The following is a 225,719-nucleotide window of genomic DNA, read 5'->3' as shown; positions in this document are numbered from 1 at the left end:
TAAACTTACCTTTTGGCCTGTAGCTTTAGAGCATGTTTAGATCTGCTGGGTCTTTGCTTCTAGGGAGATAAGCTATGAAGGAATATAGGGCATTATTTTATATATATGTATATTTTAAAAGTCTGAATCACAGGGCATGTGACGTTTCTAACCTTGTTACTAGGGTGTAGATAGTGTTCAGTTCTTTTCCCCCCAGGCTATTTATAGTTCTTTGCTGCACTTCTTTCATTTCTTCTGTACCACTCAATATTTTTCAGCAGCACAGACTGATGGATTAGGCTGAGGTTCTTAGGCCAGATCCCAGCTGATACAACCACCATGGTTCTCACACACTGCTCTTGGAGGCTGCAGGTCTGATTTATACTGACAGGGGACCTCTTCCTTTACATCTCTGTGTGTAACAGTGTATCTTAATGTGTTCTTGATTCTTCTAACATAGACCAAATATTCATCTAAAAACTTTTTTTTTCCCTGCTAAAGAAACCAACCCACCTCTCCACTCCCATCCCTCCCAGCTATCAGTGGTGAATTCTGTCTAGACACTTTTAGAATGTAGGTCAAGTGAGTGAATGATGCTAATTGCTACGTTGGGAGGGATTTCCACTGAGTATTTGGGCTCTAGATTCCAGCTAATGCCAAGAGGCCATTGTTCAAAACCCACGCAGCTCAGAACAGAGGAATACAGAGTATTTTTATACTCCTGGTGACTAAAATATTTCTTTCTCCAGTCACTAATTAAAAAGGGAACATTTTGTATTCTGAAGGTGAAATGATAGGTCAGTACTTTGTAGCTACTAAAGTTGTCCCAGCCTATATAACAGTGTAGTGCTATGATGTGTTGCTGCTTTGCACTTTCTGGCATTAAGGTTTGACAACTTTGGGGGTTGCAAAGGGGAATGAACTGATGCATGTGTTAAGTAAGGTCTTTACAAAGAAAATGTAAGGATTCAATCCATCTTGTAGCTTTCTCATGGCCAATAAGGTGACATTGGGCATTCAGAGAATTTGGTGATTGGACATTCAGAGAATTTGTTGAAGGTTGGTCCTGATTAATACTGCGTTGCTTAGGTGATCAGCATCCATTGGAGACTCTAGAATTGAGAGGGAAATTGCAATTTGGTTTTCTCATTTTTATGTCAGGTCTTTTTCTGTTTTACCAAGGTGTGATATATATATATGAATCAAATTTCTGTGTAGAAAAAGTGCATCATGCAGGAAACTCATTTCTGATGCTGTTTGGATCTGATGCTGAATGGAGTTTGGATATTCTTTATTAGCAGTAGTCTCTTGTCTGCCCTACAACCAATATCCAGATTCTTCCTCCAAGAGCTGCAACTAAAGAGATGAGAACAGAACATAGGAATGCTGGATTTGTAGACCTGTCTTACAGAAAAGGCAGGTGAAGGGACTCCTTGCATCACAGGGAAGCCTCCCAGTTCTTGATTCCATAAATCAGCAGTAATAGCCTAAATCAGCAGTGATAGTCTCTTTCATTAGTTACCTGCTAGGTTTGGGTTCACTCCTGTTCCCCTTGCTCTTTAATGCTATGCAGTCCTGTTTATGCATACCTGACCTTTATGTTATATCCCACTTTACCCTCTAAACAGCAGGTGAAAATCTTTCTGAGCCTTAGCAGTCCATAATGAAGGGAGTGGAAGAGAGAGAGGGAGAAGCAGAGGCAGGTACTGAATTTTGTTAAACAGAACTCTGCTCATATCTGACTTTACCATAACAGACTTTAATTCAGTGATATAATGGCATCTTGCTTTCTTCATTTGTACAGTTAGAGAATGAGTGTGTGTGTATGTGTGTGTGTGCATCTGTGCACATGTGCATGGTGAATGATCAAAAGGTATCAAAACCCCACAGAGTTTTCTTCTTGTAGTAAGTGTTGCTAAATAAAGGCATCTACCTGAACACACAGGGCACTTTGGGCTTGGTGCAGCAGAAAGCCCAGGCATTTCTCTCTGAAACCTGTTCACATTCCACATCACTGAGCACTTGTAAAACTGTTGTGTGAATTGCTCTGAAGACTGTCCTGTGATTAATTGTCGACTGAATGTTGTTGCACTGTGTTATTTTGTGTGTGTGCCTAGATTGTCTGGCCTTTCTAGAGACCAGTTCTGGCTTGGTACAAAAAACTAATTATTTTATATTCTGGTATAATTTTTGGTCTGCAGAATTATGGCTTTGAATGCTTTTTTTATTATTATTTTCTTTTTTAAGTGGTGTAAATTGCCTTAAAAGGTGGCCCCTGGGAGCACTGATGCCCTAACCACCCTCAGGCACAGTGAGATGCAGTCCAGGGGAAGCAGTTTCCTCTCTGAGGGTGCTGCAAGTACAAATTTCCCTGAGATTCATTAGGCCTTCCAAGGGTAAATTACCTGCTGGTGCTCTCTTGAAGAGAAGTATCCATGGCCAATTCCATTGCCTTGGGCTGTGCAGAGCAATCACCCTGCTGTGACACCCCTAGGGCCCTTCAGCTGGTGTTTGCCTTTCCCTCTGTTCATGTGAATGCAGTATAGGTTTGTGCAAACATTTAAAACTGTCTAAGAGGACAGGGACAGTGATACCAGTGCAAAAGCACACCACTCCTCCCTCAAAACTCCTCTGTAAACTTCACTGGGGCCTCTTCTGACTGCAGATATCTCTATTCTTTGCCATGTCTATTTAACTCTGTGTCTGTGTTCAGTGACCTTTCTATTTTTGTACAAGTGCTGTCATCTGGATACAGTCCCACCTGATTGTTCACACTGCAAACATGTCCATTGGGTGGAAAGAAATTGCTGTTTTTCCTTTTTAAATCATCTGCCTGATTCTGTGAGAGAACAGACTACCTGCTTTTTTCGCCTAAATATGTATGTAGTGAAGTATGTTATGCTTTTCATTTCTTGCAAATAAATATTTTCTGTAGAAAAAAGCAATTGCTACTTGTTTGATTTCCTGATGACTGCAAAAAATCTGGGCCCTCAACTTTCCCAGGTGTGCCAGCAATGTGTCCATTTAGTAACTGGTAATTTAGTGATAGAAAAGGAAGGATGTGGGGTTTTACTGAAGTTTTACCCTTCCCTTTTTGAGGTTAGCAGAGAATTATATCTCGGTAAGGGTGCAAATCAGGGAAGGCCAACAGCATTTAACAGTGATAATGACACTCAGTGCAACACTGTGCTACAGCCCCATTATCAGTAAATTCTCTGTACAAGTGGGATGCAGGAGAGCTGATGCTAAGGGGGCATTGCTTCAGCCCAGGGACACTGAGGAGCTGTCACCTGGAGTGACAGGGCTGGCTGGGGCTGACCTGGGTGGGCAAACAGCCCTCTGGAAGGGGAGGCCTTTCCCTGCTCTGGGCTTGTTCAAACTGGAGTGAACTCTTGAAAGAGCACTTTCTGCTTTGGCTTTTTGGGATTGGTTCTTCTGGCCTCAGCTCCTTTCCTTAGGCTGCCTCACCCCTGAGATAATTTGGGAGATTTCTGCAGCAATTTGGAGTTTGTTCTGCCTGTGTGAGCACCCAGCATGACACCCTGCAGCCCAAACCCAGCATCCAGCCAGGGCACAGAGCTGACCTCTGCTGCTTTGATAGCCATGGAAAAGGAAATGCCCAATTCTTTCAGTCTGGGGACTCCGTGGCTTTGCTGGTTGTCACCATGATATTTTATGGAAAATCCCTTTGCCAGGATTTTTCTCCTGAGAAGCTGAGAAGCCTCAGAAAAGAAATGTAAACCATAATTATCTGATTGCTTGGAATGTGGTTTGGAGGTTGTTTACCAACAGGTGCATCTTTGATTGGTTCCATGTGAATTGTTTTAACTTAATGACCAATCCCAGTCCAGCTGTGTCGGGACTCTGGTCAGTCATGGGTTTTTATTATCATTCTTGTTTAGCCTTCTGATGTATTCTTTTCTCTGTAGTTTAGTATAGTTTTAGTATATAATTTCCTTTAATATAGTATGATAAAATAATGAATCAGCCTTCTGAGAACTTGGAGTCAGATTCTCATCTCTTACCTCATCCTGGGGACCCACAACACCACAACAGCTGATTATCCAGGGACCTGGACCATGGATGGCCTAGTGCCAATGGGAAAATTACCCTGTGCAGAGCTGGCATCACAAATATACAGTAATTTGTTTTATGCCAGTTTTCTACTGGGAGGGAGGCCTCATAGATGAGTACCATGCATCCCTAGAACAGCAACCAAGAATTTATCTTCCACAGGAAATACTAGCCATGAAAGGAATAGTTCCAGCTTAGCTGAAAATGGGAGTGAGACAGATGGCTTTGGTGCATCCTTTCCAAGGCCTCTTAGAGAAGGATGCTCTAGAGTTTGGGGAAGGCAGCATACCATGGAAATTGGAACACTGTGGCCTGCACTAAATCTCTGGCTGATGTGGATTTTCAGAAATGCCTTGATTTGGGGCTAAAGAGGTTAAAGTAGCAAAAGAAATTGGCAGTGGGGAAAGAGAAAAAAGAAGCTCTTCTCCAAGGATCTACCCTGTGTGCCTCTTGCTTTCCAAAGAGGCAGTTTCACTTGCCAGGACTATTGATCCAGGGCACTTGTTTGCAGCATCAAGCCATATATAGCAATTTTAGAGGAAAATCGTTAGACTGTGACTGATTGGGAAAGTTACCCTCAGCTTAGCTTTAGCTGAGCTCAGTTCCTCCAAGCAAACAAAACACAGGCCTGTGATTAGCCATCAGTTCAGAATCTCCTCAGATCTCCATGTGACCCTTGAAGCATCACACAGCAGGTGATGCTGCAGGGAGCCTGTGACTGAAAAAGAAACCCCCACACATTGGGGAAATGCTGTGTGATGAGCTGTCAGCCTCCCTACCTATCAGCCTCCAGGGCATGCTGTTCTTGGAGAAGCATCTTGCTGTTTGAATCCAAGGCTGGGTTTTGATACTCCTTTTTCAGGCTGATTCCTGCTGCAGCACAGGAGTGAGGATGTCCAAATGCAGCTCGTGATGCCTCTCATGGCATGTTTGGGTAGAAAATATTTTTTAGAAAGTAGAAAGTAGAAAGTTTTCCTTGTGCTGTTAGCTATTGTTTGTACCTGTGTTACAGCAGCACAGACTTAACCCCCCTTGAAGGTATTTCATGGAAGATTCATTCCTGATGCTCCCTTTCCTGATTTGTTTGCTTTAGGATTTTTTTTAGAAACGTGGGCCTCATGCTTGTGGCATGCTGGTGAATTTGGCTTGCCCTATTTATTCCATGCTTCAGATTCCTGGTCTGCAAAGCCAGTGGTAGCTTCCTCCTCACTGTAAATCACACTGAGATTAAGCAAAGCAAGGTGATTCAAAGGAGATAGCAATTGGAAACAAAAGCATATCGCCTTTCTAATGAATAATAATGCTTGCATATCTTGTCTCCCTCCAGTTTGTGCCTCAAAAAGACAAAGTGATTTATTTGATTTCTCATTTTCTTGGTGTTTCCTCCCTGTGGGCTTCAAATGGTTATGCTTTCATTATTGAATTAGTCTTACACTCTATTTGCATGAGTTCTATACATTAGTATAAAATTACTATTTTTTGTCTCTCCAGTAAGAAGGAAATTAAAAGTTCTAGCCCCCGTCTTTACTGTGGCACAGCTAAGGGAAGATAAGAATAAGTTCATGACTGTTGGGTTGTCTCATTTTCTCTGTCTAAAGCAATGCTTAGGGTCTGGCTAGCCCTCTTTTTAAAACCTTTTTGATAAAAATCTGTGTTCGATCTGCTCAGCTGAGGTGGGTCCCTCCTTGCTGAGCCTCAGCATCCCCCAGTTTCCCAATGGATGAGCAGCACTCTACTAAACCTTCAAACATTGACCAAAAGGGAATGATGTTGTGGGTGGATCCAATTTATCAACATTGGATCTGGAAAGAGAAGCTGGCCATTTATGTCACATTTAAAAAAAATATTTACAATTGGAGGAGATGCAAATACATGCATACACATGTCTATGTGTATAAATTTATTTTTATATGTTTTGTATTTTTTTTGTGAAAGCTGAATGTTGGGGGCTAACCTGGGGATGAATTTTGTGTGAACTTAAGGAATATGGAGCATTTAAAGTAGACAGACTTCTCCCTGGCTAGCCTGTCACACTGAACAAGTAAGGTTGCCTCATCCTTTTCCTCCCCAGTCCCCTTTTTCATATATCCATCTCTTTTCTATTAGAAAAAGAATTTTCAGTCCCTCCTGCTCACAATAAAACTTACCACAGTGCACACAGTCTGTGCACACTGGAGTGTTCAAAATGGGATTTTACAGGCATGTGAGTAATGCAATAAACCTTCCCTTGGCTTTACTCCAAAAGGCTGAAATCCCTCCTTTCGCTGCAGCTCCTCCATCATTCCCACCATCCACCCTGCTATTCATGGCATGCAGTGTGGTGAGAAGTTCCCACCCAGGAAAAAGAGCTCCCCACCTGCTGAACCTTGTCAGCTCTCCCAGACAATCAGGGGAGGCACCACGGAGTGGTGTGAGGTGCTCCATTTAACCTGACAGCACTTTGGAGATGAGAACCCAGACCTGGGAGTTCGGATTTTTTTGTTTGCATGATAATCCCAGATACTGGCAAAACCTGCTAAAAATCTATTTTTGTGCTCATCCTTTCCCTCCTGGCCCAGTGCTATGTCTGCAGCCACACCTTGGAGCAAACGTGATACTCCTACAAAGTTTCCACTGTTGCTGCCTTCCTGTACCCACAGGGATTGACAGCTCCACCACAGGTGTAATAGCATAAGCAGGGCTTTCCTTCACGAGCCTCAGACTCTCTCATAATTGCTCATATTCAGAAAAAAAAAAAAAAAGGCAAAGGAAGTCAATTTAGCTCTTCATGTTGCAAATGAGTCATGCAAATTGCAGCAGTCAGAGGAAAAATAGGTAATCCCGGAGCAGGGTGTAAATTTGGTCATGTGGATAAAAGGGTTATTGACAAGCAGGAGCTGCAGGAGAGCTTGTGCAGAAGGAGGAGGTGGCTCAGTGGCATGGATGTTCACTGGAGAGGGGGTAGGAATTCCTGATGAGTTGTTAGGCTCTGCTCCAGATGCTCTGGGGGAGGTGGAGCCATTTGCTGGGGCACAGGCGACAGAGCTGTTCTCATGTGGACCAGAGGCTGAGAGAATAAAGCTGTGAGATGATGCACAGTGTTCTGCTCTCCGAGTGCAAAATTAATTTGCAGTTACAGGTTTTTTAGCAGATGCCATTGGCATCTTCTCATAGCAACAGGCCACACAATTTTCACCAGTGACAAAACCTCAAAATAGGATCGATAAGAGAGGAACTCATGGTGCCACTCCCTACCCTTGGAAGTGACTTTTGGGCTGGTTTTGAACTGCTCTTTGACAGGTCCACCCCAAGATGGTTTCGTTTGGTTCTGCAAAAAATATTTGTCACATGGTCTTAAATTGAATGTTTTCACAGGGAAAATTCACTGCTGATTTCCCTGGAAGTTCAACTGGAGACTTTCCAGCTGAGGTCCCAGCTCTCAATGGAAAAGGATCAATGGTTCCAGTGGAGCTCCATGCTGGTTTGGAGATCTCTCTGCCCACAGCTCAGAGGAGGATCCAGACCTTTCTTTTACAGTCCTGCATAAGAACCTTAGTTTTGCTTCTAATAAGCAAGGGTTTTACACTGCTTGATTATGCTTTACGTGCTTCACTAGTAATTAAAAGTAATCTGGGAATGGTATTGGAAAGGAGCGAGGATCAGGTGTAAGGAATCTCTTGACTCTCATGAACCTGATTGGCACAGGGCTCACACAGAAGAGGCATGGCTGCTTAGGGGAGCCATCTGTGGAGCACAGGAGTTACTGAAATCTCTTCCTGTAGGGTTTGCCTTCTCTCTAGAGTGTAACTGTTCATGCTGCTTTTTAAATTTTTTTTAATGTCTTTCTCTTTTGGATTGCATTACCTCAGGGAACTTTTGCATACAGAAAACAAAGCACTGTCTGTGCATAATTCCTGCAATAACTTCTGTATAGCTGCAGACCTCAACCTTTTCTGTAGTTTTCAATCTTATTGTCACTGTCACCTCTTGTGCTGAAACACGCTGACACTTTCCTCTGAAGTTTTCCTTAGTGTCCCCTAATGAAGGAAAGGGAGAAGCAAAGAGCAAGGTGGGAGTACAGTTAACTTTACCAAAGGGCACCGTGATGCTTGTCACATGTCTCTGCCGCTGGGCGCTTTGAGACTCAGTGCACCAAACTGAGATCACAGGGGGAGCAAATTGGAAGCGATTGGCAGACGAGGGCAGCGCAGGGCAGCCCTTCACGGGGCTCCTGTGCTCGCTCGGAAGGGGCTCGCTCGGGAAGGTGCTCGCAGTGTGACGGGAAGGGGCTCGCTGGGGAGGTGTTCTCTCGGAAGATGCTCGCGGTGTGACGGGAAGGTGTTCGCTGGGAAGGGGCTCGCTGGGGAGGTGTTCATTGGGAAGATGCTCTCTCGGACGGTGTTCGCGGTGTGATGGGAAGGGGCTCGCTGGGGAGGTGTTCATTGGGAAGATGCTCACTCGGAAGATGTTCGCGGTGTGACGGGAAGGGGATCGCAGGGAAGGTGTTCATTGGGAAGATGCTCTCTCGGACGGTGTTCGCGGTGTGACGGGAAGGTGTTCATTGGGAAGATGCTCTCTCGGACGGTGTTCGCGGTGTGACGGGAAGGTGTTCATTGGGAAGATGCTCTCTCGGAAGGTGTTCATTGGGAAGATGCTCTCTCGGACGGTGTTCGCGGTGTGTGTCGCGGGGCGCGGCCGCGGGGCGGGGCGCGGTGGGGCGCGGTCGCGGGGGCGCGGCGGGGGCGCGGCGCTGCCATTGGCCGGCGGCCGGCGGGGCGTGGCGGGGGCGTGGCCGGGCAGGAGTTTCCCACAATGCCCCGCTGCAGTGCGGCCGCCGATGGATGCTGCGCGGTCGCGCTGCCATTTGCAGCCGCCGCGGCTCGCAGCGCGCCCCGCGGCCCCGGGAGCTGCGGTCCCCCGGCCGCCGCCGCCGCCGCCCCCCAGCGCCTGCAGCCGCCGGCCGGGCCTCCCCTGCCCCCGCCTCCTCCTCCTCCTTGTCGGCCCCGCTGCCCCGCCGCAATGAACCCCCCCGCCGCGGCCGGCGGGGAGGAGACGGGGGCGGCGGGCGGCGGCGGCGGCTGCCGGGGGGCCGAGGGCGGCGGGGAGGCGGCGGGCGCCGCCGGGATCCCGGAGGAGCAGGGGCTGTCCGCGGCGGACGAGTCGCTGGAGGAGAAGCTGCGGAGCCTCACCTTCAGGAAGCAGGTGTCCTACAGGTGGGTGCCGGCCGGGCGGGCGCCTCTCGCTGCGTGGGGAGGCGCAGCCGGGTCCGGCCGTGCTGCCCTCACGCCGCTGCCTGGCTGCAGCACCGCCGGACCCGCCTGACACCCGAGCGGCTTCTTCTTCACCATCGCGAACTCTGAAAGAGCTCTCCCAGATCTCAAGCCAGCGAGCGAGCTGCTCTCAGCCCTGCTGCTGCCGTCAGGTTCAGGGTAGCGGCAGCTCCAGGGGAGATGGGGAGCGTGACGGGGAATGTGGGTGAACTTCGGAGTTACTCCGTGCCAGAGTCGGGGCTCTTGCCCGGCTGGCTGGGGATTAGAGCTTGCCCTTTTCAGTGGAAACACAGCCGCCCGTGATCCCGGCGCCTCCAATCGCTCCTTAAGGGGATGGGAAAAACCTTTCTGGCGGCACCGCTGCTCCCGGGAGGGGTTTGGCTGTGGGGATTCTCCCGGAGTGCGGTGTCCCCTCCCTGCCCGCTCCCCACCCGCGCCGGCCGCCGTTGCGTAAGCCCCAGCGGCTGATAAGATAGGGGGGCTGATAAGATAGGGGGGCTGCTGTGCCCAGGCGTGGCTGCGGGCTGGGGACCACCAGCGACAGCCACCGGGTGGCCTGAGCAGGACGGTACTTTCATAACCAGGGTCCTCCGTTTTCATGGCTGTGCATTTGCCTCACGTGTCTGATGGCAAATAAGTGTTTTTGGTGCTCCTGTAAATACACCTGCGCGGAGGGGCCGTCCGTGGGGCTGGTCTGCTCCTCTGTTACCAGCAGGGAGCTGCTAATTGCCAGCATCTGCCCAAACGGATTGCTGGCTGAGAAGGTCCGTGCCAAAAAGTTTTTGAGTCTTACCTAATTCTAGTTGCAGAGCCCCTGTGGAGGCAGCACGCCATCAGTAACTAATGTTGTAGTGTGCTTAGGGATGAGCTCTCTCAGCTGGGAGGACAGAAACCACAGAGCTGTTACTGGTCCCTGCAAGAGAAGGGTGTCTCTAGCGCCAGGTGAATTAGCTGAAGACTCCCCCCAGCCATGGGGATGCTTGATGTGCTGTCAGTTTAGAGCTGGGATAACTTAGGAGCCGGTCTAAGCTCTGCATGTGGCAGGGCTTAAAGATGATGTAATTAAACACTCTTCATAGCTGAAGTTTTATATAATCCTTGATGTGTGCAGAGAGGCTTTCCCCACCAGGGCTGATGGTCCCAGCAGTGAGTGTGAAGTTTGGGATGATTCATCCTAGACTCAGTAAGGTGAGCAATGTGAGAATGAAAACTTACTGGATACCTCTGAAACAAACATCGCATCAGTCAGCTCTGGGTACTTTTGCATCTCTACCCTGACAGTTTTCTTAGCTTTTGCCATTTAGGGGCAAATCCCTTGCAGGTAAAGGCAAAGTCTCAGGTGAGCTGCTGAAATAAAGTGGCTGCTAACAAGACAGGTTTGCTCTTGGGACAGAAAGCAAGGAGTTTACAATAAGTCTTCTGGTTTTTTGCGGGGTGGCATGGGTAGGGAAGAGGAGACAGTAAAATCTGTTTCTAATGTTCTGCTGTCTAGATTGTTGAGAAATGTGTTAAAGTTATGGGTATTCTTTAAGTTTTCTGCATGGTCAATATTTGTAAGGGTTTCATGTTAGATGCTTTTAGGAGGAAACACAGGGGTTTTCTTCTCCTTCTCATCTCCTTCATCTATGCAAGCATATAACAAGTCCTGAACTTTCAGATATCAAAGCCTTTTCTTAAGCACCTCTTGATGCATATCACTCATTCTGCTTGACTTAAGATATGTGCAAGAAAGTACATTTTCTTTGCATCCGTGGATCTCCACACCTTTTCCTCATTTATGGCTGGTTTCCTACAGATAATATTCACTTTATCATTTATCCATAATGAGAACAATCTGGATAGATAGAAGAGTATAAAACTTCCACAGAGGACCTCCACTGAGTTCTCCACACCCTGTAACCTGAGTCTCTTAAAATTGCCACCATTTCCCTCAGTAATTTATGGTGCTGAAATACATTTGTGAATGTAAATGGGTATATTCGGTCCAGGAAAACCTATTTACATTAGCACTTGGACTCCCTTACCCACTGACACAATAGAAATTATTCAAGGCTTCACAGAGCCTTTCAAACAGCTCATTTAGGGCTCTCTATGCAGGTGCATTACATTGCTATACACACCTGTAGAGCTGTTTTTATACATTCAGGGGAAAAAACCCCAACAGCTGGAACTTGCTTAAAATAATAAAGGTGCACGAAAATGCATGTAACAGAATAAATCTATTGGCAGCAGTTGAAGGAGTGAAATGGGAGGTCAGGGTATTGTTACAGGGGAAAAAAAAAAAAGAAAAACTTCTGCTGTGCCAATGTTATTGAACTGTAGTTTGCCTGAGTCTGGGCTTCAAGTATTATCTTCTTTTTAAATTTGTTGTTGAACAGCAAATATCCTCAATGTAATACACCTCTAATTAGCTGACGTTGTTGTTGCATGCAAAGAACTTGTTAGTTTCCCTCGAATTGTACCAAAACTATGAGTAACATGTTCAGAAATCAATGTTTTGTGCCGATGTGGCCTGTAGCTTGCAAGGCAGGAACCGCTGTATTAAATCCATCATGATTTTGTGTAGCAAATACCAACGTAGGCGTGTTTGTCCCCCAGTCAAAGCAGCAGGAGGAGAAACTCGCTGTAAATAACGCAGGTACGCTTGGTGGGGAGCCCGGCAATGCCCAGGACCTTGCTCCCATGCTCGCAGCCATCCCCATCACCTTGCGGCTGGCACTCGGCAGGGCTGCGTTTGGAGCCGATCCGCGCTCGCTGCGCTCTGCCCCCGGTGCTGCTGTGCTGGAACTGGGAACACACGCACGGGGGGATGCGCCACTGTCCCTGCCTGGGCGGGACCTGATGGCTTTTTAGAGTGTGGCTGCTCCCGTGTCCGTGGCTGGAAGGTCCCTTGAGCGTAAATTCCTTCTCATGGAAACGCTGGGGCTGGGATCAACAGGGGGAGCCGCTGGGGCAGAGGGCAGAGGGATGGGATGGGATGGGATGGGATGGGATGGGACGAGGGCTGCAGGCAGAACCTTCGGTCCCTTGCAGTTCCTGTCGCCTTGCAAAGAGAGTGACAGCCAGAGAAACCTCCCTTTTCAGCAAGCAATCTCCCTTTTCATCTCTTAAACCATCCACTCCATAGTTGGATGCTTAGCAGCCAAGGATGCCATCAGGATGCCAGCAGCTAAGCAGCAATTCTTAGCCCTAATTTATATTTTTCCCTGCACATAAGGAGTTAAATATCTTAATGATGTTTTGGCTCTTCTGCTGAAAATCTGACACATTGGCTCACAAAAGGAAAAACTTCTTTTTTCTTTTTTTTTTTTTTATAAACTGATAAAACCAAAAGTTCAGTTTCCCGCCCCGCTGTGAAAAGATTGGCAAACGAAAACTGAAAAGTGAATTAAATATGTACATCTGCCAGAGAGAAATGCTTTTTACAGTTTGGTTCTCAGAATAGTATTTATCCCATACATTTCTATGCCCAGCAGAATATTTACAAGATATTGGAACAGAAAGCTGTGAGGTAATTTTTTTCCCCTTTAATTTATATTATTTTGTCATTACAAAGCTTGTGAGGAACCTTGTGGTGTCTTCTAGATTAAGTAGAAGTTAAAGTTGCTTTCCTGAAGTAATTTGTGATATAAAGAGAAATTCAGATTTTACCAAAGATAGATGCTTAGTAAGAATATACAATAAAAGCTAAGATAGGAGGAAACCTGGAAAATAAAGCATTATCTGGTAGTCTCCTGCAGGTATTTGCACCTCCAAAATCTCATCTGAAATGCAGTCTTGTCATTTAATTAAGCTTAGAGAAACAGTAAAAGTAATAAATAAACAAATAAAAACCCCAACCAAACAAAAGATCATCCCTAAAAATCAAAACAAGACAACCTAAAGAGCAAGCTAACTGAAACAATCAATAGAGCAAATGGTTTTTAATTTCTTAATTAATTATTATTTAGAATTTCAGGGAATCTTGATTAGTGGCATTGTAGATAAAAATAAAGTTGTGATTTTTAATGTCCTTCTTGTGAGAGCTCAGGTGATGTTTGGCAAACACTTGTCACCAGAGAATGGTTTTCCTAGAGAAATGCAGTTTCATTTTGACCAGGTTGAGAAATCCTGACTGAGGCAGTGGGTGGCAGGCTTTAGAAGTTTTGCTCCTCCCTGAGCCAGGAATTTCCAAATGTGGGGCTGTAATGAACACCTCAGAGTCCTGTGTTGCGTCTTGGCAGCTCTGTGCTCCTGCCTTGTCCTTGGCCAGACAGGGAATTCCAGCAGGGAGCCATGCACTGCCCTTTTGGTGATGGAGAGGTTGGAGGCACTCTTTCCTGAGCTGCCTGAGTCCCCTGGCCACCCAGCTCCACTCCCGGAGCAATGAGTCACTGTGAAAGCACCTCAAGGAGGTGGTTTGAGTTCCCTTGGCTGGAGTTTCCCCCCCTCCTGCCAAATGGATCTGTTTGGGATGTGCCTTGTGTGCTTTCCCGACCCTTCCTCTGCCAGCAGAAGCCAAGAATCGAGCTGGCCTCTCCCCCTGCACCATCAGCAGGAACTGCTTGCCTGCCCTGGCAGTCACGAACAGGAGTTATAATTAGAGCAGGTTTTGTCACTGCGTTTGAAGGGGAAAAAGTTATGGCAAGGAAATTCTGGGAAATCCTTATTACAAAAACCCTGTCACTGTTGATGAGCATTTAAGTACCTGAGACTACAGATGGGGGACCAAAGTAGAAATGTAAACTTGAAAACATCCTCATTATTTTTGTTCTTTTGTTTTCAGACACGATAACAGTCATAAGACACGTATCACTTCTCAGTAAATATTGAATATAGACAAGATAATAGATGTGTCTCCTATTACTAAGGCTTAATTGTTTAATGAAATGTGACAGCATTCACTAGTGTACTGTGAAGTATTATAAATAACTTAAGCTGAATGACATTTGTAAAAATGAAAACACTCAACACAAGTCTTTGATCTTTTGATTGTGTTGTTTTATTTTACCTAAGTTTCTTTGAATATTAACACATTCTAATCCTATAAATGAGTGCAGCTACTCTGCATGAAAATGATGGATGGGTTTTTACTTTCTACCAAATGTCAAGGAAATAATTCTCACTCTCTGGCCTAATCTCAGAGGATCTGCCTGCAACTGTCTTTGTTAGGAGTTGTGGGTAGGTACTGTGCAGTCTTCTTACCACCCACTCGTGCAACAGTAACTCGATTTACTTTGTCACCCAAGACTTTCATCACCATTTTGTCGTTTCCACCCAAAGCAGATGACTGGATGTTTTTGGTACATGAGGAGGCCTTCATGAAGCTATTTGATTTATAAAGCTTTGAGGTGGAAGCTCTGTGCTGCAGCAGAATGCAGAAAAATGCTAGGATAGTCAGAAAGAAGAATCCTACCATGGGAAAATCAAGCTGACATTTAAGGCTCCCTCCTGACATTGAGATGTGGCTGCCAGTCTGGCCATCAATGTCTCTCTATGCAGCACAAAGTAAAGGGACTGTCTTTGAATTTAAAGCGTGTCTGACCTTCTTCCTTCTGTATCTGGGCTTAGCAGCACCTCACAAAAGAGGTGCTGTGAGTGGCGACTGACTAAAATGACACACGAGCTGCAATGGAATTATGTACATAGTCAAAATGAGATAAGTGCACCAGTGATCCGAAAGGGTGAGCCTCTGTGGGCACATAATGAAGCTGTTGTGTAGCACAGGCACGGACCTGTACACTCAGATTGCCCTGCAGGTGGAAAATTTCATCGTGTAAAAAGTGCTGAATCAGGTGCCACATAACTTTGATGAAGTGGAAAACCGATTTTGTTCTCTCTGTTCCTTTGGAATAAACGAGCAGGTAGTCACTTCTTCTCTCCTGGATCAGCCATGGGGCTGAAATGATCTTCTTGAAGCCTCACCAGGCTTTTCATAGATCTGTTTGGTTATTTTTTTTATTGTTTGGGTGTTTGTTTTTTTTAAATTTTTAAAATTTTTTTTAATTGGCAACTTGGCTGAGGTTTTGGGAAGGAGATGTGTATAGGCAACAATCTCCTGTGCTCTTTCTGTTGCTTTGTGTTACATGCAGCATGACATGCACATGTGACAGTCAGACAAAAGATTTCACAGATGTTAAAGAAAGGAGGAATGGGGGAAAGAATAATGATAATAATAATAAAAAGTCAGGAGTGGCAGCCTCACATCTTTGTATCCACTTCTACTTACAGAACTGTCAGTGAGAAACTTTGCCTTGGAATAAATTGTATGTAGAAATTTGGAGCTCTTCTTTTGTCTCACTTTACAAAGTTGTTGTTTTGGTTCTTTAAAAGCTCTTTTTAAGTGGAAGGAATGCATGAACTCAAGTATATGAGTACATGTTCACCCATGTGTCCAGTGTTGGTCTGGGGGCATTTTTTTCTCCCGCTTCTTTTAGTTTTTGAATGATTCTATGATTTGTTGCCCTTAGCAAAGAAAAGTGGTGTGGGATGGGGTATATCTGAAAAAAAAAAAAAGTGTTGAGAGTACGTCTAGAGAAGCCCATGTGTGTGTAGGGAGACTATAGGGGCCTCTGTGTGGGTTAGTGCTGGGTATTTGCTGGCTGTGTGTGGCTGGAGTGATGTCCCTTCAGGGTGAAGAGGGTTTATGGTGGGACATGGGCACGAAAGACTTTGCTGTGTGCTTTAAAAGTTGCAGTCATGTGGGAAAGCCATCTGTGCTTTCACCAAAAACCTGCTGGGCCCTCTGTGGGCTGAGAAATACACACCACAGTGTGCTGTGTGCTTGTGGGCCTTGGTGCATGCTCTGTATAAATATCCAGGGACAAAGATGAAGGATAAATGACAACATAACAACAACAACAACATTATGTTGTCATTATGTTGCTAATTCCAATGTATGGTGTGTGAGTTTTCAGCCTTTTTCTGTCCCTTTCTCTAGGGTAATGCATATTTATGCATGCAAAATGTTAATGTGCTTGCTCATGGCAAAGGCCATAGGTCTGATGGAAAGGGCAGTGCCAAGAGCTGTGTACCAGGTTTTCAGGCCCATTTCTCTCTTTAAAAGCCTCCACATCTCTCTGGTTTCACTTCTCATTTCTGCCTATATTGTGCTTTTCCTTTCTGTTTCCCTGTGTCTCCTGGTGTGGATGTGCTGGGTGCAGCTTCCTCCCTGGTGCCATGCTGTGCCAGCCTCTGGATTCTCCTGTTACCCTTTCTCTGGGGATGCTGAGCTCCTGGTGAGGCTCTTGCTGATGCACATGCAGCCCACTTTGTGAGCAGTAATGTTGATTTCCTCTCAGCCAGCTCCTAAAGGCTTTTTTTTCCTACCTGGAAACCTGTCTTTTGTGTTTTGCCTATAAAGGAATTCAGGGAGGATTTTGTCCATGAAGATTAAGGTGTGTGCAGTCCTCACACCAGCACCACCTTGTCTAATGTGTGCCACACACTAGCACAGACTACTCCAGTCAGTGCTTGAACTGGTCTCTGAGGAAAACACTGGGCTTGGGATGACTGTGGTTAGGAAAAAAAGAGGTTTTTTTACCTTAAATTTCACCAGAATTTTTTCTCTTACAAAAGATCACAGTCCCCCATCTTAGTCTGCAGAAGAGATCCACAAACAGTGTCAAGGAAGAGGCTGTTTGGTTTTGACTCCAAAAAAATCTAGTGTGCTGGTCAGAGCCTCACCTCAAATTAAAAGTGTCATTCTCATCCATTGGATGCTGTCTCAGCTTTTTCCACCTGTTGGGCTGTAATCTGTGACAATCCATAGCACAGGCAGCCTGAATTTTTGTAGGTGCACTTTGAGAAGCAAAGGGAAAGGAACATGGAGAGACTTGTTTTAGAGTGCAGATGGAGTCTCTGGGACAAACTGGGAACAGATCTTCAACCCTAGCACTTAGAGCAAGACCTCTCATCCAGGCCAAAAGGAAACTGGAAGAGAAAAGGATTGAAACTGCAACTTTTAGAGAAAACCTGAAGGCTGGGGGAGAGGCAGAGGACAGCTGTGCATGAATATTATAATTTGATCTTGCTTGGAGTATAATATACCCAAATATACCTAAAAGGGGCCTACAGGAAAGCTGGAGAGGAACTTTTTACAAAGGCATCTAGTGACAGGACAAGGAAAAATGGCTTTAAGCTGAAAAAGGATGGGTTTAGATTAGATATTAGGATGAAATTCTTTCCCATGAGGGTAGTGGAGCCCTGGCACAGGTTGCCCAGAGAAGCTGCACATGCCCCATCTCTGGAAGTGTCCAAGGCCAGGTTGGAAGGAGCTCTGAGCAACCTGGGACAGTGGAAATTGTCTCAGCCTATGGATGAGGTGTTGGATCAAGATGATTTGTAAGATCCTTTTCAAACCAAAGCTTTCTTTGTTTCTGTGAAGTTTTGCTTCTGACTTATTTCACTGAGCAAGTGGGAGGGCTCCTTTTTAAAGATCTTCTGTAGCATGAGGCTGCCACAGGGCACTAAGTGGTTCTTGTGAATGTCTCACCCAACACCTTCAGTTAATTTAGTGAAATGGCTGAGCATAAAGTAGGGGAAGAGGCTGAGGGGAAAGGAAGGATTTGTTGGGTGTTTCTGGGGAATGAATGATCACTAAATACTATGTCATGACAAAGAAAGCTGGTGCAGGCCTGACCTTATCTGTGCTCAGGAATTGAGCCTGATAGGTATTTCCCAATACCTATCTATATTGCATTTTTGAGGAAGTTTGGTAGTTTGAAACACTTGTGCTAGGAAAACCTTGGTAATGAGGTCCTGAACCCTTCAGTTCTGGATTTCCATTCCAATGCAGCTCTGAATGGCACTGCCAGCATCCCTTTCCATTTAACAGCTATTTGAAAGCTTTGCTAGGTTCAAAACTTACAGTTCCTAATGGGAATGTGCTATTTCATGATTTGGTTCATGCAAATTTTTGGGTTTTTTTGGGGAGGGTGGGAGTTATAGCATTAAAGTCTACCTATAAGGATTTCCAGCTCACCAGTCCTACCACTACCTAACACTAATCCCCATTGCTGCAGACAAATGGCCATGCAATCAGAGAGAAGGCAGGTGTCTAATTGCACTCGAGACTGAGGTATAATGGAACACTTCATTGCTCCCCCTGTGTCTAAACAAGAGAGATGAGAAGATGCAGGATGCCCTTCCCTGGGGCTGCCAGTAAGGTGTGCAGCACCAGCAAGGAGGTCACTGATTGGCAGTGGTGCAGCTGGCAGCCCTGTAACCTCAGCTGGGCCACAGATGCACTGCAGAGATCAATGATTTCGGTGCTTTTGGGGTCTGACTCCGTGCAAGAGCTCTTGGAGGAGAGATGTGGGCTCTTCTTCAATGTCCAGGGACTTGGAGGAAGGTGTTTAGCAGTCAGAGGGGTGGGTAGAGGAAATGTGGTGGGCAAATACTTTGTCTTGCTTTCTAATATCCTTTTCAGATTTATTCAAAATTATCCATTCCTCCCTCGCTGTTACTAAGGAGTTTGTGTTTAATATGTACATCTAAAATATGTGCATATTAAGGCTATATGATACAGAAGTGTTTGGGGGTATGAGCTGATGCTTTTTAGAGAAGGAGTAAAAAATTATAATGTTTAATAGAGACATAATTATTAGAAGCACTACGCTTATGTAGAACTCGCTTCAACATTTGTAATTTCACCAACTTCAAAGGATTTCAAAATTGTAACATTTGTTTCAATATTTCTCATTTCTTTCAAATGTTCATGAGTTTTGCCTGTCATAAAACCAAACAGCAAAGTCCTTAGTAGTGAGGTTATATTTCTTCTAAATTGTATGACTCATCAGGAAGCTTGACCCACTGGGGAGCATTTTCCAAGTGGAGCAGGGATTAGGCTTCAATTGCATAGATTCATCAAAGATGGTGAGTCGAACACCCTAGAATCCCTCTGTGCTCTGAAACTGCTCCCTGATGTTGTGTAATATGCAGGAGAGGGGACTGCCTGTGATGCTCTGAGAGGTGCCATGGGGTTTCTGGGCACCATAGGAGGGGATGAGGAAGCGAAATAGCTTTAAAGGCCGTTAGCATTAAAAGATGATGAGAGAATACCTTCCTGTCATCACTTTATTTCATTAGGTTGCTAATGAGTTTCCTCTAGGGATGGCAATGGGGTAGTTCTGATGCTTTTATCCAATTAGTGAGTGATCCCAGGAGTATATCCTTTTGTTGTGAAAACACAGCGAGGTTCATTCCTCCTGGAGCATTGCATCCTGCAGGTGCTCTGAAGGCAGTGAAATGCCATGTGAAAGTGCATGCCAGGCCAGGTCCCTCATTACTAATTGCTGATGTTAGCCTGATCTGTGGGTTTGAGATGGAGCCCCAGAGGGCAATGGACTCTGTTGTCAAAGTTAGTGAAATGCCAAAGATGTGAATAAAGTTTCATTATGACTTTTGAGGTTGCTTGTAAGTTGAGACACTGAGAGAATTCGCATTTTAAAAACCCTCGTGCAGATAGGAAACAAAAGATAAGTGCCTTTGATGCTACTGCCTCAAGGGATATCCACCACCAGTGCCTTGCCAGCTGCTTGTGCTTGTAGGAACCTTTGCTTCTGGCACTGTAGTCACCCCCAGCTTTTAGCTCGATTTAAAATGACATTGAAGAAGGAATTAGCAACAGTACAGGTGCAGCTGACATGTTTGGTTGTGGGTGGCCTTCTGTTAGTGAAAAGAACTTAAGGTATTCCTCGTTCTTCATTTCTGTCTCTGCAGGTAGCCAACAGCTGAAACTGTCACTTCTCTTGCAGGGCACTGCATTTGGCTTTGCAGCAGGTAGTTTTGTCCCTGGCCAGTGTCTACCATGAGAGAATTTATGTCTTTCTATATTTTTTTAGTTGCTCTCTGTCCTTTTAATTCTATGATTTCCCTTTGTTGCCCTGCCTTCACCCAGACCCCTGTGCTCTGTGTTATTTATATACCTGGGGCTGTGCAGTGCATGGTACAATGAACAAAGAACACAGAACTACATGAACACTGGGTTTCACATTCTACAAGGTTAGATTTAAGTTATTGAGGTTGCTCAAACAGTTTTTTCCTGCCTCCAAGGTTAGTGTGAGCTTTATAGCACAGTGCTTTATCTCTGATTCTTTACCATCAAGTTGCTCATAAGCTGCCTCCTTCTCCCCTTTAGAGCTGCAATATGGGGAATTTCCAAGCCCTGCAGTGGTAGGCTGTGTTGCAGAGGAGTTGCATGCTCTTTTAAAGTGTAATTGGAATAGAAACTGGTTTTTGACTTCTTTCTGTCAGTACAACACCAGCCTATGGCAAAAAGAAAGAGGCACTAGTTACCCTCTCCAGCTTTTCAGCTTTTATTTTTTCCAGCTTTTTCAGGTATTGAAGGAATGCTGAGAGGTGTCTGACAAGCCCCAGTGATGCATAACAAACAGTGCTGGAGCAGGCTCCCAATGGGTTGGGTACAGGCTAGGGCTGTGATGCTTGCCTGGACTCTCTTTTGGCTTTGTGAATCTTGATTCATCCTGGACAGCAAACAGCAAAGCAGTGTTTTTCATTTCCTTGAGTGTGATATGGACCATATCATGGTTTGATAAATGTGCCGTGTTCCAGCGTGAACAGCAAAATTACCGAGTGTCGGGTTATTTGGCCTCTGTCTTGGCAGCAGTTTGTTCCTCCTTTTTCAGCACAGAGAAGGATGAGTAATGCTGGCTGTGATGCTGGGGCAGCCAGGAGTTGGATTGAGACCAATGAAGCAGTTAAGGTGCCCCCTCACAGATTTTACATCTGGTGTTTAGAAACTACTACCCCTTCAGTCTAGTGGCCTAGGAGTGGCAGCTCTTTCCCCAAAAATCCCCTTACCAATCAAACCTTAATCCATTTGAGAGGGACAAAACCCACAGCCTTCAGCAGGGATGTCTGCAGGCAGTCTGGCCTGGCAGAGACTCTGGTACCCTCAAAGGGAGGGCTGGCAGAAGCCCAGCTTTTCTGCTTTCCAGAGGAGATACTGCTTGTCTTTCCCTCTGGGAATAGCCTGGGCTTTCCAGACCCCAGACTCCCAGGGATGTGATGGACATCAACAACATAAGCCAAGCATTATGCATGTTTATCCAAGCCTCTGGGCAGTCTCAAGCCAGAAGCACTCTAAGAAATGCTGTCTGGGACAGGGCAAACCCAGAGAGAGTGTTGTGTGAGCTCCCCTCTTAAAGAATGTGTTTAGAAAAATCTCCCACATGATTCAAAAAAAAAAAAAAAAAAGAGATTGAGTGGAGTAAATTCTTCTAATTTTTCCTATTTTTTTAATGAAGAACACAAAGCTGAGCCATCTCTGTCTGCAGCTGGGTGAGATGTTTAATATGATGCACAAGTAATTTTCATTCCTCATATGTAATCTTCTAGTCACCTATTCAAGAGGAAGGAATACATTCTTTCCAATTTTCACCTCATGTCTGGTGAAAATGTGAGAGATCAGATAGCAGGGAATTTAAAAGGAAAACCTAATCTGATCCCTTGGTTGGGCAATATGGCATTTTTTTCCCTAATCCCTGGATTGCTCAGTTCCTCTTCTCCCCTTACCCCCACCTCCTCAGTGCAGAAAGGAAAGCACTGAAATGTAATTTTGCCATCAGCAGATGATGGGTTGAAGCTGTCATTTTGCTGCCCATACAATAGCTTCTTCCAATTCCAATTTCCCTTCTTTCTGAGGAAAGGCTTTGAGTATGGTGTTTGTGTTAGTACCTGGTCCAGTAAGCCACAGCCGCTGAGCTGGGGGCTCCTCTCCTTTCTCAGCTCATGCTATTCTTCTGTGGGAAGAGAAGATCAGATGACTAATTTGGGGACAGAGATGGAAGGAAGAAGGGAGCTGACCTATGGCTTTGAAAGTGCTGGGTTCATTCCTCCTCATTTCCTAATTGGCAGGGAGTGCCTTCTGTTCAGGGAGAAGTGCAGTGCAGGCAGAGGCAGGGAGAGCTTCCAGCACACACTGATTATACCCCTCTTCTGACCTAGCAGAAAAAGAAGGTAATTCACTTTCTTTTCACTCTTTGGCCTTTGTCCTAAGATTACTCAAGTCTTTTGCTTCATGAAAATTGAGATCATCCCATTTTACATGTCAAGTGCCAAGATAGCAAATGGCCTTGCCTTTCTGCCACCAGTGATGTTATTTTACTGTCCTTTGTGGCTGTGCATCTTACCAGTTATAAAGCTGAGCCTGACTGCCTGCTGAAGGATATGGATATGGGCCTGCTCCATGTGTCTGCTTCTCCCATCTGCTTGTGCTGGGAGCTGCAGGTGATAAAAAAAGGATTTGATTATTTCAACCCACTCAGAGTTTTGGGTCTTCCAGCTGACCAAAGATAGGCTTTTCCAGTGGGTCACCAGCAATTACAAAATGAGAGAAGGAGGGGAAGGAAGGGTGGGAAATTGTGCTTAGAGCACACTGGATAATTCTTTATAACAGAAATTTTTCCAAGCTTGAAAGAAGCCAATAAGGATGTGAAATACAGAGAGAAAGAAAAGAGGGAAGCAATAAGCTGGGGCACCAAAATCAACTCCACCCACTTTGATCCAATGGGTGAAAAAGAGAAAGATGTGACTCCTCTGCTGTAGGAGACACAGCTTGCTGTCTCAGGAGGCAGTTCCCTGGCAGGTTAGCTCTCCTGCCCACTCCTGCCTGCATCATGCCCAGAAATCCCAGGGTTCTCCTGGGTTTTGCTGTGTCCCAGCTGTGCCTGGACAGCAGCCCCTGTTTCCTGCATGGTAGCCCCTTTCCCAGCCCCTTTCCCAGCCCCTTTCCCAGCCACCCCTACCCAAACACGCAGTGGGAGCTTTTTGTTCCTGATTCAGTCACTTTGCAAACAGTGTCACAATTTGTCAGGTGCTGAGCATGATATTTGCTTGATGGAAATGTTGGCCCTATTGTGAATCAATCCTAACAGCTTCTCACAGCGAGGTTGTAAGACAATGAGACAAATTTACTACACAGGCAGACAAAGCAGCTTTTATTATGTGTGCAACCACAAATAATAGGAGGATAAATGAAAACCAGTGAAAATATCTCCATGATGGGTGGCTGCAGGCACAACAGTGTGTGTCAGCAGCTGAGTGAGTGAGGAAGGTGCTGGGGACAGCCAGGTGAGCCTGCAGGGCTCATGCCTGATGTGCCTGAGCTGGGGGTGTGTGCTGAAACACAAGGAGGGTTTCAAAGCCATTCTGTGAAGAGTCTGCTCAAACAGAGGGGGGGGAAAAACATTTGTTTTTTTAAAATGATGACCTTTTGCTCATTCTAAGGCAGTTGGGCATCAGGTAATACTTGTGAAGCTACCACAATATATGCATATGCTTGTAATTCCAGTCTTCTGTGGTGGAGAAGGGTAGCTTTAAAGTTCCCAGGGGAATATTTCCATTGTAAAAACATTTCTGACATGATATTTTCCCACTGAAATCTTCTGGGAAAGATGCTGGTTTGTTTAAGAAACCTCACAACATGACCAATGTATCTATATATTCATCTTATAAGTAAAATATAGGATTATTCATCTTATAAGTAAAATATAGGATGGCTGATAATTCCCTTTCTTCATCCTGAGTTCTTCTTTTCACTCTGATTCAGAAGAGAAAAGTGATTTTGTTTTGATTTGCAGTATGAGAATTTTCCAATGAATGGGAGTGCAAGCCAAAGTTGTTATTTGGTAGCATTTGTGAAACTATCTTGTCCATGATTCATTTTTTATGCTAGGAATGTGTTGTAATGACCAGATCTAGTACTGGTCAGCCCTATGACACTCAGCCTCTTCTGAGCTACCAGAGACTGAAGGAACATGGGAGATGAATTGTCCTCTGACAGCTAGCAGGAGCTTCTTGGTGTCATGATTAGAATATGTTATCAGAGTAATGTTGGGTGGCCATCCAAATTTTTCCAGCTAAAGAGGGAGGTGATTCTCCAGGGATGTCTGGAAGCTGAAAGTACATCAGGTGTTATGGTTAATGGTTGTTTTTTTCCTTCTCTTTCTGAGAATGTTCTGTATCTGGGAGTCTTCCTCTGCAGCTACTGGTGGAAGTAACTGGTTGGTAGAAAGCTGAGTAGTCACTCACTGGCAACAGCTCTTGTCTTACAGAGAGGATGAAAGTGATGCCTGATGTTAGAGCTGGAAAGGCTTCTGCCCTGAAGAGGTGTTGAGAGCCATTTCTGCTGCTCCTTTCTGACAATGGAGCAGCTGGATCAACAATTACCCTCTCTCAGGGAGGGGGCTCCAGGATCTTGGCAGGATGAGGATCTCTCTCTCTCCTACCATGCTCTGCTTGCTGAGCACCACAGCGTGCTCAGCTCAACAGAATTTTGTAGTACTCAAATTTCTGTGAAATTTGGCTCTCTGGACTGAGCAGCTCCCATCCAACTGGTCTGGGCAGCAGAAAAGGAAGGGAGGTAGGACTGAAGGGTGTTGGTAACTGCAGCCTGGAAACAACTATAAGAGAGAGGTGAAATAGCAAGGCAGTGTTTGTTATAGTAAATTGTGTCTGGACAAGGGATTGCTGAACTGTCAGTGGCAGAACAGTGTCTGCTTGTACTGGTTTTGCTGTTCCAGACATATGTCTCCCGCAGGATTTAAGAACTTTCTTGGGAAGAGACCATGTGAATGTGCAGTTCTTGCCATTAGGACTAATGCATTTCCTTCTAATGGCTCTGCTGTGATGAATCAGTCCCCACATGCACATCTTAGTGGTTGGTGTCACGCCCTGCTGGCTCTGGAAAAATTGTGAGTGCTGGTATGTGTGAAAAAGTCAGTGTGAGGAGAGGAGGAATTATTTCTGCAGGATAATTTCAGGCTGGGGAGACTACCCCGACTCAATGGTTGTTAGCATGTGAGGGAGTCTTCTCCAGAGAACCATTTTGCCAACATAATTCTGGCTCCAAACTGTTCTCTGGAAGAGTCCATCTCTATTGACTGCAGGCAGTCCATGGAAAGCAGTCTTAAAATTAGTTTTTATGTGGACCCTTCCTACACATAGGATGAATATATGTATATTCTTGTTAGTGTTTGACAAATGCTTCCAAATTAAAAAAAAGCAAAACATAATTTTGCTTGCAAAAAGTTGGTGATTTTTTTTTTGGTGTTTTTTTTTTTGGTTGATTTTTTTTTTTTAGTTTTGTTGTTGCTGTTTTGGTTTTTGGTTTTTTTTTTGGCAAGATATAAATCTGCTTTGAAGTGGAAGTGGTGGCTTCTTTTAGTGGATGCTGGCAAGTATGTCAGTTTTATAAAGTGCTGCAATATCTCTACAGCCAAATAGAGACGTTGCCATTTTGCCTGCTGTGAACTGCATCTCGAAAATGAACTGCTTTGCCAGCTGCAAGGGCAGCTGGGAGCCACTTGTTCTGTGACTCTGTCCTGGTGCAGGACATGAGAGCAAATCTCTTGCCTCTCTAGGGTGTGTACATCTGGGGGGGCACATTTGTCACGTTTTCCATGAGCTACAATAGATTGTCTGGAAAGTAAAATGCACGGATTGCCCATGACTGCTGGTCTCAGGATTGTTCTTTAATGGTTCAAAGCCAGCCCTGGCTGCTGAAAGGAGCATGTGTTAGAGGAGGGTGCCTCTGTGCAAGTCCTGATGTTATTCCCTGGGACAATCCCTTTTTTGGTGAGTTTTGCTCTTAGCTTAACACTTGCTGTTGCTCTAATTCATTTACCTCACCAGAATGGCACAAACAAAACCTCCAGGGGGGAAGGAATGGGGACAAATCATCTTTATGGTGAATATGTGACACCTCCAGCTGTTGATGGTGTGCTGCATGGTACCTGGGTGGCTGACATCTGACCTCTTTATTAGTTTTACTCTTTTCTTCCTTTGATTTGTTGGGAGCCTGAAAAGCTATAGATGAGATGAAAAAGGACTAAAGAAGGGTAAATCACTTCAGGCATTCAAGTGTGTTTGTGATTATTCTGCAGGAAGAAAGATGACAGACTGTGGTTATTTGGTTTATAAGTAGAAGAAAATATGATGAAATAAGTGAGCTCAGGGGCTTTTTCTTTACTTGCCATACATGATTGTTTTGTGTGTATTTAATAGGGACTTTGCTGCAGCAAATCATTGAAGGGGAATATTCAGTGGAATCCAAAGAAGGATTAGGCTTTAATAGGAAGATGAATTGCATTTGTAAGAAGTCTGACTACTGAGTACCCACAATGTCACTGGAGCTGCCAATGATTTCTTGCTTCAGGAGCTGAGAATGTGACCTGGAGGGGCTGGGAAGGGAGTGTCTGTGCCCTGCACCTTCCCATCCTTCACTGGGCACATCCCCCTGCCTGTGTTTCTGTCTGCCTTGCCCTGCATTGGTGGGATATTGAGCAGAGTTTTGAACTCATTGGGCAATGATTTGATCAGGCATGACAGCCACTAAGGACCTAAACAAATAGCAGAGAAGCTAATTCTGTTCCCCTATCTAAAATTCTAATCTTGTTTGTGACATCATAATTGGTTGCCATGGTGACAATTATGGTGTCATAAAAAAAGGATTAATGATGAGTTTAAGTGAGGATTAAGCAGCTGGAACAGATGAACTTTTTAATAACTCCTGCCTCCTCTGAAAGCTACTGTTTTGTGCATAAAAATATAGCTCCAAATAAAGAATGATGGGCTGCATGAAAGTAAATATGCACTGAAGGAACTATTATGCATGCAAAAGGATATTGCTCTAGGTTTCTGAGGTCTATCAGGATGCTGCACTGTAAAGGAAATCTCATCCATGTAGAGAAATGCTGGAATGAGCAACAGATCTCCTGTCTCCTGTGGTCTTTTCCAGGTGTGAAGCTCCACAGTTTTTTATTTCTGTGCACCTTTCTTTTGTGTATTTAAACATGAAAAACTATGCATACTTGGGGTTATTGTTCCACTGTACTTAGTTTAGAAAATAAGTATGAGGGAAGTGATATGTAAAAGATAAATTATTATTGATGCAACTTAATATATTCATTTGTGAGGGTGCTTCAAATTTTAGTGGTTTGTCTGTTTGGAATAGGTTTTGTCAAGAAAATCAGGATTCCTGGAGCTAGCATACTTCAGTATAGATGATCTTAGCTTTTGCCTGTGTTGTAGAAGCTGGGAGGGCTACTCAACAGAGAGCAAATCAAGCAGCCAGGATCCTTGTGCCCCAGCTGACAGGATCTGAACTGCTGCATTAAATGGTCGGTTCACACACGTTTTCCAGGCTGCTGATTGTATGTGATTTGTATAGGAAAGTTTTGGAAAAATCTCTGTAGTTTCTGCAGCAGGAATATCTGTGCTGCCTGCTTTGTCTTGCAGGTTCCCTCAGAGCCCAGCAGGCTCTGTGTGGCTCTCCCTGCCCTGACCCCTCTGGCATCAGGTATTAGAAGAAGGGCCATGGACAACAATTATTAACATGTGACAGGGGATGGAAAAGTCGTGTGAATGGCACTTGGGGATGGACTCAGTGGCAAGAAACTACCTGAGGGCCTGTGTGGGGGTGTCAGTGCTTTGTTGTCTCTCTTGCTCTTGTTACCTTTGCTTAACTCTTTCTGTCTCTCTCCTCCTGGCTCTTCTGGGTGCCTCTGTTATGAGCTGGAGAGGAACAACTGTTTCTGCCTGCATGGGAGGGGAAACACAGGGCTCCTGAGCTTTTCTGGGGATGCAGCTCTCTTGCTTATTGCCATGATGTTGGTCTTTATTGTGACTTTTGGAGTAGAGTAAGAACAGCGCCAACTCTTTGGTTGCGGTTGCTGAGCGTTGGGAGCAGAGCTGCTCTTGCATCCATTATTGAAGTGCATGGGAATCCTTACCAGAATGTGCTGGCTTGCAGACAGGGGCTTGTATGCCAGGTGCTGCTGTGATTGCCTGGATTTGTATGCCAGGTGCTCCTGGTATTCCTGCTGGGATTGCCTCCTGCCTTGGGGTGCTGCTGGCAGATGAGGCTGGGTGTCCTTGGCCCTGGCCCTACTCTTGGCTGCTGCATGCTGAGCACCAGCCTCTCTCTGAAGCATGTTTGGGGAATAATGACAAACTCTGGGGTCTTGTAAAATGGTTTTCAAAGCCCTGTACAGGTGTACATTATTCTCTGCAACATCACTGGGGTGGCAGAGGACAGGCTGTTCTCTTACCACAGGAGATGAAATTCAAGAGTAAAGGTTAAACTGTGAATTTTTCAGGTGTTAGTAGAGATGAAACAGTCCTTTCAGAGTACCTGCTCAGGGACACACGAGCTTGGGGCACCTAAGAGGCTTTCTCTGATTTTTAGCCAGGCTGAAGGTTTTACCACAATTATAAGGGATTTCTGTGGGTATAGTGCCAGTAGGTTTGGATGCTCAGATTGCTGCCTTCTCCTTTCATTTGTCTCTTGTCTCCCAAAGTCTTTGACCTTCATTCCTCCTGGAGGAATGCAGCAGCCCAGTGTACAGCATTTCACCTCAATCTGCCCTTGTGCCCCCAGGCAAAGGATTTGCTGGCCAAGGATCCAACCCTGCTGTTTTGCAATACTTTGGGAAGAGCAGCTTATAACTGCCATGAGCTGTACTCTGGCTAGTCCTGCCCTCTAAGATGCTGAAATCAGCTTGAGAACAAAAATTTTAACACAATTGGAAGTCTTAGAAAGCAGGCATTTCTTATTACAGTGCTGGACACATCTGGGGGATTTTCCCCCTAAGTGGATGTGTGTTGTGAAATTTTACATCAGGGTGTTTATTCCACCATGATTGATCATATCCATTATAACATATTTCCGAGCTGATACATGAACATCACTTTTCCTAGAATTAATTTAGATGCCTCTGCCTCTTACTGGAAGTCCTCTTATGGTTCTGAAGGGTCATCTAAAGGGGTCTCTGGTGGTCATATTCACTGAGAGCCCCCAATATTCTGATGATTTTGCTTTGAACTTCTCTTAGTGCATGTGCTGTTATTTCTTGTTACATAATTTTGCCACAAAAGCCCCTATGTTCCCCATTATCTGTTTATCCACTGTTCTAGCTGTGTTTTTCATTCTGTGTGCCTACTTTTTGCATTCTTTTATCTAATTTGCTAGTTAGTCTTTAAGGTTGATTTTGCATGTTCGAGGCAACTGGAAATTGTTATTCTCCATGCTGTCTGTCAGTAGGAATAGTACAGAGCAGGAGGGTGGTTGCTCTGAGCTGTGCAGGCAGGCTGGGGAGTTCTGTGCTCCAAGTCCTGGAACAGGAAATGCAGGACAGAGTGGCATGATGAGCCCAGAGCAGGGCAATGGCTTGTGCCAACACAGACCTCTATAATCTGGGCTTTCAGGGGGAGCTAAAACCCTCTGCTGTGCGGACCTTGGTGGTTCTCTTCTGGAATAGATTATCTAGTTGAGTCTCTCACTAGATCACAGCAGTAATTCCTTGAGGAATGCCTAAGAGGGCACAAACAATTTTATCATCTCCTCCAGACTGAGGAGGTGTACCCACCTCAGTGGGTGTGGAGATTCAGGCAATTTGAGAATGCAATGCCCAAGGAACTACTTGGTTATTTTTTCCATCTATGCTTATCCAGCAGTCTGCAAGCTCCTCCCTTCCCACACAGAGATGTGGGGCTGACTGCCCTGGGCACACCTCAGCTCAGTGCCAGGCTTCCTCAGGGTTTGTCCAGGGACCTGGTGCCACCAGGTGATGGGGACCTGTTGGTAGATCAGAGGGGTGAATCTGGGAGAAAACACTGCCCTGGCTTGCTCTTAGATGTGGTTTTCCCCCTTAAATCCCAAGTGCTCCATTGTAAAATCAGAGGCATTCTGTTTGTTTTCAACAGGCTGCACCAGGTTCCTTCCTTCTTGGTTACAGCAAAGGCAAGGTGTAGAGCTGGAAGGAAAAGTGTTCTGCTCTAACTCCTGTGCTCTAAAACACTGAAATAAGCTTATCTCAGTTGTGTCTTGGGCTGTCTGTGTATGGCACATGCTCATTGAGAGGGCACAAGTGTGTGCCTCTGAGCTGGGCAGGAGAACATTATTCATGAGTGATCACATGCAGCTGACAAATGGTGCGGGCTAATGAGGAGTTGGACCTGTGGTACCTCACACTGCAGAACAAACAGCCTGGCTCTGCACTCAGTGCCTGCTGTGCTGCTGGGGCTGCTGGTGGAGGTGCCCCTTGTGACAGCAGAGCTTATGATCTGCCTCTCTGTGGGTGAGGAACAGGACAGGGCTGTCCCTCCTTTCAAACAGGGTGAGAAGTACATCTCTAGACTAGCACATCTCTTCTCAAAGTCACCTTGCCCTTGCAGAGTTCAGATGGACACCAGCAGCACTTTCTGCCCCCAGGCTGAGGGTTTTCTAGAGACTGGCCCTGCCTGCCTGAGCTGCAAAAGTGTTCCCTGGAAGTGCAGTTTTTGTGATCTCAGGAGGCATTAAACACAGGTTAAACTGAAAAGCAAGTGTGACCAGTGGGTCTGGATGATAACATCTGCCAGAGCACAGAGGAAGTACATGAAGCAAGGGGAATTTCTCTGTCTTGTTGATACCTAAGCAAAAACTGTGAGCCCGAATGCTTCAATAATGTGTTTATATAGATGTCTTGAGTTCCCTGCTGCTTTCCAAAACACAGCCATAAGCTAAGCCTGTTTCACCTTCTGACATTTAAAACCTGTTTCCATTTGCTGCATTAAAATCTCTCCCCTCTTCTCACCCAGTATGTTATCTTTGTCCTGATTAATCAGAAGATTATTAAAAGTCCTTCCCCAAACCTCGTGAACAACTTAAATTCTAGACTGAGTTTATTTCACTTCAGCTGGGACTGAAGTCCTCCATTACTTGTAAGTTACTGAAAAGCCTTTGCATGGGTGATGTTAGTTTTCTCCCACATGGGTGAAGACACTGTTTTGGTTTTATTGGTGATCTCCATATCAGAGAGAAGACCAGGCTCTGAGGCTAACCTGGAGGTCTTTGAAAGAAAGCTAGAGGCAAGCAACACCCCAGATCCCATTAATTTCCATCAGATCCGCTCTCCAGCTTTTTTGATTCCTCTGGAAAATTGCTGCAGGTGCTTTAATTGGATCCACTTCAGAGGAGCCTTCTGTGGATCAGTTTTGTGGCTCTAAAGAGGACGTTGATGCTGTCCTTGTTTGAAATGGGGACTTCCCATGGGTGAAGCAGTAACAGTTTATATCTCACCTAAATCTGGGCCTCTCTTTTTAGGGCTCCCCTTTTTAGATATTTTAGAAATATTAAGTAATAAATTTCACTGCAAGATAAGTGCAAATGGGAAATTATTTCTGGCTTGTTATTTCATTTCTGAAGCGCTGTTCAGTCTTATGAGGGTTTTGATGATGGTAAATGAAGAAAAGAAAACCCTCTAGCCAAATATCTCTTAAACAGAGCCCCCTTTTCATCTGAATCTGGGAACATGAAAGTACAAATCTGTCTCTTGCTGAAAAATTTCATTTCTGTTCTAATTTGTAATAGGTCTCTAGGTGCTGTAACAATTTCCTTTCTCTGCAGATTTATCCTGAGCATTTGTCAACAGTTTGGAACTGAATGGATGTTTAAAGTACATTTTTCTCTATTCTTTCCCCTTACATGTAGTACAAAGAAAAGTCTAAGCCAGTTGGTGACCAAAATGAGCCATGGAGACAAAAGTGTTAAATATGAGTCAGACGATCTTGTTTTAGTGGGTGAGTCAGCTTTGGTTTTAAGAAAAACATTTAAAAGATGATTGGAAAAAATGCTGAATGGAAATATTTCAGCAGAGTCTCTCTGTCCCTGAGTGAGAAGATGGGAGATTTACTTATCTCCATGCAGAAATGATCACAAAGTGTTAAAAGTAGTGTGAGTGATGAGCTCATACAAATTGAAGGGTCTTCTTTGGGAGTATCATGCCCAGTGTCCCCATTTATGGCAGAGGAAGTGTTACTTGAAGTGAGGATCAGGGGGCAAGCCCAGGTCAGTGAGTCCCTTGATTTACCAGGCACAGGTGCCAGGAACATGCGGGTGATGGGACTCCAGGGAAGGAGAGAGACTGAACTGCTCTGCCTGAGCTGGCTTGGAGGCCTTTGGAGCTGGACACAGAGGCAGAGGAGGCTGTTCCTGCCCTTGGCTGATGAACCAGGGAAGCTGCAGAATGTGGGATGCTGGGTGACCACTTTTTGGGGAGGAGACTTTGTGTGTGCACTGAAGCTCAGCCTCCTTGGTGAGAGGGTAGCAGGCGTGAAGGGAGCATTTAGAGAATGGAAAGACTGAAGAGTTGGCAGAAATCTATGAAAGGTTTTTCCTCTCTGCATTTGCTATACCTACTTCCTTATTTCACAGCATTACCTTTTTGAAAAAAGGATGATCAGTCCAAAGGGATAATCTTCAGCTGTAAAGCTGGAAAACACCAGCAGAGAAGAGCAGGTGATGTGTGACACAAAATAGCAAATGAACCAGCTAAAAAGCTATCCAAATTCCCTGTAAAAGGAACATATTGACAAAAAGCATAAGAGTTGCCATTAGCATGGAATGGACTATTGCTGTGCACTGTAAATGAAGTAAATTTATTCCTGAATCCACTCTGACTTTAAGAGCTTTGCTTGTAGCCAGACAAAATGTTTATTTGAAGAACACAGTAGCTTCTTCTTACTCATGGATAAAGATGAACCAGCAAGCGGTGGTAATGCATTATTATTATTATACTTCATCACAGGGTAAGGGTTATTATGTGCTCTGCCTGGCTTTGTTACTTGTTATCAAAGGCTACAGCACTCAGAGCTTTTAGAAAGCCACAGTGGTTATCTGCTTGAAGCAAAAGCAAGGGATTCTTTATTTACTGCTCTAACTCTCAATGCTCATCCTTGAAGTAAAATTTCAGCAGGATCTGGAAATTGCATTGGTTTTGCTTACTCTGCTTTTACTTGCTGTCCTGATGTTCTAACATTGTCAGGTCCTCCATGGAAAAATATAAGCCAAGGAGGTGGGGCTTTCCCCCCAGTTTATAAGTAGCTACTCAAATTTTCACCTAAATATAAAAAATGGGAAGGGAACTGAAACCTACTCATATGACAGCTGTTCCAGTGACCTCTCAGGAACCACCTCTTCCCTCCTTCTCCCCCTCATCTTTTTTTCACTTGGCTACCCTGGGGCAGTCACAGGCTACTCCTCAAGCCTCCCTGGATCTACTGCTTTCTTGTCTTCATGCTGGGCACCTCCTGAAGTTGACAAGAAAGTGAGACACTGGGTGCTGGGGGCAGGAGCCAGCAGAACTCCTCAGGAATGTGGGATCGGTGGAGAGACAAGCACCCTTGGAACACACGAAGGTTGGAAGATTTCATGTGTGCTGGTGCACATATATTTGTGTGCTCCAGGTTGTCATGTGTGTATTTATATCCCTGTGGGCCACCTGTGTGATCCACATTAGCTGCAGTGTGTGTGTCAGCACGTTTGTGTGTGTACAATAGCGAGCTCGTGTAGTAAAGGAACAAAGGGGCTCTTTAAAGGGCTCATCCTGTTGGTTTCTGTCATGGCAATTGGAGTGGAGAGCTAAAGAGGAATTTTCTCCTTAAATGTCACCAAGTGGCTTTAAATGTATGGTGTGGAACACTTGAAGTACTGGGGTGTGACAGAGGACTTTAAATGATGTTGTGCTTTTAATAACTTCTTGTGAATTCATGCCTTGAAGTGCAAGAATTTTAGAGGGGTTTATGTGAAAGGTAAGAAGAATGAGATTTGACCTGCCCTCAGAACAAAGTTTGCTTGGTGCTCCTGATCTGTGCAGTGCTTATTCCTCCTGCAGTCAGGGTGTGATGTTCTGGATGATGCTGGCTCTGCTGCAGCAGGCACAGAAAGCTGGGCCACCTTCAGGATGCCAGGCCACTCAGGAGACCTTTCCTCAGTTCCTGCCCTTTGGTTCCCCGAGTGGATAGACTGAGCACCCATCCCTGCTGGTTATCCCCCACCTTGGTTTCCACTGAGTGGAATTCTTATGGGATCCTCAAGAGTTGGCTTTCCTATTATCCTCCTTCTTTTGTTGAAATTACCCTGGCTTTGAGAGCTGTAAAATTAGTGGTTTCAGAACCCTTCAATTGTATTTGTAGCTCTTCATGGTCGAGATGTTTCTCGGTGTGAATGCACACAAATCACAGTGATTTGGAAGACAGGATGATATGTTTGCAACAGCCTCTGTACAGACTGGATTAAATACTGAATAATTTGGGACAAGGGAACCCCAATTATTAGTCCCTAGCTTTCCCTAATGAATCTTAATGTTGTGTGTAGAACTTCATAAATCTTGGTTTATAACTTCACTTGCTCCTTAGAAAGAGGCAGCCCTGCAGAAGGCACTGAACATTGCAAACCCCTCTGCACTGGTTTCTCAGCTGTGAGTCCTCATGCTGTGCAGAGGTTTTCTAACCCATCAGCTCTCTAGTTTCTACTCCTCTTATTCTAAATCTTAGACTTCATTCAACAGGTCTTTATCCAAGTATTTTCCTGGCTCTGTCTCAACAGCATCCCTCATTGAAAATAAAGATGGACTTAGTATGAAAGGATGTAGGATTGATTTGTTCAGTTTTCTGCTCATCTCATGTATAATTTGGTATCTGTTGGAACAGACAGAGTGACTCCCTGTGATTTCCTCTCTGACTACCCTGGGCTCCACTGTCCAAATGTGATTTTGAGGCATATTTTATTGATTATTGAACAGGTGTAGATGACTGTGTGAGCTGCTGTAGCTGTGGTCCAGGACCCTGCACCCTAATTTTGTGTCTATTGTACTTATTTCTCAAGTTTCATGGATTTTTTTTTGTCTTTTTTTGTAATTTTTGACAAGTGATAGCATTGTGGAACATAAAGTGTTGCTACATTTTTTTAAAATTTTGTTGAATGTAATACAATTATCTTAGTCATAGTCATTTGCCCAGATAAATATGTGAGCACTCAGTGTTTATATTCTGCAAGTTGGGGAGGGTCTAATGCTATCTAGCAGGAAATCAGATTTTATATAACTGAATATAGTACAGCAAAAGTAATTTGGCATGGGGGGATAGAATGTATGAAAATAAAGATAGTGCAGAAGGTAATCTCACCCCTGAGGAGTTGCAGCTGCATTAATTACCAAATATTAGGAACAGGCCTGCCCTTAACAGGCCACAGCTGTATCTAATAAAGATGAGTGCTGTAAAAGAGTGGGTTAGCTGGTTGAGAAGAGAGCTGGAGTTTGTTGGCTGTGCTGTGAAGAAGGAGTCAGTGCTATGAGGAGGAGATGCCCATGAGAAATCACCAAGAAGGTATGGAACTGTTGGAATAAGATGACAACAATTTGTTTTTTCTATATTAAAAAAAAAAAATCTTATTTAATGGTTATGAATTTTGAGCCCTAAACTTTAGCCTTCTGATGCTATTGGCTGTGAATATATTTTTAAAATTTAATAGCTAGCTAACAGTGAAATTTTTGCTAAGTCCTTCCTGTGTATGGCTGCTTTTCCCCAGTTGTTTACAGTGCCATAAAGTGAGTGCATCTACTGTTCAGATTTCTTGTTGTAGTACAGGATGAGGAAAATTTTGGTGGCTAGGTCTAAATGCTTTTCTTTAAGTGAGCTGGGAATAGAAAATCTGTTATCCTTCACCCCTGAAATGTTGTACATCAGGAGTTTTAATTTGCCCTCTCCCTGTGAGTTGGGCTGTGGCAGGGCTGCTGCTGGACATTCTGGGTGGTTCAGCTGCAGTGTGGGCTGGAGCAAGATCAGCAAGAGGTTTTGTTTTGTTTTCTCCTTTGGCATCCATTCACGTTACCCCAGCTCTCTGAGGAGCTGCAGTAGCTGGGGACTGATGGAATGACAGAGCCCCAGGGAGTGAAAACTGATGATTTCTGTTTGGAAGGAGGGGAAGAGGAAAGGTGTGTTCTGTTGCACCCTGTATTAATTGTTTCAGGAGAGAATGTTGTGTCTTTAGGCTGGCTGTGTCTCAGATTCTCCTCTACAGCTGACCCTGAAGGCAGAGCTGAGGCAAGGAAATGGATGTGTCACCTATTCTGACTCTAAATAGTGGTGATGATGATAACAGCTTTCTTGGAAATTATGTATATGGGGATGAGAGGTTGAAATGCTGCTGGAGACATCAACCAGCTGATTTTGAAACTGGTGTACTTAACCCTCCTGCCCCCAAACACAGAACTCCTCCCCCTTCCCTGAATCCCAGATCTCCAGCTCTATTTCAGGACTTGATTGATCACAAACTTCCTGAAATAAGGGAGAAGGCTCAAGGAGGATGTTAAATTTGGATATTCAAAGATGTTAATTGCAATAGAACCAATTTCCTGATGAGAGCTCTTCTCCACAGAGAAGTCATCTCATCATTGTAGAAACACCACCATAATTAACAGGAGCTGAAGCACTTATTGGCAGCTCATCACAGAGGCCTAGGTTAGTGTGTGTCCAGATATTTTATAATGTCCTTTTCTCACAGGAGTGATATCTTCATGCTCAAAGATGAGGTGTCTTGGATTATGCTTGCCTCTCTTTACTGCTGATGTCTCAGTTATTCTCAGAACAGCAAATGTGTTGTTCTTCTGTCCAGTTATCCAGACACAGAATTAGAATGATTGAACATCTTTTTGGGTAAAGTAGTACAGCAACTTTTCAGAGTGTTTAAAATTCAACCCAATAAAAATCCTGGAAAAGTGAAGAGTGCAACCTTTCTCATGTCTCTTCTCCCTAGCTCTGTTTCCCTTTGGTCTTTCCATGTGTGAGGCTTATGCTGCAAATTTAGACCCTGAGATGATAAATGCTGTGTACCTGGCCTCTGAGTGAGGAGCAAAATGAATTCAACTCCTGTTATCCAGAAAGCAGAGCAGTGCAGGGCAAGTCAGAAACCTGTTCTGTGGGAGAAGGTGTCTGAAAGGGTTGCAGTGAAATTAGAGAAGAGTCTTTTACCTGAGATGAGCCACAGTTTAATTTTCCTTGTAGGTCTCCAGCAGGGTCACTTGGTTATGCACATCCCAAACAGGTTAGACTTGGAAGTGTTTGGTCAGAGAAGACTGTAGTGTTGGAGTAGGAGTGATGCACGTGAACTACAGTTGCATGGGTCAGGGAAAAAGCAAAAGACTGTTGCACAGAAAGCAAAGCCATTTGCCTAGCTCCAGGTGTTTCCAGCATTTTGCCAGTGGCTATGAAATGAAGACACACAGAATTATGCTTCAGCAATGGACACTGTTTCTTAATCAGTACACAAGTGTGACAGAAGACTATTTTAAGAGCATCTACATTTGGTACAAAGGATGCAGATTCCCTCATTTAATCTGATCTGTGCACTCCTTCTGCTTCAACCTTCTCCTCAGCCATTTTCCCAACTCCCACCTGATGCTGCCAGAATTAGAAGCCTGTCCCTGCTCCTGCCTAAGGGACCCACAGCTCAGCAGGCCCTTGCCTTTCCCAGCCCCTCTCTGCTCCAGGCAGACAGCTTTCCCTGCACATATCCCTGAATGTCAGGAACATGTTCTCTGCTCCCACTGCATCCTCCTTCTGCATGTACAGCCCACTCCTCCCCACCTGTTGCTGGTTATGGAAAAGGAACAAAAGCAAGCACGAGCGAATGTGCAGAGCTCTGTACAGCAGCAGAGGTGTCAATCTGAGCAAATCCCCAGCTTTAGCTAAAGCCTTCTTTCCCCTGCAGAGCCAGTGCTGCTTTGGTGCTCATGGTCCTTCCTGTGCTGACACAGGCATTGGGAACCAGGGGCTGGAGGGTTTTTTTGTGTCTTGTCTCAACCTCCTGCTTTATGCCCAGTGACCACTCAAGCACCATTACCCACAGAGCATCCATAGCCTGCTGGGAAATTAGGGTACCTGCTGTTCCTAAAACCTGATGAGAAGGTTTTGTTGCCCTAAACATCTTAAATCAGGGGTAAATAGTGATATACAAATCCCTCTTCTTGCATGGGACAGAATGCCACTATTCAAAGGAACCAGTAGGTTCTTAAACCAGTCCATAGCTGTGGTCTGCACACAGCTTGTGGGTCAGAGCCAGACCCCTGTGCAGCTGCACTGCAGCACTAAGGCCTCTCCCCACCTGGGAGCTCAAAATAATCTTGAGAGAAGCCAGAAGTGTAAGTAAAGGTCTGGTCATGAATGATCTTCTGTGCATGACAAACCTCACCTTCACCAAAGGCTGTGCTGGTGGGAGAGGAGAGCTACCTTAGACCTTCTTGTCCTGGTGCCTTCAAGTACCAGCTCAAAATAATCTTGAGAGAAGCCAGAAGTGTAAGTAAAAGTTGAACTAACTAATTTGGGTGGGTTTTGACTGTCTCTGTCATCCCAGCATGGGGGAGTGCAAGAAGTGTAGGAGGAAAGTTGGATGAGAGGGGGTGGTTGGGTGAGGATTTCAAATATGTGCAGGAGTATGTGCCTTAATGCATTGAGTGTGTTGGAGGTGAGGAACTAGAAAAAGAGAAGTTATCTTAATAAGTCTGAGTCACTGTGTGAGTGGGGGGTGGCAGAGAAGTCTCAGTGAGGCAGGGATTCATAAACTGAGGAGGACACTGGAAATTTTGCATGGGCTGAAGTGTGGAGGGGAAAGGAATGAAAACTGCTGTGCCAAGCTCTTGTAGAAAAGCCTTGGAGCTCTTTGCAGTGCCCACCTAATTCTTTACAGTGTTTACCTTGTGGAGTTTGTGAAAATAGAGCATGTCCCTCCCTTATGAGGGACTGGAAGCATAATCTCAAGTAAATGGCAAATGGTTAACTTAATGAATAAATCTTGGACAATTTTCCCCTTGGCCCCTAGACCTCCTCTTCCTGGTTCAGGTACAAACCCAAAGGAAGCTTCAGGTGGAACAGTTTCAGCTGCATTTGTTTCTAAGGTTGTTCAGCTATGAATCTCTGAGCAAAACTGGAGGTAGGAGACTCATGGGGATTGAAGAAGAAGAAGAAATAGCCCCCACAATGCTTTACTGCTGATCTGTGCACTCTGACAGCCCAGAATATACTTTACATAAGGGGGGTAGCAAAGCCACTTGAGATTCCCATGTACACCTCTTCAAAAAAAGCAGCCCCCACAGGGAAATGAAAAAAAGCAAAGTAGAGGGAGAGAGGAAACTTAGGTTGAATTTAAAAATGGCTTTCCTGATGAATAAGGACCATGTTTATCAAAGAAAAGAGACTTCTAACAGGGGGCAGATTCATTTAAAATAGGAATTTGCAACACCTTCATCCAGAAAGAATGAACCTTAGCTCAACTTAGTGTTGTTTTATTCACTTGTCTCTTCTTTCTACTTGTGGGCCTGAGCACACAAACATAAATATTCCCAGAGATGGCTGCTTGAGTGCTGTTTCCCACATTCTTGTAAGGAGTAAGAAGTAGTGGGCATGTCAGAAGGTTCCAGATCATAAGAGGTTATAGTTTGGCAGAATACAGACTAGTGGGGGTAAAGTTAACCAATTGCATATATGAAGCAGCATCTGAATTATGCCTGAACTTTGCACTTAAAATTTATGGCTGCTTATTTAAGAAGGTACATTTCTGAAAGAGTTTGGGAGGAAGCCTAGCTGCATTCCTGATAAACAGAGGTATAAGAGCATCCATGTGTGCTGGGCAAGCAGGGGAAAGCACAGCAAAAGGACAACTCATTGTAAACCACACTGTAACAGAGACTGCTTCTCTGGCAATTATTTGCCATAGCTGCTGCATCTTTCAGCTAAACTCAGACCAGCCCAAGCCTTGAATTAGCTAGAATTCAGTAGTCCAACTGCTTTCAGAATTGTGCTTTTATCCATTGGAGGCAGGCTGAGCAATGCAAAGTCTTCCATGGGGACCATGATTCATATGCCAGTCAACAGCTGCTGCAGATCCCTGGGTATGCCCAAATGATCCTGAAACTGATGCTTCTGCTATGGTGTGAGGTTATTTTGTTGTGGTGTGGGTGAATGATTAACTAGTTATTAATTTCAGGTAAATGCAGGTAAATAGGGTCCTCATTAGCTTTGGTGTTGCATGCAGTGGGAATTCAGCCTCTTGAAAATCCCCTTCTGCCTGTTCTTTTCCATCTTGAAACCACTAATTTTCTAGGTATTTACTTCCATGCAAATGAGTGAGACAGCATTGCTCTTTCTCTGAATGATATTTGTTGTACTAAAAATTAGGAGGGGAAGAACAACTTAAGAATCTCTGCATTTAGTGCATATATATATATATATATATACACACACACACATATATATTTATGTATGTATTCCTCCTGAGATGGGAAACATGGTTAGACAATTAGACATGCACACAGCATCTCTTGCCCCTAGTTTTTTGTCTGTGTTACAAGAAAATTCGTGAAGAAAAATATGGTGTCTCTGAGTGGGAGTTGTCACCTTCTAAGTATTGGCTTAAGACCAGATGAAACAAGGCTTGCTTGTGACCTACATAATTCTGACCTAGATCTCTGGTCCATAGTATGGAAAAAAACTTCATTTAAAAAGCTCTAGGCCACTGCAAACATTTTGTCTTTTTGGTGTTTCTCGTATGTTCAGCCTCCTTTGTTTTTTGTTTTCAGCTTTCATCTGTGAAACACCTTTTCAGGGCTGTCCCCTCACTAATGGCATGAAAATTGCGTTGCTGATGTAGAGTGAGGTAGGATAAGGCTGATTGTGTGGACTTTAGGAGAAGGGAGTTATCATGGCAAATGCTGGAAGATTTCATCTGAAATAGCTGGGATTAGGTGTCTCTTTTCACAGCATGGTTCTAAAGGTGCATTATCCTACCTGGTGCTCTCTGCCTTGCTTCTGATTTCTCTGTGGACAAATCCAGAGAGCAGTCAGGCCTAATGCATCCCTCTGCACCACAGTGGCTATTTCTGCCAAGTTCTGGATACTGGACTTGGAAAGCTCATAGGACCTGTGGAGAAAGGAAGAGAGGAGGAAAGGATGATTATCAAACACATTATCTTTTTGATCTCTTTTTCAAGGAAGGAAGGAGGGGTAAAGGGAGGAGAAGGACAGAGCAGCCAAAAAGGAGAGTTCTGATGCTAGTTTATTTAACAAGCAAAACCACATAAAGATTAGGGTTCCTATGGCAACTAGCTACCAGCAGAAGCACCTCAAGGATTTGGGGAGGAGTGGGGGGAATGATGGAATGGTTAAGCACAAGGTTCTAGCATTTTGGATTAAAAACACCTTTACCCAGCTGCAGCAGCATCCTCAGCTTATTTGCTGAAGAACAACATTTATGTATGAAAATGTCCTCAGCACCAGAGGACATGTTCTCCATGTTAGCTGAGTAAGGCCCTGAAGTCAACAGGAATAGTTTTATTGACAGTTCTGTCATGCTCCTTCTCTAAGGAGTCTGAAGGAGAAGAGAGGGAGATGGCAGATGATGGAGGGACATTAGAAGCTAAGTGGCAAGTGCAGGAGGGACACAAGATAAGGTTTGTGGGTATGATATCTTACTCTGTCCCCTATTCTGCAAGGCCACAGGAGCCACATCCCTTCTCCTAGATGTAAAAAAGGTTGCAGAGCAACCTTGTTCTCTGGTCTTCAGACAATGCCATTTCAACAAAATTAGAGAGGATAAATGTATGCAGAGGGAAAAAGCAGCAGAAATCTTTAAAATGTCAGTTTTGTTTGGCTTTTAAAAACATTATTATTTTCTCCAGTGCTGTAGTAGCTCCAAGAACCTGGGTGCTTGTATTTGTTCTCTGCTTGATGCCAGACCTCTTGCTGAGAACAACATCTCTCACCAGGTATTGTGGTTTCTTCATTTGGATTTGAAATGCCAAATCATGCAGTCATTTGAATCTGGGAGTAAGGGGAGGATGCAGGAGGTTAAGGATAGCTTCTGTTTACATCAGCACAGTACAGAGCAGAACCATCTGTATACAACCTCAGTTGTTGGTTTTGAAGGTCCTACTGAACAGTGCCCTGAGCAAACCCAACCCTGGGAGTTGAGTGAGTGATTTTATTAATTGGGTTTTGTCTGTTGATCTCAGTTGCTTGTTTTTATTTTTCTTTCTTTAACTACCTTATTATAATCATACCACTCTGCCTACTAAAAATCCCCTACACCTCACATTGAGAAAGAATTGTATTTGTCCTTTGGCATCTGGAGGCTGGCATAGCTTTCATTAGAGCTCGTGTTACTGCTGAGCAGTGGACACAGGGAGGTGTTCCCTGCTCATCCTGGGCTGTGCACACACAGACATGGACCAGCTTCTGCTGGCAAGGGTGACAGAGAGAGAGTTTGTCAGTCAGTCTGCAGGTGAAATCTGAAATCAGGCTAATTTCAGTGTTCATGGAGTAAATAGCAAGTTGTGAGTTTGTCCCACCAGAAGGAGCTGCTGTGTGAGTTGTGTGACACAGTTCCATGAACATGGGTTCTCCTAGGATAAAATCTTTCCATATTAGGAGAGCATTTACACTGTTTGTGACAGAAGACTGCATGGGGCAGGAATGAGACATGTGTGAGGCTTACAGACAGACAAATAGCACAGGAGGATGAAGGGGCTTTAGCTCTGATCAGAAAAAGTTATGTCCAAAATTTTAATGGGTGATAGCAGTTAATAAGAACAACAATCCCACTACTGTTAAAATGGAGAGGGTGGATGGGGAAGGAAAAATTTAGGAGATGGGAAACATGCAGTAACATGATGAAGGGAGATAGGCTGGTATAAGAACCTGAATAGAATTCAGGAAAATGAAATATGATGAGGAGGTTTGGAACTGGGGCAGGAGGAGAAAGGCACAATGGATGCTGTGTGGGTAGGAACGAAGTGGGGGAGTAGGAACTGAGCCAGATAAAAGGGGAAGGGAGGAATGGTTAGTGGAGAAAATGATCAGGGCAAGGAAGGTTGAGATTTGTAAGGCAATGGGAGGGAGGAGATTAAATGGAGAAGGTGGAAGAAGGAAGGCAAGCAGAGAACATAAGTGTAACAGGGATATTGAATTAGAGAGGTGTGGGGGACGGATCTAAAAGGTGAGAGTGGGGAAAGGAGGAGAAAATGTTCTATTACCTAGGGAAAGCAAAGGGTTTGAGAGAGAGAAAGCATTAATTTTAAAGGGGAGGAGTGCAGGGGATGGAGAGAGCAGTGAACAACAAAAACCTCAGAAAAAAATAGAGCTATAAAACAAGCAATAACAACAAAAAGGTGAGAAAATAAAAGGAGAAGGGTGAAAAAGAAAGAACCCCCAAGGGTGACAGTGTGTTACTTTGCAGACACAGCACCTTCACAAACTCCTCAGATACACATGTTCCTGTGAGCTCCCATGTAAGCTTATCTTTGTGCTTCCCCTGATCTCCCTGATGGAAGTGGGCAGCCTTTGCCAAAGGAAATGAAATCTCCACAGCCACAGGGTATGACTGTCTAGATGACCTAACAAAAATGCCCTCCACGCTGCCTCTGCCTGTACATTTGCTACATAAATTTAGGGTGAGGACACAGTTTAATTCCAGTTTCTAATACCTTAATACCTTCCTGCTGTTCAGAGAATACCCTTAGTGTATGCAGCACTGGGTAGTGTGCATATTTTTGAGTAACTTGGGTAATGAAGATTTTATTTTAGTGGTAGGAGCAGATGCTGTCCTCAAGAAGCAGACGTGGTCTGTGTATCCTGAGTGGCTGAGAGATGAAAGTGTACAATGCAAATAATGCTCAAAATTGTGCTGTGATCAATGCCTGAACTATCTTTCAAGAGAGCTTGCTGTCATTCTCTTGCATATCTGCTCTGCCCTGGAACAGCCATGACAAGCTGTGACAGGCAGAGTTTTAGGGAAATTCCTGTTAGCTCGGGGTGCCCAGCCAGGAATGGCAAAAGAACCCAGGAGGATGCATGGGATTCTCCTGCAAATCTGCAAGATTTGTTCTTGCAGCAAGAGATGTGCCTAGAAATGCTACTGCTGCTAAGCCAGGCTTCCAAGTATCTTGTGCTCTGAATGAATTGATGAGTATAGCCTGAGGCACACTATTTCTCCCTGGTTCTGGTCTGCCTGCAGAACAGCATTTTGAGGGAAGCTGGGATGCCTACCCCAGGCACTCATTTGTGGCTGAACTCTGTCAGAGAGAGGCAAGTGCCAAACACATGCTCTGATTTGTAAGCACCATGAAGGAATTGTTCTAGAGGGGGTTGAAGCCATTCAACCACTCTTCCTACCAGGCCTTTTATAAATTTTTCATTTACAGTCAAAGATTGAGTCAACAGACTAAGTGGTGGATGGGGTGAGACCTCAGGGATCCTCAGTAAGACAGAATTTATCAGACTGAGCTCTCTGTGTGGAGTGAAATAATAGCATGATGATGTCTCTAAGCCAGGCTTCACTTTCCTAGGCTTAATTTCAGCTCACCTTGCCTCTTGATCTCCAATTAGATTTCCCTCTGCAATTGTCACCATCATGAGCATCACTCCTTTGACTTATGTTTTCATTGGGAAATGACTTTTACCTTTCATCTAGAAACTTTCCACTCCTGTTTCCTCTGTATGCTCCACACCAGACTTCTCCATTAGTAGTAACTTCTGGGTGTTCAGCCCACTTGGAAGTAAAATAAGTTACTATATTAAAGTTGCATCTGAAATGCAGGATTTCAGTGGTAGGCTGAACATAGGTGGAAATCAATCACGTCTTTGGCTAAAGTACAGAAAAATGCTTTTCTGCCTGTGTGAGGGGTGGAAGGGTGGAGGCTTGTGTGCCTGTCAAAAAATCCCAACTCTTCTGTAATTTTTGAAAGCATCAGGGGAAAAAATTAGACATGTAAAACCAAAAAATAAGTGGGGAGCAATAAAGAATTGGATGGGACTATGCTGATCATTGAGTACTGTTTCTGTAATTGCAGGTAACAATAATTGAAAAGTCTGGATATATACATATAGGGGGAAAAAATGTGAAATTTTCTTGTACCTAAATTTTTAAGGAACTCTCATATCCCTGTAATAAAATCAAGCCCTCTAGCACAGTATTTGAAAAACTCTCCTGTGCTGCAAGGAGCCATCAAGTGAGATGTCAGACAGTGCCAGCTTCCTGGGTCCCTGCTGGAGTGGGAATTTGGTAGTGAAAATACCCAGGTGATCTTTGGGAAACACACAGGGGCCATCTGTTGTAAGGAAAGGTGGGAAAAATCTCCAAGGTTTCTGCTAATCTGAGCTTATGGGAAAGGCATTGCTGGTCTCAGGGTGGTGGTTGTTTTAGTCACAAATGTGTGAGCAAGACACCAGTCAAGCAGCTGAGGGTTTGACCATGTAGTTGATAGTGCCAGTGCTCAAATAGTGGATATTTGTTGTAAGGAGGTCAATCAGTACAGAAATTAAAGGAATGAAAGATGTTATTTCTAGTCCAATATCCAGTACATCTATTAAAGTAAGCCAAGATTTATAAAGAAGGTTAATTTGTTCTCTTACACAATGTCAAAATAGCAGCATAATCCATTGAGACTCCAAGCACTGATCCCTGCTAAATTGTCTCCCACACTTTTGATGCTATTAAGTGCTTTCTGCAAGTGTAGCAAAGGTGGGAAAGGTCAGTTGTTCTCCATCTGATCCCTGTCTTTCTGCTACTGTTTCACCTTTTCTTCTGTGAATGGGTTTTATCTGTCCCCAGCTGTTATTAGTGCAGCTAATGTAAAACCTCTATCAACTTTATTGTGAGTGCTGCTGGTTTGTGTTGAACCAGCAGTCTTCTTGTGGGTAAATTTGCTTGTTTAGGACATTAAGTATTTAAAGCTTCCATTTTAGTGGGTACTTATTTGGCTGGTGAGAGGACAAACTGTTTGAATGCTTTTATTCTTTGTTTCATCCATAAAGTGTTCGCCCTCCTGCACTGACAAGCAATTTTATAAAAGGGGTTTTTTTCTTTTGCTCCTGATGCAGTTTTCTTGGTAGCTTCAAGCTACAAGTTTAAGATGAAGCCTCCACCTTATGCAGATTTCTGGAGCTTTTTTAAGAAAAAGTCCTCCTCCCACTCCTCGAAATTGTGTGGCTTTGTACCACTGTTCTTGCTGTGTGCAGGCTGCCTGTCACAGAGCTGCATGAGGCTTGGCTTGGGTTCTCTTCTTTTTTCCCTTCCCTGGGGTCTGAGATACTGCTCTTGTGTCGTGACTGGACGCTGTCTGTGTGTGAGAACACACAGAGCCACATTTTCTCTCTTTTTGGTATTTGATTGAAGATTAGGACAAACAGTTGTTTATTTTCATGCTGCTGTACTCCTGCAGTCTGAAATGGCTTTCAGAAAGAAAATGAGGGAGTTCTGAGGGCATCTATGAGTTCATCAGCTCTGAAATGGGAGGTGGCTACTGCAAGGACAAAAGCAGTGCCAGTACCTTGCCATGTGCTGGGGCAAACACTTTCCTGCAGCTGCTTTTCTCAGCAGGAAAAAATTTAAATTGTTCCTTGCCTTACTTGTACTGGTGAAGTTTAATGAGGGAGAACTGAGCCTGTATTAGCATTTGTTGATGGAAGGCACTAAGAATTTCCCAAAATAAAAATTTTATGTTGGGGAAAAAAAAATCATCTTGATCTGCAAAGTCCACCTGGGTACAATGAATAAGACAGAAATAGATAAACATCTGTTCCAATTTGGGAGCAGGCGATTTTGGAGCCTACACCATGTTGGGGGTAGCTTTTTGTCAAAGGAGGAGCAAATGCAATGAGAGGCAGGGTTGGGAAGTGGGGTAAGCTGGGCAGGGGGTGAATCTGCCAAAAGTCTGGATGAATCCTGCAAAGGTAATTTCTGTACTGCAGCACTGGAAAGGGCTCTGGGGACACTCAATAGTAAGCAAGTGGTTCACCAAGGGGAACTGCATGGAGTATCATGGCTCCTTTGGTGATGGGCCAAGCTAGACTCAGGTTTTTCCAGCTGGAAGCCTACCTCTGGCATGCCTGTGAAGGATATATCAGCAGATTGTCCCAGAAGGGTCCAGAACCAACCAGAGATGAGGCTTTGCTGCTGAGTCAGTGCCCAAGGCAGCCTGAGCTCCTGCCAGCCGTGCAGAGGCAGCTGAGATTCCCCTGCTCTCAGGACTGACAGCCTTCACCCTGAGCTGGGAGCATGAGCACTTGGGCTTTGCACAGCCACTGGGGCTCAGTGCTGCTGAGAGTTTGTGTCATCTCTCTCTTGCTCCCACGTGCTGTGCTCAGCAGAGATCTGCTCATGACCCTTTTCAGCCCTATTGACCAAGACCTCATCATCAGATAAATATTTGGAGCTTCACAGTTGCTGCAAAAAGAAAAAAAAAGGCTTTTAAACTCTGCTTTGCAAACTGCACTGAAGGTTTAATAAAGTGAGTATTTTTAGCATGTCATAAAAATATAAGGCCCCACTCTTATTTTTATCCCTTCAATCTTTGCAAAATTAATTGAAGGCATTTTACCTTGCTTTCCTTTTCTTCCCTGACTTTGAGAAACCAGCTAACTTTAGTACCCAGGAGGGAAGGCATCATCAGATGTTGGCAAAGGCTGGCCATGTTGTGAGTCTATTTATAGCAAGTGTGTGTGGAACCACCTTGTCTTTCTTTTCTTAGCATCAGCTGGACGAGCACAGCTATCAATTATCCACGAGGCTAATGATAATACAGGGGAAGCTATGTAAAGCAGGTGCTAAGAGGCCAGAGAAAAAGGGGGAGGTAGGTGACAGGACACGGAGAGTGAGGTTTTAGGAATTGAAAAAATCCCTTTGCTCAGCCTGAAAACCCTTATTATCTGCAATAATTAGTAATAACAGGGGTGCCTACACAGAGTCATTGTGAATGCTTTCAGCTGGTTTGCCCCTCCCAAGCATGATTTCCCTCATTTATTTTCATTGTGTTGGCAATCAAGGGTAGTGGGTTTTTTTCTTCCTTTCTTTTTCTTTGGGTTTTTTTTTTTCCTTTTTCCTTTCTCCCCTGCTCACTTTGCTTTTAATAGATCTTAAGCTGAATGTTCTGCTTCCCCCCACTCTGTCCTGGGTTCTGATATTTGGGTTGGTAATAGCAGGTTCTAGTTTCTCTGTGAAAAACTGAGCCTCTGGTGTTTCTCACGCTGGGAGATTGCACACACACGTTTGTTTCCTCTTTTGTCTCCATTTCAGAGAGGATTTTGCCTGTAAGGGCTCTGGAGGGAGAAGGGAGGAAGTGAAGGGATGTCGTTCCACTCGCTGCCAGGGACAAAGCTGATTGTCAGCTATTTATCAGCCTTTTTTAATGGCTTGTCTGTGCTGCTTTCATCTCTAAGCACAGGAGAGCAGGACAGTGTGAACTCTGCTCTTGACAGCAGCTCAGGTTCTGACACCATCTGCCACCTAATCCACTTCCAAGGAAGGGGCTGACGTTTGTGTGCATGTGTGTGCACACATGCCCTCCCCACCTCGCCATACATCATTTCAGCAGACTCACACTGATCAGCTCACCAGCAAGGTTTCTCTTCCAGGAATTAGCCTTTGATTGTATTACCTCTTTTCTTTCTCCTGCTTTAGATTTCCCTGTTTCAGTTTGGCACACTGGTGGGAGGCATTTCTCTGTTTTCTACCTAGCCTGGCTGTCTGAGGTGTTGGACTTGGAGAATTTTTTTTTAATTTTCCTGGAAGTTATGAGTGTGAGCTACATGGATTTCTTTTGCAAAAGCAGCAGGAAACAGAACAGGTGTAAAATGTCTGTGTCAGGCTCCTTGGATAGCTGGTAAGTGGGTTCTTGCAGGAACTGTTGAATTTTAGGCTTGACAAGCTTCATGACATAATGCTTAGTGACATAATGGCCAATCTTGTCCACAAGCACTGAAGGTGTTTCAAGATTTCTGGACTCCTTTCTCTAATCCATGAGGAAAGGCAGCTCTCATCACACATGATGCTGTGGTGTATGTGCTGGTGGTTTTAGATGAACAGCATCCAGCACAGCTCACTGAGTGTACCTGATCATGTTTGCTCCTGGTGCTCAGTATTGTGCACATTCAGTGCTGTGGAAAGTGGCTTGAGAACTGAGATGGAAAGGCAAGAGGGGCTTTGGGAATGACAGTGAGGGAGGGAAAAGCCAGTTGTTTTACTTGCAGTGATCTATTGTGCCATTTTTCTGGGCTGGGGTAATGAATGTCTGGCAAACTGTATCTCTCTACTGTTGGGTGGTTATTGCACCTGAGTGTTGGGACTTCTTCCTCCTGAGTGCTCATGCATAACCTTTTCTTCTCCCTTTGAAGGAGTCTCCATTGTACAAAAATTGGTCTTTTTCCTGGCTGAGGAGGAAGGAATAATGCTTCCTTCAAAAGTTAATACAGTCTTTGGAAAGAGGTCTCTACCTCTGCCAAGCAAGGGACCAGGAATTCAACTTTGCTGCAAAGCTGAGCAGAGCTCTGCTGTGTAATGCTGAGGGTTTGATCCAGGGCTGCCATCATCTGCAGGGGACTTGAGATCAGGCTCCAAGCTCTCACTGATTCCTGTGAAGATCTGCTTTACTTTGTGGTTGTATTTTGTTTTTTTGCCCCTCCATTTGCCTTTATAGACCCTCTCTCTCATTGTCCAGGCACATACTAATGGCAGGATTTTATTTGTCCTTGTGAGCATCGCAGTGAGCTTGGAAGAGAGGAATGCTGCCATTCAGTTGTCCTTCATTTCATCAAACACACTTAAAGCAAATGAAAAAGAAAAACCCACTTGTATACTAAATAATGCTCACTAATTAAGAAAGCAAAAGAACTTTATTCAATTGATTGGAGGTAGATTTCTGTACAAAAACCTAGTTTATCAGCAACCTTTGCTAAGTACATTTTGTTTTTCTTGCAACAGAAAGCATTATTTTTTTGTTTCTGTAAGATTACTTATGGAGGTGCTTGAAGAGAGGTTTATAGTGAGACTGTATTGATGTCTATTGATGAAGCCTGAAAACTTCTCTCCCTTTCCCATTGACAAATTAAAGCAATTTTCTGCACTTCTAAAAGAGGTAATGGAATAATTCTCTACCTCCAACTAGCAATTTAATATTGATCTGACTAAGACAGAATATTTCAAACAATTGATTAAAGAACTTATCTTCTAACCCAAGTTTCAGATATTTTTTGGGATAATTTCCTGTTCACAAGACAGTTGCAAGCTTCAGGTTAGTTTTGAAAATGGGCTCTCCAGAACAAAGTAATAGTGGAACTGGCAGAGGTGTGTGATGCTCTGGTTTCATTTAGAGGATGTTATCCTTCACATTTTGCACTTGTCTGTGTAGTGAAAATAGCAGTGTGCCTGTGGAGGAACCTGGCTTCTGAAGTCACACTCTTTTGTTAGAAAATTGTAATTTTTCAGTGAAATATGTATCCCCAAGGCAATGGAAAACATTGTAATGAGAGCTGCGTGTGTGAGAATTGTGCTTCATTTTGAATTCAAAGTATTCTGAAGGTCCTCCTTTTCTCCTAGTTGGCTTCTTTTTCATGGAAAATATCTTCTAATGACTACTAATTAATCCTGATGTGTATTGGCCATCTAAGATGAAAACAAAAGCTCCTTTCCCTGCTGAGACATCTCTAAGGAATTAGAAAACTCTCACTCCCTTCTGTACTAGAAAGTTTAGTGATTTGTTGTTTTTCAGCTCTATCTCTCTGCTTCTGTGCCTCTAGCCTTCTGTCTCAGTATGGCAACTGTGTCTCATAAGCATAGACCTTTTCCAGCCTTCCCTTGAGGTTTGGACAGGCTGGGGAATTCCCTTAGGCATAGGCACTCCCCTTGTGCCTCCAGCCAAGCTGCAAGGAGCCCAGCTGCTCCTCATGGGAGGTGCAGACTGAACTTGCAGTTGAAAGCTTGGAAAATTCCAAATAAATCCCTGGAAAAGCATGTTTGAACTAAATCCAGGCATTTTGGAGTTCAGTTTCCAGAAAATTTTAATGCATGGAAGAGGAGCAAGGGTGTTCAGAAGACTCTTTAGTCAGCTCATTGCAGTCAAGCTTATCCAGCACTATTGATAAATTGAAACCCTAAGAAAAAAAAAGCCCAAACAAATAAAAAAAGAGCCAAGATTCTGTCTCCTCTTGCAACATTGGGAGTAAGTGTTGAATAAAAGGGACAAAGGGGGATGCTGAAAGTGCTACTGGATCAGGTAGTTCAGAATATTTTTGTCTGGGTTACCTGTATCACATGTTTGGGGGACTCTAGCTGGGGGTATTATCCTTTAGGGAAAGAAAGGCTTTCCTACATTTAATAACTTTATTATTGGAAAAATAATGTAATTTCTGAATGTATATACAATTTAAAACATGGTGTATTCCCTTTATTTTTTAATTAGGAAAAAAGGGATTATGTTGGATGCCCATGCTGAGATCAATAATCTAATCTGCTAAGTGTAGGTGCATGGTCATTTTTGAAAATGTCCCTTTCAAATTTGTTTATTCTTTCAACTGTTTGCCTCAAATTAACTTTGAAAATGTCAGTAATATGTTCACATGAGTCACATGTTCATTCCCCTTATTTTGGAAATGGCAGATAAAACATACACTTGCTTGTTTCCTCATCTGTAATATGAATATCTGTTAAATCTGGCCAAAATTTCATAAACTGTTTTTAGGCTGAATAGTTTTAACAAGTTTAGTCTCCTCTGATGAAAGCTAAAACCACAGGTCAAGTTATTAACTGCAACAACTATATAGGCAATTCAAAGGCATTTTCCCCCACCTGGTCAATAATTGGCTGTTGAATGTGCCACAGCTCCTTGAATGTGAGAGCAGCAATTGCTCTACACTGGAGACTCCTGACTCAGTATTTGGTCACCATAGAATGTAAATTTGTGCCACTGTTTGTAGTGATCAGAAATGAAGAGGCTGGAAGACTGATGTGAATCTTTAATCTATGAAAATTAGTTTGTTTCAGAATTTCCACGCAGTAGTAGGTTATGGTCAGATTCAAAGTGGCAAACTCCCATTTGTGTGTTTGTGGTGACCTCGAGACAATCTCTGTTTGACAATGAGATTAAATTTAAAATCAAGTTAACCTCATATGGAAGTATTTGTTGCAAGCAAATTTTTACATCAGGAACAAAACATTACTCCATACTGCTTTGGATTTCTGATCTGCAAGTGCCTATTTTATATAAAGCAACAATGGGATGTGAGGTTAGAACACCCAGACCGGATGATGCTCGTCTTGGGTTACTGCAGGGAATAAATTGTGAAATAACACTGGTACTGATGAGGACATGGGATATGTCCTGAAAAGTCAACAGCTGTTGGTGACAATTGACAAAGTACCAGTGTGGGATTTGCCTCCAAACTGGAGCAGCAAGGTGCCAGAAATCAGGGAACAGGAAAGCTGCCTGGTCACTGCAGGGGAACTGAATGAGAGTCTTGGCATAGCAAAGGGCAGCATGTAAGTCTGGGGTCAAATTACCATTTCACTCAAAAGGTGGTTATCTCACATTTGTTAGACTTTGCAGCTGTGAGGTGGCTCTACCTATGAACACAGAATAAGGGCAGTCCAGCATAGCTGACCTGACTTACTTGGTTTTTCAGGAGATTTTCGTTGAGTAAGTTATCTATCAGAATTTGGAGTATGTACTGTGAAATGCTGACAATAATAATTAAGATGTGAGTTTAACTTCTGCCAGCTCTCATCTCTGTCCTATCATTTTAGTCAGTAGGTTCTTAAATTCCTGTTTGTTTTGGTCTGAAGCAGTTCATACATTTTATATCTCACCCTGGAGGTGGATAAGCACAGCTCATCAGTGTATCTTTGTTCTTTCATTTCTGGGAAATCTGCGTGCAGTAGACTGCTTCATCAAATATTCCTAATACCTGAATAGCCACAAAAAACCCCCAATGCAACCAAATCCTCTAAGACAAACACAGCTAGGACATGTTCTCTTAAAACTGCAGATGAGTACTTGTGCCCATTCCAAATGCTGTAAACACTCATAAGGGTACGTGTGTGTGTCTGGAAGCTTCTATGCAGTTCACAGCTGCTACCTCCTGCTCTCAGCACTGATGTTAAATGCCCATCCAAGGGGCATCTGAACAAGGGAGATGAACAACCCTGCAGACCTTAGACCCTCAGCATCCACTACCCTTTACATGGTGGTATCGATACACTGAGATGGGCAGAATGTCTACATTTCCATCTGTTTCTGAACCTGTATGCTCTTTGGAGAGGCAAAGTATTTCACAGGCCTGTCAACGGGGTACTTTTTCATTTGCAGAGAATTCTTGTTTAGAAAAAAAGGACAGGAGAAAACATTTGGTAGAGTCTGTAAAGGAGGACAAAAATCTCCAAGTAGATTTTGGTGTGCCAGGAGCTTTGTACCATGGTGACACTTTAAATGTCAAGTAATGCGTGCTGGCAAAAATGGCCTAAATTCACACAGAGAGATGTGCTCTGGAGCTGTGGAGTTCTCTAAGGAATAAAAGTCACTGTAGATATTTCAGTGAGGATATCTAAACAGAACATTACTGCAGCTGGAAAAGAAAAGGGGGGAAAAAAGACAGAAGAGGGGTCTTCTGAGGAACACAGTGGAAACTAAGTAGAAATTTCAAGTGGGTAACTGGGTTCATCCATGTCTTCTGTACTTTCTGTATTTTCTCAAGGATCAGCCTCTCCTGTAATAATCTTATTCTGCTTACAGTAGTGGATAAAAGAGTGCAATTTCACTGTAATTAATCAAAAGCAGTGCTGAGGTGAGAAATCTTTGCCTAACTCCTACTCTTTCCTTGCCTGCACAGATCTTGAATGAAAATCACCAGGTGTTTCCATATTTACTGAAATTCCCTTAACTGAAGGTTTTCCCTCAGCTTCAAGATAGAAAATATTGGTCTAATCATTGTGAATTGTGAAGGAATCACTGGAGTCCTTTGGCTAGAGGGGAGCTCCTGCAAGGAGCAAAGAGCTCTACTCCTGAAGGTCTTTATTTTTTATGTTGTTTTAAAGAAAGCATTTGAATTGCTGTACATTGTTACTTCTCTCTTTCCTGGTAGGCAATGTGAATATGTAGGCAATTGTGAGGAACAGAGAGCAGCTCACATAGCTCTGTGCTCATGCAGGAAAGTGCTATTTTAGATTAGGTTTGAAAAGATTATATTGAAACTGAAGATTGAGCCCTTAGAAAAAGCATCAGAGGTGTGGGGACTTGGAAAGAGTATAGAGATTGGTACATTTAACCCTTTAAGGAGTTTTAGGTAGGGAGTTATGCCCCTCCATGGGGAAGGAAATAGCCAGTCACCTGGATATTTTGGAAAGACTGTGATGCAGGGGTAGAGCTATTACTCTCCATCAAGGTCTGAGATTTTGCTTTCAGCAGATTTTGCATCTCACATCATGTATTCACCAAGTGGTGCTGGAATGAGTGTGGCTACTACCAATTAGCACTAAAAAGCACTCAGCAGCTCCTGATGGCAAAAATCTCTGCCCAAAGGGAAAATGGTTAAGAAACTGTGATATCTCTCCTGCTTTCTCAAAAATGCAGCTGGGAACCAGCTCCCATGGGCTGAGCTGGAATGAGTTAAGACAGGGAGGTGAGTGGCATGAGAAGCTGTGGAAGCTCTTGTTATTCAAAAGGATGGGTTTGGTGTCTCACTGGCAATTTGGCAATTCAGTGCTCTGTTTCAGGAAGGCTGTTGGATCCAGGCATGTAACTGCAGCCCCTTGAGGTTTCCCTTCACTTGACAGACAAGGAGGCTGACTCAGTCCAGTATTTAAAGGCTGCTTGACAGTTCACTTTACTGTACACTACTGTATGCTTTCAGGTGAATCTTGTTTCTTCAAAGCAGAATAAGGAGATGACCTTCCTTCTTAGCTGCTTTAGCTAATAAGGACATCTCTGCAGGATGTTCTAGGTGAGAAAATTGCTTTGCAAAATGTTTAGCATAGTGGTATTATTCAAGAGTTCCTTTATCTTTCTCCTCAGGTCTTCATTTATATTACCCTGTACCCAATGGACTTTGTGCTGGGATGTGACTTCCATGAAAGATGTCTAATATTGGTTAGAAACAAATGGATCCTTTTTGAGTTCCTGTTTAAGTGGTCATTGATATTAGAGATCATTTCCTTTCTTGGTGAACCTGTAAAAACCTGTCTCTATCCTGTATAGCATAGGAAGAGTTCCACACAAACAGTGGAACTTTGAGCAGTTTAGGATTACATCCTATGGGAAAAGACAAAACTGCTGTCACTATAAGGTCAATAAACCCATGAACTGATCTATACTGGCATTTTTTTCTGGGCTGCATCCTTTTCTGCCATTCCTTACGTGGGAAGGAAATGGCTTTCTGAAAATGTTTCTGCTGATGTCAGCGTTGGTGTTCCTAAACACAAAACAAATTTAAATGGCCTGGACTTCAGTGACAGCTCAGCACTTCTTGGTCCTGGTCAATATGAGGCTTAGTTCTCTTATAATTTATTTGGCATGCATTTGGACCTATTTCTGAATTTACTTGTTTCATGTCTGTGTTGCTTGCACTAGAAAAAGATGTGCTAGCAAAGAATTTGGCCTTTCATCCATAGAAGAGGCACCTCCTTCCTTGTTTCCTAGCTATTTGGCATTGCTGTTCAAGTATTTTTCTATGAAAAACAAATTTCAGTCTGCATTGTCCTTTCTATGAACAAAATTACTAACAAACAACCGTAATTGTGCTCTTCCTCTTAGGTCAGGGCTGTTGATGCTTTTAAGGGGAAAGGGTAAGAAAGGCTTCAGAAGTGCTCTTTAATTTAGAGATGCATGTGAATTTGAAGAGATTTACAGTGCTCCTCTTAATACAATGCAGAGCTGAAGTCTACAGGGCTTGAAATTGGAAGAAGTCTGAGAAAACAAATGGAGCTATTGGACTGTATTGAAAATGATTGTCTGCACAGCCCAGTGAACTGAAGGGAATTGCAGGAATAAAAAAATACATGCAGCTGAATTCCCAGATTTTTTTCTCCATTGTGAGTGCTTCTCATAGAAGATCACTAATAGGCTAAAATGATTTACATTTCTACAGTGTATCTATCCTCCTTAGCAACCCAGACTTATGCTGTAGAGGCTCTGAGCACTTTCACTTCTCATTTGTGATGCCATTCGCAGTTTTCTGCAGACACCTGGGACATGTTGGCCTTACTGGGGAAGTGGTGTGGAGTAGTTATTGTGCAGAGTTATCTGGCAGCTGAAAGACAGCCAAAGTGTTTTAGCAGTCTGGTGGAAGCAGCTATTGAGGCACACTTTGATTGCATTTAATCTAAAAATACTTCAATCTATTTAATCTAAAAATACACAGTAAAAGAATTGGGCAATGCCTCCTACCTCCATGTTTTATACAGTACTTGAGTTCTATCAGTAAGAAAGGAAGATATTTATTTTTTATATGGCGAAGGCATGTCATTCCCACCCACCTCAACCTCCAGAAATGCTCCAGGAATAATCAAACTACTGCCTTTTTACAGCTGCTTTCTTAGCACCATCAATAACTACCCCATGAGCAAGAGCTGTGGTATGTTTCAGCTTTAGGGATGAGTGGCTAGTGCTTTATTTCCCATACATGTGAGCTTTGAGATAACTGTGAATCCTCCAGGGATTTGGATTTACTATTGATATGCAGACAAATCCCTAAGCCTGACTGGGATTTGCTTGCATTGAGTTTGGATTGCTCAAGGCTGGAGAAGGGCTGGAGTGGCAGTATTTAGTCACACTGCTTCTGCTCCCTCTGCCAAAGCTGTTTGTTTGCTTGATGATGTAATTGACATAACATATCTGTATTTATTTTTGCTACTGTTTTATTTTTCTGAACTGCATTCTTCTTGGTCTAGAAGAAACAAAATTGAATTCTGTGGGGTGAAGATTCTTGGTCTAAAAACTGATTAAAAAAAAGACTAGACAGGACTGGATTTTGGTCTGGAAGAGTGTTATCAGAGATTTATGTGGAACTAGAACTGTTGGTGCTAAATGCACTTTGGAAATTGTTTGGAAAGAGGAAATAAACTATGGGGTGCTGAAACTTGTCTCTAAGCTATTTAAAATGAGAATTAACTGTGGAATGGAGGGAAGATCAATTGTAGTGACTGAATGGACTATAAAATGGGGGTTGCAATCCTGTGTTGATAAGGCTACTTTTCTCCATCTGCACTACATCTGCAGTTAACTCAGGCAAGGATGGACTGTGCATTAGTTATTACCCATTTGGTGAGAGATTTAGTAGTCACTGTAGATAAGTCCCTGAATATTTCTGCTTATTGCTCAAATAGAGTAATAGTAATTTGATCAGTGAAATGGAACAGTTTATGGCTGGGAAAAGACTGACTAGAAAAAGTTTTACCAGCTTGAATGGCTTGGAGAGCAAACAGAAGGCGGGTAGGGGAGGCTAAGTTAGTGTGAGAGACAAATAAATTTGTCAAGCAGCTTTAAAATAAGAGGAATAATGTTTGCTTACAATTCAATATTATGTGGTGGTCTTCATTGCCACACAGTGTCATGGAGACAAATGTACCTGTGTTAAAATCCAGATAAATTAACACCAGGAGTCCACTGGTGAACAGGGAATGGAAGGATTGGATGCTTTTAAGGGGAAGGAGACCAAAACTATGCTTTACCAAAGGTCAGATGGATATGTGGAAGGCAACATAACTCCAGACTTGCCATGTTCTCACGCTTTCTCTATTAATGCCCATCACTAATTTGCTGTGAGCAAGAGCTGCTGGCTTTGGTCTGTCTCAGTAAGATTGGTCTCTTAGTCTTAGAGTGTCTGCACTAGACAGAGGTTTTTGTTTTGGGTTTGGGCTTTTGTTTTGATTGGTTGTTTTTTACATGAGCAAAACAAAGCATTTTTCTTTTCGAATTTTCAAGACAGTGAGGTCTTTGACATCAAAGGTAGACTAAGCTACCTGAAAAATGCCCTTTGCATGGTACAGGCTGGGAGCTTGAGTCTGAAGAACCGCTCATCTTGCTGACATGATACTGAGACTGATGAAAACCCCCTGCTAGCAGGATTGCTGGATCCTGCTGCCTTTGAGTTCCTCCATGTGAGAGCCATTCATGAGAGGTGGTACAGACAAGGAGGCACTTGCTGTCACAGAGGTGTCAGGACTGCATGTGAATTTTAAGCAGATACAGAGACCACTCTTGCTGCTCTATCCTAGCGCCTCCCTGATAGCCAACTTAGTAGCTATGTTACTTGGAAGAACCTAATTCCTTTCCTCCTAATAAAATATTATGTAGGGAGCCTGTATTTCTTTGTGGGGCTGGTTATCTAAAAATGTATCTACAAGACTCCACATCAAAATACATGAATCTGCTTCTGCCTCGAGCTGTTGTTCTGGAGTCTATTTTATTACAGATGGTTCCTGTTATGTTTCATTGTTTTTATTTGTGCTGAAAGCTGAAAATGTAGCTGTCCTCTTGCATGTTTTAATGGTCTAAAACCAGTTAGGAACTGCTGAGATAGTTCACCCTGCTTGAAATAATCCACGTTACCCACATGCTTCTAATTCTGCTGTTGAAGGCTTAGAAAATCCTTCAAACATCATATAACTCAGTCTGAAACAAGCAATTTTGCTAAGCTGCCAGACAGGGAAATTGTTGCATTTGTCAGATTTCTGATGTATATGCAAGGGCAAAAGAATAGGAATGGAAGCTGGGTTTGCTGTCTTTTTTTTTTTCCACTTTCCTGTTGCTCTAGTCCCAGTTGCAGAGCTGCACAGAATGGTGCTGTCCTCTGCACACTGATGTGGCTCTGTTGTGCCATTGCAGTTTTATGCTAGCTAAAAGCTGATTTATGAGACATTGAGCACTTGCTTTTTATTTTGGCCAAAACTGTAGTGAAATTTTTTGCAAGGTAGTATCATTGATTTTAGCAAGCTCAGTATATATCCACTTGTCCTTCAGCATGTGGCATCCTAGAGATCCATGCCAAAAAACGAGTCTGTGCAGAAGCTGGTGCATAATTTCCAGGAAAAACAATTAAAAATACTTTCTAGTTCTTGTATGTGTGTACACAGTGCCCTCCATGAGTCCTCTGAGGTTTGCTTTTGACATTAAGGAAGAGTAATGTGGTTTAAAGAAAAAAAAGACTTATTTTAAAACCTTACATCTTTGCTACAGTTTCCAGTTCAAAAGTATTTTTTTTCCTTCCTTTAAAAAATATTTTTCTCTTTGAGCATCTTCTCTGGCTGGAGCTGGGGTTAAAGTAGAAGTCAATCTGGTGCCCTCAGTCCTAGCACAAGATGTATACAGCTTCCATGAAGAAAATAAAAATGCTGAGTCAAATGGGTTTTTTTCAGGTAGCTTGGTCTACCTTTGATCTCAAAAACCTCACTGTTTTAAAAATTAGGAAAGAAAAATGCTTTGTTTTGCCAATGTAAAAAACAACCAATCAAAACAAAAACCCCAAACCCCTTCAAAAAACAATCCTCAAATCCAAAAACATGGGCAAAACAGACCTTACAAGAAGAAACACAAAAACAAGATGTTGAAGAATGGAATTAATTCTTAGCTGTGTATAAAGCACCAAAATTAAGGTGCATGGGATCAGACTATATTGTCTCTGATTTTTTGCTGGTTTCAATAAGGTCTTCTGCACCCTTGGTCTGATCTTTTGAGAATTATCTTTGGCCATGGAAAGCATCATTTTCTGGCACTGATGTGTTGGAGGAAAACTGCTGTCTCCACTCCCTGTGAGGTCCAAGGCTGACCTTTCTACCCTGGAACAAGTGGTTTCCCACCATCTGTGCAGACCGGGCTTGTTGGGCTTGGAACATCCCCCTTCACTTGGTGTCTCCTGCCTCACACAGACCTCAAGGAGTATGAGTAACATGAACTATGAAATCAGGAGCATTGGGTCAGTGGAGGCTGGTGCTACACGAGCTGTCTCCATCCTCTTCTGTGAGCAGCTGAGGAATGGTGTGGGTGGCACCCACTCAGGAGAACATGTTTGACACTTTTGTGGGTGCAAATATCAGCCAAAGGAGAATCCAGGGTCCTTTGTCATCTCTCCTGCATCTTGTCCATCTGTTTGGCACCTCTCAGCTTTCTGCTCCAGCAGCAAGGGCTTGGAGAATGAAGGTCTTGTTGTTTTACTTGTCTGGAGAGATGTTTTCCTGTCAGCTACCTTAGCCTAGAAAAACAAAAAGCTGTAGATCTTGTTGCATATCACTCTCTTCTAAGATAGAGAAAAATAAAGTTTGGGGGATTTTACTGCTTTTCTTCACAGTGGGAGTGCCAGATGAGTGGGATTTGTTAGTCATTAGCACAAGTAACAAGGATATTCTGATTTGCCTGAAATGAACAACCTGGGGAAATCACATGACAGATTGATTACATGGGGTGCCCTGTTTTCTTTGTTTAAAGTCTGTAAGTTCACACAAGGACCTGCCCTTCTGGCTGCTCATTTTGAGAACACTTCTGAGGTGTACCCAGTGCATAGAGCTGCCTCCAAGCACATTATGTATCATAAGGTAATGCGTCAAACTGAGAGAAAATAGATGCTTTGACAGAGAGTTCTGCACTTAAAAAAGCAACATTCCTTCTAGCTTCCAATCTTTTTGGTTAGTTTTTTTAAAAAGTATTTTCCCACAAAAGCAATTTATTGCCAAGTCTATGCCAGCAAAAGTGGAAAGTGCAATCACTGTTTTGAATTTGAAAGGTCTGGAGGAGAATGATAGGTGGTGCAATCACTGTGGTTTGTTAGCAATGACTGCCAGCAACTGTATTGTTTGATTTATTTTTGTTAAAGTGCTCAGTTCTGCTTCTTCAAACACTACTTCAGCTCCCTCTTTTCCCTGTTTTGACTCTTGTAAATTAGGGAAAGAGAACAAAAGCTATGCTTACCTACCTCATTTTTTTCATAAGCAATGGAGAAGAAGTAGGCCTTTGGAGGGGATTTGAAAGGGAAGAAGATAATGGTTTCAACTGGTGCAGGAAGTAAACTTAAGAATCTAATCTGTTGTGGGCAACACAGAGTAAAGTAATAAAAGTAAGAATAATATTCAAGTTGTTCCTGGTTTTGGAGGGAGTAATGGTCAATAGGTCTATGAGGAAACTAACTTATGTTTTATAATGCCTTCTTGACAGGGAAGAATGCATCTCATGCTAGAAAGGCTCTATTGTCAATAAAGCATTTAATTGTAGTTTGAAGGTCCTTGCAAGATTGTATTTTCCATATGTGTCTCTATTAAAAATGAGAAACCTATTTTTGGGGAGGAAAAGACTCTTTGTACCTTTTATGTGATATCTGTATTTGGTTTTGTGTGTTTAAAAAATCATTAGAGCCTCAAGTGGAAAATCAAGACTTGCTTTTTACCCCAGACCTCTCCAATGAGAATATCCTTCTCTGGCCAAACCTGTATGGAATTAACTTTTGTCTGAAATGGACCAAGGGAACCATTTAGGACCCCAACAGATCTTATATATTTTAAAGCCATTAGGCACTTTTAAAAACTGTAGTAGTGTACACCTCTTTTCAAATAGTGCCTTTTATTTTAAAATGTACCAAATGGTTCATGAGTGCTCTGCTTTGGTAGAACCAGACTTTCCTCACCAAAACCAACTGATAACAGATTCTGTACTGCTGGAAGGGATTTTGTAGCAGTGACTGCAGGGTCACTTGTATGTTGAGTCCAACTCTTAGCATGAACTGTTAGTGCCAGGCAGTGGCTGGATAAATAAATAGAACTGAGGACACTGCCCAAAAGCACTTAAATACAGCAGGTTGAATAAATGCTGAGGGAATGGAAATCTCAGCAGTGAGGACATACATTAGCTAGTGAATGGAACTTGGATGGGAATTTTCTAGTTGTGCTGGGATTTTTCCAGCTGTAACAGAGCTGTCCTAGAGAATCGGATCCACTATCACTGCTCATTTATGTTTGCTCTGAAGCAACTGGACCAGCAACAGAGGCCTGTTCCTAGGGAGACCTAGCCAAACTGCAGCATTGGAACTGAAGTCCCAACATGAATTGATAGCTTCTGTGGCAAAGGAGCTTTATATTCCTTAAGGTGATCTCAGACAAAATTGTCTTTCAGCATGGAGACAGTCTTGCTGAAAGTATTTTATAATTTCTTAATCTGTTGCTCGTTGTATTTACTGTTATTCTGTGGAGGCTTGATTAGCTTTTGCAACAGGAGAGGGGGTCAGACAATGGGGATCAGACATGTTACCTGAGGAAGACTGGTCAAAGAGATGAGAAGCTGGGAGTGGGAACAGAAATACAGCTATTCCTAAAGATGGTGTTCCATTCATTGCTATTTCTTTTCTATCCTCCCCTACTTCTCTTGCCTGAAGTTGGTTCATAGACAGAGGAAGTGAAAACAATGAAACTTGCTATGTAGTAAGATCACTGTTCACTTGCTATTAAATAAGGCTTGATATCAAATTACTGGAAGAATTGGAATTTTTTATACATGTAATCCAAATGTAAAATATGACCTTTCTCCTCTTTCTTCTGGAAGTGAATAAAGTAGAGTCAGCCCCTGAAATTTGAGTTGTTGGCTTTGAGGCGGAATAATTTAACTCAAAAGCTTATCTCTGCAAGAGAAGGAAACAGCACATCTCAGCAGCTTCTGAACTACACATGTAATGCTTCAAATGGAAAAAACTAGATTATTGGAGTCCAATTATTCATTGTCACATGTTTCATTGGCAGGCAGGAGTTATGAGGAGAAGGCAGGGAACTTTCCTGCAGTGGAGGGATTGTGTCTTGTTAACAGAGTTAGTTGATGCAGCTAGTTTAAGTTCTTTTAAAAGAGCCTGTTAAGGTCCTTTTAAAAGAGGTACTGTTCAAATTTTTCCTTTATTCTTCCTCTACCCTTGAACTGATGCTGCAACAATGCTTGGCAGCTTGCTGTTGAAATCTATTCCCTTAGTGGTGGACTTCTCCTCTGGATTCCCTTCTGAGCTGCCACAAGTTGCTCATGAGTGTTGCTGGTGTTAGTGTTAGCTGCATTTTTCTTTCAAAGGATATTTTTGGTCCATCTACAGTTCTGATGAGTTTATGTCCTGTCTTGTCAATCCTTCACTTGTAGAACTGGACCTGAATTCCATTTCAGGATATTTGTATAGAATGAGGATAACACTGGGTGGGTTTGGGCACCCTCCCCAGCTGCAGATCTGCAAGGTGAGTCCCATCCTTGCTGTGATGTGGGGGCACCAGGTGGTGGCTGTGGCTTCAAGGAAGTGGTTAAGTACAGTGCAGCCCTTCAGTTTGGGGAGAACAATGCTGAATTACAGCCTGGAGTGTTTGTTTACGTGCTGGACATGTGTTCGTGACATACGGAAAAAGAGTGCTCGTGTGACTGCAAAATCAAACATGCAGAAGTTAGGAAATACCAAGATGTGGATTTTCCCACCCTCTTGCACATTTGCCTTGTGACTCAGTCTTTAATTACACAGTTGCACGCTGCTTTTCCCACAGAATTCCTGCATCCCTCTATGCTTGGATGCGCACTGTTGTTTTAAGAGAAGTTAGTCAATATTTTATTTTCTTCTTGTTGCTCCTCATGACATTATTCAGGCTGTGCAATGAGGGAGGAATTATGGATGCCCTCATGGTTTTGTTTTGTTTTTTGCTCATCTTCATGACAGCATAAGTGTTTCATGAACAATCTTTGCAGTGGTTCTGTCTGATCCTGGATGCTGTCCTGACCACATTCATGAACCATGGGAATGCAAAAACACTGAGGATGTGTGCTCTTGACCAACAGCCTTACCAAGCTTTTCTGATTGCATCATCTCCATTATTCTCCTCATTCCCATTTCCAATGCCCGTCCAAGTTTTTTCCTCCTTTTACCTGGCTTTAAAAAATAAATTGCTGTGGTAATTTTTTTTTTGTTACCTATATGTGATTTTACAATTCATTTTGGAGATATCCTGTACCAGAAAAAAGCAGCAAGCCTCTTGTAAATATAATGTTTAGAGAACCACAGGGGAGAGAAAAAGTAAAGAATAGGGAAGGTAAAGTTGTTTTTACACCCACACGCCATCTCTTTTCATAGTCTTGTCTGTTTCTGTGAAATTTCTCTTTTTTCTTCCCTTTAAGTAGTGCTTTGAGAAGATGCAAATACCACCCATCAACTTTCTTTTAGTTGGTAGATTAGCACAGCATTCTGTTACCAATAAACAGCAATAGATGTAGAAATGAATGTGTGGGGCTGCTGGCTTCAGGTAAGAGTCTGAAAGCCCGGCTCAGATTTCCTTCAGTGCTCTCAAGTTTTTGTAGGAAGCTGAACGAGATACCAGTGTCATCTTGTTTCCTTTTGAATTTCTAATAGCCAAACTATTGTTTCTCTACCTTGGTGGTACCATTAGAAAAATCAATGAATTTCAGAGAATGCAGGAATACTTGTTGTGGCAAAAGCCAAATAAGTTGATTGTTTTTATACTCAGCTGGTTACATTTGAATTGATTTACCAGTATATTAGCTTCAAAGGCAATCCCAGTATAAAGTATATTGACATGTAGCTGCATCACAATGATTCATACATTTGCTGTAGTCAATATCACAGATTGTGTTTAGTGTTTACATTTTGTACGTTCGCTGAGTTTACCCAAAACACAGAGTTATTTCTAGTCCTGGTCTTTTCGTAAAGCTGAGTTTTGGAGTCCGAGCTGGCAAAGCACTGCTGTATTTGAATAGTAAAACCTAAACCAAAACAAAGCAACTGACTGTTCTTTTCATCTGCATTAGGCACTCCAGTTCATCAAGGTTCCTTGAGAGTCTTAATTCAATGCCATATAATTAATTTACTGTCATTATTACTGGACTTAGGCTGGCCCACTTGCATGGTGGTCAATCCACAATCAGAAGGGTGACTAGACCTCTTTGGAGGTTTTTGACTTGATCATATTTGAAATATGGAGGGAAACACCAAAGCTGTAATATGAGTCACCCAAATTTCAGTTTTTCACTAGAACCTCTGTTTCAGGTAATACTGTATACATATATAATGTATATAACTCTGAAAGTTGTTCTTTGAATTCTATCTCTTAATATGAGAGATTCATGTACTGTAAATATGTGGCTTTGAAAAATGATAATTGTTTCCAGAATAATGTGTAGCATCACTACACCATTTGGGAAATTCTGGTCTTTTTTGTGGTGTTTTTTTTTTTCATATATTTTCATATATTTTCTCTGGTTTTGATTCACATTTAAATCTACCGAGAATTTAATGCTTAAACAAACCTAAAATATCTTGAATGTTTGCTAATCTTTTATTTTTATCTGCACAAAAGCATTGCCTTTGTCATTCCTTCCACCTTCTGGTGCTCTGAGCTAGTGTAAGGTAGGGCATGCACCTTGTACAGAATACATGGGGAAAAAATATTCCACACAGATCTGTTGCCCCAGACTTCAGCATCTGGTGTTGTGGTTGTCATGGTGCAAAGGATCACAGGCTGCTCTGCTTTCCAGACTATCTAAGAGCCCCTTTCTTTTATGGATCTAAATTTGGGATGAAGAAGAAAATAGATATTTTTTCCTGTATGCAGTCTCTCTAAGGCTTTGCATGCCTAGAAGAGTATATTAATAAATCAGGCCTGATTTTCATTTCCACAATGTGACTTCTGTTTGGCAAGCCTTCTTACAGATCCAAAGTTAATTTTTCTTTATTATTATTAATTCTGTCTTAAAAATCAAAGTTCAGCAGCAGCTCCTAATGGGTTGGTCCTGGTGACACTTCAGGAGATTCATGTTCTGAGTAGCATTGAACAGCAGAATCCAAAGTAGAGGCAGTTACATAGAAGTAGTCAGAAAATACTGGGTTTTGGTATCCTTTTTTGATGTCCCAAAAAAAATAATTTAGCTGATATTTCCTCTGCCAAATGTACTTGTCTGTATGTGATCTGTCCTTTATTTGCTCTATGTATGCATCTCAAGGTGGACTGGAGTGTCTCTGGTCAGAGTATGGGGATTTTCCTTGACACTTGAGCCCCTGTGTAGTGTGTGATGTCTCTTTGGCCTTTGGGTGGGCGCTGTGCAAACTGATCTGGCACATTCTTCACTGAATCCTTTTCAAGGCTCCAGCTCTGCTCACTGAAAAAAATGATGGTATTGCAGTGAGGACAAATGGAGAACCAGGACACTTTGGCACAAAAGAATGAAGAAACAGATATGGCTGAAGTCACCTGTGGTTCAGACCTGCCAGGCTGAAAGTCTCAGCACAGCGCAGAGTCAGTGCTATCTACTGGTGAGGGATGCAATGAATATCTTGAGGAAACCATGGCCATGGAAAAGGTGGAACCTGGATGAGTCATGTCACACCTCTGCTTCCTTTCCACTACCATTAGACCAACATCTCACACCAACAGGGTCTGCTGTTCATGGCACGCACTCTTTGCTCAGGAAAGCTTTGGTGTTTGCTGTCAGCTCATGCTGTGATGGTGATAGCCTCCAACACAGCAATCTAGAGTGATCCTTTCCAGTCTTCATCATACAGCCATGGGTGGCAGGGTGAGATAAAACAGCTACAGACACATTGCAAGGGGGCTGGAGCACAGCAACACATTTAGTGTTACTTTTATTAAAGCTGCCCTTTCTTTCTCCTCCTCCTCCTCTTCCTCCCTCAGATGATGATGGCATTGATTTATTTGTTTTACTTCTATAGTTAGAAAACATGGTTACTGAGCCAAATTAAAAATAAAGCACCAAGCCTTCTCTGTTCTAACACTGTGAGAGCTGCTTCTGCAGTAGTTTTGCATTGCAGAAAGGATATCAAGTGCTATCCCTACCTGGGGAGGTTGTGCCCCAGATCAACACACTCTGGGGAAGCTGGCAATTTCTGTCCTCTTTCTCTCTTTTGTGTGACTTCAGGCATATGATCATTAATGTCATCTTGGTTAAAGAGTCAAGCCCCATTTCCATGGAAACATGGGGAAATGCCTTTGGAGTTTTAAAGGACCCTTATTTCTTGGGTAGCATTTTCACCTCCTGTTTAAGCATTTAAAACATAGAAGTCTGCAGTGCTGGAGTCTTCTAAGAGAGATTGAGTTAAATGAGGGGGGCAATTATAAAAATGACATTTAATTTTGCTCTGCTCTCTACTGCTGTAAAAATACATCAGCTGGTGAAAAATCAACCTAGTTAGCCTGAAGCCAATGGAGCTAGACTAATTTACTACAGCCAGGACTTTGTCCCAGAGGTCTGGTAGCCTGTGGATTAGATTCCTAAGGGAAGCTATGGGACTTTCATCACCTGAAAGCCATATCTAGAAAATATAAACTACTTAACAGGTATGGGGAGTTTTAGTTCTTCCTCAGCTGTAGATGAACAAAGGAATCTAAACTTTCTTTGGGATTTGTTATTATGTTAATGGATTTCCTGATGCAAGGCTTATTTGTGTCTAAATGACATAATTTTTTTGCATTGTATAGTGTCAAAGGAAACCAGTAACTGTGCAGATATTTTGTGTTTTAATGTGGGTACATATTGTTTCTTATTTAGTACGAGTTGCATGATATTGCAATGACTGTATGTCATTGAGTAAATAGAGTTCAGATCCTGTGAATTCTCCACCTTGATCTTTGTTATAATATAAGTTATTTGCAGTATTTTACTGCAAGGCTTAATCAGTGGCATGGGAAACTACAGTATTTACCACAGTTACTGAAGCTCAGGGATAAAATACCAGTAGAGTCAATGTTGATGTTAGGGTTATGGTATTAGATGAAACCTGGTTCAACCAAAGATTTTTAACATTATACATCCCATTGCTTCATCTTACAAGCCACCAAATTTTTTCCACATATGAATCAAATCCCTGTTCTGATTTTTAAAAATGTTTTCTTGAATAGAAAACATTTCAGTTTATTCTGCATCTGAACTTTGTTCTTTTCTGATAACCTTCAGAAAACTCTGCAAATGCAAATGTTAAAACCTGCTTGGAATAATGACAACTACATATGTGTGTCTCTTGACAGAGTGCCAAAGGAGCAGTGCAAGATAATCAAACTTAAAATGTGACAAGATACCTGGATGATATATTTACCTATAAGCAGTAAAATGAGAAGAGAGAGGGGCTTTGAATTTAGCAATGGCCTTAATTTTTGTTGCCATCTGATTCCTCCTCTTTTATTGCAGCCTTGGAAGAGTTATGTTTTGCCTTTCTGAACCTTGCTGGTGAAGGGAGGCAACATAATTTCGCTTTGAGCTCCCTGAATGTAGGACATCACATATGGAGCTGAACCAGAGGTGTCAAGTGTATTTGCATTTACTTCAGTGTCAGGCAGCTCTTAAAAATCATGAGAAGATACAGGGGTGTGTAGGTGTCTTGGGGGGAATATTCCATCTGGGGGGAGCAGCACCAGACTTGTCACTTGGTCTTCAGTGCAACAGAGGAAATTCCTAAAAGCGGGAATTGCAGGGAAAGGTTCAGGGCACCTGAAATTAAATTCTTACTTTTGGGCAACCTACTTTTTCTGCAAGTTTCTACTTAGTCTGGTTCCTTCTGTGTAGGCTCTGGCCTCATGCTCTTTAGAGTGTCTCCCTGTCAGGTGAAATTAAGGGGAAGGATGAGCTTGGTGAGCTGTACAATTAGGTGTGATAAATTCAAAAATAAGTTAATTTTCAGGAGGCTTTTTGAAGACTGGAATGTTAGTGAGACAGATGATGTGCACAAGTGTTGAATAAGTCCCTTCCCTTCTCCAAAGCAATATTTCTCAGTAAACAATTGTTAGTGCTTTCCCTTCTCATCTGAATTTCAAGCCAGTGACGGTGGACACACTAAAGTGAACATGATCTCAGAGCAAGGTCTTGTACAGATTAGAAGATTAAAATACTGCTCTAAATTTAAGATGAAGTCATTCAGATGAGATATGATAGCAAATGCATTTTATTTGTTTTAAAAGAAGAAAATCCAATCCTCCGCATCTGTTGAAAATATTAGCTGCTCTGATCAAAGCTGAGATCCAGAGCTCTGTGGGAAAAAATTCTATCTGAGGAAGATGTATCTTTTGGTTTCTATCTACAAAATGCTGGCTTTCTCCCTGTTTTATAATGCATTTCAAAATCTGCAATATGAACCACTCTATAGAAATGGAATGTCACAGTTTATAGTGCTGCAAAGAATTTTTTTTTCTTATGAGCTTAAAATGAAGTTATAAACAAACTGTTATTTTAGTTGATGGTATATTTTGGCATTACAAATTAACTCATAAGATAGAACAAATAGCTTCTCCTGAGTTCATATTGCTCTTTGTTTTTCTGCTGCTGCTTCTGTAACAGCTCCTGAAACATTTTATTGATGAGGTAATGCACTCTTGTCTGCATGTAGTACTTCTGTAACTCCAGCAAAGGTTTCTGGTGACATGCTAGACCACAAGAACAAAGCTCAAATTTATTGTGTTCCCCCAGATGGAATTACAGTCTTCATCAGTTAATGCAGCATTTCTCAAGTTTAGAAAGCTGAATCCTGACTTGTCAAGAAAATTAGGCTTGCAGTATTGCTGCTAGCAGCAATGTTGTTTTAAAAGCCTACCCCAAATGAGCAGTCACTCAAATCGACTGTGTAGGTATTCATCCTCATCTCTTGTACACTTTAGTTAGCAGTGCATTTTCAACAGTGTTGAAGTAATGCCATTGGCATTTGAATCATGACCTTTTTATAACCAAAATTACTGCATCAGTTTCTCTGCAAATTCAGACAGGCTTTTCTGCATTATGGATAGGCTGTGGTTTCATTATTGCCTTTTGCAATCAGATGTCTTAAAAAACAAAGCAATCACAATAACAAAATAAGGGGACATTCTGGAGGACCTGTAAGAATCTGAGTTGGTATTCACTGCACTGTAGATTTTTCATTTTTTTTATTGTACACTATTTACTGTTACTTAGTTTTTTCCTAGAGTGCTGCTAATTGGGAAATTTGCACTTGATTTACATATGAGTGTGAAGGAGAGGCTTCAGAGCACTGTGTCTCCTCTAGGCACTCCCTTAGCAATTTCTTCAGGTTGTTGTAGTCTGAAGGGCACAGACTTGGCCTCAATTGCAGTAAGATGTTATCAACTGAAAGTAATTTTCACTCTCTTGTTTGGACTAGTAAGAATTAATAGTCTAAAAATTTAAGCTGAAGTATTTGGTGTGGGTTATAATGTTGTATTAGTCCCCACCATACACAGAGTTATCTGCTTCTGTGCCTCCCAACAGCAATGGGAATTGGAGTGTTTTTCTTGCTCTTTTGCATTTTTCCTGACAATGCCTAATTTATTTTTTTTTTCACTCAGTTCTTGCTTGGTGTTACTTATGAATAATTGATTTAATAGAATACTGCTAGTCTATTAAGAACTAATTTGTGGGTAATGTCTCAAGTGATCCAAAGTGGTATTATTTCACTGGAGTTGGAGTTACACCATATTGGCCAGTTGGGGATGAGGGCTCTTGATCTCACCAAGGCAGCTACTGGTCTCTACATGTTCAGAAGTGGCCATCCCTGCTCAGCTCCAGGAACAGACAATATATAGAAGAAAATCTGGGGCAAAAGAATAGCAAGAGTACTTCACCTATTTTATATATATATATATACACATACACACGTATATATACATACATATCTGTCTGTTGTGCTTTTCCACAGAAGAGTTTTATTTTTCTTTCCTTTTATGTTGCCCAGAACTTTATCTGTGCAAGAGCTTTAGTGCAGTATTTGTTTTAAGGGAAGTTACCTGCCTGTATCTGGAAGGATCTTACCGAGTAGTTGCAATTGCCTCCCTGGTGGATTTTTCTCAGTAGGAACTTTTCATAACCTTTCAGTATCACTTCATGCCTCGAAAGCCCGAATGTGGCTGTAGGGAAGAAGCATCACCTGTGGAGTTGTCAAGATAATTTGCTGTGAGGGCAGCCAGCAAGGATGGGTTTTGTGTTCATATTAACTTCACCAGTTAGGTACTTTTTTGCAAGACTTGGGAGCAGAGCATTGTTCCTCTCTTCTCTGTTGCTCATGTGGATGTGCCAGGATGTGGAATCTGTCCTACCATCAGCATGGGATGATCATGTTCACTTTTAGAGCAGCAAAAATCAGTCCTAAAAAGTACATTTAAATCCTAGATTGAGCAGAAATTGTTCATGCTCCCCTTAAAGTTTCAGGATTTCTCTGTCTTTTGCTATGTGCCTTTTATTCATGTTCTCCCTTCTTAACTTCCTTCTTCTCTGGTAAAGGCAGCTGGAAGAATGAAGCTGGAGGTTGCTGCAGTAGCACACAGGGGTGGGATATCCTCCTCCTCAGTGACTCATATGCTGTGGGCCAGGTCCCCAAGCAAGCTGGCTGGTTTGGCCAAGCTGTGCTCTCCCTCCTGCTAAGGAATGTCACTAGAAAGAAGGAAATGATATTATTTCAGTAGCACCCTACTCAAAATATTTATTCTCTCACTTCTCTTCACGGCCCATTAATATTTTCTTGAAGGCTTTATTGAAGGGATATACAGGATGGAGTTAAAGGGGAGAATTTATTCCTGCCTCTAAAGTGGATGTAGTACCAAAATCAGAATAACACCCAGTGACTGAGTCCTTTTTTAAGTGCTAGGAAAGTGGCCTAGTGAATAACTATAAGTAACCTGGTCCCGCACTTTGGAGTTTTTTACATCTATATTGTGATCCATTCAGATCAGATGATCTAAGTTAGTTTGGATTTCCATGCTAAGAAAAGGTCAGGTTTCATTTCGTATGTGATCTTCCAAAGGGTATCCTGGTCTGGCTGCTTCTGTGTCTGCCCGGAGCAAAAGGCAGCTGGGATATTTTTGCTCCTGTTTGATGGAACAATGGTCATTCTGTGGTCAAGGTGTGATTTCATCCAACAGATGGTTGCTATCTAAAGAAATGTTTTCTCTGTGTGTCTTTTTGAATAGGTGATACAGCAGTAAAATATGTGGAGAGAAAAATATATTACTGCATTTCTGTACCTTGCTGTGCTTGGTGGGGCTGATGTAATGAAACAAGCAAAGTGCTACTTGGTTTAAATTCACCAGAGTTGGATTTTCTTTCTTTTAATAGTGCTGTATCTGGAGACAGTGCCAGTTCAAGGCATGATGAGCAGTTCCCTCTAGCTGATTTTTAATCCAGATTTAATTCTACCTGAAACCAGCATGATTTAATGACTATTTAGTTGTGTGCCAAAGTAAAATGACTCAGCATTCCCACACAAGTCATATCTTAGGGGACATGTGGTTAGAGCTGTGCAAGAGCATTAAGACACTTGGATTCATGGCTCCCTTCTTGAAAAATCCTAAGAAAAAATGGGGTAGAAGTTGGATTGAATCTGGTGATTGACCTGCCTTCTCAGTGCTGCAAGTGTTATTCTAGCATAAAAATGGGTGGGATGGTTGTACAGTTGATACCTTTTGCTCTGGTAATTTTGTGGTAAAGGATTTTCATCTCCTGTGCTGTCAGTTATCTTCACCTCTTAATGCTCAATGATAAAAAAGAGCCTCAGATACTGGTCTTATTCTTTTATAATGAAACCAGTGCATAAACAGATAATATTTTCTTTCTATTCAAATCAGTATTTTGACCCCAGCAACTAAACAATACACCAACAGAAGAGTTAAGACTGTGGCATTACAAATCTCTGATTTACACTCAAAATCTCTTTCAAATTAAAAAAATGTCCAAGTAATATGGCATGTCCTGTCATAAGCTTAATGTCCAGATCTCATCCAGGTCAAGGTCAGCTTTCAGGTCGTTCTGTCTGAGGATTTAGCCAACCCTGAAGGAGGACCAGCAATTTACTCTGTCCTTTTCTGAAGCTCTATAGGCACAAGAGAAGCAGCACCCAGTATTACTGTAGCCAAAAAGAAATTAGAAGAAAAATAAGTCTCTTTTCCTCCCTGCTGTTTGCTTCTTATATGCATTTGACAGTGCTTTGTATTGTGGAGGTTATTTTAGCTTGCTTGTATACAACTGATGAGTCAACAGGGAGGAAGCAGAACCACATATGTATAATTTAACAGAATTTAGATGAAAAAAAGAAAAGGGCACATTATGAGAAAAATGAACATTTAAACTTAAATTGGTTCCAAAAGAAAAGAAACACAACTCAAACTCCATTTGTTTAACTAGATCAGCAGAGCTAAAAACCTCCACTTCCATCTCAGCCATGGAGATCACTGCCCTAGTTGATGTACTGCCTGCACTTTTCTGCCTCAATATCTCCCTGAAAAGTTTCCCTATTCCAAGAGTGGGACCTAGGCTGACCCCTGTGACAGCTGCCCCTTGGGGTTGGGAGGGAATGCAGTAATCTCTCTCCTGACTGAGAGTGCCTTGGCCTCTCCCTGCAGCACAATTCAGTGTCTGCTGCATGGTGAAGGGAGAAGGGCCTCACTGTGATTCTGGTGAGATCTGTAACAATGCATGACACAGGCAATGTTGTTGTCTTGATCTGATGTGAAACCTGGTGTGATTTCTCCTCCAGGCAGAAATGTTAAAGTTTGTTACAGAAAATCTGATTTGAAAAAAAAAAAAGAAAAGATGTGTTTAACTGCAAAGTTGATTACCAAGAATAAGCTTCAATCATAAGTATTTTTGGGTAGATAATTCATGTTCTATTCAGAGCTAAACAGCTGGATAAACACACCCTGCAATGGGTGAACACTGGCTCATGGGCTGGGCACCAAGGATTACCTTGAAGGGGTGACATGAGGTGGAGACCTGTCATGAGTGGGGTTCCACAAGGCTCTGTCCTAGGCCCTGTGCTCTTCAGCACCTTCATAAATGACTTGGATGCAGGACTGGAAGGGACACTGAGCAAGTTTGCAGATGATACAAACTTAGAGGAGTTGTTGACTCCTTTTGAAGGCAGGAAGGCCCTGCAGCGAGACCTTGACAAATCAGGGGACTGGGCAATCATCCAGAGGGCAAAATTGACTTCTCCCAGTTCACTTCATGTGAAGTTCAACAAGGGAATGTGCTGGATTCTGCACCTGGGACAGGGTAACCCTGGATGTATGCCCTGGCAGCCAGGAGGGCCAGCCCTGTCCTGGGGGCACAGGCCCAACATGGCCAGCAGGGCAAGGGAGGGATTGTCCTGCTCTGCTCTGGGCTGTGGCAGCCTCACCTCGAGTGCTGGGGCAGTTCTGGGTGCCACAATATAAAAAAGACATGAAACTATTGGAGAGGGTCCAAAGGAGGGCACAGAGATGGTGAGGGGCCTTGAGGGGAGGCCGTGTGAGGAGCGGCTGAGGGCACTTGGGTCTGTTCAGCCTGGAGGAGACTGAGGGGAGTCTCACTGCAGTCACAGCTCCCTCAGGAGGGACAGGCACTGATCTCTGCTCTGGGACAGGGACAGGACCCAAGGCAATGGCCTGAAGTTGCATCAGGGGGAGATGTAAGTTGAATATTTGTAAAAAGTTCTTCACCCAGAGGCTGGGTGGGCATTGCAAGAGGCTCCTCAGGGAAGTGGTCACAGCACCTGACAGACTCCAAGAAGTGTTTGGACAGTGCTCTTGGGCACATGGGGTCATTCTCAGGGTGTCCTGTGCAGGGCCAGGAGCTGGACTAGGTCCTGGTGGGTACCTTCCAACTCAGCATATTCTGTGAGTAGGACCCCAGCATCAGTCAGATTCTCTTCCAGTTTCAGAAGTTATTTTTAAACTGTTTCTTAAGTTTTTTGCTTTCTGTGGACTGAGGGGAGAGAGAGACTCTTGTCAGGAGACAAGACTTTTTCCTCATTTCTGTATTGCCATACAGTTGTTTCTGATGAGGAGAGAGGAAGCTGGTAATTTATTGTATTTTCTACACACATCCTTCATTCCTGGTTTAAGGCTTTTTTTTTGGATGAAATTTTATCCCTAAGCCTCTGTTCTTTGATCCTAAAACTTGTTAAAATTAATCAAAACCTTTTGATTAGAATCTGAGCTTGGGATGGGGTCCTGCAGGGATGGGTTTCTACACAGGCTTGCTGTGGGGAACTGATGCTTTGTTTTCATCTGCCATTCACTTACTGCAGTAAATTCTCTTTCTCCACCTTCTGCTGAGCTCTTTCAGTTTGCCTCAAATGGAAGGAATTGAAAGTAGTGGACACACCTCTGCTTCCTTGGGATGGGTGCATAAAAACCATGCCAGAGGGAAAGGCAGAAAGTTGGGAATGGTGGAGAAGATGAAGGTACAGGTGCTTGGAGCATGATGGTGCTTGTCTCACCTGTCAGCTACCAGGCCCTGAGGCATTAAGGGCCTCTTGTCCCAGGTGCTCAAAACAATATTTTAGGCACAGCAGAAGATGCCATCAAACTGTGCAGTCTTTGTGGTGAGGAATGAAAAGAAAAAGATACTTGTTGATTTTTTTTTTTTTTTTGCATTGTTTTTTGAATCTTATAAGATCCTGGGGAGTGGAAGTAGGGGAGAAAACCCTTGTCTTATCTCAGTTGCTGGACTTCCTTCCTTAGGGAGAAAATAAAAAATTTATTTGGTTAGTGAATGCTAGTGTTATGTTTTTATCTGTCTTTCTCGAGTGTCACACTAACGAAAAGTAAATGTAGGCTTTTTTCTTTCACTTCTCTTTTTTTCGCTTTTCTTTTCCCATGAACTGTGCAGGCAAAGCCTGAACTCCCTTCCCTGCTCTGCTCTCTAGACTCTGTGTTAGCAGTGTCAAAGTCTAACTCACTTTTCAGAAGAGAGGGTATTTCTCTGTCCTGTGTGCTTGCAAAATCTTTTGTTAAGAAAAAAAATGGGTGTTTTGGATTGTTTTAAAGCTTGCTTTTATTCTGGGTCTTTCCTTGAGTCCTAGGTGTTTATATATCTGGGAAGAAGAAAATTTGATTCCTATATCAATACTTGGTAATAAATTTGTTCTGGCATCCCCTATAATATTCTTTTTTTTGCTTAAATCCACTGTCTACAAACTGTGAAATTATTTTTCTTTTGTCTAGTGAGTAAGAATGAATCTCCTTTAACTTTTCAAGTTTTGTTTGCATACTCAGAAATGGAATACTTTTATTTTTAACCCCTATGAGACCCTTGCATGCTAAATGAAAGCTTATACTGGGAAAAATGTGGAAATGGACAATCACAATTTTTGGTGTTTCCATGTTCAAGGAAAAGATATTACACAAAGAAAGAAAAGAACACCCAATGATTCATTGGCATGGAAAAGTTCCAAAAAATCCATATTTGAAACAACTATCTGAAGCTTACATTGCAAAACTGCAAGGCACACATTTGATTTGTAGAAAAAAAGAAAAACATAGTAGTTTATTGTATAGTTTATGTGAGGCTATATAGTCCTTGACTCATAATGACATTTCAGCTTGTGTAAATAGCTTATGCCAACAAAGGATCCTGGTCTGATATAGAAATTACCTTAAATTAAGTTATTTTAGAAAGCATGTGCTAGTATCTGAAAGGCAAGAAAACATTTCCAAGGCTAATGCTTAAATTCTGCTCTAAATTCCTCCCTTCCTCCCTGTCTTGTTTTGTTTTCCTTCTCTTTATCTTCCAGATCAAATGAATATTGACTGATGCCACCAAGAAGTACCCTGAAAAAAGAGCTTAATTTTTTTAAATCTGGTTGACAGAGTGATAACAGAATATCTGCACTCTTTTTTTTTTTTTATTTTGCAATATTATTTTAAAAATAATCACAATCATGCCATAGTCATGTCCATCCAATTTGCTGTCACCACTGTTTGTCTGTACTTGAACTACAGATTGCAGGTCCTGCATATCCCATGATTTTTGTCTGGATGAAATGTATGAAAATGATTCCCATTCAGACTTCTTTTGCTTTCTGAAAAAGTAAAAAACTGTATCAATCTTCTCTAATGCTGATGTCCAGTCTGTGATGCAGCTGGAAATCATTTATGCTCAGAGTTCCCTAGAGCATTTCTTGTTGTTTGCTTGGAAAGACAGTGATTAAATTTTATCATCTTGGTTACTCGATTGATTCCAGAATCTTTGAAATGTGAGCTTCTAACTCCCTCTGCACATATCTGCCCTACATAAACTCACTCAAAGGATTTTGATCCAAAGGTTTAAAGATTTCTGGATCAAAACTTTCAGCTGCCTTTTATTCTGTAGAAGCATCACAAAAAATCATTGGTTGTCAGTTCAACTTTAACTCTTTGGATGAAATGTGAAAATCCTAATAATGTGAATTTAAGGAAGATTGTGCAGGGGCATGCATATTGGATGGAAATTACAAAGAAAAAAAAAGAATTTTGATGATGAAGAGAATGGAGATCCAGCATAGCTTCTCAGAAGGAATAAGAAAGAAGCTACAACCAGGCTAGATTTGAAATGGGTCTTTAACTTTGTGAATTCATGCATATGATAAGTTTGCCTGAAATAGAGTTGACTGGATATCATGACCTAAAAGGTCTTTTCCAGATCTGATGTATTCACAGCTTTAAAAGCTAAAGGCTAGAAAAAATTTAAACCCTTTTCTGAAACAAATTGAATTGACTGAAGCAAAAATATATAAAAATAAATCAGTTCAAGAAAGCTCCTGTGTCTTGTTTTATCCCCAGCTTTCTTAGGTCCCTTTTTTAGTCTCTTTATCAGTAAACTAGAGTGATAGAGAATACTTTTCATCTTGATTGCATCACCAAATGTGTCACATTTTAGCCTTTCCTCCTCATGAAACTTAATGCTGGCATTTCTGTTACTACAAGGAGTCCTCCAACGCCTGTCATTTTTTGTGGCAAGAGAAAGCATCCAATCTGTACATATATTTTCAGAAATTTTAAACAAAATATTGGGAGAAGTCCTGTTGGTCCTAAAATTTTGTTGCCTTGTACCATAAGTCTCCTTCGTGTTTTATTGTATTTGCTAAGAAATCTAGAGAATAAATTAGGAGAAAGGCAAAAAAAACCCCTCAAGTGAGCAGGTGAGGAGGAAGAAATGGGTCCTAACCATTGATATATGGAAATCTGAGCTCTGATAGGAGCTCAGAGAGAATTCCTCATGACTTTGACTTTTTCTTATAATTATCTTATTAATTATCCACATCTTGAATCTGAGCCATATTCAGTTTTCACATTGCAGATGAGGATTGTTACAGTTTCCAGGGGAATGAGCTGGATCCAGGGCCTGGCCAATGAAGGCATGCAGGAACAAAGTCACCCTGATTTTAGTGCAATAGAGACTCTGAAGTGACTTATAGATCTGGGACAAGATATATTGGTCACCTTGATAGGAGCTGACACAAAACTGTGTATTTTCTCTGGCTTCTGAGAAGATGAACTCCTGATGGAAGATAAGATTTAAGGGGTTGAATAATTTAGCACAGTTCAGGATTAAATTGAAACCATAAATTGCTTTCCAAAAGGTAAAATTTGGTGCTTAATATATGCCTACTGGTCAAGTGAAGCAGAGAAGAGAAAAAATATATAGTAGAGATCTTTGGCATTTGGACTTGCACTGTTTTGACACTAAATCAAGCTCCAAGTATAACTGCAGGGCAGTGATGATTTGCATGTCTACACTGAAGAAACTGCAAACATATTCATGCCACAACTTGTGAATGCCTCTTGTAACACACAACCTGTTCCATGAATCCATTTTATTCTTTTGGGATAGGAAAAGTAACCTGCCATTCTTGTACCCAGAATCTGAGGGGAAAGAATATCAAAAGGCTTCCTTTTAAAGAATGTGCATGATACAGAAATGCCTGTGAACTGCAGTGTTGATGCAGAAAAGACATCATTGTGTCATAGAGGCATTTCCTCTGTTACCCTGATCCAACTTTCTGCAGTTCTTTTCTGCTCCCTTTGCTTTGCCTCATAATTCCTTTTGTTGGAAGGCTTGTTGGCTCTGTTTGGTCTTGCACCTGCTCAATACAAGCTGAATAAAGTGCTCATTGATGTGGTAGATCCAAATGTTCCTAGCAGAACTTACCAGGGAATTGATGCACTGTGTTACAGCTCTGTGGTTGCTGTTGGAGGCACTTGGGAAGATTGTCCTAGTGGGAATTTTTTTCACTTTCTTCAGGTCAGTCTCTAGTGGACCATGAGCTGCTCCAGGTACAGGGAAGGCTGGGCTTGAGGCTGAGAGCAAAACTGCCTAGAGCTGTAGTGTTTCATGGATATGTACCAGTTTCCATGCACCTTTTTTCAGACAGCTCTGTGTGGTGAGGGGTGGAGAGAGGCAGGAAAGGTTTGTTTGGGGTATTGATGATGTGGATGTTGACTGGCTAGGAAATTACCCAAATCTTGGCTTTTCCATACACTGGTTCCCTGGGCAGCAGGGAGTGGCAGATGCTTAGGAAAGCATTTCATGAAGACTTTTGAAAGGTCTGTTTCTTTCTGTGCTAATTGAATTTTTTGCATCAATGTTCATTGCCGAGGGTGCTTGAGAGTGTCCTAGGCTGAGCTGCTACTTGTGCAGACAAACCTAGGGAAAATGGGAAGGTTAATGTAGGAGACTTAGGATCACAAAAGGGGCAGTAACTAATCACTAAAGTTTGATTTTGCTAAGTATTCTGGTAGAATTCAAATAAGAAACTGCTGAGAAGGCTTTATAAATCCTCTGTTAAGTGAGCTCTACTCCTAAAGGAATGGGGTGGTCACATGGATGCACAGAGTGCTGATGGGGCAACCCAGCAGCAAATTTTAATCAGAGAAACTGGTAAAGCTGCTGCTAAGATGCGGAGTTAGTAAATGAACTGCTGAATGTGATGTCCTGGAGGAGAGCCAGCACAGCTCTCTCCATACCAGGACCTGTGAATCCTGCAGAGGTTGCTGTGACAGAGGCATGAGGCCTGTCAACTGGGATGGTCTTGGCCAAGGGGAGCCCTTGTGGGCTTCCAGAAAGCTTTGATGGGGTAAAAGATACAGCTTCTGGTACAGAAACCAGGGCTGGAAGGCATGGTGTCCTCATGGCTAAACAACTGTTTAAGTGTATCAAGCAATAAGGTGGTGTTCAGGGTTTGCCTGGGTGTTTACTAGTGAGGACCACTAGGGACCAGTGATGGGAGCAGTGCTGCTCACTGGAAGCAAAATGAAAGGGGGTAAAGCTTATTTTGCACAATTAGAGTGGGCATGGGCTGATTGCAGAAATTTTCGGAAGGATCTCATGATGCTGAATGACTCTGAAGCAAATTGTAGTCGAAATGTGAGATTGGTGAAGGCAGAATAATGCATGTGCAGGATTAAAAAGCTATCAAGTTTGGACTTCATATTATCAATTAACACTCAGGAAAGGGATCTTTGGATAATTAAAGAAAGCAGTGCAGAAAGTGTGATGACACCACCATTTGGGTGCAGCCAGATGTTGAATTTTTTTTCTAGTTCTGACAATTGTACATCAAAAAACCCCATAATTGAGATGCAGATCGATAAAGATAGAACAGATTCAGGATTAGCAGAAATCTAAGTTGTCTAGGGTGCTTCCACTTTGGGTTGTAGTGATTTAAGAGGTATATCAGTAGATTCATAAAATCACAGAAGGTGTAGAGAGGCAAATGATTACTCGCTGTTACTTACAACGTGATACAGCAATTGAATTATCAGACAGGATTTTAAAAACAGACAGAAGGAAGTACTTTACATTGCCCATAATTAAATTGTGGAACTTATTACATAGCCTGCTGTGGAGACCAAGACTATAAATGGATTCAGGGAAGGACCAACACATTCCTAGAGTAAAAAGCCATTACAGGCTATTAAGTGCAAAGGTCTGGAAGCAGCCTCCAGCTCAGGAAGTCCTTAAACTACTGATTACTGGAAACTGTGACTGGAGTATATCAGGGGAAGGATCACCCAATTTGTGCCAGTCCTTCTCTAAACACCTGCTACTGGCTACTGTCAGGAATGGGTTGGTGCACCAGACAGATTATTTAATTTGGCTGAAGTTGGCTCCTTTCACAGCAAATGCAAAAAAAAATCTGGGAATTGATGTTTCAGTGAAATAATCACTGCCCAGTAGTTAGCTAAAAATGAGGAAAATATGTGCCCAGAAGGCAAGCTGGGAACAATGGGTTTCAGGCTCCTGGTACAGTCAGCAGAGATGCATGGGGAAAACTTAAATAATGCCAGAGATTAGCCAGTACATTTTGTTTACAACATTCATAAGCACCAAATTGCAGGAGTGAAAGCCACCTCCAAATAAACACAGGAACATATAATTTGTTCATAAAGCATACAGGTGCTGTCTGGCCTTGTACAGGACTTTTAGAGCTATAGTTGGCAAAGCTGAAGGCTGGCAGGTGTACAGTTTACCCACATTGAATATTCAAAGAAATTCAGGGCTATTGTAACTTAAACATCATTATACAAATGATTGTCCCTTTCTCTGTAAATATCTAGGTAAAAACATCTTTCCTGGCAGACGTCCTAGCCGTAGGATCTGTGGGAGCCAGTCTCTCTGCATTTTTATATTCTTTCAACTTTGCAGCTGAGAGACTACCCCAATGGTAATGCTCATATACAAAGGAGGATGATAACCCCAGCCTTGGAAAGGCAGTCATTCCAACACCAGTGACAACTAAATTGGCAGTCAAAGCTGTTAACCACATGCAGCAGTCACTTACTCTTTCTATTCCAAATAGTTTTTTTACTAGCACTTAAGTAAGTTGCGTACTATTGACTAATTGTTGTGCTCTTTGAAGGTTCAGGTAAAATTGTTCATCCTAAGGAACTCATTGGAGGATGTTTATATGCCTTCAGTGGAGGAAAATGCTCAATAAAGCCAAAGGCTGGGATATAAGCTCAAATCTCCCCTGATCAAATATGTATCCTTTGATCTAATAAGTAGGTTGAGTCTCGCCTGACTTTCCAGCAAAATGCAAATGTAATGCTTTTAAAAAATAAAAAAGTCAGTGTACTTGAATGTCTGATTCTTTTGGTTTTTAAGACAGTTAAAGAATTTTCTCAGTTGTATCAACTATGGAATTTGTATCAGATATTTTTGTTAGTTGTGTATTTAGTGACATAGGCATTTATGTGTACCCATGCCTGTTCTCAACGGTGGTGTGTTAGCTAAGTCTAACACTTAATAAGATCTACTACAAATAACTGATTACTGGATGTGAAAAAGCAGTTATCAAAATACAGCTCATTATTTATGATGAAATATTTCCTAGCTGTTGGCTACTACATCAGCAACTGGGCTGGCTGTGCCCATTTTAGCAAAGTTGTGCTCTTCGGAGTCTGAAGAATGGAATATGTGATGAGACCACAGATTCACGTTTTCTGTCTGTCTCTTATCAGGGAGCAGTGATTACTTCTATGGGAAAGGCTGACTGTCAAGCCTGTGTTTTCATTCATGCACTCAGTACAGTGGAGATGAAATTTCTGGGAAAGATAACTAAAAGCCAATCGTGTTACCTTGGTATTGGAAAAGTGCCAGGTGGTGTAATTTGTCAGAGTAATATGAGATATGTTCACCTGGATACTCAGCATCTGCTCTGCTATCAGATTCATGCTACCTTCCCTTTCCCCCCTTTTTCTGTCTCTTGTCTGTCTGTCTACATTTATTAGAAGGCCATGTGTTTGCTCTTTAGCTTGCCCTCCTTTTTTAATGGAAAGGCTTCTGCAGTGCATACAGTGTGCTTTGACACTTGGTCTTCACTCAGAGAGAAAATTCTGACAAGAAACTGCAAAAGTAGATATTTTTTAGCTTGTTCCTGGGCCTAAGGGTCACTTCTAGCTGGTTCATGCAAGTGTGCAATCCCTGAGATCATTTTAAGGCTTTTATGTTAAAATGCACCAGGAAAAAAAAAGGCATTATTGTCATGCCTGTGTTTTGTATATGTGTACTTTCTAGACAAACCATAAATCCAACTTGGCATGCAGAGGAAGGGCAGGCTGTTGGCACAAGACCATGCCAGGTCTCCCCCAAAAAGGCTCATCAGCCTCAGCTTCCTCTTAAAGAAATGTGGGCCAAGTCTCAGGTTCTCCTGTGGGAGGTTCGCACATCTCTAATTCTGACTTGAAATAGTATCTGAGGCTTGGTGCTGAGATGTCTGCAAGCACTCGTTACACATATTTACCTTCCTCTGTTGTGAGGACAGGCCTAAGTAGGTTTGCTTTACCTCTGTCAGTGATGCAGAGTGGAAAAAGTGATACTGCCTTCTTTCCACCCAAATAAACGAAGATGTTATGAACCACAAATAGACACAAGAATGTACTCCTGTGTTTAGGAAGCCTGAATAACTACATTGATACAGAAGACAGCGTGGAAAGAAACTGCCAAATATTGGGAAGTTTTCTTGAAAAATATATTTAAAAACCATTTCTTTAGTTTCTTGTAACTTATTTCTCTAAGGCTTTATTCCAGTTATTGAGATGTGTAGCTTATGTTGTGCTTATATATTTGGCATAAAATCTTTCTTGCTAAATTGTTCCCTCCTGATATATTGCCAGATGGTAAAAGTGTTTTTCTTGGGCTTCTTCCCCTTTTTTATCAAATACAAAATATTTTGGGAAGAAAAACCCCTTAACGTCAAAGTCTTGCCCACATTAAGTAGAAGGAGGGTATTGGATGATCAGAGACTGATGTTAATGTTCTGAGTTGTTCATGCTGCCCACAAGAAAGGGGGTTTAAGAGATGCTACTTCAGTTCCATTGATTTTTCCAGACAAGCACTGTGAGCAGTGAGGCTTCCAAGCTCCTTTACTGCAGATATATATGGCACTGTATATTTTCAGGACAATGAAAAGATTTATTTAGCATATGGCTGACCTGGATTGTCTCCACTGGCTCAATTGACCTTTATTGCCTTGGGACAGTGGTAAGATTAGGAGATAGATGCTATAAATAGCTGCAGCGCTGTGGGAGCGGTATCACAAAAATGCACTTTACACAAACAGCCTGTCATTTTACTTTGTGGAGGATGTGTGTGTTTGGCTTACCAAGGGAGATATCTCTCTGAGATGATATTTGTCCTCTTCTGAATCACTGCAGCTGAAGCTGTGAGATTATTTTGGCCACTACCATCGGGTTCTAATACATACAATGCAATAGTGCTGGAGAGCTGTAGGAAATAGACTGTTTAGGTGCAGCTGAGCTTTTTATTAGCAGCATTCTGTGCTTCCACCTGAGGGCTCACTGGTGAGGCAGCTCTGTCAGGGCTGGGTGTCTGAAGGGAGACAGGCAGGGAGCATGTCCCCTCAGCACTGTGGAGCCAGCTTCAGGAGTGTTTCTGACCACCACCTATGACTTCTGAGGTAGGTCACATCTGTGCCTCAAGAGCTGTAAAAATTACTTTGGGCCAGAAAGATAGAACTGAAATAGAAATTTAAGTGGAAAGAAGCTGTAATTCCATGAGGGATTCTGATATGATCAAAGAAGGTTGCAGTTTATGACTTCGCTTTGGTGGTTGTCCCCATGTCTTGTTTTCTGTAGTTGGATGCTGAATGGATGACTTTTTCCAGCATGTAAGCCAAGTAAAAGCAAAAAGGGTTTGATTCTTTGTATAAACTCATATTTTGTCTCTCCTATGAATGGTATTTGGAATTATGCATAAATTGATTTCACAGATCGAGTTGGTGTGTAAGGAATAGGTGAAATGCATAAGGACTCCACTAACATTGGCAAACATAACCACAGACAGTCCACTGGATTTGATATTTCAGCTTAGTGCCAGCTGAGTAACTGATCTCCATTAAACAGTAATTTCCAGTGATCAGGTTTGCTTTATTCTTTTCCTAAACTGCTTTAGCAGGAGATGGCATTCAAGCACCATTTCACTGAAGCTGAAATGAAATGCATTGCTGCCTCTTCTGATTTCTGGAGAAGGCTGGGGAGGATGTTGGGTAGTTATGTTGGAGAGATATATTTGTTATATATACACTCAATTTATTTGTCTTTTTCTTTTCAATTTGCAGGAAAGCAATCTCCAGGTCAGGCCTCCAGCACTTGGCTCCTGTGCATACCCTCAACATTCCAGTCACCAATGGACCTGTGAAGGAACCAAGAGCGGCCTTAGAGTGGACTGTAGGTGTTTGGTTTTTTGGCAGTTAATTTGAGCAGTATCTCTAGTTGTTGTTGCTCTCTCCATCCTTAAACCAACATAAGACATCCTGTTGCTATCAGAATTAGTGCTAGTTATTAGGAATATGCTTCTATAAAGAGCTGAAGCATGAGGCAGAGACAGGACAACTTGTGGGGACTTGAGCAAAAAAGGACAGATTTTCCAGCTTGGAAGCTGGTTACGTTTTCCCACCTCCTTCTTGACAAATGTTGATCTAATTTCAGCACAGCAGGATATTGTGCCTCTGTTTGATGGGCCAAAACTTAAGGCTGAAGACACACATCAAGCTGTCTGCATCTGCAGAGTAGGTAACTGAAATCTTTGGTCACAGCTCTTTGTAGCTATGATTAGATTTCTTCTGAGCCCAAGCTAGTGTGTAGACATGGTGACCATGTTTCCACCCCTTGTCTTGCTCTTTATGTTTCTGGGCTGAACCACTCTAGGGCTGGCCAAAAGTTAAACCAGATTGTTGAGGGCATTGTCCAAATCTCTTTTAAACACTGGCAAGCATGGGGCATCAACCACCTCTCTAGGAAGACTGTTCCAGGGTTTGGCCACCCTCTCTGTGTTTACTACTGCAAGTCTGTACCTCCCCTGAACCATCCCCACATACCTTCCATGTGGTTATGCACTGGTAAGAGCTAAAAAGATGAGCATAAGCCAGTAGGTCTCACAAATGTCTCAATTAAAGCAAAGCATACAGAAGATTTTACACTTGGCTATTGGTAAAGAGGTTGATACATTGCATTATCAAGGCGCCAGCCACCCAAGCAGCTTTTAGTTGAAGATAACTTCTGTTTTGATGAATGTAGCTTATGTTTATCTTTGTTTTCTATATCAAAACAGAATTGATTTTTAGATTGCCTGCTGTTCTTGAACTCCAGGCATTGTATTCAGAGTTTAAAGGGAAATTTTGCAGGCTGTGTTGCAGGAAGCTGGATTAGATTCACTATGAGGGTCTGCAGTTTGAAAGCTTGCAGAGAATCCTCTTGGAAGTGTTTTGGAGAATACCTTATTCCTTCATTCCAGCAAACCCAGGTGCTGATTCAGCTAGCCAGTAAAAATGCCTGTTGTGAATCACCACTGCTGTTCAGTAGAAATCTGAAGGATCAGTCACATAAGTGAAGGGTTAAGCACATCAGCTAAATCAAACGCCTTTGAAAACTGTACTTAGAAAAAGCAACAGCAACAATCCCTGCCAAAAAAGCCCCCTGAACCCCAAGTCCAACAACCACAGCTTGCCCTTCCTCAGCCAATTGTCTGCTACTCCTTTACCAGGGTGATCCATGATCCAATGATGACTTGGATCATGGATCACCCTGGTAAAAGAGTAGCAAACATTCACTCCTTTGACCTCATGCGATCCCTACACATAAATACTGCAGGAGTTGCTATAAATTGGTAAACATTGATTAAATATTTAGGGTTTTAATTGTGTGTGGTTTTTTTGTAGTTTACTTCCATGGTTATGGTTTAGATTTTTGGTCAGTTTCATTTCTTAGCTGTTTGCAGCCTTTCAGACTGGTATTGCTGCTTTACTTCACACTTTTATTGGAGAAGGGAGGAAACTTTGTGTCATGTGGGGAGAAGGACATGATAGTGAGTGGAAGACATCTGTGATTGGGAGGAGACTGAACTGACCACCTGTAGTAACTGATAAAAGAGAAAAAGGTATTTCTCAAATCTGAGGTATGATGGAAGTAAGGTTTGGACATGTGGGGAGGTTGAAGTGGACCAAAGGTTTTTAATATGTAGTGAATTTCAACAAAGAAAAACCCCCCAAGTTTTAAATTAAGTCCAGAGGTATATTTGGTAGAGTGAAACGATATTTCAATTGATGTGTTAGAGCCAGACAAGAAATTTTTGTGTTTAATCACTGGAAGGCAGCATTGATCAGTGTGTATTGCAGCCTGATATACATCATCCTCCTCTTCAGTATTTCTGAGGATTATTCTCCAAGGACACATGATGGGAGATCTTTCCAAATTCTAAATGACATGAGCGTAAATTGTCTCTTGATTTAAAAGGGAGGAAATATTTTCTACCACAGTCTTCACAGTAATAACTGGAAAGAATTCCCTGGCCATTGTCTCCATTTTTGAGAACTCCTTTCAGGTGATTTGCCATTATCAGATGGACTTGTGAACAGGGCACTGAGTCAAAGAGTAGCATCCCATTCTCTGCTCTGTCACTTACCTTGTGAGCGAGCTCAGAGGATTTGTTTTTCCTCTCAGTACATCAGCCTCTCTACTGTAAAACAGAAGTGATGATTCTCATGTCCCCTAAGACTTTTTGCACTAAACTCCCCAGTATTCTTTACTATTGTTGTTGCTACTGTCTCTCTTCCCTGAAGTTTCTTTTCCCTAAATTACTTACAAATGTCCAGTTTCATCACATTTCTTACACTTAATTCAAGTTAACTTGTAGCTTTGCTGTATAATTTAAGGTTCTCTTTTCACACCAGGGCCATACAGAATACAGTGTGTGGAGTAGGTGTTATAATAACCAGAGGGGAGAGCTGGGGATGCCTTACTAAAAAGGAATTGACCTAAATGGCTGCCCCTGGGATATGTTTATGCCTATCCCTTTCTCCCCCACACCTTCATTTCAGACATCACTCCCAAGTGTTGAATAATAAAGCAGGTAATTCTAGCCCAGATTCTCAAGTGAGTACACACTGAGCCACCCAATACAATGCCTGTGTACCTTTGAGAATCCAGGTCTTTGTGTACTTTTCTGTCGCCTTTTTCTACCAAGGATTATAACCATAAGCTTGTACACAAAGTCTTCCTGTAATTTTCTTTTAACCACTGCCTTCTGGCTCTTGCTTTCTATGGTGCCTACAAAACTGACAGCCACTAGAATAGTGGAGTGTTGAACATCCCCAAATCTCCTTCTTTTATTTTCTGTTAATGCTCATTTCTTTCCTTCTCCCAAGACAACAAGACTCAGAATCTTTCCCCCACTTCTTAAGAGGCACTTGAAAGTATTCAGTTTCCATTATTGGAGGTCAATGAAAAAACGTGACTGATCTATGCTTTGTGCTCTGTGAATGCACAATTGGAGTTCTCTGGGCACAAGTTGAATGTTTTTAGAGGAGAAATATTACAATTTATACCATAAGTTATGTGTATAAAGGACAAAGCCAGAAATCTTTTGGGTCTTAACAAGAACAGAAAACTGTGTGTCATAGTGAAAGTTGAAAAATGGCATTTGGCAATATGTGGAAGAAGGCTTAGGTCAGGAGGATTATGCAAGGCACTACCCGATGTCATGTGGATGGAGTAAGGAAAGCCAGATCTCATCTAGTGTAGAATCTTAGAGGAACAGGAAAGGTAACAGGAATAGTTTCTGTAGGCAAATTATTGCCTACAGAATAATTTGCCTACAGAAAATTTAGGCAGTGATAAATTTTCTGTAGGCAAAAAGTGAACAGAACAGTGATAGGAAGAGCAGGAAATAGGGCAGAGAACATGGTGACAAAGGACATGGGAAACCTGAATTACTCAGTCCCCTTTTTTTTTTTACCTCCATTTTTGCTGGTAAGAGCTGCCTTCAGCAATCCCAGGTCACTGATAGTAGGGTCTGAAAGAAGGAAGATCTACTTTTGTGGAGGGTAGTAAGGTTAGGGAATACTTAGACTGAACACACAGAGGTCTGTGGGACCTTGTGGGTTGTACATAAAGGTGCTGAGGGAGCTGGCTGACATCACTGCTAGGACAGTCTGGTGTCTTTGAATGGTCATGATGGTCAGAGAATGTTCCTGAGGACAGCAGTGAAACAAATGTCCATTCTGCCTTCAAGAAGGATTAGGAGTATCCAGGGAATGCCAGGCTAATCAGTCTTACCCTGATTTCTGTGAAGTTTATGGAGCAAATCCTTCTGGAAGTAATTTCCAAAAGTATTAAGAAGTGACTGAGAGTATTCAGCATTGATTTATGGAGGGGAGATTGTGCCTGACCAGCCTAACACATTAAATAACTGGCTTGGTGGATGAGGGGAGACCATTGTGTTGACTTTTGCAAGGATTTTGACACCATCTTCCATAGCATCCTTGTAGATAAACTGATTGGGGTATGAGCTAGACAAATGGACACGAAGTGACCTATATCAGTGAGGTATTTAAAATTAGTGAATGTGACTTTTAAAGGAGTCTGTTGCATTATATTCTGTGCCTTTTTGACACTAGTCAGTAGTTCTGTCTGCTTACTTTCATGGACAGCAAGTGTTGGGAAGTGCCTAATGATGTTAATGATGTACTAAAGCTTGGATTATTCTTGCATGTGTTAATACAGTAGCACATGTTTTACATATGATGAAACATTTCCCTCATTCTAGATAAATTTATTTCTTTTCCCCATTAATGGTTTGGCTTCTCTATCATAACTTCCTAAAAGCTATACTAACTTTTTCACTGAAGGATGGACTTCTCTTCCATTAGAGGGTCTTCAAGGCTAAGTTTTGTAATTGGGAATTAAGCATTCAGTTGAAGAGATGTTTATATTTATATGCTCTCATGACAAAAGGAGAATCCCAGGGTATTCCATTAGTCACATAAAAAGATGAAGAGGTAATAGGAATTCTAGTTCAAATTATGCAGTGATGAGTGGAACCGCTATGCATATTTAAAAATTGCTGAATTTGTGTGTGCAGTTGACACTTGAAGTGCTGTGTTCTGGATCTGTAGTTCTGCTTTACTGCTTTTTTCATGAAGGTTTGAGATTTGATATTCTTTCCAGAGAGCTCTAAAGAGAAAATAAGTCTGTCATATTTCAGAATGGTGGCCATATATTTGTATTTTTCCAGTGGTGTAGAGGATGCAGTGATTTTGCAGAAGGTGCCCACCTAGAAAATGTCTATTTTTTTCTTGTTGCTGCAGTGCAACTGTTATCAGCCAAAGTAGTGGTTCATGAGGACATAGGGAATCATCATTTCTGTTGATAGCATCTGAACATTGCTGCTCCATAAAGACAAATGTTGTCATTCTGCTTCTGTATACAGGTGATCCCTCAGCTGAGGCTTAGGGGTATCTCAAAAGGCAATTGATGCAGAGATGTTGGAAAGCATGGCGGGGGAAAGGAGAAACCTATCCCTATGCTGTTTTATTTTGCTCTATGTCCACATATTACACTTGCAATAATTTAAGAATAGGTGACCTCTACATGAAAAATATTCCCAAATTAAAATGTGCTAATATGGAGTTACAACTGAGAATATATATCAACAGAAAAATATTTGAGGCACTGTTCCTGTCTGCAACACAAGTATTGCAAACTCTGAAATTTCAGAGTTAAGGGTGAAACATAATCCAAACCTGACAGAAAGATATTTGGGAAAGAGACATCCAAACAATTTTTTTTTTCTGCTCAATAGTTATTTCATAAAGAAAGGGCCAAAACTAATAATTTTTGTTTACAAATAGATTTAATTAAGTTTGGATTGATGACCACTGATTTTACACTAATCACAAGTATAACCCAAATGCATATTTGCAAGAATATTCTTCTCTCTTGCTAGAGTGTTAACAAAGGGAAAATTTTCTTACTGATTTATTGTAGAGATTTTTCTTAAATTTTTTTTTCAGAATGTCAGTCATAGCAAGGACTGAAGGAGAGGTTCATTCCTCCTGTTACAATTGAAGTTACAGCTCTTTTGAACTAGAAGATTGGGCTGAGTGGTTTATTTGTTTGGCTGAATAAGTATGGCTGCTTCACATGGCAAATTAAAACAGCCAAGTTTATCTTCATTGCTTTTGAAACCATGCTGACTGCAGTCTGAAGAACAGTGAGGTATGGAGATAGTGGTGGGTGTTAGTAAAATGGTAACTCTTGCTCTGTCATTTACTATGCTGGAGAGCTTGAAGAAATCTAGTTCAGTCAGTGAAATGTGCACAGCAAGTCATGAACACATGCATACAATTACATGGCTACCAAATCCTGGTTCTTGAATTCTTACTTCTCTTCCACTTCAGGGGGGATTGTGTGTGGTATTTGTTTTGTATGCAAGGAATGTTTGCTATACTGAAATTATTTTTGTTTGCTATTAAGGTGGTAATGGATCTGGAGCAATCAAATGGGAGGTCTCCACCTGGGAGATGGAGAGATATTGAGATGGTGTGTCCCCTGTGAGCCAGGCTGCCAGAAAAGCTCTGCTGCCTCCGCTTCAATGAGCAGGGGCTCTTTTTCTTCCCAGGACACTTGTGAAGGCTGGGAAGCTGGAGAGGAGAGAGAGTTCACAGTTTTCTTTATTAGGCCACAGTCATTGCTGTTTTATCCACAATGATGCACAGCATCCATTTTCCACATAGCAAGTCAGAGCAAAACATGTCAGCCCAAAAGTGTGATTTGATGGGTCAGCTGAGGAGACACCAAAAGCATCAGTCCCACTGAAGCCATCTTTAACCCACCACTCTCTGTGTCAGGTCCAAAGTTATGTGGTCACAGGGTGAGTCATTTTGTCTAGCTGATTTGGTGGATAAGATATTGTATTTGCTGAGTCCCCCATGGCAGGAAGGAATGATGAATCTGACTCCATGTTCTCAGAAGGCTAATTTATTATTTTATGATACTATATTATATTAAAGAATACTAAACTGTACTGTACTATACTGAAGACTACAGAAAGGATACTTACTGAATGTTAACAAGCAAATAATGAAAACTTGTGACTCTCTCCAGAGTCCTGATGCAGCTTGGCCCCAATTGGCCAATGAGTGACAGCAACTCACACCAGAATCCAATGAAACAATGACCTGTTGGATGAACAGTCTCCAAACACATTCCAGAGGAGCAAAACACAGGAGAAGAAAATCAGATAATTACTGTTTTCCTTTTTCTCTGAGGCTTCTCAGTTTTCCAGGAGAAAAATTCTGGGTGAAGGGATTTTTCCAGAAAATGTGAATGCCACAATAAGATAGCTAGTTTTTTTTTTTTTTTTTCCATTAGCTGAACTAATTTTATGTGTAGCTTTACAGCCACAGATTCAACATGAGGAAAATGGCAAGAGCGTGAGACTGGTGTCTTCAGGGACAGAAAGAGAACAGCTGCTTCTTTAAAAGCCATTAAACCTAAAGCCAACATAAAGACATCAAGTACAAAATAAAGCAAACTGGCAAACTTTTAATGGAAAAAGAAAAGGCTATGTCAAAATATCCAAGTGATGACAGAACCTTTACTGTGGTTTAGCTTTGTGTTAAACAGGATATCATCCTAGAGGTGATAGGAGCTTATTCCAGGGACCTCTGTCAGCGTCTGTGTTGGTAGGTGGTGATGAGTGCCCTTTTGTCCAGCATGTTGTGGAATATTGTCTGTAAATTTTGGAGTAGAAAATACTGTCTTATTTGAAGTCAAAATGCTTCATAGAAATGTATTGAATTTTTCAAAATTTTCTGTCAGAAGTGAATAAAAAATTGGCTTACAAAAGGTCACAGCACTTCCTTTGACTATATCATGATTTTCATAAGTGGCAAGAGAATATCTCATCATACAAATTACAGAGCCTTGTAAAATTTAAAACAGTAAAGTTAAAAAAAATTCCCTTTGATCTTATTGAGAAAAATTAACTGAGAAGGAAAGATTTTTGAGGGAGGGAATTTCATCTTGGGCAGTTTGATCTTTGTGCTCTGATTCAGGATGAAAGATTTTCCAAAAGTCCATTTGCTGGAATTGAAATGGAGAGTTTTCACATGCAGTGCTGTGAAATTTTCTGCAGCTGCAGGTGTCTGGAGGTGTGCCACTCATACCAGATCAGGTTATTTACATTTTTATTGCCTAGTTGTATTAGAACTCTATAATAACATGAACTTGAAGGTCGTCCTTGTAGACTACTAACTAATTTTATTTACATGGTGATGTAAAGTAAAGACAAGTAAATCTCTGATATAATCTGGAACAATAGAGAACAAACAGTCCAAACCAGGTTATGGAAATAGGCCACTTTATCTTTAGAAATCCTGATGGCAAGTTATGTGGACCTGGTCCAAATGGAGGGGTAGTTAATCTATTTTTTAATATGATTTTTTTTATTCCTTGTTAAAAATTCTGTCCCTGAGCTGTGTGCTTTCTTTTTTAGCTTTCAGAGTTAGTCTTTGCTAAGAATTTTTTATATCCTATGAGATTTTCCTCTGGGTTATAATGTTGAGTTGACACTGTTTTGTCAGCAGAGAATCTGCTCATGTCAAGCACTCTTTGGTGAGCTTGTATTCTGCTACTGAAGACAAAATAGCTGCAATATAAGGACACACATGAGGGACAGAGTTTACAATCTGAATAATGTACCCCTTAAGAAGGGCTTGAAAAATTTCTTAAGCTAGTGCAAATTCTTAGAAATTATTTTGAATTATAAAAGTGTTGAAAATCCTTACTCAAACTATTGTGCTCTGGGAATTAGAACACTTCTGATGAAGTTAAAGACCTGCAGACAAGTAGACCTCTCACCAAAAAACAGCCAGTATTGGTCTTGTCCTCTAGTTTTACTGGAAGTGAATAACATGGTTGGGGTAGGCACCACGTGCACTCTTGCCTAGTCCTGGCTGTTGTGGATGCACTCCAGAAGGAAAAGGATTTCGCTACTTGTGCTTTTCTGCATTACCTAAGAAATCAGCATATCAAGAGAAGCTATCTCATTTTATCACTTTGAAACTGACAGTGGTATTTTAAATAAATTATTTTCTCCAAGATGGCTATTTTGGAGCATCCTGCTGTCGGACGCCATCTGTTTGGTGAGCATCATCATTTCTGACTTCTGCAGTGTGGGAAGCAAATGTCAGACTGTCAAAGCATTTTCTATCATGCTCTAATTCTGGCTGAACAGAATTCCTGTTTATTCACTTTGCTTAAGTAGTGTACAGTAGACTTTCAGGGATTTTTAGTCACATCAGGATTGCAGGCAAGTGAAACCCACTGTCTATCTACAATCAAATCTCTCTAGAACAAGAATTTGCATAGAATCAAGGTACAAATTGGGTCAAATGAGGCTGTCAAGACAAAGTTAGGTGTTATCCTATGATGTTAGTTGTTGATCACTCCTAATTGTCAGTGTGCTAGGTAGATTCTTTTTTGGAGAGCATTCTCAGATGAATGTGTTGTTCTTTCATGTATAAAGTTCAAGTCTAGTCTCTCTTGGTAGTGTAATGCTTTATTGAGGTATTCACAAAGAGAGTGTTGACCCAGCTATTTAAAGGAAAGCATTTTCCCTAGTTTAGTTTGTCCTACCATCCTAAGGGTACAGTCAGCATGTTGTTTTTTACTCCTGTGCTTGATTCTTAAATTTTTTTGTTTCTCCCATTGAAAGTTCATTTGTTGTGTTTTTGCTTCATCTCTCTGGATTTTCTGTTTCTTTAAAATTCTGTGTACATCCCATACTTAGGAAATCTGAATTCCCAGTTAAACTATGCAGCACGTGGGAAGAACATCAGCAAAGTTTAACTGAAGTGTGTTCAAATTGGTGACACATCATTGTGTATTGTCAGCATCTTTTAAGCTGGGATGGTCAGCCAGGGTAATGCTATTGTATGCTATGGCTTTGTGCTGTAGAAAACCAAAGCAATACCTGGTGGTGTGGTAGTTGGTTTTTATTTGGCCTTTTAAATTTTTTTTTAAAATTTGTTGACTATCAGATTTTTTTCCTTGTATGCTCACATGGCTGAATTTCACAAAACAGATTAATAATGATTTCTTTTTCCCAGGAAAATGCTGTGAATGGAGAGCATCTGTGGCTAGAGACTAATGTTTCTGGGGACCTCTGCTACCTGGGGGAGGAGAGCTGCCAAGTCAAATTCTCAGTGAGTTATTTTTGGATTTCTTTTTCTTTTTCTGAGGTAACAAGCCTGGCTTCAGACTAATGCAGTGCTCAGTTGCTTGAGAGCTTGAATTGTTTGCCTCTGTTCCAAAAGGAGAGCAAAAAGGGCAAAAAGGCTTCTAGTAAAGACTTGATTGCTTCAGGAAAATAGTCCAAACCAGTTTTGATTGACCCAGATTATTTACACAGTGAGAATGTATGCAATGAACAGCTTCACTAACGTGGTAAGGGAAAAAAAGGATAGAATACTGAGGTGTTTCAGGAATATTAAAAGACACTAGTCTGTTTTACATGAAAATATATGCAAATATATCACTTGTTACAGCCTCTGAGAGGAGGGTCTGATCAAATTTCTGCAATTTTAATCACTGCAAGGGTTTGAACTGAATTTTCCAAACTCTTGAATGCACTCACCAGTAACGAGTGCACTCTCATATTTGAGTGTTTACCTTCTCCTGTTTGGGAATATTCAAGGTTAGCTTTTTCCTACTGAAGCTTTTCTGCTGTCTATGGAAGCATTTCAGTGGAGTGATCTCAGATCCATGAGTATCTATTCTTTGACTATTGCACTTTCAGGTTATTTCAGGAGCTCTTTCTGCCTAGTGTTTCAGTTAAATTGCTTCATCAAAAGAGAAGAAAATACCCAAACCCCTCTCACTTGGGTATTTAGGAAGCTTGGGAAGAGAGTGGGGATCCTGTACTCATGTCCTTGATCTGAAACAATGCTCCAAGAGAGTATCCTAGCCCTTGGACTGAAAAGATTAAAGGGAATTCCTCTTCTCTGGGATGTTTGTGGTTACTATCTGTGGCTCTTCATGATACTGCATTTCTGCTTTTATTACCACCCTCCCCACCTTCAGAGCATTTAATTCAAAGCAAAGCATTTTGATTCACTAATCACCCCTAGTGTTCAGGGCAATGTGATCCAAAATACTTTCCATAGCATGTTTTTGTGCTTTCCATAGCACAAATTAAATATCTGTCTCCTAAAACTTCTCAAGCAAATTGGGTGCATTATGGTATATAGCACTAAGGCCAAGCCTGAGGAGCCTATGCCTCCTTCAGAGTACTGAAGCAAAGTCCCAGCAACTGCTGGTTGTGTGGTAATACTCCAGGGAAGTGTCACTCTGTGTTTGCTGTGCACTTACACTGGACCTGAGACACTGCTGGCAAAAGCTGGACACAGGATTTCTTTGGCTGAGTGGACCTTTGGTCTGACCCAGTGTGGTGGTTCTTGTCTGCTCAGTAGATTTTTGCCTTCCTAAAACTGAGAAAATTCTTCCTCGTGATTTGGCACATTGGAAGTAACATGGAAATTTAATGATATATTGTATATGGTTTTTACAGAGATAAAAACCAAACTTGGCAAACACAGAGATAAAAACCATGAACTTACCAAGTCATGAATCATGTGAAAGCCTGGAGCCTGGTCTGCTATACAATGCCATGATTCTTCAGGTGAAACATTAGAACACCATATACATGGGAACATGCACAGTTAGGGTCTATCTAGATAATTATGACAATTAATAAAATTATTATAATTATTCCATAATGTGAGCTGAAGCAGTGTTCCCTGTTGTTTTTTTTAGTGAGCTTATTTAAAATATGCTGAAAATTATAAAGAAATAATTTATTAGAGATTTAAATGGACATGAATAAATTGAATGTAAGAGATCCGAAGCAAAGAAATCTCAACTTACTTTGTATTTATAAATCTTCTGTCCCTCAAGCACAAGTCTGTAAGTTAAATTTACATGAAAATTAATTCCAGCTGGTTAATTAAATTGAGTTTATGGAAGTAAAGTAAGTAAATACATTCTCTCTTTTGGATGTATTCTCTTGCCTTTGATATGCTTTGACCCAGGGGATTCAATGGAAATTATTTCAAAAGTCTTATTGAAATTAATAAAACTAACCAGCATAATTGAGAATTTTGTCCCTGCTGTAACATTTCATAAGCATTTAACAGCATTCTATGAGAATTTTATAATTCTCTGCTAAAATAACCCAAGTACCCAAGTATTTTTCTGCAAGGCAATGGTCAGGCCCATCAAATGAAATATTTTATGATAAGCATGAAATGACCTCTTGCAAACTGATGTGAGTTCTCTGGTTTGCATGTGCAATTTTTCTCCTCTTTGCTCCTCATCTTTGTAGGATGCTCACTTTTAGAGTGATGCTCTGCAGTGTTAACCTGATCCCCTACCTAAAGGGAGCATTCAATTCTAGTTCACAAGCTGGAGTATTGTGGCTGTTTTTTTTTTTTTTTTTTCAGAAAAGTTCAGTTTTTAACCAGAAGAGCTTCAGTTCTTATTTATTTATTTATTTATGTGTGTGTCTATCTATCTATCTATCTATCTATCTATCTATCTATCTATCTATCTATCTATCTTCTTTTTGTTTTTCCCACAACTGAGAGCACCAATGGAGGGAAAAAAATAAAGTGTATTGCATAGAGAGTGAAACATCTCTTGTTTTTCAGCTGGCTTTGTTTTCCCCTGGGCATAGCTCAGCTCCAGACACACACACACTGTCCCTTTGCTCTTGCAGAAGTCTGCCCTGCGGAGGAAGTGTGCTGCCTGCAAGATCGTGGTCCACAACGCCTGCATGGAGCAGCTAGAGAAGGTGAGACATTGCCACCTTCTGGAGCCTGACGTAGCCAACATGCTTTTAATTCTTTTAGTGAGGTCTCAGCCTGGAAAACGCTCCGTGCCAAAGTTTTCACAGCTGTTTTAACAATGTACTTGTGAACGAAACTTGGCTTAAAATTCTGCTTCTTAAAAAAAATATATATTTCTTTGAACCCCGTGAACCATAGAAAACCCCAAAACCAAACAAAGAAAAAAACTAGAGAATGCTTTCACATTTTTAATGTTTTAAGAATAAATTGCCTCTGATTCTAGATTAAAAATTGAAGCTTGAAGATGGAATATCCTGTCATGTACACAAAATTGGCCTTTTACAATTCCCCAACTAAAGCCAACATAATTCATGGTATGACAGCTATACTTATTACGAGCAGTGCCGCATAAGATGCTAGTGTGAACTTTCCCCCTGTATTTACTAGACTATATTGTTTTCTCTTCAAAACTTCTGAATTCAAGTTTTTGTCTGTCAAATGGAAAACAAACCTTTCCTTCATACTACCATTATTTCTGTGAGCATCTGTTCTGCTTCTCATTTCCTTCAAGGATTCTTGATCACACCCAAGCACCTACAGAATATCTATCACTGACTTCAGTCTTCCCCTCAGAGATTTGTCTTCATTATGCCTAACTGGAAATGTGCTAGAGAAATCTCCTCCCCACCCTTTTCAGTCCTGGTGGGATACGTGCAAAAAGTATGTGTGGGAATTTCCCCACTGCTTTCATTAGAGCTTCATTTTCACTCTTAAATGTTTAGCAATATTGTTCTTCATAAAACAAGCTGATGCATAACAAATTTATAGCAGCAAACCTATAAGGAAAGGGCTTTTTCCTTTCCAAGTATTTGGACTCATGTTGACAAATCCCACAGTGATTGCCATAATACCAAGTTGGAGAGGTACCATTTCCACCCCCGATGCTTTTATCCACAGTGAAATTAACATTAGCACATGCTTGCAGCACAAAATGTTACCAGTGAATTTTTCATGATTTCCTTCATCACCAGCAGTGCTGACTTTCCATAGCCCAGTGAGTTGGCGGCATTGGCAGCCAGAGAAAATGAAGACTTAGATAAAACCCAGCTTCTTTGTGCTGTTTTGGAGACCACAAAATCCCCCTCTTGGCAGAGGGCTGTTACAAAGTCTATAAAGTTTAAAACTAGTACCTAAGTCTTCTGCTTGACCCTCTCTGCCAAGGTGCTAATTTTAAGGAAAATAAATATAAGCTGGGTCTTTCCAGCCTGCCATGGCTGAGCAGTGAAACAACAAATTGCAATTCCAGGTGGAGAGCAATAGGAGATTAATATTATAATTAATTTTTTTATGTGTACTAGGTATATGTGCCTTTCATTTCTTTATATGTACTAGGTGCTTTGCTTACTTTTTTGTTTTGTGTGTGCCTTTTAAAAAATTATTATTTTTATTTTTCTCCCTAGAGAAAAAAATAAATTTTCTCCCTAGAACTATGATTTTGAAGGCAACTATTATTAAATGAGGGAAGAATGTATTTATTTGGGGAGGGTTGTATTTAAATTTGGAGAAGCTTGGTCATTCTATATTTGTAACAAAAGCATAGCTGTGCATTGTCTTCAAATGTTTAATTCTTTGAAGGATGGTCAACTCAAACTTGAATTTGTTTAATTTAGTGCATTCTTATTTCACAAATCCTTTAGGCTTTGTGCAGGCCTCTCTCTTCTTCAGGGCCTTTTTTAGTGTCTACATCCCTCTACTCTTATTTCTATTGTTTTTTTTTTCTCAAAACTTTTTATTCTCATAGAACTACCTTATTATTTATTAAGTACTTTTTTTTCTCTTCATCTTCCTCAAAATGTTTTCCATTCATGAGAACTCCTGTTCTCTTTGGAGTGGCAACACCACTGCATGAGGCAATACAATGGTCCCCAAATGATTTGTGGCTGGGGAAGTGGATGCAAACATCCTTCTCTAAGGAAAAGGTAGAAATCTATGAGAATTTGCATGGTTCTTTATGTAAGTTGCAACTTCTCTACAGATTTTGTTTATGAAGACATAAGTACAGGATGTGCAAAAAGGTCTTGAGTAAAGAGTGAAATTTCCAGCACCTTTTGAGACCTAAGCTGAAGTCTGCACTTGTTTGCAAATGATTTTCAGAAAAACAAAACAGATCAAGCAGTTTCCTTCTAGAAGGAGGAAGCAGTTGAAATATTTGAACTGAGTAGGCAGCCATAGCATTAGTGAAGGTGGGGGCTGTGTAGAGGTCCAGCAAGGAGAATTAATATGGCATATGAAAAGAGATTTTTCTGATATCCAGGTAAGGATCCTTTTTCACCCAGTGAAGCTGATATTTTAATAGATAATAAATAATTTGGAAGTCTAGCCTAGATCAAGGTATTGGGATAACTTTCCTTTCAGCTCACTTTAAGTTCTAACAGTTTTATTTCAATGCCAGATTAACTTTCGCTGCAAACCAACTTTCCGAGAAGGAGGCTCCAGATCTCCAAGAGAGGTAAGTACTGGACAAATTTCTTTTCATTTGACATGTGTGCTGGTCCCCCTGGTGTGCAGCTGCAAAAGTGCTTTGAGATTGAGAGGAGTCTCAGAGAATTGGTTCCCAATGGAGTATGCTCCCCTCTCCAGAATAAATGTGAAACAAATTCTAGCTGAAGCACTCTATTACTTATAGAAACCATTTCAGCTGACAGAAACCATTTCACTGTTCTGTTGTCTTTTGCCCACTCATTCAGTTATTCTATCTTTTTCCCTTTTTTTGGTAACATTTTTTCTTCTTGGCCTTTGAGCTAGTATTTTTGTTTTTTGAAAAACTGTTTTCCTCTCCTTTCACTTCTTGTCTCTTAGTCTTTTTTTTTTTCCCTCTAGAACTATCTCAAACATAAAATCAAATATATAAAAACCTGAATACTGAGGAAGTAGTTCTGGCCTTATTTCAATAAGATAAAGAAAACACCACCTTGTCCTTATTCCTCCTACAGTTTTGGTGGTTTTTGAGGTTTTCTGCAGTGCCTGCTGTCCATTTTGCTCCAGGAATTACTCTGTTGGCTGAAGGGACTTTTTCCTTGGTGTCTGTGAACAAATTTTACGTAGATGCAAGGTGCCCATGCTCCTATAACACATCTTTTTTCGTCCTTCTTTGCAGAACTTTGTGCGGCACCACTGGGTGCACCGGCGGAGGCAAGAGGGCAAATGTAAGCAGTGTGGAAAGGTGAGGTTTCCTGCACAGCACAAGCACAGCACAGGGCATTCAGGAGTTCAGGGTAGCCAGTAGGTCCTTCTAGTCATTGCAGTTTTTTTCTATCACAAACACTTGGCCTCTTTTAATAGCTAATGACAAGCCTGAGATGTTGAGCATTCCAGCTCTGATTCCCATGTGGGAAGAGAAAGGCAGCTGCATCTGCAGGAATGAGAACATCATTTGTCCTGGGAGGTTGTGGTGTACCGGCTGCTGAAAGTGAGGAGGAGGAAAGCTGTGACTCCTTGAGCCTTTTTAATTGCTAGGCTAACCCTGTACTAATATGATGTTCTTGCAGTGCTGTCCTCTGTGCCAAAATTGTGATGGCCTATTTTTTAGGCTCCTGGAAAAGAAAGGCTGTTGCTTTCTTTCTGCCCCAGCAGCCTCTAAGATCTGTGAGACTGCTTAATGTTTCTTCTGCTTCGTAGATTGTAAAAGTTTATTTCTAAAAAACTATAAAAAAGGGGAAGAAGTACTTTACATTACTGAATGTCTTCTGAAATATTATGAACCCCTGAAATATATTGGGAGATATTTAAAAATTAACAAGGATTCAATTTCCTTTATTTAGCACTATGCTAAATACTTCTGCCTTCCTCTTTACAAATAGTAAGAAAGTCCATGTTTCATCTCCATGGCACAGCGCTTCAGGCAGAGGAAAATGAGATTTGTATCTGGATACTCATGCAGATTGTCAGCTACCAATAGGACATGCAATAAAAATGTGATGCCCTTTCATAGCAAGTACCTTGGGAATAGTGCAGCAAGGCAGTTTGCACACAGCATTCTTGGGGTATGACTTTGCCATCCTTCTCTGCCTTCTTGGCCTGGATCTCCCCTACAGATATTTGGAATTGATTTTGCAATGAGAGAACTCACCAGGTATCATATCCAAACTTGTGCTGGGTATGTACCCATGGGCAGCCTTGGTTGATATAAGTCTTCAAATCCAACCATCAAACAGACAATACAGAAAACTTCAGAGAAAATCCCAGTTTTCCCCATAAATAAGAAATATTCAGTTGAGAATAACATAAGTATGTTGTAGTAGAGTTGTTTTTTGCCAGGAAACAAAAAATTAGAGAAAATTATAATGAAAATAATCAGATGTTTTTATTGGCCAAGCAGTCTCCTATAACAGCAAAATGCATGTGCTCTACTATAACATTTCAAAAACCTCCAAGTAAGAGCCACCGTTATTATTCTCTTGTCTTGCAAGAAAAGGGAAACTATCACTGAAACAGAGCGACAGTAAGTTTAAAGCAATAAAAAAATATTAATCATAGAATACTTAAGGATTCTGGTAGAACACATTGCTGTATAACAGTCCTATCTCATGCCTGGAATGGGATGGTTAAGTATTTTAGTGATCATTAATTACAGTTCAAATCAAGAAAGTTTTCAGGATGTACCCATCTCCTGCTTCAAGCCATAAACAGGTGGATAGGAATTAATACACTCCATATCCTTAGCACAGCCTTGTGGCTTTATATTCTGTGTGCCATTATGTGCCATGGCTGACACTTCCTGAAAAACTGAGTATACAGGGGTCTGTCACTGTTCAACCTTACATCAGAAGTGCAGTTTGAAAGAAATTTTCCATGTTATCACCACTTGCAATGGTTCATTCACATGGGGGACAGTCTTGTAACAAATGAACTGAATTCCTTTTAGATTAAACTTAATTGGAAGTTCACTCTGCAGTTACTGGTGGGATTTCTTTCCACAGGACCAGACTACAGCTAATTCAAAGTGAAATTATCTGAAAATGCTTGTGTGTAATCTCTTGAGTACTAACAGAGCCTGTGCTACCCTGTTACACATAATTTGCTAGTGCAAATGCAGCTTATAAAAACTCATTTAGGCTTTAGGTTTTTACTTTTCCCAAGAGTGATTTCACTGATTTATTGCTGAAGTACTATATAGAGAAATTGGTACCAGGGAAGTGGGCCTGGAATGTGCAGTGTAACCAAGAAAACTATTTCTGGTTTTTTCTCATGGATTTCCAGACATCATGCCTTTATAGTTAACAATCTATGATTGTTAACTATCTTTCCTGTGGTCTTGCCTTGTTGAACCTTGAGTTCATGTAAAGTTGTAGCATTTACAACATCCTTTAGCAAGAAATTCCTGAACTTAACTACATGCTTGTTTCAAACCTGTCACACATTAGGTCTTTTTCCTAATCTTTCATAGCTGTTGTGTTTGAAGGGATGGTAATTAAGAGTTCCCAACCCATGGCATCCACACCATTCATGATGTTTAAGAATTCTTTTCTTTCTCTTGAAGACATGGAAAAAAAAAAAGACCGTTTTGTAGCTGTTAGCTATTTGTTAGCTGAGATCATCAGAGAAATCAGGATTATTTTTTCTTTCTATAATATGACATAAAAATGCTCAGACCATGTGGTCCAGCATCCATTTCATAAGTAACTATGTACAGTAATAGAAGTTTAAAGATGAATGAAACGGAATCTTTTTCTAATATGCTTCCACTTATCAGTGGCTGAGGGGTTTTCTGAGACTGAGAGCACATTTTAGACCATAATGCTAAACAACCACTATTTCTTTAACCTTCTGTGGTGTCCAGAGTGGGGTGTCTTCCACACAGAGGCAGTGTGTGTCTACAGTCTCTGTAACTAGTCCCTTTAAAGGCCTGTGGATTGATGCAGGGCTGAATGTAAAGTTAAGACGGAAATTTCTAGTGCTTGGAAGGCCATTCTAGTTCTTTGTTATTTTAGTTGAGATTACCATCCAAGTGCTTCTGTTGCAGTCTGTATTTGAGTTGTAATAATACCCATCTCTCCTACAGTTATGCTGCATTAGGGTATCTCTAAGAGTACTAAAAAGAGAAAATCTTTTTTAGGAAAACACTTGCAAAAAAATTATTAGTAGCCCTAACACTGGTGTGAAAATAGTCTTTAATAATCAATACTTCTGTGAGTATAAATAGAACATATCAGAACTAGTAATCCCTATGTTCTGTCTTTGGTGCACAGGTGTCTGTGTTAGTTTGTACTTTAATCCAGACTATTCAGACAGGTTGGATTACCAACACAAGTTGTTTTTGTGGCCATTCAGGCACTCTTTTCCTACAAGTACATTTTTTCTGGTGTGCACAACTGTTTATTTTTACAGGAGCAGCTCACAAAGTGGGGTTTCATGTGTTGTGGAGGGACTGGTCACTGGAGAATCAGTGGTACACTGTTAGCCTGATGTTCTCAGAAAGGTGAAATTCATTTTCTACCTCAGAATTTCTAATTTGGTGCAGAAGACATCCTTGGATGATGGAAGACATCTGAAATTCAGTGCTTCTAATTCAGAGGAGGCAGAAAATATGATTTCTAGTGAAATATGGAGGGTTCCTATGTTTCAGTCCAATAGTCCCTACCAAATCTCCCTGTGACTTACAGTGCATGGTTTTTTTAATCCATTTTATCAGTTACTTTATTTGTGAAGCTAGCTTTCCAATAAATGCCATCTCACCTGAAACTTCTATCTGTAGAAAGAATTAGCTCACATTTGTAAAGCAACTTGAGGAAGGAAAGTGGTGGTTTATTGCTACTTATCATTAATATGTTTTTATTGCTGTATAATTTTCTCTAATGACTCCCTAAAAGCCAAATGACTTACTAAATAAATGAAAAATGATCCATCCAGAACCAGACAAGCTGCTCAGTCCATATGTTTAAAATGCACAGCTGATGGGCTGTGGAATTAATGTACTGAATTTAGACTTTTATTTTTGGAGATTTTGGGAGAGAAGAGTTTCCCATTGATGTTACAAGGCAGAAAACACCAAAATGCTTTGTGCCCATGAGGGACTGAAATAATTATTTTTTATTTTAATGCACTTTGGAACAGGGAGGAGTGAGATTTGTTGGAAAGATTGTGGAGCACTAGAGTAAGTAAATGAGGAAAGAGTGTTTTGTCCAGTGTCAGACCTCTGCTCCAGCGCTTGTATCACAGTTACTGCTCTTATGCTCACACTGAATGGCAGACAAGATGTGCCCAACCAGAAGTGTCTGGCCAGCTTGTCTTTGTTAAGCCACTTCACTACACTCCATTGCTAAACCTGAATATGCCAAATCATTATGAGAAATCTACTCTTTGAATTTCTCTAAATGTAAACCTTGAGGCATGAGGGGAAGGATTGAAACAAAGCCTCAAAAGTCTAGTCAGAGGTGACACAAGTCTTTTCAGGAGTTGGTCTTGGTGATGAGGTCCATGTGGCAAACTGGTTTGAGTACATGCTGGGGACACCTGTAGGTGAAGCTGCAAGATGCACTTCTGTGTTCTGGGCAGGCAGGTAGAGCCTCCTCCTTTTCTGAGTATCATTTGAATTGTCCTCAGCCACCCTGTACAGACAGGTTGTGGCTCAACCCTTCACTTCAGAAGACCAAGGCATCTCTGCATGGGTTTTATTTTTTTTTTTTGGTTGTTTATTTAATTCTCTTCTTGTTGTGCTTGACCTTTTCATTTCACTGAGCACTAATAGGCTCATTTGTCCTGCAGGGGAAGAAGGACTTCAATAACAGAAGCAGTGAGGCAATGACCTGTTACACGTTATTAAATCAGTTTATAACTTTTTTTTGCATTGGGTCTTGGGCATTTTCCAGCATGTAGAAGATTTAGGTATTACTCAGCTTGTTGAAAAGAAAATTGGCTCACAGATTCATCACTTGGTAGAGAGATGGAATTGGAAAGTTCTGGGTTGTGATGGGCTACTTACAGAGATAGAGAGAGGATTGATGGAAGGCCATGAATAAAGGATCCAACCAACTGCAAATCTGAAATCTAAGCAGTAAAGACAACTGACAAACTTTTCACTGAAATTGTGGACTTTCTATCTCTCCAGCCATCAACCCAAATCAATTTTTTTCTTGACTAAAATAACCTTTAACTCAGCTCAAAATTACAGACTGTATCTTATTGTTTGTTGCCTGTGTTGCATGCAGGAGGATATATATAACCCAATTGTCTTTTCCAGCCTTAAAATTTACAGCCAAGTCCTATTGCATTCTGTAGAAAGAAGCTCCTCTCTAGGAGAATAAAATTGCAGTTTCTGGTTGGGGTGGGCTTTTCTTGCTTTAAAAATGCAAAGAAATAATTTATTTTAATTGTGAGATCTGAATCAAGCCATAATGTTTGGGGGTTTTTTTGGAACTTACTGGAAAGATTTTAATCTGAGTCAGTTCAATAAAATTATAAATTTAATTACTTCATTTCCCTGACAGAACATTCCCAGAGAGACATTGTAGTTAATTTTGTTCTGTCATAAAAAAAAAAGGTAATTCTATTCTGTAGTAAAAAAGGAAAATTCAAATTCTTGTTTATATTTAGAACTAACAAGGCTGCAATGACAGAACACTTTGTTCAACAGAAAATCTGAAACTTTCAAGTCTGTAGAAATCCATGAAAAATTAAAATAGATATTTCTTCTCTATTTCTTCCACTGCTTTTAACTACAAAGAAAAGTGAAAAATTTTGCAGAAATCCTTTTAAAAGAATTTTGTGAATATATCCCAGTGGAGGAACCTTCTCTGTTACCTCCTTGAATTGTTTTATCCCCCAAAAATCTGCTTGCCTAGCACACTCACCTGGTTAGAGTTAGAGATATATATTTTCTTATAGTCAAGAGGAATTTAATGCTTTTTCCCCCTTGGTTATTCTAGGGCTTTCAGCAGAAATTCTCCTTCCATAGTAAAGAGATTGTGGCCATCAGTTGTTCCTGGTGCAAGCTGGCGGTAAGTGGAAAATACTTCAGGAGACTGGGTTTGACTAGGAGTGATTGTGGGGTTTTTTTTTGTTTCTTGGTTTGGTGGTTTTGTTTGTCTTGGTTTGTTTTTGTTTGTGTCTTTTTATTTTAATTTTTTTCCTAAGAAGACATGGCTTAGGAAGATAATCTTTAGTTACATGTCCTAACTCTCCATACGTTGAAGGACTTGAAGATGATGGAGTTGGGAATATTGCTCCAGTTTTTGTACCATCACCCTCTTCTTCTCCAGGCTTCCCCTTTGTCTTTCTTGACTCCGCTTTTTCCCTCTCTTCCAGTTTCATAACAAAGTCACCTGTTTCATGCTACATCACATTGAGGAGCCGTGTTCCCTGGGGGCTCATGCTGCTGTCATTGTGCCTCCCACCTGGATCATTAAGGTGAAGAAACCTCAGGTAACTGCATGCTGATGTCTGTTTCTGAAGCTCTCTGGCTGTGCAGGGCCTGTCTGGCTGTGCAGGGCCAGCCTGGCTTCTCTGCTTGGTCCCCCTTCACCAAGGCATGCTTGTTCAACCCTGCCTCTCTCCCTGAAACCCAGCATACATCCATGGTGGTTATGAACCTGTATCCTCCTTCCCCTCCATCAAATCCTTCAGTGAATTTCCCTGTTTGGGATGATTAGCAACAAACATGACTTGTTCTGAGCTCAGATTCAGCTCAGAGTTGTTCCTGTAACTGTGAGTTCAGCAAGCATACTGCAAGACATCCCCTGTGTGGTAGGCAGTCAAGCATGTTTCATTAAATAGAGCTGAGAAAATCCAGGATAAAACTTCACAAACATCCACTTGAACTGCAGTAAGAATTGACTGTGTCTGGACTGGCATCCCTCTGAATTTGCCTTTAATGGACATGTAAAGGATCAGGTCTTGCTTGCACATTCAGCAGTAAACAAACCCACACACTCATTGCTGCACATAACAGGTGTTGGACTTCAAAGCTTATGTGATGGATGTGGTAGGTCTTGGAGAGGGTAATTCACTGCTGAACACAACAGGGGAAAAAAGATATCCAAAAGACAGCTGGCCAGAAATTAAAAGGGGGTTCACATCATGCAAGAATAATTTTTTCTTTGCAAGTCTGTTTTTACTCCAAGTTGAGCTGAAAGAAACAAACGCTAAACATATCAGGGAGTCAGAAATGCTGGTTAAATTTTTTATTTCAGAATAATATTCTTAATTTCAGTCCATCCTTAGGAAGTGACCAGGGCTTTTTGACTCTGCCTTCTGTCTGTCAAGAAGAAGCTAAGAAGTTCAGGCTGTAGCCAAGGCATTAAGACAAAAGTGGTCCATGAAACCAGAAAAAGGCCTAAATTGTGACACTGCCTTTAGTTCCAGTTTAGGGATGTGACAGATTTGAGCATGAGTAGGAAGCTGGTTGTTAAGGACAAGGGGCAGAGGAAATACATGGATCCAGTTACCAAAAAATCAGCCAAAGGGGCCTCTTTCTCCTTTAGGTCAAGAGAGATCATTGCAATATTTCTAGCCACCTCCACTCTGAGGAAAAAATGCTTTTTTGCCATTTGTAGATTTTCCCCACACTCTTCTTTCTCAGTCTCCTCTAGAGAAATACTTTTTTTTCTTTTGTTGAGGAATGTTTGAGTCCTTGGCTGAGACTTAATATCCTTGGCTAATTTTCAGCAACTGTGTGGTATTTGACAGATGCATCCATGCTTGACCTTACTAAAAGAAGCTTTTCTTCAATTCTTTTAATTTTTATTTTGCTTATTTTTTAGTAAAAAAGGAAAATAAAAAATCAAACAAAAAACCCCCAATAAATTCTGACATGTAATTTTCCTTTGATTTGGCTTTTGTCCAAAGCAGGGTGTATCTTCCTTAAAACATTTTTTGAGAATTTGCTTTCTTGTCCATTTTTTTAAAACTTCAAATTAAAATAAAAAATTTAATCTAGGTAATTATAACTTATAGAAAAAAATGTTTTTAAATAAAGACTTAAAATGTTAAGCCAAAAGAAAGTAGTTAGGTTTGTGTGCCTGAGTCACGAGCACAAAGAAAGTACCTGATTATTAACTTGCATTCACATCTCTAGTCCTTGAAATTCATGGTCAGTAGCATGCAAAACCTTATCTTGAGTAGCTAGAGCATCAAATAGATCAAAATTGTATTTAACACAGACAATGGGTGCATTTCTGTGAGGCTTCCTAATAGCACCCATTGGAGTTATGGGAAATGCATCCTTATTACTTTAGAAAATAGTGATGCATCTTTTCAGATTTTTTGGCAGAAGTCTTGTTTTCTTACTTATTGTTTACTTAGTAAATATTTTTCCTCTCCTGCTGTTTCTGGCCAGCTCTATTTCTATGTATTATGACCCTCTTCACCCTATAGAAATGTTTGGTAAACATTTTGAAATATTCACATCACTTGATCCAGAGAGTACAGACACAATATTTACAAATTGTTGTAATTTCACATAAAAAAAAAAAGAATGTGTAACAAAGAATGTGTTGTTCACATATTTAACAGTCAGAATAAATATGGCTAGAAGCTTTTTGGGTATAAAATATTTCCTCAGCTCTAATTAACTACTTACATTGGTCACAGACAACTCCTGAACTGAATTCCCCGCTCATATAAAATTGATTTTAGTGGTACCTGCATCCTGTTTGTTTGTGGTTTCCTTGAAGTAAATAAGATGGCATTTTGTATCAAAACCTTGCCCTGTTTTACAATTTTGTATTTTTTGACTTCCACAAAAATGGTTTTCCGTGCTTAATTTGTACAACATGGGTCACCACCTTTCAAATATTAGGCTTGCACAAAGACCACACTCTGTGTCTTGCTACCAACAATGTTGGGCTAGTGAAGCATCGTGGTGTAATTGGTTAAAAACAAATTTATGCTGACATCTATGGTCTAAATGGGGAGCTTTTGCTTCTTATAAGCAACTGATTTAAAGATGAAGAGTATTCAGAATGGTTCAAACAGTTTTGGAATTGGTGGTAGCCCTGTGTGTAGTGACCGCCTTACATGAATGGAAAACTCCAATACCTCTTCCATGTTATCTGTAATGTAAGCCAATTCTGTAACTTTTCTACTGATTTACAGTATTTCTGCATTGTTAGCAGTGCTTTGATACCAGCTCTCTTTTTCTGGGGCTCAAAACAATTCCATCTCCTAGTTTGTGAAGCAGGTCACCCTTGTTGACTGGTGGTATTTTATTATAGGTGATGTTTGGTAGCCAAAGTGGTGTTAGCTCTGGCACTGGACTTTGCTATATGCTTGTGTTGTGGGAGAAAAGTAGATGATAAGGAGGATCTGCCTGGTGGATTTACAGATTTAGTCTGTCTTCTGCTTGGGAAGACAAAGGCAGTAACTGTAAAATTTCAAGGTTTTTCTGTTCAAGGTGAGTAAATTGGTGGTTTCTTCTCCTCCTTTGAGGACTAGTGAACTAGTTCTAGTGAACACTTACATTTCTGTGTTTATTTCTATATTTCCTCAATTGCTGAGTGCAGCTGACTTGTCTGACAGTGATTTGTGAACAACCAGAAGATGGTCAAGATTGACCTTCCCAGAGACTGTTCATTATTAAAGTAATTTGAAAATCAGTACGCTAAAAGCCTTTGAAAACTGAGGATGAAATGTTGTAAGGGAAAATGTTGAAAAGTTTCATTGGGTTTATCTGAGGTAGGCCATGGCCTTCACACCATCCAAAACTGTACAAGGACTCCCAATTACTCTGTTCATCTACCTAAGCTTTCTGAGAGCTATATGGACCATTCAATAATATGAAAAATCTCTTTTTGAAGATGGACAAACTGACATCCACAAAGGAGAGGTTTCCTCTCTAGAGGGAAGTTAAGATTTACTTATTGTGCCCATTTAAAGGTATGCTTTGCTATCAGGTACCTTGCTAAATAACATTGTTTGCTTACAAAACACTCATTACCTTGTTCTGTGAACAAGATCTTATGTATCCATTTCTTCACTTCAGTGTGCAAAGACTGCTGATTCTCTTTGGCTGTTACTCTGCTGCATGTTTGCAAAAAACTCCTGTGTAAGTCTAAGCAGCTTTTTGCAGTTCATCTGCTACGGACACGAGGTTGCAATTACTGCAGCAAAGCTTTAGGTTCTGTTGACACTATAGGTGTAGGCATGTTTGAAAAAATTAAAAAAAAAAATAGGTGAAATAACATTGTAGAGATGCAGCATTTAGTGCCTTTTTAGTATGGAAATTAAAATGGTTATAACCATGAATGGAGGCTTAGCCTTAAACTGTTTCTTTAATATAGTTGAATGCCTTTTCCCGCTCCACTGTGGGAATATAATCCCCATTATAGTGGGATTTAATGACAACTACATTTAATCATTGTTTAAATAATTCTTTTATAATTATTCAGGGTTTTACTGAGCCATCTTGACCCTTGACATGCGTGTGAGCTTTCAGAACATTGGTAACAAGAGTGTGGATAGACTAGATCTCCTCTCTGACCTGTGTTTTGCCCAAAATGAGGGAGAATCCTTCAGAGAATGCCTGAGGAACTGGGCTAAAGCCCCCATGGGAGGCATCTGTGAATGTAATGCCCCCATAACTTTGTTGACATCAAGACTTTTGCCTGCAGGCAGTGTGACTACTGAGGTAGAGCAGCACAAGACCATGCAGATGGGATTGCTGATGCACTTGGTATTCAGTGCAGTCTTTATGGTTTGTCATGCTTTCAAGATCACTTTGTATCAGCATGGGGAAGATTATGAACTTATGAACACTTCTTTAGGTGGTTTCTCAAAATATGGTCTAAAAGGGCAAATTCCTGTAATTGCTCTACAGAGCTCTCTTGTCTTCAGTATTTTCAGTAAGCAATAAGGTATGACTATTTCCTTCTTCAGAAATGCTGAGAACTTGGGATCTTGTGCTCTGTGGCAGGCTTCTCTTGGTCCATGTGATAGAAGGCAATGCCTCTAGGTATTTCAGTTAGATAGCTGTTAGTTTTTCTTCTCAGGGATGTGGAAACATTAACCTATGAATCTGGTGTGTCATAGCCAAGTCTTGAAATTTTGGAAGCGGTTGATGAGTATTAAGCAAAACTTAGTAGCTATTCTTGTTGATGTTGGATAGCAAGCAGGATTAAGAATAAACATCACTTTTTACAGATTTGATGATCTCTGCTTTTTTAGTGGTACGCATCTGATCAAGGTCAGGACAGAAAAGAACTTTCAGATGAGCTGAGGGAATCTTGCTTTCCTCCTTATAACCAGGAAAAAAAAAATCAATGGACTTTCTTCTAATTTCTCATGCTACTTTGTTTCCTGGTGATGGTTAGAAGTTAAAATACTGCAAAAATATTTGGAGTATTTCCCATAAGACAAAATTTCAATTATGGAAACGGTTAGGATTTCCTGCAGGTATAACTTCAATTAGTGAATTAAAATAAATAAAAAAGTATTATAAAATTCCCCTTTTTACTGTTCTTATCACACCAGAACACCTTTTTGCTCTGTGTCACTGAGCAGACTGTCATCTGCCTGGAGAATAGCCTTAACATAAGTTCTATTTTAATAGATTCTGCAGAAATACCAGCACTTGTACATTTTTTTCCTATGTAGTGAAGTGGTATTAATTTTTAAATTAATTAAAAAATTAAAAAATCAGCTGACAAACACCTTCTCTACTTAAATCCTTAAAAATCAGCAATTCAGTTTGTTCCTTAGCAGATGATCGCACAAGTTTCTTGATAGGCTGGAACTGACTCTACAGTGCCAGCATCATATGCCGTGGCCTTCGTTATGTTGAGTCATAATGGTTGCCAGAGCTAAAACTTGTTGTTTTCTTTCCTAAAAAAAAAAAAAGCAAACCAAAAAAACATGAAAAATACCTTATTTATCATGTTTTTTTATTACATCTTTATGCAGGTGGTCTCCATACCAGGAGACGAGCCTGATTGGGCAGGAGACTGGAGCCCCGAAGGGGAAACGGGCGTCTCCTACCCCTTTTGGGAGGGTTGGCAGGTACAACATGTGGTGTTATGTGAGTCTATGGGAGCATCTGATCTTTTTTCCCCCCTCACAGCGTGGGAAAGTTTCCAGTTCCAAAGCACCAGTCTGGTCTCCGTGTGTGGCTTTCTCCATAAACGGTGGTGTGGAAGTGTAAAGCATGCAGCGCATGTAATTTAAATCTCGAGCATGTGCCAGATACTCTTATCATTCTCCAAGTGGACATGCATGGAAGAGCTTCGTAAAGGGGCTCTGTCTGGGCCTGTCTTCTAAATTTTGTTTTGCTTTTCATGTATTCTTTTTTCTTTTGATGTAGAACTCCTTAAAGACTTCAACAAGGCGAAAGAAGAGAACGTCCTTTAAAAGAAAAGCCAGCAAAAGAGGAAATGATGTAGGTATTCAAGTGTTTTGGAAATCATGCTCCTTTTGTTTAAATGCCTAAACACGGACTTAAAAGTTTTTGGGCTTTTTTCCCCCTTTTTTTTTTCACGGAAGTGTTTAATATATTTTCCCCCTGGAAAATTCCATGATATTGAATTTGTTGTTAGAAGAGATAAAATTTGTATGAAAAGTTTTATTTTCTGAGTTGATTTCTTTTTTTAAGAAACAATGTACCATACTGTGTCAGAAGGATCAGCACCCTAAAGACAGTGTGTTCCCTTGGGATGTAAGAGACTCAGCTCACACTCTTTTTTCCGCTAAGCAGAACAGGGGTGTGAAACTGGGGTTGTGAAACCCATGGTGAATGCACTGATGCAAGGCTGTGTCCTGGATGTGATTTGTTTTAGGATATCTTCTTCAGGGGATCTCGTATTAAAGTTGGACCACAGAGAGAGAAAGCAGTTTATAGATCTATTGGTTTATTTACCATCTGTCTATAGAAGACCTTGCTTCCATATCCTCCCTAGTGGATTAATTATATAGACAAGCAGCCTCATGGGAGAGGTGGAGGGAGACTCACCCCTGCATAGCCAGGGCTCTCTGGCTCAAGTCCTTTCTTGCATGGTGGGAGAACTGCAGACCAGAAACTGCAATCTGTGTCTATAAAAGCCCAGGACAGTGCCCTCATTACTGGGCTCTGGGGTGTCCTGGAGGGGCTACGGAGTAGGGAGGCAAATAGTTTTCTCATTGATGTATCATGTCGGATCTGTGGCATTTGTTCAAAGGTAGGAAAGCACCAAGGCCAAGAATTTGAGAGCAGATTATCTGCAAATAAGTACTTATGCAGCTTCTGTGTTTGATGGAATTCATGGAATAAGTAACTTCTCATTCTATTTTCCTTTGGAAAAACTGTTTGTATTAGAAATAACACTGTCTCTGACACATACCTAGTGTTGTAGGAATAATTGTGGGGAATAGGGTCAGAAATAATCTCAAAAGAATTTTGAAATAGTTGTAAGCTACCCTGAAATTATATTTTCCCCCTCTTATTTTATTCTGTTGTCTCAGCTGGATAAATTGCTCTCACCCCATTGACATGGCTGTACTATTTCCAGTACCTGAGGTAGTTTTGTCAGAGCTAGGTTGGGTCTTCTGTGTGTGCTATGCCAAAGAATCTTGCATCCCTTGTACTGAATCTGTTTCTTGCTTCTTGCTTCAGGATAACAAAGGCCGGCCTTTTGTGATAAAACCTATCTCCTCTCCACTCATGAAGCCACTGCTGGTTTTTGTCAATCCAAAAAGTGGAGGGAATCAGGTAAGAGGATCAGCTGGGTCTGGATTTTAACAGCAGGGTTCCTGCAAATGCCTCTCTTTCTTGGCCAGTCAGATAGAAAGGACTCGACTCTATGCCTGAAGAAGACTGAAGACCTTCCTCAGAAGAGGTCCTTGCTGTGGAATGGCCTTTCTACTTCAGTAGAGTTGGATGACTGGAATGGATATTTAAGTGGTTGTCCTCCTATCTTCGGATTCTTGAAAGGAATCTAAAATGACAGTTTGGAATTTTTCAGAAGATTTCATCTTTTCACAGGGAATTTAGGTTTCCAGTGAAGCTTTTAGACTTTATCCAAAAAGTGGTTTAGCTTTCTAGGAAAGGCTTGTTGAAATTACTGAATGTGAAATGACGTATTCCTACGACATCTAAGAAAAATCATTAATGGTCTTGTACCACAGAGACCAAGTTGCAGTGACTAAAATGCAACAGATCCCTTAGGATTCTTGGAATGGGTACTTACCCAAGTGAATATTTCCCTTGTTCTGTCACTTTTTGAATATCAAAGAATTGGAGTGCCTTTCAATAAACAAGGCCTTTTAATAGGAAAGATTGGTGTAAGATAGAACAGAGGCCTATAGAGCATGGAGGGTGGTATAGGCACTACTCATTTTCTCCTCTGTTAGAGTTAGAGAGGGTATCAAATGAAATGGTTTAGACTGATTCAAAACAAAAGGAAAAAGTTGGTTCTCCTCACAGTCTGTAGTTCAATGAAAAATTTCACACAATCTCTAGTTCAGTGGAAAACTCCTTACGTTAGGATGTGTTGTGGATGCTAAACATGTATACAAGAGGAGATATTTGGAAGTGAAAAACTGAAGTCCTGTACCTCCCTCTGGTTCAAGAGTTCTATGAACTACACACAGCTGAGACTGGAAGAATACCTATGGCAAACATCACATTTATTTTCTCTCTTATACCTTTTCCTAGGTACTATGACTGCTATTCTTGGTTCTTCCCTTCAGAGAAGGTGTCAGGCAGAAGAGCCATTCCCAGGAAGGGATAGCCATGGAAAATTCCTGATGTCTACCCTCAGACCATGTCTGAAAGGCATTCTTGAATTAGAGCACAAGTTCAGCCCATAGAGTTCTTAGCTTTGTGCTACTAGTAAGAAATCCTGTCACTTTGTGTCTGGGAAGAACGTGAAGGAAGGGATTTGAGTGGGAGTATGAACCTCAAACTTTGAGAAAATAGAAATTATACCTTTAGGTGGTGTGCTGGCCACGCTGCATAGAGTGAGGGACCATTGGGGCAGCTGCACCCCACAAAGTCCTTGACTCCTGCTTCATTAGATGGTAGAGGTTACAATGATGATTGATCACATTGTGGTGATGGTGGAGGCTAGAGCACTGTCACTGCTTGGACATTGGGCAGCACACTGTTCAATGTGATGGAGACTTTGGCTACAATCTTGTTCAACTTCTTTCTGTCATGGATAGCTGAGGGTGAGGTGGGATAACAGAGGTTTCTTCTTGTTGCAGGTGGTGAGAAGCAGGAGAACAGGTTGCTGTGGGAGGATGAACCTTTGGTCTGACCCCAACTGCCTGTTCTTTTGGACCATTAGTGATCTGTGCTGTTGAAATGGGTCTATATGCCTGCATGTGCACCTCGTCCTGGATTGCTATCCTACAGAGCAGTCATTTGCTATGCCACTTTCTAGTTTGTCTTCTTGTTTTATGTTGGCTTTATTAAGCACAGAAAAAAAGAAAAGCAGTTGAAATACAGTGAATAATGCACAATATTATTTCCAATAATCATTAAACTGCTCATAACTTCCCTTCCTTTGATTTTTCTTTCTTGCCAGGGCACCAAGGTTCTCCAAATGTTTATGTGGTATTTGAATCCACGCCAGGTCTTCGATCTCTCTCAGGAAGGGCCGAGAGATGCGTAAGTACTGGAGCCTTCATTATTGTGCACCCTATTTCTGATCTGGTCAGGAAAACAGGAAAAGATCCAGCTTGGCTGGATTAGTGACTGTGTGAGGTTTACATATCCAGGTTTTGGTAGCAAGGGGAATATTCTATTTGTGGGGTGCCCTGACGAAGGAAGGAATGATGAATCTGACTCCATGTTCTCAGAAGGATAATTTATTATTTTATGATACTATATTATATTAATTAAAGAATACCATACTAAACTATACTAAAGAATACAGAAAGGATACTTACAGAAGGCTAAAAAGATAATGAAAACTCGTGACTCTTTCCAGAGTCCTGACATAGCTTGGCCCTGATTGGCCAATGAGTGAAAACAACCCTCAACAGAAACCAATGAAACAATCTGCAAACACATTCCACATGTGAGCGCAGCACAGGAGAAACAAATGAGAAAAAAATTTGTTTTCCTTTTTCTCTGAGGCTTCTCAGCTTCCCAGGAGAAAAATGCTGGGCAAAGGAATTTTTTCAGAAAACGTGAATGCCACAGGGGAAGGGCTGTAGTGTGGGGGCTTTTGTGAGACAAGGACCTGCTTCCATGTCCAGACAGAGGCAGGCCCAGATGGCTCCAAGGCTCGCTGAGGATCCCAATGCCTGACCATTCCCTAATGAATGAGCATTCCAGTGGGGTGAGGCTGCCTCCAGACCACCACACCACAGCACTGTGCAACTGTCCCTGCTCACTGAGTAACTAACTCAGCTTAGCCACACAATAATTGAAGTGCAAACCTCTTCCAAGGGAGAGAGTGCCTCTCTTTAAAGGGCTGATTTTTGCTGCCAAGGGCTGAGAAACCATCCTTCTGTAGTACTTGACATGGGGATACTGGCTTTTCTTAACCATCTGTTCAGAACTACTTTCATGTTTTGTAAATATGTTTTATATGTTTTGTAAATCTTATTACTATAAATATTTTACAGTAATAATGGAAATACTTGCCTGTAGAAGAGCAGTCCAAGTGTTTCCTATTCAAGGCACCCAAACTTTTTATTCTCCTGCAGAAGCACCTGCACTGCTGTTCTCTCATGATGTTTAGAAGCTTTAAGTTAGACATAGATTTTTCAGAGCTGTATAATGGGGAAAAGGAGGGTTAGTTCCTCTGGTCACTCAGCTCTCTACATGTGAATGTCCCCACCTTCATTAGAAAATATTTCATTATGGCTTTCTGAAGGGTGCAACTGAAGGAGTGGGACTTCAACGGGTGCTTTTTTTGGTCTCTCCTGTTGATATTTAGATCACATATCCAGAGAAAGAACTCTATTACATATTCTTGCCTTCTGTGGTGTTAAAATACAGTCACTAGTTGAAGAAGCTGTCACATTATACAAGACTCAGAAACAGTAACTCAACAAGTCATGATGAAGAACATTAAATATTGTTTTAAAACCTCAGTGTTTAAATTTGTTTACTTTAGGGTAGGAGAAAAATCAAAGATTTTGACCTCCCCAGAGGGAATATGAAAATCTGGGAGGATGCTAAACTGATCAAACACTTGTCAGGAGGTGCTGCCTGACATGGAGGAAGGCCTCATTTCACATCCTAGTGGTTTTGCATTTCCACCTCTGCTCATATTCTTAGTAATGAATATTTGAAAATGCAGTAAGTGGTGGTTACACTGTCACTCAGCAAAATGCATTAAAAATGTCTGCATTGCTGTTCTCACATTTTTATCCTTTTTCCCCCCCTTTTCCTCCCTGGGCAGGCTGGAGCTGTACAGAAAAGTGCCGAACCTGCGGATCCTGGCGTGCGGCGGGGATGGGACGGTAGGTGGCAGGGACCTGGCAGTGCCATGCTCTTTGGCCAAGTGATTAAACTCCTCACAGTGGTGGGTTTCCCACCCCACCCTGCCTGCAGAGGCATGGATAGACAACATATCTTACACTTGTGAAATCGATATGTTTTTCAATTTTCTGTGTGGTCTGGCCTGTGAAGATATGAGGCTAGGTTCTCATGTCCAAAGCTCTCTTTCCTTTATGCATAAAGATTTTGTACAGCTTAAAAGGAATAAAAAATAACTCTGCTGGTCTCCTCTCATTATATACATTAGATCTGAGGGTTAACTTAGTGTCTGGGAGCCATTATATCTTAATTTCTGCTCCTTCCTGCTAGACCTTGGCAGATCCAGGTTCAGTACTTTTCTTTACAAGACAATTTCTATGTTCCTGGATAAGTGAATGGGGTCAGGTCTTGAAAGGATTTGTGCACCTTCATTTGGAGAAAAACTCTGCAGCTCATGGTCTGAAGGTCATGAGTGGTAATGGAGTTATTACAACTGCATTCTCTTTCCAGTACTTCAAAATATTTTAAATCTCAGTCTGTGACACTGAATGCTAATACAGTTGAAAAACTGACCTTTAATCTCTAGGGGTTCAGTTCCTCAACATGCATTTGATGGCAATTTTAGCAGTAAGTATGATAAGGAAAATTCATTACTACTCATAGGATGCAGTGATTGGACAGAATATATCTATGTAGATGTTTAGGGCATGGAGAGGTGGTTGGTTTATTTTGTAGAGAGCTGAATCCTCTCTCTTAATTCACCTTGGCTTGAACTTCTGGGGGGATTTTTCCAGCTTTTGTGTGTTCTTTTAAAACTCCAGGGGTAGGGATATTAATATCAATGTGTCCCTTGCAAGAATGAAGAAAAAAATCCATGATAAGACCACTGCCTTGCTGGTACATGGGAAAGCAAGACATGACTGTTACTGAATGATGAACTTTTCCTTTAAACATGAAAGGCAGTCCTTTAGCCAGAGGCATCTGCTGAGAAAAACTATTTCCATCTGTTTTCTTTCCCATCTGAGGAAGGGGGAAAAAAGATTATCATTAAGATATTAAAAGAGAAAAGAATACAGCTACATTAAATCAGACCATCCTGTTTCCCTTTGCTGAACTGTGCGAGAGGTGGCAGCACCTTCTCATTAGTATGAGCAGTGCTCCACTGTTACCTCTGCTGCTGCTCAGTTTGAAACAAATTAATATCTAATTATTCCCAAAGCCATTACATCTAGAAATGAAAAATCTGGCTCAAATGGACTTAATGAATATGCAATGAGACCAGATGTTACCTCTCATTATTGAGGTGAATCAGTAACTTTTCCATTGTCACTTCAGGGCAGAAGTGGAAAGCTTTGCTTTCAAAGCAGTCAGGAGCTTTCTGTTTACAGGGAAATGATAGCATGTGTCATCCTGGATTGTGCAACTAATGTACAAGGTTTAGAAGTGACCTCAAGTTAAATAGCAACATTGTGCTTATAAATGGAAATTTGTTCACCAGTTAAAAGCATTTACAAAAGTGGTGGGTATTTTGATGTTACCTGTAGCAGCGAGAGGCTGAAGCACAGATGTGTGGATTAAGTCTGTGGCAATGACAAACTTCTTTAAGAAGTCCTGGCCTACTGATGTTATCTTGACTTTTTATTCTGTCTCCTGTTATCAGTGCAGAAGTATAGATATTTTGAAAGAGAGAGGATTACTTACCTCTGAAAACCTCTTTAAAGACCTCAGTATTTTTGGTGACATCCAAGGTCATGAGAGCTGTAAGTACTTGAGATGGCTGTTGTCAGACAATGAACTCAAGTAGGGGATCACATCCCAGATGAATGCTTTAAAAATTGGACAATTGCTTATGATAAATAGCTGTCTGATAAATGCCATTTGTGCAAAATTAAATTTTTCTTGAAGAGACTTGGAGAAAGAAACACCCTAGAATACTAAATAGCATGGTGGTTTCTGTATTTATCAGGCTACCTCCTCTGCAGTCAAACTCCAGCTATTTTTCCTGATTTCCATGTTATGCTGGGTGTCTTTTTTTGTGAAGCTATCCTGGTTTGGATTGAGAATATCTTTGAAATCACAGTAACATTAGTTGGGGCAAGAAAATTCAATCCAGCTGTAGTCAGGTTTTAGGTTTTCTGTCCTATTTAAAAGTTCACATTTGCAGGAGAAGCTGCATCTTTAAAAACCAGCAACAGGAAAAAAAAATCTTCTGTTAATTTTTATTATTTCTTTATCTAAAAATGCAGCACAGGTTCTTCACTTTTTTTTCAAAGTGACAAGTAGTTTAAAGAAGAGTCCTTTGTTTTTGCAGCAAGAATTTCAGTCACCCAAAGCTTGATAATATCTTTAGCAACAATTCTTTCTCCCTTTTGAAAATTACCATTTAATGAAAACAAAATAATTTACAGCAATTTGTCCCTTCTGGCAAGATTTCTATTTGAAAGCTTTATGTAGTCTAGAAGAAAGATAGAAGAAATAGCTCTCTGAAATAACTAATAGCTTAGGACACAAAAAAGACAGATTTCACTGTTCCAATTCAAAGGCTCCAACCCTGAGCTGTAGTCTGCCTTTTAGTTTAGTCTTTTATTCTTTTATTAGATAGGTGTGTGTGTATATGTGTATCTTGTGTGTATACATATATAGATAGATAGATATAATGTGTTGTACTGATTGAAATAATTCAGCACTAAGGTCTCTTCTATGGGAGAGGGAGACTTGTGAGCAAGTTCATGCTTGGCAGGACAAGTTCTGAGACACCATGCTGTTTTAATGTGTCTCTCATTTTCTTTCATAGCTGTTTGTCAAAGGTTGAGTTTCTTTTGACACAATGGTAATTAAAAAAAATAATTACCCTGAATTGTCCATATTATTCTTCATTCATTTTTAGATTTCCTCTATTTGATCTTCTCTGTAAAAAAGAATATTATGATCAAAATATGTTGTTTTGCCTATAATATTCCTAAAGGTTCTCCTAATTTTCCTTTTTATAGGTGGGCTGGATCCTGTCCATCCTCGATGAGCTGCAACTCAGCCCCCCACCTCCTGTGGCTGTCCTTCCGCTTGGCACTGGGAATGACCTTGCCCGCACCCTCAACTGGGGTGGGGTAAGGACTGGCTGGGGTGCCTTTATGTGGGGTTCTCAGCTTGCTGCTCAGATTTAGTTCTGTGGAGTGGAATTTCCTTTTGGCTAAAACAGCAGGCAGGGCTGCATCCAAGGTCTGTTTCGCTCTGGCAGAGTGGTTTGCTTCAATTTGCAGGTTGGGATTTTGAATTACCAATGCTGTTGTTGCAATAAAAGTGTATGTAGATGTAGCTGGTATTTCAGGCCAGGTAACAAGAACAGTCAACAGGCTTCTAATTTAAGCATAATTTAAACTTTCTCTTTGTTTATCCTTTACTACAGCACTGGGCTTATTCCAGGAAAGGCAGATATTCTTTGAATTCCTCTCCTTATGGCCTTACTTTGCCATTGAGATGTCCTAGACTTGTGCATCTCAATAATCACTTATTAAAATGCTTGATCAAAAATGTATCGAGGGTTTCAGGCATGTGTGAAAGGAGTGAAGTCTGTAGGTAATTGGTAACTTGATTTGTTTTCATCATCTGTGGCTGATACTCTGGTCTCTCTGCTGTCAGGGTTACACAGATGAGCCAGTGTCTAAGATCCTGTGCCATGTAGAAGATGGAACCATTGTCCAGCTGGACCGTTGGAATCTCCAGGTTGAGCGCAACCCTGATTTGCCCCAGGATGAGCTGGAGGATGGGGCACGTAAGGTCAGAGCCTGCTTTTTCCCATGGGAGACACAGAATGCTTATGAACATCTTTGGGTTACACTTTAAGCAGCATGGGTGGGGAGTTCTGCAACTTTTAAATTTTCTATTTGCATCTCTCCCTTTGATTCTTTTCATGTGTCAGTGATTCCAGAGTTGTGTGAAAGGCATTTATTTGTTGTTTGAAACACCCTGGCATTGAATATTTATGTCAAAGATTAAATCCTGGAGAAAAATCCCTAGCATTTTATCAGAAAGGTCATTGCTGTTCCTCTCTAATTGCAGGAAAACTGCCATCCATTCCCCAATTAGACAAAACTAAAAAGAGAATGTAAAATTTAATTCCTTAGGATTTTGCTAATGGATACCAGCTGTTTCCTACTTTACAGCACGGTGTAGTGTATTTTTCTATTTAGCTTCTTTCTATGTGGGCCTCCATGTAATCTCCACTAGTATCTTGGTAGTTGAAGAATGGGAAAATTGTTGCTAGGAAATCTCATAGTAATTTATCATTTGGACTGGAGATGTTGAAAACACCACAAAGCTAAAAAAACCCTCCTGATTCTGTGAACTATTTTCTTCTTCTCAGTTAAAATTTCCAGCTTATCTATTGGATGCTACAGTTGCCTCTCTCCAGCCCTGCTGGGTGTGTAAAACAATGAAAAAGCCAAATGTGTGCCTGCCTGCCTCATGCATCCTCAAAAGGATTAGGGCTTCTTCTCTGGGACTTGGCTTGCTCCTGGTTGTATATGGAGCGAGAAGAACACAGCTGGAGCTTCATTTGCCATGCTGAGCTTGAAGAGCCAGCAAAACTTTTGTGTTGGTGATATGTTAAGTGGTGCAGCCCTATGGGAAATCTAAATGACAACATAAGGAACCCTCTGATGTGTTAACAAAACCACACACATATGATCATAAAGCACTGTAGGTCTATTTGTGTTCTTCTGGCACTTGTATCTGATTATTTTCCACAAGCCATTCCCAACCTTCAGAGCAACCTTCTGCTTACATTTCCCTGATATGTTCCACTATGTTCTTAGTAGATTTCCATGATGAGCCAAGTTTAAATAGTTAAACCCTGGTGTGTCGAGAAATGTTCCATTCACATTGTTTTAATGTCTCTTTATTATCTAATTACAGCTTCCCCTCAATGTCTTCAATAATTACTTCAGTCTTGGATTTGATGCACATGTTACGCTGGAGTTTCATGAATCCAGAGGTAACAGGAACTTTTTATTTCCTTAGCCTTGTGGATGGGCAGTTATTTTATTAATTAGAAATAGAAATATCCTGTTCTTATAATTCAGAAGTAAAGCTGGAACATAAAACATGAAGATACATACAAGAAGAAAAAGTGATTGTGTTGTGAGTTTCCAAGGGACTTCATGATTAAGAAATGAAAAAAGTACAAAGTAGGCTAATGTAGTGGAGGAAAAAGGCAGAAAGGGAAGCTTTACAAAGTGCTAGATCTTTTAAAGGAGATAATATATGTCAGGTGTGAGTGTGGAAGTGGAGGGAAGAGAAGAGCCACAAGACTGGAAGTGGCAGGAATATAATTTTTTTCTCAAACTGAACAGTTATTACCTATGGATCAGTATACCACAATGTCCCTGGACTTGGTACAGACCCAGAGTTCTCTGTGCAAGTTAAAGGGTTCAATGTCCACAGAAGTGTCAGGAATTTGAGCAGCTGTAGCATCTTGTCTGTCCCCTTGCCAGCAGCAGCTCTGTCACACTGTACAGACTGACATGTGGCTTAAGGACTGATATGAACACCTCTATTTATCTGGTTTAGGCAGGTGTTCTTGTAGAAACAAACCTTGCTCAAGTGTCTGCCTTCAGCTTTTGGTTATTCCAGCTTCATATGCAGGTATTTTTTCTGAAACACAGCCTTCCTCATAGTCACTGTCATACTATCAGAGTGTCATTTCAAGATGAAAAGATAGCACTCTAATGCCAGGCTAAATAAAGAGCAGGATCCATGATGGAATGAACTAATGCATATTTTATGATGTTTAAGACTGCTTCAAGCTTTAGGAATAATAATGAGGGGCCACAAAAGGGCACAGGAATGAAATTATGACAGCTGTATGCATTTTTTTTATGAGTGCATGTCACTCTGCATTGCTAATGTGACTGTGAATATACTGTATAGATTAAATGCATGGCTACTTTCTCATTTAATGGAGGCATTATTTAATAATGAAGTTATGGAGCCCTATAAAGGATGAATGTTATTCCAGACATGCCAGGGTTTTAAAAATTTACACGGGTGAAAAAGCACTTGGCAGAGCAAGCTGAGTGTCTGAGTTTGTATGGCCAGGAGAGCTTCGGTAGCACAAGTCCTCACTGCTGGTGTCATTCTTGTCTTCTCAAATGCTGAAAACATATGAATTCTATGCATTTTAGAAGAGGAAAGCTTATAGGAAAGCCTTGAAGGTGTTGCTGGTGTGTGGTTGTATTGTTTTTCATGTGGAGTTGGGGTTGCTCTGCCTGGAGAAGAAAAGGTTCCTGGGAGAACTTATTATAGCTTTTCAGTACTTGAAGGGGATTTATGAGAAAAAGGGGTCCTGTTTCAATAGGACAAGGGACAATGACTCTCAGCAAAAATAGTGTAAATTTGGACTCGATATAAGGAATAAGTTTTTAACAATGAGGGTGGTAAAACACTGACACAGGTTGCTCAGAGAGGTAGTGGGTGCCTCATGTCTGAAAAAATTCTAAGCTGTATTGAATGAGGCTCTGAGCAGCCAGATCTAGGTGAAGATGTCCTGCCCATTGCAGGGGGTTGGACTAGATGGACTTTAAGGCTCCTTCCAGCTCAAGAAATCTTGTGGCTTGGTGAATTAAGCAATGGAAAGCAGATTATGATCTTATTTACCACTGAGGATAATCCAGAGAAATTCTTAGCAATGGTAGCAAAATGATAAGTACTTTCACAGCTGTAACATTTGTGCTCTTGAGGTAATTGACTGCATGCATTTGCTTATGTGGAACTATTGTAATCACATATAGTATTAAAACAAATGAGTATCATGCCTGAAAACCAAAATAAGAGAAATTGATATGAGCTCTCAGCCAACAGGGCACCTTAAGCAGTAGATATTGGTCAGCTGTTATATTTAGAGTAAGCAGTGATTGCAGTGTCTCAGAGGAACCTATATATTAATGTGGTCTTTTCCATGGCACCTCTACATTTTTCTTGTGACTAATCAGTTTGAGACTTGAGGGTTGGATCCAAGTCTGATGGATTTAGCTCTGCTTTTTTGGGAAGTGTTCTGGATACTGGCTCTTTCCAACTTCCTCCATTGGTATCCTTGTTCTTTGGTAGAGCATGTAGGATGCAATTTACTTTATTCCTGCTGACATGCTGTTTGATCCCTTAGCTGTGCAGAACTGTTCATTTTCAGGAAACTTCCCCACTGCACACAGGCAGAGTCTAACACATTCCATTTTTCTATTTCTTTGATGGTTTAGGAACAGTGAGGATGGAGTAAGCCTTGGATATGCACTCAATAATTCACTTCTAATCAACCTAAGGCTCTATTTTCCATCACAGAGTCCTTCCTCCCTACCCGTGCTCATCTGTGTTGGCAGAAGTAGGACCAGTAGGCTGAGGGACAGCTGAGTCTCTGATGTGAGAAAGGCTCCTTTACCTGTTCTAAACTGGGGCTTTGGTTAGGGGGAGTTCCCCTATGGTTCCAGACAGCAGACACACACAGTGCTGTGATGTCTGCTGTCTGGAACCATTGGGGTACTCACATGAGAGAATGTGCAGCACAGACACTAAGCCTTCAGAAGCCTTCTGCTGCTTAGCATGGGGTGTTGAGACTCTCTGCAAAGAGCTGTGGGCTCAATAAGTGAGATGAGATTGACTTATGCAATTAAATTCATTGTTTGAAGTAGAAGTGGCCCTGACTGAGTTTGAGTCACCTGTGACACAGCAACAGATACAGTAACTGAGACAACAAGCAAATCAGAAACCTCAAGCAGCTCATTCTTACAAAATGGAGCTATATTTTGTGAGATGTAGTGGCTTTCAAGAGAACTGGAAGTATTGTTTTAAGTGGTCATTTGAGAGGTAATTTGGATGTGTTCACACTCATGTGATGCTTTAGCCAGAAGGACTGTCTTGGTAGTGTGATGTTTTCACTAGAGAATCAAGGAGCCAGGGTGAGTAGCTAGCACTAACACTGAATACAGGGTCAGAAGGGCTATTTCTGGAATCTCTAGATGCCACAAACAAGGAAAGCAGTTTCCAAGGAGGCTCAAGAATGAACTATATTCTGGGAAATGTGCCTCATATTGGGAGATTAAGGGAACTCCATTTAGCTTATTGGAAAGAAGGTTAAGAGGCTATTTAATCACTGCCTATAAGTATTTTCTTGATGAGAAGATATCTGATAGTTGAAGGTTCTGTAATCTGACAGGAAAGTATAACAAGATTTAGCATTTGGCAGTTGAAGACGGAAAATTTCAAGATTGGAAACCACTACATTTACATTAACAGTGAGAATAATTAACCATTAGAGGTACATTACTAATAGACTTAAAATTCTCCATCTCTTGGGGTATAATCAAAATGAAACAGGTTTCTAAATAGGTTTTAGAGTAACCAATTCTCTTTTCCTTTTTTTTATTTTTCTGCAGAAATCTTTGGGTAGAAATGTCTATTCCTTAGTAACTCTTTAACACATCAGAATTTAGGGGCTGTTTCATCTCGTAATTTACTAATGCTTTACTCCTCGTTCAAAGCACGGGTTATTGTTCCATAAATTTCTAATAATTCTTACAGATTTGTTCTCCACTGTTAGAAACAGAAGTCTAAAAATTCTATTCTATCATAAGATGAATAGTCTGAGAGGTGTTAAATTAACTGATTGAATTCTTGTTACCTCTTTGCTCTATTTCCACACTCTACAAGAAAAGGAAGGATTCAATATCAGTGTTTGAAATCTGATAGCAGAGAAAGGCACAGATGGGGGACTGACACACAGAAAACATATTTATGGTAATATTTTCTATGAGTGATACTCTGAAAGCACTGTAGTGCTGGCAGGGACTGTGAAGGTATAATGAAGTCTTCTTGTTTTATTGGGGTGTTCATACTTCTATTTTTCATCCTTTCACAGAAGCAAATCCAGAGAAATTTAACAGCCGATTTAGAAATAAAATGTTTTATGCCGGGGTAAGTACAGATTTGTCTTACAGAATGATGTTAACTTAGTTGCTTGAATGTCTTCTTAATTACCTTCCCCCTCACTTTGTCACATCAGGAGCTCTTGCCGGCTTATTCTGCCTGTCACAATTTCAAGTGCACTCATGCTGTTTCTGGCAGTGCCACGCACAGGTGTCTGTAGGAAAGAGCCTGTGGTACTGTTATTATACAGAGCTGGGCAGGTGAGAGAAGTGCCACTCCTTTGGACACAGTCCTGGTCATATCTTGGTCCCTCTGCTTCTGGCTCATAAGCTTCTCAAGGCATTGCTCTGCTTCTTTCAGGGCTTGGGAACTGCATTGATACTGACTTTGCTAGAAGAATTCCCAAAGTTTTGGCCTGTATCTTTGTAGCTTTGAGGAGCAGCCTTGGATGTAGCGTGGTGGGGAGTGTAGGGCAAAAATCAGATATTTGGAGTGATTAATGATGGGTGAATATGCACATATAATTACCCACTTGTGCATTCAGGAGGCAAATGGACAACACTTGATTCTAAAGCCATTAAGAATAAACACTAGTTTGATAATGAACAACATATAATGTATTTATGGATGATAACACCTAAGTGCCTTAAATATGGAAACAAGTATGTGAGCAAGAATTTGTGCTTAATGATTCAAGATACCATTGAACTTGGGTGTTCAAGGACTCTTTTCAATTAAGCTCTCAAAAGCAGAAGTATCACAATTTAAGACAATAAAATCAAATCATGTCTTCTGAGAGAGTCAGTTTGACCAAAGGGAGGGCATATTGGCAGTTAGCTCTGTGGAGGGATAAGAACTGAGGGGAAAAAAAAGAAGAGAGGAAGTGTTGACAATTCCTGCACTGATTTCTGTTGCAGGCAGCCTTTACAGACTTTCTGCAAAGAAGCTCAAGAGATTTATCCAAGCATGTTAAAGTTGTGGTGAGTATAAAAAATTGTGTCATAGTATTGTGGGAAGGGGGTGGAGGTGGAGGTTTGGAGAGAGAGTGAGGTGAGAGTTTAATGGCTCTGTTACTTTTCAGTTTTGAGCATGACATTTGCAACACATTCCAAGGAAAGTCTTGGGAAAGTTGTTACAAAGCAGCAACACTTCTCTTGTCTGTGGCTCCATTCAGCAATTTCTCTGTGCTCTGTCACTTTGGCTTTGTAGTGTGATGGTACAGACCTGACTCCAAAGATCCAGGAGCTGAAGTTCCAGTGTATAGTGTTTTTAAACATACCCAGGTAAGCTCAAGATGGATTCTTGAAGTTATGCAACAAAAATAACAATAGTTTTCAAAAGACACCTAACAGTTTTCCTAGGCTGAGTTTTCTCACCTCATTGAGAGCTGGCTCCTTATAATTCTGTCAATGAGCTATGCAGTATGGCTTGAGAGTTCAGGGTGCAGCAAAACCATTCCTTAAAAAGTTGAGTATCCTGATACAGTAGAAATGCTTAACTAACACACTTTGAAAAGCTGTGCATCTAACCTGCAAAGAAGTTATTAAAGGGACAGATACCTAGTCTTTTGCCTAGTTAGAGTCCAAGTGTGGAAAAAAATGGAAAGGGGGAGGAGGGAACAGAAATGGAGAGAGGGGAAGGATAAATATTTTAGCAGTTAAGGAATACCAAACTGCCAAAAGAAGTCAGTTTTAAACATGTTACAAGGTGTCCTTAAAAAAAATAAAGCTGAATTATCAAAAATTGTTGGTCTCCTGTTCTCTAGAACAGTAGTCTCCAAACTTAATTTGATTGTGCATTTCTGTCAGTAAAAAGCTTTTAAGCATCACCTCTATATATGTATATTTATAAATTATATACATGTGCCTCTATTCTAGTATTACAAAAAATATGTATGTTTTTAATGTTTGCTTTCTTATTGAAAGTAAAAGTAATAGTTTTCTTCATACACTCTAATTGTCTTGTCAGTTGTGGATTTTTCTTGCATGTACCCCACTTTGGAGACCATTGCTTTAAAAAACCTCCTAGTTTGCTCCGCAGGCAGTCCCAAGCACTTAATCTTTTGAGTTCCGTACTGCAAGCTTCTGCTTGATGTCACCTCTCCAAAGTTCCCCCTTCTACCTCTTTCAGATCACTTTTACATTTATTCTCTGATGGTAGAAAAGAGAGAGGCCTCAGCTTTATCTGTTCCTGCTTCTTATTTCTCCCTGCCTCCTCAAACTATGCAACATTTTGCATTCTTTGTGCTGAGCTAGCAGGGAGAGGGCAAAGAGGGGCAAAACAGCTTGATGACTAGGGGCAAAACAGCTTTATGGCTCAACAGCTTACCAGCAGGAATCAAAGCAAATAGGGAGTGCTGCTGCTCTATGATGTATTTCCTGGTGTTTCCCCATTTTCCTCTCAGAGAGGAACCCGATAAAGTTTATGGTGGGTACACCTGAGGGTGTTGTATCAGCTTGGAAACAGAAAGAACAGCCTAAAAGGCTAAAAGTCAGGACCTCTCAGGGCAAGCTGCTCTCTCCAATTGGCTCTCCAAACCTGTCTCTGTAGGTATTGTGCTGGCACAATGCCCTGGGGGAACCCTGGTGACCACAGAGACTTTGAGCCCCAGCGTCACGACGATGGCTACATCGAAGTCATCGGCTTCACCATGGCCTCGCTGGTGAGTGCAGGGGGTGCTGCCAGGCTGGGAGGGCTCCCTGGGCAGCACTGCAGAGTGCAAAATGCTCCTTGTTTCTGAAAATCAGGTGTGCTTCCCCATAGTCACATAAGGCAAAAGCATGCTCTGCTGTTAACTGGCAGAGCCAAATAGTTCTTTTTTAATAAGAGAAGTGTTATTTAATAATAAAAAGTATTAGTTGCAAAATATGGCTGATTTGCATATGCAGTGCTCTGAAGTTAAATGGCAAGATTAATACAGTAAGAGCAGTATGATAAGAGCATGAAGTCATGATTTTACTGTGGGAATGTTCTATGATCAAATAAACACTCCTTTCTCTCTTTAGCTTTTGTCTATTTCATTCTGTGGCATTAAAGTCTTTTTTTTTAAGTATTGCTGGTATATAAATATGAAATATTTTTTAACCTTATATGGACATACAGTTTCTATATGTTCCCCAAAAGTCTTGTGAAACTTTAGTAATAGCTGTGGAAGACTTTATTAGTATTTCTTACATGAATTTTATCTCTCCTTTTGATTCTGCTAGAAAAAATGAAATTCAGCCAACAATTTTAATTTGTCAGTGCACTTTCTTCCAATGCCATCTTTAAAGTGAACTGAGATACCATAAAAGCCATCTTTCTCTAAATACCCTGGTGTCCTGCTATGGCAGTGGCCAAACACTGTGACAGTGCCTTCAGGGGATGGTTAAATGCAGCCAGAGTTAGCAATGTTCCCATGCTAGCACCAGCCTACCTAAGGCACTGCAGCTTGGGCTTAGTGTGGCCAGCAGAAGGCCCACAGCTGGACTTGCTGGAAAGTTTTTATAGCTCAGACTTAGCTCCATACCTGTAGGCCTTTGTTGCTACTGTCTCATGTAAGCTAGTTTAAAACAAAGATGGATAAGCCTGTTTTAGCTAAACTTCCCTGTTGTGACCTGCCCTCAGTCCATATCACTTTCAGTAAATACCCACAATAATGGTGTTTGTTTCCTCAAAGAGAAAGCCAGGCAAATCTAATCTTCAAAGTAAGAAAAAAGCAGTCTTGGTCAATCTTCCCTTTAAGAGTTTGTCTGGGTTAAGGATACCTTCCTGAACTTTTTTTTTCTTCTTAGTGGGCCTAGTGGATTAGGGAAATAACCCACAAGAAAATTTTTGTTTATTAGCCTGGTAGATCTTGTGGAATAAAAGTGAAGAGGAGTTTAGGGCATGTTTTTAAAAATGCTGTCAAAACTTTAGCATGTACAAACTGAAGGTTTTCAGTCAGAAGAGTTTTTTTGTTTTTGACACTAACACAGTTCTAGTCAATGGAAGTGGCTAGACAGATTTCAAAAGCTACCAACAATTTTAGTTAGGGCTGAATTTAAGAAGTAGGGCCCTTTGAGCTTCTGTTTCTCTCTAAAGGAAGCCTAGTTGAGAAATGTGGGTCTGCATAGTCATATAGTCATATTCATTAAAAAAATACATTTCTGCCTGAACATGTCTGCCTAGAATATGAAGGATCTGCTCATTGTCTTCCTTGCTTAATTTCTTTGAAGTGAATTCTTTAACATGATATTTGTTTTAACAAGGTCCTTCTGCTTGCTCTTTTCAGCCTGTCTAATGTTGAGGTTGACTTGATGTGTAAGCTTTCATAATAAAAAATTTAAATTTACTAATTCCCATTAAGGACCATTCTGTTCAGGAAGGGGAAATAGTTTTTCTGTCTCGCAGATGTATCTAATTAGGGATGTTGTTTTAAAGAGCAAATAATTATTAGCGTGACTGTTATTGTAAAAACAAACCAACCAAAACAAATTGAAAGCTTTAAGAACGAGCACAGTTATTAATTTGCATGTGCACAAGTGTGTATATACGGATGATGAGTCCTATAATGCATGTGGGTAGATATCTCCTTGTTGCTTTGCAGTTTTGGGGTGAAAACGCTTTCATTGTGCTCTTTCAGAATAGCTTAGGAATGGAGTACTGTGTAAAGGACGCTGCCAGCAAAGTGGCATTTTGGATTTTTTAGCTGCCTCAGCTTATTCTGTTCTGAGCTATCTTTTCCCTGCTTGTTGGAACCCAGGACATCTCTCTAGCTGTCCTGAATGGCTTGAACCCCTGCCAGGGGGCTCAGAGACCTTGGCACCTGTGACTTTGAATTTGACCCATGGAGCAAATGACCACCTTTATATGAAGAATTACAAGTCAAGAGAGTTTAAGTAGAATAATAGTTAGCTTGTTATAGGGTGAAAAGTAGAATTTTAAGGTTTCTAGAATGTGGATTTGGGGTCCCAAGATAGGGGAATTTGGATGTGTTTTGTCCTTCTTTCTCTTTCTTCCTAGCCTCCATCTTATGGGTGATGGTGGCACTTTTGGATTGGTTTAAGGTAGGAACGCACTGTCTAACATAGGTAATAGGTATTGGGAAATTATTGTAAATGTACATGTAGTTTTTAGTATAAAAAACAACACTGACCTGCTGAACAGACCTCAGCAGGGCAGAGAAAGAATGTTATAGATAAGAAATAATAAACAACCTTGAAAACCACAGCTGAGGAATCCTGACTCCTTCTTTGACTGCCGGGCTGGGAAAAGACTTGTATGTATCTCGGGGTCACTCTGACCAGCAGAGATTCCAAGGCCTGCTTGGTGTTTTGTTTGTTTGTGCGTTTTGTTTGTTTCTTGCAGGCTGCCCTCCAGGTGGGTGGCCACGGGGAGCGGCTGCACCAGTGCCGGGAGGTGACGCTTTTGACGTACAAGTCCATCCCCATGCAAGTGGACGGCGAGCCCTGCCGGCTGGCCCCCTCCCTCATCCGCATCTCCCTGAGGAACCAGGCCAACATGGTGCAGAAGAGCAAGAGGAGAACGTCCATGCCTTTGCTGAATGAGTGAGTTGCACATGTGCATGTCCTAGAGGCAGGAGGCCCATGTGGGGCAGCGTACTCTGTCATGGATTTTGCATGTACTGGACTTGCAGCGCATTTGAAAAATAAATTTAAAAAAAAACAAATCACATCTTCTGAAGTCCCTTTTCACTCTATTGTAAATACTTACCTGACTTTCTTTTACTCTTTATCTTCTGAGTTCCCCTCTCTTGCTTTTAGAATGGTGTTCTATCTTTCTGTTATGTATTTATTTATTTAGAGAGGTTCCTGCAGGCTTGGCAGTCTGCCCCTTGGCTTCTGATGGTTCTGCATATGTATGCCATTTGCCTTTGAAGTTTTTTTGATTTAGTTTCTCAGCTTTATTGATCTGCTTTTTAAGCTGCATTGAAGACCCCGTAAGAAATTGCCACACTCAAGAGCTAATCAGGACATATTTCAGTCTCTGCTGTGAGCACATGCTGCCTGGCAGAGTCTACAGAGAAAGATTTGAATGTCCTGAAAGAACTGTTTGTACTTTTTAGGAAATCCTTCTCCAGTATAGAAACCCAAATGAGAAATGAGTATTGTAAATGTGACTAAAGAAAAGCTAAGATTGGAAACTAGTAGCTTGTCAAGAGGAGTACACAGGACTAGCATTCTTTTTCATGATTAAACTTTCTTTACAAGCACTGCAGATATAATTTAACCAGAAGAAACCTAAATAGTCAAATTTTGACCTATGAAAGTGGCCACCCAATAAAATAATTTAGATTATTTTGTAGAGGTTATTATTGTAATCCTTGTATAGGTCTTTATTGCTGCTAAAAATGAGTGTTGCAAGGGACTTTGCTGTTTTTCATCAAATATTCCAAATGTGAAGCAAAACAGTCTGTCCCTTATCCAAAGATACTGAAGTAATGCCCTAAAGTTATTAAGGATCCACATTTAATTCAAACACGTGCACCGAGGCTTTAATATTTTTGGGGAAATGGGTGGGGGAATTTTGCTGTTGCAATTGGAATGGTGAGTGAAGTTCTGTGAAGTTCAAGTTCTGTGAAGAGATGTAATACCTTCCAAAAGACTAACTCATATAACTGAAAAAAAAAGGACAAGGTCTTAGGCACACCTTTTCTCTTCAGCTATCTTAAGAGTTGTGTCCCTTACAGCTGTCTATCTAGAGAAAGATCCTGCTTTACTTCAAAGTTTGACTCCAGCCCTTAAGAAATTTTTGTCATTCCCTGGCTGTCAACCTATTAATATAATCAAAGCCATGCTGGTTACTTTCAACATGTTCCTGTTCAATTTAGCACTCTGTTCTCTTACTGAGACTAATTCTTAAAGTTGCAATAGAAACCCATTTCTCTAATGTGCAGTTTCTTTTTGCCTGGAAAATACGTGAGGTATACTCATCTTTCTTGAGCAGAGAATAGCAGACTCTTAACTATGGGCAGCAGTGCCCAATTTCACCCAACCACAACTCCTCAATCTTCAGTGAATGCCAAGGGCAGCCCTGGGACATCTTTTTCTGCACTGAAGGAGACTAATGCAAATGTAAAAAGAGAAATCATGGTATTTCAAACTGATAATTAGCATGGGTTAGGTTTGGATTTTTAGATCTGAATTTAAACTGCGGTAGGGAAATCGAGATTTGTAGTATATGCCAATTGTCAAGGGGATATTCTTTGTGGTTTAGCTTGATTTAAATGTGCCATGGTACACTAAATTGCTGTCAGAGTCCTTTGATTTGGCTGACGTATTTTTCTGCAGATCTCTGTCTTGGGAAAATGCAAATGATCTGTCAGGAACTGTAGTCTCAGCTTCACATATCAGAAACTGTGTGTGTAGATATTTACATCTATTTCTATATATATCTGTGTATGTGCTTCACTCTGAGGTGTTAAAAAGGAAGGAGAGAGGACTTGAATCTTCTCTTACTGCAATAAAAAGTAAATGACTCGTTAAAGGTCAAAATCTAGGAAGAATATTAGTACTGTAAGAAGTTCATTCAATATGATGCTGATTGGTAGTATTGCACAAGTGCAGAAACTTGTAATTAAATATGTTTATTTGTTTTTCTTAGCTTGCTCTTTAGGACATAACTCCTTATTCTGTTGGAATCTCCCAGAAAGCCTTGTATTGGATGGAACATGATATATGAAGGGTTTTTTAATGACTATCATTTAAATGTTAGATGTGTGAGATAAGTCACTGGGTCTGGAGCTATCCTTAATTACTACACAGCTCTTCTTGAGCTCCTTGCCAGGAAAGTAATTAGAAAATTATCTTGGTCACAGAAATGCAGAGTTGTTATTATTGTCAGCTTTGATATTACTGCCAGATAAAAAGAGAGTGAGTAGAAAAAGACTTGAAGAAGATTTACACTGTTTCTGTATTTTTTTGACCTGATCATCTTTTTTTCTGTGTTTTTTTTTTCCTCCTTGAAACACTTGTTGGCTAAGTTCTCATTCCTGTTCTCCACTACTGATCACAGTAGCATGTGAAAGAGACAACACAGCTTGGTTTTCTGTGACTGAGCCAAGAATGTGGCTGTTGAGAGCTATACCAAAAATTATGGGGAATAAGAAGAGAAACTGTGGTTCAGCTTTTCCAGGAATAATTTTCTGATTAGAAACTCCTGCATAGTATATTCCCCAGGAAGTTTCAGTTAATGAACACTTCCTGAATTGAAAAATGTATTTTGCTCTCACTGACTTTTAGTTTGGCTTGAGGGAGAGCACCTTGCATAATGGAAGAGAAAGAAGAGGGAAGAGCTTTTAGATAAAACATATTTGATGCATTCAAGAAAAATAAAGGAACCATTTGAATATAAATACTGAGGTTGAATATAAACACTAAAGCTGAATATTAATAAAATGCAAGTTTCCCTAAGGTATGAGCAAGAGGAATGGAAACAGCAACTTGTCATTGTAGATACAAAATCTCCAGTAAGGGTATTTTTTCCTTAAACAGTAATTAGTTGGTCAACCCTTGGAGACAATTCCATCCATCTGGATCTCAGCTCTGATGTTTGTTTGTGTTTCTGGACCTGCTTCCAAAGTCTGTTGCTTTGACATTTTTCAGTGCCTGTGGAAGAAATTCTGGGATCCCTTGTCTTGTATAGTTATGTGCTGAGCTTTTCACTGCTCCTCACTGTGTCTTTAGAAAGCTCCTGTGTGCCACATAGCAGTGATTTTCTCCATTTGCATGTCTTCAGTTGCTCTTGGCTTCCAAGTGTGAGCTCAGAGATCTGCATGGCCCTTCATTCAACTTTCACGTGACACATTCCTTTTGTTTCTGTTTAAATGTTGTGTGTCTTTCTCTTTCTTTCTTCTCTTGCACTCCTCTCTCTCTCACCTTTTTTTCTTGTCTGTCCTCACTGTGTGCTGTTTTTCTCCTGGCCACTCATTTCCTGCTGCCTTATAGTATCCATAAAGTGCAGTCTGCTGACCTGAGGAGAGTCTCGGCTCCCCCTGATTCCTTCACTGTGTGAGTATCTGGCTTTTTTCTATTCTAAAAGTTCCACAGCCTTTTGTTATTAACCTGTGTCATTCAGCTGAGAGATGGGACAGTAAAATCCAGTGACAAATGTGAAGAGGGAGCTCAGATGACAGCATGACTGATGGGCACAGTTCCACAGTAGCCAAGTAAGGTGAGCAGGACATGTCTGGTGATGGTGACCAGGTTCAGCCACGAGCCAGCTCCTCAAACATCCATGGCAACAGGCACATCTGAGGTTTAATGCCAGGCATCATTCCTGGAAAGAATTGAGATGAGATCTTTTCAATCCAACACAGGATTCCTCTGTTTCAAGTTTCCACTGAACACGAGAAAAAAATGCTTTTTATCCTAAGGTTGACAGAGCACTGGCACAGATTGCCAAGAGAGCTTGTGGAATCTTCATCTTTAGTCATAATCAAACACTGCCTGGACATGGTCCTGGATAGCCTGCTCTAGGTGCTCCTACTTGACCAGGGATTTGCACCTGATGACCTCTAGAGGTCTCTTTCAGCTTCAACCATTCTGTGATTCTGTGAAATTTCAGAAAGCTCCAAGTGCTTCATTGTTATTTTGGAAAAAGGAAAGATTTTCAGTTTGGTGTGCCTTTTGCGTGGGTCCAGTTTGATGTATTCTGCTAACAAGCATAAAGTAATGAAACCAACTTGCCTCACCAATTCAGCATCTGAATCAGCCTCTAGAAAAATTTGAGGTAACCCTTATTTCTTACACAGAACATTGAACTGTGTGTCTAAGAGAATGAGTACTATTTCCAAGCTCAGGGATATCCCTTGGAAAATCACCTCCAAGTTTTGATGCAGTTCATTTTAATGTCCCATTTGATATCAGCTGTCAGAATAAAGCAGGGAGAGAAAGACGTGCAAGCCCCAAACTAATTTGAAAGTCAAAGTTGTTCTCTATCTTAAAATCTGTAAAAATAGATTAAGCATGCTGCTGCACTGGGGCTGCCAGTTAATGTGTCTGGAAAATTAAAATAGGAACCCATGAGGTAACACAGAAATATGATTTGGATTATGATGGCTTTGAGATTCAAATATTGCTTTGTGTTTTTTGTTGAACAACATAGAAGAAGACTGAGTTCCAGTTAGTACTGAACAGCAGGGCAGATCCTACTGAGACCTGGTGATGGATTATAGCCTGTCTTAGATAAATGTCAGGATTTCTGCAGCAGGAGATGCATGGGAGTTTAGGGCAGCCAATTTATTAGGCTCATGTGGTCTTTTTTTGCAGAGACACTAGAACTGTAGTGTGATCCATTGCAAATGCTTATACAAGGTGTGCAAGTAAATACAAGCATTGTATTTTTGAAGGTCTTTTAAAAGGAAGGTGAAAATATGCATTTTCCTGCTGGATGTTTGGAGATGAGAAGATGCATATGTGAGAGTACATTTGTCTTGTGTGGTTGATGCTGAAAATTACCATTGAAAAATAAGATATTTACTTGTGTAGCCCCTACAGCTCTTCTACAAGTGGAAGAAACACTGTGGGTAGGTTGTAATTATTTTTTTCAATTAAAATATCTGCATAAATGAAAATACAAATATCACTGTACTGGTAAATACTACTCCTTTATGGAGTTTGTGGTAATGATTGCAGCAGAGTATGTGTATAAAACCTGTGTGAATAACAAAAGAGTAATAGAAGATAGTATTTTTGCTTTTAGACATTCAAATGCCAAACCAAATCAACCTTCTCAGGCTGAATATGGCTACTGTTTTTAAGAAGAGAGTCTAATAAGGAACAGTAGGAGGCAAGGTGTAAGGGAGAAAGTTGTAGAAAGTGAACTGCTCTCCAAAGGCAGAGTTAAGGATGAAATGCTTGGAGATATCTTCTCCTTTTTTTCTGAAACATGATTTATAAGGAATTGAGTCTTCTCATTTCTTATCAGTTTTTCCTGTTTAACGTAGATTTCTGAATGTGAAGCTGTCCTGTGTTCTCTGGCAGCCCAGAAAGCCAACCATAAACTGGGCTGCAGCTGAAGCAGCGTGGCCAGCAGGTCCAGGGAGGTGATTCTGCCCCTCTGTTCTGCTTGTGTAGACCTCACCTGTAGTGCTGCATCCAGCTTCAGGGTCCCCACCATGGCAAGGATGTTGACCTGCTGGAGTGAGCTCAGCAGAGGGGCCCCCAGGGTGATTAGAAGGATTGAGCACCTCTCCTATGAGGAAAGGCTGAAAGAATTGGGATTGTTCAACCTGGAGAACAGGAGCTTTGGGGTAACCTAATTGTGGCCTTCCAGTACCTGAAGGGAGCCTACAAGAAACATGGAGAGGGACCATTTACAAGAGCATGTGATGACAAGTGGAATCATTTCAACCTGAAAGAGAGTGGGTTTGGATTAGATATTGGGAAGAAATTCTTTATGGTGAGGTGCTGGAATGTGTTGCCCAGAGAGGCTGTGGGTGCCCCATCCCTGGAGGCTGGAGGTATTCAAGGCCAGGTTGGATGGGGCTTTGAACAATCTGGTCTTGTGAAAGCTGTCCCTGCCCATGGCAGGGGAGTTGGAACAAAGTGATCTTTAAAATCCCTTCAAACCCAAAAAATTCTATAATTCTGTTTAGAGGGATTATTACTTATGGACAACCCGTTGTGCTTGGAAGGGTAATGTGTGAGAGAAGCACAGTTAACATGCAGGAGAAGAAAAGCAAGTTCCAGGATTCTACTGGGAAGTTCAGAATGTGTCTGTACTTCAGGTGTCTCTGTGGGTCTAGCTCAACAAAGCCAAGTGTGTTTGCTGAAGAAATTGTGAGATAAGAAAGTGTCAAAGAACTCACTAGGGTTAGCCAGGTTAACGTGGCTTATGTGGGATAACATTCATGTCCTGGTTTTAGCTGTGACATGGCTGATTTTCTCCCTAGTAGCTGTACAGAACTGTTTTTTGGATTTATGGCAAGAATAATGTTTTGGCTATTGCTAATTAGTGTTTATCCCAAGTAAACCCTATTTTCAGTGTCTCACACTCTGCTGCTGAGGAGCTGCACTCAATGCTGGGAGAGAGTGAGGCCAGGTAAGGTGACACAAACTGGCCTAGGTGATGTTTCACACCAGAGAAGGTCATGTCCAGTGTGTAAACTGGAGGAGTTACCTGGGAGGGGTCTGAGTGCTGTTTGGGGATTTGCTGAGTTGTGAGCAGTTGCATCATGCATCTCTTTTTTCTCTCGTGTTTGTAACTCTCTCTACCCCCCACTTATCATTACTATTATTATTATTACCATATTTATTATTATTATACTATTTTGTTCTGTCATGAAATTCTTATCCCATCTGTGAGGTTTATCTTAGGTTTATCTTTTCTTTCCAATGCTTCTCATCCATGTCATAGCACACAATGACATGGATGCTCATCTAGCGAGATTCCCAAACAAAAGAAAAAATATGTGGTAGAGCTTATAATTTCAAGGGTTTTGTGTTTTTTTGTTTTTTTGGTTTTTTTTTAGGTAAAGAGTTTAGCAAGAGCTTCACCTTAAAATAGCAGGGAACTTTCGTGAAATGTTGAAATTCCTCCATAGAAGAGACTGAATGAGTCTGCTCTGTTGTGGCAGTTCTTATGTTTCAAGTAGATAGATGCTGCCAGAAATTTATTTTTAATGTATCATTTCCAAGCTCTATCAATGTGATCTTGAAAGTAAGGTGAATTCATTTTTCTCTTTTGGCTACAGCTTTCCTCTTTCCTATTGTTCTAAATGCCAGAATGCTTAATTAATTTTTCATGTTTATTTCCTCTCTAGGAGACAGGTAATCCATTAATCATTCATTGTCACTGCAAACATCTCCTAAAAGACTGATTTTTTTTTACTCAAGTATTTTTTGTATGGGGGGAAGTAGATTTCCTTTTCTGTTTACTGAATCATGTTAAAATTTATGTGTAGGATGGTGTGGGCTGTATTCTTGAAGATCTATCAGAAATTTGTCACTGGATTCTGTAGACTTGTTGGACTGTTTATTTTTATCGTTCCTTTCTCTGTGGAGACATGAAGTGTAAGAAATGGTTCACTGGGTTCATAAATAATTGAAATAGGGATTGGGGTATTTATAATTTACAAGTCTGTCTCCCCAGCTGAATAAAGCTGGTGGCTGGTGGCAGAAGTGTAGCTGTTTGCTGTGCAGGAGTGCCAGGCTTGGGCAGGACCCAAGCTTGCTCTGCCTGTGCTCTTCCCTTGGTGACTGGAGGCAGGAGCATGTGTCCTAGGAAAACCAGCTGTGCTCCAAGTGAGCTGTCTGGCATCCTCTCACTTGTTGCTGGATGATTAATAGGGGTGAGGAACTCATGGCTTCGTCAAAAACCGAGTGTGTTTTCTAGATGAAAGATCTTGGACAAGATTCATATTTAGGTTTGTGTTTAAATGAAATCATTATAAATAATAAACATGAAAAACCAGAATGTTTTATTTGACCTCAGTCTTTATTTACATCCTCATGAGGCAAATGACATTTAGGATTTAGTTCTGTGGATTGATGTGTTTGTGGAATGAGTTCTTAATTAGATTCTTTAGGAGGTAATGGACTTCATTAATCTGTACTTTCAAGTACTTTTTGTTGGCTATGTAATACACCATGTAAAAAAATAATTGTTAAGAGGTAAGTAATTTAAGTAATTTAGGTTGAATTACAGTGCAGTTATCTCCCCAAATTTATTTATAAATTGCTGCTTTATGTGGAAAGCTTTTCTTCCTCTCCTTGCAGTTAAGCAAGCTGTTTTACACAGTATTTAGAGACATCTATTTCTATTAATACTGTACTAATGTTTCTGTTCAGTGACATCCATCACCCTGTTATTTGCTTTTACATGCACATGCTTATGTATTTTATCTTTCTGGTTTCTGGATATACTGATTATGGATTATGAATATGGATTATGATGCAGTGTCCATGAAGACTGCAATAGTGTTGATAGTGGAAGTATTTTGCTCAGCTCCATTAGATAGAGTTCTGTGAATGAATGAGTTAATTAGTTTGACTGATGAGGACAATATACCCTGGTGTCAATTGCTGCTAGTCTGGTAGCACAAGAAATGAATATACCAATAGTGAGTTGTAGAATCAAATTTATTTTGAATAGGTAATAAAATTTAGTGACACAATGTGTCAGCCAATGACTATTATAAGAGAACAAAGGGTGTTTGCAAAGAACTGATGAACAAAACCATCAAGCTTGAGTTACTGAATAAATGTCTCTTTTGTGCATGTGTCAATACACACACATTTTTAGGAATGTGTATATACGTTTACTTGTGTTATGAATATGCTACTTGTGACTGGACCTGGCTAAGTGTATAAATCTCTACCCTGTAGAAGGTAACTCCTGGCATTGTTATTTCTGGTAATATCTTATTTTCTATAGAAAGCTACTGTTTCCAAGGTTACATTTTTCTTGCTAAGATAACTAAACTTTTCAAACGGACAAGAGCCCAAGTTCTGTTTCTCTCCAGTTGTATGTTTTAGCACACAACCTGTTTATGTAGTGGTTTTAGTCTGTCTTTATAAAAATGGAGTGAGAGGAGGGCAGAACAGAATACCAAACTCTGGTACTTGCCAGCTGATTGCCCTCCTACACTGGACCTGCTCCTATTTCTCCTCAGAAAATACATCACACTTTAGATGGTGTGCTTGTTGCTTCTGCAGAAACAAAGTAAGATATACAGTGTGCCTATATATCAAAAATGATACTTTTTGCAAAAGCATGGGAATATTTTCTTAAATATGTTCTAATTAAAAGAGAATTTTGGAGAGTGTATGTGTGGTTCTTGGAAGAAAAACTATATTCTAGATTTTCTTAATTTTAGATACTTTTCTTCCTCCAGCTCCAAGCAAAGAAAAAGACCTTTCTCACTTCTTTTCAGGTGAAAGGACTAATTTGACTCAGAAGGTGATACTGCACATGCAGTAGGTTGCCGTCGGCTTCAAGCTAAGAAATAACATTTGTTTTTCTTCCTTACATGGCATTAGGTAGTGAGTCAGCATATCTACAGAAGTCAGTGTTATCTTTCACTCCCCTTGGTGTCCAAACACCATCCTGTGTTTGGATTCCAACAGGTAGGTTGGAAGGAAGGCAATTAGCCAAGGTTTGGCAGATGTTGGCATGAGGTCATCCTGTTTGCCTCTCCTGCTTTCATGAGAGCCAGATTATTCATTGTGATAATGAGTTTGAAATGAGGCCCAATGTAATAGAACATAAGTCTACCACTGATTAATTGATGACATTAGTGAAGAAAATTCACATTTGAACTGGTGTTTAGAAATGAGGTAACACAGGTAACATTTGTGAGATGTTCCTTGTCCTTCACTAGCAGCGCAAATACTATAAATCAAATAGTTTAAAACTGAGGCAAAGAAAGAAGCAAAACCGTGTATTTATGAGAGTACACAGCATTATGACTTTGAAAAGGCAGAGTATATTAGTCAGTATTACTGGTAGTAACAAGATTAAAACAGAAAATAGAGACAATCTTTTGGTAAAAGCACAGAATGAGTAATCTACTTTTAACTGACCTGGGGCTGAGTTCCTATAGGACAGACATTTGCTATGTGTGTTATAATACACAGATTGTCTCTCTTTCTTTAAAAGTGGAAGATGCAAGTGTGGCTAAATTGATTTCCATAGAATCTAGCTAAACTTAAAAAATCAAATAATAGGTTACATTAAGGTAGAAACTAGTGTGAAATGAAGAAGAAAGCTTTTCTGGACAAATTTCTATCCATATTTATATGGTTATTTCATGTTAAGTACATGAACACCTAATTTCTAGATACTGACCTATTGAGTCTTTCAAAATTATCAATAGTTGAGGTATCTAAATCAGACTAAATTCTGTAAAAGTGAGTTTGCCATACTGCTACTTGCTTTTAAAAGTCCTCCTGGGTTCTGAGTATTAGACTCACAACTTTCGAGATCTGGTTCTTAGCCACATCTTTGTTGACTGTTTCTCAGACCTGAGATGCTGGAATCAGGATCCTTCAGTAATGTGGTGTAGATGCTCTCATGGGCAGAGGTTGTCCTGAGATACTTATCAAGAGGCATCTTTCTGTGTCTTGAAATTGAAGTTAGCAGATCTATCTACTGGCTGTGGTAGGGCTCTAAGAATCTACACAAAGTCAAACTGGAGAAGGGCAGGGTAGCTACATAGGGGTATAAGAATTCAGAAAAAACCTTTGCAGTTTTAGGTCACACAAACACCAAACGGGATCCTTGATCTTGTTTATTATTTAAGGTGAAATGTCGGTGCTGTTGTGCAGTAGAAAGTCATAATTTTAAATGCAGGAATGGGCCTTTGGGGATGTGGCTCACTTTTGAAGAGGCTTGTGCATTTTCTTCTTTCAGAGAAGATTGAAATCCCTTCATATCCTGTTTTCCTTTGCTCTTCCAGGGAACACTTTGTTTAAGAAGCTTTCTTGTTTTCTTGCAGTCCTCATTCCATCCCAGATCGCCTGAGGATCAGAGTCAACAGGATTAATTTACAAGAATACGAGGGGCTACATTACGACAAGGAAAAGCTCCGGGAAGCTTGTAAGTTGGGAGAAGCCAGATTGTGGCTGCTTTTGGTAGAACATTCTGTACAAATCTTACTTTGACCAAAACAACCCCTACTCCAAAAACAACAACAACAAAACCCCTCAAACACAGGGTCAAGCACACACTTTTGGATGAGTAATATTGAGACTATGCTCATCTATATGTGCATATGTACAAATGTGCTCTCTCTATATAAATAGCATCTATAGAGATCATGTATAGATATTTCACTGCTTTCTTACTTAAATATGTTTCTTCTTATTATATTTACTGTAAAATAAATGTTTTGCACACAGAGTATTTTTTATTCATGTCTTTCTGTTGGTTCTGCTGGGTTTCTAGTATATGAAACTGTACCAGATTTTATGATTAGCATCAGATTTCAAGCGCTGTGGGAGACCATGATATATTTGATATTGAGAATGTGCACTGACCTGGAACGTGGTTCTTGCACAGGTACATTTATCTTGGGGAACAAATCTGGGTTCCCCACACCCTTATTCTTTACCAGCCTTCAGTTTTCCATTTCAGAGAGTAATTGCTGTTTTTTTTTCCTCATGTAATCGTTTAATTGTTGTGTTTAGGGGTAAGTCAAAAGCAACGTTGCTTTGGCAACGTTGATGATGACAATCTGAACTTAAAAATGGAATTCCTTTCCTTGGTGACACACAGAGTCATTAATCAATGAGGGACAGGGCTGCTTGTGATAAGAGTTTAATAGTCTTGTTATGCATCTGGCTCATTATTCATATTAAATTACAAGCATGAGTGTTTGTTGTGCAACAGAGCTTCAGTTCCCTCTGCAATACAAAGTGCTTTGGTAATTACAGGATGACAATCCTTTTAATTGGTTTGCTTATCTTATTGTTGGAAGATAGTTAAACTGTTTCCATTTCACTCTTCCAGTCCCACCCCTTCTCAATTTACTGTCTCTCTTTGCACCAAAAGAATTGAAATATCTTAAATCTTGACAGCCTTAACTGAAGTTAGTGGATTTTGGTCATATTTAAAGCAATCAAAGCCTTCACTGGACAGAGAAGAATTTTAACAGGATCAGGATTATTCCTCACTGAAGCAGAACTTGCTTTAAGTTTAAATTGAGAGTTTGACATTGAGTAATTTCAGGCAACACTGAATGCACAACTCCCCAACACTGTCAGAAACAACTTGGCTTATTTGAGGGTTGCCCATCTGAGGAGAGCTATTCTCATCCATCCTTAGTATGGATGCAAATTTTCTGTGTCTGAATTTAGCATGTTTTTTGTTCTTAGGAGCCATTACATGTTCTGACACAAAACATACCACTTCTTACACTATTGTCACTGCAGGGGTAGGTGTGTATTTATGTTATTTGTCACCTGCCAAAATTCACAATGATAACATTATGAGAAAATGCCAGCAACTGATCTAACATCCTGGATTTGATCACTGAGTAGGAGTGTGCTTAAGAGGTTGTAATTCAAAAAATAGGTGTTTGTTCATCAAGACTTAAAATGATTGCTTTTGGACATTGGTGGGTCATTTGTAATGAAACCCTTTTGAATCTTTGAAGCCAATGCATGTCCACCATGATAATATAACATAGCTGGACTGGACTATTCTCCCCAGATATTTTTCATAGAGTTGTTTTTCCTATCAGTCCTCTTAACTGTCCCAGTAATGCTTGTTCATTACTGTTGTTACTTACTGTAAGAATATGAGAAAGCAAATATCCCCATTACCCTAAAAGAGACCAGAAAAGATATTTTACCTTAACCTTTGTCGTAGTAATGTCCTGTGAGAGGGCATGTAACTTGCACTATACACTGGTGGTCATAAGACTACTTCTCTGGTTATATATCTTTAAATGCCTCTCTTACTGCAGTTGTTACTGAAGAGGTGCTGGTTTCCTTCAGCAGGACTGTAGCTCTTGTGTGTATGGATGTCTCACTAGATGCTTGCAGGAGACCAAGTTTCTGTACTTGTTCAGGCTTTGGCAGAATGCCTACAACTGAATCCAGAATGCTATACTTAATATCCATTCTCCATCCACAAGGATTAAAAACAGTTCGACCTCCCTAAGTAATTTGAGAACAAAGCAGAATCTCACAGCAATCTGAACAGGAAAAGGAAGCCAGTTAATAAGGAGTTATCCCTGAAGGAAAAATAGTAAAGAACCTATTATGGTTTTTGCCTGTTACATGTCTCCATAATACAGTTTTGAAAGCTCTGACCTCACTGTAATAATCTGGATCATTTTAACTCGCAGTGAATACATTAATCTCCCTTGCTTACTTGTAATACTGATTTGAATCTATCAACTATTTCACCTAAGATTGTCTTCCTGACATAGAGGAGCTCATTATACAAAATGTTCCATGAAGATTAATCTTCACTCTGCTGGAGGTAGACACTTCATTTTGAAAGCCTCCAGAACAATTAAAGAATGTAATTTTGGCCTTTGAAGGGCATGACTGTCCTTAGCTTATTCTCCTTCTGTTGTTTTCTACTTTTCTTGTCAATGCAGCTGGCATTTAACCCAGATGTTGTTTCTGAATTGTCCCTTTCTTTCCTCCCCTTGCTCCTCCTTTTCTCCTGTCAGCATCTCAGTATTGTGTGGGGGATGATTAATGATGGTACAGAGGGTGCTTATTGATCCTTCAGTGAGGAGGGATGAATGCTTTGGTGCAACATTTTAAGAAAGGGATATATGTTGGCGTTTTAGTTATGCTGTAATATTCTTCACTGCAAATGTAGTTGTCTTTTCTAACACCTCCTTATTCATGTCCTAAGCACTTGTCACCTTAGTCACAAGCTTCACCATCTCTGGCCAATATGAGAGTTGTACATTACAATGACCACAGCTAAGATTATCTCACTCAAGAAGTGAGGTGGACTGATGTTTCTAGGTAGACAGAATTTATTTCTGCCTCAGCTGCCTGCTTGTCTTGTGTGCACTCTCTTTGGCTTCTTGTTATAGCAGTAAAGTGTGATCCAAAGCAGCACTGTGGGTGAACAATTGAGTTATTTTTAAGACAGCAAAATCTTTCAGTGTGACACTGTATTTTCTCCTTTCCAGTATAACTAAAAATTTCCTGACAATGGAGGCATATGTGGAAACTAATTTGGTTTTTAAAAAAGGCAACAAACCAACTAAACATAAGCTAGACAGTGACCTAGTGATCTTCAGTACTTCTTAGTTCTTCCTAGCAACACTATTTCAGATTTGCAGCATAAAAAAAATCAGTGAAATAACTCCCCATAAGCAGTAACTGAACAGTTGTGGGGTTTTTAATAGGGTATGTCAGCCCTTTCTGCCCTTAACTTGTTGTGTGTGCCCTAGCCATGGAGAATCATCTTAGCTTCCTCAGTACCACTAAGATTAAGGAGGAATTATACCCAATTTCAGTGATGATGGTATCAGAAATAACTCTCAGCCCTGTGTCAGCTCTGGGTTTCCCATACTTTCTTTTACACAGACCCAGCTGCTCCTTATGTCCTCTAGAATAAAATGGCACACTAGACTCAAGAGAAATTTTGAAAGAAAATTTAGTTCCATGTGTTTAATCATTGGACTGTCTGTAACCTCACAAGCCTTTTCTGTGCAGCTTCCTTGCTCTGTGTGCATGATGCTGTAACATGATAGGAGCTTAACCTTGAATTCTTGTCTCCCTGATTATCTGTAGCTAAATGTCTATAATGTGAGTGCCTCTAATATCTGTGGGTTACCTGAGGGTTTTGGGCTCATCCTAGGAGTTCTTATCAGATACATAGGGATACACAGAGTGACAAGCTTGTGAGTCACTGTGATGTTCACATGTACAGAAATGCACTTAGAATCTTTGATCTGTCAAAGGCATTCTGACTCTTTAAAACAGGGATATCACAGGTGAAGGTATTTGGAGATGAGCTCGTGTGATTTTGAACAGCTAGCTAAGTAAGAAAGGGCCAACACTTAGGACTTGGTATTTATATCCTGAATATGTAATATAAAAGTCAGCAGGGAGCAGAAGACTTCCTGATGAGCCACGAAGGAAATGTGCTTATATTGGGAAGCAATTTTGAGCTGGATGGATTTAGTTGAGGCAGGTTGTGCAGCTACAAACCTTCTCTTTCGTCCTGTAAAGGATGCACCAATGGGCATTTATTTTTCAGGAGATCTCTTTGAGCACATAGTAGAAGTTCCATAAAAGAAAACTACTTTCATTTTGCTTAGAAGTCAGTGCCTTGCTCTAACAACTTGGTTTTGTCAATATGTGTTGCGCACACATTAGCTAATTTAGGTAATTCTTCATCACTGTGATTTCATAAGATCTGAAACTGGGAGGGGTTGAAAGGATTGCTTAAAGCCTCCCAGCAAAGTGAAAGCAGGAGGATTAGAAGTCAGTAAGTCAGTAGTGAGTTAAATATTGGCAATATTGGCAATAATTGCGATTCTCTGAGGCTGGGGGAAGGAGTAAGCCCAAGCCATTGGAATTTCATATCATGGGGTTATAGAATCATAGAATGATTTGAGTGGGAAGGGATTTTTAAAAATCATCTAGTTCCAACCCACTGTCATGGGCAGGGACCTCTTCCACTAGAGCATGCTGCTCCAAGTCCCTGACCTTGAACTCTCCCAGGAATGGGGACATCTTCCACTTATCTGGGCTACCCATTCCAGTGTCTTGCCACTCTCATTGTAGAGAATTTCTTCCGAATATCTAATCTAAATCTATCTTGTCTTGGTACCTCACAGGGCATATTCAGTACAGTCTTCTGCCTTTTGAGCTAGTGGGAAATTGTCATGTGTTAAGTTTGTCATCTTTAAACCAGAAGAGATAGGCATTTATATTTATAAAACTTGTATCTATATAAAATTTATAAATGTATAAAAAAATTTATATTTACTTTAGAGAAGTGGAGAGAAGCAAGAATATTATGTTTCCAGGAAATCACACTGTAGTTTGTCTTTCTCATGTAGGCTTTTCTGTGAGGTTCTTCTGTTCATATTCTACTTGCATATTTCCTTAGTGCTTTTCTGATTTGATTTCCTCTTACTTTTTTAGTCCTGGTTGTCCCCTTTGGATAACTCATCCCACACACATCCTTCCTGCCTGTCTTAGTCTGTCTCTGCAGACCTCACAGCACAGGTTTCTGCTCTTTTCCTTTACCCTAAATACTTAATTGTTGTTGACCCAGATCTCTGCTGTCAGCTCTCACTCCCAATATCCATTCCCAGCCAGCTTCAATTCCCAGCTCTTCAATTTTTTTTTTCTATAATCTGTTCCTTTTTGTGTGGTGTTTGGCACAGGTTCTCTCCTCCTTTGACTTGGGCAGCTTCTTCCCTTTTGGCAGGATATTGGAAAAATCACTGAGAGACTGGAGGGAATGACTGCCTTTTCAAACATGGTCTGGTTTAATCTGATAACCTCCACTGTGCTTTACCTCCTTATATGTGAGGATTTTGCAAGTGGGCTAAAAAAACTAGTAGCCAATGAACCTAGGGAGAATTGAGTTTTCTCAGTATAATAAGCAGAAGGGATCTGAAGAGACACATGGCTTAGATTTATGTGGTAAGAAAATCCTTTTGTACAAACTCAGTTTTATTAAAACCAAACTGTGAAAGCCAAACCTCTTAATATAAATGTCTGAATATTTTATAATTCTCTACCATGTATTTGCTTGGTCCTTCATATTCTTAATATCATATCTTAATATCAGGATGCCCTTCAGGAAAATGGCTTTCTTATGACATATTCAAGTAGTGAGGATCCTTTATTTGTTACATTAAACATTTACAGTCCAATGTCTAATCTCCCCAGTCCCCTGAGGTATCAGAATCAGAATGAGTTTTCCTGGAATTCACATCTACTGTAATGTTCTGTCTCAAGGCTGTTTTGTTTGGGTTTTGAGTGGGTTAATCATGGTATTAAGATCACAAATTGAATCCTTTCATAACAATAAACAGGTAAGTTAATTGAATTTTATAATATATATAAGTATGTTTGGGCTTCCTTCATTTGTGTCCTCAATACTATTAAAGAGTTCACTAGCTCTTGGTATTCAGCATAATGGGGACTTAATAGGTGGAAGTTTTGTTTGTTGCTTACAAATTCCATAGCTAATTTCATGAGGACTTAGGAAATCACTCCTAATCTTGCAGTTAATTAGAACACCAGGCTGGCCATACTGCTGCATCTGCCCAAGCCTCCTCCTGCTGATCCTTGGTTTTGGTTAGTGTTGCTAGGAACAAAAACCTTTCTGCAGTACTGGTTCAGATTATGAAGCCACTGTCTGCCTGTCTCATTTCCTGGGGTTCTTGCACTGCTGCTCACCACAGCTGCCTGGACAAAATCCTTTTTCATCATTCAGGGGGCACGAGGGAGCTGGGAGATGGATGCAAGTGGCCAGAAGAGCAGGTGTCTCAGGAGAAAAATATCTGGCACTTGAGTGCTGTGGCTTGGCTCATGATCTGAGACTATTCCTTATTTTTGGCATAGTCACGTGGGTGGGTTTATCCACATATTCACAGGAGTGGACAGTGTGTGTGTGCATGGAAAGTGGTTTTGTAGTGCTTTTGATGTGTTTGCACTCCCACCTCGCTCCTGGCATATCTAGTAATCCCTGTGCCCCACAGGGATTTGTACTGTCCACATCCTCATCCACCCAGTAAATGCAGAGGCTCCTTAGTCCTGGATGAAAGTGCCTACAATGTTACTGTCTGCTATGCATGTTGACTTGGCCCTTAATTGATTTATCATAAATTAACTCCTTTTGCCTCTATTGCGTGCTATTGCACTATTTGTAGAATGAGCAGCAACCCCAGAGTTTCTATCCCATTATCAACTACTAAGCATTTGCTTTTGTTTTAGAACAACAACTATTGTGAGTCACTTTTTAAGTCTTGACTGTGTGGTGCGTTTTGATTGCTTATTGTGGTTTATGATAAAAATCAGGGCTGTGAATATTTTCCTTGCTGAAAGCCAAATGGGTCTTGCAAAAGGAGCCAACCAAGCAATAAATGAACAATAATAACAACAAAAATTGGGAAGCAACATTTTAGCATCTACTTTACTGTTATCCAGTAAAGACTTTAAAGGCTTTTCATAGGCCATGAACCATATGGAATGGAATGGAACCACTTGAGACCCACCTCACACATTACACCTTAGCTAGCTATTGACCCCAAATGCCATAGATCATGCTAATTCACAATTTCCAAACAGTTAAGGCAGAACTTTTCTTTTTAAGGACAAAATCACACAGCCCAGAGTTTCAGAACTGTTCTTTGTCCACTAAGAACCAGTATCACATAATTTAATTAAAGCTTGAATCACTACTTCAATCATTAGATGAGACTCACAAAGTATCACCACTAAGATATCTATTGCATTTTTAGATATTTTGGTGGATTTCTTTAGAATTACAAATGTTTTAAGGTCCTCCGCTTTTGGTCTTTCGGGAATGGTGATAGTTAAGGATTCCAATTCTGTTATCTGTGTTGTTTTGTCAGGTCAAAGCTTTAGTCCCCATTAAGTGTGGAGAAGAGAGAAAAAATGTGTAGTGACAGTCTGTGAGCCAGTGCTGTAACTCCCTCGTGCTCTGTAGCTGTTGGAGGTGTAGCCATGTCTGCTACAATTCAGTTTTTAGTGCTATAAATGAATTTAACAAACACTTCTCTTAGTAAGGGCTGCAAAGGGATCTGTTCAATTGAATCTAGATAGCCATTAAGAAGTCTCTGCAAAGAGCTTAAGGGGTTCCTGCCAAAACAGGTTAAGCAATAATAAACACTAAGCAAAGAGAATCAGTCGGTAGCCCAGAGCACTGGAGTGTTTGAAGCAAGCCCTGTTTCTGACCCTTCTTCCACTTGCTTGTGTCTCAGTCTCTGTTCTGCAGTGAAAGAATCTTGGAGGTCTCCATGACCCCTGTTTCCACCTGGCCCCTCTGAAAATGTGCAGGGGGACTGTCATCACTATTGGATGTCAGTGTTGTTTCAGGAGACGTGTAACCTCTTCCTTCCCACCTATTCCTTCTTTATGTTCTTGTTCTTACTCCAGCATTTTTTCCCCTGCCTCCCATTTTCCTGGGTCTACAGTTCTTCTGCTGTTCAATTTGCTTTCCAAACACAATTCTGGCAGCATTGCTGAGCCCTGTGCTGGCCTCTGAGGTCCACAGTGACCTTGACTGCAGCAGAGCTCCCCAGCTCTTCTCCTTGGAAACCACTGAGCTCCTCTTTGTGCATCAGGCTTTGGTGGACCAGAAAAATAGGAGCTCTCTTCCCCAATATCTTAGCACTGTCTTGTTCTCTTACCAGAATGAAGAACTTGTAAGTATTTAAATACGTCTCTCCCACTTAATCAACTTCTCTTCAACAGCAGGAAGGTTTGCCAGCACAGTTGTGTTTTCTGTTTATCTCAGAAACCTTGGTGATTTTATGTTGCTGCTCATTATCCAGTTATCAAAATTGTTTCTGAGTTGACGTTCTGTTCTGCTTCTGGAATATTTCATGTGAGAATTTAAATATCTTTCCCGCTGCTCCCATAAATTTTTTGGCCATTATTTGATTAAAGACCCTTCAGGGAGACAAAAAGAACTTAATTCAGTGATTCACTTTTACAAAATCACATATTCAAGAGTGTTCACTTGTTTTCTTTTTATTTAATGAGATCTTAGTAGGCAGCTCTCTTTATTGTGGACTCACCTTTTTCTCTTTTATTGTATTCTTTATAATTTATTTTTCCTTTTGTGATTTTGTTTTGGACTCTTTGGTGGCAAGAACAGAATAAATGTGAAAAACCTCAATCTCCTGTTATTAAAAATTTTGCCCTAACCTGAAAGTTTTGCTGCATTTTCACAAGTTATCTTTTTTTTTTTTTCTTCTGTCTGACTAAATATGGAAATGTGTGGACTCTGTGTGTAGATGGAATAATATCTGTTTTTGGTTTAAAAACAGCCTTAGATAAAAATAAGCTGGTATTGGATAGTTTTCCCTGATATCAGCCTGTGATTTCCACTGCTTTAAACCTGTAGACTTTGAGTTCTGAGAATGAAATATCACTCTTATTTTGAGATACAAGGGTGCCCCCCATAACTCTTGTTATGGGATATGTTCCTTTGTTTGATAATATTTGATGTTCAGATCTGAAAATGAAGTACTCAATTTAACTGAATATGTTTTAGCTTCTTTCATGAAACCATGAAAGGTTGCTGAAAATGAAATAATTAATTGATAATTATAAATGGGTGAAAGTGATGATGATTAACATGCTCTTCTTTTACATAATTGTTAAGGTTTAGATAGCAGAAAACTTTCATGCGGATATGAAAAAAACCAACACTGGAAACCATTGGAAGTCTGTTACAGTTCAAGAGACTTCAGTTAAAGAGATTTTTCTTTGGTTTTGATTTTTTTCAGCCATTCCCCTAGGGATCATAGTTGTACGAGGAGATTGTGACTTGGAGACTTGTCGTATGTACATTGACCGTCTGCAAGAGGTGAGGCCTTTGTGAATTCAGGTATCACTCACAAACCTGTTTTATGCTCCTTCCCATTCTGAGTGCAGGGATCTAATAATTGCAGCAACCACGTATCAAGAGTATTGCAATTTGCCTACCATTGAGACCAAAATTCTAGAATTAAGATATGATAATAAAAGTACTGAAAAATATTCCTTAAACAGGAAATTAAAAATCATACTGATTCCTTTTAAATGATAACAGAATTGAAGTGGATGGATGTGTTTACTTCTCCTTGATTTATAATGGCATACTAGGACTTTCCTTATACCTTGTTGAAATTACATAAATTATGGATTAGAAAGTGTGCTATGCAAGGATAAACACTGTGGCATTTGAGTGGGTCTAATTATGCAGATGTTGTTCTCTAATAATGGAGTAATATGAGACACCACTAAACACAGCAAATATCAACTAGATATTTTCAAAGACACAGAAATGGATGTTCATACAGACAACAATAGTTTTGCCCTTATTCTTGAGCACCTTGCCTCATGAGTGTTCATTCTACAATATACCCTGGGAAATGCAGACTCCAAATGCCTCATTACCCAAATCATTTTAAGTGTGAGCCCCTTTAGTGATAAAACTAATGGGTTTTCATTAATGTATTGTCTCTGATTTTTTTTAATCTCTTAGTGATAGCTTTCAAAAATATTTACGAGCCTGATGACATTACATTTATAAACAATTTATATATGAACATTTTTAAGACTTTATAAATGGTTGGTCTAGTTTACGTAGGAACTGTGAAGCTCATCCCTTCCATTGAACTCTTTGGGAGCCACTGACTTCCTATAGATTTTGGAACTCCACACATGCAGTCTGAATGTGAAACTTAGTATCTCACTTCAGGCTTTCACTTCTTCACATTTCAGCCAGGATTCCCCTTATCAAATGCATTTCTGGACATTCAGACCTGGAGTGTGACTATTATTATCAGACATAAATCCATATTGTAAGGTGGTGCATATTTGAAGTGTCCAGTACAGGAAATTACAGTGAAATACTTATGATGATGATCTCATCAGATTAGATTAGAAATGTGATCTCACACTGAGTTCAGGCACTCTTAGGTACAACCCCTGAAGGAAACACAGCCAGATATTTTGGTTGAATTACCCATAGTGGTTATGGAGAAATTGTGTTTCTCCAACCTTTTGCAGGGTTTGTACTAATTTATGCATGTGTGCTTGATTTGGCTCAGTCCCATTTGCTGGGAGTAGAGATGCCAAGGTTTGCTGAGCTCTGCCAGTTTCCATGCTGCTGCAGGACAATATTCTGCAGGCCAGGCTCTTTAGTAGACTATGTCATGTGCTATAACTATTTGACAAAATCTCTATTAAAATAAATTAGATGCCTGAACCCTGTTAAATGTCAGGACCATTCTGGTATGACCTTCTTGGAGTGAGGTTGTCTTAAAATAGAGAGAACTGTCAGTGATTTTCTTAAGTGCATTAATCACTCAGAAATATTTGCAAAAGTGTCTTAAAGATTTATGACATATTTTCCTTAATTTTGTTGCTGATATTGTAAATTTAGATAGTTCTCTTGGAACAAATAGTTTTTTTAACATGATAAGATATATTAGTGTCATCTCTTTTTGAAACTAGTTTTTTGGGCCAAATACATACAAATCTAAACTTTGAGTGAGCTTTCCTTGGCTTTTCTTTCATATGCTTAAAACCAGTGAAAAATATTTGACAAATGATTTGTGCTTGCCCAACCACTTCAGATAGTAGAACTACAAACAGCTCTTGTCGTTGCTTTAATCTTTTTCATCACTGCCCTGTCTTTCATTCTCCTGCTAGGACCTACAGTCAGTAACCTCTACTACACAAAGAGTTCATTACCAGGTAAGATAAGCTTTCCTTTTAGTATCAGAACAGAAGAGGCTTAAAAATAGAAATGACACTCTTTGCATTGAACCCATAAGTTAGATGAATTTCTAATTAACTGATATTAGGATTTACCCTTAAATGTTGAAAGCAAGTTCTGCTTTCTCCTGGACAAGTTTTATGGAATCACCTTTATAATTGGCAAAACTTGCTGATGCTTTTGATATTGCAATAGCAGTATTTTCCACATTGAAGTGATTGAGAAAATGTTTCCTCTAGGACAAATGACAAAAGCAAAATTGTTTCTCTGTCTGAGAAACTGAACAATGACATGTTGTATTGCATAGCTGTTGAAATAAAGTCAATCAATGAGGGAAAAAAAAGGTGTTTTAGCAGGCCCAGCTTCTTAATAATTCTGTACAGGACAGCCATCTACCTTCACTTTACATAATCTTCAGGGTAATTTTTTAGTCCATCCTAAGCACATGTGTGTTTTCTGCGTGAGATAAATAGGTTTTAGTTTAGGTGGATAGTTCTTAAAATTGGTCTCTTTGTGTTTTACAACTTTATTCTACAGTTTATGCAATACAGAACTTGTCTTTTCAGTTGGAAGTATCATTCAAGAACATGTATTTCTCTCAGTAAAATAATTCCTTGTTGAGTGCTTAGATTGGAAGTAAAATTAGTGAGACTAACTCTACTGATTCCTGAAAGGATCTGATATTAGCATGGAGATTTGGCACAGACCATGGTCAGTCGACACTGTGCTTAGGATCACAGGACAAGTTTGCATGGTGCTGATAGCATCTTCCTAGGAATAACAATGCAAGTCTTGTTGGATCAGCAGGAATGAGTTCACTGAAGCATACAGAGAGCCAACCTACAGGAACCAATTGTGGTGAAATTGCAGATAATTTCTTTGGGGTTAATTATTACTTGGGGGACGCAGAAAAAATTCCAGTTTCACAAGAATGCCTGTAGATGCTCTGACTGCAGACACTATAAGAAAATGCAATTTGGCATGTTTTCCTGGACTTGCCTTCTTTATATCAGTTGATGGTTTGTTTCTTTGTTTCCCTATCCAATGCTAACTTCATATTCTTGACATTTCCATCCATCATTGCTCTGGAACTGGGTTTTAGAACAGTGTTAGTGTCTAGCAAATTGACTAATAAACCAGCATGTATGATTCTGTTCCACTCATTATGAATTAACCTAAGTGGCTGCTGACTGCTCCATGTGTAGGAAACTGCCTGAGGTAAAATGAAGAACAAAATCTGTGTGTATGGGGAGATGTACAAGAGAGTATGAAATGTCAGAAATCAGCTCCATACTTGGCTCTAACCTCTGCTGTTACAGCAGTATATAAATTAGATGCCTACCCATCTTCTCTAGTGCACAGCAGTGTGAAATCCCTAACATAACATTCATTTTTCATGATGCTACATTTTAAATGCACCCTCTCTGTGTTTTGTCTTCAGTACTTGTTTGTCTAGTATTTTTTTCCTAAGTGGTTCATTTCTGCAAATTGTCTCATTAGGTTAATTTGAGGTTTGTTCCATATTTGTTGGTATCCCTCTACATATTACAGAAATGGGAAAAAGAGGGGGATAAAGGGCATGAATAGGGTGCTTGAGCAGATTGAACAGTATTCATACCTCACTAATAAAGTGCCATGGGTACTTTTAAATCTCATAAATGCAATTTTCTTGTGTGATTCCTCTGCATTTCAAAACATAGGCAGTCAGCAGAAATATTAGCAAACCAAGGTGCAAATGAGAAAAAATATACTGGAGTGTTTTCTCATTCTGTTTTGTTTCTCTAATGAGTTTAATGCTCACAAAATATCATTCTCATGGGCCTCAAACTTTGCAAGCTAGTTCTGTAGTTGAACTGTAATGAGGTCTTGGAGGAAGTATGTCACAATGTGCAATTTGTGACTCAAGTTGACATTTACCAGCGGTGTTTCTATCTTCATTTTCTCAGCATTTTGTACTCTATGAATTTTACTCATTTCTCCTCTTTTTATAAACTGCATTTTAGTACACACCGTTGGATGTTTTCTTCCCTTTGTCCTTTGTGTTGCAGTCCCCTCCATTCCTCACAGGGAGGACTAAATATCAAGATACATAAAGCTTTGTGCATGTAGATAAAACCATATCAGCAAGCCTAGTGGGTTTCAGAAATCTTTGATTTTTCTGACAAACACTCCAGTGGCAATACAATCAAACCTAAAATCCCACAACTGTTTGCCCATATTAGACAAAGCTGTATTTTAAATCTATTGAACCCCTGAGAGATGTGTTATTTGCTCCTTATGTACTGTTAGAGTTCGCTTAATGGGATGTTTTGCTGTCATTTTCTCCATCTCTGTGATGCACGGAGGCTGGATACCATAAGCTGTACATGAGAATAAGGTTTATGGGATCAAGTAAAATCCTTCCTGTGGCTTTTACTTTTTCTTTTCCTGCCATGTGACTTGATATTCTGCTCTGTTGTCTGAAAGAGGAGTCAAGTTTAATCTTGAGCCAACGTGTACCTGAATTTACAACATTTTCAGCTGTGCTGATTGTACTCCTTAAGATGTGAATAAGGATAGAATCTGTGTCTATACAAATTGTCTGTGCCAAAGATCCATGCCACTCTGTTTTGCCCTGTGCAAATATGTTTATGTTTAAATGTTATATGCAGCAGATTTAGGAAGCTGGCTGACCATTCACTGGCAGTGTGGAGCAGAGCCATGATCATCCTCTGCTCTCTTAGATCCCTTTTGATCCCTTTTGCCTCTCCAGTAAGAGCTAAAACCACATGGGGTAGCCTGTTTGAGTCTTTGATAAGTACAGGTCAGGAAGAAGATCTTAATTCCTCCCCAGTAATTTCATTTTGTTCCTGGCTTATATAGATTTTGCACATTGTGCAATGTCAGAAAAAGAAAAATGAAAAAGCCCAAGTCTAGAAAATAGTCCTTTTCAGAGAAGAAACAGTTGCTGTGTTTTTGTTAATAACATAATTTTCATGCCCTATCCAGGACCAGGAAAGCTCTTTCCCCAGAGTACTTTCTGTTCAGAGGCTCTCTCCTAGATGGTGCTTCCTAGATGGTAAGTGCATCTCCCCTCTGCTGTGCCCAGCAAGCTGCCTGCTTCTGGTGTGCTTATGGAAGAGAGATCTGAGTGTAAGACTAGAGAGGGGTTCCTTCTTTTTACACTGAGCAGGTAAAAAAGGAGCTGAGTGCCCCCCTTTCCCCTCTAAAAAAATTAAACAGGCCCTTCCTTCGTATAAGAATCAAAATATCTGCTGTAGCTTTTTCATGCCACAGAGAGGCGGGTTAGCCTTTTTCTTGAGGCAGGTTAGAAGCTTGGTTTATCAGTGCCTCTGCTGTGATGAGCAGACTTCATTGCATGCACTGCCTGAGCTCAGAGTGCAGCCAGTTGTGGCAATTCACTGCTTGGTGTAAGGCTGAGCTCTTCACCCTGGTTTCTCTGCAGGTGCTGTAGTCTTTAGGCACTACAGTGTTTAGGTGACAGAAATGTACCTCCCTTTCCTTGTAACCCTGTGCTGGAGAGCTGCACTTGTATTTGACCCAGACTTTGTCAAAGCAGATGACTTATCAGGGCCTTACATCAGGCTCCAGAGCACAGGAATTAGCAGCTGAAATGGATGGCATCTGCTTTTACAAAAGCTTCAGCATGGGGAGGCTTAAATTTTTAATGCTCAAAACAAAACCAAATTCTCCTTGGCAATTTCTAATCACCATTCCTTGTCTCTCATGAGGGACATTGATAAAAGCCATAGTGAGGATCTCTTTGGTTTTTGGAGAAAGCTGGATGGGTAGATGTGTTCAGTTTTTTGTCTTTAGTATTTGATATTCCTATGAAGTGCCAAAATCTACAATGCTACATCACTGTGCTCTTGTGTCAAAACTGCAGAGTGAATGAACCTGATTTCACTCACCCAAATAAATGCAAAGCAGATACAAAAAAAAAATTGCATCTGGTGAAGCACATTGTAGATGATAAATACTTTTGGGGTTAGTAATATAAATTATTTGGCAATGACAAGATTCATAATACGTGCTTTATTTAGTGAATCCCCCTATTTTCATGTGTTTTTCATGAGTAGCATAAATTTTCCTTGAACATATTGCTCATTCAGAGTCAATATCTGTGGCCAAGCATTTGATTTATAAAGAGCTCCTAAGCATATTATTGTTCTTTAGATTCAGAATTTAAATTAATCCCATTAGACCCATCAAATTGAGTATATGCTTGCTATACTCTCATCAGAACAAAGCAGCTTTTTCTGTCACATATTTTAATGTAATCAATTCTTGTAATGTAATCAGACTGAAATCCATTTTATACATTTTAAATTATTAAGTTAATATTTTCACTGACTACTGTTTCATTAAGCCTTATCTTTAAATTCAGCATTTAATAGGATAGGAATATTGCAGAATCATAGAGTGTTAAGGGTTAGAAGAGACCTTAAAGATCATCTAGGCCCAACCCAACCCTGCCATGGACAGGGACACTTCTCACTAGACCAAGGCTGCTCAAGGCCTTACCCAGCCTGACCTTGAACACTGCCAGGGTTGGGGCATTCACAAGTTCCCTGGGCAACCTGTTCAACTATCTCACCACTCTCACAGTAATTTCTTCCTAATATCCAGCCTGAATTTCCCCTTTTTTCAGTTTGTACCCCTTAGTCCTTGTCCTGTCACCAGATGAAGAGTCTGTCTTCAGCCTCCCTGTAGACCTCTTCAGATGCTGGAAGGTTGCTTTGAAGTCTCCATACAACCTTCTGTTCTCCAGGCTGAACAGCCCCAAATTTCTCAGCCTGTCTTTGTAAGGGAGGTGCTCCAGTCCCCATATCAACTTCACAGCCCTCCTCTGCACGTGCTCTGACAGTTTTAGGTCCTTGTGCTGGGGGCAGCAGAACTGTACACAGTGCTCCAGGTGGGGTCTCCACAAGAGCAGAGGCAGACAATCCCTTCCCTTGACCTGCTGGCCACTTTGCTTTTTAGTGACACCCAGGACATGCCTGGCTTTCTGGGCTAAAAGCTCACCCAGCTGGTTCATGCTGAGTTTTTCAGCAGCCATCACCCCCAAGTCCTTCTCTGTAGGGCTGCTCTCAGTCACTTCTCCACCCAGCCTGTAGGTGTGCAGGGACTGCCATGGCTCCTGTGTAGGACCTTGCACTTTGCTGACCTCCACGAGGTTTGCACTGGCCCACCTCTCAAGTGTGCCAAGGTCCCCCTGGCTGTGTCCCTTTCCTCCAGTGTGTTCACTGCTCCACTAAGGCTGCTGTGAGCAGGGACCTTGCTGGGGCCACGCTTGATTCCACTCTCTGTGCCACTGACAAAGATGTTGGTCGCAGTACTGACCCGAGGCATGCCACTCATATGGACATAAGGAATAAACTTGTGCTCTTGTGGAGCCACTGTGACTTCCCTGACACAGGGGGTGTTTTAGGAGCCAGTGATGTTAGTGCAGCCCAGCTTGTCCATGCAGCCCTGCTCAGACTATTTTCTGCTGTTGTTTCTCTGTCTTGCAGCAACTTCTGCTGATCGTTTTTACCGCATTGACAGATCTCAGGTAAATCCTTATTTGTTTTTTGTTTCTATAGATTTCTTTTTTTAAAAAAGCTAAATCAAATGCAGCTTAAAATGAATTATCTGCCGTTCTTTCTGTCTATTGCAAAATGTTACTCATGATGTCTCATGAGAAGTAGAAAAAAACTTCTGGGGTGTTTTTTAGTTGATCTAATTCATGTTGTTTCACTGAAGTCTTGTATCTGCTGACCATCTGCCATTCTGTTTACTACCTATCTGATACAGATCAGAATTTTCTGCAATTGTTTTCCTTATCAAGTCTTATTTGGGGCACCTGTGTGGCACCAGTGTATTTGTATTTATCTTTTCAATGTTGCTTTTAGGCACCAGAAATCTTGATCCTCTAGATGTGTGTGTGTGGGCCATGAAATAGCTATGGAAATTATGTTGTTACAATTTGAGAATTATGAAGAGATATGCACAAAATATTCACAAGGAACCTCAAAACAAGGTGTATCTCTGCTGGATTCAAACCTGTGGCATAGATCTGACAATCTGAATATATTTTTTAAAAGACACTGAAAATTTTAGAGCTTTTGGTGTTTCTGATTTGTAGCCAGAACGGGCCAATTAGTTGCTCAGCATTAAGTGCAAATTGTTGATTTCGCACTGTGGTTGTTTGTATCTGGTCCCCCTGAGAGCTGTGTAAGCTGTTTCTGAATCACATGAACATGTTACTGTTTCTTAGCAAAAGCAGCTGGTGCTTTAGCTCAAGCAGAAGGAGCTGTGACTTTAGTTCAGAGTTCCCCTGTTCAGTGTCTGCATGTAGATGCCATGGGACTTCTTTGCATGCAGTCAAATAAATGGTTTGATGTTGTAATCTAACATTGGGAAGGCAGGGGTGAAGAAGATGCTGCTACAGACTAAACTGGGCAATTTGACTCAGTTTGGCTTATTCTGCATTTCTCCAATCCTTGACACTGTACTGATGGTAATTTTGAATGCCTACTCTTTCATCCTGTGATTCTGGGAGGAAAAAATTAAATACTGTGCATTGGTCCCTGTAGGGAGATAGAATATAAGAAAATATAGTGTAGAAAGTAATCTTACCCCTAAGGAGTTGCAGCTGGGCCAATTATCAAAGATTAGGAACAGGCCTGACTTTAACAGGCCACAGCTGTAAGCAATGGGAAGAAGAGTGCTATAAAAGAGTGGGGTGGCTGGGTGAGAAGGGAACTGGAGTCAGTGGCTGCTTTGTGAAGAAGAAAGAGTCAGTGCTCTAAGGAGATGCCCACGAGAAACACCAAGAAGGTATGAAACTTTTGTGATGGGAGACAACAGTGTGGAATCCCTGCAGTAAGATGACAACAGGTCCCAGCACACAAACAGTGTGCAATTTCCTGCCCATTTCCCTACACAGACAGGCATACTCACACTGTGTTTTTTTTTGAAAGACAATAAGCCTTCAGTGTCAATACCAAAAATAAAGGATTGAGAAAGAGAGCTTTGGTAATGGAGATGTGAAAACAGAATGTACAACTGGTGGAGATCTGAAAGAGTACCCCCAAAAAATGAAAAGTTCTGTCAACCATCATCAAAGAAGAGACTTCAGGTGTTGGTCCTCATTTCAAAATGCAGATCTCAGCTTTATGGGTAGACCTCCAGGTTTCATCAGAATGGCATAGTCATCAAGGAACAGCCTTTAAAATATTGCTGTGAGTGTGCAGCTTGCTCATGGGGAATCTTGTTTGACTTGAAATCAATGACATGTAAATTGGTGACTTCTGTGACATTGATGTTAATGTGTGTGTGTGTATGAGTACACACTTAAATACAGAGTTCCTTGAATATTCTTCAGGGAACCTGACATGCACTCAACTCATTCTAGGGCACTGGGTACTCTGAGGGATCAATGATGCTGCAGGTTCATTATTTGTTGCTTGTGTCACTCCGACAGGAACATTTGCACTTTGTGACGGAAATTTCGCAGGACGAGATTTTTATCCTGGACCCAGAGATGGTAATGTCTCAGCAGGTGGGGACGCCACCAGGAATGCCTGACCTGGTAGTGGAGCAGGCAACTGGGTGAGTACTGCTGGAATCTGCTTTTCAGCAGATGTATTAGAGATGGGCATCTCTTTCTGGCCCCCTTTTCTGAAGGATTAGATGTGGGAGGGCAGGTATTCTGTAGGAACAAATCCAGTTGTTGTAATGACAGGAGAGCAGTCGTGTAACATCTGCTCCATTAGGCTTCCTGGAACACACAGCAGGAGTACTGGACTTCAGCACCTTTTAACCACCTCACACCACCTGACCCACAATCCTGCCATAAATCTCTAACCAAGATTGAGTTACAAACTTCTCTGCATGGTCAGAGTTCTGATCCCACTGTGTAAAGCCCTGAAGGCCTTTGTGTGTAAGAATGATCATGAAGAGTCTCTGTTTCTTATCATCCTCTTGACAGACCAGAAATGCTTCTATTTGTCTTTATGAACAGCACTCATAGTGAATTAATCTATTTTAACTTGCTATGGGCTGAAAAATGCTGGGAACCAATTAACATAAGACAGCTTCCAAGTGGAGCACACAAGGGGTGTGAATGCCTTTCTCTTCCTCCTTCTCTCCTTAGAATATCGGAGCGGTGGAACCCTGCGGTTCGGAAGAGGATGCTGAGCGACAGCGGCCTTGGAAAGATTTCTCCCCACTACGAGGTACCTGACAAACAAAAGGACGCCAGCCAGACACATATGCTGCAGTAAGAGCCCTCTGCATTTCTCTGCTTGATGATACACTGTCCCTCTCACCACAGACAACTCCTAATGTCTCCTTTAAGCTTAATTAATTGTGCTGACATGCTGAAATTGCAAATACTTTTTGCTATTTCTCTTTTGCTTCTCCCTTCTGTTCTTCCTCTTCGTCCATTATTTTATGTTCCTTTATGTTCTTGCCTTTGTTTCATTCTCTGTGACACTCTCCCCTTTTAATAAACCAAAATCCAAGTTTTTGAAAGAAAGTACCTTCTTTTTTGATGTTTGAAGTTCCAGCTAATCTTCTTGGTTACTGGTTTGGTAAAAGGTCGAAGCATTCACCCTCAAGGTAGTTCTGATGCAAATATGATAAAACAGAAACCTCTAGAACAGCTGCTTGCTGTCAAAGATGTAGGCAAAGGTTTTTATATAATCTTGAGCCATGTAGGGTGGCTGTACAGTTTTTGATCATTTCCCCATGAAAGAAATTTTTACCTTAGTACTATCTATCATGTTTAGATTGATTTAAAAATTCTGCTTACCTATGTTAGAAATTGTTCTCAACTTTTTTGGTTATTTCACTTTTGATTTTCAAAACCATCAGTGGATCACTACCAAAGATTAGATGGGAAATGTCTGTCAGAACCCTGTTGCTGGCTTTGAAGTTATTTGTGTTTTGGTGTTGTATTCCCCCCATCCCCCAATAATTATGTTATGTACAATTGTGTTTGTAGTTCTACTGTATCAGCAACCTATGGGCAGGTTTTAGGACAGTATAGAAAAACTAGGATTAGTGACAATGTGGCCTTTTTTCCAGATTTTTTTAATGTTAGGATGTGTGTGGGAGAGGGCTGCAAGGTACAGGGCAGGCATAGCCTAGAGCTCTGGGACAGGTGCAGTGGGGATGGCAGGCTGACTAGCCCTAAGACTACCAACTGGAAACTTTCCAGCTAAATGGAAACTGCTGTCAGGAGGAGATGTCATGGCAAGAAAGGGTGATCAAGGTAGCACTGCCAGGAGAAAATCACCTGGTTTTCTCCCTGAGGGATTCTGGAGCAGTTCTTGATACTCTTTGCAAAGTGAAGAATGGTGAATTCCGGTTCATTTTTTCCATAGACTGGAATGGCAGGGTCCAAAATCTGAAGCTGGCAAAGCTGTGAGAAAAATGATGCTTAGACAGTTCAAGGCAGTGTGGAGAAATAGTGAGAACATGTGGACTAATTTCTTATTGATAAGAAGAGTGATTTTGTTTACATCAGCATGACTGGAAATGTTTGCTTAGCTGTAACAATTACATTTGGTGGATTTATTAAGTACAAACTAAGCTAGTAGCATTGCTCAGAGTAAAGTGTCCCTGTCACTGCCTACTATGAGGAATTGTTTACTTTACAATTTCTCTAAACTTTAATTGTTTTGCTCAAATTTTTCATGCTAAGAATCAGTCTATGACTGATTCTTTTACTTTTAGTAAACACTTTAACAAAAAAGCCAGTTGTTTATGAAGACAAGATTTGTATGAAATGTGCTCCTTTAAATGACCTTCCTTCAAATAAATAAATCCAGTGGTCCTTTCCTGAGTTGTGTTAGTGCTGGTAGTGGAATGAACCTCATTGGACTGAAAATTTGGAAGTTTGACATTTAGTAAAATGTCATCATAATACCAGGGAGATGCCTTTTGCTGTCTTGAAAATTACCCCTGAATTTGCCCTGATGATGAGGTTGTTCGTGCACTGTGGAGACTCAGGTTCAAGAGCTTTGCTTTCAAAACTTTCTGTCTGTACATGCTCACAGAGGAGTTATGCTCCTCTGGGCTTAATTCAGGTTGCAGACCTGAGTGAAGTGGGACTGTGCTGCTCATTAGCTGATCTCCAGCAGCAGGGGGAAGAGGGATGCATCAGTCATGGTCAGATGGAGATGGTCAGGAGAAGGTGTATGAAGGAACAAGGAAAAGAGGTTGCAAGAGCCAAAGGATCAGAAGCACAAAGGAAGCATGTGCAGGGGAACAGGATTAAAGGATGGGAGCTGTTCAGAGCACAGAGGATGATAACCAGATGTCTGGGGAGTCAGAATGGAAATAATGAAAAGGAGGAGGGCATGGGGAACATATAGGTAAGAGATGAGTGAGACAGGCTAGGGGCATGGGGGAAGGGTCTGTGGCTGTTTCTCTCCAGAACAGAGAATTCTGAATTTAATCAGGTTATTACACAGGTGGGCAAGCTCTGAAATATATTTAAATACTGCCTCACTTGCTACCAAGGTGGAAGGTGTATGGTACATGAGTCAGGGGACTGCAGTGGAGGCAGCAAGGTGTTATTAAATTTAAGACACTCGAATGATGCTCTGTGGGACAGGCTTCTCTTTTCAGCATCTGTGACAGAATTTCTGAATGGTGAGGATTTACAACAAACTTTTCACAAGTGGCTGGTTAACCATGGGCTCCTTATTCTGTGCATGTCCACTGTGAAGTAGGTTTGGTTACTGGGGGGGGGGGGGGGGGGAGCACTACAAGGAGATTTTGAAAGAGTGTGGAGGGCTGGAAACTGAGAAATAGGATTTCTGTTGCCTCAGGTTGTATGACTAAAATGAATGGAAAGTTAGTGACTGCTTTCCCAGCTGCAGAATACAGATAATATTGCAACCTCACCTTAAAGGAGCACAGTGAGGGCAAATTTCATGGTCTTGAGAAACCTGGATACTGTGGGGAGACTCTGTCAGAGACGCTTAGCAGGACATGAATCATTTTGCATTCTGTGCACAGTCTTGGCAGTGTGAAAGAAATAAATCTTGAGGCTGTGCAGTGCATATACGGGAGGATATCAAGCAGGTTTTGACTTAAACTCTGAGGCAAGAGTCCAGCAGAAGAAAATACAAAGTGGCAGTGTGACTATAATTTCTCATAACATTTGAGTGAAACAGGGTTGAAGTATGATCCCAAATTTCCAAGCTTCTGTATATTTGACTTAGCAATCTAAAAAAATCTAATGTGGCACTTTAAAGAAAAAAAATTAGTACTCTAAAAAGCATTATTATATTTTGGCAGCTGAAGTTCCTCACAGGTCCTTTGCAGAGATTTGTCCCCTCAGAAATTATTTTTCAATTAAAACTTGAAAAAAGGATTTCAGCAAGATTCCTAAACAGGAATATGGCAGAGAACAGAGTACTCAATTCCTCTTGTACACAGAGCTCCCATGGATCTTCAAAGAGTCATCAGCATCCAATGTTTTTATCCAGTCAGAAATATTGTACAGCTCAAAATGCATTATCCTATAGCCTAGGCAAATGACAGGGGACTTGGTGTGAGAGAAGGGGTCATAGTTGACTCACTGGGAGTGCTTTCTCAGGGGTCATTTTTTCTCCTCAACAGGGTATGACCACAGCTGGTCATAATGTATCTTCAGAATACTTAGAGTGTATCTGTCATCACTATGTACACACATATAGATGTGTGTATATATATGTATATACATACATATAAAACTTCTTTAAGATAATGATTTCTGACAAGTGAGGAATGTAGCTAAAAATTCAAAGTTGAATGATCCCTTATATTATTTCAATAAATGAAAGCAGAGAACAGAATACATGTTCTAAAACTAATTCTAATGTTAGCTGTTGCTTTTGATCACCAGCTTGTTTGGTTAAAGCATAGTGTGAATATAAAGGTTTTGAGGCAGGGGTCTTTCTGAGATAAAAAATATGCTTTTTTTTTCCAATTAACTGAATTCGTGTTATTTTCAGGTAGCTGTTGGTTAATAGTATTTCATATTTTGTTCCTTATGTGATAGCTCTTTGATCTGTGGTGGATTGTACAGGACATGAAACAGTGTCTTGATGCAGTAACCATGATCTGGGGCAGATTGTAGTTTAATAGGGACATCAGTTAATGTGAACACTGTATTAAAAAAACACATTGGAAAGACAATTTACTAGGACTAGAGGTGCTTAATCTTGAAAAAAAAGATAAATATTCTGGTCTGACTGCACTGATACAGGAAATTGGACCTTTCCGTTGTACATGAGTGGCTTCATCCTATGATTAAATGATGCAGTGAGATGCAGAAGACCTTACAGCCTGCTGTGTGCTTGTTGTTGGCCGTATATTTCTCTTCTTGGTTGGTTGTCACCCTGTTATATGATGAGAGCTGGAAAATTCGATAAAATCAAGCCCCCAACAGCATACGGAGATGAAAAGGTGATGACTATATCTTGGTAGAAGTTTAATCTACATCTTTTAATTGAAGTCATTAATTTTCCCAACATTCAGGGCAGTAACCAGCTCTTTTCTAGCATCTGTCCAGCTGTGATGGTAATGTGTTTCCCAAGCTGCTGGCTGCATTTTCTGGATCAAGTGCATGGCTTGTGAAGGGTGGGCGAAGGTTGGCCAGGATGCCATCTGGTCTTGTTAGGGAGAGGAAGAAAAAAATGCCTGTAGGTGCTGGAAGATGGCTGCAGCCCTTTCCACTAAATAGACATTAATTAGCTAGTAATACCATCCAGGCATTGCTTTATGAAGCTGTAATAACCTAGTTTCTCAGAGGGAAGAAGAAAAAGGCTAAATGCCAAGTGTTTCACACAGCCACAAGAATCTGATCATTGCCCAGGAAATCAGTGTGACAACGCAGATGTTACAAGGTGGTTTAGGGTATTTTTTAAAGAGAAATCTTCATGTATTACAAGATGAGAAGAGCATCAGGGATACAAATTTGCATGTTAAAGGAGAAAGAATGCTAATTTAGTGGAAGTTTAGAAAATATAAAAAGATGATTCAAAGCATGCTAAGCAGGGACTGCCTGGTGACAGTGAATCTTTAAAATTTCAAAGGTTGGTAAGGACTTGAAAAATCCAAAGGTTTGCCTGAAAAATATTGTATTGGAAAACTCAGCATTAGCTCTTAAATAGGCAGAGTTGTCTACTCTGGTGTTTTTGATAGCAAAATCTGAGTTAATTTTCAGGTTCAGATTTAGTTCAAGCTGCATTTATAAAATTACACTGCAAGAGTGAAGTGTGTATGTCTTAATCAGGTATTTGTGTACCTGTAAGAATTGCTTTCCATTTTGCAGATGAGGCTCCATGAGTACTGATTGCTTTCAAACAAATCTTATTTTAGTGAAGGTGTAAATCACCATTACCTTTACTGTACACTCCTGTGTAGTCCTTATAATGGAGGTCAAATGTAACAGAGTGCAGTGTCTGTTTTTTGCTTAGCTCTCCCTTTTCTTTCTCTTCTGTTGTCTTGGATACTTTTACAAATAGCATCTCTCTCACTACCTAAAAGTGGAGCATGAGAGATTTGCCTAAAGCAACTCTGCCTCTTGCTAGGAAAGTGATGTAAAAAAGATGGGGTTGGCACTGGAAAGGAAGATGTAGACCCAAAGAAGATGGTAAGTGTTGTAAAGAGGACTTAAAATTATTCAGAAGAAGGTAAACACGGATTAAATAGGGAAAGAACTTTGAAGAAAGCAAAGAAAAGTAAATTACAAGAATACAGCAAATGAATAAGAAATTGCTTGGAAGGAAAACAAGTTCCCTAAGAGAGACTGACTGTGAAAAAAGTGATGCATTTTGGTGTGGGGTCTAGTTGTGTATTTTTAAAGCTTTTGCTATTTGTCAGCATGTTGCAGTCACAATAATTAACATTTTATACACATCCCAGATAGAAGCTACAATTTATCCACTATTAAGCAAACCTTTCTTCAGCTCCTCTATAAATCTTCCCTTACCCCCACTGATGAAGAATTCTTTGACGAGGATGGCACCTGTTAATTTTTTTAGTCTAGAGCACAGGTGTGGTAAACAATGTCATGTATTTTAAGCTTCTCTTGTGAATACAAGTTCTCTATATACATCAAGTTCTCAGCCATATTAATTGTTTTGGGAGATTTTCAGTGGGAAAAAATGCAAGAATTATTCAGGGAGTCCTAGCCATGTCTAATTAGTAGACACACCTTAACTCAGCTGTAGAAGAAAGGCAGAGTTGGGAGAGGAAAACAATGCTAAAAAGAGAGAGAATGGAGAGGAATGTTCATACTGAAATACTTTTGCAAAGACTGGCCTGCATGAGATATGCTCTTGGTTTATTCTGAGTGGGTAAAACTTGAGAACAGATGCTCTCAACTCAGGATTCAAGAGGTTTTGTGCTACTTCAGCTGGAGTGGTACCATCTCAGGGAGGATTCTGGACATGGAAAGATCCTGGCATTTAGTTCTGGTGTCTGAAGGCACAAAAGCAGAACAAAGGGAAGTGGTGCCACACACAAGCCCTGCTAGGTCAGGGGATGAGCCATGGCTTTGTGGTGATGGCATGCACTGGGCCTGAGGGACCTTTGCAAACAGTGAGAATCAGATGTTCTGGAAACTATTCAAAACAAACTTTCAGCAACTTCTGGTGTTACCTTTAAGTGATTGCATACAGGCAAAATCTTACTGAATTATCTATTCTTCTGTTTTGATTAGTACAATTTTTATGTCACTACTGTCAAGTCTGGCCTTATCTATAGAGAGCTGGGCTGTAGAAAATTCATGGGTATTACTTAAAATTTTCTGCAACAGTCATTAGTAATTGGTACTTAATGTCATCCTGACAACCCCAGCCCAGTAATAGTGAGCTTTAAGACACAACCTTAGCTTCTGCTCTTGTTAACCATAATTGGGAAAAGAAGAAATCAGAAATTGGTTTAGATTTGCACGTCTATAACCTTATTTACATATGTGAATGCAATGCAGAGAGTGTGTATTTTCTTCAAGAGTGAAGTCTGCAGCCTCTGCTGTTGAGGCAGAGGTGTTTTAGTAACAGTGGGCACATGTGAGGTGGGTTTGTGCATACACCCCTTCGATAGATGGCAGAAGCAGAACACATCCTGTACTGGATCCTGTACAGTGTTCTTTTTCTCCTCAGTACTTATTACCAATACATCTTATCACTCAGCATTTAGCTCCCCAGAGTTGACTGGGTGGGATTTTTGGCTTCCTCTTTTCTCACCAAGCTGCCACCTCTTAATGACTTTTGTGGCATCTCACACCTGATGCACACCTGAGGAAATTCACCCTGCTGGCAAATTATTTTGACGGACAGTGACATGCAAAACACTCCCACACATGATGAGACTGCAAATTGGCTTCTTTAGAGAGATCTTGCTTCTTGACTGGCATCCCACTTTCCAAAAGGGAAATGCAAGCAGTCCAGCTCCCCTCCTCTCCTTTGGGGCAACTTCAAGCAACAGAATGCACACATACTTGACAAAGGAGCCATCTTACCTGAATGTTAAAAAGTCAAATACCACCTAGCTTAAAAATGCCTTCTGAATATTTCCAGCAGACAAAGGGGCAAAGCCGAGTTTTCCACATGGAATGTAAGTTTTTATTTTGGAGTGCATTTAAAGGATAAAAAAATCATATTGGCAGAGTAGAGATAGCTTGGTACCTTGGTTTTCTTGAAGTGGTTTACCATAACAGTTATTAATCTGCTTTCCACTCTCTGGCTGATAGACTCTACTGCTTCAGTCTTGGCTATTTTCTCTCTTTTTTTTTTTAGCAACTGTGTTTGCAGTTGCATCCTTGCTTGCCTACTTTAGTCCTTGATTTGCAAAGCAGAATCTTTGAGAAGTAAAACAGCTTTACAGCAAAGAAGGCAGCAATATATCAAGAGAAAGACTTCTCATAATCTTGTTTTCTTTTTGTCTGGGTAAAAGAAAATGACATTTGATAATTTAATTTTTGGGGCCTACTGCTTTCCCTGTATTGGACTTGTGGTAACTGTACCTGGCAGGAGCAGGGCAGCAATAGTGGATCTGACAATGCCACTGCAGAATGTGAATATCCTTCTCTCTCCAGCTTTATGGACTGGAAACAACAGACCTACAGTCCCCAGTGGCATTAAAGGTGCTGGAAAAGGGGATGGATGGGTTTACTGAGGTGATAAAGGATGATTGACAGAAAGATATATTCTTCTGGGTATACTTTAAGCACTGTTACAAATAGAGGTCAAATATTCTCCAGCATAGCAGACTTAAAAGCCAATCAAGGCTGGAACAGTTGTGCACCTTGTAGTTTTAGACATATATGTCTGTGTTTATGTGTACTTCTTACTCATTTGTAGGAGTTGAGGTAAGAAAAAAACAACCAAAACAACAAAACCCAAATCCCAAACCTCCCAGTCCTAGTTTTCTGGGCATTGTACAGGAATAGCAAGCCTGTGTCCATGTGCTCTGTGCCTGCCATAAGGAGCTGCCATCTGCTTGGAGAGGAGGCTGGTTCTTAATGTATTCTCACTCAGTACCAAGCTGTCTTATTAAAGCCAAAACCAGTGAGCTTCAGAGCCTGGGTAAGAAACAGCCCTGTACATGTGTTACACACACATTGGGCTACATACTCTGTTCAAGCTTTCACACCTGGACATCTCATTAGATGCATTTAGACTCTATTTCTATTCCTGTTCATATCCCTAAGTTCTGGTTTAACAGGCTTCCAAAGAGAATAGAAATGTAGTTTGGTGAAATAGCTGCTCTAAGATATCACACAGAAGTACTACTTCACCTGAGTTGACTGTGTTAAATTTAAAAAAGCCAAACCTTTCAATAATTCTTCAGATATCTTCATGTTTGTATTTCTGCTGTGGCTGAAAACTGGGAAATGTTAAAAATACCATGCAGCAGAAAGGTAAAGACAAAGGAGAATTGTGTGAAAATAGGTCGTCTTTTGAGGTTTGCAATGGAGTATTTTAGACCTGCAGAAATTAGTGTTTGGTGAGGCTGGGGACAATATTCTGACATGAGCCCTCACTTGACTCATGGCACAAAAAGTGAGATTTTTCACTGGAGCTGCTTGGGAAGTTCATTTTTTTCCCAGGCTGTGTGTCTTGGCATGGCTGCTCTGCAGGGAGCTGCCCTTTCCCTTCCATGGCTGCTGTGAGTGGTTGAGTCCCCTGGCTCTGGGCTTGTATGTCAGGGTGTAGGAGGTACAGTGCCTCTTTAAAACACCTGCCAAAGGACTTGGGTGAGCAGAGAAACTTCTGAAAGCTTCAAAACATTGTTTGTCCCTGCTGCTCCTCTGCATGAGGAAGGGCCCAGTAAAACCCACAGCTTTGTCTTGGTAGCTGAGGCAGAGTGTTTAGCAGTGCTGGCACAGGGGTGTGTGCCAGGGAGGGAAATACAAGGGGAGCAGGGCCATAACAGAGAGCCTTGCTGAGGTTCTGGCAGTGCTGATGCCCATGGGCCAGCAGGGACAGATGGACCTGGCTAAATTATGCCAAGAGCTGAAATCAGAGAGCCAGAGGTGGCTTAGAGCCAGTGTAACCCTGACTCCTAGATTCCTATTTCTGTGCCAGACATCTAAAAGTGCAGCACAAAAGCCATATCTGAAACTCCCAACAGAATTTTTTTCTCCATCAATTAGTCTATAGCAGGAGTGGAAACAGCTCAGCAGTTCTGCTCTGCCTAGGATCTCTGTGTTATGCATATTAACTAAGGTGATTTTTTAATTTTTAGATTATTTTGTAAAAGGTGGCAGGAAAGTGAGGGTTTCTTAGTGCTTAGCACTTGTGAAAATCAGGTGACTTATTTTTTAACATAATTGCAAAAATCTGTTTCTGAGAGATTCATGTGTTTCTGGAACAAAATGCTGTTTCTCAAAAGTGTCTGGTTTGCATTGTTCTACAAACACACCATTTAGGGTAGCTTCTGGATTGTTTAGAAGCCCAAAGTGGCATAAAATTATATGGGTAGTATCTTAAGACACCAAGCAGCTGATGTGCTTCACCTCCATCTAGCCTGAGGGCCAAGAGAAGCTGTGTCTTATGAACCAGGTTATTATACCTGAGGTGCTCAAAATGGGGTTGTCGTGGCATTGTGCTTGGCAAAATAATTTCTTTCTCTGGGTTAAATAAAGCTGAAATCCTAACAAAATGACCTCTGCTTTAATCTTTTCTTGGAAGAAGTAAAAGTGCACTTATTTGTTGTTGAGGAAAAGGCAGATGTTTTGCTACCTAATAGATATGCTTTTATTCTCATGTAGAATGCTGAGGAAATGCATAAATGTAGACACTTAGCTCCTGTTCCAGGTCTTCTTAACAGTGGCCTGTGTCAAACAACATCCAGTCCCTTGGCACCCAGGTTGTTGTTTCACTAAAGCATAATGTCCTTAGATCTAACTTTCTATAGGTCAGTGAGGATTTTGAAGATTTAATTAAAGTCTGGAAATGGAAGAAGGGCATTTCAAACAAGCTGGGATAAGACCCTCTTCAAAATAATTCTCTTGCATTCCACTGAGATATTTTAGGGCCATGTGATCATAAGAGAAAGAAAGGCCAAGCATTTATAAAAAACCAAACCAAAAAACCGAATCCAAACAAACTGTGATTATCCTACAATGATCTTGCTGCTCATTTGGAAAGATTTTCTTTTTCAAGTGAATACCAAGCCACCTTGCTCAGGTCATGTTTTGAGGTAGAACTATCGTATCCAAGATGAATTTTATAGAACACTTCTCTATCCTTTTTCTCTTTTTTAAAAATTAATGATAGGCATGTTTGGGATTATAACTGATTTTGCAATAAAATCTTCTATTCCCTTTTAAGCAGCAATTCCTAGTCGACTCCTCTGGGTGTCAGCACAGCTTCAGGTATAGCTGCATTGTGGTCTTACATGTCTTCATTAAAACATTCCACAGTGGACAGAGGAAAGGTAGGAGACAAAAAGTTAAGCAGTAGTGCAAAAAGACATGTGACAATACAGGGCACACTGACATGCCTGAGACCCAGCCTGGAACACATCTGAGCTGCCCTGGTTTCCCAAGAAGCACCAATTTCTCTCCTGTATGTTGGACTGCACGTGAACAGCCTGAGGCTGTGATTGCTGTGCAGGTGGAGATGGAGGCTGCTGAAGGAAGTGATGCCTTGTGAAGGCTGACCTAGAACAAAGACTAGATGGAGCTAAAAAATAAAGTAGGTGTTTATTGGGAGGCCTCAATAGGTACATCTTGGGCAGCACAAGAGCTCAACCAGGGCTGCACCAAATATGAACCTAAAATGATCACAAAAATGAACAACCGGTCATGGGGTCTCACATTTTTTTAAACTCTGGTGCATTTGCATATTGGAGTTAATTGTCCAATTACATCTTTAGGTTATTAAGTCCCATCCTTCTTGTTTTTCTCTCTTCAATCCACATTGTTTATGCTCTTGGGCCTGACATTTGGACCATTTGTCCTTGGTCCCAAGCTTGGAAAGGAATTGTTTTGTCTCCCTACTCTGTGAAGAGAGCTCACCAACTCTTAATATGAAGCTCAGAAGTACACTCTAAAGCAGTACAGAATCTGAGAAATGTAGAAGCTATAACTGAGGCATCAGAAGTTAGAGAGAGGGTAGAAGGAATACTGATCTTGTCCTTTAACAGAATTAAGAAAGGATAAGATCTCTAGTGTTTGTCTCTTGATGGTTGTTGCAGGTTACAGGACATGTCCAAACAGATTTCTGCAAACTGATAAATAACTTGAATGGAATTTCTCAGATTCAGGGGGCTTTGCTGGTCAGCATTTTCCCATGTGTGTGAGGCAGTATGGCCATTGTCTATGCGTGATATTTGAGAGGAAAGGATGACAGGAAAAATGGGGTAGTAAAACCAGAACGCTTTGTAGAGAGACTTAAAGAATTGCAGAAAAACTTAGGTTGGGAACAACTCTGAAGGACCTCTAATACAAATATTCAGGATAGATCCAGCTAGATGAAGTTCAGAGCCTTTTCTAGATGAGTTTTGAATATCTGCAAAACTGGAGATTCAACAGTCTCTTTACACAGCCTGTTCTTCTCTTTGATCATCCACATGTTAGAAATTTTTTTCCTTAACATCCAATCTGAATTTCCCATGTGCCAGCTTGTGACTGTTCTTTCTTCGTGCAGACTCTGTCGTCTCTTTCCTTTCCTGTTAAGTAGTTGAAGGCAGCAATTAGATTTTGCCCAAACCTTCTCTTCTTACTGAACAAACCCAGCTTCCATAGCCTGTCCTCCTCTGCCCACAGCATCTCTGCAGCCCTTTCTGGAACTCAGCCCAATTTGTCAATGTCTGTCTTGTTCTCAAGTCTCACAAGCATGAAGTACAGGGTCAAAAATCACTTCCATCTACTTTATGGCTCAGGTCTAGCAAATACAGCTCAGTATTTGGCCCTTTCCATCACAGGGAATTCTGCTGACAGATGTTCAACTTGTACTTTGCTAACATCAGGCATCCTTTCTGAAAAGCTTCATCTCTAGTGTTAGACCCCAGCCTGTCTTGTTGCATGGGTTTACTCCTCCTGAAGTGCAGGACTTTGCATTTGCCTTTGCTGAACTTGCTAACTTGCTGTGCTTCTCCAGCCTCTGATGGCCACTCTGAGCTGGGAATGTATGGGGTCAAGTGAAAGTGTGGGGAAACTCTCAGAAATTCTTAGGCTTTTATTTTTTCATCAAGTGCTATGCCCAGACTGAGCATTATCTGCTCCAGGAAAGAAAGCAGTTCTGCCTTTCTACCAGTAAAATGATGTACTGTTTGCAGCTGGGACTGCAGGGGACTCACAGTTACAGGGGTATTGATACAAATTGCTGAATGAGAGGGTTTCCTCACCTATATTTTAAAAACACTTGATGTGCTAAAAATTTTCTTCATTTGCAATCAGAGGATATATGAATAAATCCCAACGGGGATGCCACTTTTGATTCTGAAGAGATGCACTTGCAAAATGAGAAGGAATGGGTTTAATTTGACAGCTCTTGCTCTCCCCTCATCACAGGCAGCTGTTGTCAGACTGAATTAAAAAGTTTGCAGAACTACATTCCTTAAGCAGCAAAGAAGTGGAATGGTCATAAACCCCAGTAGAATTGCTGCATAGAGATTGTTATTTGGCCTTTAAATATTAAATGGCTGGTTTCAAATAGGTCTAGTGCAGATGGTTTCTGCTACAGGTTTATTGATTAAAATAGCTGCTTTACATCAGCTCCAACTTTTGTTTCTCCAGAGGCTTTTGTCTTCATGAATAATGTACTCTTTTGCTGAAATTTGGTTAGAATTCATCTCCTGGAGTCTGGCTGTATATCTCTAGGTTCCTAAGTCTCAGTTGACTAGGCTCAAAATTGTGACATTCCCTGCACTTCCCTCCTTAGAAATGAGTATTCCTTCTTCCACTCATCTAGTCTGAACAAACCTAGTGCTTGCACACTGGAATGTGCCCTTGGAAACAGCTCTGACTGTGTGGCTCTTTGAGAGAGGCTTGTATGATACTGAAGGTTGCCTTGCCTATGCTGAGGATTAGATTTCTGCAGCAATTCATCCAAACCTGCAAGAGTGAGTGAGAAAATTCCAGTGAGCTTTGGATCAGACAGTGAACTTGGAGGCCTGTTGTGGTTTCAGGTGGGCAGGTCTCATGCCTTCAATATTGTAAGTATTCCAATTTGCTGGATGCATCTAGTGTGTGTATGATCAGGCTTTTTTTACACCCCTTTTATGGCTTTTTATGCATTTCTAAAGATGTGTACCTTCATTTCTGGAAGATGCTTGAGGATTTTGTGTTAAGCCCAAAGGGTGTTGTTTTGCTTGCATAAGGGGTGGTGGAACAGACCTTGCACAGCCTCCCCTTGCAGGCTGAGGCTTGCAAGTTCTTTTATCCCTCTGGCTGAGTTTGCCACTCTGCAACATGAGGAGACTGCTGGAGGACCTGTAAGAAAGGAGGGCTGTGAACAGCAGGGAAAGCAAACAGAGGAGATTAGACCTTTCTTGACAACATGCTTTTCCTCCTCCTCCCTTCTGATCCTCTTTCCTATCACCAAAATGTCTTTACTCAAACTATCTGCTACAACAGCAGCTGTTTGTAAAACCAGAGCAGGGAGAAAGATTAAAGCCTTAGGTGAAAATATGTGAAATCAGGCTCTCCAGTTTCATTTATGCATGGGAAAATAAATATCACTGTTGGTAGAAGAGATAATTGAATCTCATGACTCTGTAGCCAGTCACAGATAGTCTGGTCTGCCTTTACTCTCTTGGGGTGATGGTGACCCTTGCTTTCTACAAGTTAATTTTACACCAAGATAAAACCAAAAGAAAAACCCAGTTGATGTGTATATATACACATATAAAGAAAGAAGTTATTCCATTCTGAAATGGTCAAGAACAGGATACTGCAGTTCCTGAACCTTTTCCTGAAGATTTTTTTTCTGTTTTGTTTAACCAAATGAAAATCTCTTCAAGATGTCATTTGGCAAAGTGTTTTGACCCAGGTGAGACCACAGATCTTGACAGTATATTAGTTTTCCTGAAATGTCTCTGACCTGTCTCTAATTTTTTTTTTCTTAAGGCATGGAGGCTGTGAAGATGATAACTTGCTTCTTTATGACAGTGAAACACATAGCCAGGATCAAACTGGGAGGGGAGCTGACATGCACTGGACAGATGGTTCCTGTGTGGGTGTTAGCAGATGAGAATCCTCCCTTCTTGGAACACCTGTCTGGTGACCAGTGCTGCCACAGTCTGTCTCTCACACCTCTTACAGACCTGAGAGAAAGATGTGTGACCGGAAATATGAGCATCTACTGGATTTTTTTGTCCTCTCAGGAAAGCCCCTGTGGCTGAGGAGTGGGTGGATGTGGTTTAGAGCAGGTCATTAGGCTGTCTCTCTTTCCTCCCTTAGAGCCTGCCATAAGCATGGGCTGGAGGAGTCAGTGCACAAAATGCCCAATTCCTTTTAGTGTGGAGGTTTGTGCAGCCTCACTTCCTCCCATCACAGCTACAAACAAGACTCCCCTTGGTGCAGTTAGAAGAGAACTTGAGCAGTTAGGAAAGCCTCCCTCCCCCTTGCTAAATTGTATGGCCTGGAATTGTAGGAGGATGCTGAAAGTCCTCTCTGCTCTTTGCCAAAATTCTTCATGTCAGTGGTGGAACAAAGGAAGCCCAGTTTATTGTGGTTGAGCCTTTGGTATCTCCAGTGGTGGAAGCTCTCATTGAGGCTTTTTCTGTGGCTGGGATATTCAAAACCTTCCTCTGTGGCTTTGCTGCTACATCAGAAAAGTTGAGCTTATGTTATTTTGTTTCCTGGTGTGTGAAAACGGGAATTGACTCCCTCTCAATTAACAAGGGACGAAATGAGCCAACAAGCCCAGAGTTTATCAGAGTGAGACAGAGAGGTGCATATGTACACATCAAGATACTGATATAAATAAGGTTATATAAACCTTATTTTCTCAGGATGCCAGGCTACCCAGTTACTTGATGGATCTTTTCAAATAAAAGCATTGCTAGTAGCATGAGTGCTAATGTTAAATTTCTTACAAACATTGTATTTGAGACATGCAAAAAAAGCAAAAAGGCAGTAATATTTTGAAAAATATATAATAATTTTAGGCACACAAAATATGAATAAACATATTTTTCATCCTCCCCTTCGATCAATGCTTTAATTGAGAAGGCATTGATATTGTAATAACATCTCTTCTGTTGTTGATGCTTTAAGGAGCTAATGACATCTGTTTAACCAAGCATAAGGAAGAGCCAAATTATAGTATAATCTGTATTGTTTATTTGTTTGCTTCAAAAAAGAACTGAAAGGTGATGAAACTGGGCAATTAAGAAACAAAACAAAGGAATCTATTTTGCTGATGCAGTGAAATACTGCATTAGCAATGGGTGGAGGGTCAAAATATGTGAGCCAAGGAACCTTGCATGACTCTTGCATGTAAAAACATCTTCAAGTATCTAAAAACTTTCACCTCTTGATATGACCCATTCTGATGTGTTTAACCTTGTAGAAAATGCAGTGGCTTTTGATCTTCAGAACGGGTTCTGCTAGGAGTTAAAGACAAAAGTCTGTAACTAACTGGTCAAAGCAGGACAGTTCTAGTGGAGCCTGCTAAATCCTTTGGGTTACCTGCATTTCTGCTGTATTTCACACACATGGCTGAAGGGTGAGGGCAGAGCTGGCCTGGCTGGCAACAGAGCAGGATACATGCTTAGGATGTTCAGCAGCAATCAGAGCCTTTAATGGGAGTAGAGGATTAATTAATTCTGATCCATACAGACACATTGGCTTCTTGTGCAGCCAGAATCCTAATTAGGCAATCAAATTTTTTTCCTTTCACAGTGACCATTGCTCCAGCTGTGCTCTAACTCTTTCCTCTCTTTATTTGCAAATCTCTCTCTATTTTACAGCAAAAAAAAATTACATACTTTGGCAGGAAAGCTTCCTTCTTTTCTTTCCATTTTTCCTGTTTGCATCTACATATTTGCATATCTGCTTCTGATGTTCTATAATCCCTCAGCCTTCATTTTCAAACCCTTGTTATGAAATGAGATCATGGCTTCTTCCTTAGCTCCTTTATTCCTCTAACCCAGGGTTGCTTCACTTCCTTTCCCCCCTCCAGCCCTCAGCCCCTGCTGACTCAGTTAAATATACATGTGCTCTTTTCCCCTTTGTTCTTTCCTTTCCCTTCACCCCTCTGTGGCTGCTTCTCTTATGTTGGCTTTGATCTCTTTGCTGGCAACACTAACATTTTAAAATCTTTTCTAATTTGTTATTTTTTGTACATTGTTGTGAAATTAAATATCTTGGAAAGGAAGCATGGGTTGTCCCACTCGCTGCAGGAACAAACTCATTGGGTGGGAAGGTTGTGTATGGAACTGAAATCTGTGCTGGGGAAGTGCTGAGAAGTGGTCCAGCCCTCTGGACTCTGTGCTGTCAGTCTGGTCTGAGCAATGAAAGTACATCCCTGATTCAGCCCCATGGTTAACCTCAGTTTTGGTAAGCCATGCCATTGCAGCAAAGGGAAAAATGGAGGGGCCACTACTTCTATGTCCTTTTGTTCTGGGTGGTGACCAAAACCATCAGGAGTGTGATCCTTAGTGATAGGAACTGAGACACAAATTCCCAGAATTCTTTGGGGTTCTTCTCTTTGTCAGCAGGGACACTGAGAGGTCACTTTTGTTTCATAACCCTTCACTCTCTTGGGGTATTATCAGAGTCCTAATCCACTGGTTAGAGTATTCCATAACTCTTGTGTTGCAGCTGGTATGTTGCTTTTTTTCTGTACTTACATCTGTCCAGACATATTTTTTTTTAATCTGTTATGTTACTTTTGTGAAGATGGCATGAGTTGTTATTAATTATGACTCCTGTTTTATGCTAACCACTACATAGCAAAACTTCCTGTTTTATGCTAACCACTACACTGATTTATGGCAAAAAATGGCCACTGTAATGACTGTGAGTTCCTACCAAGATGTAATTTCCTTGACTAACCCTAGTTGTGAGGTTTTCTCCTGGCAGTGGCAGTAGCAGATGAGTTTCTGCCAAGTATCTACAGACAGTCTTTGCAGCAGCCCTCACAGAGATGGCTCCATATGGTCACTCTGGCCTGCAGAATCTGCTGCTAGATGACCTGTTCAGTTCTATTTCTTTTTTTTTTGTTTTTTTTGGTCAGATGCCTTTCAGTCCTCTCTTCTAAGGAATAAACAATAAAAATTTCAAATTACTCCATATCCCATTCCCCAGACTGAACTTTATTTGTGACCTTCCTTTTATCCAAGATTGACTGGCTTTTGTTGTTTTATTTCAGGTCACCGGTTTCTTCAGAAGATCAAGGTAAGATCTGTTTTATAGACAGTAACAGCATATTAAAAATGAGACCAAAGACTAGTGAGTAAGCTCTGTTTTAACACAGTTGTGGTAGAGAAAGATGGCTTTTTATAAAAATGAAACTTTGATGTTGATGAAACTTTGTTCACCCCTAGACATTAAGTGCTTGATCATTTGGTTAGTTTAATTGGGACTGACAGAAGTTGTTATTTGTAAAATGAATCTTGCTTAATCAAATGGAAATATTGCTAGAGTTTACAGTTTATTCATCCATCTGTATAGAACTTCACCTGTGGAAAATGTGTGGCTGAAAGGACGATACAAGTTTTTGTAAAGATAAGCACATCTTTTATGACTCTCATAGGACAGCATCTTTGTCATTGAGAGGACAATGCATTGTGTTTTAAAGGCTTAAACACACATTATCTTGGGTTACCAGTAAAGTCAGTTTAGTAGGACAGTATGGAATTTAGGGCAGCTAGGCTCTTCTACATGGAAAAATCTCACAGCTTGAGTAGCAGGCATTGCAGGTTATGGCAATGTGCTTGCTGTGAGGGAAACTTGAAGGATCTGATCTTTCCCTATGGCCTAAAGAGAGAGTTTGTGATGATCAGCTGCTTAATAATGTGACAAGCTTAAGTCCATCTGCAGTATATCAATATATGGCTACATTGGTACTGAAATCCAGAGACGTGCTGTGAAGGGATGGTAATTGCATTGCCAGAGTTGCATAAGGAATGAGGAACAAAAAAAGGGAGACTGAGTGAGAGGAGAAAGTTCATCGTGTGGCTCTGAACTGGGAGTACTCTTCTGGTCGAAAAAAGAAATATCTATTTTCTTCTGACATCCAATTTGTATGCAGTCACACAATCAGAATATTTTCTGGCCAATACCATAAGCATTACTCAAGAAAGATCCACTTGCAACAGTCCTTACTATTCCCATCTGGAAGTGTAAGGAGGTTCTGAGCCTGGAGGGATGTCACTGAACTATGCTCACTTGGAGTGTGGAGTGACTAGTTAGGTATCAACCTACATTGTCCTTGGCTCCAGCCAAGGTTTTAGGTCCACTGTAATGGATGTCAAACATATAGTCATTAATAAACTCTCTTCCATCTCCTTGGCAAGTCCTTCCTCCGTAACAAAAGTTGTAAAGAAAGCCATAAAAGTGAACAAACATGCAAGACCACAGATATATCTGGCTTATCTAGTCCATTCCTAGTGTCTGGTAGCAGCAGATCCCGTGACAAATAAAAGTATGAGACTGGCAGAAGTATACAGGTTTAATTTCCTGGTGTGCCCTATTAGATTTTTATGATTTACAGCTCATTGATTTTGTGAACCAGATGGAGTTTTCCTGTTTAATAGTTCATCTGCTTTTTACCATGACCACAGTTTCTAATATTCAGTACAGGACTGTGAGAAGTTAACAGTATACCTCATGTCTCCAACTCTCAGAAGAGATTTGAAATCATTATGGTCTAATATACTCTTTCAGGACCTGGATTCAAGCTGCATCTCAGTGCATAAACTTGTTAGTGATGGGCTGCTCTTGCTATTTCATTTCCCTTGCATTTACTCTATTGCTTCATCTTTATCTATTAATGGAGCAACAGACGGTGTATATGCATTTCCTTGTGTGTCTTTAAAGGTTAGTATTTCATGCTGTCAGGATGCTTTTCTTCTTTCCACTATTTTTATACTATTTGAGTTTTTGACAAAACCTTCCTGTTTGCCATCTACCATCTGCTGCCATGGTTTGGCTTTTCAGGTTTGATCAACATCTCTGAATAGCCTCTTCTTCCTTGCCTTTCTTCCCTTTCTCTCACAAGCAACCTCTTCTGAAATGCAGAGTGAAAGGCCTTGACCAATTAGTGACGTGACAGTGCCAGTTATTAGAAGTTTTGTGACCATGGAGTTTCTAACTAGGTTTGTCATCCCTATAAATATGTAGGAGCTTCTCTCAAGCACAAAAGATTTCCCATTCTCCAGTGACTTTTCAGAAAGCAGGGTCCAATACTTGGATTTTCTCTATCCCACTATGCCAGCTACAGAACATGGTAAATGGGCACACTACTAAAAGGAAAATGTGATAAAAGTGCTGCAGGTCTTTTAGAGTCTAGAAGGTTCTCAGTCCACTGAGACTGCATGTGTGGAGGCATCTCAAATTAGCCTTAGATCTCAAATCTCTTAACTAAACAAAAAGAGGGTCCATGAGGGAGCTGAAAACTGATCTCTGAATTGCCTGTCTTTTATAGTGTTTATGCAGATGTCTCCTGGCATATTGTTCTTGGAGTATGTATCTTAAAATCAGTTTTGAGACTCATATATTCATTAATAATAAGTACTCAACTGTGTACCTATTCAATCAACTGTGTACCTATTCAATATGTTATACATTTACTTTTCTTTATAAGGCAGTAATGCTTTGGGCTACATAGTGAAGGAAGATCCAACAGTGGAATAATGTACCTTCCTTCACTGTACCTACATTCTGCCCTGTACATCTGCTCTTCCCTATTATGGACACCATTCTAGTGCTGGTTTTCTGATGATGGGATATTTTGATCATTAATGAGAAAAGGCTCTTTCTCTGTTGTGTTGGATCTTTTGTTTTAACCTTCCTCTTGGTTCCTGATCTTTGTTTTGTCTGCTTTAATATTCAGTTGTCACTTTTTCTTCTACTGTTTCTCTGTGGAGTTTTTTTTATCATCCTCTTCTTGCTTTTTGAATGACTCTTTCCCATTGACCACAAGGTTGTATTCTGCATGGATTTTTGCATTGTCCTCCTCACCTTGGTTTCTGAATGTCCTGCTTCTGCTCCAGTGTGGACAGACTGCTACAAGCACAGTGGGAAACAGTAGCTGTAGCATCTGTAGTGTTCGAACAGACTTGTACCAGAATTAGCATCTAATGTGAGTGGCACTTCCATTAATCCCTGACAGGACAATGCATTATGCTGTCTTGACAAGAGGGTGAAGATAAAGCACCATCTGTCTGGGACTGGGCATCTATTGAACAACTGTAACTGCAGACAATGCTCCTTGTTGTGGACACGCGTTAGAGGCACCTTTATCAGTTACAAAACAGCCCCATTTTAATTGGCACAGAAAGGGAAAGAGCACTGCTAGAAAATCCCAAACTTCAAAAGAAGAAATACCCAAAGCCTCTTAAGGTTTGTGTCTTTGTTCTTGGTACAGGTAGCTAGGAAATAGATAACTAAAGAAGTGAAATCCGTCAGCTTTTTTTTTTTTTTTCTTTCTTTTCTTTTTTTAATAAACAAAAGGAGTAGACAAACCCCTAACCCTCTAATGCTCTGACTGACAAAATGATAAAAGCCAAGTAAATCTTAAAGCATTACAGTTTAGACAGGGGATTGATGACTCTGAAGAAGGATCTGTTCAGCCAGGTACACCCTGGTGAAGCTCCATGCCCTGCAGCCTTGGAAATCAGTGGTTTTCTTGGGGTTTTGGGATTAGATGAGACTCAAAAATGGGCACATGCCAGGCCCACAGAAGACCTGGTAGATGTCATGATGGAAGGCTAGGCAAGTGATCTTATAGTGAAGGGTATCACCTGCTACACTTTTGCTGTATAAAGAGTCTTGTTGATATGCCCAGGTGGTTTGACACTGCTGGAGGTTATTGCATCTATTATTTCTGGAATAGGAATGGTAGTGTGATGAGAATGCAGCCTTCTAATACCCCCTGTTGCCCCTACACAGTCATTGTCTGGTTATCCAGTGCACACTTGTTATCTGGTTATGGTTAGGTGAATGGCTGAGGTTTACCAAACCCTTCATTCACCCAGCACTTTTCAGAGCTGCACTGTATTTTGTGTCCACACTGGATCATGCCTTGCCCACTCCTATTTACAGCCACCCTGCAGAAATCTGCATTAATATTCATATCTGTAGTTTCATCTGGCCAAAGTTAGGTTCTCTCTACTATTCTTTGTTTGCCTTGTATGTTTGAGTTGATTCTTCATCATCACGCAAGCAGTTGAAGGAAATGACCTTAAAAAGAGTACAATGAGTTCTATTTCCATTTCAAATATTCTGAAAAAAACTCAGCAAACTCTTGAGTGTTGCTATTAACGATATAGGGACATTGGTGTGTTATTCATGTCATGGCAACTTGGGGCTGATGCTGCTCAATATTTTGTGTCTGACTTCAAACAGAGGAACTTTGCCTTTGATGGAACTACTCAGTTTTAAATACCTATACTAATGCACCTCAAGTAGCAGGCAACCAGAGCTTAATCCTTACAATCTCAGTTGCATTCTGATCAGGAGACAGGAGGTTTCAAATATTTATATCACTGCTCTCCTGTTTACTTCTCTATAAACCAATGAGATTGGGCTTTCTGCCTAGTTTGCTTCCAGCAGATATGTGGTTTTGCTGCATCAGCATAATTTCTGTGGGTTAGGGTTTGTGGTTTTGGCCATTTTGTGTGTAATAGAATCAAAATTCATGAGGACAACTGAGAAATTAAGACAAGAGGGAAATACATTCAGTGGAGCAATTTTGAAGACAGTTTATTATTACAAAGCAATAATATTATACAAGAGATTAAGATAAAGGATGGGTGTTCTGCTTGAAAAGACAAATAGCAACACTCAAAGGTCTTTCAGATTCTGCCAGGTGCTGGTTCCATGCCATGGAGTCACTCCATGACTTGGAGTCATCCAGCCTGGATATCCTACACCTAGGAGGGATTTGAGTAGAGCCCGGAGTGCATTAGAAGTAAAGTGAGTTTATAATGGTGACTTCTAAATTATTCTCTATTAGAAAAAAATTTCCACAGGGACTGCTTGGCATGGGTTCAAACTGGAAGTTTTAGGTGGGAGGTGTAATTCTGTCTCTGGAGATCCCTCTTAATAGAGAGAGCTGCTATCTGAGTTATAAGGAAGGGACTGATCAAGTGTGTGCATGGAAGGCAGTGGTGGCTCCATCCCACACAGGAAAATGCTTTGCTCTGCAGTGTCTGCTCCTGCCTTGGAGGCAGAATGCCCTGTCTATGCTGGCATTTGCTCCAGCTCCATTAAAGAGAGGAAATCTAAACACATGTAAGGAGGAACATGGTTGCAGGAGTCCCAGAAAATAGCACAAGAAAGAATAACACTTCCTGGAACCTCAGAGAGATGGGATTTCCTCTTGCCCATGGTGGCCGGTGGGAATGCAGACTTCAGTCTCTTGGCCCCCTTTCTTCTTTCTGGAGCCACTCTCCACTAATCTTGAGAGTCACAGTCTGCAAAGGGATGTTCTCTAGAATTTTGAAGCAGTCTGCCATACTGATGAAAAGGATGAGCAGGGTGCTGCAGATGAATCCAAAAATCTCAGTGCTGGTAGAATTAAAAAATAAAGATAAAAAAATGAATATCTGTTTTATACACAAGAGGCTTTCAAAAGAGAGAGAGGAGATGCTGTATTCTTCATGGTGATGCTGCAGCTGTTTACCCAGCAACAAATTGAGATGTCTTGGAATGCTTTCTCTGTGCAAATTAAAGAGAGAATGGGAGGGGTTGGAGGGAGGCTCTGACTGCAGGTATTTATTTGTATTAATTAGCCACTTTGGGAAGAAAGCCTTCCTGGATAGTGTTTTGAAAGTGTCTGTGGCTGAGCCAATGATGCCTTGGGGATCTGCTCTGGGTTGGTTCATTTTCTTCTCAGTTCAGCAGAGGCTGGTATTGAGACAGACCCAGGGTACACCTGGCAAGAGAAATTATTCTGTCAAAGCACAGGTCTAGGGCTGAGGGAGGTCCTTTCTGGATAAAACCTTTAAAAGGTGCCTACATTCCCCCTCTCATCATATCCAAGCAGTTTGAGGGGTCAGCAGGCATCTGAGAGGGAGATGTCTAGCAGATGTGGGCATCTGGATAAGCAATAGATGAAAACAGAAAAACATTTATTTCACCATTTCACTGCCATTATTCTTTTCCCCTCTGGAGGAAGTGTGAGTGAGGAATAAGTTGTATGAATTGGAGTGCTTGTTTTCAAGCAGAAGCTCTGGGCAACCTTGCAAGCTACTTTGCTTCTGGCTCTTTTTCTGATGGAGATTGCTCATGGTCAGATAAGAGTGGCAATCGCTTCACTCACTGAAGAAATTGGCTAGAAAAGGCTATGAAAAATATTCTTGAACTGAATTTTGGATGATGTAGTCCTCCTGTGAAGCCCAAGCTTTTTGAGGAAGAGTTACTTAGATATTGCAGGCAAAGGCACTGTAGCCAGTGTTGCAGTGGCAAAAACCTGAAGGGAGTGTACTAAGAATGCCTGTGAGGGGAATGGTCCACAAAGACAGAGAAGAGGAATAGTGTGGCCCACAATGCTTCTTTTTTGCTGTCCTATTTATTTTTAAATTAAAATTAAACCACTGCTTAATTACTTTGCCTAGAATTTTCTTTCTGCCAAAGTAGTGCCACTCTATTGATAAAATTACTGCATTAGTCAGCCAGTCTTCCCTGCCTTGTGCTCTCACTTCATCACAGACATTTTCTTCCACTGCATCACTCCTGAGAATGACATAAATTGTTGTCTTGGTTTAAAAATAAAAATGGTGGAAGGAAAAAGGAAGGCAAAAAAGTGATGATGTGAGCCAGATGGTGCTTAGTTTATCTGTGACTGTTCTTTAAGGTTATGAACTATTTACAAAGGAAGTCCTTTTTTTTTTAACCATCCTTTGCTTTTGTAAATCTGAGTTAAATGGTCTTGCAGCAAAAGTTCAACATTAGGGTATGAATACTTTCACTCCTAACTATCAACTGCACTCTCAGCTCTGCACTAGTGCCACATAAACAATTCAGGTTGGACTCTAATTGGCATCAAAGTAGCTTTAAACTAGTCTGAGTGAAAATGGGGCTTTAAAGGCAGCTTGAGTGTAATTTACATCTGCTTGAAAGCCTCTTTATCCTTCCAGAGTTGTATGAAGGGACTTCTGTGTAAGTGAGAACTTGGCCTTTCTTTCCCTTCAGCAAGCATGTGTGGCTATTTTTGCCTTCCCTTCCCCTCCTTCTCTCTTACCAGTGTTTTAGTGCAGTTGTTTGAATTTTTAAATTCTTAAAAGGTAAACGTTCATAATGCATATTTATAGCCACCGGAGTAATGACTGATTTTTTTTTTTTTTTTTTTTTACATGTTAAATTTTTTTCTTATTCACAAGTTAGGCAAACAGGTGCAATCAAAACTGTGTCAATTCTCTAAATCTGCATGGGATGCAGTGCTTTTGTAACTAAAGAACAGCCCTTGAACATTTAGAAGCTTTTTCTACCTCTTTATCCAATCCTAGAAATAGATGTCATTGAGGCATGACTTATTCAGAGGGCCAGCAGACTTCAAAAGTGTCTCTCTCAGAGCCCAAGAGGATGTGTGCTAATGCAGGTTTTCCTGTCCAGGTGAAATAGCTGAAGATACTGTGTGAAGGCTCCCAGGTGTGTGTGCCTGGCTGCTGCTCAGCTGATGTGCTGCTGAGCTCTTGGTTGCTGCACTGTCAGTTTTCTTGGTCTCTTGGGAGTATTTTGAGCTCTCAGGCTCTTTATTTTGTTGTCTTTCGTGGAAATAGTGCCTCACAGCAGAGCTCTTGTGACCTGCCTAGACTGGTGGCATTGCCTTCAGGTTCCATAGGAAGCCCAAGACTTTTCAGAATCTGAAAACCTGTGGAGAACCCTTGTATAACACCTGTTTCTTTAGGGCAGAGGTAGCAAACAGATATTTTTTGGAAAAAAATTAAAATTCAGTGAGTCTTTGCTTCATTCAGCACAAGGGATATTATGATTTAGGCAGGAAACCTCTAAATTGCATCTATTTTTTGCTGTCATATTTCCATCATGCTGCTTCTGCAGTCTTTGGGCTCCTCCAGCAAGTTCAGGAACCTTTTTCCATTCCCTGTGAATGGAATATAGTGAATATTTCTGTGGATATAGTGAATATATTCACTATATTCACTGAATTCAGTGAATATAGAATAAGTGATATATGGTGAATATATATCAGTGAATATGTCTAGGTGAATATAGAAGTGAATATAGTGAATATGTTTTCAGTGAATATAGAAGAAGTGTTTTTACCATTTATTTCTGGATTTTTTTTTTGCCAGCATCTAGAAGACCCCTTAACCTGCAAGGTTTAACTTCTGTTTCATTTTTTCATGGTTTCCAGTTGTCACTTCTACTACTTGCAGGTGCATAAAACACACGAAGAAAAATTTAATTGCTCTTTTCACTCAGCTTATCTTCAAAGGAAATACTTAATCATCATCAGCTTTGGTGAGAGTTGAGATTGTCTGTAGATCAAAGACCTGTGAGCTCACAGTCATTCCAACAAAGCACTATTAGTTTTGCAATTTAATTTCTCAGTTATGTAGACAGTTTGGCATGTGTATATTATAGGTGGTTTGGGTTTCTTTTTCTAACTTTAAAAGCAGATAAAATGTTGGAAAGAGGCAAAGTTTTGTAAAAGCTCAAGTGCAGAGATTTGTAACTTCTCTTCATGGATCCCTAAAATTGTTCAATGGGACTGTCAGGCCCTTCAGAAATACCAAGTGAATTCACTGCTCTGTCTTAGGTGCCTGTTTCTCACAGTTCGCTCAGAAGGGAATTAATCCATAAAGCAATTCTCTGTGGTACTCCCCACCCCTTTCACTGCAAGGCTGAAGATCATGGCTAGAGTAGAAAAAAAATCAGTTCTGTACATTTCTGGGTAAGTTATATTACTGTCAGTTTGTCATAAACCTTTTATGAACAAATTACTTTTTACAGAGAAAATAGTGCATTTCTGAATGAACTCCAGTCTTTTGAGAGCATACCTTTTGGAGTGATTGAAATAGAAGTTATTGATTTCTGTAAAACTGGTGAAAAATAAGTCCCAAGGGCTTCTTTTGTTATCTTTTCTCTAATGCTGATCTTTAACAGCTCAGAGGACTCCAACTGTGTAAAAGTACTCTTCTAATCAGGGTCAGCTTTTAATTTCTCCAGATGTAAAGCAGTAATTACCTCAAATTTCTGACTCTATGAATTGTACAAAGGCTAAAACAGCAACAAAGGGTTGGAAATGTTCTGGAAGCTAATGATAGTCCAAGTTAAGTTTAATAACTCTCAAAAATCTGATGATGTAACCTTCTCCTATAGTTTCTTCTCCATTATCAGCTCTACAAGGTTTGAATGAGGTGGTATTTTATGAGGTATACCTTAAAAGTTCCCCAGAGCACTCTAGCAGGAGATGGTGATGAACACTGACACTCAAATTCTGGGCACTCCACACCAAAGCACTTATATTTTTTTATTAGCTGCCTCCAACCAGTAAGAAGCATTCAGCACTGAAATGCTGATGGCATACCAATTCCAAGTGCTGAAATCAGTGCATCAGATGTGTCTTAGAAAGGGCTGGACAGATGCAGGCATTGTCTGTTAGATGAGGTTTCTGCAAGGAGCTGATCAGATTATCAACTGCCTTACTGTGTCTTTTGAAAGAGCTAAAGGTTTTATGAGCCCTAATTCTGTTTGAGATCAGAGAATCATAGAATGTTTTGGATTGGAAGAAACCTTAAAGAACACCTAGTTCCAAGTCCCCTGCCATGGGCAGGGATGCCACCCACCAAACCACTTTGGTCAAAGCACCCTCCTCCAACCAGGTCTTGAGTTCTTGTAGCTGAGTTCTGCCATAAATTCCCTGATTAGATGCATTGATACCCTGGTGTATCCTACTCATGGTAGGATGCATTATTGCAAATAATCTGCTGTCATACTGCATTTCATTCATAGGTATATAATTGCCTGCATTTTAATTATGAATATGACAAGTCCTTGGTGTTGTACTTATACTTTATAACATAGTTTTAAGTAATTCTGCTCCCTTCATTCAAAATTTTTAGATCTTCACTAAAGAATTGCTTGTAAGTGTTGAAAACTTCAAAGTTGCTGTACATTTTTATCAGCATTCCTTGTGGCTTAGTTGGTATAGAAGTAGTGGTTTCAAATATGGGATGGAAAGAGTCTGATCAGGAGTGCAATCTGACTAATAAAATCTGGAGGATATTTCTGGTTTATGAATAACTTTTACTCAAGTGAAAAGACACATTACCCCTGTACTACTGACAGCGTCAGGCTGTAGAACCACCCTGTTCTTTGAGATACTTTTCAGTGCAGACCATCTCCTTTTACTGTCTCACTAATGATTATTCAACTAACTTAATATCTTCCATGTCAATTTACTTTTAGCAAAGAACCTTGTGATCCTGAGATGTTACTTACAAGGTTTTGTAAGAACTTTTGTCTTCATGTTCCTTCTGAAAGTGTTTCATCTGCAAAGTTTCTGGTGTGATAGCAGCCCTGCGTCTGTCCTTGGTGTTAAACTGATCAGCAGCTTTGGGATTAGGAGGAAATTTTCTGCAGGGCACACAGGAAGGGGTGTTTGTTTGAGGTTTCTCCTTGCTTGTGATGCCTCTGAGAATTTTCATGGCTTTTGAAGTGAGCAATGTGATGATGATGACTTCTGCCCCTCTTCTGCTGTATTTTTCTGATGTGCTGCACTTGTGGCTTTGGCCCTTACATTTATGAGACATTCTGCACCTGATGGTGTATGAGGTACTGAAATTTCCAAGACCATGAGTATTGCCTGGTGCCAGGAGTATCACACCTTGGAAAACCCTAAAAGAAGACCTCTCATTTTGCCCTTGTTTGTTTGTCATTCCTGGAGGTGATCAGACATGTCCCCTGGAGTCATGCCATTCTGAAGGATCCCCTCTCTGTCTTAGACTGACTCTTAATTTAGGTGCTGCAGGCTGGAAGTAATTTTCTCTAGAGCTTCTTTTAGTCTGTGGAGCACAACATGAGCTAGTTTGCAGGGCAAACCAGGTTACTTTCTATGGAGAGTTATTTTCTCTTCTGACCATCCAAGCAACCCTCTAAGACCTCTCAGGCATCTTCAGCCTCTGAAGTTGTGGAGTATGAATACCTCCCTCCTCCTTTCTCTGATGCCCAGAAACTGACTTTTTTTAGTCAGTTTAATGACTGACTTTGCAACACTGTTTTAATGGTGCTGGCTTCACATGCAGAGCCAGAGAGAGCATTTGTTATTTCAGAAGTTAATTTTGTCAGGGAAACAAAAAATGTTTGTTGTAACTCAGTGATATTAACATAGATTTTTAGAATATGAAAGAAAAATAGCTGTTTCCAATGGAAACAGCTAACATAGAAATTAGATAAGGGATATATGCCTTAGGAAAAGTATTGTTTTCAGCATGGGAGTGTACTAGTACTTGTTTATCCTGTGTCTCAATCTCTATTAGCTTGCAGCTTTACCACAATTCAATTAGCAGCCTTTTCAACATGGCTTTTTTTCTGTTAGTGCATTATGCACCTGTATCTGCTCAATAATAATTTATAAGAGAGGTGGAGAGGTGCATGTGTGTGAGGGGGTTTGTTTTGGTGTGGGTGGCTTTCTGGTGTTTGTTTTGCTCGTCATTTTTCTTTTGTTTACTGGTTGGCCTGGGTACAGTGGGGTTTTTTGTTTGTGTGGGTTTTTTGGGGTGGTTTTTGTTTTTGTTTGTTTGTTTACTTAGGTTTTTGGGTTTTTTTGGTTTTATGTTTGTTTGGGTTTGTTGGGTTTTTTGGTTTGTTTTTTTTTTTTTTGTTAGGGTTTTTTTAATGAAGATTATTTTCCAAGTTGGGTAGTTGGAGCTTTACTGAGGAGGCAGCCTGGGGACCCAGTGCTTCCTCAATACATGAACAGAGCACCCCACTTGCCAGTTTTGCCAAGCTGTCACATCAGCAATAAAGGTACTTGCTAAATAAATATAAAAGGTAATAAAACAGTTTTATTAACAATGAGAAATACTTTTCTTGGGAGAAACTGAGAAAATATTAGATATTATTATTAAAATATTAATTGAATCAATTATTTTTGACACATCTTTAAGACCTGAAGGTATATTATATATGATAAAACAGTGACATAGTTAATTTTATGTATTACACCAGTGGTGCAGTGTTGCTTAGAAGAAATAAAACAATTCTCACTTTAATGCTTCTAATTTTAAGCTAGCCTGGCTTTGCATGTTAACAGCATTTTTCTCAAACTTCTCAGTCTGCTCTCCTTGTCAATGCCATCTGCTTGCTTGCTTCACCACCTCTTTAACAACCAGGTGATTTTTGCCATCTTCACCCTCCTCCTCAGTATGCCCAGCAGCCCCATTTGGGTTTATGGGGTTAGTGTGCTAAGCAATATTCATATATTTATGTAAACATGCTCCTGATTCTAAAGAACCTTTCTCCATTTCTAGCTCAATAGCTTCTAAATCTTCTTCTGTCGGGGCATGCAGCTCTGAATTATTTTACTGGTGTGTAATCTCTTGTTATGCCAGCTGGTTTTGTTGATCTGTATTCATTTATCCAGTAGGTTCTACTGTAGCAAAGCACTTAATTTTAAGAGTGCAGGTAGACTTGGCGTGAAAAGAATGTAATTAGCTCAAAGCTAAGCACTTGCCTAAATGCTTTGCTGGATTTGAGGCTTAGGAAAGAGATGAAAAGATTGGTCTAATTATGTTGAATTTGTTTTAGAGCTGCTTTATCCTAATAGCCTTATCAGCAGACCACTTCTGATTATGGATTTTCGGCATAGAAGATTTTTCACATCTTGTCAGGCTTTTCATAGAATCTCTCTCTGGCTTTTTTGAACTGTAATCTTCAGCGTGGCTTGCATAAGAAAATGTATCACTGTCTCTTAGGAAAGTGACTTAGAGAAGCCATGTCTTAAAAAATTGGATGTTGAAGGCAATGAAAAACTCATGTCACCAGTTCATGTGATTCTCACATAAGAGATGTGCAAAATATTTATTCTTTAGGCTACTGCAAGTTCAGACTGCTGAAGCCTAAAGCATCAAGGTGTCAAGAAGACCAGATTGACCAAAAAAAGAGAGGGAAATAGATAAAACAAATTAAATTAGTTAAATTCTGCTCTGCTATTAATTTGGGCTGAGCAATTATTAGAACTATTGGGAAAAAAAGAAGTATGTTAACCACTGAAAATAAAAAGTGAAGAATTTTCTAGCTCTTACCTGTTGGTGTTTGCTTTCTTCCATTCCTAAAATCTGTGTGTACTCGCTCTCATAGATGCTGGGGTTTTTTTTAGGATTTGGTTTAACTCATGGTCACTGAAAAACTGCCCTAAATCTAAAGCTGCAAGAATTGCTGCTACTGCTTCTTCTGGACAGAGCTTAGCTGGACTGGGGTTTTGCTTTTCCCAATGCTGTGTGGCCAGGGCATGAGGCATTACTGAGACCAGAAAACAATGTAGTTGCCCCAGGTGTTTTCAAAGAAAAGGAAATTTGTTGAGCTGCCTTTGAACATCCTTCCTCTTCTGCAGTGTTTAGTTTGGATGCCTTGTCATTTCTGGAGGTGTAGCAAGCTCATCATGGAATTCCCACTGTGCACTTTCCTGTGTGTTATTTTTCAGAGGGAAGGCTATGCTGTGGGTCTCTTTCCCCACTTGTTCCTGCTTACTCCTGTATGAATTTTTGGCATCTTTATCAAGGATGGCACTTGGGCAAATGCTTAATTTGATTGCACTGCCTACACACAAAGATAGAAATGGGTTTAGATACTGTTGATAAAGTGTGAGTTGAGGCAGATGTTTAGTGCTTTCGAAGATGCAAACCACATAAGTGCTTTCTCAGAAAGATGATTCATCATTGTTTTTTACAATATATATCATGATAGGGAGAAGGAGGAGAAAAGGACACAGCCACATGGTGATAGGTTTGTAACAGCTTTTCTGGGCAGTAGGGGGTCCCAGGCTTTTGCCTTTCTTCTGTTTTTTAACAGGCTCAGGACAGACACTAGTGGGTCATGACAAGCTCCCAGCTTTTTGCAGCTCTGTCCTGCCTTGTTGTGAGCCTTGTCCTCTTTGTCTGTTTTTGCTTCCATGTGTGTTTAAAATACAAAGGCTGGTGAGGTGAGGACTGGCCCTTGTTCTGTCTTTGACCCTGCCTGCCAAACCCAGGGGACTTGCTCCCCTCTGGCATCTCAAAATGTTTATGTAATACAAGTAATTGTTAGGAAATTTCTCTCTTGTCAGTCAGTCATCTACAATTTGGGATTCTCAGTGTACAGGGGACTGACTCCATCATCAGTGTGACAGTCTGTAGTCTGTCATCAGTGTCTGACAGGTCTGTAGACAATTTCAGGTTCTCTGTGCAGATAACACTGGTATTTTCAGTGATGGTTCTGGTGCTGGAGCCTTGACCTTGTCCACCTTGTGGATGCTGTTGAAAGGTCTCAGAAGCGTGTCAAGTGAAAAATTCAGACAGAAGCCTGCAGTTCCAGAAGAGCATTGGAAATGATGGCTTGATGTCCATACAGCTTTCATCACCATGGGTTGTCTTCTGCCTTTCCAATAAGTGTCAGCACAGGGTTTGCACTGGTTTTGGTAGTACATGAGAATACAAGGGGACTGAGGGATGTCAGTCTTAACTTGCATGCACATGTTGTGAGCTGTGTCCTCAGCTGTATGCACAATGCTTTCTGCCTGACATCAGTTTTCTTTTTGTCTTTTGCAGCACTTTTACAGGCAGTCATATCTGGTGATCTACTGAAGGTAGGTACAGAGCACTGAGTGTCCACTCAGTTTTTTGCTGGTCAGATATACTGTACATTTTATTACACCTCTGCTCAAATCGTAAACAGGCTGCTGTGGGGACTTCTGGCAAGTGCCATTTTACAGCCTTTCCAGGAAACCCTGAACTCTAGGGGAACACATCATTCAGGTGAGGTGTGAAATTTGTGTGAATAGGATCTGGTGTTAGCCAGAGCCTTTTTACCCAGGATTCAGAGCCCACTGCACAGAGCAATATGCCAGTCACTAACAGGGAAATTACTATATTGGCAGTATTGAACAGCAGGGTAGTTCTGACACAGCCTTACACAGGAAAGCATATTTTCCACCAGTGAGGCTGGTGGCCAAGACCCCAAGTGCTGGCTTGCCCAAAGTCTACCTAGGCAACCACCAGACCAGGCAGAACAAACCTCAGAGGGTTGTTTTATCACCTGGTGGACATCTCAAAACATGTAGTGCCTTGGTATAGTAAGTTTGGGAGGCAAAACTACTCATGCAAAATTTTTTGTGCCAGTGACTGCAGTCCCACATCGGACAGCTATTCAAGCTGCCTGTCTCAGTAGCCAAGTCAGGATGTGAAAACATGCTCTCAAATTTGGATGAGGACTTTGATTAATGATTGCAATTTCATCAGTGAGAAGCCAGCTTGGAGCCATTTGTAAAAATGACAGTGCTGTTAGGCCAACTTTTTGCCTGCAGGTATTTTGCCTCCCTTCTATAGCACTGCCTCAGCTCTTGTGGCTGCAGCATCTAGGGAGCAGTCCTTCAAGCAGTTATAAAAATATTGTCTCCTTTACACTTCTTGAAAATGTTTTGCCTGAGCTGGTTTTGATGGGGAAACTCGTCATCCTTGTTCAGTGTACTGCATCATAAATGAGTCCTCACTGTAGCAATTCTCCCCTTTTTCTGCAGCGATCTGCACTGCAAATCCTGCCCCCTTCCCCCAAAGTTTGCAGCATTTCTGAGACCTGCCTAGTTGCTCTTTCCCTCTTATTCTTACCCCATGCATTGCTCCCTCCTTGGCCAGCTCTGAACAGGAGGCACTGTGACAGGGGAGGCCCATGACAGTCACCTCATCTCCTTGTGGAATTTTGAGTTGGAGTTTTCTGATTTAGTCAGAAAATATTTGACTCCTGTGCTGAGGAAAAATTTGAGTCTTCAGCAAAGAAGCCAGAACTTTTTATCAAGTACATAGATTTTAATATATCCCAGCAGCATTGCCAGATGTGGTTTGCAAGCATTCCTAGCAAGCAATAAATCATCACCAGTAGAGTAGCAATGTCTCATTGTTTGGGAAATACAGACTGTTCTCCTTAACACATATAATTGTCAATACTTCTGGTTTCAGATGTTTTATATCAGGGCCTAAAAGCTGGCTTTAAATTAATGTTTTATTTTATTCTATTCTATTTTGTACTGACTTACAATGAGAAGCAGTAAAGAATTTACCGACACATTTGTTTTTCTGCTCCTCCCATCTTATCCTTCTGTATGTTTCTTTTTCTCTCTCTTTTTTTTGTGTGTTTTTTATTTTTTTCCTTCCAGTTCATAGAATGTTGTAAAAAAGGAGCCAATTTGTTAATCCAAGGACCTGATCACTGCTCCTTATTGCACCACGCTGCCAAGACTGGGAATGGTGAGATTGTGAAATACATCCTGGAGCATGGTGAGTCCCAGGGGGCAGACCCACAGAGAGCTGTATCTCAGCCAAGTGTCACTCAGGCAAAACCACACTGGGCTGCTGCAGGTGGCCTCACTCATCTGTGGTGTCCCTCAATGCAATGTCCACCTGCAGCATGTGTGAACAGGAGGCTGGGAATGGGGCAGCAATGAGAGTGATGGCTCCAGGCAAAGTGTGAAAAGAAGAATTAGAATGGCTTTTGAGGAGAGTGGTGTTTCCACGTTTGCATCAGCCGGGGGGCTGTGAAGCTTTAGTTAAAACCTCTGGCAAAGGGATCATCTGAACTGTTTTTCAATTAGAGCATATGTTGTAGAAAGCATCTAATCTCTATGAAAACATTTACAATGACAAAGAGCCCATACAACCATTGTTATTATTTCAGCATTTAGTAACACACTGGTCAGGAATCTGCTTCCTTATATCTAGACAAATTCATCTAGCTTCCATTCCAGCCTTAGAATATTATGTCTGTTAGATTCAAGACCACCCAACAGCAAAAACTTATGATCTCCATTTTGTATTTATGGACTGTGATCATGCTATTGCCCCTTTTTCCTTTTCTCTCTTCTTATCTTTGTCAGTAGATTACAGGCTATTCTTTTTGTGTCTGAGGCAGTCACATTTAGGATCTTCTGCCTGTTGAACCACTGTAACCTTGTTCCCTCCCTGCTGGAGAGTGGCACAGTAAAATAGTCACTGCTCTGCACATAGAGCTGAAGTCACAGTTATCACCCCCCTTCACTGCAGGAAAAATTTTCTAGTCTGAACTCTTCTTTGACCCCACTTCAAAATATCAGTGGCTATTTTGGCTTCTGGATGTCAAAATCAGCTACATTATTTCAGCAGCAGTGCTAGTGTGAACACAGAGACTGCCCCTGGTAATTAGGATAAGTGTTAGCTGTTGCTCCAAGATATTGCACAAATTGTATAGAGAGAATAAAAAAGCACAACTCCTAAGAAGGGAAGAAGCAACAATGCATCTCTTCAATCTTGACCCCTAAGTTAGGTATTAACATATAGGTGTCAGATATTCTCTAGGTCCGAGTTCCTCTACTGTCAGCAGCAATCTGTGACTTAGTTCATTTGCTCTGGTATGACAAAGGCACTTTTGGTGGCAGGTGGAAGTGAGGAGGGAATCCTTAATAGCAGCAGGCTTCTAGCATGACTAACTCAAAGGACATCTTAGTTAAGGTGGTCATTGGAGCCCAGAAGGTGATTCTGTGCACTTTATTCATTTAGATAAACATAAATGTCTGATGCCATTTGCCCTTGGATATCCAGGACATTTGCTTGGGTCTACAAGATAACACACAAGGCCCAGAGGAGGCCTCACCTGCACTGACAGCCAAAGCCCAAGCAAGCATCTCTGTCATTCCAAGTGCAACCCAAGGCTTTCCCATAGGTATATCAAACAGCACAAAATATCTGTGTATGGACAACTGAACCATGCCCCAAAAATCTGACTGAGAGGGGCTGAATTGTTCTTTTACTCCGTTATGTATGGATACCTACACATGGATAGGGCAGTGCAGCTGGCCTTATATCCAAATAATGACTGGTTTTCTCACCAGTTCTAGCAAACCTTACCAGTGCTAACTCTCCCTTCTATTTACTGCTCTGGATTGTTGCATTAGTCACAGTGCACACATGGGCCACTGAATTCTGCAGACAGGCATAATTTTGCTTTATTTTCTTACTGCCCCTGGTCTCCTCTCGCACTGCACAGGACCTGTGCCAATTCATCAATGCCTCTCTAGGATTTTTATTAGAGACATAAACTTAGTGACAGTCTGACCCAGTTACTTAGATGAATATTTAAAGTCAGATAATTTAAACTGATAAGAATGTAAGCAGGGAATCCATGGGAATTTTGGAAGTAAATAGAGAAATGTGAGGGATTACGGACTGTTAGACAAAGACAAATCAGAAGGTTGAGCAAATGTCAGCTCAGTTCCTCTCTCCCTTCTTTATCCCCAAGGATGGCAGGAGGCTTTTGCAGCTTTCCAGACATATGTCCTCTGGGCTTCTTCAAATGCATTGTTTGTTTAACATTCTCTGGGGATCAGGGAGTGCATGGGACAATGCACAATCTAATAGAGGCCTCCTCTCTTCTCCCACCAAGCAATTAATGAAACTCATTTCTACTCTGGGCACTTCTCAGCCACAAATGAGCTCTCTTGCTGAATCATCATCATCATAATGCCCTTGTTTTTCTTTGCATTCTCTGACATTTGGCATCTTCTCAGCATTAATTACTGTACATGACCTGATCCAATGCTAGTAATATCTAAGGGTTTCCCTGTGTGGAGCTTCTCGTTTCTGCCAATATCCACCCATAAAAATTTCATAAAAATGAATCTTGGATTGTTCTGGCAATTACCTCTGCCCAGTCACACTTCCTCTGGAGTTTGTCTGCTTCCCAATACACAGGGAATAGTGAATGATAATAGAAGTTCCACTGTAAAATATCCTCAAGCACACAGCAAATAAAATCTATTATTAACCACACAGGGAAAAATCTTCTGAATATCTCTAAAAACCAACAGCAACAGAAGAAGACAAAACCCACTGCTCCAGTAACTTTACCTTTCTAGTTTGAAAAACAGTGGGATGAATCCAATACAGTACAGGAGTGGCATGCACAGAACTAGAACTACAAAGGAAGGAAAATGGTGTAGTGGGGCTAAAGCTGTCCTTTGTGGAGATGGCCTATTCTGCAGACATGCAGGGCACATTTATATGAAAGGTTATTCTGTGCTCATGATCAGAATAATTTCAAATGTTAAGGGGAGGAAAATAACCCATCTTAAATTAGAAATAGCAGGGATGAGTCACACAGGGGGACTGCTGTGCGGTGCTGCCAGATAACTCACAGTGGCCCAGCACAAGGCTGGAATAGCAGCTGAAGCACCAATGTAGTAGGAGTCAGGACAACAGCTGCTTGCTGCTGCAGGAAGAGTTGTGCTGGCTGCTGCTCCAGTAAAACAGTTTGTGTCTATCCCCTGTGCAGGAGGGGCAGATACTTAGGCACACAGACCTATCACTCATTCAAGATTGCCCACCTAAATCAGGAGTCTTTCACTTTTAGTAGAAGGGTCAACTTTAAAAACTTGTCGTAGCTGAGGTAAGAAATGCTTAGCTGGAAACTGAGGGCCAAACTCACTAAGTATCACAACCACAGCTTTTTAATGCTGCAGTCAGCAACTGCATTGCATCCTAATGCGTGTACATTAGAAAAGAGTTAACTGTCTACTTGCTTAACACAAGCAGAATTAAGGAAGGCTTGAGAACCTCTGTTAGAAAAGGGGCCTCCTAAACCATCTGTATTTGGTATCAAACTTGGATTGGAGTCTTTATCTGGCAGCTGTGAAAAATTTTTAATTTATAAACATTATACAAATAATTCCATTTGCCTTGTCTTTGTCTTCCCTAGACATTCAAAAGACAAGCAAGAATTGTAAAGTTCATCTATGGTATTTTGATTTTAAACAGAAGAGAGGAAAGATGTTTACAGTTGCCTTAGGAGGTTGTGGTGGGAACTTCTGCTGCAACAGACAGTATGTAGGGCATCCCATCCTTAACATTTCTGTGTCCTCAAACCTCAATGTCCTTGCTTCACTAGAAAGCATCCCCTGATTTAAGAAAAAAGATAATGCTTTCATTAATCTTAGCACTGCAAAGTCCAGAGCTAAGAACCATCAGTTAATCTGGATTTGTATCCTGACCAGATTCACAAGTTCCTTGGAAGGCTTTGGGAAAGCAAATTTTGCTGTGACAGAAATGTGTGTCAGGGACAAAGTCTGAATAATCATCAGAAAGCAACACTGAATGAGAGTGAGTTTGCATGACACTTGTTAGTATGTCTGGATTTGCAGAATGTTATAGGGTAGTGGTCATTTATAAGGGGCCTGAGCAGAAGACAGTTTAGTTTTTCTGGAAGGCACAAGGTACAACATAGCCTATTTTAATTTCAAGCATACCAAAATTTAGGGTAATTTGGCTGACAGACATGTAGGAAGGAATGCTCCCATAACCTGTCTAGCCTCTATATTACAGTGGAAATTCTGAGCCAAAAGACACAAGGAGAAAAGACCACTGTTAATTTTCCCATCAGGTAAAAAAAAAAAGTGTGGTGTTGGGGAAAGACTAGAAATAGTTCTGAGTTTCCAGTTTACTGTTATTTTAAAAATACTCCTACTTTGAAAGTAAGGATCCACATCCAGTTTTGTCCCCCAGATAATAACCTCAATCAGGTTATTAAACAAAGAGGGTTTTGACAGATAAACAGAAATTGATGGTGTCTGACACTATTGCTTAGAGTAAATACCTTTCTTCCTTGGTTCTATGAAGGACTGGCAGGGGTTAATATCTGTGGGTCTCCTGTGGGTAGCTGTAACCACATCCATTGGAGAGGGCTAAGCTGTGGGCTCAGAGGCCTTTCAAGAATGCGTGGAGCTGTATATTTTGGAAATGCCTCTGAAATATGGTCACTTAAAGTGTTGAGGTTTTTTTTATTGTAGTGAGCTCAGTGAAGGAGCAGCTGCTTTTGAGTCTCCTTGCCTTCCCTCCTCCCATACCCAGCCCAGGCTGCTTTGCCTTCTGAGAAACTGGAGAAGGGCTTTGGTGGAGCAAAAGAGGGCAAAAGGAGAGAAGGAAAAAAGTTAATAATTCTACACAGACAGTCTATGGGCGATGTTGAGGAAAGAGAGTGATCTCAGCTGGGCTTCTCCTCGGTGCGTCATGCTTTTCAGCTCTTTTCAAGTGAATATCTCCCCCCACCCCGTCCCCCGTCCCCATCCTGCCATTCTTCAGCCCCCCAGTCTCTTTTTCCCCTTTCTCTCTCTTTTTTTTTCCTCCCTCCACCTCTCCACACATTTCTATCTTTTGTTTTTATTTCCCCCCCTGCTGTTTTCCTTGATAGAAATCTCACTCATGCATTTCCCTTCCGGATTTCTATTGGGTTATTTTGTCCTCTTTTCTCTCCGTGCCTTGGTCCCCTTTTCTTTCTGTGCCTCTTGTCCCAGAGTGAAACAGCCGCCTCCCTGCTGGGTCAGGATGACAGTGCCTTAGCTTTCCCAGTGCCAGCCCTTCCCACATCTGTGCAGCTTTTGTCCCCGGGCAGAGGGGGATTTGGAATGGTCGGTTGGCAGCGCCAGGGAGACTGATATAAAAATGAGGTCCAAAAAAGAGGGAAAAGGGAATTAGGAGGAGGGCGTGAGATGGTTTAAGAGAAGCACAAGTGAAAATAAAATAAAGAAGTAAAGGGCACCGCTCAGGCTGTGAGTTGGGACATTCCAGCTTCAGAGACAGGCCAGAGAGAATGAAATTAAAGAATCCTGGTACCATGTTGTGCAGCTAATTATTAACCCCAGTATGACTCAGATGGAGTCAGGGCTCTCCCATGAAATGCTGAATTTGGGACAGTATCCAGGAGAGCACCCTTTGCACTTGGGGGAGCTGTACTTGTCATCTCCTCAGGTCTGTACTCACAGACTCAGCACTCAGCTCCTCTGTCCTAGCCCTGCTATTGTTTCCTGCTTCACACCAGTTTTTCTTTACCCTTGGCTTCTCTCCAGACTCACTCTGCCCCAGCTTCCTTCTCCCTCTCAGGTCATATTCTTCTGAATACTCTCTATTTTACTACCTTTATTTAGCTTTCAACAGCTTCTTCAGCTTACCCGGACAAGTACCTGTATGTCCCATAAAGCCAGACCTGTCACCCTGTTCCACCTTGGCCATACAACCTTCCTTGCTCCAGCATGAACAGAAATAATAGGTGGCAGTATCTTCTCTAACACATTGCAAGCCATTCCTGCTTACCTATCACTGAGATGTGGCATTGCAGGAAACTATGGGGAACTACCTTTATTTTTGAGAGAACACGATTTTCTCCTAGGAAATGTAAAAGGACTCCTTTTCTTCATGTGTATTTCTTTAATTGTCTTTTTAGTTTCTCAGGCATTATCTTTTTTCATCTCAACAAGAGGCTCTGCTTGTCCCCCTTTATCCTTTGTGGTCCTGGGAGCTCAGGGGTAGTGACTGATTTGTCTTTTTGATAGTCAGGAGTGAACACATAACTGCCAGGTGTGGAGATGAGGATGTGTGGAGCTACAGTCAGGCTGCATTAAATAATTGACAGTGGCTACTGAGTTTGGAGAACTGTTATGGCAAGTATGCAGTGGTACACAATGCCCTGTGCACTGAGGACTAAGCACCACCCTTTCTCATGATGGCAGAAGACGAAATGAAGGAGCTGCCTGCAGCTCAGGAGCCCCAGTGGTACTCCATGTCTACATTGTTAAAGCAGTGAGGTAAAGACAGGCTGCTCTGATCCACTTTGACACACACTCAGAGTAAAAGGAGTGTAGAGAGGTTGTGTGTAGGCCTTTGTAAGCAAGTGGTGTGAAATTCCTCGGTTTCAGGTGAGATTTGCTGTAAGCTCTTGAGGACTCTTGAATTTCAAAGTCACAGTGTGCTGGAGAGAAATACTCATGTGCAGGAAGGAAAAGTCTTGTAAAGTTTCCCTGTTCCCCTTGCTAACTGCCCTATACCATCTAACACTACACTCCAGAGCAGTGGAGAGAAGAATACTATGACAGACTGCAAAGGAAAAGTTGTTTTTTCCAAGTGATATCCAGACCCTAGCCCTTCTCTATCACTACAATTCAGCGATGGAATTTGCCTCTATAAATATCTGCCTGTAGTGAATATCAAGGACAAAAGGACATTAACCTTAAATGTATTATTTTTTTCCCCACTTAACAAAAATCTTTTCTGTTTTTCTTAATCTTACTTTCCTGATCATTGCTAACCAGTAGAGTACAGGATTTGCATATCAATATAAAGACCGCTGGGAATATTCCACCCTGATCTACATTTTGTATAACACTATTAAATGGAGCAGCACAGGGATGTCATTCAGGATGGAATTTGGCTAATTTCAACTTCCTAATGACATTTTCCCTCTAATACCAACAATAGATTTTAACTTGCAATATATCAGGGTTTCTAGTATATCAGCATTTTCAATGTACTGTACTTATGCAAACCACTTAATTGAGCAAGGTGAAGAGTGAGAAAATAAACTCCATGAATATTCATTCCCAGTATAATTTAGAGGCTGCTACTCCCTGTTGCTGACACTCCAGCAGTGACTGTGCATCCAGAATTTTATTAGTGCAAGGGCTTACACAAGCAAATATTACATTGAAGTTTGATATATTTGTGCAGGTTGAGCTTTCACTCGGCTTCTTTTATATATTTTTACTGGTAATCTTCTCCTGGTAGACATATTTTTTTAGTCATGCAGACAAATGCCTTATGACATACCTGACTATCTTTTGCAGGTCCATCTGAATTGCTGGACATGACAGACAGTGAAACGTAAGTACAACCTACTCTGTCCTTCACATTATGTATGTTAAACTAGCAGACTCTTGGTTTTCAATGCAAACTGTTAAAAAGGAAAAAGCTTGTAAAATGGCACAGCTCTTCAAAACCAACCAACCAAACAAGGCCCCTAAAAACCACACGTCAACCATGTCATATGTGGCTTTATTGCCTAAAACAAACATTCATTGGATTTGCAGGGGACTTTCTCCCTATTGCTTCCCATGCTTCCTTAATCTTTCTAGAGGAATAGAAGCCCTGCCTTGTGTTTTGATGTTTCTGGCCTCCAGCTACTAAGGGACCAACCTGAAGAGTAAATTCCAAAAGTCAGGAAATTACTTTTCTTGCTCTACACCTTTTTTTTCAGTCCCTTCTTGATTCATCCAGGGTGCTCTGCCTTAGCTCTCCTAAGTGGCCAGGACTTGTGCAATTGAAGGTTTCCATCAAGCAGTTAAAACATCAATCAGCTCCCTTCTTATTAAAAAAACCAAAACAACAACCCTACCCAAAAAAGTTACTTTCCTTTCCAATTCCCAATTTTTTACACCTTGTATAATCAAAGTTTCATGAAAGTATGTAAGGGAAGCATGAATAATTCTGGAAAATATGTGTAATACATATGAAATAAAAACAGTCTTTTTCCTAGGGATCAAGCCTACCATTTCTCATCCCACAGTGCCCTCCTCTGCTAACAGAGAACACCTTTTGCACAAGGTGCATGAGTGAAGTCCAGAGGTGACAGGGATGGGATGGACTGGTTCTTTTCATCCAGGGGTGTAGCACAACCACACCAAATGTCAGTGAGCACAGCTGTGAGGGCTTCCCTTTACAGAGGTTCCTCCACCTCTAACCCTTGGAAAGGGAAGGTTCAAGCTGTAACTGGCAGTATGAATTGGTCTTTTGGTCCTCAGGGGGAAATAGGATGGTATCCTATTCTGATACTAGTTCTGATGCAGTGAAGGCATATTGATTACAAAGTTGCCTCTTAATATTTCAACATCCCCGGCCATAGATGGGGGCTGAGATTCCTTTATGCACTCTGTGTAGGTAGGTGCAAGATTTGTCCTGCTACATGTGTTTCTTGTAATTTGTCATTTCACAGGTTATATAATGGCCCTGCTTGTTGGATACTGGCATTAAGGACTCCTTTTCAACCCACTCAAAGCATACTTTCCTCTCTTCCTAGGCAAATCTACATAGATTTCTTTACTCTCAGTAAAGAGTAAGTCAGTTTCTAAGCTGCCAGACTTAGCTCCAGTCTGAGTGAGAAGCTTTGCAACAAATGTGTTCCCACCACACAGTCTTCTCTTCTGAAAAACATGTTTAATCTTCCTCAGTAGCTCAGCAGTCCAGTGGTGAAAAACACATGAGAGTTCTTGCTCTCATACATCCAAGAGAGCAGGGCATCAGAACTGAGGCAGCAAGTGCACCAGTCATAGCTTTGATAGGTAGGATTTTTCTAGGATGGCTCCAAAAATGAGGTTGAAGAAAGAAATTGCAGGAAGAAACAAACACTGTTGCTGTTTTGCCTGCTGTGAAATAGGAAGGTAGCTAGCTTGCCTTTGCAGCAGTTAACAGAGCTGGTGGTTGGATGGGAATGTGACATTCAGTCCTCTGAATACATAAAATCAATGTTTCTTTCCCATCCCTCACAAGTTCTTCGTCTGCTATTTGTACGTTGCGGGCTTTCCTACTGAGTCAAAGGATGTGGATGCTAAGGGAGAGAGTGCACAAGTCTACTTCTGCCAGCAAGAGGGAACCTCAAATACGTGCAGCATCCTTCTGTGTCTGTGCTCTGCTCCTCATGCTTCGTAAATGTGCATTGCTGTGCTGTGTCTCACGGCTGCTTTCTGTGCTTTGGTCTAGGGGTGAGACAGCACTACACAAGGCAGCCTGCCAGCGCCACCGCGCCGTCTGCCAGCTCCTGGTGGATGCAGGAGCCTCTCTGAGAAAGACAGACTCCAAGGTAAGGCAGCTCCATCAGCCCCCACCATCCCCTGTGCTGAGTGAGACCCTGCAGCATCCTCCCTGCTGCTTGCATGACTGAGGCTTCCTTGCGTGTGCCGAGACTCACACAAGGAGCCTCAGCCTTGTGTGTTGCTCCTTTGAAGCAAGCTATTTTTATAGAGGAAACGGTATTGATTTAAACAAACACAAGAGACTTCAGTCCTCAACATGGGTCATTGTGACCATAGTGAGAGCCTGGCCTCAAACTATTTGGTGCATTTGGTGTGAATGGGACATCTCCATGGCACAGCAGTGTGCTCCTCCTGTGTGGTCAAAAGAGAGGCCTGTGGGCAGGACCACCTGCAGGAGCCTTGGTTTCTGATTGCACAACATCTGGGAGGCTTGGTTATTGTGGCTGGCTTGCTTTGTGAGGATGGCTAACTATTTTCTTTTGCCTTCGCTTGCTCCTATGCTCACTGATGTGACACTAACTACAGCACTCTCTTGGTGTAATCTGGACTGAGAAAGAAATCTGGGAAAAATGAAATCCAAGGAATATTCTGTCATTACAACAGTCTGATTGCTTAGGAACATAGTCCAGAAGCTGCCTCTCTGGAGTTTCTGAACACAAGCACCCTGTGGTAAGCAGCTGAGAGTGAATTGGTTCTCTGGACTCCAGAGTCAGAAGCACCTTTGCTGCAGCTGGACAATCAAAACCAATTTCTGCCTTCTTGGGCTCTATGAGATTGCTATAATGGGAAGAGAATCTATGATTCTATCATCTCTTGTTCAGATGGCAGAATTGTACATTGCAAAAAGCTTTCTGAAACAGATGAAATCCAGTCAAGTGGCTTCTTGTGGAATTTGCAGGCAACCCTGACAAGGGAAGAGACAAGAATCTTGACTCCATGTTTCAGAAGGCTGATTTATTATTTTATGACATATATTATATTAAAAGAAAATTATATATTAAAACTATACTAAAAAAATAGAAGACAGGATTTCATCAGAAGGCTTGCAAGGAAAAAGAATGGAATGGTAACAAAACCTTGTGACTGACTGAGACAGTCTGGACAGCTGGACTGTGATTGGCCATTAATTAAAAACAACCACATGAGACCAATCAAAGATGCACCTGTTGCATTCCACAGCAGCAGATAGTTATTGTTTACATTTCATTTCTGAGGCCTTTCAGCTTCTCAGAAGAAAAGATCCTAATGAAAGGAAATTTCATAAAATATGTCTGTGACAGGCTTGAGACTTGTTAATTGTCTTCTGTCTACTAATCATCTGCTGTTCTCAATGTGTTAGCACAAGAATTTCTCTTCATGTTTCTCATTACAGGGTAAGACCCCTCGTGACAGGGCTCAGCAAGCTGGTGATCCAGATCTGGCCTCCTACCTGGAGAGTCGACAAAACTATCAAATGGTTTCCCACGAGGACCTGGAGACAGCAGTCTGACGTCTGAGAATGTCCCAGAAGATCCCTGGAAATCTCGAGACTGCACCCGAGGCACTCAGGCCTCGTGTGAGGAAGAAACTGATGGAACCCACGTGTCTCTCACTCTCGAGGAAAATACCTGAGGACATGCCATCAGTTTCTAAGGGCTACTGAGTCTTGCTGGGAACGGTTATGTTCCATAAGTTAGCCCATGATGGATGAGGTGGGACACTCAAAGGTCTGTGGAATCCATAGGCCATGAAAATTTACCTTTATTGCTTCCAGCAAGTAGCATGAACTTCTCCCATGTTCATCTGTATAATTTATTAAAAAAAAAAAAAAGGGAAAAAAAAGGATAGAGTAAAGAGGGTGTGGGGGAACAAAATCCAAATGAACTGGTACTTTAAGCCACCCAACCAGGCTGTCCTCCATCCTTACAGTTTCCTGCATTGCTTTTACTCTCCTGTTCCCCTCACTTCTCATCAGTTAAATATTACCTGTTATCTCTGTGTTGTCTTCACAAATGGTCAGGCAGTAGCAAAATGTTTGAGGAGCTCTGGATGCCCTTAAGAAATATCCAGTGTTTTTACCAGCTACATTCCCTTCCCTGTCATCCTCTCAGAAGCTGTGTTGTCAGTACTCAGCCCCCACGGAATTTCCTTGCTTTTGGAGAGGATGCTGCTTATTGCCTTGTTTCCCAGGGTTTGGGCACAGTCAGATTTACAGCAGTGACAAAACCCAACCTCGTCATTGCTGGGCATGTGGTTATGGTATCCTCACAAGACAGGCATTTGTATGGAAAGGAGCTCTATGGGATATTCCATGCTGAATGGCAGAGCAGAAAGTCACCAGGAAGGTTTCTCATATCACTTTTATGGCTGTAATGCCTGACCCAGCTCTTCTCAGGTTCCAGGCCTGCCTAGAAGTTGATAGCTTCTGTAGTTCTTTACTTCTGAAAAGATGGGTTTTACACTGGGGAGAGATTTGTGCAAGACTGAGGGAATTCTGATGGACTCAGTGACAGATCTAGTCCCCTTTGCAGCACAGCCATGGGGAGGATGGAAGGAGACCTGGAACAGCAGCAGCCAGCCTGGGTTCGCTGCTGCCAACAAACAAATGGGCACTGGCCTGGTCACACTGGGAATGGGAAAACCTTCTTTGGCTGAACCTGTAAACTGTCTGATTTTTCAAGGGAGCCAAGTTTTGGGGAGTCTGTCCCTGGAGAAAGACCAGCAGCAGCTCTTTGCCTTGTTACCCACAATAGGTTTGAAATGTAAAGCTTAGTTGCTGTAAAGACCAGCTGTGTCTTCTGTACTCATCTGTTCTCTGTCTTATAACCATAAAAGAGAAAGCAAACAAATACACAGGCATAAATAAAATGTTTCATCTTTGGGTTTCCAATTGCTACAGATATCTCAGTTGATAAAATAGCAGAGCTTCCACTTCTACTTTGTCAGACCAGTGCCCATGAAGATGCTCATGGCTGACTTTCGGCATAACTCTTGCAATACATTTTTGAATTTTGCTTTGTTGTTTGATTCGAAAGATCCACCAGTGTTTGTTTTTACATCCCTTGCTTAGGGGTAGCTCTCTGATAGATGGTGATTATTGGGGTTACATACATTTGGAAACCATGAAAATAACTCAGGTCATTATCCAGATAAGTTTTTCTTCTTTGGTAGAAGTGGAGAAAATCAAATGAATGCAATTTTTTTTTTTTTAAGCACGAGTGATTGTTGTGGTAGGGAGGGGGGAGCTGAACAATATATTTAATTTTTTTTCCTCTTTTCAGAAGTTCATTTGATATGGGCAAAATATTTCTTTAGTATTTCTTCCTCTGGAAGGAAACTATATATATTTGTAATCTATAGATCAATGGCGACATGAAATGTATTTTGTCTTATTTTCTGTCTTTACTTTTCTCATTTAAAAAATAAAATATGAAAGCCAAATTACTTCCCTTGATAATTATCCAGGGGCTTATGGAGAAAATAAGTATGTGTATATATTAGAACAGAATTTGGCAACTGTTAAAATAAAAACTCAGAATATAGTTTTGGTGTATGTGATATTTCCACAAGGAAAGATCCTCACACTGTGGTTTCATGGTAGGCCTTGCACCATTTCTCAGCTGTGACAAAAGACATTACTGTAATATTTGTACACATTTGATGAAAACAAGAATTATGTCATCATCACTTTAATCTTTTGGTTTGCTTTACTGATCTGAGAAATGGAGGAAGTTTTAACAGCACAGGAGCTTGGCTCTGTCCTGTGCTGAGGCCAAGCTGAGTATGGTCACTGAGCCTGGGAGAGCTCCCTGATCCTTTAGTCCCATGAAGCAGGTGGAGCAGTAAAGACTTGCTTTCATCACAGGTAGCCTCCAGAGGCCAGATGTGGGTTATGATAAGGGAGCTGCTTCTGGTCCCTCTGTCCCCAGTTGTCCTCCTCTTGTCAGCTCATCCCTGGTACCCAGGAGGTGCCTGCAGCTGTGGCTGGCTCTGGAGCAGCTGGTCAGGATGGGCAGATTTCCTGAGCAATTTTGTGCCATTTGGACTGCCCAGAGGAACTCAGAGCACATGAGAGAGCGTGGCTTGCCTTTTTCACTGAAAGCTGGAGTACGATGGCACGATCAGAATGAGCCTGTCGTGTCTTTGGAGAGCTGCCTGTGCTGTGTGCTCAGCAGGAGACAGCTACTGTGTGAGAAAAATAGCCCCCAGCACTGGAGGTAGGGCAGGAATGGGCTGGATGTGGTGCCTTTGATGTTCAATGTGTCCTGAAGCACTGCACACGTGATGCACTAGGTACTGCTGATGTTGGGTGTCTGCAGGTAACAGCACATCTGTTGTTTTCCACAATGGCTCATGTGTGGCAGGAATATCAGAAGTTGGTTCAGTAAGGGCAGTTTGGGACCAGGACTATTCCTCACCCTTTTCAGGTGTGGTGGGATAACCAGAAGCTGCAGGCTCTGCAGTAAAGGTAACACATTTGTATTGAACCTCTGGAGCACTTGGGGTCTAGGTTAGTACAGTACAGCTGTGCCTGCACTGGGCAGGGCCCGAATTCCAGTGTGCAGCTGGGAGTCCACTTAAATTACATGTAAAGCGTTTTGATTTACTAAAGCATCTGTTCAGTGGCTCTGTCTGTTAATGTGTGCATATTACTATATATATGTATATTTATAAACATCAGTATGCATGTATATAGGTGCACACATACACTTGCAAACACAGTTGAAATTTGAATGACAAAGCCCCTAGGGATGCTCAGCTACTGAGATTGCTGGACTGACAAAATGTCATTTTCCATTTTAATTTGTTATTAAAGGGAACCTTTTTCAGTAGGACTGAGGAGCTCCTGAATTGTTCCGTTGTACTGGTTTTACTATCTCATTTTGGAGCTAAATGGAGGGAAAGAAAGTATTTCTAATGTTGATAAAAGAAACTTAATTTTGTAATTTAATAGCATAAATTACTCTCATTATTTCATGTTTCAATGCTAGAGGTATCTTTTATGTGTTATTCAAGGCATGATGATGTCATAAATTTTTTACTTATTATAGCATAGAATGGCAATAGATAGGGGCACCTTGCACTAGACCAGGCTGCTCAGAGCTCCATCTAAGCTGGCCTTGAACACTTCCAGGGCTGGGTCATCCACAACTTCTCTGGGCATCCCTCAATACTGTGAGATGTGAGGCTGAGTTTTTGCTTATGTAAAACAGGGGTTCGAGGCAAATTTTGCCTGTTACAAAACTGATGTCAGACACCAGTGGATCTTTCACCATTTCATGTGGTGTCTTGCTTGTCTGTGTTTTAGCACTTTAGGATGTCTGTAGGTGTTTTTCTTGAGACCTGTCACTCTTGCTTTTCCCCAGCAGCAGTAGAATTGCTCAGTCCCAACTCATGGTGCTGTAGCATGGATTCAGTCTACATGAGATGTCCCCTGATGCATGAGGACTGTCATACAGAAGGACCAGAGACAAAGAAAATAGTACAAAATTAATGTTTTGTTGCCACTGATCTTCCCAGGTCTATTTGCTGAGCTGGTACTGTTGTGTAAGAATAGATGGGGCACATAGTTTTTCTGGTGGTGTGGCTGTGGGAGGTTTGTTTCAGTAGTATTTCATGGCTCTTTGGCTCATTTTTGTCTTTGTCTTTGCTGTGAAACATATGGTAGTGAAATTTTCTAACACAAATTCATCTAGAAGGTGGCTGTTTCCCTTTCAGACATCCCAGATGCCTTCTGTGGGTCATGCTTATGTGCTGACCCTTCCAGGATGACAAAAGTATGACATAATCTGTCTCTGGGGTATAAAATGGGCAAGATACATTGGTAGCTTCAAGTTTTGTGGGAGTTTAATAGTACTCAAGAAATGTATGGGCATGCTGGAAATTTGAATGCCTTGAAAAAACCTCAAGGAAATTCTGTCCTTGTACTTACGTACTACAAGAAAAAAGCAGTTCCTTGTGCTGATCCATTTGAGGTGTGTCATTTTCCTTCTCCCAGTTTTTGCTTCTTCTGCACCAAACTAACATCTATAGAGAAGTATTTTATAAGACTTGTTTTTAAGCTTGCTAAAAGTAACATTTTGACCTCCATTTTACCCATTCTTTTCCATTCATAAGATAATGTTTCCTCTTTTTATTTTCCTCAGTGTATCTGAGCCAAAATTACGCTGCGTTATTAACTTCCTAATTAGTCTAAAACATCAAATGTGGGTATCTTTGGACATTTCAGCAGTCCTGGAAACATTTTATATTCCTGTGCCTTTCTGGATGCATGTGAAGCTACAGAAAACAGTATTAGAGTACTCATTGTGGTACTCATAATCTCATTTTCCTTTCTTAACAACTATTTTTTTTTAGCAGCTTTAAATTCCATGATCTGCCTGCCAAAATCTGTTGATTGCAACACCAACTCAGTGATGTGCTGCAAGCTACTCCAGGTGGCCATAGCAAGTGACCATGGCTGCTTTTAGTCCAGGTTCTGCCATGGCACTGGACTTCCCTGGAGTCCTGCTTGAGGTCCCCTGCAGGTACCAGAGCTCAGGGCTTTCCCCTCCCTGGCTGTTCCCAGCACTGCTGCCCGTGGTGTTCTCTCACCCCCTGCACATGAGCACTGGAGCAACACCCCCTACCTTGGCCAAGGAATTTCCTGGCCCACGTATGGAGCCATTTGTGCAAAAGGGGAAAATTCCCTCCCTCGGGGCCCTGATCACACCAGTAAATTCATTACATTTGACTTCAGTGATTAGGCAGGCTTAGAGCTGAATAACCTTACTGTATTCAGCCATCAGAGTGCATCTTGTCTCCTGCCTTATTTATAAGGTGCCACATTCCAGTCTCAGCTGCAATTTCTTGTTTCCCTGGCTGATTTAAAAAAAAAAACAACAACAAAAAAACCCAAACCAAGAGACAAAAACCAATCCATCCTATGCAGTACACGTGTATCTAGTTACTCAGAGAGTGGGGAAGGCAGGCAGATCATTTTAAAATCTTCTCATTCTGATGTAGCACATCATGACTTCTAAAGTCTGAGCAGGGAGAAGCCTTGCAACAAAAGCATTTGTTTCAATATTAACACATCTATATTTCAGGAAATAATTTGATGCTAAGCCCTGTTAAAACAGTCAGCTTATGCTCTTAGATCTCCTGTGTGTCAGAGATTTGAGGAATCTAAGGAGGCAGTAATCCTCTTGACAGGCACATAAAGATAGGTGAATGCCCAAAAAAGCATAAAACCACCTTTCTTCAAAAATCTGTTTCTATTTTGCCACCCTCATCTACTAGAATCAGAACCCTGATTTGGGAATGCTGTTTCAGAGTTCAGCAATATTTTAACAGCCTCAGCATTCATCTGCAAAGCATATAGATGATGTAGCATTTTGAAGTGCAAGAAAAAAACCCACTATTTCTTTGAGCAATATAATACTACATATGTAATTGCCTCATCTCTTGCCAGCCTCCTTTTGCTAGTGAAGTGCCACACCTGGCTCTTCAATTAGTCCCTGTCTGGGAGGCTGCTTGATGTGTAGCCCAGCACCCAGTGAAGTGTGCACTGTGGCAATCCAGTGCCAAAGTGCTGCTGCAATTACCTAACTACTAGCACATGAACCACGTGAAATTCACTTCTTAGTGTTGCACTTCATTTTAATGAGAAAAATGCCCTTCTGATTCCAGCTACCTTGGTGACCTTTAATTTCCACTCTTTTCCTCAAGCTGTGGTCAAGAAGAGGTAGAAGGTAATCCCCATTCCTACAGAATCCAAATCCTGCCTAGGAACTCTACAAATCACTTAGGTTTGTAGGTGTGGAGAAGAAGCTCAAGAAGCTCTTGAGTCTGATGCAGCAGACATGAGTGATTTCTACTTGGCTAATTAGGCTTTAATAAGCAGCCCCACTTTTCTAGGGCTGCTTTTCCTGTGTGACATTCACATAAAAAATGAAAGATGACAAAATTAGAAAAGCAAATTAAGCTGGCCCCTGGGAATGGGGAATTCTAAAGATTGGCTTCCACACGCATTGCTCTTTTCTAGATAGGGAGTTGCAATGCTGTAATGAGTAATTATGCATCATAATTAGATATAGCTAATTGTAATAGTGAGGTGGGTGCTCCCTGTGTCCAATATTTATGTCACCCAGATGCAGAGGTATTCCTGCCCCTGTAGCGATCACCAGACAGCCTGGAGGGGGGACATCCTTCTGTTTGCAAAGCTTGAGGCTTTGTGAAGTGAGACACGAGCCCTAAGGTGAGCAAGGCTGCCCCTCCCTGCTCCTTAGCCATGCTGGAGGCTTTCCTTCCAAATGAATGGAGGCAATGCCACATCAAAATAAATGGTTGCTGTAGGTCACAAAGTGAATTAATAGCTGTCTTTTTTCTCATGTCCCCTGCTTCAGCCCTTTCCAGGGACATTTTTTTTCCCCTTTATCAGAATGGGAAGTCTGTTGATGAATGGAAAGTCTGTTGATGTACCTGTATTAACAGAAGTTGGGTTGTTGTGGTTGTTTTCTGTGGTCTTGCTACTGTTCTAATACCTTATCTTCATGGCATAGAGGAGAAGTACATTCATGCCAAAGCTAAGGAAAAAAGTGACCTTGCTGGCAGCTTATGACAGGAAGGAAATAGCAAATAATATTATTTAAATTTAATTTTAAATATTCTTCAGTGCTCTTTGCTTTTTCTTCATTTCCCCTCCCTTTCTGAGTTTCTGTACTGAGGTCTTTAATCTTTCATCACCTCTTCTTTCCTTAGTTCATTCTACCTTCAGTTTTGACTGGAAAGGTCAAAATCCTGCTCACGTGCTTACCCTTGGGACACTTCTGCTTGACCAGTCACAGATGGTTGGATCTCCTCTGACCATGTACAGACATGGGCAGGGAATGTTGAAATTCTCTGTACCAGGAATGAGCTGGATGTGCAGCACTAAAGGCTCCTCTGAGGGCAGTTGTAATGCCCAAGTTGTAAGCTCAGGATTAAACAGATGGGAAGTATGATGGACTTGGGTTTTTCATGCCTGAGGGCTCAATTTCAGCCTTTCCAGACTTAGTTTTAATATCAATAGGAAAATTCTTAAGTCTATTTTTTTTTTTTGGTCTACTCTCATGTTTCTTCCCTTTGTGATTTTCCTGTTACAATTGCATTTGCCCAGGCAAAGATTATTTATTGCTCTGTGCTTATGCTTGCAAGAAGAGGCAGCTGCTTCCAACTGGCAGGTGAGTGTGCTGGTCTCTCCTGCAAAATGGCTGGCTTTGCTACTGTACAGCTTTCTGCTCAGCATGTAGCTCACAGAAATCACAGGGACATGGCAGGGGCTTATTAGGATTTTTCCTTCCGTTTACATGTCACTGCAGAGTGATTCTCTTCCATCTGCCTCCTTTGATCATGCAACAGCTTTGGGAGCAGAGAAAAGAAGTGGCTGAGCCTTCAAAGCACTGAGCAGCTCTTGGGAGCTTTGTCTCTCCCTTGCTTGCTGCTGCACCTCACAGAGCTGGGAAAGGGAAAGCAGGGGATGCTTCATGTGCACAAAGATCCATCTCTCACCTCACTGGCAAAAGTAACAACTCCTTGAAGGTACCTATTCTGACACCCCACCAGTGCCAGGTAGGGTGTAAAATACATATGGACATCAGCAAGCCTCTGGGAGCTGACTTCCTTTCTTAAGGGCTCTTCCAAGCTCTTTTTGATTCTCTTCCTGGTGCCTCAGGACAGGAATTCCTGCCTGTGTCTTCCCAGAGCAATCCTCCTGAGGATGCCCCTTGTAATGGGTGCCCTCACACCATGTGTTACATGTGCTCTGTGTCCTGTAACTCCATTGGAAAATTAAATAATCAAGAGTTAAAATCCCTTTCAAAATGGACTTAGGAGCTTGGCCACTGACCCACCAGGGTGCAGTGCACCGGGGAGAGGAATATGGAATGGAATATGACTGCCAACATTTCTCTGTAGAAATCTCCTCAAGGTGAAATGTGCTTTCACAGTGGGAAATGAAGGTTATTTTTCTCCTGCCCATATTGTTTTGTGTTGCAAACCCTGTGCCAGTCATTTTGGATGCAGACAGCTTTTTGGAAGCAGGAGGCTTTTGAAAGATTTTTGAAAGTCTAGCCAATGATGAAGCTGAGGACTTGTGTTCTGCAGCTCCCACACAAACCTTCTGGCAGTCCATGGAGGTTTCAGTGTCCCCTCTGAGTCAGTGAGCAGAATATTTTGCTACAAGCTACAGGCCTGCCTTTGTGCCACTGCCATTGCTGCTTTGCTTCTGCACAGCTTTTAGAACAGCTCTGGTTTCACAGCCTTACACTGGGAAAAACCACAGTGGTATGGGGGAAAACATGCTTTTCCTATGGACACAAACATTCCTCTAGCTGCAGTTTTGTGCTAATGAAAATGCAATGTATGTAAAGACTGAGCTTGGTTGATGAGGCTGTCACAACTAGCTCGGTGAGGATTTATTTCAGGCAAGACCTGACTTCTTGTTTTGCTGCAAAACAAAGAAGATCATGCAAAAAATCATCACTTGGCTTAATGGTATGCTTCTGTCTTAGGATAGTTAACAAGTTTAACTGTGTGCCACATGGTTGTGTCACAGAACAGGGAAAGTATTTGCTTTCAGAATTTATCAGAATTCTCTCTGGGAGGTACTGGAGTTGAAGAGATAGGGCTAAAGGTAGCAAATCAAGGCTTTGAGGTTGCATTCCTGCCACTTCCATTAAGCCCTTTTGGGTAAATCATTTAGCCTTACTGTGCCTCAGTTTTCTTAGCTGTAAAATGGGGATAATATCATCTCCCCACACACAGACAGGTAAAGTGTTTTGTGTTACAAGCCTAAAATATGCTGTATGTTAACTTTTTTTTAATTGTATGGGTTTTGGTTCTTTTGTTTGGTGGTTTGGATTTTTTTTTTTGTTTGTTTTGTGTGCTTTTGGTTTTTTTAAACATATTTTTCATTGTGCCTTTTAATGTTTTCTATAGCATCCTGCTTCTTTTGGAGCCATTTTTTGCTCCAGTCAGTGAGAGTAGCCCTGTCCCATGCTTTTTAGTTTAACTGGTATAAGTTGAGATAGTAAAGAGGGATGGAGAATGAGAATTTTCCAATTAGCTATTTTGCACTTTTCATGCTTGCTTTCCATGTTTGAGCTATCTTGTATTAAAAGTTGTAACTCAGGTAATATTTCAAGTCAATGAAAGCATTCAGGTGGTTTATCTCTCTTCAGAGAAGAGTATTTTGCTGAATTTTAGAGCAGCTTTATTCCATCGTATTGAGTTCATTGAGCACAGAATGTTTCCTTTGGGAGTGCCCACCTCAGAAATAACTCTTTCTGCCACCCCTCTGCTATTATGCTGGTAGGACAGAATATTGCCTAAGAGTCCAGAAACCACCACTTTGGTTTGTTTATGTGAAAGGTTTCTGGGGAATGGAAAGAAACATTTGAGGGAACAGATTCTCTGGCCTTCATATTTACATCTCCTCTGGCAAATAGGAGATGAAAATTGGTAAAGTACAAGGACAAAGGTTAGCAATGATTTAGGGAACTGGAAGTGCCTCATGCAAAAAGGAAAAAGGCTAGGAGGGAGTCATCAAGGCCAGGAAGGAGTGGGATGGTGATGAACAGACTCTTGATGGAAAGGCTGAGTTTCATCAGGCTATATATATATATATTTATATATACATATATAGTGGTGCTTCCTGGAGATGGTGGAGAAAGGACAATGGGCAGATTTTGATCTCCTCTGCACCAGCCTCACTCCTGGTGAGCCAAGATGTGACTGAGGTCAGAACCTGGACCATTCCATGATGTGTTTGGAGCAGTACATTCAAATAACAAATGAGCATTTTTAATCTACGTTTCGTGGGCATCCAGAGTTCCAGTATTTGTATATATCCTATTATCTGAACCCACATCTGTTCCAGGAGTTGTAATAACATCTCAAAGGGCTCTTTTATGCTACCTGACCCTGTGCATAATGCACTGGAACATCTTGAGGCTGCCAGCTGGCAGAAGGAACCCCAGGCACGCAGCAGTACCATGAATGGAGGATATGTGTTTAACAGAGAACCAAGGCACGGGTAATTTAATCATCAGTGAGGGGGAACACAAGAAGGAGGAGGGGCTTTTTGTAACAAAGTAAGAAAGTATTTTCTTCCACGATTTTCTTGCATTTCCTATTTATACAAAGTATCTTGATCACTGTGTTGCTAACTAAGGAGATTTTAAACTGGGGGAAGGAAGAAATATGTATACAGTGAAAGAGCTGGTTGCTGTTCCTTTTGGACACTTTTTCTGTATTGTGACTTGTGTGGAAATGTACAGAATAAAAAGTGAAGAAGCGCAGGCCTTGGCTGGGCTGAGTTTCTTTGTGTTGTTTGCCAGCAGAGCTGGGTTGCTGCTTCTGACAGGGTGGAAAGACTGGGGTGACTTGGAAGTTGTGAAGAGTCAGGAGCAGTGGAGGAAAGGGACCCAGGGGTCAAAATTCTGCATATGTGTGTACACTGGTGTAGAGGAGTGTTAAGCCTCTGAAAAAATCAACTCCAAGCTCATGGTAAAGAAAAAGGTTAATGATACCTGTGAATATTTCCAGGAACAACATCTCAGTCCCTTAGTAAGCCCAGATTGCCAGCACAGCACTCAGTGTGTGCAGGAGAGGTCCAGCAGAGATCAGCAGGACTCTGATGTAGGTGTGTAGGTCACCTCAGGATCTTAGCTGTGAATCTCAAGAGAGTTTCTCCAGTCCATTCTCTGGTTCACTTCCATGTTATCTCAGGACTAACCCATCAGCATATAATGAAACTTTGCTTGTTTCTGCCCAGTTGTGTCTGATGGAAGAATTTTTGAGAATTTCATAGTCATTGCTTGTTTTCTTGTCTTCAGCAGCTCCCCTCCCTGCCTCACTCAGGAGTTTCTGTGCCATTTCTGACACAAAAGTTTTGTAACCTCTCCTCTGTGCAAGTCAATATTTCCTAACAGCTCCCCTGCCTCTGCTGTTCCGCCCTGAAATTGTATTTCTGAATCATTCTGTGATGTTTCCTTTGTCCTGTCTCTCTGGGACAGCGCCTGCCCCCAAAACACCTCCCTCACACATGGCTCTGTCTCCCTCCTCCTCTCCAAGCCCTTTGATGCTCACTGCTGTTGCCAGCAGCCAGCTGTGTGCTTGTCTTTTAAAGGATGCCTTAAGCTCCCTTGTCCTGCTGTCTCAGACAGCTTAGGAATATTATCATTATTAATAAGAGCAGTGCTAAAAGCACTGACTGCTCTGCCTGTGCAGGGCTGGCTGGGGCTGGACAAGGATGTAGCCTAGCCCTGAGTTCCCTGCACAGCAAGGAACGGCTACCAAGGGCTGCTTTGACGTCCAGGAGCCCTGTGGTACAAAGCCCTGACTCCTCTGGGGTCCTTCACAGCCACCAGCTGCACCGAATGGCTGCCAGCTGCTCTCTGGTAGTGTCTGTGGAGGAGAGGAGCTTTTGGATGTGCTCGGGGCTGCCCCCACAGCAGCCTCGGGAGGTGCTCCACCACCTGCAGGCTGAGCTGCTCAGTGCTGCAGCTCAAAAATGAGAAAACAGCTTCTGATCCGAGTGGGTTTGCACCCCAAATTCTTGAATGTGTGTGGCCTTACACATGTTGTGAAGAGAGTCCAACTGCTCTTTTCTCATCCATTGTAATTTTCCCTGTAATTTCAGCTCTGTTAACTCTTTCTAACAGAGGGATGTTTCTTGCTAACATTCCCTACAAAATTCTTTAATGGAGCTGGTGAAATTCCTTACTATATATGCATACACACACATATATATATATATATATATATTAAAATATCTACCTCATAGGCTAATAGACTCAAGTGAGGAATTCCCTTTCTCATACAACCTTTCTTTACATATGAAATGTAATATTTCTTTAAAAAGCTAAAGCTTTCATAGTAGGAATGCAACTACAACGAAAACAATAAAACCCCATTCTTGGGAGGAAAAAACCCAATCCTGACAGGAATAATTTGCTTTGAAACCTCCTCCCCTCAAAACCCCTGCAGCTTCACCGCAGCCAAATGATTTCAGCATTTCCCTGCAGTTAAAATGTGGTTCTCCCTAACAAGGGACCTTTTAAACTAGGTAGTGATGCTTGTAAGACAGGTTGCCAAAGTTGTTAAATCTAAAAATAGGTAAATATTGGAAGCAGTCCCATAATTTCAAGGTGTTTGATCTCATGTTTTCACATTCAAGGCTTGGTATTGCTACATGAGTATTGTATTTGCAGCTGTATTAGTTCACAGCAGCACAAGAAAACCTTCAGAGGTGTTTCTGTCTGTTTTCTGCCCCACTTATCCACAACCTGCACTGGCACCAGGGATGTGTGAGCGTGTGTTTGTCAGTGTGAGTGTGGAGGTAAAAGTATCAGTGGGTCAAGTGCATGGATTCTGCTGCTCTCATTCAGTGAGACAGTTCTGCAGTATCAAAGGTGACCTGGGATTCCCAAGACCCAGAAAAGAAAGGGTTTGTTTCCCATGGATAAGAAACAGGAATTGGCTGCTGGGTGTCAATTCAGATGGACAATCTGTAGATGACAGGGAGTCAGGTGTGACCGTATTCACAGGGGTCTCAGGTTGAGGGAAGAGACGAGGATCTGACTCCATGTTTCAGAAGGCTTGATTTATTATTTTATGATATATATTACATTAAAACTATACTAAAAGAATAGAAGAAAGGATTTTCAGAAGGCTAGTTAAGAATAGAAAAAGAAAGAATGATAACAAAGGTTTCTGTCTCAGACTCTCTGTCTGAGCCAGCTGGGCTGTGATTGGCCATTAATTAGAAACATCCAACATGGGCCAATCACAGATGCCCCTGTTGCATTCCACAGCAGCAGATAACCATTGTTTACGTTTTGTTCCTGAGGCCTCTCAGCTTCTCAGGAAGAAAAATCCTAAGGAAAGGATTTTTCATAAAAGATGTCTGCGACAGCCAGGAGAATGGAGCACTGCCTGGCTAGCTCCTATGAACAGTTTGCAACAGTTTGCTGCCAGGGAACTAACAAAAATCAGTAGGATTGACTGTCAGAAGAACTTCTGGCTGCAGCCTCCATTGTTCTCCAATTGCCTCCAAAGCATACAACACCTTCACAGTAAGCCACAGAGGTTTCAGCTTTTGGATGAAATCTTCTGCTAAATTTAGAGGGAGGAGCAGGCTTCTCACCAAAGGATGGGTGTAGACCTGCTCAGGAGGAAGTTCTGTTACTCTCCACAAAACATGGAGGGCACAGAGTGGTTGGAATCTGTTTTGTTGTTGTTGGTTGGTTGGCTTTTTTAAGGGTGATAAAGGAATGAAGAAGTGAGTTAAAAAGGATAGAATAAGATTAAAAATGTAGTTCTGAATATTTTGGATCCTGGAGCCCATCAAACCTGAGTGATCTTGAGTGAAAAATGGTGTTGGGTGATTCAAACTAGTGTTTGGTGTCTAGATTTTGGGGTTTTCTTCTTGATATAATCAGCCAACAGGCTGAGGACTGTGTTTGCTTTAAACAGGGTATGATTGCCTTCTCTTTTTGTTAATGCATGTATGTACCTCATAAATTTCTTCACTGACAGAGCTGATGATGTTCTAACAAGCTCTGGTCTTTCTCAGTCCATTTATGAATACATTCTTTGCTCCAGGAGTATCTGTGTTTTGCTAATGGGTCTCACTATCATCCCTGAGGTACATCCTAATGGGATGCAAGGCTCCACATAAATATAAGGGGTTATTATTCTGGCTGCTCACTCTTTTTCCTTGTTCCTCCCTTCTGCCTTTTCTGAAATGTACAATGAAAGGGCAGATATGAACAGTGGTGTCCAGTTGGATGAGATGGTTGTACAGTAAGGGGTCACTGGATAACCAGTAGTTTCTCCATGTAACACTGCCATTAGAAGTTCTTGTTGGTCTTTCCAGTCACTTAAAGGGTTTTTTTTGTAGTTTGAAATTTTCACTTATACAAAACCAAGTGATCAGTATGTCTGACTCCATAAGTCACCCTAAAATTCTTGTACTGGATTTGCAGTCAAGCTGATTTTTACTTGCAGTGTCCATTCCTAAGAAGTGACCTCCTCATGGGAGAGCTAAGTCAGTATTCCAGTGCTCTGGAGATTATCTATGGCTTTTTGTCACCTTTTAATAATGAAGGAGGTCCAGTCTGCAGCCAGAAATGAAGCACCTTTGTGCTTATGTGGGGGAAAGAGAATAAGGGCTAACTAGGATTATGAGGCACTGTTTGATTTAGAATGCCAATACTTTCTGACCTTCTCATTTAAGATTTCCTTTTTATTTAAGTTTCTGTAATTTCCTGTATTCTAATTTTGAAAATGCAGCAATACAGGATCTGATTATCATCTTCTTTTTTTTTGTAATTATTAATAACAAACACCTGAGATTAATCTTTCCAGAGTGTTGATTCACAGTTCCTTCTAAATGGTAGCCTTTTCCAATGTCTCAACTCAGCCACCCAATAAAAAAGATATCTGTAAAAGTGGCCATGTGTAAAGTGAAGGGTCTGGAGCAAGGGTCTTTAGAGGAGGAGCTGTGGGAGCTGAGGTTGTTCAGCCTGGAGAAAAGGAGGCCCGTGGGAGACCTTATTGTTCTCTACCATTGCCTGAAAGCAAGTGATGGTACAAGAGGGAACGGCCTTGAGTTGTGCCTGGTGAGGTTTAGATTGGGTATTAGGAAAAGCCTCTTCATCAGAAGGGTTGACAAGCACTGGAACAGGCTGTCCTGGGAAGTGGTTGTGTTGGGGCCACCGGAGGCATTTAAAAACTGTGTAGATGAGGCTTTTAGTGATGTGGTTTAGCGGTGGACTTGACCAGTGTTTGGTTAATGGTTAGACTGACCTTAAAGGTCTTTTCCAACCTAAATGATTCTGTGGTTCCATGAAGGTCTTGGATCCAAGGAACTGGGAATAGTGGATAATTCAGGAACCTCAATATCGTTGCCCAAAGTTGGTTTCTCTGCTTTAGATTCATCCTTGTTTTGTTTCCTTGAGGAAACAAAACTTTCTGGTGTGAGAAATTAACATTCTCTTTCCAGACTGTGATGTCCAGCTCTAGTTGTCTCAGATCTGGACTTTGGTCCTACCCAGGCATATTGAACCTTCCTGTTGCTGCTGCCCTTTTTTCCTAACCAATATGAGATTTTTTGGAAGCTCTTTGTTACATTTCCTCACTAGATTGCAGAAATAATTTGTGTATATTATATAACCTATACATAAATATAAATTGTATAATTCAAATGCAGACTAATTTATGTTGGTGGGGATATCTGACCCAGTCTTGCACTCAAACCAGGGTGAACTTTGAGGTTAGGGCAGGATTATATTAATGGATCCTTGAATTTAGGACCCTTATTTAGGTCATACCAAGGCTTTCCTTGGATTTTTATAAAAGCAGAAAGAAAGAAAAAGGTATTTTCTATATGGAACAGGGAATATGAATTGACAAATGGAAACACAAAATGTGTATGATTTTCAGAATCAGGTGCTGAACACATCACAGCTAAAGAGAGGCTCCTTTACTCCCAGGAAGTCACCCAGGAAATCACTGGTGGGTGTGAAGAATGGACCTGCAAGTCCTCTGACTCCCACTGTGTTAACCTCACATCTGGCAAATCCCATTGTATTTTCTCGTTTCTGCAGTCTCTTGTGCCAAAGGTATTTTCATGAACTTATGTACTTTTCTTTCAGTTATTAGGGTTTGTTGTGGGTTGTTTTGGTTTTTGTTTTTTGTTTCCTGAAGCAAAAAGTTGCATCCCTATTGTGCAGAAAATAGGAAACAGATTTGTTCTTCTCAAATGTGTTGGGTCTTTAAATGGAAACTGGGAGGAGAAGGAGGGGACAGCCTGCAGCCCTGTCACATTCTTTCCATTGATACACATGGACACCAGGAAAAAGTCTGATTCTGATCCCCTAAAACAATAGATATGGAAATGTTTTCTCTTTGTTTGGTTTTTCTTCTGTCCATCTTAATGCGAGCATAGCAGTAAAAAGCACTACAGGGCCTGGTCTAAGACTTGTGTTCTCTGTTAGATAGGTTCAATAGGAAAAGAGAGAGCTTTTTCAATAGGAAAAGAGAGGTTCAATAGGAAAAAAAGAGAGCTGCTTACTCCACAGGTTCAAATACCATGGCACTGGCCAACAACAACAGGGTTTTATCTCAGTGTGAGCTGAACCTAACAGCTAAAGAATGATCTGTTCAGGGCACAGCTGTGTTCATGCTTACCCAAACACAGCCATGGAGGAGCACCGTGTTTGACTGGAGGCAGCACGCAGAATTTCCAGGTAAGCAGGCAGGAAATTCCTCATCTTCCTGCCACGAGGGTGTGAGGGGGAGGCTCCCATGGAGGGGTCATTGTGTAGACACAGCTCAGCCAACTGACTCAGGCCTCAGTGAGCACTGTCTTCCAGTTCTCTTCTTGTCATCCTTTTCTTCAATAGCCATGAAGAAAGGGAATCTGAGGAGATCTGGTGCAGCCAGATCCTGAATCATCCACCATGCCCAAGTCCTTGGATCCAAGACCTTCATAGAACCACGGGAGTCATTTTGGTTGGAAAAGACCTTGAAGATCAGTCCGAGGCAAAGTGCAACCAGTGCCAGCATGGTTTGTCCTGGAATGGGAGAGGGCAAAATGCCTGGGCTGAAGCTCCAGCCAGGGGGGCAGAGGGGCCCGTCCCCGTCTCACACACACATACCAAGGCCAGCCAGCATCCAGAGGCTTGAACTTAGCATTTATTTTCCTTACTAATTAAAACAAAACCAAAAACTTTAACTTAACCATTGGGATAAGCATCAGTATAGAGCATGCAGTAATATTGATGAAGCTTTCAGTTCTCAGATGAAATGTGCTACAGTTTTTAATAACTGTAAATGAAGAAAACTAATTATCCTTATGGTAGAACTACCGTTCCAAGCCCTCTTTTTTAATTTGCCTCAATCTTTCAAACTTACCTTCTGAAACAATAATGCCCGTTCTTGGCTGTTGCTCTGAAATATTAATTAAGGAAAAAAACAAGCAACAGAAAAAACTACACCAAAAAAAAAAAACCCACAAAAAAAACCAAAAAAAACCCCCAAACCTTGACCAAAAGTGGCTAATTTAATCCCCTTCATATGTAATTACACAAAAGCTTTTAAGAGTTCATAGTGAAAAATTTGGCACAAGAATGAGGGTCAAAACCAGCAGTTCAGTCCTGCCCTGTGTCTCAAGTATTGATGAGATGTATGAAACAAGACCTCTCCAAGCTGGAGGACATTTAGTTAATGACTTTAACAGCTAAGAATGCCAGAATTTTAACAGTCAAGTTGGTCAAGTAATTCTGCACAAGGGTAACAGGAAATCACTTTCTATTTTCTTTAATTTATCTTCATTTTTAGACAGCCTGAACTTAAAAATGGTCTGAGTTTTGAAGAGGTTCCAAATCCAACACTCTCTCTCTTCTCAACCATCCTGCATAACAAAGCACCTGAATGTTAAAACAATATTGTTGGCCTCTCTCAAATTCTGTTCAATGATCTTAGTGGGTGGGATTTGAATTTTGAATGGTTGTAATCAGAGGAAAGTTTGAATCAGTCATGGTTTTGAGACACCTTGGGTGATACCTTGATGTCCTGGGAATTGCAATCCTGAAGTTTTATAAACATATTATTATTGCAGTCTGAGAATGTGCAAATTCCAGTGAATTTACCTGCTCTGTTTTGTTTTGGGGTTTTTTTTTTCTTCCTTTAATAACAGTAAGCCCAGCACAATTTGCCTTGAATCCCCCTCCTAGAACAATTCTTGTAGCAAAGCACCAGGTAGTATTTCAGACTCAGTCA

General features: G+C 41.1%; 1 protein-coding gene across 4 annotated transcripts; it reads left to right on the top strand.

Annotated features, from left to right (window-relative positions):
* The first annotated feature begins 8,829 nt into the window (after positions 1-8,829).
* Positions 8,830-209,452, top strand: DGKI (diacylglycerol kinase iota). 4 transcript variants are annotated; one of them, XM_054631243.2, is made up of 34 exons: positions 8,830-9,245; positions 84,747-84,855; positions 94,578-94,673; positions 97,244-97,318; positions 99,766-99,822; positions 100,471-100,536; positions 106,238-106,309; positions 106,617-106,733; positions 112,206-112,301; positions 112,603-112,677; positions 113,887-113,982; positions 115,802-115,884; positions 117,632-117,692; positions 120,699-120,812; positions 121,345-121,482; positions 122,620-122,698; positions 126,611-126,666; positions 127,536-127,598; positions 127,828-127,901; positions 129,169-129,280; positions 131,947-132,146; positions 143,039-143,139; positions 152,522-152,601; positions 154,434-154,478; positions 157,489-157,558; positions 160,014-160,054; positions 161,969-162,096; positions 162,641-162,766; positions 180,321-180,346; positions 194,887-194,924; positions 196,488-196,608; positions 203,970-204,006; positions 205,879-205,978; positions 207,304-209,452. In XM_054631243.2, exons 1-34 carry the CDS (start codon positions 8,845-8,847, stop codon positions 207,418-207,420), a joined length of 3,270 nt encoding a protein of 1,089 aa, XP_054487218.2. In that variant the 5' UTR covers positions 8,830-8,844; the 3' UTR covers positions 207,421-209,452. The 4 variants fall into 4 exon arrangements, with proteins under 4 accessions (XP_054487218.2, XP_077034439.1, XP_077034440.1 ...); XM_077178324.1 differs by having other exon boundaries at positions 8,856-9,245; positions 106,617-106,718; XM_077178325.1 differs by lacking the exon at positions 112,206-112,301 and having other exon boundaries at positions 8,856-9,245.
* The last annotated feature ends 16,267 nt before the right edge of the window (positions 209,453-225,719 follow it).

Source organism: Agelaius phoeniceus, chromosome 5, assembly GCF_051311805.1.
Source record: "Agelaius phoeniceus isolate bAgePho1 chromosome 5, bAgePho1.hap1, whole genome shotgun sequence".
NCBI classification, from domain to species: Eukaryota; Metazoa; Chordata; class Aves; order Passeriformes; family Icteridae; genus Agelaius; species Agelaius phoeniceus.
The sequence above is the reverse complement of the archived record's forward strand: the minus strand, read 5'-3'. Positions and strand labels throughout refer to the sequence as shown.

What these genes read in the sequence shown, in the direction of transcription:
- DGKI (XM_054631243.2), top strand. Translation starts at nt 8,845, where the DNA reads ATGCCCCGCTGCAGTGCGGCCGCCGATGGATGCTGCGCGGTCGCGCTG. An exon ending in CCAGCAAAAGAGGAAATGAT is followed by an intron (nt 112,678 to 113,886) that starts GTAGGTATTCAA and finishes TTCTTGCTTCAG; the next exon opens with GATAACAAAGGCCGGCCTTT. An exon ending in GACATGACAGACAGTGAAAC is followed by an intron (nt 204,007 to 205,878) that starts GTAAGTACAACC and finishes GCTTTGGTCTAG; the next exon opens with GGGTGAGACAGCACTACACA.